This window comes from Lepidochelys olivacea (genome assembly GCF_965140295.1).
Source record: "Lepidochelys olivacea isolate rLepOli2 genome assembly, chromosome: 7".
Lineage (NCBI taxonomy): Eukaryota > Metazoa > Chordata > Testudines > Cheloniidae > Lepidochelys > Lepidochelys olivacea.
Genome location: NC_140417.1, coordinates 31,602,025 through 31,845,654, shown reverse-complemented (window position 1 = coordinate 31,845,654; position 243,630 = coordinate 31,602,025). Strand labels below are relative to the sequence as shown.

Sequence of the window (243,630 nt, the reverse complement as noted above, 5' to 3'; positions counted from 1 at the left end):
TCAGATGTGGGATAATCTTCTGGCCCCATCAAAATCTCATCGTGATTTTGAATAGTTAAAGGTGGAGGTTTAAATAGCTGAAGCAGGAGGTTTAATATCCTTTCCCTTAGCATTAATTATGGAAACTTTAGATACTCTTAATATCCATATAAATATCCAGTCCCTCTTTGCAGGTTGCTAAATCCTTGGCCTTAATGACCTCCTGTGCCAGTGAGTTCTACACTCTAATTGTGCCAGGGCTTGGAATCAGGTAGTACACACCCATCCCTCTCCTGACACGTCTCTGGAGGTACTATCATGTTCTCCATAACCTCAGCTTGGATTTTAAAAATTAGTAAATTTCCAGTAGTGCTGGTTGGGAACCAGAATTTTCATTCCGTGGAAAATACTGACATTTACAAAGAAATCCATTCCGAATTGGAACAAAAAGCCCAAACTTTGAAATTTCCTGCAGAATAACAATTCAGAAACATTTCAGTTTGGAACCATTGGAATGGTTAGTTTCGATAGAAATGTTGGATACAGGACTGGAAGGGATCTCTTAGGTCACTGAGTTCAGCCCTAGCTATTGCAGGCAACCCGGTTATATAGTGCCGATCACAAATTTATCGAGCTCCATATTAAAACTAGTTGGATTGTTTGCCCCCCACTCCTGTTCCAGAATCTCCCTCCTGTGATGTTTAGAAACCTTCTTCTCGTTTCTAGCCTCAGCTTATTCCTGGCCAGTTTATCCCTATTTGTTCTTGTGCCAACATTGGCCTTTAGCTTCAATAGCGCTTCTCCTTCCTTGGTGCTTACGCCCAACCCCCAATGTGTATAGAGAGAGAGAGAGAGCAATTGGATTCCCTCTTAGCTTTCATTTTCCTAGACTAAACAAGCATGGCTCCTTTAGTCTCTACTCATAAGATCGACTCTCCAGTCCTCTGATCAGCCTAGTAGACTTTCTCTACAGCTGTTTCAGTTTGAAATCATCTTTCTTGAACATTGTTGTTTGATAGTGTTGAAGAGAAACGTTGATTTTACCATTTTGATTCATGTTGTTTCGATATGTATATTCTATAAAGATATTAAATATAATATACTTGATATAGGCCTGATATTAAATATAATATAGAAATCTAATATAAAATATTTTAATATAATGTTAAAAATTTAAATGAAATGAATCAAAACATTTTGACTTTTTCCATTTGAAATTTTCATCAAAATCAACATGTTCCCACACAACATTAAATGTCAACAAAACCCACATTTTTCAATGGAAAACTGTTCGGTCAGAAATGTTTCCATCGTCACTAATCTCCAGCTGTCATGGTTTTGAAGAAAGTCTCAAATATATGAGTCATATGTAACCATTGCAGAGATGAGTCGGCAGAGAGCCTGGCACCATAGTTTGGAGAGGTTTGAACAGCCCCCATTCATCCCAACAATGGGTTATCTCAGATGCTCAGTGGAGGATAATTTTAACAGTCTTTCAGGCTCAAAACAAGGAACAATCAAGCCCCTTAATATGCAGGCAATGGGACTTCCACCCAAGACACTAAGCCATGTGACTAGGCCAGTGTTAACCCAGGCAGATGGATAGGACTCTCCCTGGTTGCAAAGGAGGGGGCTAGGCTGTGTATGTTGGAGGCAGGAAGCCAGGTGAAGCAGTTCTGTGTGTGACCCAGGGGAGAAGCAGAGAGACAGGGGAGGGCTTTTTGGGCACAGAGCTTGGGGAGGGAGGGAGCAGATGTGGGGATTCAGGAGCAAGGTAACTGCTTGCTGCTGTTAGTGTTCAGGGAAACGGTACCTTGTAAATAAACAAGGTTTCACCAAAGAATTGACCTGACTCGTATCATCCATTCCTCATGCTAGGAAACAACCCTGCAAGGCCCTGAATATTGGACTAATGCTTGGGCCAAAAGAGCAACAATAGAGAAGGGAAGAGCAGGACTCCTGGCTCCTGTAATCATTCAAACAAACTGCACTTTACTGCAGTGGAATGCAAGGTGACACATCTAGCAGCAAGGAAGGAAGACCACCCCATGGAAGGGGGGCCTGTGTCTGGGAAAGCAGTGGCAACTCTGAAAAGGAGCTAGGGGTGGACAAACAACTCAACATGAGCTCTCAGTTCAATGCGGGTACAAAAATGGCTCCTGGGTTCCTTGGCTGTATAAACAGGGGAGCAGTGAGAAAGAGCAAGGGGATGATGTTACCTCTGGATATAGCATTGGTGAGACCAATACTGGAATGCTGCGTCCAGTTCTGGGGTGTGCTTTTTAAAAAGGATGCTGAAAAATTGGAGAGGGTGCAGAAAAGAGCCAGAGAAATTATTCAAGGGCTCAAGAAAATGCCTGACAGTGAGAGACTTGAAAGCTCAGACTGTTTAGATCAAGAGGTGAGTCTATTACAGTGTAAAGCACCTTCATGTGAGGAAAATACCAGGTACTAAAGGGATGCTGAGGATGCTTTCACCCCAGTTTCAGGTAGAGTTTAAACCTAACAGAGAAAGGCAGAACAAGAACCAAAGGCTGGAAGCTGAAGCCAGACCAACTCCAGTTAGAAATAAGACACCTTTATTTCACAGTGAGGGTGATTCACTATTGGAACAAACTCTCAAGGGAAGGGGTAGATTTTCCATCTCCTGACTTCTTCAAACCAAGGCTGGATGCCTTCCTGTAAGAGCTTTAGCCAAACCCATGTTGTCGGGCTCAGTGCAGGGGTATTTGGATGACATTCTCTGACCTGTAATAGACAGGAGGTGATACAAGAAGATCTATGGTCCCTTCTGGCCTTAAAAGGTATGAAACTATGAAAATGAGTTGTTGTCTGAGGAGCCATTACTTGGGTCTCCCCGTCTTGCTGCTTGTCCTTAGTCTTTTTTGGGCAAGGGGGCATGGAAGCAGCTTGGGTGCTATGTAGAGCCAGTTTTGGGCTGTTTTCAAGGGCAAGATATGGTCCAAAGGCTGCAGTGGTTGATCATTTGCTTGTTGTGTTGGACGAAGGTCAGATGCTGATGACTGGATCTGTAGGCCTTTCACAGCCTTAGTCACAAGGTGTTGTTAACTCAATGGCTCATACTAGCAGTCACACACCCCACAACTCCCTGTTGGGCCCAGAGGGCATTTCTGGGAGAGCAGTCATCCATTCATGTGGAATGACATGGGGTTATTTTCTGTGCTCCACTGGGCTGTGTGGGGCAAGGGGGACTGCAAGTTGGGATTCCTGGCTTCTATTCCTGGCTCTAGGAGGGGAGTGGAGTCTAGTGGGTAAGAGCAGGGGGGAGTGGGCAAGGAGTCAGGGCTCCTGGCTTCTATTCCTACCTCTGGGAGGGTTGTGGGGTCTAGTGGGGAGAGCAGGTAGGGCTGGGAGTCTGGACTCCTGAGTTCTATTCCTGGCTCTAGGAGGTGAGTAGGGATCTAGTGGCTAAAGCATGGGGCCTAGGAGTCAGGGCTACTGAGTGTTATTCCCAGATGTGGCTGGGGAGGAGGGTCTAATGGGTAGAGCCGGGGGACTGGGAGTCAGGACTCTTTGGTTCTATTGCCAGCTCTGGGAATAGAGTTAAATGGGATCTGGTGGGTTAGCGACGCATAGCGGGGACTTGGCGTCAAGGCTCTTGGGTTCTGTTCCCATCTCTACAAGGGCTTTGTGATCTAGCAGTGGAAATGGGAGGGACTGAGAGTCTGGATTTCTGGATTCTATTGCGTATTTGGGGAGGAAGGAGTATAGTCTAGTGATCAGAGCAGGGGACTGGAAACGGAGATGCTTGGGTTTGGTTCCAAACACCGGGAGGAGTGTTATCTTGTGGTTAGAGTAGTAGAGTACTGATAGCTGGGAGTCTTGGGTTCTGTTCCCATCTCTGGGAAGGGAGTGTGATCTAGTGGTGAGAATCATAGCATCACGGAATACCAGGGTTGGAAGGGACCTCAGGAGGTCATCTAGTCCAACCCCCTGCTCAAAGCAGGACCCATCCCCAACTAAATCATCCCAGCCAGGGCTTTGTCACGCCTGACCTTAAAAATATCTAAGGGTATGTCTACACTACGGAATAAGGTTGAATTTATAGAAGTCGGTTTTTTAGAAATCGGTTTTATATATTCGAGTGTGTGTGTCCCCACAGAAAATGCTCTAAGTGCATTAAGTGCATTAACTCGGTGAAGCGCTTCCACAGTACCGAGGCTAGAGTCGACTTCCGGAGCGTTGCACTGTGGGTAGCTATCCCACAGTTCCCGCAGTCTCCGCTGCCCATTGGAATTCTGGGTTGAGATCCCAATGCCTGATGGGGCTAAAACATTGTCGCGGGTGGTTCTGGGTACATATCGTCAGGCCCCCATTCCCTCCCTCCCTCCGTGAAAGCAAGGGCAGACAATCGTTTCGCGCCTTTTTTCCTGAGTTACCTGTGCAGACGCCATACCACGGCAAGCATGGAGCCCGCTCAGGTAACCATCACCCTATGTCTCCTGGGTGCTGGCAGACATGGTACGGCATTGCTACACAGTAGCAGCAACCCCTTGCCTTGTGGCAACAGACGGTACAGTACGACTGGTAGCCGTCATCGTCATGTCCGAGGTGCTCCTGGCCACGTCGGCTTGGAGCGCCTGGGCAGACATGGGCGCAGGGACTAAATTTGGAGTGACTTGACCAGGTCATTCTCTTTAGTCCTGCAGACAGTCCTATTGAACCGTCTTATGGTGAGCGGGCAGGCGATACGGACTGCTAGCAGTCGTACTGTACCATCTTCTGCCGAGCAGCCATGAGATGTGGATGGCATGCAGTCCTTCTGCACCGTCTGCTGCCAGCCAAAGATGTAAAAGATAGATGGAGTGGATCAAAACAAGAAATAGACCAGATTTGTTTTGTACTCATTTGCCTCCTCCCCTCCCCTGTCTAGGGGACTCATTCTTCTAGGTCACACTGCAGTCACTCACAGAGAAGGTGCAGCGAGGTAAATCTAGCCATGTATCAATCATAGGACAGGCTAACCTCCTTGTTCCAATAAGAACGATAACTTAGGTGCACCATTTCTTATTGGAACCCTCCGTGAAGTCCTGCCTGAAATACTCCTTGATGTAAAGACACCCACTTTGTTGATTTTAGCTCCCTGAAGCCAACCCTGTAAGCCGTGTCGTCAGTCGCCCCTCCCTCCATCAGAGCAACGGCAGACAATCGTTCCGCGCCTTTTTTCTGTGCGGACGTCATACCAAGGCAAGCATGGAGGCCGCTCAGCTCACTTTGGCAATTAGGAGCACATTAAACACCACACGCATTATCCAGCAGTATATGCAGCACCAGAACCTGGCAAAGCGATACCGGGCGAGGAGGCGACGTCAGCACGGTCACGTGAGTGATCAGGACATGGACACAGATTTCTCTGAAAGCATGGGCCCTGCCAATGCATGCATCATGGTGCTAATGGGGCAGGTTCATGCTGTGGAACGCCGATTCTGGGCTCGGGAAACAAGCACAGACTGGTGGGACCGCATAGTGTTGCAGGTCTGGGACGATTCCCAGTGGCTGCGAAACTTTCGCATGCGTAAGGGCACTTTCATGGAACTTTGTGACTTGCTTTCCCCTGCCCTGAGGCGCATGAATACCAACATGAGAGCAGCCCTCACAGTTGAGAAGCGAGTGGCGATAGCCCTGTGGAAGTTTGCAACGCCAGACAGCTACCGGTCAGTTGGGAATCAATTTGGAGTGGGCAAATCTACTGTAGGGGCTGCTGTGATGCAAGTAGCTCACGCAATCAAAGATCTGCTGATATCAAGGGTAGTGACCCTGGGAAATGTGCAGGTCATAGTGGATGGCTTTGCTGCAATGGGATTCCCTAACTGTGGTGGGGCCATAGACAGCACCCATATCCCTATCTTGGCACCGGAGCACCAAGCCGCCGAGTACATAAACCGCAAGGGGTACTTTTCGATAGTGCTGCAAGCTCTGGTGGATCACAAGGGACGTTTCACCAACATCAATGTGGGATGGCCGGGAAAGGTGCATGACGCTCGCATCTTCAGGAACTCTGGTCTGTTTCAAAAGCTGCAGGAAGGGACTTTATTCCCAGACCAGAAAATAACTGTTGGGGATGTTGAAATGCCTATATGTATCCTTGGGGACCCAGCCTACCCCTTAATGCCATGGCTCATGAAGCCGTACACAGGCAGCCTGGACAGTAGTCAGGAGGTGTTCAACTACAGGCTGAGCAAGTGCAGAATGGTGGTAGAATGTGCATTTGGACGTTTAAAGGCGCGCTGTCGCAGTTTACTGACTCGCTTAGACCTCAGCGAAACCAATATTCCCACTGTTATTACTGCTTGCTGTGTGCTCCACAATATCTGTGAGAGTAAGGGGGAGACGTTTATGGCGGGGTGGGAGGTTGAGGCAAATCGCCTGGCTGCTGGTTACGCGCAGCCAGACACCAGGGCGGTTAGAAGAGCACAGGAGGGCGCGGTACGCATCAGAGAAGCTTTGAAAACCAGTTTCATGACTGGCCAGGCTACGGTGTGAAAGTTCTGTTTGTTTCTCCTTGATGAAACCCCCCGACCCTTGGTTCACTCTACTTCCCTGTAAGCTAACCACCCGCCCCTCCTCCCTTCAATCACCACTTGCAGAGGCAATAAAGTCATTGTTGCTTCACATTCATGCATTCTTTATTCATTCATCACACAAATAGGGGGATGACTACCAAGGTAGCCCAGGAGGGGTGGTGGAGGAGGGAAGGAAAATGCCACACAGCACTTTAAGCACAGCACTTTAAAAGTTTACAACTTTAAAATTTATTGAATGACAGCCTTCTTTTTTTGGGGCAATCCTCTGTGGTGGAGTGGCTGGTTGGCCAGAGGCCCCCCCACCGCGTTCTTGGGCGTCTGGGTGTGGAGGCTATGGAACTTGGGGAGGAGGGCGGTTGGTTACAGAGAGGCTGCAGTGGCAGTCTGTGCTCCAGCTGCCTTTGCTGCAGCTCAACCATACACTGGAGCATACTGGTTTGGTCCTGCAGCAGCCTCAGCATTGAATCCTGCCTCCTCTCATCACGCTGCCGCCACATTTGAGCTTCAGCCCTGTCTTCAGCCCGCCACTTACTCTCTTCAGCCTGTCACCTCTCCTCCCGGTCATTTTGTGCTTTCCTGCACTCTGACATTATTTGCCTCCACGCATTCATCTGTGCTCTGTCAGTGTGGGAGGACAGCATGAGCTCGGAGAACATTTCATCGCGAGTGCGTTTTTTTTTTCTTTCTAAGCTTCACTAGCCTCTGGGAAGGAGAAGATCCTGTGATCATTGAAACACATGCAGCTGGTGGAGAGAAAAAAAGGGACAGCGGTATTTAAAAAGACACATTTTATAAAACAGTGGCTACACTCTTTCAGGGTAAACCTTGCTGTTAACATTACATACATAGCACATGTGCTTTCGTTACAAGGTCGCATTTTGCCTCCCCCCACTGCATGACTACCCCCTCAACCTTCCCCCCTCCCTGTGGCTAACAGCGGGGAACATTTCTGTTTAGCCACAGGCAAACAGCCCAGCAGGAATGGGCTCCTCTGAGTGTCCCCTGAAGAAAAGCACTCTATTTCAACCAGGTGACCATGAATTATATCTCACTCTCCTGAGGATAACACAGAGAGATAAAGAACGGATGTTGTTTGAATGCCAGCAAACATACACTGCAATGCTTTGTTCTACAATGATTCCCGAGTACGTGTTACTGGCCTGGAGTGGTAAAGTGTCCTACCATGAAGGACGCAATAAGGCTGCCCTCCCCAGAAACCTTTTGCAAAGGCTTTAGGACTACATCTAGGAGAACCGCAAATGCCAGGGCAAAGTAAACCTTTCACATGCTTGCTTTTAAACCATGTATAGTATTTTAAAAGGTACACTCACCAGAGGTCCCTTCTCCGCCTGCTGGGTCCAGGAGGCAGCCTTGGGTGGGTTCGGGGGGTACTGGCTCCAGGTCTAGGGTGAGAAACAGTTCCTGGCTGTCGGGAAAACCGGTTTCTCCGCTTGCTTGCTGTGAGCTATCTACAACCTCCTCCTCATCATCATCTTCTTCGTCCCCAAAACCTGCTTCTGTATTGCCTCCATCTCCATTGAAGGAGTCAAACAACACGGCTGGGGTAGTGGTGGCTGAACCCCCTAAAATGGCATGCAGCTCATCATAGAAGCGGCATGTTTGGGGCTCTGACCCAGAGCGGCTGTTCGCCTCTCTGGTTTTCTGGTAGGCTTGCCTCAGCTCCTTCAGTTTCACGCGGCACTGCTTCGGGTCCCTGTTATGGCCTCTGTCCTTCATGCCCTGGGAGATTTTGACAAAGGTTTTGGCATTTCGAAAACTGGAACGGAGTTCTGATAGCACGGATTCCTCTCCCCAAACAGCGATCAGATCCCGTACCTCCCGTTCGGTCCATGCTGGAGCTCTTTTGCGATTCTGGGACTCCATCATGGTCACCTGTGCTGATGAGCTCTGCATGGTCACCTGCAGCTTTCCACGCTGGCCAAACAGGAAATGAGATTCAAAAGTTCGCGGTTCTTTTCCTGTTTACCTGGCCAGTGCATCTGAGTTGAGAGTGCTGTCCAGAGCGGTCACAATGGAGCACTCTGGGATAGCTCCCGGAGGCCAATACCATCGAATTGTGTCCACAGTACCCCAAATTCGAGCCGGCAAGGTCGATTTAAGCGCTAATCCACTTGTCAGGGGTGGAGTAAGGAAATCGATTTTAAGAGCCCTTTAAGTCGAAATAAAGGGCTTCATTGTGTGGACGGGTGCAGGTTTACATCGATTTAACGCTGCTAAATTCGACCTAAAGTCCTAGCGTAGACCAGGGCTAAGGAAGGAGATTCCACCACCTCCCTAGGTAACTCGTTCCAGTGTTTCACCACCCTCCTAGTGAAAAAGTTTTTCCTAATATCCGGCCTAAACCTCCCCCACTGCAACTTGAGACCATTACTCCTCGTTCTGTCATCTGCTACCATTGAGAACAGTCTAGAGCCATCCTCTTTGGAACCCCCTTTCAGGTAGTTGAAAGCAGCTATCAAATCCCGACTTATTCTTCTCTTCCACAGACTAAGCAATCCCAGTTCCCTCAGCCTCTCTTCATAACTCATGTGTTCCAGTCCCCTAATCATTTTTGTTGCCCTCCGCTGGATGTTTTCCAATTTTTCCACATCCTTCTTGTAGTGTGGGGCCCAAAACTGGACACAGTACTCCAGATGAGGCCTCACCAATGTCGAATAGAGGGGAACGATCACATCCCTCAATCTGCTGGCAATGCCCCTACATATACATCCCAAAATGCCATTGGCCTTCTTGGCAACAAGGGCACACTGTTGACTCATATCCAGCTTCTCGTCCACTGTAACCCCTAGGTCCTTTTCTGCAGAACTGCTGCCTAGCCATTTGGTCCCTAGTCTGTAACGGTGCATGGGGTTCTTCCGTCCTAAGTGCAGGACTCTGCACTTGTCCTTGTTGAACCTCATCAGATTTCTTTTGGCCCAATCCTCTAATTTGTCTAGGTCCTTCTATATCCTATCCCTACCCTCCAGCGTATCTACCTCTCCTCCCAGTTTAGTGTCATCTGCAAACTTGCTGAGGGTGCAATCCACACCTCAGTCAGGTGCGGTGTGGGGGGCGCTGCGAGTCAGGACTCTGGGGCTCTATCCTTAGCTCTGCCACTGACTTTCCATCCTTTACCTCGGTCATGTTGCTCTGTGCCTTACTTTATTATTCCATAACATGGGTACAATAATATTCACCTAACTCCCATGAGGATGTGAGGCTTGGTTAAGCAATACACAAAAAGCCCTTTGAGACCACAGAGAAGGGCAGAGTATGATTGTATGGGATGACTGTGTTGCCTCCAGCACCCCAGAGACTGAGGATGTTACCAGAACCAACATCTGTACTTGAACCCTGAGCCTAGCTTCCAAAGAATGCAGAACCCTCCCTTCAAGAAGAACACTGCCAAGTGCAACAGAAACTGTTTATTTGTGACAGCATTTCACATAGGTATTTTCTTTGTACAGTAAATAGATGCTTTTGCCCCAGTTCTAGGTGGAGTTTAAACCTTACATGGATCAGGATTAGCCACATTTTGATCCTGTTAACTGGATTTTTTTTAACGTGGAAATGTGCATTTTATTAACACAAAGCATGGGGACAAGGAGACAGATGCTCAAATCCAACCTAGGCAGCTGAGTTAGGGTCTGTCTATGCTGCAGTCATAGGCTGCAATTGCAACTCGAGCAGACATACCCTAGCTTGTTTTAATCTAGCTATCTTGGCTCCCAGAACAGTGAAGCTGCAGCAGTGCATGCTTCAGCATGGGCTAGCCCTGAGAATAATGACCCAGGGTTCCAGACAGGCTGGTCAGCCTGTGCTGAAGTATTGCTCTGGTACCTGAGCTAGGGAGAGTAAAGCTAGCTCAGTATGTCTGCTCAAGCTGTAGTCACACCTTCAGTCTTGATTTATACTGGTGTAATTGAGTGGTCTGGTGGTTAAAACTAGGCATCAAGACTCTTGGGTTCCATTCCCAGTTCCGTGAGGGGAGTAGGGTCTAGTGGTTAGAGCTGTAGGGGCTGAGAATCAGGACTCCTAGGTTTGGTTACCAGTTCCAGAACGAATAGAGTCTAGTGGGTCAGAGCAGCAGGAATGAGGGTCAGGACTTCTGATTTCTGTTCCCAGCTCTGGCTGGAGAGCAGTGTCTAATGGTTAGAGCAGATGGGGCTCGGAGTCAGGACCCCTGGGTTCCATTCCCAGCTCTGGAATGGGAGGGGAGGTTAGAGTGTGTATTTGTTGGGGGGTTGGGAGTCAGGACTCCTGACTCTGAGGGAAGTGAAATGTAGTGGGCTAGGGCAGGGGAAGCTGAGAATCTGGAGGCCTGGGTTCCTTCCCTCTTTTCAAAACTGAACAAAGGAAATATCCTTTCTGACATGACAGTGTTAGACTGTGGACCTCATTGATGCAGGATGACATTGAGGCCACAACTTAGCAAGATTCAAAGGGGAACTGGACATCTCTATGGGTAACAGGACTATCAATAATACAACAAAGAGTTTTAGAAGGCATATAAACCTCATGCTTCGGGCCTTAAGCCAATCTGTGACTAGTAGAGCTGTGTGAAATTTTTCAACCAAAACTGTTTTGGGATGAAAAATGCAGATTTGGTGACACTGTAATGGTTCGTGATTTCATGTTGGTTTTGCTGAATTGTTTGTTTCGGGGGAGAATCCCAAAAAAGTCTAAATGTTTTGATTTTTCAATTTGAAACAACTTCATTTAGAAATTTCCTTTAATTGTTTTTTTATAAAAAATACTAAAAAGTTGAAAAGCAATTTGCAATCAAAGCAAAATGTTTAGTTTGAAACCAATTTTTTACTCTTTTTGATTTGCTGAAAATTTTGAACAATTTCATTTTCAGCCAAATCGTGTTTTTCCCTTGATTTTTCCAAATTGTGAGTGAGCTGAAAAATCCATTTTTGCCCAATTTTAATGACTGTTTAAGATAAAGTGAGACTTGATGGTGGGGAGATTATGACATATCTGCCCACTTCAGGGTTCTCACACCTTCCTCTGAGGCATCTATTGCTGACCGCTGTCAGAGAGACTCCATGGACCTTGGCTGTGATCAGTCTGGCAGTTCCTATATTCTGCCACCATTTCTATAATTATTCTTACAGAATTCCCTTAAGAATTGCCACCACATGACTGTCCTGCAATAGTGGGCTAATCCTCAACTACATGGATTAACACTTGCTGAGGATCTGGCCCAAAAGTATTTGCTGAGCTGTTGGGTACAATATGTTGGATCCCAGCAGAGTGCAACAGCAGGTTTGGAACTACATGGAGGAGCTACATAGAGTAATTGAGTCGTGTCCCCCATCTTGCACACCAGCAGGTCCCATGGTATAAATTCTTGCTGTGACTTGGAGGTCAACATGCTGTCTGAAGAGGTTGATTCCCTGCATTAAGTGCAAAATTCAACCCCTATGGAGTTGTCACTGATGCCTGCATAATACTTCTGGCATGATTAAAACAGTAAAAGAGATAGGGGAGAGTCTTCAAACATGCCTAAGCCCCCTCTTTCAAAAGTGATTGGGAGCCACATTTTCAAAGGTGTTTTGGTGCCAAGAGATTCAGATAAGTGCCCAGTGGGATTTTCAGACGTGCCCAGGAAGATGAGGCACCCGTCTCTCATGGGAGTGGCTAAGTCACTGGTGAAAATGGAACATAGGCTCCTAAGACACTTAGGCACTTTTGAAAATTTTACCCATAGACCCTACAACAGTTGCTCATTTTTCTTTCCTTAACTGGCTTCCTTGGCTGGGTCTGGCATGGTGGGTTTCAGAAGGATCTTCATCTGTTGTTCTTCACCTCTCAGATGCCTGGGTCTCAATGAAAAAGAATATCGGTAAATATTAACATTTATACAAGCATCAAGAGATGTACTTGGCTTAAAACATGCTTGGAGCTAAGGGGCCAGATCCCACCTGGTGTAAACCAGCCATAGCTACACTGGAGTCAATGGGATCAGATTATCTATCTAATCATGCCTATCACTTCTTGTCTGTGCTCTCTCTCTCTATCTCAGTGGACCCATGTCTATATCACAAAGCCCCCACATGGTGCATCATGGCGACTGTTCTTGCCTCCCAGTAGATTCTACTAACCGTGTCTCCACCTCCGTTATGGTCTCAGGCAATGGCACGTTGAGCGTCTCTGGCAGGAAGGTCGCTGCAATGCCGGAGATGATTGGGGCAGCTCCATAAATGATCAGTGGCAGGAAGGGAATGTATTCCTCCAACATCTTCACCAATGGGGCAGTGATGCTGCCCAGGCGTGCCATGGTGTTGCTCAAACCCATGCCGGTCTGCCTGTGAATTTGAAATCATAACAAACAGAGCTATTAGCATAAGCCACAGTGATGAGAAAAATCTGGGCTAAGGAGCTCACGGGCAATAAGCCAAGCAGTACCTCTCAGCTAGGCCCTGTGGACTAGTAGAGTGACTATAGAGTCAGGACACCTGGGTTCTTTTCCTTGCTCTGCCACCTTGCTCATGGCCTTGGGCAAGTCACTTCCTCTCTCCGTTCATTTCTTTCCCCTCACACCCTCAGTCTGTCTTGTCTATTATGATTGTGAGGAGCAGAGACTGCTGTCACTGTGTCTGGGCAGCACCCGGCACAATGGAGCCCTGATCTCAGTTGGGGTATGTGCAGCACCTGGCACAATGGGGCCCTGATCTCAGTCGGGGTCTGTGCAGCACCTGGCACAATGGGGCCCTGATCTTAGTTGGGGTCTGTGCAGCGCCTAGCACAATGGAGCCCTGATCTCAATTTGGGTTTGTGCAGTGCCTCATACAATGGGGGCCCTGATTTTACTCGGGATCTGTGGAGCGCCTGGTACTATGGGGACCCGATCTCAGTCAGGGTCTGTGCAGCAGTTGGCACCATGGGGCTCTGGTGTGGTCTCTAGGTGCTAACATAACAAATAGGAACTTTCCTTGGGGCAGGTTACCACACAAGTGCAGGGTTTCTTGCAGCTGGGACTGGGCTAGCTAGATCTTTGATCTGATGTGGCAATTCCTATTTCCTAGAAGGGCAATTTTGGGTGACTAGATTGAGATGCCTCAGAGGGCCCTCACTTTTCAGATGGCACATCCTCAGTAATTGCAGAGAATCAGACCCAGTTGCGGTGGTGTCCTAACGTGGGCATCTCCTAAAATCCGAGGTGCCCAAAATCATTAGTAGAGCTGGTTGGGAAATTGTTTTCCTGTCCCATGATAAATTTTGAGATTTCAAACATTTTCCCCGTTCTGAATCTGGATGAAATATTGAAATTTCAAAAAATTTTGGGAATTCAACGGTATACAAAAATCCTGGTTTGGGTCCATCACATCATTTTGTTTTGATTTCGACCATTATGAATTAGTACAAAAAAGGGGTTGCTGTTTTTTAATACAGATTCCAAAACACAAAGTTGTTTCCAGCCAGAAAAACTGAAATTTTCGTTTTGCAAATGTAATATCCAACCTTCCTCCCCCTTCCCCCACTTTTTTCTAAACAGCCCTTTCCTGTGAAAAGCTTTGGCTTTGATGAAATAGCTTTTTCCGTCAGAAAACTACATTTTGATGAAAAATTCCCAACCAACTCTAGTCACTAGTCACTTGGCTCTGGTTTTGCTGTTCCGTGGGGCTGCATGTGAAGTTTGAGCTGCACTCTCTGAGGTTTTTCCACCTACCTAATCACTGTGGGGTACAGCTCACTCGTGTAGAGGTAGACACAGTTAAAGGAGGCAGCGAGACTGCCTTTTCCAAAGACAGCCAGAACGGTGCGCAGGGTCTTCAGATCTTGAGAGAAGCACACAGTGGAGGAGGGGTTAGCACATGGGAAAAGGCTGACATGCTCAAGAAGGGTCAGGAGCTAATGGGATGGCGCCACTGGTGCCGATGGGGCCAGATCCCCAGCCGGTGTAAATCAGCGTAGCTGCACTGGAGTCAATGGGGCCAGATCCCCAGCCGGTGTAAATCAGCGTAGCTGCACTGGTGCCGATGGGGTCAGATCCCCAGCCGGTGTAAATCAGCGTAGCTGCACTGGAGTCAATGGGGCCAGATCCCCAGCCGGTGTAAATCAGCATAGCTGCACTGGAGTCAATGGGGTCAGATCCCCAGCTGGTGTAAATCAGCATAGCTGCACTGGAGTCAATGGGGCCAGATCCCCAGCTGGTGTAAATCAGCATAGCTGCACTGGAGTCAATGGGGCCAGATCCCCAGCCGGTACAAATTGGCTGTAACTCCATTGGAGTCAATGGAGCCAAATCCACAGTTGCTCCATTAAAGCCAAAAGGGGCAAGAAATCAATGGGACTGGGCTAATTTACACCAGCTGAGGATCTGTGCCTCAGTTTGCCATCTAGAAATAAGAGTGATATTCCTTTCTGTGTTGCGTCTATTTAGATTGTGAGCTCTTTGGGGCAGGGCCTGTATCTCCCTTTAGGGCTTGGCACAATTGGGCCCTGATGTCATCTGGGGTCTGTGCAGCACCTTACCCAATGATTAAATACTAATAACCATCCACCCAGCTTTGTTTGTGAAACTGTGTCTGTTACCCTCCCAGACAGCGGCTCATCCACTTCGCAACCATCTTGCAACAGGCCAGCCTGGGTCAGGCTGAATATGTCTCTCAGGTTGCTTCATGGGGAAGTGCCATGGCAACTGGTGTCATAAACACGTGTCAGCTGCTTCAATCCCTGGCTGCAGAAGGTGGTTCTGTACCCGGCAGGGCCTCAGCCACAGAACACAGCTGTGACGTATCGGTTGGCTTGAGCCCCATTAGCCCTTATGGACCACTCTCCTGGCTCTTCTCCCTGCAGCCGACCATATTAGCCAGGTTTTGGACCTTTGGTTTGACAAAGGCTTGAACACTTCTGGATCTAACCCTGAAAATCCAGGGCACCAAGTAACCACCTTGTGGGACAAAGATGTTGGCTAGGATAGAGAGTCCAGCCAGGATGAGGGTCAATGCCTGTGTGAACCGGCGCCCGATGAAGCTGATTGTGAGGACTGAGATGAACTTCGCTGGGAAATCAACAGCTCCAAAGACCATCTGGATCAAGAAGATATTGACACCGAAATTCTGCAGGTCCATGGCCAACCCATAATAGGCAAAGCTTGTGGAGAACCTGGAATGAAGCAGACAGGTATTGATACTTAGAGGGTCCTTATCATTGAGTTTATTTGTTACAAGCATGTTCCCTTTCAGCAATAGGCCCTGCAAATGTGTTTAGTGGTTAGAGTAAGGACCCCTGGGTTCTCTTCACAGCTTTTGGGTGGCAGTGTAGTCTAGTGGGTAGACTGCACTGTGTTCTGTTCATGGCTGTGTGAGGGGATTAGGGTCTAGTGAGTTAGACTGGGGAGCAGCTGGGAGCCAGGATTCCTGGGTTCTATTTCCAGCTTTGGAAGAAGGGTGGCGCCTAGTGGTTAGAGCAAGAGGGGACTTTGCTCTGTTGTTAGCTCTTCAGAGAGGAAAGGGGTCCAATAGCTGGAACAGGACAGTGTAGGTGCCAAGGACTCCTGGGTTCTTTTCCCAGCTCTGTACTTTTGTCCTAGTAGTAGGAACAGGAGACTAGGAGCCAGGACTCTTGGGTCCTAAGCCTGCTTCTGGGTAGAAGTGCCTCCTGTTGGTTTTCTCTACATGCTGTCTCCCCAGGTGGGATTTACCGAAGTCTAGCTATAACATACTGCATTGTGATCTAGTGGGATATTCAATCAAGGTGAAATTGACTGTCATGCCGATTGAAATTGGCTGTCACTGACATGCCCTGGGGTGAAGTGGAGCATCAGTGGGACTTAGTAGAGCTGAACAAAACTTTTCATCTAAAACTTTTTTCAGCTCAAAATGCAGACTCAGCGACATCAAAATGTTTAGGGAATTCATGTTCCTTTTGCTGAATTGTTTCAGGTTAAAAAAAAGCACCCCAAAACAAAAACAAAAATAAAAAAAAATCTAAATATTTTCAGTTTTAGTTCAAAATGAATCGTTGTCTCAAACATTTCTTTAATTTTATTTTTAAAAAATCTTAAAATATTTGAAATCAAAACAAAATGTTTCATTTGATTTTTTCAACTTTTTGATTAGTCAAAAATTAAGAAAAAAATGGTTTTCTGTTCAACCCAAAATGATTTTTTACTGATTTTTTGGAATTGCCTGCAGGTCAAAAAATCCATTATTTGCCCCGTTCCTCAGCAAATTGTCAAGCCTGGTTTACTTGCTGCAGGCTGCTTCATATCATTGTTTCAGCTTCTGCTTTGTGCAATCACAAGAGCTGACTAACCATACAAAGCAGAGGCAGAAGGAGATCCGGCGTACAACAGGGGTCCGCACCAGGTCAATGAAGGTATAGCTGCTTTTTGTAGAGGCTATTTCTTTCTGCATGTTGGATCTCAAGACCTGGGGAGAGAAGAGAGTTCTGGGTAACGGCATGGGGCCTCCATTGTGGGAAAGGCCTGGAAACAGAGCAGGGGAATGGGAGAGAATGAGATTCTGGATCATCCAGTGGTGCCAAAATTCTTGTCTCAGAGCAGGCCTCAGTGCAGACAAAATAATGTGTACGTCTAGGAAGGGATGGATGGATGGCTAGATAGAAGGGTGTGCATGGGGATGGATGGATAGTTGAATGGATAGAAACATTTGTATGGGGATGTATGGATGGCTAGAGAGACGTGTGTGGGGATAACAGATAGATAGATGGAGATGAATAGAGATATTATGTGTATGAATATACATTTATAAAAGATGTGTGTTTATGTCTAGAGATGGATACATAGATGGCTGGATAGGTGGTTATGTATGTACGGCTATAGGTAGAGAGATTGATAGAAGATACCTTGTACATATGGGAATCCCATTGTACGAGAAAGAAGTCAGACCATGGTGAGAATACCATTGCTCAGGGAGCACTAAAGCCAGTTGCACCACTAGTGTACACGTGCAGAGTCCCAATGACACGAGTGCAGCCATGCTGATTTATATCTGCTTGTCCCACGTGCCTATATCAGCCGCTGGAGTTGGTGGGAGCGCTCAGCCTCTCTGAGATCCAGTCTTACCTCTATGTTGAGTTTGTTTCCTTCTTCCTTCTTCCGGTTTATCCTGGCCACTCTCTTGAGCTGCTTCACTGCCTCGTCAGGTCTGCCAGCTATCACCAGCCATCGGGCGGACTCCGCGAACCACCTGGGTAGCAGAAGAATTGAAAACACAACTGCAAAGAACACGCACATTGCTCTTGTTGCACTGGGATCAGCCCCACTGGAGCACGGTGCAGTACTTCTACGCTAGGGGCAGTGCCCAAAGCCAGTGCAGGGCACAAGCAGTGACAGAAGCAGAAGGGAGCATGTTGTGGAATAGCCACAGTGGAACCTGCATTCGCTGCTTTATCTCCTCCCCCTGCTACCAGCAGCCCCCTGGTGACAGCCAAATGTTTCTGCAACCTGAAGCTCCAGTCCCACTAGGAGACTGCCCAGTGGCAGCAGATGGTACTGCACCTTGGCATGCATCAGGATGGAAGGAGGGTTAGGGTGATAGCTGAGACCTGGCTTCAATTCCCTGCTCCCCTGCAGACTTCCTGTGTGACCGTTGCAAGTCACTTAGTTTGTCTCTGTGTCTGAATCCCCTCATCTGTACAATAGGATAATAGCACTGCTCTCCCTCAGAAGGTTGCTTGGTTACAGCTGGTTGGCACTTTTCTGCTGAAATATTTTTCCATTGAAAAATGCGGATTTGTCCAAACTGAAACTGTTTGCAGGGAAAGGTCAGTTTCAATGAAGCTCTTGATTTAAAAAAAAAAATGGAAAAAGTTTCAAAATTTGACCTTTATCAAAATTAAAAGTTTCAACAATTTTGTTTCAAAATTTTTGATCATTTACACTTAAAAAAAGGATAAAAAATAAACAAGCTCCAGATCAAAAAGAAAAATTTCAAAATTATCAAAAGGAAACATTTCAGCTGACCCGACCAAAATATTTTTTCAGATTATCAGTTCACAAAAGTTTTCCTGGTTTTGACTTTTGGCCAGATTCAGGATGGGAAAATGTTTCAAAGTCTCAAAAACTCTCATATTTTTTTGCCAGCCAGCTCTAGCTGTGAGGATAAATATATTAAACGTTGTGATGTGCCTAGATACCATGGTGGTGGGTGCCAGACAAATACCTATGATAGGTCACTTCCTCATATTACTGAGTAGTGACATTATGGGTGGAGTAGCTTTGGTTTCATTGGAAATTTTTCACAATATTTTAAATTTTTTTCAGCAAAACAAAAGTTTTCATTTTGTCTCCATTTTGGGAGGGTTTTTTTAAAAAAATTATTTCCTCTCTTTTATTTCCTTTTGTCTTCATTTTCCACTGGAAAATGGGGGAAAGTGGAAAAAAATAGCTCCAAAACACTGAAATGAAAATTTTTGTTGTGTCAAAAAATTTACAAATTTAGAAATAAATGGTTGTTTTTCAGCACCCCCCCCCCCATCCTGAAAACTAATATAAAATGTTTCCTTTTGTTGAAAATTTTTGAAGGAAACAGAATTTTTTGGGGGGGAAGCCATTTTTCATGGAAAAAAATTTAAGACATCAAATCTTCAACTCTCTCTATTCATATGTTATCCTCTTAGTCTCGCCATTTCCCTGGTTTGCTGAAACAATTCCAGGTGTGAAAATCCACAGCTTTCATAGTTCTTTGTTCATTATTTGTATTGCCATAATGTCCTCAAGGCCCAGTCATGGGGCAGGACCCCATTGTCCCAGGCGCTGAACAAAAAGACAGTCACTGGCCCTAACAGCTTATAATGTAAGGACAAGACAAGCAACAACAGGTGGATACAGACAGGGGAGCACAAGAAAACAGCGAGACAATATTGGTCAGCATGATAGGCAATGGTCTCTGCACACCAACAGCCTAACTGTCGTCAGGTTTTTTTGTAAGCCTCACATTAAAGGAGAGTTTGAAGAAGGATTTGAAGAAGGACAATGAGATACCTTTGCCGATGTTTACAGGGGAACTCCTCCCAGGCATGAGGGGCAGCATGGTAGAAAGCACAAAGGTGCTTGTTTGAAAATTTAGCAAGCGGGCGACGGAGGCAGGCATCATGGGCCAATGGGAGTTGGGAGTTGGCATTGTGCTAGTGGATGACAGATGAGATAGGTACGGTGCAGTAGGGTATGAAGGGCTTTGAAAGTGAAGATGAGTAGTTTATGTATGATGTGATGAAGAACGGGGAGCCAGTGGAGGGCTGCAAAGAGAGAGGTGACATGGACAAAGCGATGAGACAGGGAAATGATCTTAGCAGGAGTGTTTTGAATGGATGTAAGTGGAGCAAGATTGCATTTGCCAAGGCCGGAGAAGAGGATGATGCAGTAATCGAGAGGCAAGAGTATGAGAACCAGGATAAGAGATTTGTTTATTCTACTTGCTTAAAGTTTGTCTCATTCCTGCATCCAGTGAGAAAAGCACGATGGAAGAGGAATGGATCAGAAAGGATAAGGGTGAGCTAACCTACCAGGAGTAGATGAAGCAGATGAAATAGGGCAAAGACACCACAAGCTGCAGCCAGCGCCAGTTGGGGATAGCGTAAGCCACCCCAGCCAGAATGAACTGCCCGATCGTGTAGCAGTATCCATACATGGTGCCCACAACAGCCCGTGTGCGGGTGGGTGTCCATTCCACAGCTGGGGAGAGACATACACAAAGGGAAAATAATCTCTCTGTCCTTGGGCTGATGACCTCCAGTGGTGAGAACAAGCATGAGTGAAGGCAGCAGGAAGCATGTACAAACAGCCTATCCCTGGCTCTTTGAGGCTGAGGTGAAATAGCTCCCCAGAACATGCATTCATTCCCTGATCCATGCCTCCTCCCCCTGCTAGCTGCGTCCCACCTAGTGGCAGTAGGTGGTACTGCACACTGCTGGAGGCGTTCCACCCCCCTCCCCATGGCAGCAGCCAGTACTGTGCCCTGCAGCAACTCCAGTCCCCTGGTGGCAGCAAGCAGTACTGTACCCTGCAGGGCTACAGCAGCACCAGTCCCCCAGTGGCCACAGGCAGTACTGCCCTCTGCAGGGTTACAAACACTCCAGAAGACCCCACAGCGGCAGCAGGCTGTACTGTACCCTGCAGGGTTGCAGCAGCTCTAACACCCTGCAATGGCAGACATGCACCCTGAAGTACATCAGCCACAATACACAGCTGTTATATAATTGAATAGGCTGAGTCCCATTAGCCTCTGATACCCAGCTGCCCCTGGGTCCTCCAGTTCCTAGAGGACCTGTATACCTTGTATAGTGCAAGGGATTTTCTAGTAATGAGGAGGGCATTCTGTAGCTCCTGGCTGGTGCACATAGCCTGTGCCTGTTCTGTAGAAGATGTATTGTGGAATCTCTGTTCTGTTGTGGAATCATTGTCATCTGATGACGGCACACCGTTCAAAATAGCTTCCATTCCATTCTTGGGGACCTGCATGCTATTGGAAGCTGCCCTGTTTTGTGGCATCTCCTGTGCTCTGGCACTGCAGAAGCACACAGAGGTGGGATTGTTCCAGAGAACTCAATTCTCGTTTGGGTACCACATTTTCAGAGAGAACAGGGCCAGATTTCGAGGTGCATAATACCTCCTAAATAACATGTTCAGGTCTTTGTCAGTTGTGGCAATCAGTGACCCAATGGGAGCTGCTGAGTGCTTTGGTAAATCCAGGTTGGAATGGGAGCTAAGATTCTTGGAAAATCTAGCTCCCAATTTTTGGTGCTGAGACATTGGACATCCCACCCAAGCTATGTGCTTCTGGTCTCTCTGTGCTCCCACCACAGAGTAATTTATCAGCAGCGGGAACAAGGCACCTCCGTCCATCCCCAGTAACCAGCTCATCTTGTGTCTGGGGATGGCAGGTGCCGGACACACTTACACAGAGAGACACCGTTCAACACAATGCCCGAGAAAGCCATTCCGGTCAGGAAGCGGAAGATGCAGTAGGCAGTGAAGCTGGGCGAGAAGGCAGTGCAGGTGCCCGTGACAGCCATCTGCAAGTAGCACCAGATCAAGAGAGACCTGCGGCCAAACCTGAGCCAAAAAAAGCCAAGAGAACAGGTGAGGGAAACCCAGGATACTGAGGCAAGTATGTTCAGAACCTGGTGCAAGGAACTATTGGTGCCATTGACAGGCATGGCTTCCTGGCTAGGGGAATGGGCAAAGAGGCAGGAGGCCCCAGTTCTAAAACCAGCTCTGTGGCACGTGACAAAAGGTTATTGATGAAAATACTTAATGTCAGTCGTGCCGTAGCTGCTAATGATGAGGCCTGCAGGGCTGAATTAAGGCAATCTAGGGCCCCTGGCAGTAGGGTTATCCCCTGGCTGGTATTTGACCATTAGAAAAACATCCAATCTTGATTTAAAAATCTCCAGGGATAGAGAATCCACAACAGCCCTTGGGCCGTTGTTCCAATGGTTAATTCCTTTTGCTGTTCGAAATGTACACCTTATTTCCAGCCTGAATTTGTCTAGCTTCAATTTCCAGCCACTGGATCTTGTTAGATCTTTGTCTGCTAGATGGAAAAGCCTTCTGTTATCAGATTGCTGCTCCCCGTGTAGGTACAGTACCTTTATAGAGAGCCACATGTTTTTTGCAAATGTGAAATAATATGAAGTAAAGCAAAAAACTCACCCTGCAGTGACAGCTCCTATCCTGTGAAGCTTGGCCTGGCTCCCCACTCTGAATGGGGAGGGGGTGGGGGGAGCGCCTTGCCAAACCTAAACAGCACTGCAACCCCGTGTACCAGATAACAACACCCTGAGTCGAGAGCCAGGCCCAACCACACCGCACAGGACCCCAACAGCCGCTTCTGCAGGGTGAGTGCAGGGCAGGCTCGGGGGTGCAAGACTCATCTCCCCCAGAGCCTTCCAAACCCTGGTGGCAGGACTCAGCCCCCCTCTGGGGCCTCCCAACCCCCAGGGGCAGGACCCGATCCCCCTGCATGGATAAAATTAACAAAACAAAAATAACAAGAAATTCCCCCAAAAATAAAATATACAATGATAAAAAGAATTCACCGGGCTCCACTTACAGACTGTGATCAAATCACCCCTTAACCTTTGCTTTATAGATCAAGCTCCTGGAGTCTCTCACTGTAAGGCACATTTTCCAAGCCTTTAATCATTCTTGTGGGTTTTCTCTGACCGCTCTCCAACCTACCAACATCTTTCTGGAAGTGTGGACACCGGAACTGAACATACGATTCCAGTAGCAGTCGCGCCAGAGCCAAATACAGAGATACAGTAACTTCTCTCCTCCTGCTCGAGATTCCTGATTCCGCCAGGAATCAGCCTTGCTCTGCTTCATAATGACATTGCTCTCACCTGTCTGACAGACCTCCAAAGATGATGCCTCCCGCCAGGATCCCAGCCATGTAGATGGACTGAGCCATCTGCTTCAGCTGCCGGGAGTCACACACCAGGTCCCACTGTAAGGGAGAGAGAAAACAAAGCTTGGCTCCAGGAGGAAGACTGGGTTGTAGTTAAGGCCCCAGACTGGGGCTCAGAAGAGCTGGGTTTGATTCCTGGCTTAGGCTGAGATTTTCAGAACCATTGATGGCATTTAGACAGCCAGTCTCCATAGCAATCATTACAATCTGCAGGGCATCACAGCCTTAATCTCCCTGAGGTTCAATGTCCATCATCTGTAAAATGAGGGAGGATCATCCTGTCTTTGTCTCTGTGCAGCATGCAGCACAGCTGGGCCCCCGTCTCAGTTGGGGGTCCACCCAGCACAATCTCAGTTGGGGTCTGTGCAGTGCCCAGTGCAATGGGGCCCTGATTTGAGCTGGGGTCCATGCAGTATCTGGCACAAGGGTTCCCCAGTCTGAGCTGGGCTCTGTGCAGTGCCAGGCACAACAGGGCTCCACTCTCAGCTTGGGTCTGTGTAGCATCTGGCACAGTGAGTCTCCGAACTCAGCTAGGGTCTCTGCAGTTCCTGGCAGAATGGGTCCTTTAGATGTTAATGTAGGATCAAATATAATGATCCCATGTGAGGCGGATGGTCTTGAATGGAGTGAGCATTCAAGAGACCAGGACCTCTACTCCTAGCTCAGACACTGACTTGCTGTGACCTTGGGCAAGTCATGTTGCCTCGCTGTGCCTCAGTTTCCCTCAGCTGTGAGATGGGATAGTAAGGTTTAGTCTCTATTGTAAAGCCCTTTGAGATCCAGGGGAGAGCAGGGCTAACTCTTAGTATCATTCATGGTTCCTTTAATATGGATTAGTGGATTATGTCCAGTTTAATTGAGAGGAAACTGACTGCACAATGGATGGGGGAATTCCCACCCCAACCAGTGCAACCACAGCTTCCTCCGACCGATACATTGAAGGAACCAAGACTCTGTAAAGCATAAAGGCCGTGTCCTGCTCTCCTTTACGCCTATGCAATGGCAGCCACTTGAAGCTGCATGGACTGAAGTCACCAGGGGTGCCAGAATGTAACTGAGAACAGCACATGACCCTGGATGAAATTCTGCACTGATTTAGGCTGAAACCAAGCTGATGTCAATAGACATGCAGGGGCTGTAGGTTGGTGCAAATTTTACGATCAGATACTAGGAAGAGGAGGATAAATAGATAGATACTATGACACGCTCTGCCCATAGGACTGTGAAACTTAGTTGCAAAAATCTATGAAAAGGCATGATTCCAACAAAAATATTTTCAACTCATCCACCCCAACTTCCACCCCATGGTTTCAGCATCCTTTTCCGAGCTGGTTACCCGCACTGCAGCAGGTCTTGCTCTCACGTACCTCTGTAATGATGGTGCTGGTGAAAATGCTCTTGTCGTACACCCACCCATCAGCACAGGGTTCAGTCTCCAGCTCGGTTAGGTTTGTGACGGTGGCGTTGGAGTCTAGGAGCTGCCACTGCATGGTGACAAAGCGGTGACACTTCTCTGGCTGCTGTTTACTGTCCATGGGGACAGAGACCCTGAGGAGGTCCTTGGCAGCAAGCTTTCCAGTGAGGTTGGTGTAAGGAGTGTTGCTGATGTTGATATGGACATGGCAGTGATGCGCAGAGATGGCAGCAGTGAAGTTCTGCAGGAGGTTATGGCTAGCCATCATGAAAACTGGGATAGCCAGTAAGATAGTATAGATGATTTGGAAGCGACCCATCCCCCCGACGTGGTCTAACAGCTCGGCAAAACTCATGGTGCCGGGTTGGGAGATTCAACACTAACCGTCTGGGTTAAGCAAAAGTGATGGGTCTCGAATAACCGAGGTCACCTGAATAGGTCAATTACTTGTAAAAATTAAACTTTGTGCGATCAAAATATCTACACAGAAAGACGTTAATTTGAATCCAGCTTGTATTCCACTTCACAACTTCAAAGACAGCCATAAAGGGCAGCACTTCTTAGAAGAAGTCAGCTGTTGGCAAATAGTGCCTGTGGATTCTTGAGGGTGTAGTTTCCAAAGAAGAGGCATTGAGTTGTATTCTCCCTAAATAACTGAGTGTGCTACCACGTTGTTTCTCCTTTGTTGCAAAAATGCCCATGCAACCATTCCTAGTTTCCTGTCAGCTGCAGGAAAACTCCACACACCTTTTTTATGAACTTTAGATGCATAAGGGAATGGTTTTGCCAAGCTTAACTCCACGTTGATCCTTGCATTTTACCCTCTGGAAAAGCAGGTGGGGTTTATATATTCCTCGGAGGGTTATATAAGGCCTTAACCAGGTCACTTGATTAAAATTGTACTTTGTTTTGCATGGATTAAGTCCAAAAAAGAAAAAGTCTGAAAGCAATGTGCTAGATACCGCGCCAAATGCTTCCAGTGCAGAGGTGACAAACACACTGATCCAAGCTGTTAAACCAGATTGCCTTTGGGTGAGTATATTATTCACACCACAGGGCTAGAAATTAACTTAAACGAAAAAGGATCCAGATTTAGCTGAGATACCACAATCCCGCCTCTGTCCTGAGTTGTCACTATTCTTAAAATACCACCTGGATATACGCAGCTGAGACTGTTGCCAGGGATTGTACAACCCCTTAGTGTGAGACATCCCTGTCCCAAAGAGCTTACAGTCTAAATAGACAAGACAGACCAAAGGGAGGGTTGTAATTAGCGCTGGTCTGAAAATTTTTAGCAACAGGTCTTTGCAGGAAATGTTCTGCAGGAAAGTGTCATTTTTGACAAATGTCTTGACTCTAAAACATCATAAGAAAAAAGATTTGAAGATGAAAAATTAGAGATGACAAATTTCAGTTTTTCAGTGTAAAATGACTTTTTGTTTAGAAATTTGAGCTAATTATAGTAAAAAATGTTTGGAAAATACAAAATGGTTGAAAGATAAACAAAATGTTTCGACTGACCAGACCAAAATTTTGTATTTCTTTTTTTTGAATTTTGAAATATTTTGAGATGTCAACTTTTCATCCTGATTCCAGGCTGGAAATATTTTTATTTATTTATTTTAATTAATTTTCTCTGGATGGAAAACCTGCCCTGCTCTATCATTATCTTCCTTTTACAGATGGAGAAACTGAGGCACAAGGAGAGCCGAAATGACTTGCCCAAGTGTCTGCGACAGAACTGGGGATGGAGCCCTGAATTCGTGGTTCCTCATCCTATGCATTATCTCTGAGGCCATTCTTCGTCACAAGGCTCTTCTTGCTGTGGTGTAGTTTTGATGCCTGATGAGTTGCTTGGTATGTCCAGTACTGCCAGAATCAACCTAGTTGGCTGATTGGCTTAATGGAGGTGTCCTTTGTTTGTTACATGCTGCCACTTATGCCTTGCAGTTCAAGTGCTAGGGGTCTCAATCAAGCCATTTGGGGAGGTTTAATGAAGGATAATATCTGAGTAAAAAGGAAATGAGATATGATCCTAAGACTGGTGCGTTATGGGTTGTTGTTTGTCTTGGTTCCCAGGTACCAATGACTGGCACAGATAGATTGATACATATAGGGATGGGGGATGTGTGGGGGGATAGATGGATGGACAGATATTTCTTTTGGGTCATGTCGTATGTTTCCTGGGGGGAGGGAAAAGCTGAGGAGCTCAGCAGAAGGGGGGCAGTTCTGTTCTGTGGGGTTGAGCAGGGCAGTGTGAGCTCACATAGCAGGTCTGTGCCCTGCCCCACAGCTCTGTGAAGGCCCCTGTCTGACCCGGGCAGACTCAGAGGCAGCTCTGCCGGCTGTCACGGGGAGGGAAGTAGGAGCGGAGGCTACTGCAGGAGCAGCTACTGAGTGCAAACCGTGGCCCAGCCCCTTTCTTCCTCCTCCCCCCAGGGGCACTGGAACAATTTCTACGGTGGGGGTGCTGACAGCCATCGAACCAAACTGTAAACCCTTGATATGATGAAAACCACTTCAAGCCAAAGGGCGCTGCAGCACCCTCCACAGCTCTGGTTCCAGCACTTATGCCTCCCGCCCCGTCCTGCAAACCATGGCCAAGCCCCTCTCTTCCTCCTCCCCCCTGCAAACCAGGGCCTGGCCCCTCTCTTCGTCCTCCCCCACCAATTTCCACCCCTTTCTCTTGTTTCTGTGTTTCCCTGTAGGTGCTGGCCAGTGCTGTGTGGCTTGCAGGAGCAGTGGTTTCAAGTACAACTGATACCCTGGGGCCCACCGCACCGTTGGGGGCAGAGGTGCTGGGATTGCTGGGAGTAGCCAGTGTCAGGAGCTGGATCTCGCAGGGGAACGATTTGAAGGGACTCGGGGATTGGGGTGCAACGATTGGTACCCTGCAAGGCCAGGTTAGGGCTGGCATTGCCCAGAGGCCAGTGCGTGAGGGAGGGAGCTGACACCCAGCTTCCACAGGGAACACCCTTTCGTTGGAGGCAGGGGTAACAGGGCGACTCACAGTCCTGAGCACAGTCCAAGAACCTCCCCTCCCCAGAACAATGGGATGGCTCTCCTGCTCCTCCCCGCTCCTTTCTCCCTCCAGCAACACCTGGCCTGGAAAGGGGCCAGGGGAACCTCACTGCAGCTGCCCCTTCTAGGCCTGGGAAAGGGGGGTGAAGAACCCCTGCAGCTGCGGTGGGAGCAGAGATGGGGCTGGGGGGCAGAATTGCTGTGGGGTTTGGGACGGTGCATAATTCATTGCTGGGCTGGCAAAGGGGCAGATGTGGGGCTGGGGGTAGAGCTGGACGGGGAACGTTTTTCCTCCTCCCTCCTGAAGCGTCACGATTTTGAAATTTTTTCCCATCTCGTGTTTGGACAAAAATATTGCAATGTCCAAAAAGTTTACGGACCGATAAACCTAAGAAAAAATTCCAGCCAGGTGACTGAAAACGCGTCTTTCAATTTCCACCTTTTTTGTCTTTTTTTTTTTCCCAGTAGAAATAAAAAACGCAAGACAGCCATTTAGAAACTGAAAACAAAACGTTTTGTTTTGAAAAGAGCTATTGGGACAAGTTAAACCACTCTCCCACCCCCCACCCCCACCTGTAAATCTGGGATAACAGCCCTGACCTCCTTTGTGAAGCACTTTGAGAACTATGGATTCAAAGCGCTAGGCACGAACTAGGGATTATTAACAACAGCCATCAAGTGAGTCCTTTTCTCTCACACTGTGCTTTACTGGTTCGGGGGGGCTGCCTGACTGGTAAATGGAAAAATCCCAGTCTAATATTCTAACTAAAATCAATTTACAAAAGTTGAGCATAGTTCTGTATGAACCCAACAACAACAATTTAACAGCCTCTCTTCCTAAGAGATCTTTATTTACAAATAAGCTTCAAGTGTAGTTTCAAGGTGCATTAAAACCAAAGATATGGGGTTCTCAAACTGTGGGTCACGACCCCATTTTAATGGGGTCACCAGATCTGGTGTTAGACTTGCTGGGGCCCGACGCTGAAGCAGAAGCCCAAGCCCAACTTCCCAGTGCTGAAGCCCTTGGGCTTTGGCTTTGGCCCTCCAGCCCAGAGTGGTGGGGCTCAGGCAGGCTCAGGCTTCGGTCCCCTCTCCTGGGGTTGCGGTGTAATGAAATTTGAGAACTCCTGAACAATAATCACAGACTTTGCTAAAGCTGATGGGTGTGCCAAGCACTGTTTCAATTTGTGGAAGAAGCAATTAAGCCCCTTTATACAGTAGCACCAGCTACAAAGAATGAAGTGACCCCCTCTGGGAGCTCAGGGCTAAGCCCTGCCTGCTGAGGGGTTTCCCAGATTGCAGACACACGGGCTAGGAGGATGGTTTTGCAGCCTGTGTGTGCTGGAGGCAGGAAGCCAGAAGCAGTTGTGGGAGCTTGAGAGGAGGCAGAGAGGCAGGGCTTCTTGGGCACAGAGCCTGTTGGTGGGGCAGACTTGGGGATTTCTGAGCAGAGAAACTGTTGGCTGTTGTTATTTTCTTCTGTGTTTGGGGAATCAGGATTGTGTGTGCATTCTTTGTGAATAAACTAGATCAGGGATTCAAACTCAAATCACCACAAAGGCCACATGAAGACTAGTACATTGGCCCGAGGACCACATCACTGACACCTTTTCATACAAAGATACAAAAGTGCCCCCCTCTGCCCCTGGCCCCGCCCCCACACCACCCCTTCCATGAGGCCCTGCCCCTGCCCTGCCTCTTTCCACCCCTTCCCCACCCCCATTCCAACCCGTTCCCCACAGTCCCCACCCCAACTCCGCCCCCCCTCCCTGCCCCTATTCCAACCCCTTCCCCAAATCCCCATCCCAGATCTGCCTCTTCTCCGCCTCCTCCCCTGGGCGCGCCACATCCTCGCTCCTTTCCCCTCACTCCCGGAAAGTCCTAAGCACTGCCAAACAGCTGTTTGTCGGTGGGAAGCTCTGGAAGGTAGGCGGAGGAACGGGGGTGTGGCGCACGGGGCAGGGGGAAAGGGGAGGTATGGCGGGCCGCAGGAAATAACTCCATGGGCCACATGTTTGTGACCCCTAAACTAGATTATATCATGAGCTCCCAGTGCGATGCGATCCTTAGTTGTATAAACAGGGGAGTAGTGAGTAGGAGCAGGGAGGAGATTTTTACCTCTGTATAAGGCATTGGTGAGACCCAGAGTGGAATACTGCATCCAGTTCTGGTGCTCACATTCTTGAAAGGATGTTGAAAAATTGGTGAGGGTGCAGCTGAGAGCCAGAAAAACGATTTGAGGGCTGGAGAAAATGCCTGACAGTGAGAGACCTGGGCAGCTCATTCTGTTTAGCTTCTCAAGGAAAAGAAGATTGAGAGGTGACTTGACCACCGTGTACAAGGACCTTCATGGGAGAAAATCCCAGGTACTAAAGGGCTTTTTAGCCTACTGGGAAAGGCAGAACAAGAACCAATGACTGGACGTTAAAGCCAGACACATTCCAATTGGAGGCAACAGTGTTTCCCAGTGTGAATGATTAGCCATTGGAACAAACTCCTGAGGTGAATGGTGGATTCTCCATCACTTGATGTCTCCAAATCCAAACTGGCTGCCTTGCTGGAAGATGCTTTAGTCAAACACAAGTTATTGAGCTCAGTACAGGTAATCAGACTAGATTATATAATGGGCCCTTCTGACTTCAAACTCTGTGAATCTATGAAAACCTACCCAGAACATACCTGTCTGAATCATCAATTTCTCCTGCTAATGGAAACAACCCTACAAGGCCCTGAATATTGGCAAACCACTGGGGCTGAGGGGAACAGCACTACAGAGAAAGCTTCACCTCACAACTTCTCCATCTATGGAGCTTTCTTGCCACAGGGCTCACAATGAGGAAAGTATTTGCAATTAACAGCTATGGGGATTGAGCATTATGGGTTTCTAGAGACAGGAGAATGGGGCAGACATGGAGGAGGCAGCTGGAAGCAGCCAGTCGAACCATTGATGCCCAGTGCCACGTGACCTAAAGGACTGAGCGTTGCCCTGTGGCTTAGAAGACCTGGCTCTGCTGCTGGGTGATCTTCAGTAAGTCATTTTCCCTTCTCTGTGCCTCAGTTTCCCCACCTTTAAACAGGGATAATGATACTCCCTTCCTTTGTAAAGCACTTTGAGCTCTGCTAATAAAAAGCACATTATTGTTACTACTGTTTGAGCTAAAACAGCTCAGCCTGCTGTAGTAGTTGCAAGAGGAAGACACTAGGGGGCAGACAGGCTCACATGCACTGTTGCGTGTATTTCCCCCCAATCTGTTGCATCTCACTGGACCAGCCCTGGGCTCAGAGGTTAAGTCATCACAAGACACTGTGCTGTGAAATGACTGTGTGTTTATTATAGGGCCATGTTTGCTCCCCACTATACAACGACTTGTTTTCTCCAGTGCACAGGCTGAAACACAAGCTTTGGGACAGATCCATCCCTGCTGTATTTCCAGTGGGGTCTATAATCTTTATCCCCCTCTTGTGACAGGCAGGTGCAGAGCAGCCTCTGAGAGCAGCAGGGAGCATGTCATATCCCACTGGAGTCTGTATCTCCTGTTCTATGCCTCCTCCTTCTGCTATCTGCAGCCCCCCAGTAGTGGTCAGGTGTCCTGCGCCATCAGGACATGCCTCAGTGGCAGCCGGCAGTGCTGCTGTACATCAGCCAGATAACACAGTATAATGATATCCGTGTCGGTGCTGAGTTACATTAGCCCCTGGTTCCATTCCCTGTGCAGCTGTGTGGTTGCTGAGCATTAAGAAATGCATGGTTCAGAGTTTGTCCCGGACTCCTTTCAAAGCAGCGGGGGAACAGGTTGCATTACAGAAAGCTGATGTCACCGTGGAGATAAAGGGCATCGCTGTGCTCCTTGGCACGCTCAGAGCTTTGGTTTGCCCTGGGGGTGGGGGGTTCCTGCCTGCCCCTGAGAGCTTTGAATCAGCCCGCACATTCCTTTCCCAGTAGGTTTCTCTTGCAACACTTCGCGGAAGCTGTGGTGCAGATTTAACCCCTTTCCCCCCTGAATCCTTGTGTGCAAAAACCTGCCCTGTGTGTGGGTCTCAAGGGACAAGTTGTTACCTGTGAGAGTCGTGTGTAATTGGATGACGGAATATTTGAAACTGAGCAGCTGCGACCCCCCACCCCAATGGATCCCGAAGGCATCTGGGGCCGAGTGCCATCAGCAAGTCTCTCTGAGCAGAACTTTCTCCTGGTTCTGAAGGGGAATCTTCTCTTTGGTGTCTTCACCCCTCTTCATTCGGGACCTTTGATGAAAGAAGGGGGGAAATACCAATGAAGCAGAGAGGCAAAACAGGCATAAGTTATTTTTCAGCCAGTTTGAATACTAAAATGAGGCTCAGACATTAGTCACCAGGGCTGAACTTCACTAGAGGAACAATACAAGGGCATTATACCACTCAAAAACCCTGTGGTCTAGTGGTTGGTGCTCTGGCTGGAGACTGAGTTCTAATCCCAACTCTGCTATTGACCTACTGTGACACTGGGCAAGTTCTGTTTCCCCCACTCCCCGCATTGTCCATTTAGAACAGTGGTCCCCAAACTTTTCATTGTTGCACCCTCTCTTACCCCTGTCTGTGCACACACACCCTGAGCTGGGACTGGGAGCAGGACCGCAGTTCTGAGGGGTGAGGGGGGACACCGAGAGGGGTAAGGGGGTCCCCAGCGGGGGGCACGTCTGAGGCTAGGAACGGAGCCGTGGACAGGGGCTGAGGCTGGGGTTGGGGCCAGGCAAAAGTTGGGAGCAGAGTTGGGCTGGGTGGCACTCCCTCCCTGCTCCCCCGGAAGCTGGCCCAGGCCCTGCCGCCCCCCACAAATGTTCCTCTGGCACACCCCACATTTTGGACTGTCACAGATTTAGACTGTCAGATCTTCAGGACGAATCTGTCTCACTGTGCGTTTATACAGTGCCCAGCACAACAGGGGCCCCAACCTTGGATGGGGTCTGTGCAGCGCCTGGTCTGATGGGAGCCTGGATAGCTATCTATCTTTTGACATACAAGCCCAGTCTCTTTCTACTCACTGGAATCAGTCAGTGGATAGAGGATATCAGGAAACCCTTTGTACAGCACCTAGCACAACAGGGTCCAGGGCCATGATTGGACACCTGGGTGCCACAGTCATACAAATAATACCAACTCTCTGCACAATTTGCCTGGCTGGCTGCGGGGTGGACAGAGCTGATCCCAAGCACCAGCTGAGTGTTTTGGCCTTTGGAGCCCAAACCCTGTCTTGGCCGCAGGTGCCAGAGTCAGACAGGAAGAGCGGGGAGACCTTCCATCAGACCAACCTGCTCTCCACCTCCTCCACAGTGTCTGGCAGTGGTTGGTTGAGAGTCTCCGGGAGGAAGGTGGCCGCAATGCCAGAGATGATTGGGGCAGCACCGTAGACGATTGGCGGCAGGAAGGAGAAGTATTCATCCAACATCTTGGCCAAGGGAGCCACAATACTTCCTACCCGGGCCATGGTGCTGCCAAAGCCCAGTCCGGTCTGCCTGGCGTTGCAGGGAAATAACCATCCAGAACAGAGAAGGGTCAGCTCAGTACTGGGAGTGCAGAACTGCTGGGTGGGAATGCTAAACAGTGACACAGCAGGATGTGCTGCTCACCCTTCACAGTGCTGACCCCAGCATGACACTAGGGGGCGCTGTGCTGCCGGGAGCAGGGTGAGGGCTCAGTAGGATATGCTGTCTTCTCACAGCCAGTGCAGACCCCTGTGTCCCAGCATGGCACGAGGGGGCGCTGTGCTGCAGGAGGCAGGGTGTGGGCTCACTAGGGGTATACTCTCCCCTCTCAGTCAGTGCTGACTCCAATGCTGCAGTGCCATGCTAGGGGGCACTGTGCTGCAAGGAATGGGGTGCAGGGCTCAGTAGGGGTCAGCTGGAAATACAGCATCTTACCTGATCGGTGTGGGGTAGAGCTCAGTTGTGAATAGAAACACGCAGTTGAAGGTGGCCGAAAGACATCCCTTCCCAATCACAGCCAGTGATGTGCGGACTATTTGCAGCTCTGCAAAGAGGGGACAAGGAGAATCCAGGGCTAGAACCCTGTTGCAAACTCCGAGCTCTCCCTTGCCTCCCTTCCATTCTGCATCCCAGCACTGTAACCTTGGCAGCCTCTCTCCTCTGCCCTGTTTCACCTGGCATATCCCCAACCCTGCTCTTTCTTCCTTCGTCACTTCTCCAAGACCCAGCCTTTCCCCTCTCTCCCATGGGTAAGAATCTCCTCCATCTCTCGATTGTTTTGTCCTCTTCCGCTCTGACCTCACTCGCGCCTACCTCAGGACTATTCAGATAGGTGGCTGTGTATGGAGATAGATAGGTGGTTAGGTATGACTGAGGGAGTCAATTACTCTTTGTTTGAGTTACTTTAGACTCATTGACATTTCTTGGAGGTTACGCGCTAAGCATTGTCGTATGTGGACTGGACCAAACCCACCTCTGGGCACAAAGATGTTGGTAATGATGACAAGCCCAGCCAGGAAGAGGAAGGCTGAGAGCGTGATCCTGCGCCCAATGTAGGACATGGAGATGGTGACCAACACTTTGGCCGGGAAGTCAACAGCTCCAAAAATCAACTGGATCACGTAGATACTGACGCCAAAGTTCTGCAGATCCATGGCCAGCCCGTAATAGGAGAAACTGGTCGAGAACCTGCCGTTCACCATAGAGAGGGAGGCAAAGAGATGAGTGAGAGTCCTGTTGAGTGTGCAGCCCGGTGAGATTTAGCTCCAGGCCTAGTTACAATTTAAGCCCAATCTAGATGGGACTTTAGCACTATCTAGGCCCTTGTGCCAGCCCTGTGAACAGCCACAAGGCCCTCCCCCCCCCAAGTTAGAGTTGGCCAGGGGAAATTTTAGTGTTACACTTGTGGGTGCTCTGGTTGGTGTGTGCAGTGATGTAACACAGTGTGGGGGGCATTATTCAAAGCAGGGATGCCCAGGATTGAATGGACACACAAAGGGCCCTAAAATGCACCAGCTTTAGAGAGAAAACCCACAGACCTGATAAGAACCTGACAGACTGGAAGATAAGAGCTAGATAGACACATAAGGTAGACAGACAGACTGAGTATGTCTAGGGATGGATTGAAGCATGGATGAATAACCCTTAGGCAGACAAATGTCCAAAATCTGTGGATTATCTATGCTTGGAAATGGACTAAGTATCGATTTGCAGGCGATACCATGATGGAAGGGGTTGCAAGCACTTTGAAGGGCAGGATTAGAATTCAAATCAAGAGTGGGTCTGCCAAACCTAATTTGGATCCAGATTTAGGATCAGGGACGAAGGGAAGGAGTGCTCTTACCACACAACTGAGAGGCAGCAGAATATCCGGCGTATGGCAGGTGTGCGTACCAGATCCGAGACAGTGTAGGATGACTTCACCATTGACAGTTCCTTCTGCATTTTGGAATTTAGGATCTAGTAGGGAACAAAAAGGTCAGTCGGGAAGCCCATGACAGCCCCATGGATTCAGCTGTGATGACACAGGACCTGCAAATGGCTCCTTGCTTCGGCAAATGGTAGCTAGTCATTCCTTACTGAGGCAAACTCTCATGGACCTCAGGTTTCAATTCAACAAGACCTACTTATGATTGGATATAGAGTCCACATGTATTGACCATACAGGCCTGATATTATTGATACTATTAGTAATATTATGGTAGCACCAAGAGGCCACAACTAAGATCAGTGCTCAATTATACAGCTCTTTCCCTCCCCCACCCAGCTATTTGAACCCTACCCCCCACTCACTCTGCCAGTGCCCCTCAATCCTGACCCACAGCCCTAGCTGCTATCCCAGCCCTGGGCCTCCTTTGAGCCCAGACTACCAATTGTGTGAAATGATGTGCTGGTTTTATAACATAGACAAATATCCGCAGGGGACTAAGTTAACATCTCTTTGGAGCAAGGGAGGAAGCTAGAGCTGGGCCAGCTCTCTGTTGAAATCAGGCTTTATTCAATCTCCTTTGCCCAGTGCTAGAAATCTGGTGGGACAGGCCCTAGTTCTGTGTCCTCTGATAGATTAAAAGGTTAAATGGCCTGATCCTCAGCTGGTGTAAATGAATGACTCCAGTGGAGTTGTGTCCATTTAGACCACCTGAGGAGCAAGCCCTTCATTAAAGACTCCATTGGGTCTCTTTACCTCTGTGGTAATCTTCTCCCCTTCTTCCCGTTTCCCATTCACTCTGGCGACCCTTTGAAGCACCTTCACTGCTCTGTCAGCTTTACCTGCCAGAACCAGCCAGCGGGCAGATTCTGCGAACCACCTGTTGAAAAAGGATAGTCAAATGTTTCTCTTGCAGAACCAAGGTCAATGATAAGAAAAGGAGTACTTGTGACACCTTAGAGACGAACAAATTTATTTGAGCATAAGCTTTCATGAGCTACAGCTCACTTCATCGGACGCATCCCATGAAGTGAGCTGTAGCTCACGAAAGCTTATGCTCAAATAAATTTGTTCGTCTCTAAGGTGCCACAAGTACTCCTTTTCTTTTTGCGGATACAGACTAACATGGCTGCTACTCTGAAAGGTCAGTGATGTGACCCACAACTTCGATGGGGTCCTCAAAGCAGGATCAGCTGAAATAATGCAGCACAAGATAATTATCTGTGTTACAGAGGGGGGAAATGAGGCACAGACAGGAGCAGGAACTTGCCCAGGGAGTCAGCAGCAGAGCCAGGAACAGAACCCAGGAGTTCTGTGCACCATCCTCTTGAAACCCAAATGCCTGACTCCTAGTTCCCTGCTGTAATTCTGCTTCTCTGAGAGCTGAGAATAGAATCCAGGAGTCCTGACTCCTAGCTCTAACCACTAGACACTGCCCCCCATCCTGTCTGCTAACAACCACAAGGAAAGAGGACAGCACTTGCGCCTAGAAGGAGAGCTCTCCAGAGACACGTACCAGGAATAGATGAGGAAGAAGAAGAAAGGCAAAGAGACAGTCAGCTGGAGCCAGCGCCAGTTGGGGATGCCATATGCCAAGCCCGCCAGCAGGATCTGGCCCAGGGTATAGATGAATCCTGTGATGGCAATGGTGATGGTGCGGAACTGAGTGGGGATCCACTCCACAACTGCAAGGAAAGGAACCTTGTTTAACCTGCCCATGGGCAGTGACGAGGATACTGCTAGCCCTGACTCTCCTTGGACCCACTGGCACCACATGTTACTGCACCCTGCAGGGCTGCAACAGAGAAGAGGCAGCAGAGGGAATGTGAAAACAGCTCTGTACTTCGAGCTGAAATAGCCATGCTGGAGAAAGCAACTCTTGCCCCTGCTACCTTCAGACCCCCAGTGGTAGCCAGGGATATTGCAGCCTCCAGTGCTGCAGCTCTCCCAGTGGTAGTAGATGATATTACAACCCTGTGAGGCTGGAGCTGCTTCAGCCCATAGCCCAGTGGCAGCAGGTGGTAGCAAGGAGAATGTACAAACAGCCCAATACCCTGAACTGAAATAGCCCCATGGGAGCCTGCTTCCATGCTCTGCACTTCCTCCCTTTGCTACCTGCAGGCCCCTGGGTCATGCAGGTGTACCGAGCCCCCAGGAGATCCCCAGTGCCAGCAGGTGGTATTGCACCTTTTAGTACATCAGTCACAGTATCTGTTATGGGTTGAGGTGAGACACTTGAGACCTAGCTGCTAAACAGGCAGGGCTTACTCAGGCAAGCGATGCTGAGCCCAAAGCCAGATAGCGCCATCCCACCCAGGAAGCGGAAGACACAATAGGAGATGTAACTGGGGGAGAAGGCCGTGCAGGTTCCCATGACAGCCAGCTGCAGAAAGGACCAGATCAGCATTGCCTTGCGTCCAAACCTATGGCAAAGGGGGACAGAGAAGGGAATAAGTAACAGGCATTGAGTTAACAGAGAAGGGAATAAGTAACAGGCATTGAGCTGGTCAGGGCTCAGCTGTGGGTCAAATGGGCTATGATGTGATTGGAGAGGAGGTGATTCTTGGGGCTGATAGGACCATTGGCTTCCAATGGCATGTCCACCTAGGTTGCCATGGACAACAGACCATGAACAAGATGGGGACAATGTGGAGTGATGGTTGACAGATTTTAAGGCTAGATGGGAGCATTAGATTGTCCAGTCTGACTTTTGTATAACACAGATCATTGGGCTAATTCACTAGGACCGGAGGTCCCAACTGAAACTGGGGCTCCATTGTGCCAGGTGCTGCACAGACCCACAGTGAGACCAAAGCTCCAGTGTGCCAGGCGCTGCTCCGCCCCTGACTGAGATCAGGGCCCCATTGTGCTGGACACTGCCCAGAGCTGAAGTGAGAGACCATCCCAGAGAGCTTGCCCCAAACAGACAGAGTACCAAAAGGAAAAGTGGGGCAGAGAGAGAGGGAGGGACTTGCCCCAGGTCACACAGCAGAGCAGGGAATAGAACGCAGGTTTCCTGAGTCCCTGCCCTGTGCTGCCCAGATCAGCTTACCTGTCAGAGAGACCGCCTAGCACGAGTGCTCCCAGCAGCACCCCAGCCATGTAGATTGACTGCGCCATCTGCCGGAACTTCCGCAAGTTACACACCAGGTCCCACTGCAGGTGGGGGAAGGGAGACAGAGAGCAAGTCAGTAATTTCTGCAGAGGCCCAGTGGATGGTGGTCAGATCCTAAAGCACTGGAGCATTGCAACAAGTCACAGCCAGTGCGCTGTGAACTCACAAAGTGTCCGAGGTGCCTGGTGTCTATGTACACCAGTGGTTGCTGTCATTACACATGCTGTGGTTGTGCAACACAGTCACGAGTGTCCTGTTCTCATTACCCTGGAGCAACTCCCACTGGAATCACTGGGGCTGATTCTCACTCATGCTTAGGCCCCTCTGTGCCTCTCTGGCAACATAAAGGAGCCTTAAAGTGAGTGGTGTGGCCTCCTAGGAATCCCCACTGAGCTGGATGCCTCCCTGGCTGGTGTGGAGCTGGAATAAGGGCTGATGCAGGGGAAGAATGGGCACCTGGCCAGAATGCACGGCACTCTGGCTATTCTCTTCCTCCCAGGGGCTGTGGGAAGCAGCACATATGTGGAGCAGCCCAGGGGTTCTTGTCCCTGGCTGCCATCCCTGCCCTGACCATTCTCCCCTCCCAAAAGATGCACTGGTGATGCCGATTTTGCAAAAGCAATTACAGTAACAAACACCATGGTAATAGGCCTACGAGAAACAGAGAGGGGTTTGTATGGTGATAGATGATGGGTGTGTCTGGGGATAGATATTACAGACACATGGAATGTGTTTCACACTACTATATCACCTGTATATATGCTGTCCGTTATCTGTATGGGCTAGGGTTGGTATTCCAGGTTCCTGGGTGAGTAACAGGGTTAAACAAGTCTGGAGAAGCCTCAGCCCTTGGGGAAATTGCATAACCTGGTTTGAACTGGTTGACAAAGGTGACCACACAGAGGACTGAGAAAGGTCTGAAGTGATAATTCTCACCTGATCCAAGAAGTGATATAATGCTGTGCCCAAAAGGCACGGGGAGGGTTTGAAGTTCTGTGTTCCTACCTCATTTGGACGATGGGTGACTGCCAGATAAGACAGGCACATGTATAAACTATTGATTGTTTTCAAGGTATGGTTTTCTGTAATGCTTTAGTTCTGAATAAATTGTACTTTGCTTTCGGATGGCTGGTGGGGCCCTGGGTAAGCAGAGCTGCAGGTGTTGAATTCAAGTCAGGCCTGCAGGGATAATCACAGTGAGTTGCAAGAAGAATGGCAAGTTTGCTCTGGGGGGAGAGAGTTGTGGGACTCCATCCCAATAGAGGTGAGGACCGGAGGCTTGAGACCTTAGTGGGGGTGCCCTAGAGGAGGCCACGAAGGGGTCAGACATTTAGTTACCACAGGAATTGTGAGGACATGTAGAGGGATGGATGGATAGATAGAGGGGTGCGTAAGGAAATGGATGGATAGACTAACAAATCAAAATCTCTGCAGATATGTTCTCGGCAGTTTTTGCCAAGAACCCCAGTCATTAGAGCAAAGCATTTGTGGGCATGTTAGCTCCCAGCAGGTAGCCTGAGAGAGCCCAGTGCCATGTGGCCAGGCAGTGGCCTTTGTACTTCCTTCAGAGTAATTTTGGACTGTAGAGTTTCAGTGGTGTTGATCAGTATCACTGGGATTCATGGAAGTGATGTTCTGTAGTCTGTGGTCCGCCATAACCCCCAGCTCATTCCCAGCAGTATGACGGCTTAGCCAGTTAGTCCTCTTTCTGTAGTTGTGCATTGTATTTTTCCTTCCTAACTGCAGTACTTTGCACTTGCCTTTACTGAATTTCATTGTGTTGATTTCAGACTGTAACAAGCTGCCCTGCTTCCCAGCTCCCAGAGACCCCACTGCTGCTCCCGAAGTCTCTTCTCAGGCACTTTTATTTCTCCAGGTTTTGGGCAAACGCAACACAAACAGTTCCTCAGCCCACCCTGGGCTACAGCTTCCACCTAGGGTGACTGTATGTCCCAGTTTGGCCGTGACGGTCCCATTTTTCAGCTCTGTCCGGGCCGTCCCTACTTTTCCCCCAAAACTGGGCATTTGTCCTGGCTGCAAGGCAGAGTGGAGGGTGGGGGCTGCTGTCCAGGGGCTCAACTGAAAGCAGCACTGCCTGCCAGCAGGAGAGCAGAGAAATTTGCTGCTGACGGGCAGTGCTGCCTTCTTCAGAGCTGACCCCCTGGGCAGCGTGGAGCTCGGTGGGTCAGCCCCAGTCCCGCCGCAGGTGTCACAGAGCTCAGTGAGTCCATCTCAGCCCTGGACGGCATAGGGAGGGCAGCTCTGGTGAGCTCTGTGCGTGGGGGGATAGGAGAGAACGGGGGATGGGGGAGCAGCTCGGGGAAGCTCTGGGCCATCCCGTTTTTACTTTAAGAAATATGGTCACCCTACTTCCAGGGGTTTTTCCCCTTTACCTTTCAGTGGTTCCAGCAGGAATCTTCCATGCTCTGTTCCCTGAGCACCACCTCCCAGGGCTTTCTCCTTGGAAGGCCCTTTCCCCGCAGCAGGTTTCCACTCCCTCCCCTCCCAGGGATCGCTTAGGAACTCCCTGATTCTTGCAGCTCCCTGGCTCTGTCTCAGTAGGTCTCTCCCAGCAGGTTCCCATGGCCTCCCATCCACAGAACTTCCTGCTTCTGGCCTGTGTCCCTATTCCCAGGGAGCTAGCAGCGGCTTCCCATGTCTACTCTCTCTACACCCTTTCCTAACTGATGAGACCTGATGCACCCAGGTGTCCCCCTCTAATCATTATACGCTGACCAAGCACAGGTGCATTGGCCCTGCTCCTTCTTAGAGAATATCTATGAACTGATGTCACCCTGTGACATAGACATTTCTCCAACTTATCAAGGTCCTTTTGAATTCTAATCCTGCCCTTCAAGGTGCTTGCAACTCCTCCCATCATGGTGTCACCTGCGAATTTGATAAACATACTCTCCACTGCATGATCCTAGTCACTAAATGAAAATGTCGAATAGTACCTGAGGGACCCCACTAGATACATCCTCCCAATTTGACAGCGAACCATTGATTACTATTCTGAGAATGGTCTTTCAGCCAGATATGCACCCCCCCCGTTATAGTAGTTTCATCTAGACCACATTTCCCTAATTTGCATGTCATGTGGGACTGTGTCAAAAGCCTTGCTAAAATCAAGACCTATCACATATACTGCTTCCCCCCATCCACTAGCCAGTTACTCTGTCAAAGAAGGAAATTAGGTTTGTTTGTCATGATTTGTTCTTGACAAATCCATGTTGGCTATTACTTACAACCCTATTATTCTCTAGGTGCTTACAAACTGATTGTTAAATAATTTGTTCCAGTATCTTTCCAAGTATTGTAGTGGGCCGACTGATCTATGATTCTATTATTCCTTCTTTATTCCCCTTTTTAGAAATAGGTACATTTACCCTTCTCCAGTCCTCTGGGACCTCACCCATCTTCCTTGAGTTCTCAAGGATAAACACTTATGGTTTTGAGATTGTTGCAGGTAGTTCCTTAAGTACCCTAGGGTGAATTTCATCTGGCTGTGCCAACTTGAATACATCTAACTTGTCTAAATATTCTTTAATCTGTTCTTTCCCTATTCTGGCTTGTGTTCCTTCCCCCTGGTTCTTAATGTTAAATCTGTTAAACATCTTGTCACAATTATCCTTTTCAGTGAAGACTGAAGCAAAATGGGCATTAAACTCTTCAGTCTTCTTAATGTCATCCATTAGCAGCTCTCCTTCCCTGCTAAGTAAAGGACCTACATTTTCCTTTGCTTTTCTCTTGCTCCTGATGTATTTATAGAATCTTCACTTATTGCCTTTTATATCCCTTGCTAGGTGTAACTTGTTTTGTGCCTTAGCCTGTCTGATTTTGTCCCTTCATACTTGCACTATTCTTTTGTACACATCCTTAGCCATTAGTCCATGTTTCCACTTTTTGTAGGTTTCCTTTTTGATTTTCAGGTCATTGAAGATGTCCTGATGGGCCATATTGGCCTCTTACCTTTCTTACTGTCTTTCCTGTGTATCAGGATGGTTTGCAGTTGTGCCTTTAATATTGTCTCTTTAAGAAACGGCCAGCCCTCTTGAACTCCTTTTTCCCTTAGCCCTGGTCTACACTAGGACTTTAGGTCGAATTTAGCAGCGTTAAATCGATGTAAACCTGCACCCGTCCACACAATGAAGCCCTTTATTTCGACTTAAAGGGCTCTTAAAATCGATTTCCTTACTCCACCCCTGACAAGTGGATTAGCGCTTAAATCGACCTTGCCGGCTCGAATTTGGGGTACTGTGGACACAATTCGATGGTATTGGCCTCCGGGAGCTATCCCAGAGTGCTCCATTGTGACCGCTCTGGACAGCACTCTCAGATGCCCTATTGTTTGCCGTTGCTCTGACGCAGGGAGGGGCGACTGAGGACACGGCTTACAGGGTTGGCTTCAGGGACCTAAAATCAACAAATGGGGTGTCTTTACATCAAGGAGTATTTCAGGCAGGACTTCACGGAGGGTTCCAATAAGAAATGGTGCACCTAAGTTATCGTTCTTATTGGAACAAGAAGGTTAGCCTGGCCTCTGATTGATACATGGCTAGATTTACCTCGCTGCACCTTCTCTGTGAGTGACTGCAGTGTGACCTAGAAGAATGAGTCCCCTAGACGGGGGAGAGGGGGAAGCAAATGAATACAGAACAAATCTGGTCTATTTCTTGTTTTGATCCACTCCATCTATCTTTTACATCTTTGGCCGGCAGCAGACGGTGCAGAAGGACTGCATGCCATCCTCATCTCTTGCCTGCCTGGCAGAAGATGGTACAGTACGACTGCTAGCGATCCGTATCGCCTGCCTGCTCACCATAAGACGGTTCAATAGGACTGACTGCAGGACTAAAGAGAATGACCTGGTCAAGTCACTCTAAATTAAGTCCCTGCGCCCATGTCTGTCCAGGCACTCCCAGCCGACGTGGCCAGGAGCACCTCGGACATGACGATGACGGCTACCAGTCGTACTGTACCGTCTATTGCCACAAGGCAAGGGGTTGCTGCTACTGTGTAGCAAAGCCGTACCGCGTCTGCCAGCACCCAGGAGTCATAGGGTGACGGTTACCTGAGCGGGCTCCATGCTTGCCGTGGTATGGCGTCTGCACAGGTAACTCAGGAAAAAAGGCGTGAAACGATTTTCTGCCCTTGCTTTCACGGAGGGAGGGAGGGAATGGGGGCCTGACGATATGTACCCAGAACCACCCGCGACAATGTTTTAGCCCCATCAGGCATTGGGATCTCAACCCAGAATTCCAATGGGCAGCGGAGACTGCGGGAACTGTGGGATAGCTATCCACAGTGCAATGCTCCGGAAGTCGACTCTAGCCTCTGTACTGTGGAAGCACTCCGCCGAGTTAATGCACTTAATGCACTTAGAGCATTTTCTGTGGGGACACACACACTCGAATATATAAAACCGATTTCTAAAAAACCGACTTCTATAAATTCGACGTTATTCCGTAGTGTAGACATACCCTTAGATTTTCTTCCCCTGGAACCCCACCTACCAGTTCTCTGAGTTTGTTAAAATGGGCTTTTTTGAAGTCCATTGTCCTCATTCTGCTGCTCTCACTCCTTCCTTTCCTTAGAATCACTAAATCTCTCATTTCATGATCACTTTCGCTCAAATTGCCTTCTGTCTTCAGATTCTCAACCAATTCCTCGGCTAGTCAGAATCAAGTCTAAAATAGCCGACACCGCTCCCCCCTCCCCCCCAGCCACTTCCTCACCTTTTGAAACAAGTTGTCTCCAACACATTCCAATAACTTATTGAAGATTTTGTGTTTTGCTGTATCTCTGTCCCCATACAAACCGCTGTGTCTCTCTGTCCCATACACATCCCTTTGTCTACCTAGTTATGTATGCGATCCTCCTCTCTCTGATTCCAGAGCACCTGGACATTAATGGCACCTGGTGCCCCCAACATGCCCATTCCACCTAGTTCCTAGCAGCGGAGTATGTCTCACCTCGGTAATGATGGTGGAGGTGAACACGCTCCTATCGTAGGTCCATCCTTCCGTGCAGGGCTCTGTGTCCAGCTGAGTTCCATTGGGCTCGGTGACGTTGGGGTCTAGGAGCTGCCACTGAGCGGTGACAAAACGGCGGCACTTCTCTGGCTGCCGGTTCCTGTCCATGGGGATGGTGACCCGGAGCAGGTCCTGGGAGCCCAGGTGCAGGGTGGCATTAGCGTAGCGGGTGTTGTTGGCATTGATATGGACTTGGCAGTGGTGCCCCGGGATGGCGGCGGTGAAGTTCTGCAGGAGGTTGTGGCTGGCCATCAGCACGATGGGGATGGTAAGCAACATTGTGTGGATAATTTGGAAACGTCCCATGCCGCCCACCTGGTGTAAGAATTCGGCGAAAGACATGGTCCCGCTGGAAGCACCTTGCCCTCAGAAATAACCCCAGGCTACAAAAAATACTCTAGGATCCAAAATACTTCTAGAGCTGCATGGATCTCAAACCCAAAAGGTGATTACAGGGCTGCTGCTGCCTCTGAGCTAATGCAACTCCTTCTGTAATGGAACGTCACGCTCCTAGATCCAGCAGTCCAGAGGTCACTCCCCTCAAGGGGAAATCTAGTGTGCAACAGACTGGGGCTTTAGAAGGCTGATGGAAGAGTCCGTGGAGCCCTGGAGAGATTTGGCGTCTACCTAAGACGCTGCTGCGGAGTTGCTCCCAGTGCTGAAATATCCACAGGAGAGCTGGCGAAAGAGCTTTTTAGTTTGATCGAGGTGCTTCTGCCATGGATTTGTACCTGTGGCTTGAGATTAAAGTCCCTGTGTCTGTGAATCTTCCATGTAGCCCAGCAGAACCGGTGTCCCTTCTATGGCAAACAAAACAGGGCTTGTTAAAATCCACCATCAGTCATCTGCTTTGCAAATGTCACTAGGCACCTTTGCTAGGGGGGGTGAAACCTTCCTAGATTCCTGTTTTCCCCCTTGCAGCAAAGAGATCCTGATTTAAGGGTCTTTGAGAGGATTATATAAGCTTTAATCAGCTCATTTGGTTAAAGTTATACTCCTGTTTTAAGGGATTAGTTCAAATGAAAAGGGAAAAAAGCTGAAAAAAATTAAAGGGGAAAATGGAGAAAAATGCAGCAGAGGAAAGTGCACTGGGTCTCGCTGGAGGACAGGTTCAGTCTAAGGGTTGGGGCTCAGAATTGTGACATCCCCACAGAGCAAAGTCAGGGGAAGCCAGCCTTCTGGAATTGGAGAGGGGATGAGAAAGGAAATGCACCAGTGCTCTCTGCTGGAGGGACTGTGTTCAGAAATGTACAAGCTTTTTACACGACCAGGGCTCTGGGTGGCTTGGTAAAAGGCCTGTGGGTTCTAGAGGTCAAAGTGCCCAGGTCTGGTTTCTCCCACTGGGGAGCGTTGCGGGTGTCTTGTGACACATTTACCTGGGTTCAGCCATCAGAGACGGCTGCATGAGCACGTTGATCTGGGAAAGTGGAGGAAAAATTAAATCTAAGATGGCCCTGCAGGTAAGACAGTGGACTGGGATGCAGGTGACCTGCGATTAGGGCCCTCCACCCCCACCCCTTCCAGTCATGAAGGATGCTCCACAGAGCCTGACCGAGATCAGGACCCCCCTCTTGTGCTGAGTGCTCCATGGATCCTGACTGAGATCAGAGCCCCCTTCTTGTGCCAGGTGCTCAATGACCCTGACTGAGATCAGGACCCCCCTCTTGTGCCAGGCGCTGCACAGACCCCAGTTAGATTGCAGGCCACCCCAGTGTGGTAGGCACTGCATGGGTGCACAGCAAGAGACAGTCCCTGCCCTGAAGAGCTCAGTCTAAACAGCCAAAGAAAGATAATTCTCCCCCATTTTACAAACAGGAAAACTGAGGCACAGAACGATTACGTGATTTGCTCAAGGGATCTCCTGGGTCCCAGTTCTTTCCCACAAGGCCATTGTTCATCTGCTGGTTAGGAATGTCAACCAGTGCATCGGTTCAGCAGAGCCAGTGGTAACAGGTCAAAGCCAAATGTAGTTACACAAAAAGCAGAGGCGGTAACAGATGCAGGGGACTGCGTGTCAAGACCTGGGGGTGGAGCTGCTCCATTCAAAGCCTGAACTCCTTAGCCTGGGAAAACACCCACTATAGGCCAGTCCCTGGGGGTGGGAGGGATATTTGCATGGCCTTAGTTCTGTGTCGGAAGGATGGTGTTATGGGTAAGGCACTGGACCATGACTCCGGAAAAAATCCCAGATGTAAAACTCCTCGTGCCTCAGTTACCCCAGCTGTCTGTTTAAACTGTGAGCTCTTTGAGGCAGGGTCAGTCTATCGCTTTGTGTCACAAAATGGGGCCAAGGTCTGTGCAGCACCAAACACAATGGGGCTCCAATCTTGGGCGAGGTCTATGCATATTCTGTTCTATGGAGGTTCTGATCTGCCTTCATCACCATAGTACCTCAGCACCTATCTTTGCACCACCACAGTTCCCACTGGCTTCAGCTGCGACTGAAAACTGGGCCATGGTTTGGCCCCCTCGAATTCAAAGGCCGTGAAGATGTTGGCATTTACCTCCCAGCTGCATCACCGGTTGACCTGCCAATCAATGCATCTCTATAGAGCCGCATGCCACAGACAACTGACTTTATTCAGAGCCTCGATAATTTACCACATAATGTTTCATGGCTACTGCCTCATTATTCAAAGCCGGTCCAACTACGAGGGCCAGATTAGATGGTCACACTGAATAGAGTTTGGACAGTGTTGGGGGTTGCTAAACTGGCAAGTACTTGCTAGTCACTAGTTAAAGGGACCCTGTCCTAGTACGAAGAACACATTGGGCCTTGGAGTTTAGCCTTAGTAAGAGCTGCAGGATTTGTCCCAGTCGGTGACTGGTGCTTTGTAAGAAGGAAACAGACACACCGGTCTCTTTTATCGCCTATTGCAGCTGCAGTTTGTCCTCTTCTACCTCTTCGATCATTGATATTTATGTTACAGTAGCGCTCCCAGGTCTTAACAGAGATCAGGGCTCTTGTTGGGCCAGGCACTGCACAGGCCCCCTGATCGAGAGCAGGGCCCCATCGTGCCAGGCGCTGCACAGACCTTGCCAGGATCAGGGCCCTGCCATGCGAGGTGCTGTGCAGACCTTGGCAGAAATCAGGGCCCCATCCTGCCAGATGCTGCACAGATGTATGGTGAGAAACAGCCCTTGCGCCAAAGATCTTACTCTGTAAATTGACAAGGGAAGAATCATTCTCTCCATTTCACAGATGAGCTGAAACTGAGGCCCAGAGTGATGCAGTGACTTGCCCAAGGTCACACAGGAAGAATGTGTCAGAGCTAGCAATTGAACCCGGATTTCCTAAGTCTCAATGCAGTGTCATAACCCAACTCAAAGAAAGCCAAACTAGCTGAACTTGGACCCCCCACTCCATTCTGCACTGTGTTATGGAGGGGGCCGAAGGCCAGCTTCTCAGCTGCAGCTCATTGCAAGGGGGCTGCACTGGGGGAATTCGATTTGGAGTTAGGGTGGGGCAGAGGCTATGGCATAAAGCCCCTGCCCCATCCCCAAAGACCCTGCCTACGATGGGAGGAAGCAGCAGCCTTTCTCCTGGCAGGGCCAGCAAAGCAGATTTGCCGATGGCTAAACCATTTAGTCATGTTGTAAGTTGCTGGCTTATTTGAAGCTTGGCACAAGCATTAGACAGCAAGAATGGGGCCAGTGACGAGCTGATCTGCCAACTCCTTACTGCTGTGCAGAGCGGAAAGAACACTCTCTCCTCCTATCGCAGTGAATAAAACCCAGGAGTCCTGACCTCCAGCCACCCCTGCTCTAACCCGCTAGGCTTCCAGAGAACAAAAACCAGGAGACCAGACTCCCAGTCCACTTTGTCACCACTAGACCTCACTGCCCTCCCACAGCTGGGACTAGAACCCAGAGTCCTAATGCTTAGATCCTACAGTGAGAAGGCCCCTACTTAGCTTTCCCTTGGTGTAACAACTAGACCACCAAGCTAGTTCAAGAAATACCCACCCAGCCCATGCAGCCAACTGACTAGGTCCGGAAGGTTCAGCTGCTGAATTCACTGGGATAGGAGCTAAGGTGATGCAGAGGCTGATGCCACATGGTTAGGTTTTCAGCACAGAGCCAGCTCACCAGTACCCTGTGGCAGAGTCAAATTGATCACAGCGGCCCTGCCATGGGGGGAAGGGGGAGCACACAGAGCGCCTGCCCTGCGGCCGGGAGGGCATGAGGAAGGGGCTGGGGAGTTGCAGTGTGTCCCTGAACTAGAGGGGGTTGGGATGGTGGCACCCAGGAAGCTGTGGAGGGAATGGAGGGAGGCAAGGAGCCCCTAGTGTTTGCAGGGTGCTCCACCAGCAGAATCTACAAAGTGGGCGACCCCTACTGTCTGATGTGGCAAAAACCGTCGCTCCTGAGCCCTGGTGGCTGCTGCATAGGTGAATATTAGGCTTCCTGTGGGGCAAAGGAGGCCTGTCTTGTGGTTGAGGCACTGAGCTAAGACAGAGACCTGGGCCCAGTTCCCTGTGTGATCTTGGGCAAGTAGATTCCACTTGCTCGGTGCCTCACTTTCACCCATCTGAGTGTAGCATAACTCAGGTGTGATTCACCGGGGTGGTGGCTCTGTTACAGGTATCTGCTGGAAAGTCTGCCTGTAGCGACTCGTGAATTCAGCTCTGGAGGTTCCCAGCTCAAGCCCCGCTGTGCTGGTCATGATGACATGTATCAGCCCAGCACAGTGGATTTGCCCAGTCTAGGCAAGACCTTGGTGAAAGACCTTGCCCTGGTGAAGCTTACAGGGTGGGGAGGGAAATGACTTGCCCAAGGCAATTTGGGGCAAAGGCAAGCCTAGACCTCAGAGCTCTCAGCTCCACAGCCCATCGCTAGTTCATGCTATGCATGACCGCCTGCCGACTCACGTGACCTTTTCCCTTCCACCTCATTCCTACACCGCTCTCCTGGCTGCAGCCACCCTTTGGACCAGGCTGGAATTTGTTGGGTCGACCAGGCTGGAATTTGTTGGGTCGTCTTTTTTGAGCTGTAATCAGAACCCTGGTGAAGGTTCGCTGACCAAGGTCGAGGACACATGATGCATTGGTGTCATGGTGGGGTGTTTTTCCAGCTGGTTCAGGCAAGTTAGTGGGTCAGATGGAACTTGGCAGAGTGTTAAGCTAGTTTCCAGAGAGGACACGCAGCCTCATGACTAGGGCCCTCCCCTAGGACTCTGGAGATCGTGCTGCCATTCCCTGTTCTAGTCCAGATATTTGAGCAAGTCGCTTGTTGTCTGTGATATTTGCACTATCATAGCACCTTGGAGCAGGATCCGATTGTGCTAGGCCCAGCACAAAAAGATGGCCCCTCCTCCAGCGAGCTGCCAATCTAAGGATAAGACAAGAGATGACAGTTGGATACAGCCAGACGAGGGAGCAGAAGGTAACCAGGAGACAATCACTGTCAGCTTGACAGGCTGTGGGCTCAGACCACCAGTGGCCTAACTGTTGTCAAGGTGTCGGTAGGCCTCCCGGCAATGGAGCATTTGAGACAAGTTTGAAGGTGGACAGTGAGGTGGCTTTGTGGGTGTTTACAGGGAGCTCTTCCCAAGCGCGAGGGGCAGCAGAGGAGAAAGCATGAAGGAGTTTGTGTGAAAATGTAACTAGTGGGCACTGGGCGATGGAGGCCGGCATCATGGGCTGGCTGGAGGCAGAAGTCATCACCTCCATAGTGGATGAGAATGATAGGTCAAGTGGGGATAGAGCATGAAGGACCTTGAAAGGGAAGACAATTGGTTAGGTCTATGTGAAAGAGAAGGGGGAGCCAGTGAAGGGATGCAAAGACCGGAGTCAAAGCGATAGGCTAAGAAAATGACCTTTAGCTCTTTACATAACACGAAGCAACCACACAGGCACAGTGGGGTCCAAATAACAGTGGTTACTGAGGACACAAAACATGCAAGGCCTAGTTACATTCCCTGGTTGGGTTCTAAAACATAGAACACGGTGAGCACCACTACAGCACCAATTATTTAAAGGGATACTACCCTATTCCTACACACTACTTCACTTATGCTCTGTGCCTCAGTTTCCTACCTTTTAAAAATGGCCGTAATGAACGTCTCTGCCTCAAAGGGGTTTTGTGAATAGGGGCTGCTAAAAACTTTTTCCACCTGAACTTTTTTTTTTTAATGGAATATTAAAGTTTGACTAAATGGAAAATTGTCATGAATGATGTTTGCATTCCTTGAAAAGTTTTAATTTTTTTGTTAGAAAATTGAAAACCAACCCCCCAAACTGAAAATTTTTCAGTTTTCAGGCAAATTTTTCTGCTTTCCGGAGTTTGGGGCCAAAACTTTTCTATCAACCAATTTGCGGGGGGTGCTGAGAGAGGATGGGTATATCAGGATGGATATCTATATGTAGATGGATGTGTGGGGAGGGTGGGAGGCAGGGATAGATCGATCCATTTGTATGTGAGATGTAAAACAGACCCCAATGCTTAGTGTTCTCTCAGTTCTAGATCTCACTCTGGCCTCTCGGAGACAGCGTACAGATTCATCTACACATTGTTCTGGAGGCCAGCAAGGACGATTAGATCATCTAGCATAACACGGGCCAGAGAATCCCGCCCCAGCAATTGGTGCAATGGAGTGAGTTCCCTTCCCTACTATGAGTGTGAGTGAAATCCTACCCCCATTGAGGTAATTTGGAAAACTCTCATTGACTTTGTGGGGCCCAGAGTTTCACTTTTGTGTCACCGCAGTGGGGCGTTTCATGGCACATTTGGGTATGATGGCCCCTGTCAAGACCATGAAAAACTGAGGAGAAACAGCTGGATCTGCAGGAGCAACATCTGGAGAGCCAGTCGGTAGAGAGATGGCCTGGGGCAAATTTGCTTGTTAGGGAATGATCCTAACAAGGAACCTGCTTGGAGACCCATTTGGGAAGATTGTGATCACCCCACAAATGAGTTGTAAGCGCAGTCTGGCAAGTCAACAAACAAATGAGCATCAAAGTCCAGCCCTGATCCTTCCAAGCAGCTCCTGGGACAAAAGCCACCGGAAGTTGCTGAGTCTGTTTTTTTCTCCGGGTAATAGGATGGCCCCTTAATCTACAGTTGAACATTTCCAGGGTCAAAGGTCCTGCACCAGCTGTGCTGCCCTAGCCTAGAAGAGCTGGGTTCTATTTCTGGTTTCTATTTGCCACTGACTCCCTGTATGACTTTGAGGGTTTCCCTTCCCTAGTCTTAGTCTGTTCTGGTTACAAGGATTGTCTTTCACTCTTCGTGCAATGCCTGGCAGAATGGGGTCCTGATCTATCTACTTCAGGGTATATGCAGTGCCCAGCATGATGTGGGCCCCATTCTCGGTTGTGCTCCTGTAATACAAATAATTACAACTTTACTTAAAGTTATGCACAGGCTTAAACCTTTGCAGAATTGGACCCTGTTATGTTGTATCCCACTTGGGTGGAACTTAGCCACAAAATCACATGAAAAACTTTTGGGACAACACTACCATCTGGTGGAGGGAAATTACACTTTTAAAAATTTAAAAGCATAAGCTTTCATGAGCTCAAATAAATTGGTTAGTCTCTAAGGTGCCACAAATACTCCTTTTCTTTTTGCGAATACAGACTAACACGGCTGCTACTCTGAAACCTAAATTTTTTAAATAATTGTTTGTTTGTTTAAGTTTATTGTTGTGACTGACAAAGGGGCATGAATTTATGCAACACTTGGGGAGCATGTTTCTTCCTCCAAAGAAATTAAATGAGAGGCCAATCATGCAAGCTATTCCTGACACATTATTATTAATTACTTATATTACTTAGTTACAGTGGCCCCCAGAAGCATTAGCCAAGATCATGGCCCTGACATACTAGGCAAGGCACAGCCCCAGGGAGAGACAGTCCCTGCCCCGAAGAGCTCCCGGTCAAAATAGACAAAGGAAGGATTATTATGTCCCCATTTTACAGATGGGGAAACTGAGGCACAGATCAATTAAGTGACTTGGCCAAGGTCACACAGAGAGTGTGGGGGAAGAGCTGGGAATTGAACCAGATGCCCTGCATCCTCAGTTAGTGCTTTAGCTGCAAAGCCAGCGAGCCACACTCAATCTCATGACTTCCACGCGAACTTAGGAGCCTGTATAGGCAGGAACGGGGGTTCAAGGTCCACCTCAGATCCCAAGTAAAATGAGTTTTCTAGTTTCAGCTGAATTCCCTGCAGGGGAAATCTGTCATCTCACCCACCCACCCCTAAAATATTGCAAACGCCAAAAGAAGCTTGATCCCTAAAGGCTTAAAAACAATAAATAAACAGAAAGTAAATTAAATAAGCCCAGCATTTATTAGTGTTTTTTTTTCTAATCTTGTGATTTTTAAGCCAATCTCATGATTTCTTGGAGGGAGCTGATTCATGATTTATGAACTCCTGGGGCTGGCAATATTGCTGACTCATGATTTTTTTACCCTCAGTTTTTAGCGACACTGCACGAGTCAGCAGCGCAAACACTCAGTGGGTCAGACCCTCCACTGGTGCCAATGGCTGTAAGCCAATCAACACCACCTGAAGATCTGGCTCAGCATTTCCCTGACAATGGCGGAGGGCACTAGGACCCTGCATGGAATGTGAAAGAACCAAAATCTGTCTAGGAGGCAAGCTGGGGTGGATTGCTGTTACAAATTTCTCTCCACCCAGTGTGATTGCATCATGTGACTGCTCCAAGCTCTAAAGTTCCCTGCTGGAAGCTGAAGATAACTATTGGGTTTTAGGATTTTCAAGCCATGGGCCCCACTCCTCCGGTAGATTTCATCCTCCAGCCCCCAGTTTTCCACCCGGTGAGTAATCTCTGTGCCCTGGGGCAGCCAGCGTGCAATGAAATTGAAGATCAGTTCACTTCTACTTCCTGCCTTTGCCCAGTTTTATGTGTTCTTATAGCTGAATCATGCTGTGTTCAGTGGGTGTCAGTCCAGAGCCAAGGTATTGAACTGAAAGGAGTGGCTCCAGCCCCCAGGTTTATAGGGGTGCATCTGATCTGAGAGCAGATTATAGCTCCTGCACTCCCATTGTTTGTATTGTGGTAGTAGGTTGGAGCCTTACTCAAGGACCAGGACCCCACCGTGCTAGATGCTGTACAAACAGAACAAAGAAGCAGTCCTTGCCCCAGAAAGCTCCCAAGCTAATGTTCTCCCCTCCTCTCTCTTTCCCTCATGGGCCAAGTTGTGTTTTGTTTCCCCAAAAGAGGCAATTGATCTCTGAATGTCTCAAACCTTGGGGTGCCTGACACAAGGCCCCTTACAAAGGCTCTGATTGCCCAGAGGGTGGGTGTTTGCCATTTACTTTAAAACATGCCTTTGTGGGTTTTTTTGTTTTCTCAACGGATCTCAAGAAGGGTGCTGTCAGATATCTGACAGCTGACCTCCCTTCCTGGCAAGCTGGCTCCTTGAGTCCCTACTGCAGCAGGGACTGTCTGGCTTGATCTTAAGTCTAAAGAAAACCTGACTTTTAAAGGGTTAAACCCCAAGCCCTGCATGTGTGACTAGTTTAGATGGAATCTCATTTTAAGCTCCTCTGTGCAGCTGTGTTTGTTTGTTTGGGGGGAAGGGGCTAATCAGGTTATCACTAAACTTTTTGGCCATCTGGCTGTTGTCTGCACAAATGTCTTTCTGTTGAGCCTTTCTGGACTGATCATGTGAGACTCTGTAAGGTACAGAAACTTCAGCTGAGACCAGGCAGGCGGTTGCTAGTTTCCTTAAATCAAGTCAGTTCCTAGCTCAGGAGGTTGGAGTTGTGGCTCTGCTAAATCCAGGCATCTGCTTTACAAAAAGGTGCTGGTTTTTTAGCTCCTGAATCCATTGTACCCTCAATTCTCCCCAAAGTTTAGTGGGGTTCAGATAAAACATTCTGGCTTTTAATCATCTGGTCAACTAGCCTCCACCAATGGGGAGAAGGGCTGGGGCTTAGGGGCTGTATTATTTTCATACCCTTGTGTGTCTGATCACACTTCCCCCCACCCCTGTAACTTTTTTGGTTTGACTAGATTTTTTTTCCAGCACTGACCACTAGCCATTGTGCTAAAGCAATAACTGGTGTCTGATACCCTGGGAAACCGAGGCACAGAAAGAGGAAGAAGTGGGAGTTTCTTGTGCAAGGTCACACAGTGAATCTGCTGGAGATAAGACACCCAAGTTCTAACTCCCATTTGCCCCAGCTAATCTGCTCCTGTTTTAAGATGCCATCCATGAGACCCCATTCTCCTCCCAAAGCTGGGCATAGAACCCAGGAGATCTGTATTCACAGCACCCCTGCTCTAGCTGCTCTCCTCCCCTCCCAAAGCTAGGAATGGAACCTAGGAGTCCTGTCTCCCAGCCCCAACTGAGCACAGATGAGAGCCTCCTCTCCCTGCCTTCAAACTCTCTATATTCATTCTCCTCCCAGAGCTGGAGAGAGAACCCAAGAGTCCAGTGTTACCAGTCAGAGCTCCCAGACTCTCCCATTTCCAGCACCAATATGGGTCCCTCTCCTCCACCTCTCTGTCCATTCCAGGTGCTCCCGTACATCACGACGATCTTCGGTGGCTTGACCCATGGAAAGATGGTTCTGGTGCAGGGCATGGTCCTTGCAGAGGCCGAAAGGTAAAAGGCTATTTCCCTGGGGCTCAGGCTTCTCATCCTACTCAAACCCCTTGATTCATGGCTCCTGCAGTCAGACAGAAAATGCACCAGTTCAGTGGCTGCTGGGAGTTAATTGTGTTAAACCCTCTGATTTTACAGTGCTCAGGTGAGCTGTAGCTAGATTTTCCTTTAATCAGGGAGTTTCAGGATCCTTCCAGTCCCTTACAAGGCTGGGCCAGGAATTTGCTTATCTATGATGCCACTCTATGGGCCTGATTCTTAGCTACAGTGAAGCCTTTCTTGCAGCATAAGTCGGTGGAAATGCTCTCCTGACGTAAGGGAATCCCTGACTGGTGTAAGGCCAGAGGAATCATGGCATAGTTGGTACAGCACTGGACTGTGACTTGGGGGACCTGGGTTATACTCCCACCCCACCCCAGCCATTGTCAGAGTGCATTATGCTACAGCTAGTATCTGCTTTCCAGGTGGCATGCGGGAGGTATGGATTAGAGCAGCCTAGAGGCAACTCTAACTTATTCCTGGGGACAAAGTCAGTTTAAAGTAGAGTTGGGCTTTTTTCTACTTTGTTGGTGATTTTGAAAATGACCCCTTTTTAGGGTCAAATGGGGACATTCACTTGGATCCAAAACAAAATGCTTGAGTTTTGATGATTTTTTTAACATCTTTGAATTTAATAACATTAGCAGCAACTTCAAGACAAACCAACAAAAATCACTGAAAATATCAATTTAAAAAAAAATGGATCCCCCCCCAATGAACAGTTTGGCAAAATCTTCTAGTGTTGCTGAATCTTCATTTCCTTGCCACCCCTTCCCCCAACAAAACAAAACAATTTCAGCCAAAAATGTTTTCCCAGTTCCAGTTTGAAGCTACCAAGGGTTGGGGTTGGGCAATCCCTGGACTCCAGCAGAGTCAGCCTCCAAGCAGGGAGTTAGGGGTTCTAGTCCCTCCTTGACCAGTGGCTAGGGTGCTCTGTGCTGTTCTCTTCTTCCTAGGGAAGCATGAGTGAGAACCACTCTGGGTGGCTCCACTTCACACAAGTGGTTTAAGCATGAAATGGGGTTAATTTTATGAATTTGCTGAAATCTAACAAACTAGATTTGCCAACTGGATATGTGTTATAGACAATGTTAGAATGGAATGGAATGGCATAAACTCTTTTTTATTGAGTCCAAGGAGCATTAGCTTATTAATTCAGTGCTGGGTTCTTTTCAGGTCAACTTTTAATTTGAATAATATTTGCTTAAATCAAGACACTTGGTTATTCTCAACCAATCAACAGTTCAGTTATTCACTCAGAACCACATCAGCATATAATCAATAGTTCATTAATCAAGTGTAGACCACCAGTGTTCTAGTCCTGTACTGACCACACAATGTTGTCTTGTTTCAGAGTAACAGCCGTGTTAGTCTGTATTCGCAAAAAGAAAAGGAGTACTTGTGGCACCTTAGGGACTAACCAATTTATTTGAGCCCTTGTGACGGACTATGGCTGAGGCTCAGCAGTTACACCAAGGACCAATGAAAATCACCAAGATTTCTTATTATTTTTACTTATGCCACCAGTTCTTTAGGACCTAACACACTTATCACCCTTCCAGTATCTCTCCAAGGAGTAAGGAGGCATTTGTCTCTTAAGGGAGCGGGCCTGCCTGTTCGGATGGATTGGTTTAGAATAGCAAAAGCAATTACTTACATTTACAGTTCAAATCTCTTAGATCAGTTTGCCTGGACTTACGAAGGAGGCCATGTCTATAGCAATAGTTACAATCTCTAAACCCTGGTTACTTGAGGTCTTGCTAAAGAGCGTTGGCTCAGCAAGATAACCTACAGGAATTAATGCTAAAAACAGAAGAAATACAATCCTTGAAGCGAAACCTCGCTGCTTTTTCTTCTGTTAAACCTCTGAGTATTGGTTTCACTAGGGATTATACAGCTTCTTTGTGGGTTCAGTTAGCTCGTTAGTTCTGTGACCCTGTATGACAGGGGGATTCATCAAAACTCTGGGGTCCCACTTGGTGACCTCAATTTTTATATACTCTGATTTGAGGGCTTATTGGAGGGGCCGTCCTCTGATTTCTATTGGTCACTTGCCAAGTGGCTCTTGGCTTTCAGGTTTCTCAGTTTCTCTGCTGCTTCTGTCCATGTCCGCTAGATAGGGCACGGGCTTACCTGCAGTGGCTCCCAGTCAGCGGTGTAGCGGGGATGCTAAGGCAGGCTTCCTGCCTGTCCTGGCACCATGGACCGCACTGTGCCTTGGAAGTGGCCAGCAGCAGGTCCAGCTCCTAGGAAGAGGTGCACAAGTGGCTTCACATGGCTCTTGCCCGCAAGCACATCCCCCCCCGCCCCAGCTCCCATTGGCCAGGAACCAGCCAATGGGAGTGCAAAGCCAGTGCTTGGGGCAGGGACAGTGCATGGAACCCCGTGACCCCTCCGCCTAGGAGCCAGACCTGCTGCTGGCTGCTTCAAGGGCGCAGTGCAGTGTCATAACAGGTAGGGACTAGCCTGCCTTAGCTGGGCAGCACCGCCAACAGGACTTTTAAAAGCCTGGTCCATGGTGCTGATGAGAGCTGCCGTGACCCAGTGCCTCACAGTACTGGGTTGCGACCCACAGTTTAAACACCACTGGTCTAGTGCACAGACCTTTACAAAGGAAACAAACCCCCTTGTCTTAATCTGGTAGATGTGTTCTGTATATTCTTTGATGAACTTGAATACTTTTATTTCAAATCTTTCAAGGCGTATTGTAGGATATGAAACATTACATTAGAGGAACAAGACAGGTTGTTCACAGATGTAGATCTGATTCATAAGGCAAACAGATCTATAGTTTTGGAGTTGGGGTGCATATTATATATATCAGCGGTTCTCAACCTCCAACCGAAGTAGCACACAGCTGCGGCCCAGCTCAGCAATGTGCTAAAGGCTGCCAGCATGCCAAGGTCACCAGGTTCCCGGCTGCCTTGCGCTTAGGGTTCTGGGCTACCCAGTGGGGTCTGGGGCTCCCGGCTGGCCCGATGGGGGTGGGGGTCTGGGGCAGTCACCCTGTCCTGCAAGCTGTGGAGTCCGGGGCAGCCACACGGCAGGGGACTGGGCTCGGGACAGCTGGCCAGCCCCGCATAGGGAGGGTCTAGGGCTCTTGGTTGGCCCTGCGAGCTCTGGGGTCAAGGGACGGGGCAGCCGGCCCACTGCACGTGGCAGGGTCCGGGGCAATAAGTTGAGAACCACTGCTGTAAACTAATGGCATGTCTATGCTACCATGGCGCAGCTATGATGCTTCAGCTGCCATAGTGTAGACACTTCCTACAGTAACAGGAGGCAGTTTTTCCATCGATGCAGCTAATCCACCCCACCATGAGGTGGTAGCTGGGCCAATGGAAGGATTCTTCTCTTGACCTAGCCACGTCTACTCCAGGGGCTAGGTCAACTTTCCCACAGCGCACAGAGTGTGACACTTGTCACAGCCCCGAGCGACATAGCTAGGTCGATCTAAGTTTAAGTGTTGAGCAGGCCTACGAGATGAAGTCTTTTCCGTAAAAATTTTTTTGGAGTCCTTGGTCTGAGAAACTAGCAATAGCTGGAAGGTTCCTTCTCCAGTGCCAGAGTTCTCCTTCTCTGGGGAACTGTGCATTTTAACAGAAGCTTAACTAATGCTCCCCAGACAAGATGTCCCACCTCTTGACTCTCCTAGTCTTCAGCTCCGAGAGGGAGCTAAGGTTTGGAGTAGGCGTAAGAGCTACTGCCACCAGATAGGCAAATGGGCAGAGAGAAGTTGTCAACATCCTATTTTCAAGGTGTATTTGTAGGTCTGTGCTTCTGACAGCTACCTTCATTCCCCCAAATTGAGGTTCAGGCCCCAGGTCTGCAAATATCCTGGACTCCAGCAGGGTCAGTCTTGTCATTGCCTAGAGCTGGGGAGAGAACCCAGGAGTCCATGTAGTGCCCCCTGCCCACTCTCACTCTGTGCTCTGTCCCCCAGGTTCCAGGTGGATTTCCAGTGTGGCTGCAGTCTGATGCCCCGGCCAGACATTGCCATCCACTTCAACCCCCGCTTCCACTCCCGGCCCCACGTAATCTGCAACACCCTGCAGAACGGGCGCTGGCTGGAGGAGACCAAGTTCCCCCACCTCCCCCTCAAGAGGGGAGAGGCCTTCCAGCTGCTCTTCCTCTTTGGGCAGGATGAGGTACAGGTGAGGAGTGGTGGGTGGAGCCCTAGCTTGTAGCTGGGTGTTGGGGCCTTATTGGAAATCCTGGGAAGTGGGCGGGCACAAGCCCACCCATGTCTAAAGGCCCCTCTCCCAGCCTTGCCGGATGGGTGTTGGGATGCTTGGGCGTTCCTGTGGCTCTACATGTGTCCCCACCCCAATGGGGGCCAGGGATTTCCATGGCTACAAGCCCTCCCTTCTGGTAGGCTGGGGGGTTCCCGTGGCTATGTGGCAGGTCTTCTCCCCCCTTGCCCCCCAGCCTTCAGTGGGCTGGTGGTAGCAGTTCCAGGGTGGTAACTGGAGCTGCAGTGGGATGATGATCTCCCTTAGGTGACAGGCACAGAGAGGCTGCAGGCTGTCTCTGACCCCTGTTATCAGCCCGTTCGGGCAAGCATGCACCCAGTGCCTCCCCCACCAGGAGTTCAGGTCCCAGGGGCCCTGTCCAACATTGCCCTGCAGCCCCTTAATGCCAGTGAGTGCTGGTGCAAAGGAGGCCACAGGGGAGCTGGGGGGGGGGGAATGGTCCCCTTGGAGTAGCTCTGGTGCAGGGGGCTCCCAAGTGTAGAGGTGGCTCCTCTGCAGCAGCCCCGGCACAGGGAGAGGACATGGACAGGACTGCCCTCTGGCTATTCTGTGCCCCTGGGGGGCATTAAAGGTGGGACAGCCCCTCAGCCTGCTCATGCTAGCGCTGGCAGCTCCTGAATAGGGGAGACATACAGGGGTGAGCCTGGCTCTCTGCTGGCTTAGCCCAAGGTCTCACTGGCATGACTTCATGGGGGCTCTCCTGAATTACACTGGGGTGACTGAGAGCAGCATCAACCCAGTAACTTAGGGGTGGGGAAAGAAAAGGGGCCAGACCTTCAGCGTGTGTAACTAGATGTAGCTGGTGGCTGATTTACACCTGCTGGTGTAACTGGCCCCTCTGACGCCCTGGTGACCATGGTTACTCCAGCTGGTTGCTGAGATCTTGCCCATTCTGGGAGCTGAACTCCTCCCCTCTCCCTCTCTCCAGGTGAGCGTGAATGGGCAGCACTTCCTCCAGTATCACTCCCGCCTGCCCCTGGCCCGAGTGGACACCTTGGGCGTGTTTGGTGACATCATGGTGAAGAGCATGGCCTTCCTACGCAGCAATGTAATCCCCTCTGTGGGGCAAACCAATAGGGTGATGGGGCACCCTGCATCGGGGAGGGGAGTCAGTGGGCGGGGACAGGGCACACAACTTCTGTTGGTGGGGGGAGGGGGAGGATGAGGCCCTGGTGTAGGGGGAATGAGGGTGCACACAGAAGCATGGGGGCAGTTGGGGACACCCTGAGCCCTTGGCATGAGAAAGGGGATGGGAGTTGCAGGAAGCCCCTGAAAGAGCAGGGGATGGGAGGGTAGCAACCAGGGAGCTGTGAGGGGGAGGGGGGATGGAGGGATGTAAGGAGCTCTGATGTGCACAATGAGCTCAGCCAAGAAGCGATGAGGTGTGAGACCCCAATTTACACCAGCTGGGGGTCTGGCCCAAGGGACGCAAATGGAGCAACCCCTAATTTACACCAGCTGTGGATCAGGGCCCCAGTCCTTAACTCTCTCTCTCTCTCCTGCATGGGCAGCCCTTTGACGCCAGCCGAACTGAGTACCCTGTTGCTCATGTGAGTCCAGCTGAATGTCTCAGCACCAACCCAATGGGCCGGCGGGTGTTCCCTTGTAGTGCTCCCTCCTATGAGACAACCGCGATCTGTTTGCAGGGGCAGCTGGCTGAGGTTTTCCAAAGTGCCTAGGGACATTAAAGGGGGGTGCCTGGCCGTAGACACGCCCAACGGGGTCTGATTGTTGAGCCAGCACTGGTCGCTTTGAACATCAGGTGCCTGGAGTTGAGCAGCAACCCCTGAAATATGAATCACCCCCAAATCGCCAGCCCTTCTGGGAACTCTTGGTCTTAAATTTAGGCATCTGTCCCTGATAAATCCCAGCACACGTCCCATTGTGGATAGCTCAGCAGACGACTATCCATCCCCTGATGTGTCAGCTGAGTAGGGAAGCCAACTTAGGGGCCCTTCAGCCAGCCCTCCCCAATCACACACATCTGGGTTTGTCTCTGCTTCCATGACCCCCATGGGGCTCTGCAGGGGGGCAGAATAGCCAGAGCATGGGCCTGCCCCAGCCACACCCCCACACACCCTGGCAAAGCCAAGGTGTGGGTGGGGGGACTTGGTGTCTTCCCTTATTTGTATTATGGTAGCACATAGAAGCCCCCGTCTCAGACCAGGACCCCATTGGGCTAGGTGCTGTACAAATACATGGCAAAAACCCAGTCCCTGCCTCAAAGAGCTTCCAATCTGTGGTCCTTTTGCATCTCATAGCTGACGGATCAGGGGAGGAGAGGGTGTTAGCATAGAGGGAAAGACCTACCGTCCTGGGTCCTGTAGCAACCCATCTGGGGATCTGTGCCGTGCCTGGTGCCGTTCCCTGAATGCAGCCGATGCCAGAGCGTCCAATCGGGCCCAATGACTTCAGCCTCTAATAACGCATCACTGCAGCAGTGCAACAGTCTGTCTGACTCTGAATTGTCCACGCAGCCCCATGCAGGTTCTGAGCTACAGACCTTTCCATGGGTGTGTGTGCTGGTCTCTTCCCCTCCCCCCCGCCGAGTGCGCGGCTAGTGGAGGACTCTGTGCACGTGCAACAGGCATGTCCTCATGCAAGTGCACCTCTCTTGTTCTAACTTTTTCTCCTCTCCTTCCTCCCTTTAGCCAATGCAGCTAAACAGCTCCAAGCTGGTGAGTGAAGCCTGCCTCTGTGATCTCTAACGGGCAGGTTCCTGCACCTGTAAGGCAGCTGGGTTTGATAGGATGGGGGGATGGCTGAAATTTGAGGTCGGGTTGCAGCTGCTAGCAACTGCATGTGCAGAGGGATGGGGCTGCAGGGGGGACTTCTGCACTGGATGCCAGCACTGCTGTGCTTTAACCATGGAGGGTTGTATTGTGGGGGCCTGCTGGATTGGTCCCAGTGATAATTTGGGGTACCCCAGGCCTGATCCCAAGGGACTGGGTTTCCCACAAACTGGGGCGATCCTCTGGATCCCATGGGATCCAGAGGTTCCAGTGACAACTCCCCCTCTCCTTCCCACACAAACACACTTCCCACCCTCCCAAGGGTTCATAATCTCTACAAAGCCATCACCAGACCCCTTCTTCCCCCCCCCCCCCCCCCGCCCCAGCTTCCTACATAGGGTCCCACTGGGGCTTGTACTCCCTGCTCCTGTGGCTTAAAGGCTAATAATGGCACCTGGGTTTTTCCTTCCTCAGGCTGTGCCATACTGTCACCCCCTCCCCTGTGGCCTTGCATCAAGAGATACCATTACAGTGAGAGGACTGGTTTGCCCAGTGCCAGAGGAGTAAGTATCTGTCCAAACCTCACTCCCCCTTGACCAGCATCTAACCCCCAGCTCCCTATCTGCTGCACTAGGTGTGACTCCTCAGGGACCATTCTGATCAGCCTGTCTGACCTCTGGCTTGTGCTATGCAGAGAAATCCACCCAGGGATTCCTCAGAGAGCCCTGGAGACGGTGCTATGGCAGAAGCGTAAACTGCCACCCTGGTCAGGCCTGGAACCCATGACAAAGGCCCAGGGCCCTCTTGCTGAAGCAGAGGGGAATCCTGGTGAGTGACATCAGTGGAAAAGTCTTTGGCTGCAGCTCTTAGAAGAAAGTAGTTCTGCACCACGTTCCATAAATACATGCTCTCCCCAGCAGGGGGCAGCTGTGACACACACTAGTGTAGGGGTCTCCAACTCAAATGACCATGAGGGCCACATGAAGACTAGTGCATTGGCCCAAGGGCTGCATCACTGACACCCCCCCCCCCGCTTGCTGCCCCCGGCCCTGTCCCCACCCCCAGGGAGTGCAGGAGAGGTGCAGGGTGTGGCAGGGGCTCAGGGCAGGGGGTTGGGGTGCGGCAGGGGGTTGGGGTGCAGGAGGGGTGCGGGGTGCGGCAGGGGGCGGGCAGGGAGTTGATATGCAGGAGGGGTTTGGGGTGCGGGCTCCAGCCCAGCACTGCTTACCTAGAGTGGCTCCGGGGTGGCAGGGGTGTGCACCGGGGCCAGGGCAGGCTCGCTGCCTGCTGCCCTGGCCCCTGGCCCTGCGCTGCTCTGCTCCACTCCAGGAAGGAGCCGGAACCATGTCCCTCGGGGGGAGAGGGGGTGGGTGCATGTGCTGCTCTTGCCGCTCCTCCGGGTACCTCCCCCAAAGCTCCCATTGGCGCCTCAGGGAGCAGCGTGGAGTTCGTGGCGCTACGGGGTAGGCAGAGGGGTGCGCAGGAGGCAGGGCGTGGGGAGTTTGGTGGGCTGCACTAACGAACCCTGCGGGCTGCCTGCGGCGTGCGTGTTTGAGACCCCTGCCAAGCTTCCGGTGGCCCCCACCTACCGTGGCTCTGAGCTAAACCTTTGCTGCAGATTCAGCCTCAGCCTGAGGGAAGACCCGTCCCATGTGCCCCTAAGACTCAACGCCTGCTTCAGAACCAGAGCCCTGATGTGGAGCTCCTTCCCAGATGAGGCCCTGAGCCATGCAGAGAAAGTGGCAGCCTGCTTCCCCTTTCATCCCCAGCGCTTCTTTGAGGTAACGCTCTATTGGCACGGAAGGAGCAGGGTCTGTCTCTTGCAGGGGTAGCAAATGGGGCTCAGGCTGACTAATAACATCCCTATGTGTAAAGAACAGGAGTATTTGTGGCACCTTAGAGACGAACAAGTGTATTTTGAGCATAAGCTTTCGTGGGCTACAGCCCACTTCATCGGATGCATAGAGTGGAACATATAGTAAGAGGATATATATACATACAGAAAATATGAAAAGGTGGAAGTTGCCAGACCAACTCTAAGAGGCTAATTAATTCAGATGAGCTATTATCAGCAGGAGAAAAAAGATTTTGTAGTGATAATCAATATTGTTAATCTTTCCAACTATACTCTTAGCCCAGCAGAAGAGTCTGTCCTATCTCGGGGCCTCTCCTTTTGTCCCTCCAGGCCCATGAACATGATACAGTTCTGCAGTGACCTAGAATCCTACTTTCAACGTCTCCGACTCAGACTATTTCCAACACAGCTCTGAACAATATACTAACCCACAGAACCCTTCCTACCAGCAGTACAAAAAGAAGGATTCTGCATGGACTCCTCCTGAAGGTCGAAACAACAGACTGGACTTCTACATAGATTGCTTCCGTCGATGTGCACAGGCTGAAATTGGGGAAAAGCAGCATCACTTGCCCCATAACCTCAGCCACACTGAACACAACGCCATCCACAGCCTCAGAAACAACTCTGACGTCATAATCAAAAAGGCTGACAAAGGAGGGTGCTGTCGTCATCATGAATAAATTGGAATACGAACAAGAGGCTGCTAGGCAGCTCTCTAACTCCACATTCTACAGGCCATTATCCTCTGATCCCACTGAGGATTACCAAAAGAAACTACACCATCTGCTCAAGAAACTCCCTGAAAAAGCATAGGAACAGACCTGTACAGACACATGCCTAGAACCCCTACCAGGGGTATTCTATTTGCTACCCAAGATCCATAAACTTGGAAATCCCTGGACTCCCCATCATCTCAGGCATTGGCACCCTAAGAGCAGGATTGTCTGGCTATGTGGACTCTCTCTCCTCAGGCCCTATGCTACCAGGACTCCCAGCTATCTTCGAGACACCTCTGACTTCCTGAGGAAACTACAATCCATCGGTGATCTTCCTGAAAACACCATCTGAGCCACTATGGATGTAGAAGACCTCTACACCAACATTCTACACAAAGATGGACTACAAGCCATCAGGAACAGTATCCCCGATAATGTCATGGCTAACCTGGTGGCTGAACTTTGACCTCGTCCTCCCCCACAACTATTTCACGTTTGGGGACAATATATACCTTCAAGTCAGCGGCACTGCTATGGGTACCCGCATGGCCACACAGTATGCCAACATTTTTATGGCTGTCTTAGAACAATGCTTCCTTAACTCTCATCCCCTAATGCCTCTACTCTACTTGCGCTACATTGATGACATCTTCATCATCTGGACCCATGGAAAAGGAGCCCTTGAGGAATTCCACCATGATTTCAACAATTTCCATCCCACCATCAACCTCAGCCTGGACCAATCCACACAAGAGATCCACTTCCTGGACACTACGGTGCTAATAAGCGACGGTCACATAAACACCACCCTATACCGGAAACCTACTGACCGCTATGCCTACCTACATGCCTCCAGCTTTCATCCAGACCACATCACGCGATCCATTGTCTACAGCCAAGCTCTAAGATACAACCGCATTTGCTCCAATCCCTCAGACAGAGACAAACACCTACAAGATCTCTATCAAGCATTCTTAAAACTACAATACCCACCTGCTGAAGTGAAAAAACAGATTGCCAGAGCCAAAAGAGTACCCAGAAGTCACCTACTACAGGACAGGCCCAACAAAGAAAATAACAGAACACCACTAGCCATCACCTTCAGCCCCCAACTAAAACCTCTCCAGTGCATCATCAAAGATCTACAACCTATCCTGAAAGATGATCCCTTACTCTCTCAGATCTTGAGAGACAGACCAGTCCTTGCTTACAGACAGCCCTCCAACTTGAAGCAAATACACTCCAGCAACCACACAACAAAAACACTAACCCAGGAACCTATCCTTGCAACAAAGCCCGATGCCAGCTCTGTCCACATATCTATTCAAGTGACACCATCATAGGACCTAATCACATCAGGGACTCATTCACCTGCACATCTACCAATGTGATATATGCCATCATGTGCCAGCAATGCCCCTCTGCCATGTACATTGGCCAAACCGGACAGTCTCTACGCAAAAGAATAAATGGACACATCTGTCATCAGGAATCATAACATTCAAAAATTGGTAGGAGAACACTTCAAACTGTCTGGTCACTCAGTAGCAGACTTAAAGGTGGCAATTTTGCAACAGAAAAACTTCAAAAACCGACTCCAAGGAGAAACTGTTGAACTTGAATTGATTTGCAAACTAGATACCATTAACTCAGGCTTGAATAGAGACTGGGAGTGGCTGGGTCATTACACTAATTGAATCTATTTCCCATGCTTCCCATGTTAAGCATCCTTCTTATACCTCTTGTCAACTGTCTGAAATGGGCCATCTTGATTATCACTACAAAAGTTTTTTTTTTCTCCTTCTGATAATAGCTCATCTTAATTAATTAGCCTCTGAGAGTTTGGTCTGGCAACTGTAATACTGTCTGGGGGATCTCCTGAGGGTCCAGCCACTGGAGACTCCAGCACCCTGTTTTTCACCTGGGGCTGCATGTAGCCTAGGGAGGAGGCACAGAGTACAGGGCTTCTGCACATGTTCTCTACAGCCCCATCACTTGCGCTGGGGTAGCTGCCATCAGCATGCCCTGTAGGCTCATCAGTAGGACTGAAAGCCCCCTCCTCCCAGGCCCCCTGCCCCTGAAAAATTTCAGGCAGGGTGGGTTGAACCTGGAGCCCAGAGCTTCAGTTCCCTGCAACCTCTGGACTGCCTCAGTCCTTCACAGGCAGACAGTGGAGTCCCTTGGTCAGAATCCCTCCTCTATCCTCCCCCATGTTACAGTTCCCTGACTCTTGTCTTCCCACCCTACAGGTGGCTGCAGCTCTGCCGAGCTATGTGAAGGTGGGCAGGGGGGAGGAGAGTGACGTGCCACTCCAGAGGTAGCTGCATCTCAGCAAGCCAACTGGGAAGGGGGTGAGGGATTGTAACTGCTACACAAATACAGACTCACATCCTCCGCTGAGATAGTCCTGTTTCCATTGACTCCAAGGGAGTGATTCTCATTAACACCAGTTGGGGATCTGGCCCATACCTGCCATCACATTCTCTGCCAAACCTCTCCCAATCCTCTTCTAGCTGCTGCTTGTCTGTGAGGAGGGGAGTTTCAAACTGGCACTCAACGGTATCCCCCTGGGCCAGTATGACACGCCTTCGCTCTCCTGGGACCGGATCACAGAGCTGTGGATAGAGGGTGACGTCACACTCTACAGTGTCCTCTCCTGACCCCTTCACTGCCAGGAGTCTTGTGGGCTCTGCTCAGACTGCATGGACTGGACTGAGCCCTGTGTGTTTGAAGGAACTATTGCATGGGGTGGTGGGGCTGTCCCAGTGAGATAATCCAGTCTCCCTTCCCGCTGATTCTCCACTCACCTGAACCCCCATGGACTGGGCTGGCTAGAAGATAGGCCCATTCCTTAGCATTCATTCCATTCTTTGCACAGGGTGGCAGAAGCAGGTAAGCAAGGGGCAGTCCTAGAGGCATCCTCTAGTGCCCTCCTGGGTGGCATAAAATGCGGACAGGACTCTTCCTTGCATGGAGTGACAGATTCCAGCACTGGACATGCACCGCGTGGTTCTAGTGGGACAACCTGGTTCTCTGCAGCTGCCATATGGCTTGCTCTAAAGGGCTTGGTTATGTTCCTGGGCACCAGCTCTTCCTTGGCATGTATATTTGCTCTCCATCAAGGATAGTTTGTTTGCTATTTTAATTGTAATAAAGTCCCTTTTCTGCAATGCTCTGACTCTGCTGAGCCACTGGCAGGGGTGGGGGGAGGGAGATGCTGAGTGCTGGGGGTGGGGTGTGGAGCCGTCCCACATGAAATGTTAAACACCTTGAGGCCTTGAGCCTATTGGCCTCTGATTCCCAGTTCCTGTGCTTCTAGCTTTAAGAAACGTCTGTCCTTTTCCCACCTGTACTCTGGGGCCTGATGGCTCCCTGTGGCCCTATGGGCCTTGAGGCAAGCAGTCAGTGAAGGGCATACCAGCCATAGTGAAAGGCATACTGGCCACATCCCCAATCTACCCCCTCACAGGTGTAACCTGCACCCACTCAGTGTGGTGGTGTGTCTTCTGTTCGTGATGGTTGGGCCACAGGCGAGTTGACGAACCTATTACAGCCTCAGCTAACTCAGTGGGGTCTTATAGCTGAGGCAGCGGAAGTGCCTGCTTGGGGATCCCAAGTTGGGTCCTTGCTGCATAACTCAGGCATGGCCTGTTGAGCATTGGTCAGAAACAGGAGGATTTTTCGCAGGATGGAGAAAGCTGAGTTGGGACAGAGCCAAAACTTCCAAAGATATTGCAAAACCAGCTTTGTGGTGTGTGGGGTTTGCGGTGGAGTTTTTTGGTCCATAGAAACAAAATGTTTCCATTTCCACTATTTTTTCAATCTTGTATTTTTAAAAAAGAAGCAAATTTGAGAAACAGAAGATCTAAAATGTTTCTTTGGAAAACAGGACCTTTTGACAGTCAACTTTTTTTTTTTAAATCAGTTTCATCAAAATCCAAACAACTTCACTAAGAGCTTCAGTTTACTCAAAATTCGTTTTCTATCAGAACGTGCCACACTTTGACCAGCTCTCATCCAGTTACACGAGCAGCTGTTCTCAGGGGATTGGTTTCCCGTAAGAAGGGCTCAGAGGCCTTGGTGTAACTGTAGATCAGGCCCTGCCTCTACACAGCGGGATCTGAGCTTCCCCCTCCCTTAAGCACAGAGGCCTTGTACACAGAGCTAATCCCCCTGATTAGCACTGGTTTGGTTTCTCTGTAAGTGGTGGTGTTACAAATTCCCTGCCTTCCCCAGGAAAGGCATTACTGGTGGCTTTGCATGAGATTAGCTTCAAGAGCCACATACTGAACATCTGGTCCCTTAGAGCCAGGCTGCCTAAAAGCAGAGTAAGTGCAGAGGGAGTGGGGCAGTCTTGGATCGGGTTCCCCCACTTATCTGCCACCTTCCTCACACCACCAGCAGCAAGCCCTGCCTCCAGTTCAGAAATCAGGCTCTTTATTTGCAGATCATGTACAAAGGGGGAAGGATCCCGAGGGGTTAAATGGACATAGAATAAAAACAACTCAAGATGGAAATTCCTTGCCCCTTCCTCTGAAGAAGCTGTGTCTAGCAGCTTTTGGAGACAGGATATGGGGCTAGCTGATCCCATTGGTCTGAGCTCCACCTGGTTGCTGTAAGTTTGCAATGGATCACCCAGCCAACTACACAGAGAGAGTGTATGCAGCAAAATTTTAAGGTAGAGCAGAATAATACAGGGGCTTGGTTGTATTGATGGGACTGTGGTGTTGGCAGACCAGATGCCAGCTCATGCCATGGTCCCCATGCCTCAGTGGACATTGACAAATATATGTCTGGAACCAGTCTGGCTCACTTGTGTGTTAGAATTGTACTACCTATTTTCCACAATACTAAGAATATGCTTAGTGTTTAGACTTCATTGAATTCTTGTGGGTGGCTGCATGCAGTAATCTCACTCATAGCCACTGTATCCCATATTGTAAGGTCATGTTTAAGCTTCTGTAACTGTAAAGCACCAGACAGGAGAGAGACATTAGATTAACTAGTGTGAAATGCTGGTGGCCATGGAAGGAGTTATGTCCTGGCTGACAAGGAAGGCCCATCCATGCCAGCAGACTAGAGTGGAACATTAGAGGACAAAAAACTGTTTACTCTCCCCTCTCCCATGAAGATGAATTGTCCAAGTAAATTCCTCCCATCAGCTGAGCTTGCAGCTCAAAGCAGAAGTGGGGAAGGGAATAAAAAGCCCTAACAAGGAGGAACTGTATCTTCATGCTGCTTGGACTCTGGGGGGCAAGAATTACCAGGCATAAGCAAAAGATGCCCACTGCTTAGCCTGGGTTAGCCCTAAAGGACATATAGAGCTTTCTTATTGGCAGGCCTGCCGACGGGGGGTGGTGGGGTAAAGGGGGCAATTGTCCAGGGTCCCAGGCAATTTAAAATGGCCCAGCGACCCCTGGCCACCGCTGCTGCGGTAGCGGTGGCGGTGACTGGGAGCGCCGGGCCCTTTTAAATTGGCCGGGTGGGCTGCAGGGCTCCAAGGCGCGCGTGAGGTGCCAAATTTTTAATCTGACAGGGGGTACTCCCCCTTGGCTCCGCCCAAACCGCGCCCCCACTCCACCTCTCCTCCAAAGACTCCGCCCTGCCCCACCTCTTTCCTGCCCCTTCCCCACCCAGTTCTTCCTTCTCCCCACTGAGCACGCTGCGCCCTCACTCCTCCCCCCCAGCGCCTCCAGATGCCGGGAAACAGCTGATCTTCAGTAGGCAATGGGAGGGAGAGAGGGAGGGGGGGCATTGATTGGCAGGGCCCGCCAGCAGGCATGAGGCACTGGGGGGAGGAGGAGGGTCTGCTCGGCACCCACCATTTTTTCCCGTGGGTGCTGCAGCCCCGGAGCACCCACACAGTCGGTACTGATGTACTGGTGACAGCGAAGGCTGCTGGGTGGGCATGTGGAAGCCCTGGCCATGCCAGAAAAGCACAGCCAGCGGCTCGCTGGGCCCCGGCAGCACCGGCACAGCACTGCCCAAACGTCAGGCGGACCGCGTCCGCAGCTCGTGCGTGCACACTGTGGTCCAGCTCCTTGGCGATGCTGGACCACAGGGTGGTCCTGGCTCCAGCCCGCCCTGCACGAATCAAACCTCAGCCATCCCTTTCTAGGGGCCCTATTCACTGTTCTGTCCTGGAGCCTGGAATTGCTGTCGGTGGGCCTGCTTATCGTAGATGCTTCTATTACCTTTTTGAACCTTAAGACTGGAACTCACTTGTGTGTATCTGTTTTCCTGCTTTAACTTTGTAAATAACTCTCATTTCCTTTTCCTGTATAATTTAATAAATCTTCAGATAGTTTATTATAGGACTGGCTACAAGTATTGTCTTTGGTGCAGTGGATTTGGGGTAAGTGACTAGTCCTGGGGACCTAAATATTGCTGTGATTCTTGGTGTATAGGACCATCTATCACAAAGATAAGCTTATGTGCATGGAAAGACAGACCAGAGTACTCAAGGGGACTGTCTGTGACTCCATGTTAGGCTGTTCTAGTGCGTGAGGAGTGCACAATTGACAATTGATCGGTGAAATGGAAGTACAGAACCCACCGCCACTTTGGGATTTGTGCCCTGGTTCTTAGCAGTCGGGCCTAAGGCTGGTACTCATGCTCCTGAGCCACTGCTGGACAGCTTGATAGAGATCAGTATATGTTCTCTTTAGACATGGCTATAATAGGTTGCTATAACAAGCTGGTCCTATCCATATGCACATGATCCAGTTGTAACCCTGATCCTTATACAGGACTGCAGCATACCATAGCAGCATGCTGGCCCTGTCTGTACATGCATGATCAACCCCTGTTACAACCCTCATATTTTCAATGCTGTAACAGGCTCGTCTCAGCCATTCATGATCAAACCATGTTATCACCCTGACTCTATGTGGGTTGGATGCTTGTGTGGCCATAGGCCAGCTCATTGGCTGGTGTAAATTGGCACACACCCCCTTGACACCAATACTGATTTACAGTGGCTGAGGAGTTGGTCACCATGCTTAGAACCAGATAAGCAAACCCCACACCGCACTTAACTAGAGAGGAATGGGGGCCTTGCTAGCTAGGCAATAGACTGGGATTCAGGATGCCTGGGTTTAATTCTCAGCTCTGCTGCAGACTTCCTGTGCATCCTTGGCCAAGTCACTGCCAATTCTGTGGCTCCATTTCCCCAGCTGTGAAATGGGCTGGAAAAAGATGCCATCGCTTGTTTACACTGTGGCAGGGTAGGGTTACCATACTTCCATATTTTCCCGGACATGTCCAGCTTTTTGGTTCTTAAATTGCCATCCGGGAGGAATTTTTAAATATCTAAAAATGTCTGGGATTTTGCCATTATTATTTTTCACCAAAGAAAAGTTGATCATTTGAGAAAGAAAGTGAATGTTGATCGCTCGAGAGAGTGCCCGCTTTTTCCCCCTAACTCCCAGCGCTTGCGCCGCAAAACAGCTGTTTCACGCGGCTAGGGGGGAGGAGGGGGAATGCAGTGCACTCAGGGGAGGAGGGGGGGTCAGGGTGGGGATTTGGGGAAGGGGTGCAATGGGGCAGGGAGGGGGCGGAGTTGGGGCAGGGACTTTGGGGAAGGGGTTGGAATGGGGGAGGGGAAGGAGTGGAGTTGGGGTGGAGGGCGCAAGCAAATACCTCCCCCCTCAGTGGAGTCTCCTCTCTTTTGAATGTTCAAATATGGTAACCCTATGGCAGAGACATCTCTTGCTATGGATCTGTGCAGTGCTGGTTGAAGGGGCTGATCTCAGTAGGGGCGTGCTAACATAATGCAACTAATTGACGACGGGTTGGATTAGTTAGGAGGCCAGAGGTGATGGGCGTAAGTGTGGCTGAAGTGAGGCCTCCTATGGCCACACAATGGGCAATACATCCATGGAAGCCTTAAGGGGAGACTGAGCTGCTGAGGTGATGGACACAAGTGGGGGTGAATTGAGGCCTCGTCAGCCACTGGGTGGGTAGCAGTTAAGCCAGCGATGGAGGCTGGAGCCACTGGATGTGACTGGAGGTGAACTGAGGCCTAGTTGATGAGCCCTCACCAGGCAGAAAGAATGAGTGTGATTGGTGGGGGGGAATCCATGTCCCTGAGTGGAATGGAGATGATGCTTCCCATTGGGGTGAAAAGGAGTGAAAACGTCCTGCTGACTCAGAGCTGTTTGCTGAGCTTGCGCACCTGCCTCTCGCGTGCCTCAAAGGCTATCTTGGTATCCATGAGCTCGCTGAGGGCCTTGCGCATCTCCTCCATCTCGTGCTCGGCCTGCTCATAGTTTTGAGCCAGTTCCTTGTTCTCCCGCTGCAGCTCCTCCATGATCAGCTTGATGTCCTCGTTCTGGCGACGGCAATGGTTCTTCAGCTTCTCCGCCTCGGCCAACAGGGTCTCTACTGTCTTCACCACTGACTCAGTCTGCTCCCTGGACATGACTGGGGCAGGAAGGAAAGGCATCATGTGAGGTAAGCAATGACAGGCAAGGATGAATACCAACAAAGTTTAGAAGCAATCTGGTTTCACTGTGGCTTGGATAGGAAGAAATTGACCTTGGTGAAATCATGTGGCAATGAGTTCCAGAGGATAACATATAATGTTATAGCAGTTAATACTGAAGCTCCATATACTCCTTAAGGGTGAAATTTCACACTCGTTAAAGCCCCCACTTAGCCACCATCTTGACCAATGCAAAGAGTTGAACTGGGGACATCTATGGCTAAACACACGTCTTTACAGTGTGAGCTGAAGAGAGAATCTCTCAAATGAAGAGCTGTAACAGAACCATAGCCTCTGTGGATCAGGGACAGATATGGATTACTCCGTGTTCCAGCACAAATCTTATTTACTACTTAAGACTAAACCTTGTGCTGGCCCCTTTACAAAGGGCTGAACATCACCCAGTGGGAGCATATGGATCTGTGATAAGAGCTGGCTGAAAACTCGATTCACTATGGCCAGGAATCCCATGATGCACTGCCTGCCCTCAGCAAGAGGGGATATCGTGGTGCATTGCAGGGAATATAGTCCAGCCAGAGAGCCTGGCCTGTAAGGGAGAACAAGAGCCTGAGGCACCCAAAATACAATTCCCATGAGGCACCTGAGTGCCATTTCCTAATTGAAATAATTCCAGTTTCATTTATTTTTTAGCAGAAAATTGAACTCTTCAGGGGATGGGGGACTATTTTTTTTTCCTTTGCTTTGGGTTTTTCCATGGGTGGGGGCGGGAGGGGAATCGTTTTCCAACTAGTCTGCGATATTAACTACTATTTCATTACATGGAGGCAGTGTGATCTAATGGCTAGAGCACTGGAGTGGGGCCTGGTTTACACTTAAAAATTAGAGCAAAGTTGCTCAGGGCTGTGAAAAATTTCACACCCTGAATGTTGTAGTTAGGTCAACCTAACTTCCAGTTTAGATTCAGCTAGGTTGACAGAAGAACTCTTTCATTGACCTAGCTACCAGCTCTCAGAGAACTGGATTAACTACAGTGATGGGAAAATCCTCTTCCATTGTTGTACGAAGTGTCTACACTATGGTTGCTCAGCTGCAGAGGCATAGCTATGCCTTGTAGTGTAGACAAACCTTGAGGACTCTGAAGATCTGCGTTCTATTCCTTACTCAGCTACTGGTCTGTGGGGTAACCTTCGGGAAGTCCCTTCCCCTCTATGAGCCTCAGTTTTCCCCATCTGTACAATGGGGATAATGATACTAGTGAAGTGCTTTGAGATCTACTGATGAAAAGCACTAGATAAAAGCGAGGCGGTGGTGGTATTACATGTGATCAGATAGTTAGAGTACATGGGTCCAGATTGTCAGTGGAGATAAATCAGTGTAGCACGTTCTACCAGCTGTGATCTGGCCCATTGCATAACAACAGTAGCAGCACTTTATATGGACTGAAATAACAGTTACTATACAATAATTAATGCTGGGTTAAATTTGTTTGAACAACATACTTTCCCATCAGAAATCGTGGTTTCATCAAAATAGATTATTTTCTGCTGGGGGAAAATGTTTGGGGGGGGGGGCAAAACCAGACTGTCTTTTGGGGGCAGGGGTGTGAGACTCAAAACCAAAATGTTTGGATCAGTGTTCTGAAATAAAACAATAATTAGAACAAAAATTTTAGTTTAGCGTGTCACTTTACATCAAAATGGCAATTCTAAATCAAAATGCAGTTCAAAACCAAGATTTTTGTTTTGAATCCAACCATTCTGCAATGAAACACTTAAAAAAAAATGTGGAAACAAGAGCTGGTTGGAAAATGTTTGGTTTGTTTTCCTGCAGAAAATGTAGCCAAAAATGTCACTTTTCCATGGAAAATTTCAAGATTTAAAAAAAAGGAAAATTTATCCAAAACCCCAAATATTTCTTTTCTAAAATGCCACTGCAATACCTCAAGTTCCCAGGATTTTACAGGCCGGATTCCCTGATTGGATACAACACCCATGAGGCACCATGGTTTTCCTTCTTGCTGAGCTGCCGTGGTGCCTCCTGGGAATTGCAGTTCGGGCATCTCATACTCCCATTCTCCTTTATAAGCTCTGTTTCCTGGTCAGACTACATATCCCATGATGCACTAGGATCTCCCCTTATGGTTCCCACTGTCCAGTAGATGGTGTTGGGAGCAGGAGCAGCTATCCCAGACGCATGAAAGTGACACTTCTTCCGATCATCCTGCTGCATCTCAGAGCTAGCTGGCATGCCCAGAAAACCAGGCCTCTTCAGGATAATGCTAAATCCTCATCCTCCATTCCTGACCCTGCCTGTGAATGAAGATACAACCTGTTGGAAATAGCTCCCACCCCACGCCAGAGGGCTGCTAACAGGGATCATGCTAAGTGGATTTGTGGCTACCATGTTTTGTGCTAATTTGATGGTCACTCTTTTGGCAGCACCCCAGGGATCAAACCAGGGACTTACAGAGCCAAAAACATGAGCTAGTACAGCTTAAGCTAAAGAGTCAGAGCTCCACAACTGTAGCCTGTAACAGCTCAGTGAATCAGCACAGAAGGGAGACCCCGGCCCACGCTTGCCAGAGGGTTACACTAGCTCCGTGTGCGACGTATTATGCACATGATTCAATGCCGTGGTCTCCAAACTGTGGGTTGCGGAACGGAAGGCACTGGGTCGCGGCGGCTCTGGTCAGCCCCGCCAACCAGGCTGATAAAAGTCCCGTTGGCAGTGCTGCCTGGCTGAGGCAGGCTAGTCCCTACCTGTTCTGACACCGCGCTGCGCCCCAGAAGCGGCAGGTCTGGCTCCTAGGCGGGTGGGGGGGCCACAGATCTCCATGCGCTGCCCCTGGGCCCCCTCAGGCCCCACCCTCTGGTCAGGTCCAAGGTGGGAAGGCAGAGGCAGGCAGTGCGGGGCAGCTGCTCCTCTGGCTCGTGGTGCCATGAAGCAGGCAGCCGTGAAGCTCCCCTGTCTCTGCAACTGCTCCTCAACTCCCAGTCTCCTTAGACACTTCACGCAGCCGGTAAGAGTTGCCCTGGTTATGGGGACCCAGCTCTGGGGTGTCAGAGCACTCGGGGGGAAGCCCTCCCTGCACACAGCCCCTAGCTACCCCTCTACCTGCATCCTGAGCTTATCCTCTGCCTGAGTGGTTTTCAAATTTTTTATCTGAATCCCCCCTTTGAGTTATATATATATATATAAATTTTGGTTAAATCCCCCCACAACCCAGTAGGCTGGGTGAGCTGCTGAGGTGAGTCAGGGGGTGGAGGTGGTACTCACTCCCTGGACCCCACTGTGTGGAGCTGGCCTAAGCCCTGCCAGCCCTTGCCCCCACCAATAGAAGTCAAAGTACACCTCCCCCAGCCCTGGAGTTTTTATAGCATGTTGTGGGGGGCCTCAGAAAGAAAAAGGTTCAGAACCCCTGGGCCAGGGCTTCCCCACACTGGCCCCTGCACATCTCCGAGTAACTGAGGAGCCACTGATGGCTCCAGGAATGCTCACTTGTAGTAGCCCTGCTGGGGGGTAGCCAGTTCCCCCCGCAGGCACCCAAGGGATGGACATTCAAAGGCTGACATGAGAGCAGACTTGGGCCCTGTAGGGTAATTTGTAATAGATCATTAATGCATGGACCCCTTTTAAGGTAAGTTCTCAAAGCACTGCAATAACACAGACCCGCTCCCCTCCCAGAGCTGGGAACAGAACTGTGCACTCCTGATTCCCAGTCTCCCAGGCAGTAACCACTGAACCCCACTCCCCTGTAAGAGGTGGGAATAGAAGTCCAGCATCCTGATTTCCAGAGCCTCCTAGATCCCACTTCCCTCCCAGAGGCAGGGGTAGACCCCATGAGTCCTGCCTCCCAACCCCCTGCTGCTCTAACCGCTAGACCCCACTCCCCTTTCAAAGCTGGGGTAGCAGCAGGAGATGCAGGGAATGGCTGGTAGGAAGTGTTGATACTCAGTTAACTGCAGCTGTGTGTTTAAACGCATGTCAGGTGCCCATTTGTGTATGAAGTCTGTCTGTGGGTATGGGATGTGCTGGGGGGGGGGAGCATACATTGATGTGCTACTGGCAAAGGGTGTGAGTGTATTACATGGGGTGGGGGGTGAAGGGCTGTGTGTAACGTGTTGGTGTGTGTCTAATCTGTTGGGGTGCTAGTGTGTATATGGTGGGTTGTGTAATTGTGCATTTGTGTGGGGAACGGAGTGAGTGTGTATTTGCGTGCTCTGTAGATTGGGGAAAGTATTGGGTGGGGGGGAACGTGTGGCCAGTGTATTGTGTGTGAAGCAGTGTGGGGGTGGTGTGTGTACGCAGACAGGGTGTATGCTAGGGGAGCACATATAAACTGGGGCGGGGGGTAGATGAGTGAGTGCAGAAAGTATAGTTGGGGGTAGAGAGCACCTGCAGATGGCATGTGTGTTGGGGCGCAGGTGAGTGTGTACAGGCACGGTGTGTATACTCTGCACTGTGTAGAGCCTCAGGGCTTCCAGGCAGGCCCTGTTCCCTCTAATCCCCTTCTCCTCCTACCAATCACGGAACTGGCACCCAAGTATTTCAACCCTCTTCCCACCCCAGGCCCCCGTCACATGCAGCAATTTCTAAACCTTTGCAATAAAAACCCACCCCATCCTATTGCTGTAAATACAGAAACACCCTCTCTGCCTAGGCCCAGCTGGGCTCAGGCAATCTGCAGGGGGCGGGGAGGCATGGGGCAGGTAGGCGCTGGCATAAATACGCCTAACACTGTCGTGTCCCCCCACCCCCCCACAGCTGCTGCAAGCACAAGCCAGCCTGGGGATGCTGCGGTTGGAGTGGGGGTTTCTTCCTCTTTGGTTCTAGAACCAGTGGGGTCTGGGAGCTAGGGACTCCTGGGTTCATTTCCCAGCTCCAGGAGGTGAGTGGGGTCTAATGTTTAAGGAGGGGGCTGGGGCTCAGGACTCCTGGGTTCTATCCTCACCTGTGGGAAGGGAGTTGAATCTGGGGGTGGGGCTTGTCCTGGAAACCAGCATTCCTGGGTTCTACCCCTGGAAGGATACCAGAGCAGTAGCTCTCCAGGGCCTGACCTGGGAAGCCTAGCAGCTCAGGGTCTGTGGGATGCCTACCCACAACCCTCCCCATTCCATAGGATCCCAGGGAAGGGCTCACTCACCAGCCGGGCTGCTGGGCCTGAAGTAGCTGTTGAACTGGAAGAATTTTTCCAGCTTTCCTGATCGTCAGGCAGCTGGCGAGTGACTGGGTCCGTGCTGAGGCTCAGGTCCTGCCCAGCGGGATGTGGGGGTATGAAGCCAGGCCCTTGATCGATCAGCTCATCAACGCGGTTCCAGCCAGTGACTCGAGACCAGTGATGCAGAGAAGCTGAGTAGCAGCAGCAGATTGAGCAGGTGGATTAACACGGGCTAAATCCATCCAGCTCGGAGGATTTATGCCCCAGATTGCTGCTTCCACTTGGGAGGGGAAGAGAGGGCATGGGATACAACAGTGTAATAGCATTGTACCTAGTCCTGGACAGATGTCAATTCATTCATCCATGCTGGGAGCTGGGTTGGTACTATTGGAGAGATGGGGAAACTGAGGCACAGCGCAGGGAAAGGCTGTGATGTGGGGACCACACCTCTGCTTGGCTGAGACTTGCTGTATTATCCCTCCAACTACAATGCACATATCAGGGATAGCTACATTTAAGTGCAATTCACAGATACATCAAACTTAACAAGCTCTTTGGAGTGGGTGGGAGGTTGCCCTGAGGTCATGGGGGTGCCTTTGGCCCCCTCCCACATGAAAATTCACCTGCGTTTTGCTGAGTTATTGGATCTAAGCTCAGAGAACACAAATAGACCTGTTATGTGCTTAATAGGAGCCAGGGTGCGGGGGAGAGGGGAGGGAAGTCTAGAGGCTAGAGCAAAGCTGGGCTGGGAGTTAGGACTCCTGGATTCTATTCCCAACTCTGGGAGGAAGAGGACAGTGGATGTCAGGACTCCTGAGTTCTCTGGACCTGGCTCTGCCACTAACTTTCTGCCTGATCTTAGACAAGCTTCTGCACCAGTCTGTGCCTCAGTTTCCCCATCTGTAAAATGGGGATAATAATCCTTCATCTATTTAGATTGTAACTTCACTGAGTGTCTGTGCAGCACCCAGCATAATGGGGCCAAGAACTCAGCTGGGGTCTCTAGGCGCTACCATAACACTACTAATAATGCACATCTCATAATGGGCTCCCCGATCTTAATTGGGGCCTATAGACACTATCATAATACTATTAATAATGCACAGGTCATAATGAAGACCCCTATGTCATTTGGGACCTTTCGGTTTTACTGTAATACAAAGAGGTTTGCTATGCTTATCTGGGAATACACTGCCTCTTTGGCCTTATTGCAGGAGTAGAACGTGCACCCCATGTGGGTTACAGAGCAGCAGCCGAGTTAGTCTGTATCCGCAAAAAGTACAGGAGGACTTGTGGCACCTTAGAGACTAACAAATTTATTTTAGCATAAGCTTTCATAGCTACAGCTCCCTTCGTCGGATGCATGTGGGTTAGACTCTTATGTGCTGATTTCAGGTACCCTGCTGGGGCTTGGAAATTTTAGGGGTAAATTGCCTATAGACTGAGTGCCTGCTAGCTTTGACTGCTACCGCCTTCGACCACCGCTAGTAGGAGCTATTGCTTTCAGACACCGGTATCTGGATGAAATCCAAATGTAACAGACCTGGAATTCCTAGTTCTTAGGGAGTTTTTAAACATTTACTGTTGTTTTCTGGGCCCCGGAGGGAGAAGGTCAATTCTGGAAAGGTAAATTAGGAGTCTGAAGTATTTCCACATTGCCAGGACCGCCTGCGCTGGGCAGCTGCAGCTCCCAGCTGTGGCTCCGCAGGCAAGTCCCTCCCAACCCGGGCAGGGGAGAGAGGGGAATAGCAGCAAGTGATGAGTGGAGGGGGAGAAGAGGCAGGGCATGGGAGATACCAGCACTCCTGCTGCAGTTTTTTTAATATTGCAAGGTTGCCAACCCTACCAATAACTCAGGCTGACATGGAGCCTGCTGAGTTGCTGTTAAACAGCAGCTGGGTTCCACTCCAGAGGCTGCTGCATCTCCATCTGGGGGAGCAATTCCCATATGAACAGCTGCTGCACCCTGTCCCAGAGGTGGCTGCCTCCCAGACCCAGGCAAGGGATTCTCTGTATAAAATAACCCCCATGTTCCAAATCAGAGGCAGCTGCATGCCAGCACTGAATGAAATGATTCCTCTCTGCCTGCCTCTAAATCAAACCTCCAAGGCACCTGCACCTCTTCCTCAAAGCTGTTAATATTACATGTACTAGGGAAGCAAGTAGGAGACCTCAGCTTAGATTGGCGGCATTCGATATTGGCTCTGACAGAGTAACTACAGGCCTCTGCTATCCGGGGGAAGGGGATATGACCCATCTCCTGAGAGGCCTGGCAGGGAAAGAAGAATTGCCCCTCTGTGAAGTTTCTACCCCCACAATCCCTACAGTCTGTCTGCAGCATCCCGCTCTATGGGGCTTGAGTGGCCCTGGCCCAGAGCTGTATAATCAGCCTTTCCTAATCTTCCGTGCCTGACCTCTTTGCTGGTGTCCTCACAATCCCATTATCTCTGGCCATAAAAAGAGAATTAATGGAAGGCAGCTGCAGCCATGAAGGGCGACTGCTCTTCTCCTGGCACTGAGAGCCTGTTCCTAGCACATCAGCAAATGGGGAGTTCATTGTACGGGGAGCAATAGAGGATTTGGTGCATTCATTAATAATCAACAGCTTCACGCTTCCAGTTTATACTTCCTGGCCAGGCAGCATCAGCACAAATTTCCCCCCAATCTCCCAGCCCAACCTTCAGCCTAGAGGCCTTCCAAGGCCAGTGTCTGTGGCCAATTCAGTCCCCAGTCTCTCCAACATGCCTGCAGCTCACTTTGCATTAGGGTTTGCGCCTCACCAACAGAGCCTGGGTTGGGTCAGCCCCCTGGACTAGAGCTGGTCTGTGAATATTTATATCCCCGGCTGAAAATGTAGACTTTTTTTGTTTCAGATCAGTTGAAACATTTCATTTCAATAATTTCAAAACCTTAGTGTCAATTTCAGCTTTCTTTTCTTTCACCCAGTTTTCAGTCTCGCTTAGATTTCATAACAAGTCATTTGGAAACGGAGAACTGGAAATTTTTGCATAACAAATGTCAAATGGAAACATTTCAGCAAATTCAAAACTTTGTTTCTGGGCGTTGTTTCACATTGGGAAATGCATCGAAGGTGGTCGTGTTCTGCGAACTGTTTTGGTTTTGAGGGATTGATACTTTTTTAATCAAAAAAACCCCAATTAAATTAAAAATTCCAGACCAGCTCCAGTGGCTGGTTAGCGGTAAGGTAGCCTTATCACAGCAAAGATAGGCTGGCCTTGTGGTTATGGCACAGGTGTGAGACTCAGGAGATCAGAGTTCAGTTCTTGACTCTACCACATATTATTGACAGTGAGTGAGTAACTTAATCTCTGTGTGTTATTTTCCCCATCTGTAAAATGGAGATGATAATCCTTCCTTTGTGTATTTAGACATGTTCTGTATTCCAAAACGCATCCAGAGTAGCATTATAGATGTGTAGCTAGGTCTTACATGTTTGTGTATAGCTAGTACATATGGTTATTTGGAATCCAACGGCATCGGTGTAGATTCCTCATATTCTTAATGTTGTGGGAAGGGCAAAGACGCAACGCAGACTGTGAATTCTTTGAGCTGTTTAGCACCTCCACTGACCAGAGTTTATCCATTAGCTAACATGACTCCAAACACGATTTAATCACCATAAAGTCATGCTTGGCATCATGACAGCTAACCTGACTCTTCACTGTCAGATTTTGTCACATATCCTAGCTCTCATGTGACTCCATAAATCCTGTGCTTTAAAGGGACATTGTCAACTTTAAAAAATCACAGTTCTGACCCAAAATGAGTTACCTTCTCTTGGTACAAGCTATAGCAAATTTTCACTGAGAGATGTTAGGAGAGGTAAAAGACTGATATCATGGGCTGATCAGACGTGAGAATCAGCCTCTCGATAGCAAATTAGAGCTGATACGTCAGGCGGGAGTAGGCTGTGACAAACCTTGAAAGGGAAGACAAATACCTTGTATTTGATGTGATAGAAAATGGGGAGCCAATGGAGGGACGCACAGAAAGGGGTGATGTCCTGGCCAAAGTGATGGGCTGGGAAAATGACCTTTGCAGCAGCATTCTGAATGGATATGAGCAGGACCAGAGGAGCAGTCCTGATTATTTTTCAAGTCCCCGTATCCTGCCCCAGTCAGCGTGACTCCACTGATATGGGGCGTGCAAGGTCACGCTATGTGGAGGATGCCATTTTGTTTCTATATAAGAGCTGGAATGGCATTCCAGCCCCAGCACGCCACGGGGGGGGACAAGGTTGCATATGTCAAGGCTAGAGAGAAGGACGTTACAATGACCAAAATGTGAGTTAATGGGAGCCTGGACGAATTTCAGTGTGGATGGATAGGAAAGGCTGTATCTCAGAGTGAGTCTATGAGATACAGATACAGCCTGGATGTGAGGAGCTTGAGAGAGATCAGTGTCAAAGATGATGGCCAGGTTGCAGGCCTGAAGGACAGGAAAGATGGTGGTGGTGTCCATGGTGATTGAGAATGGAGGTGCCAGGGAGGGCTGGGGGAGGACAATTAGGAGCTCTCTGTCACCATGTTGAGCATGAGCTGCCAGCTAGACATCCATAAGGGGATGTTGGGGAGACAGGCCAAGATTTCCCTTTGGATAGGAGACAGCTGTGGAGCAGAGTAGCAGACCTGTGAGTTGTCAACAGAGAGATACCAGTTGAATTTGTGTTTGTGGATGAGATTACCCAGAGGTAAGGTGTAGAAGGGGTCTAAATACAGTACCCCAGGGAACCCCCACAGAGAGCTAGCAGGGCTGGGGTGAGGCAACTTACAACACTCCCAGGTTTGTTAGTGAGGAACGGGTACCCTTAGCTCACCGGCCCGTGGTCACAGGAGGGAGCTTTGTAAGAAGACAAGGGAGAAATACTGAGTGTGTGACTTGCTGGGATGATACATCCTTGGCTGAGGAGAGGATTCAGCCCTGTGGTCTAACACTCACAGAGCAAGGAGATCCCTCCTGCCATCTATTGATGAACTGGAGGAAGAGTCAGAATGAGCCAGACCTCATGTGAATGGGTGACACCCACTATGCCCATGTGGACAGTTTGTTCATTTGGGTCAAAATTCCCTTCAGTTTTGGCTATTTGGAAAATGAAATGTTGTTAGCCCTATTGTCTGGCTAATGGGCACCAGAATTGTCCTGATTATGACCTGAGTGAGGGGTCACTATAACCAGGATCTCAATCACGGACCACTGGGTAGTGGAGTTTGGCTAAAAGGAGGGTGGAAAGGATCTTTTGAGCTTTCAAAGAGGAGTGAATCTGTTGTCATGGGCCATGTCCAAGGTCCTATTGGTTCTTAAACCCTTTCTATGGTGCCATGGCAGAGCTGAAATCGCTGTGGCAGAGTTAGGCAGTGGAGCCTCAGAACCCAGATCTGGCATTGTGGTAAGAGATAATGTAGAAAGGGTGAGGTGCTCCTACCTAGAACCGACAGAGCTGACATCGCTAGAGGTGCCCTGAAGACCCAGATCTGGTGGCACACAAAGGGGTGATGGCAGAGATAGCTTTGTGGCTAGATGCAGTGGCATGGCGAGAGGAGACCGTGCAGAGATGGCATTGGGGCTAGTGACGGCAGCACAGGATCTCTTTGCAGAAGTTCCTTCCCCCTAGGGGCTGTAGATGGACCTGGCCAAGCATACACCTGGACTCTGGGACTTCACTAACCACTGACCATAGCTAGTGAGTGGGATGCACAGAGGGGAAAAAGCCAGGGGAGTTGAAGAGCATTTGTTCACATTGGCAGATGGGGAAGCTAACGCAAAGGACCACTGTCCAAGACACTGTGGGGTTGACTTACTATTTGTAGAAACATACAGATGATTTATTGTTGTGTTTTCCCAAATTAGTGCTGGGCTCCTTTCCTCTTTGTGGAGAATGTGGGAAATTTTGTAATATTTTTATGAACAATATGCGTACCTCAGTTTAGCCATGCCACTCTCCTGGCAAAGTGGGTGGAGAACGAGTGGGTGTGAGGGGACTGCCTTCTCCAATGGGAGAGGGCAGGGAGGCATGGCTCAGTGTCATCTCTACTGGCTAGGTGGGGACCGTTAAGAAGAACTGGCTGGGGCCAACACACATGAATGGAAAGCCCGGAAGAGACAATGAGAGCCTCAATGGGGACATGAATGTGACATTACATTCCATATTCCTTATGAAAATATGCTTATGATATGAATATGACATAACTGAGAGAAACTTTATGCAAGATGGGTCTTGTAAGGTATCATTTGAAAGGTTATGATTTACTGAATGTGATTATCCAATATGTATGTCTGTATCATTTCTGTATCTGAAGTTAGGAATGTTGATTATGTATCCGTATTTCAAATGTATCCCCAACTATAGCCCTTCAGGTACAACAATGAGAATGTCAGATAGTGCTAAGGGCCTATTAGCAAAGACAATTGACTGTAAAAGAGCTTAGTCTTCCTGTGGATGCTCCAGAAAGCCTACGAGCAATGGCTGTCACAGCCATGCAGAGACCTGGGTCTTAGTTACCTTGTACTGGATACCCCTCCTCCCCTTTTGGAGGTTTTCCACTGGGAGACAAAGGGTTCCTGCCATACACAAGAGCTGTATAAGGCAGGGAGGGGAGTGACATCATCACGGTTCTCCTCTGCCTCCCCACCCAAAGACACTGAAAAACACCTAGAAGCAAGAACTGAACTGAGGGGAGAAGGGTTGAGCCCAAGCTGGGAGGGCATCTAGCTTGTGAGTAATAATACCTGAGGTCTTAAGCTGCACGCCGGTGCAGCTGCTTTTCAAGACTTTCTGTAATCTGCCTGCAACAATATCTAGGGTTAGAAATTACTATTTGTAACCAATTTCTTTAGTGAAACAAGTTTAGCTGGCGTGCTTTGTTTTATTTGCTTAGTAATCTGCTTTGTTCTGTTGGCTCTCTTTAACCACTTAAAATCCACCTTTTGTAGTTGTTAAACTTTATTTCTTATTTATAATCCAGTTTGTGCAATTCATAATTGGGGGAGGGGGTAAGAGGCTGTGCATACCTTCCTCCACATTGAGGGAGGAGGCGGATTTCATAATATACCTTTGGGTCTGCACTCCAAGGGAGGAGGAGACCTGAATGCTGGGGCAAGTCCCTTAAGCTGAGCCTTCCCAGAGCTGGTCTCTGTCTCTGTGTCATTCTGCAGTTGCGTGTGGCCCTGCCTGTGTGTGTGCTGGAGGAGGCTTAATAGCCTGGCTCAGCAAGACAAGTAAAAAGGGTGCCTAGACTGGCAGGACAGGCGGGCTCAGCTGTATCCCAGTACATCAGGTGTCATCCTAAGGGGGGCAACCTGTCACAATGAGATCTTAACAGCTGGCAGCCACAGCAGGAAGAGATGTGGAAACAGCAGGCCTGCAACTGGGATCAAACAGGAGGTGTCAATTAATTGTGTTTTAAGGGAACTGCCAGAGAGACACACACACAGGGCTCAGGAGCGCAGAGTGAGAGCCTGGCTGGATCCCAGGAAAGCCTGGGATATTGTGCCAGTTGCTTCTGCCCATATGGCCCTTTTCTTAAGCTTGGCTTTTGCATGCTGACCGAAGGAATCAATGCTGATGTTGGATTCCACGTGTCTAAGAATTGCTCTCTTGCTCTGAAAAGGCTGCACAGTGTGGCTGCAGATTCTCACTGTTTGCAGGCTCCCTGCAGAGGGATCAGTCTCTAAACTCAGCTGGACTTGCTGCCGGGAGATATAGTGTGTCTGAAGCCAGAAGGCCTAGTCTCAGATTGGGAGAGCGGCAGAGCTCACCCTTGTGCAAGCCTAACCTGAGGGCTTGGTGGAGGACAAGGGGTCCTCCCAAGACTGTGTGAAGGCTGGGGTAACAAACTCCTATAGATCTGTACCAGGCTCAGTACAGCTTTCTTGATTCCATACCCAGACTGGGAGCTTGTGAGAGGGCAAGGACTGCCTGTGAAGGACACCAGGGCAGGTGTTTAGGTTTCTGGGGGGGCACTTGAGCACGTGTGTTTTCTTAATTGTAAGAGGAGCCCTGGATATTTGAACCTGGTCCTTGTTGTTGCCAGTGACGCTTTGCAGAAGGGCTACACTAGTATAAGGATTTCGACTGGGAGGCTGGACAAATGCTTTGTCTGAAATGTAACTCAGAGTTCCTCCTTGCCTGGGGCTGGTGCCTTGGCCTGGTGAGAAGGTGGGGTGTGTGTGTGTGTGTTTGTGTTCCAGGGACCTTGAGAGTTATGCCCGCGGTAGGGCCATCCAAGCCCCTGGTCAAAGGCTCGGGACCAGATGGAAAACAGTCCACTGGTCCCCCAGGTTGGGGGTAGAGTGACAGGCCAACAGCCAATGCTCAGAGCAAAGGTAAGTTATAGAAACACAACGACACAGCTCGTCTAGTAACCAGCATGATTGACAAGGATGGCAGAGCCCTAAGGGAAGTCTGATGGTGCAGGAAGGATTTGGAATGTAGTGTTACCATTAACGGGGAGCAAGCCTATTTCTCAGAATATGGGCTTAGCTCGGAAGAGCTCCACAGGGGCCCAGAAGGACAGGAATCTCCATGTGATGGGGTGAACTCACCCTGCATTGGACAGGGAAGGGTTAACTCTGCACTGTGGGCAGAGGAAGCCATGCCCCCATGTCCCTACTGGGCATGCTCCAGGCGTAGCAGCAGTATAAGAGGGAGTAGCCCGTCTCAGTCTGGGCTGACTGCCGTAGAGGAAGGACGCTTCTTGCTGGCTCCTGCCCTGGAACCACTGGACCCCTGGACTGCGGAAGCCAGAGGCGCCGAGACCCAAACAGGTGCCCAGCTACCTGCGGATGCCCCAGGGAGGTCTGAACTACAGGGAGTTACACCGGCCGAGGAACCCAGAGACCCCAAAGATGTGCAGATTGCCAACTGGAGGGACAAGGTAGGAAGTAGCCCGGGGGGGACTAGCCATCCCGAGGCCAGTCATCATGTTGCAGACAGATCCCCACTGACCTAGTGGTGGACGCACTCGCTGCTGGAAGGCCCCTGGGCTGGGACGTGGTGGAGCAGGGACGGCCCGGGTCCCCTACGTGGCCGTGACCCTCCTCCCCCCCGAATGGTGGCCTATAACCTGCCAAGTGGCCGCTAGGCCATACAGCCCTGGGCCATACAGCCCTGTCTGAAGGGCAACTTTATTGACTCCGGCCGCTAGGAGTCAGCCCCACCCAAAGGAACCTCTGAACCTCAGTGTGCCATCCCCAAACAGATGGTTTGGTGGGAAGATTTAATAAGACACTAAAAAACATGTGGTGGAAATTTGTAGAGGAAGCTCCCCACCACTGGGATGCTCTACTCCCCGCTTTGTTGTTTGCCATACGAGAGATATCCCAAGCATCAACCGGGTTCTCTCCCTTCAAACTCCTCTATGGACGGCAACCCCAGGGTCTCCTTGAGCTCCGCAGGGAAGGATGAGAAGAACAGGAGACTCGGGGAAAGGGAGTGGCCCATCATGTGCAAGGAACTTTTGCGAAAGAGAACCTGATGCAAGCACCGCAGGCTCAGGTGCAGTAATGTAACAAGGGGGCCGCTTCTGGAATTTTGAACCCAGAGACGGGATCTGCTCCTATTGCCCTCAGCTGAATCCAAGCTCTTCTCTAAATGGCAAGGCCCCTTCAAGGTCACTCATTGGGTCGGGCCGGTTGATTATGAGGTCCAACTACCGGGACAACAGCGGGCGACTCACACATATCATGTCAACCTCCTAAAGGCGTGGAAGGCTAGAGAAAGGGGTTGATAAGTAGGCTATCTGCCCTAGCCAGAGCTGGGACCGCTCACTGATGACCCTCTGGAGGCCTGACCAGTGGCAATGGGAGCAGGCCTAACTGAAGCCCAACGGGAGCAATTGCAGGGTATACTGCAGGATTTTCCCAATGTCTTATCCTGTCTGGGGTGAACAGTGATTACAAGTCATCATATTGCCACCAGACCCGGTCAGAAGGTCCGCAATCCCCATTGGCCCCTGCCTCAGAAGATGTGGGAAGCCATAAGGAAGGAATTAGAAACTATGTTGGACCTGGGGGTTTTAGAGGAGTTGCACAGCAAATAGCGAAGCCCAATAGTCCTGGTACCAAAACCAGATGGCTCAGTGCGCTTCTTAATCAATTTCCGGAAAGTGAATGAAATTTCCTGTTTTGATGCCTATCCCATGCCATGAATAGACAAACTCTTGCAACATCTAGGAGGAGCCAAATTCCTGTCAACTCTAGACCTGACTAAGGGATATTGGCAAATCCCCCTGATGCTGAACTCTCGTCCTAAGACAGCCTTCCCGACACCTTTTGGTTTGTATCAGTTTATCACAATGCCGTTCAGGCTCCACAGAGCTGCACCCACCTTCCAGCGGCTCATGGATCGGTTGTTACAACCCCATGAGCAATACACCACCACCTTCATTAACATCGTCATGTACAGCACCAGTTGGGAAGACCATCTCCTACACCTATCCCAGGTACTCCAAGCCCTTAAGCATGCTAGACTTCCGGCCAACCCTACAAAATGTCACCTCTGGCAGAGCGAGATGACATACTTAGGGTACACCGTGGGGGGAGGACATTTACGGCCCCTGGTCAACAAGACCCTGCGCGATTGGCTCAACACAACAACAAAGAGGCAGGTGCGGCAATTCCTTGGCCTGGCCGGATATTACCAGTGTTTCGTCCTCGACTTGCTACCTTGGCAGCCCCCCATGACGGACCTAACTAAAAATTCACAACCTCAGAGGGTCCAATGGTGGTCCCAATGTGAGGCAACCCTGCGAACATTGAAAGAATGACTGACCAGCGGACCAGTCTTAATACACCCGGATTTTCAGAAATCCTTCATTTTACAGACAGACGCCTCAGAAACGGGCCTCAGGACAGTATTATCACAGGCAGTAGCTGGGGAAGAACACCCTGTGCGGTACCTAAGTCAAGTAGAGGGTTTCTCTGGGAACAGCTTGCAACTATTGAGAAAGAGGCCTTGGCTGTTAAGTAGGCCATAGAAGCTCTGTGGTATTATCTGTTAGGAAATGCATTCCGACTGATCACTGACCATGCACCCCTGCGATGGTTAAATAGCATGAAGGACACAAACCCATGAATCACGCGCTGGTATTTTGTCCTACAATTATATGACTTTCAGGTACTACATCGCCATGGGAAAGCATATGCCAACGCCGATTTTTTTTTTTCCCCGAGGATAGGTGGGGAGGGGGGAGAAGAAGAGCCCCCACTGGGTGCCCTTTTGAGGAGGAGGGTGTGTGATGGGGTGAACTCCCAGAGGGCAACTTTGACTCCAGCCACTAGGCTATACAGCCCCACCCAGAGAGCAACCCTGTTGACTCCAAGCACTAGGCCATACAGCCACACCCAGAGAGGTATCTCCATTGACTCGGGCTACTAGATCTTGTGGCCAGCGAACCCAAAGTATCATTAATGATGCTGGCTGCTAGGCCTTACTACCCTGTAGACCCGGGGTATCTCTATTGACTTTGACTGTTGGTCCTTACTGCCTTGCAACCCTTGGTATCTCTATGGACTCTGGCCACTAGGCCTTACTGTCCTGCAGAGAACGGCTCCCCCCCCCCCCGGATGTAGGTCACATGACCCTATTGCCCTGTGGAGCAAGGCAATTCCATAGACTCTGGCCATTGGGCCTTAAAGCCCTGTGGATCAAGTCCACTTTATGGACTTTTGCCCTTAGGTCTCACAGTCTTGGGACAGAGGGCAGCTCGAAGGATGGGGTGAACTCACTCCACACTGGATGGGGTCTCCCCACCCCGTCTCACTCCCCAAGGCATAGAATAGCAACAGAGTTACCCTGTGACCCTCTTCCAAGGAGGGAATGGCTGGGGTAGGTGTGGGCTACATCCTCCTCTTCTTTCTTGTCTTTAATTAGAAGAGTAAATCACTAATAAAGGGTTGTAACTATAGAATAAAACTTTAACTACATATTACAAACTACTGGTGAATTTTTAGGTCCAAATAAAGACTCTGAATACAATGGAATTAGGGCAGTTCTGCTGCACCTTGAAGCTTGATCTCATCAAAAAGATAGTACCTCATTTAGAAAACCACCCCCTGTTGAATCAGTAAAATTTCCTAGGATGTCTCTCATGTAGGCCTGAAGCCAGCCCAGCCCTGCCTAGCTTTGGAACCTCAGTACACGATGACCTATAAACCACGTAACTCCATCTTTTAATCCCAGACGGCAAGACACATGGGTCTCAAGATGAGTGATTTAGTCTTCTAACTGGGCATAGTCTGTGGAGCAGCTTTACTCCTGAAATCTCATTCAGCGTTCCTCTGGCACTGAAAATAGTCTGATGAGAACTGGCTGAAATGCCCCAAGGCAGAGCCGGTATGAACCCCACTCCTTCCATCTGCAGCAGTTCTTCTGAGTTTGGTGCTCAGTGATACTCAGAGAATACTCCAACAATCATTATCTACTCTGGGCCACTGACGGGTAACTGAAGAGACAAGACTCCTGTTAATGACATTCTTAGGTATAATATTTATTTTGGTTTCCATTGCAATGGCCCTGATCTGTATCTTTTGTACATGCTGATAAATTGTTTGAACAGAAAACCTCTCTTCTGCATGGTTTCTGGCCTGAAGAAGTTCAACGATGCTACCGCTGTCCAAAGAAGAGAGCCAGAATATTGAACCCTATTACTGCTATCTCTGCACCAATACCAACGTCCATTGCACGATTACCCTGGAAACAAAAAGAATCCCCGATAAGTCAGGCAGACTCCAGACAACTCAAGAATCTCCCAGAATGCAGCCTGCTCATTGGCACTTTGTCTCAATAGGCTTCTCCTGGGGAGGGCTGGGGGAAAGCACACTGCAAATAAAGCATTTTAACCTTGAACGTCAATGCTGCAGATAACAATCCTAGCTGGCTGAAGACAGCATTATGCAGGAGGTGTTAATGCTGCTGCTGAGCTTTAGACAAATCACAGACTGTAAAAATGGCTGGGTTTACTAACTAGCTTTCCTTCAGGCTAAATGGAAGCAGCAATTAAATGTCCCTTTAGGTAGTGATAGCTGAAACAATAAGAAGCCAGGGTCCAAGGCCGGGCTGATCAGAAGCTGAGCTAAGTGGTTGGAGGAGGACTGATTGCATACATAGGGGCTGGGGGATTGATTGGATTCATATGTGTGTGAGAGATCGAAAGCCAAGAGAAGCAGGGGAAGCATGACCTTAAAAGGGAGTAGACACAGGGATTCTTGGGCACACAGAGTTCACTTGAAACAGGCTTGGATTTCTGAACAAGAAAACTACCAGATGTTGTTTGTTCCCATAGGCACCAACTCCATGGGTGCTCTGGGGCTGGAGCACCCACGGGAAAAAAAAAAACAGTGGGTGCTCAGCACCCATGGGCAGCCCTGCAGATCAGCTCCTCTCTCTCCCTCCTAGCGCCTCCTGCCAGCCGTGATCAGCTGTTCAGCGGCATGCAGGAGGTGCTGGGAGGAGCGGGGGTAGGAAGAGGCAGGGGAGGGGGTTGAATGGAACAGGAACGGGTGGGATGGGGTCAGAAAGAGGCTGGGTGGGGACTTGGGTGAAGTGGGGGTGGGGTCTGGTGCGAAGCGGGGGTAGAGCACCACCCGGGAACAGTGGAAGTCAGCGTCTATGTTTGTTCCTACTGCATTCAGGGAGGGTGCATTCTTTGTAAATACATAGGATTACACCAACGAATAGGACTGACATGTGTTATCAATTTCTCCTCCTAATGGAATCAAGCCAGGAAGGCCCTGAACATTGGCAAACCGCTCAGACTAAAATGGAGCATCAACTGAGGGCTGGAAAAATATCCAGCAGTCAGGCTGTGTGGTTTGTAGATGTCTGCTTTGTTCAGAAAAGCTCAGTGGGTTTTCTAGGTATTTGTACAACCCTGACCGCTGTAATGTCTGAGTGCCTCACGAACATTAGTGTATTTATCCTCACAAACCTCTGGGAGGTAGGGCAGTGCCATTATCCCCATGGTATAACTGGGGAAATTGAGGCATAGTGAGACTAAATGACTTGCCCAAGGTCACAGAGGAAGTCTGCGGCAGAGGAGGGGGTTGAGGTGAGGGAAAGCATGAAGACTGGTACTAGAGGGTGAGGGATGGCAATGGGAGGTGCACAGGGGCTGCTGGGGTAGCCGGGGGGCCGTGTGTGATGTCAGTGTGGAGGCCTGGGGGCTGGCAGATGGAAGCTGATGCTGCAGAGGGGCAAGGGCTAGTGCTGGTCATAATGTTTTTAGTGCCCCAACTGTCTTAAGCCAGGCCTGGTAGAAATTTCAGTCGGCAAAGGAACAACCTCGATGTTCACCTCACCAGAAATCCGATACCTGCTAAAGGTCCCTTACATGCATCAAAGGAGTCGTGGGCACCTGCTGCAGTCCCCTCCCTGCTCCTCCCTCAGATCTGTTCTCCTTGCTAGGCGTCAGCACGTGGACCTGCCTATCCCACAGACACAGGTAACAATAACCCACACCCAGTCAGTTACGTACTTGGTCACTTATTGCTGTGTTGTAGCGCATCTCATTAGCAAAGTGTTCGCAGTTCTCAGCCAAGACTTGATAGGTCCTTTTCTCCCCATCTCTTTTGTTTGCCTGGGCTATGATTCTGGGCACCGGATACACATTCAGGGTCTTGTCATGCTTGTTGTTGACCCAATAGTTGCAGTTCCTTACAACACGTTTGAGGAGCTGTTTCTTCACCACCGCCTGGCCATTGATGGAGGCAACAGAGCCCACGCCAGGCCTTTCAGTCACATAGAATCATAGAATATCAGGGTTGGAAGGGACCTCAGGAGGTCATCTAGTCCAACCCCCTGCTCAAAGCAGGACCAATCCCCAATTTTTGCCCCATCCCTAAATGGCCCCCTCAAGGATTGAACTCACAACCCTGGGTTTAGCAGGCCAATGCTCAAACCACTGAGCTATCTGCCCCCCATCTGGCGATCAGAGACAGAAAGGCAGGTTGTGAGCTCATTCATATGGCCAGAGCCCACACCCACCTTCCAGTTGTCCCTGCTGGTGCCTACTACATCATATTGCCATGCTGAATGGTGCTAATGGCTGCTATCAAGGTGGGTCTCATCCCCAAAGACAATGGGGATGTCAAGCACCTTCTTTCTGGCTCAATATAAGGAGCAATGAAGCTCATTGACATGGTTTAAACCAGCTGCAGACAGTGGGACTTCCACTGAAGACACTAAGCCACATGGCCAGGCCAGAGCTAACTCAAGTGGTTTAGCAGGGGTTAGGCAATGGGTGTTGGAAGCAGGAAGCCAAGAGAAGGAGTCATGAGTAGAGCCTTGCAAATCCACAGATATCCATGGATCATTTCTGCAGATAGTGGATTGGTTGCGGATATAACCACGCAGGGCTCTACTCATCGGTGGTGCCCGGCCCACAGCATCCAGCTCGGGCAGCCTGTGGGTGGCAGGGGCACAGTGCCCTCAGGGGTGGCAGCCAACAGCCAGGGGCTGGGGTGACTGAAGTTGGGGCTGTCCAGCACCCGCTCACTGCACCACTTCCTGTCCAGCAGATCAGGCCCCTTGGGCAGCGCCAGCATCCCCACCATGGCCCAGTCCGGCAGCACTGTCCATGCTCCCAGCCCGCTGGCTCCTGGGCAGTGGGAGCCACCCCCGAGTCATGGGGATTGAAACAGGCAGGGCCCTGGCGCCCCAACCATTCGCCCCGCTGTGATGTAACATGCACTGCTGCTGCCATGCCATCGCTTGTGAGCCCCCGGGAGCAGCACGCGATGTGCCACCCCCGTGCTGCCCCTTCTCGAGACTCCACCCCCTTGCTGCCCCTTCCCCCTGCCTCCGCACCACCCCTTCTCCTTGAGACCCTACCCCTCCACCACCCCTTACCCCCAGTCCCTGCCCTGGCACCACCTCTTCCCTGCAAGACCCCGCTCCCCACTCACTCATCTCCACCCCTCTCCCCGGCTACTAGCCCTTGTGAGACTGCTTGCTGCTGCAGGTGTGGCACAGATGCGGGTACACATAAAAGACGGCTAGTGGATCACAGGTCAGATGCACGTTGATTCTGGCAGATGCGGATTCACAGTTTTGTATCTGCTGTGAAAAAGCTTCGACCTTGTCTCAGTGGGTCTCGCGCTGCCAGGCACATTAGGCTAGCCTCAGAGACTCACTGCGACCCTCCATGTAGCCCTTCTCTCTAGAGGCCAGGGTCACAGCCTACTGAGCCCTTTTCATCGTAAGCCAGTAAGGGAGGTGGGAAGAAGCAACCCTCCCTCGCACAATCTCTGTTGTCTCAGTCTCTGTGATTAATCGGGGTGGGCGGAGACCCAGGCCCATCCTCTACTCCAGGCTCCAGCCCAGGGACCCTAATAGTCAGGGCCATCCCTACCCATATGCAAACTATGCAGCTGTGTAGGGCACCAGGAAATTTGGGGCACCAAATTGCCCCAAATTTCCTGGTGCCCTATGCAGCCGTGTGCTGCATCCAGCTCCAGCAGCCAGCCCGATCCCCTGGACGGCTAAGCCAGTTGCTCATGGGCTGTGTACAGCAGAGCCCAGGGTAGCTGCCTGTGCTCCTGCCCCACCCCTTCCCCTCAGCCCCCACCTCTTCCCACCCCAAACCCCACCCCTTCAGCTATGCATCCCAGGAGACTGCAGCAGGAGTTAGGCCCGTCCTGCAGTCACCGGGCAGCGGAGCAACCAGCCACAGCCCCCTCCACTATGCCAGCTCCCAGCCATGCCACCGGTGAGTGCTGGGGGGCAGTTCCCCCCCCTTCCCCCAGGCCTGGGAGCAGAGCAGGCTGGGGCCAGGTCACTCCACTTCCTGCTGCCCCATGAGTGCAGGGGCAGGCCCAACTCCTGCTGCCTTCCTGTGCTGGCTGCTCCTGCCCCCCAAAGCCCTTGGGCACAACGCCCTCTACACCCCCCCCCCCAGAGGCCTGGGACACACACACACCCCAGAGGCCCAGGGCCAGTCCGTGCCCCCCCCGGGGGGGCTGCATAGGGCACCACAATCGCTAGGGACAGCCCTGCTAATAGTAGCAGCTCTTGGTAGCTGACTTTTTGAAACAGGACGAGTACAATTCCCTCGGCCACTTCCCGACAGCAGCCCCCCACTTCCTCAACATCTACTTCACCCTTACCTCAGGGCCTCCTTCCTTGTGCCTGGTAGGGTTTGTACTACCAGTTTTTCCAGCAGTATAGCTTCCTCCTACAGCTCCTGACATGCACACCTAACTGACTAGCTGGGAGGCTTTTAACTTGTTCCAGCCAGCCCTTGATTGGCTTCAGGTGTCCCTAGCTATCACCACTGCTTTCTAGAAGGATCTTAATTGGCCCCAGGTGTCTTAACTGACCTGGAGCAACTGCCATTTGGTTACCATGGTAACACGGATTTGTTTAGCCTGGGGCTAATATACTTGTTTCTCACTACTTTCCTATAGTCATCTGGCCTTACCCCGTCACGCCACACAGGGATCTAGTCATGAGCGTGATACTGAGCAGAAGCAGAGAGCCAGGGCTTCTTGGGCACACAGCCCACTGGAGAGGCAGACTCAGGGAGTTCTGAGCAAGGAAACTGCCAGCTGTTTCTTCGTTTTTACTACATTCAAGGAAACAGGATTGTGTGTCCATTCCTTGTAAAAAAAACAAATTTGTACCAAGGAATACACCTGACTCAGATCATCAATTCCTCACCTTAACAGAAACAACACTGCCAGGCCCCAAATATCAGCTAGCAACCACATGTACACATATATTGTGAGAGTTGGCAACAATTTCATTGCAAGTCTCATGATATTTGATGTTCTTTTTAAATATCCAGCTTTTGGAGTCCTGTGATTACACAAGACTCTCAGCTTTCATATAAAAAGAAAATAAAGTTTCTAACCCACATGTGTGCAGAGAAAAACTTGAAAATGTGGCCCTTAGAGGCTTGAACGCCTGAATGCAAATGAACAGAACCCCATCTTTATTATTTGAAAAGTATCTTGTGACTTCTTGGAGCCTGATTTATGATGGTTGAGTTCTTGGGACAAGCAGCACTACTCATTGATGGCTACTTTCTATCCCCAACGCAGCCCTAGCGGGATAGCTAGGAGGATCCAAGAAGGATATGGGCAAATTGAAGAGAGTCCAAAGGACAGCAACAATGATAATCAGAGGTTTAGAAAATGTGACCCGTGAGGAAAGGTTGGAAGAACTCGGCATGTTTAGTGTAGAGATGCCTGCCTCTCCTGACAGTCCTGTATCCCAAGGAGCTCTCCCTCAGGGCCACGCTACTAGTGCTTCTCTGGCTTTCTTTCCGCTTTCTGCTTGTTTTTTTGTCTCTGCTCTGACACAAACAACTGAACCAAACAATGCCCTAGCCCCTGTGTTTTCAATCACTCCCAGGAAAACTCCTCTCCTTATCCCTGAGTTTTCTTGCCCAGCCTTTCTCAAGAGACCCAGAGTCTTGGGCAGTGGCTTCTATTGTTTCATCTTTCACTATGTAAAGAAATTTAATTGCTTCTTCCATTTAGTCTGAATGCAGGGCAGCTAGCAGGCTCATAAGCTGTAATGAGGTCTGTGACTTCCTAGATCAAAGACATGCTTGATGGCAACCATTAACTCTTTCCTGCTCACTTTGGTTAAAAGTAGAACTGTTAAAAAAAATTGAATTTCTGTCCCACAGGAAATGCCAACATTAGTTTTCATCCTGAATCAGAACAAAAAGTCAAAATGTCTGAAACCTGCTTGTGCAACAAAAAAATTCCCAAAATATTTTTGATTCAATTTTTGATGAAACAAAATGAAACAATTCTAACATCCCTGAATGGAAACATTTCACTTCAGGTTCAGCATTAATCTCTGCATCTGCCTGAGCTGCTGTGGGCCTCAAGGGAGTTGTAGTTCCAGGTCTTCGGGTCTTTCATGGGCTCCCTATGATGCCCTGCAGCAGCTCAGCCCTGGGGACGGCCATTGTGCCTCATGAAAGATTCCAATGGGGTTCCAATGGGGAGCAGGGGAAAATGGAAAGCACGAGAGACCCAGAACTAGAACTCACACAAGGCAGCCTGGCAAATTAGAGGGAGGAAAAGATTAATGTTGGCCTGAAACAATCTGCTTTGTTTCGATTTTCCTGCTGGAAATTTCCACTGAAAGCTATTTTTTCCCATGGCAAAACCCCAGTTTTGGATGGGAAAAGCTTTCATTGGAAACTTGTCAACCAGCCCAAGTCATAAATGCCAAGAACCAAAATGACAAGAACCAAAAGCGAATGGAGAGGAAAAAAAATCTGTTGTCTTGATCTGTCGCTTTTGTGCATTAAATGGCATGATTGCATGCCCTGTTTCCCCAATGTAGTCAGTTTCCCTTGTGTGAGTGTAGGGTCTATCAAAGCAGAGCAGAGAGAAAAAATGTGTTTTAAACACTTTTTATAAACAGGAAAAATGGGATTGTGTAAAACCGCAAAAATGGCAGGGGGGGCTCAGGAGGGACTGTTATGGGTACACCAAGCAGCAAGATGAGCAATTGAAGCTAAAGGACAATGTTGGCACAAGAATGACTGGAGATAAACTGGCCAGGAATCAACTGAGGTTGGAGAGGAGAAGAAGGTTGCTACCCATCAGAGGAAGGAGGTTCTGGAGCAGCTTCCCCATTGGAGGAGTGGGGGGCAAACACCCTCAGCTCGTGTGAGGATGGAGCTGGATACGTTTCTGAGCAGGATTCTATCACGGGGTTGGCTGTGCTAGCAGGGACTGGATCCAATGACCCAGGAGAAGTGAGCTTGAAAACATGTATCTGTTAGTTCAAAGGCTCTAACTAGCCACGTCAGAATAAACCTCTTTGCAGAACAGCCATTAGAGGGCGGCCAAAGACACAGTGTGTGGGCTATAAGACGACATAGGTGAATGATGGATTTTTTAATTAGCTGACAATTCTGACAAATAAATGAATACAACAAATGTTTTTTTTGGGTTCACCCAAAAATGAATTTTTTAAAATTTTTGGAGAATCCAAAGTTTGTGTGAAAAAAATTAATTTGGGGGCGAACTAAAGGTTTTGTTTCAAGCATCTCTACATGGTTTTTTAAATTTTTTAAAATAAAATGTTGAAACTAAAAAAATCAAAATGTTTAGGGTTTAGTTTTGAATTTTTATTTATTTTTTTAACCAACAATTTGGCAAAATTAACACAAATTTGCCAAATGTTTCTGTGTCATCAAATCTGCATTTTTTTCACACACACACAAAAAGCGTAGGATGAAAAATGTCCCCCAGCGCTAGTTACAGGTACTTGAGAACCTAGAGCATGAACCTGCCTCGGCCTGATCTGCATGGTATCTCACCAGCTCCCTGCTGACTGCTTCACACAAGGAACGAAAGCCACCCATCTCACCTGTTAAATGGACAATGTAATCATCTCCCACATAGACACACCAGTGCTTGTAAAACCCTCGGTCAATCTCAATCAGGTCTCCAGACCTGGGTTTCCGCTGCAGGAGAAAAAATTATTGTCCAGTCAAAATGGCAGAGAGACACGGTAGCTGCTGAGCGATCAGAGACAAAAGGAAAAGATGCCCTGGGCTTGGAGTAACTCAAAAGCTAGCGGTAAGGGACTTTCACTGGAGACAGAAGTAGTCAATTGAGACTGGAAATAAGGATGTTTCTACCCATCAGAGGAGGGAGGTCCTGGAGCAGCCGCAGGGCTAAACTTATGGGTGGGCGAAGTAGGTGACTGCCGAGGGCACCCTGGTCAAGAGGCAAGGAGCGGAGTGCACCTGGGGTACAAGACCACAGAAGGGAGCTCGGGGCAATGCAGGGGGAGGCAGAGGAGCCTGGGGTGATAGTGGGGTAGGGACCCAGGGGAGCAGTGGGGCCCAAGAGTGTTTACTACCCCATCCTCCCTGCAAGGGTCCACTATGCTGGGGTGGTCTCAGGAATTCCCCGAACACACGGCACCTCCATCCAATAAGTGATTGACACAAGCAGTTCAAACACACAATGCCTTTTATTAGCACAAAAATCCTTATTGCAATAAGTTAAAGCACCCTGAATTGCTACTATATGCAAGCCAAGGTGATGCTGAATGAGCAGCGCCCTGCTTCCAATGGCCAGTTGTCTATGGGTCATTGGGGATAGGGAGAAGAATTTGTGACAGCGGCTCTTGCTAGCAGTTCTTAAGCAGCAGCAGTGTCTCTCCATGGTTTCCTTCCTCTTGTTCATCTCTGTAGTTATGACTTTGGCCATGCACCAACATTGTGGTTAAGCACTTGCTGCTGCACTCAATGTCATGACCTGCTGCTTTACTACTGTCTGCAGTTTTTCCACAAGCTTGCTATTTTTCTGCCCAACGTCATGTCTATGTGAGCTGCCTGCTTTCAGGTAAGGTGGGAAGGGTTTCAAAATGGAGTAACTCTTGTTTTCCGCTGTCCAGGGGCACCAAAATACAAATTCTCCCAGGGCGCATTTTCCCTGAGGTCGACCCTGAGCAACCTCCCAATAGGGCAAGTGGGGACACAGAGCCCATTTAGTTTGAAGATGGAGGTGGCAACGTTTCTGACTGGGATGATATGATGGGGCTGGCTGGGGATAGCAGGGATGGGACTCAGGGACCCAGGAGGTCCCACCCAGTCTACATCCTGTGTTCCATTATTCATTAATTTTCACTCATAAACTAATCAACACATTCCCTTGTTCGTTCTCAGAAAAATCATTGTGGGCTCAAAGGGTCGGTCTGGTCATTTTGTAAGAACACCCTGTATTCTCTGTGTATAACAGGTTGTTTCAGGTGCAAAATTCAATGTCTCCTTCCCTATGGAGCCAAAACAGGCACCTTCATAGTAATTTGTTTTTACATAGCACTTAGTCTTGCCGCAGCCAGCTGTTTGATTGTTACTGTATCAGTTGCTATATGACTACAAGGGCTAATTGCAGCAAGAAGCAAAACAGAGGACTCAAAATTGCTTATTTGCTGTTTATAATCACAGAACACCAGAGTCAGCCAAAAGCTTTTGATAAGGATTTTTGCGCTAATTCCTCTGCGGGGAGGAAGTGCTGCCCTGAGCTGTATCCTCGTCTTTTCTCTTGGTCCTGGTCACTTTCATTTTCTTCATTTCTGATTTCCAACAGGAAGAGCCTGAGAGTCAGAGATTCCTGGTCTCCAGCCAACTTATGAGGCTGGTGTAATGGAATGCCTATCCTAATAGAATCCTTATTTATGTGGCTATAATCCACAAAAGTGTGGCACACCAGAATAAAACAATTCAGAGAAATGGAGCCACACACTCCCTGAATGAGATCAGTGACTGAACACCTAGCTGAGAAAAGGTGGGCTGAAAGAAAAGGATAAAACTTCTCTAGGAAAACAATGTTTATCCAATATAACTTATAGCCTGAACTGAATTCCTTTATCTGTGTATTTCTCTCTCTCTCTTTTCATATGGATGTAAGAAAATAATTTATGCTGTTAAATATTTATCTTTAATAAAAATGTAGTAACTAAATTAACCCCACCCCATGGTCTTTTAGTGCATCATAACCTGTATATAATGAGGTGAAGAGATTAACTGGCTGGATTGTCCAAAGGGCTAGAGCACAGCAATACCCATTTCCTGTTGGCTGGCTGGACGTTTCTGAAAATGTGGACCTTTCATTTAGGTGCCTAAATGAGAGCTGGTGTCTCTGGAAAATCCATCCCTTCCACCGTCTGCTTCCTTAGTAATAGAGCTGGTCAGGAATTTTTCAGTGCAACGTTTTTCCATCTGCAAATGGCAATTTGTCAAAGTAGAAATGTTCCTTCTTAACAGTGTGAGTAATTAAGTATTGGAACAACTTACCTAGGGTTGTGGTGGATTCTCCATGACTGACCACTCTGAACTCAAGATTGGATGTTTTTTCTAAAAGCTCTGCTCTAGGAATTATTTTGGGGGAGTTTGCTGGCCTTCGTTAGACATGAGGTCAGACTAGATTATCACAATGATCCCTTCTGGCCTTGGAATCTATGGTTCTATGAAGCTATGAATAAAGGACAAGCCTAATGCAAGTTATTCTGATATACAAGCCGTTTCAGTTAGTACTTACCCCTTTAAGTGGCATTTTCGTTGAGCTTCAGAAGCAGAATGACTTATTTTCTCAGGGTTTCTTTGTTTTAAAGAAATTAAGGTTTCAGTTTCCCCTTGACTAATGCAAACATGTCACCTATATAAATCCTCGGTAATTGATAAAACAAACGTAGGCCTTGTTTACACTGCCACCTTACAGCGCTGCAACTTTCTCGCTCGGGGGGTGAAAAAAGACTCCCCTGAGCGCTGCACGTTGCAGCGTTGTAAAATGGCCGTGCAGACGGTGCGCCGGTGCTGGTAGCTATTCCCCTTTTCACAGCGCTGGGAGAGCTCGCTCTCTCAGCGCTGGTGCCACAACTACACAGCCATGATAAAGCGCAGCCACGGCCGCGCTTTAAAATCGCGAGTGAAGACATACCCTTAGGTGTTCGCATCGCATCTAAGTAGCATGAATGGACACCGGCTTGTTGTGGTTCCTGGGGAACCTGTTTAGCTCATTGCTGGAAAAGAAAAGCTAAAAGTAGACCAGACGTGAGGCAGATTCATTGCCATAAGTATCATCAAGGAAGGAGAGCGTGGCACTCTGTACCTCAAAGCCACACCCTGTGATCCCCATACTCACCCCTGTCATATAATTGATATGTTTTGCACAAAGTATGTCTTGTGAGGTATCATGTTAAAGGTCTTGATCTGTTGAACATTACTATCCTGTTGGATTGTATGTGTTATCCTTGTATGTGAAGTTATGAAGTTTTGCTATGTGTGTTGTGTTGTGAGGTGGGGTATACCCCCAACCAGCCTTTCAGGTACAACAATGGAATAGCCAGATGTGCTGATGGCCCATTAAAGAGAATCCACTATCCCAGGAGCTGTATACAATGGAGATTTCTCAGAGGGAACACCTAGAGGATGGAGAATGCTTGACCAATGGGGGTGGACACCCATGTCACAACCATAGAGCTTTCCAGCAAGCTGGAAGAAACTCTAAAGAGGGGTAGTGACATCATGGCTTGGCCTCACTCACCCCCCAATTCACCATCTGGAAGAAAGGTCTGGGGGACAAAGTCTTTGAACTTGGGAGGGTCCCAGGCTGGCGGAGAGTTCCAGCCTGTGTACTGAAGATCTGTGACATGTTTGTACCATCTACCAGGGTGAGACACTGCTTGATTCAAATCCTGTTTAAACTTTGATCTCTACACTTGCTACTTATAAGCACCTAAAATCAATCTTTCTGTAGTTAACAAATATGTTTTCTATTTTACCTAAAACTGAGTTTTGGTTGAAGTGCTTGGGAAATCTCAGATCAGTTTACAAAAGCTAGTCTGTGCCCTCTCCACATTGAAGTGGGGTTGGACTTGGTAATGAACTTACACTGATCAGGCTTCTGACCAGGGCAGGACGGTACAGTTCTGGGGTACAAGGCTGGGGAGCTGATGGGAATTGGCTGGAACCTCCCTATCGAGGGTACATGAGTGGCCGGGAGAAGCATTCATGTAACTCTGTTGGATGTGTCTCTGTCTGTGGATGGCTGTATAGGTGCAGTACCTGCCAGAGATTTGTAACTTGATACAAAAAGAAAAGGAGTATTTGTGGCACCTTAGAGACTAACCAATTTATTTGAGCATGAGCTTTCATGAGCTACAGCTCACTTCATCGGATGCATACCGTGGAAACTGCAGAAGACATTATATACACACAGAGACCATGAAACAATACCTCCTCCCACCCCACTGTCCTGCTGGTAATAGCTGCTGGTAATAGCTGTAGCTCATGAAAGCTCATGCTCAAATAAATTGGTTAGTCTCTAAGGTGCCACAAGTACTCCTTTTCTTTTTGCGAATACAGACTAACACGGCTGTTACTCTGTAACTTGATACAGCATCACAGTGTGTGAGGATACCCCAGGTTGGAGGGACAGAGGGCTTGCAGTCCCACAGGAGAGGCTATACCCCAGGAACCCCATCACAGAGAGAAAATGTTTAGGGTGTTGCAAGGGGAAATAGCCAGAAATCATATAAATGGATTTTAAAACAGAAATGTTACAGTATTGCCACAACCCTGCATGTTCAAACTCAGGAGTGCAGCTGCAAGAGGTATTATGAGATTGGCTCAAAAACCAGGATTTCGTTTTTAAATAATACATTTTCAGATGAGCAAAGTGAGTTCTTACAGCCAGCTCAATAGCACTGGTTTGTGATGCAGCAGGTTATACAGGGATCTCTCAGTTAGTGCTGAAATCCAGCCCGCTCTGGGATGCAACATGACCGATGTTTACACAGGGATTGTTTGGCCGATGCTGAGATGCAGCTATTTCTGGTGGGGTGCAGGTGCTGTTTATCCAGCTGTAGCGAGGCGGTGTAGTTCCCTGCCGACCCGGAGAGGGATGAGCCCCTCCCAACACCAGAGTGGGTGGAGCCAGCAAGTCCCGTGCCCACCCCCCAGAGGTCAAGGCGCAGGACAGGAAGTATAAAAGCCCGACCCCAGAGCTCACTCGAGGCGCAGCCATTGGAGAGGCCAGATGCCTCTGGCCTAGCTCCTGGTTGGGAGATCCCAGCAACTTACAGTGGATCCGAGGCTCGACCTGACCTGCCGATGCCCATCACCAACCAGAGCCCTGAGGAGCTGCCCATCCTGCCCTTCGCCAGTTACCCAGAGGACCCCATGGTGCTTGACCCCCCGGAAGACACCGTCCTAACCTAGGTACCTCCAGAGGGGGAGTTTGGAAGTGGCCCGGGGGCAGCTGACCCGAGTCTGGCTGCAGCACTGCCAGAGCCTAGGTCAGTGTGTTGCAGCCAGGATCCCCACTGACTCAACAGCAGGCCTTCTGCCGCTGCTAGGGCCCCGGGGTGGGACGCAGTGGAGTGGGTGGGCCTGCCTCCCCCCTGCCACCCAACTTGTGGATGGCAGTCTCCCCCTCTTCCAGGCCCTTCTGAGCCAAGGGCCTGGGCTTGTTGTTTACCTGCCTTGCTCAGCCCCTGCCCAAGGGCCTGAGCCACTGACTCACTATTGTCCGCCGACCACGGGCCAGGCACGAATAACTGGCTGTGTTTGCCTCTACTGCAGCCGCGGCGATAGACTCCCGCGGCCAAGCTAATTCCCCGTCAATGACTGGAAGGAAGTAGCGAGGCGGTGTGGTCCCCCTCCGCTCTGGGAGAGAGACGAGCTCTAGCCAAACCTCTCTACACCACACAGAGCTGAGATGAAGCCATCTCTGGGGTGAGGCATGGGGGTTATTTATACAGGGATACCTCATCCGGCAATGACATGCAGCTGCTTCTGGAGTGGAACACTACAAATGTTTAATAGCAATACTACCCACCCGCTAAGGAAGCCAGATGAGTTCTGTATCCATTTGAAACTACAGGGAGGAATTTAAGAAGACAGAATGAAATGACCCCCCTGGGTATTTGACCAGGACCCGAGGGTTAAAACCCTAGAGGTTCTTTCACAAAAGTGCCTTGGGATCTTTCATGATTATGATCTTGGGTTACATCAGAAAGGGAGCACCTCACTCAGAGCGTCCCCTGTTGAATCAGTGCAATTTCCCAGGAGATCATTCGTGAATACACTGAGCCAGCCCAACCCGGCTTAGCATGGGAGAGAAGATGGGAAACCACAGCACAAGGTGACCAAGCTATGAGCCACATTACTGTATGTTTTCAGCCCAGACAGCAAGACGCAGGGTCTCAAGATGAGTTTATTGGGATACAATTGGGTGTCAGCTATGGGGCAGCTTTGTTCACGAAATCTCATTTACCTTTCATCTTGCACTGAAAACAATCTGATGATAAAGGATGAGAGCTGGGTTAATCGCCCCAAGCCAGTGCAGGTACGAACCCCTCTCCCTCCATCTGCTGCTACTCCTTCCGATGCTTGCGTCTCTGAGCCATGGATCTGATCACAGCCGCCGCCACTCCCATCACCCCCACAGTGCCCATGGCTATTGCTTCTGTGACCTGCAGAACAGAACAAAGTGCCCATCAGACACGGGGGTTCCCATGTGGGGTCATTTACAGGCTTGAGGCAAGCGAGATGGAAAGGAAGGCTGAGACGTCCGGCCAGCCCATGAGACGTCAAGCAGCACCTGCTGCAAAAGCTCCGTCCAGGGAGGCCACAGGATAGGTCAAGATCTTCCGTCCTAGGGGCATGAATCCCGCTCTCCCCCCGCCTGCCCCTACAGCTTCTTGCTACTAACGCAGAGCTGTAATACTTAAAGGAAAGGAGGCAGCAGCAGCCTGCTGGGGCTGTGAAGAGGCACCAAGGCAGGGGAACAGAGGTAGCCGCTGACATGCTCTGGTCGTGCAATCATTTCAGGGGAAGGGAACTTGCTGGATTCGTTTTGCAGGGGGTCCGACGCTGGGTTTGACTGGGTTTGTACAGAGTCTATTGCAATGGGGTCCTGGTCAGTGAGCGGGGTTCCTAAGCGCCACCACAAAACAAATACCAAATAGTAATTTGTGCTGGGGGAGAGTGGGGCATTGATAGTGGTCACACAGGGGGCTGCAGCTACTTGAGGAGATCCTGGGGCAACAGGCGGAACTGTACCCTGCAGTACATCAGCCACGCTGCAAGGCAATGACATTCCTGGGAGGGCTGAGTCTCATTCACCCCTAAGGACCAGCTGCTGTCCCAGGAGGCTCAGGCGCTTAGGTCTGGGGGGGGCCAGGTTCGATCCATGGGTCACGGTCACCATGCTGGTGTGAGGCCCTGTCCCTCTCACACCCACCTGGTCGCTCATGGCCACGCCATAGCGCAGCTCCATGACGAAGTGCTCACAGTTGTGGCTGGTCAGGTTGTAGGGCATCTCGCACCCCACCAGCTCCTGGGCCCGCCGGACGATCTTGGAGATTGGCAGCGGGTGGTGAGTCTCGTCGTGCTTGTTGTTCACCCGGTAGCGGTCCTTGCGCACCACGTCCTCCAGCCAGTCCTTCTTCACATAGGCTCTGTCGGACAGGGCAGCCAGGACGCTGGCAACGCCGTCCGTGGGGTGCTCACCTTGGGTGGGGGAGAGCGAGATCCGTTGAGTCGGCACTGAGCTGGGTATGACGCAGGGAGATTCCATGATGCCTGGGGGAAATTGCATCTCCCCAGAGGTCTCCTCGCATCCCTGGAGGCTGGGAACAGTGGCTGATACGTGGGCATTCCCCACCCAACCACACCTTCCTGTGGCTGCAGGAGCAGAGGCAGCAGGCAGCTTTGCATACAGCCAATCTCTGCTCTGCACCTCCACCCTGTGCTGCCTGCAGTCCCCTTCCGCACCAGCAGGGGACAGCCAGGGGTAGTGCAGCCTCCGGAGGCTGGAGCACTGAGTCCCCCAGTGGCAGCGAGCCCAACCACACTCTTCAGGGCTGTAGCTGTTCCAGCTCCCCCCAGTGCCAGTAGGCAGTACTACACTCTGCTGTATGGCAGTCAGTACTGCTGAACGTTCATGCAGCTGGCCTCCAAGGCACATAAGGGCTGCAGCTCCCATGGCATGGGATCCCCAAATCCTGCACAGAGCACTGGCTCCTCTGCAGATAGAAACCCCTAAGGCACTCCCATGGCCGGGACCCACCTTCAGCCTCCAGCAAAAGACACCTCCCCTTTAGGGAGGGGGGCACTTACAAGGAGGAGCCAGGTGAACGACTTTGCCATCACCGACGTAGATTGCCCAGTGCTGGTAGCATGAGCGGAAGATCTCAATCAGGTCACCGGGTTTGAGTTCCACCTCGGAGAGGAGATATGGGGATCCCATTAGAGACCCATGGTGAATCGTGGCCACATAGGAAAGGGCTCTCCAAAGGGGAAAGTTGCATCAGCAAGAACACATGAATACGGAGGGCTGGAATGTGCTATCAATCTGGAGTGATGCCATGGGTTTCCAGTGGGATAAGTTGCTGACTCTTACTCTATTGCTATCAATCTGGAGTTATTCCAGGTTTAGACAAGGATAAATGAAAGCAAGATCTAGCCCCAGCCTCATAATTCAATGGGATTATGCTAGATTGGACTAGAGTGCAGGAGATCAGAAGCTGGCCCCAGCCCTGTTAAATTCACTGGAGTTACTCTGGATTTACACCAGACATAAGTGAGATCAGAATCCGGGACTGACTCCATTGCAGTGAGTGGGTGACTCCAGATGAACCCCAGGGGGAGCTGAGATCAGAATCCAGCCTGGACCCCCATTGCAGTCAGTGGGTGACTCTGGATCTACCCCAGGGGCACTGAGAGCAGAATCTGGCCCTAACCCCATTGATTTAAGCAGAGTCACTCCACCGTTCTCTGATAACAGTCCCATGTGCCTAATTTCCCCACAGTTTCCATTCTCATCCCAGATCTTGCTGTTGGCTTGTAACTGCGGTTTCCTTGATAGGGCCAGATAATATTGGGGAGTGGGGGTGATCATGAAGAGCACCATCCCTGCAGACATTGCTTGGTGACATATTAAGGCTCTTTAATGGGATGCTGGCAGGTTGGATTTGACCCCATGAAACCTAAGCTCAAGGGAACCATAACCCTGTTTATTTGTGGAGCTAGGTGGGGGGAGGGGTGGCTCTCCCTGGGTGGCTTTTTGTGGCTCAAATATTGCAGAAGGCACTAGAGGGCACAGGACCCAGAAAGTGTCACTGACTTCAGGGCTCAGCGTTATCCGGATCATGAGCAAAAGTCATGAGTGTGGCTGGGCATGTGGCTGCACTTACGTGGACGGAGGGGATCTTCACCCTGATGCAGGAGGTGGAATTATTTCGCGTCTCATCATTCATCTTGGTCGCATTGTGGGCTTCCTATTGGCATAGCTAAAACAAAGGCATGTGCCATATTGATAACAACCCCCAAGACAGCAGAAGCAGGTGGGCCCAGTGGCTAGGGTGCTGGACTCAGGCTCAGGATACCGGGAGTTATTCCTGGCTCTGTTATGTGGCTTTGAATGCTTCCTTGTATCACTTCCCCCTGCCCGCCCAACAGACCACGCTGCCTCTCATAGAAAACCCAGGGCCAAAGCAATTACCCAGCACTACAGCAGGAGATGGGATCAAAGCTCAGGACACCTCGGTCCCACTGGCCCATCCTCCTTCTCAGCTATACACCCCCTCCGTCCTTGGATTGTCCACCACTAACTACCTGTAGGAGGCGCTCACGCCTTCCCTGTAGTGGGTTAATGTAACACTGTCTGTTGGGGAGGGGGATGTGGAGGACTTATCATGACATCACAGGGGGTTGTGTGCTCCATCTCTGGTTACCAGGTAACCGCTGCCCACCCTGGTGGGGGATTTCCCCAGTGGTCTGGTGAGTGAACGGTTTATTCTGTACAGCATTTACAGAGGTGCTTTAGACCTGTAGCAGAGAGCTACCTAGCTCTTCTGTAACACTTGGCATTCAAAGCAGTTCTGCAGAATTACCCCCATTTTACAGATTTGGAATCTGAGGCACAGAGCGAGGAAGCGGCTTGCCCAAGGTCACCCAACAGGTTAGTGGCACAGCCAGGAATCCTGGCCACCTGTGTTCCAGGCCACTGCACTATCCACTAGGCCACACTGCCTCCCTGCTTCCTTAGTCCTCTTCCTGCAGGGCAGTAATCTATACAGAATGAGGCACCTTTATACTGGTCTAATTGCATGCACACTAGCGGTTGTACCAGTATTGTTAACAATATCATCCCTAACAGCCACACTGATGCTGGTACAACATCTGTGAGGTGCGCAGGCCTTAAACTGAGATGTTCAAAGGAGCGTCAAGAAATTACCCACTGGAATTGTTGCCTCATTTGAAAAGCCTTGAAATACTTGCATTCTAATTTAGAAAGCTATTGAATCCTTATGAGAATCACAGGCCCCCCCTTGCCTGTGTCTCCAATGGCAAAACGGAGATAATAAGTTGTAGTAAAGTTAACCCTGTATTAACTGGGTTACCCAGAGTCCTATGGGCTATAGAGCCATGCTCCATCTCTCCCTTCCTCCTGTCTGAGTGGGTGGGTGTTTTCCTCCCCTGGCTGTAGTTAACCAAAGCAGCCAGTTCCTGGCTTGCAGCTCTGTGAGCAGACTTATTTTTGTTGTGCTGAGTGGTCCCGTTACAAAATAATCCTTCCTCTGGCTGTCTCGTGCATTTAGATTGTAAGGTCCTCAGAGCATAGCCTCTGTGTGCGTCTGTGCAGTGCCTGGCCCAACAGGGACCCCGATCTTGGTTGATGTCTGTGCAGTGCCCACAGCACAACAGGGCCCCAATCTCAGGTGGGGATCTGTGTAGCAGCTGGCACGATGGGGGTCATGATCTCAGTTCCATGTGTCTGTGCTAAGTATTGTGTCTGCTCATCCTGCTCCCCCAGCCTCTGTGGAAGGGGACTGTTGGCCCTTTACTAAAACTTAGTTGGGGTTTTGGCTGGCCAGCTCCCAGTACCGAAAGAAAGGGGAAGGGTCGATGGGAAATCAGGACCCTGAGACTGACAGTCCCCAGGGGCAATGGGGAGAGGCCAATGCTCCAGGTCAGTCTGATTGACAGGGCAGGCAGGCCAATAGGGAGTCAGGAGACCGGGGCGGGGGTCCCATCCTCTGAGTGAGCGGGAGCTGCCTGGCCAGAGGGGCGAGCTAAGGAGAGAGCAGGGTGGAGCCGCGCAGGTGTAGTGGCAGCCGTGCTGGGGCTGGAGCCGGGTGTGGTGAGCAGCTGGGGAGAGCAAGGGGGGACCCTGGGCAATGGGCCCAGCGCAGGGACACGTCCCCAGCCAGAAGGTCTTGCAGGCCGGACTGGGAGGGGGGATCATAACAGTGACAGCAGGGGGGATTGACGGGGGAAGAAGGGTCCTGCCACCTAGCGCCAGAGGGCGTGTGGCCACCGCCAGAGCAAGTGACTGACCCACTGCACCCCTGCAGCACAGCCAGGGCCTGGGCAGGGGCCTGGGACATGTGAGGGACAGGCTGTGAATGGCCCTTACGTTCCAGAGACAGCTGTTTGTGGTGTCCCTGTGCCACATGGCGGGGGGATGGGTTTTCCTTTCGCCTGTCCCATTTTTCCCTTGCTTTTTCCATTGGTTGCTCTTTACTAATTTGTATTAGTTTTGAACTGTATGTAATGATCAGCGGGTCAGGGAAGCGACCAGTGCGGAGAGACCACCCTGGAGTGAGGACACCCTAGACCCTGCCCTAAGTGACCACAACAAGGTTGGGGGTTGAGCCCCACAGGAATCCTGGGCCCAGCCTTGTCGGGGTTACGAGGACTCTGCCACACAGGAAAGTGGAAGGGGAGCCCTCGAGGTCAGGCAGGCCTCTGGGGGAGTGGGAGTGAGGACTCAGATCCTTTCGCTAGCCCATTTCACTGGGGGAGCGTATAGTCAGGAAAGTTTCCCACAATAGCGGGACCAATCCCCCACTTGCATCTACATTGAGTGTCTGTGCCATGCTGTGACAATTTCGGGAATCTGTCTGTACAACGGAGGGATCCTGGGTGAGATTCTGAGCTCTCTGAACATAGCCTTCCCAAGTGGCAAACTCCATGTGGAAGGTGCGGCCCCTTTGCCTTCCTTGCTGGCCTCTCACCTCCAGGTTGGACCAAAATTCCAGTGGGGGTGGGGGGTGGGGAAGGCCTAACAATGGAGGTCGTTAAATCTGGACCCTCCGCTATTGAGAGAGGAGGCGCTCTAAACAATGAACTGGTTGTCATCATCCCAGATCTTGCTGTTGGGAGTCCCCTGTTGAGGTTTCCCAGGAAGTCACCTGACCAGAGACTAGAAAATGATAAAGGGCAGGAGTTGCACTGTTTGCTTTTTGCCCATTGATTTTTCACAGGCTTAAGGGGAGGGAACCTGAGGCAGGGGGACCATGCCTACCTGAAGGCAGGTGGCCCCCGCACTCACAAGGGACGGGACATGCGTGGAGGAGTTATTATTTTTGTGTGGATCTGTGTCTCTCTCGTGTGCATAAGGAAGGAGCAGCAGTGTCGCAGAACTGTGTGCAGAGTGTCTGTTTTATGCGCTACACCTACCCTGAGCCCCGGAGGGAGTTCATGGGGAGCCGGAAGGTGCACACCTTTGGTGGGAGTCTGGGAGAGGTGTGATTAAGCAATTGGGGTGTCTTGGGGTCAGCACTGGAGGTGGGGGCCTAAGGCAGGTGGGCTGAGGGGCTCTGTTTCTGTGAAGGGGTGACAGACTGCGGGTTGGGGCCCAGGCAATTGCCACAGCAGCAAAGGGAGGAAACATGGCTGCAGCCTGCTGAGACCCAGGGAAGCTTAAAATTTCTAGGGATCCAGAGGCTGGGGATTCCCCCAGGGCAGCCTGGAGAGTGGCCAGGGAGGGGAACTCCACTGGATCTGTGATAGGGGCACCAGCTGCAAACCTGCCTCATCAAGGGGCTTGGCTGGCTTGGGAGGCAGGAAATGGAGGACGGGGCCTTTCCCCTCTAGGGTGCACCAGCTCCAGTCCAGCATGAGGCTGGGAGACTGGCTGCCTGCCTCACCAGGGACCAGGGCCTGGAGTGTATTTTCCTTCCGTAGCTGATGATTCGGCCAATTGACATTTTCTGCTCAAATTCTAACAAGCCACATTATTTCAGAAAAGAATCAGCTAAGGGAACTGAAAGTGAGATACTGACCTTACATGCGGGCTCCAGTTTCAGAGTGGCCCAGGCTGTGGGTGGGTCAAATGCTAGTGGGTCCAATCGGGCCCCAGGGTGGGGAACTGGTGGAGAACAGGGGGGTAGAGAATGGGATCTGGGCCCTTTCTTCTCTAGAGGGCGCCAGCTCCAATCCAGCCTGACATTGGGTAGACCGGTTGGCTCAGGGATTTGGGGAATGGGATACGGGGTTTTTCCTTGCTCAGCGGTGGCAGCTCCAGTCCAGTGCTAGGGTGGGGGGACTGACTGGCTCAGTGGGTTGGGAAATGGGCTATGGGGCATTCCTTTGCTAGGGCAGTGGGTCTGATCCATGTCCAGCTAGTTAATGGTACTTCTTGGATGCTTAAAGTTACGCATGCACTTAAAGAATTTGCTTGATTGGGGCCCCGGCTGGGGCCTCCCCTCAGTATGACAGAGCTCAGGAGCATGCGCAGGAAGGGCCCTGACTGAGCAATCAGGGAACTAACTGGAGTTTGCAGTAATTATGCTGATGGGAGTTCTAGTATTGCCAGCCCCAAATCATCACAGTCAAAACCATGGAGTCAGCTCCCCCCACCCAAGATCAGGAGAGGTGTGAATTATTTTTAACAAGTACAACTATTGGGGTTCTTTGTGTTTGCCATCTGGTGCCATGGTGTTCGTGGTTCAAGCCCTTCTCTACACAAGGGAGGTCTAGAAACCTTTTGTAAGCTGAGATTCCCTCAAACTCACATGACTCCAGGAGCTGGGGCTTGAAGAAAAGCAACAAATATCACAAGACAATATTGCTGATCTGGGGCTTCTCCTGAGTGTAGAATAGGCCTTGGGAGTGTTTGCTAAACACACTTGTGTCTAACGCCTTCAGAGAGCGGTTGTACCCAAGTGTCAGGCATGAGAGCAATGCTTTTATTTCTTTAACAACATGTGGTTCAGCGTGACCCATACAATATGTTAATGCTGATGCAAGCTTGTAGATCTGCTGCAGAATCTCGCTGGCTAGATTTATACACACACTCACCAAGAATGTCCCAGCTGTCCGAAAACACTAGTTGCTGTAACATTCATGTTGCTAAATTGGAGAGGGTGCAGAGAAGAGCCACAAAAATGATTTGAGGGCTGGAAAAAATGCCTGCCAGGGAGAGCTTTAAAGAGTTCAATCAGTTTAGCTTCAGTTGAGAGGTGACTTGATTACTTTGGATGTAAGCAGTGTCAGGATGAGCTCCACCCTGACATCTGGTGGTGAGGTGTGGCAAGTTGTGGAAAAGAACTTCAGGGGCCGATCTCATTTGCATAGGCACACCCACCACGCCTAGAATGAGACCATAGCTGCCCAAATGGTCACTTTGGCTGCTGTGGGATCCCCAGTGTCTCTGTTATTGGGGCAGAAAGAATAAATTGTTATTACCCTGATTATGGGAACTGTGCTTGGAACTGTATGTGGCCTTTTGTTATGATGGAGGGATTCACCATCAACTAAGTAGCACTCGCTAGGCAAGGGTCATGGGTTCCAAAACTGTGTGAATAGAGAGAGGCTGGGGACAAGTATTAATACTTGGTGGCATGGGCCCCTTGGTGAGGGCCTTACATGCTAATTGCACTTCCTCCTCTCTCCACTGTGGAATATCAGAGCTAATTTTGATTTCATTAGAAGTCTAGTTATAGGCTGCTGAGCTCATTTTGGGCTGACAGTGCACCAGCACTGGGGCTCCCCTACTACAAGCTGAATTCACCTAAGAGCTGAAATCACTGAATGTTGTGTTAAGTAGTGGGGGAGCCTGAAGATATATTGTGGAGCAGTTTGCGGGACGGCTGGAGTGCCTTGCGGGATGGCTGGTGAAGCAGTTTGACGCGGAGCAGTTTGTGGATGGCAGGAGCTGCTTGTGGGCCGTGGAGCTGAGTGAAGGAGTTTGTGGGGCGGCTGGCAGAGCGGAGAGCAGCTGAGCGAAGGAGTTCGTGGGGCGGCTGGCAGAGCGGAGCACAGCTGAGTGAAGGAGTTCGTGGGGCGGCTGGCGGAGCGGAGCGCTGCTATGGGGCGGTCAGCTTCAGATCACGTAAGGTGCCTCTTACCCCCGTCCCATTTCCACCCAGGTTGGGAGGTAAAGCTCCACAGATAAACTTTCGAACTCTGGGGCTGCCCTGACCAGGGACAGAGACTTTTGGGGCATTGGACTTTTGGGACTTTGGGTGATTTGGGGTTGCTGGACTCAAGAACCAAAGGGAAAAGGGCATACCCCAATTTGCTTGGGGTGGGGTTGTTTTTGCTCATGGGTTGTGTTATGAATCCGGTTGGTGGTGTTTCCCCAACATAATGCCACATTGTTTCTCTCTGTTATTAAAAAGCTTTTGCTACACTCAGACTATGTGCTTGTGAGAGGGGAAGTATTGCCTCTTGGAGGTGTCCAGCGGGGGTGGTATATATTTGTCCCAGGTCACTGGGTGGGGGCTCGAGCCGGTTTGCATTGTGTTATTCGAATGGATCCCCTAGATATTGAACCCGGCCCTTGTTGCTGCCAACTCTGACGGGCAGAAGGGTTACATGTATAAGTACCTTCACGGGGAGAAAATCCTGGGTACTAATGGGCTCTTTAACCTAGCAGAGAAAGGCAGGAGAAGACCCAGTGGCTGGAAGTTAAAGCCAGACACATTCCAGTTAGAAATAAGGCACCAGTGTTTCACAATGCAAGTGATTAACCATTAGAACAAACTCCCAAGGGCAGTGATGCCAAAGGAGAAAGCAGGTGAGAAGCTAAACCAGCTCCAGTAAAGATCAGCTCCCATTGACCTTGCTCGGGTCTTTGGCCCAGGCCGATGTTTGCATTATTCATCCTCCTGCTTGTTGTCAGAGAGCAATGTGCCAATGAATGTAGCAACCGCTACAAGGGCTCCTACGCCCACGATCCCCACTGCCCCTGCAACCATGGCATCTCGGACCTGCAAAGCACAGACAAAACCTGGTCAGGAGGCCCCGGATCACCCAGGGGGTTTTAAACACAGCAATAAATGGCACAAGAACCACGCTGAGTTAAAGTCCATTTTAGAGCATCCGGCCTCCACAGTTCACTGGAGGCAGCTTAACTCTGGTCCCCTTTGTTCTATTCCAGGCTCTACTCCTGGCCCTGGGCAAGTCCCTTCCCTGCTCTGGGCCTCCCTTCCCATCCTTTGTCTAGCTGGATTGTAAACTCATCAGGACAGGGATTGTCTCTTGCTGTGTGTCTGTACAAAGCCCAGCACGACAGGGCCCCTATCTCGGACGGGGTCTGTGTGCAACACCGACAGACCCCCGGTAGGTGAGCTCAAACCTGGGACCTCTGGAGCTTAGTGCATGAGCCTCTACTGCATGAGCTAAAATCCAACTGGCCCTTAGCTAAGGCTGGAGAGCAGACTCATTAATCTCTAAGTGGTCTCAGTGGCACTAGATGGGACAGAACACCACACCCAGGAGGCGTGTGGGTTACAGGTGCACACATAGCAGGGCTTCACATGGCATGTGTGTGTACACACGTACACAAACACACACACACAGCTGGGCCCACTCCGCCCCCCACCTGGTCACTCCTGGCCACACCGTAGCGCAGCTTGGTGACGAAGTGCTCGCAGTTCTTGCTGGTGACGCTGTATGGCATCGTCTTCCCCACCAGAGACTCTGCCTCCTGGATAATCTGGTCCACAGTCCGCCGGGGCAGCTTCCCGTCGTGCTTGTTGTTGACCCGGTAGTCATCACCTTTCACCACCGCCCAGAGGGGTTCCTTTCTCACCATGGCTTTATCAGCCACCACGGACATCAGACTGGAGAATCCAGTTTCGGCAAACTCACCTGGGGATCCAGGACAGACACATGGACCGTGTGCTAACAGATCTGGATGGACTTTGAGATTTCCATCCCTCCCTGGAGTCTCCATCACTTGGGATGTGTCTTAGACCAAGCCAAGCAGGGCACGTGTCCCAGCTACAGGGCTGGCTGTACCTTTGTCCCCAGTGTACCCTCTCAGGTGTCAGGCCTCGTGCCTTTACCTCTCTGGGGGTGGAATCATATATGATTCTCCTACTCTTAAACAGAGCCCTGGGCTATGGCATCCTGTTGATCAGCCCTGCCTACTCTGCAGGTCCAACTGGGTTTGGCACCTGCGGTTCTTCCCTTTGGGCCCCTATGACCTGTGGTGTGCGCAGTGACCAGACACTGACTTACACCAAAGTAGTGTTTAGTCTTAGCAGTGGGAACAAAGTGTAACATACAAGAAAGAGGATATTAAAGCAATATACCATCTATATGAGCTCAAGCCCTGATGGCTTAATGATCTTAGACCTAGAGGTCCCAGGTTCAATCCCCAATACCAACAACCTGGCCCTGGCCCTGGGCATAGCCTTATATCAGCACCCTCTATTCACTCTTTCCCCACCGACAAACACACACACTGACAGAGCCAGGCAGGGTGCTTACTGGGGGGCGCTAAGTGGATGACATGTCCGTAGCCCACGTAGAGGGCCCAGTGCCAGTATCCAAAGCGGGAAATCTCAATCAGGTCCCCAGGCTTCGGTTCCTCCTGTTGGAGCAAAATCAGCATGACTAGTGGGAGGGGGAGGAGCAAACCTACCTACCTACCTCTCCGCCACGGAATCCCTCACCGCAGAGTCTTTGAGAACATAGCAGGGTGGCTGATCCAACTGCTAGAGGGGATTGACCTGGTAAACACCAGAGCCCAAAGCACCAGCTTCTGCCCCTGGAGCTAAGGAACCCAGCTGGTCCAGATTGCAGCTGTAACAGATTCTGGAACAGATACCGGGGAGGTGTGTAATGTACAATGAAGATGGTGCAATTAACCAGAGAGAGGGGTTAGCCACTAAAATGGGCAGAAGGGTGAGTGGTTCAGAGGCTGGGTGTCTAAGAGAAGCTGGAGAAGCGATTTGGCTCAAGTATGTGGGTTATGAGGGGCACTTCTCCCTACCACTAGGAGGCACCTGGGGCAGGGTCTCCAGATGGGCTATTTGTTCATGCATCACTAAGGTCTATGGCATGCTGGGCCTGGAATCTCAGGGCAGACCTGAGGTTGTACCCTCTTCTGGTTATGCAGGGGTTGGGAGCTTGGTCGGGATTTTCCTTTGCCGCTGAGAATAAGAGCCAGGGGGAAATTTTCTATCAGAACATTTTTTTCAAAAGGAAAATTGGGGTATTGACATAACAAAAAATGTTCATGGAAAAGATCCGTTTTCATTTTTTAAAATCATATTTCCTACAAAAGACCAAAAAGTGATTTTATTTCAGTGAAAAGGTGAAACTGTTTTGGTTTCATCAGTTTTGTCTGAAAAAAATCTCTATTTTGGCCAAAAATATGCAGTTTTCAGCCAAAAATATTCAACTTTTGGTAGTTTTTGACTGAAAATATGTGATTTAAATATTCAGATTTTGTCAGTTTGGGGCCAAAAAAATCAGTTAAATATGAGTCAACAGTGTAACATTGTTGCAAAAAAAGCGCAAACATCATTCTGGGATGTATTAGCAGGAGTATTGTAAGCAAGACACAAGAAGTAATTCTTCCGCTCTACTCTGTGCTGATTAGGCCTCTTCTGGAGTATTGTGTCCAGTCCTGGGTACCACATTTCAGGAAAGATGTGGATAAATTGGAGAAAGACCAGAGAAGAGCGACAAAAATGATTAAAGCTCTAGAAAACATGACCTATAAGGGAAGATTGGAAATATTGGGTTTGTTTAGTCTGGAGAAGAGAAGACTGAGTGGGGACATGATAACAGTTTTCAAGTACATAAAAGGTTGTTACAAGGTGGAGGGAGAAAAATTGTTCTTCTTAACCTCTGAGGATAGGACAAGAAGAAATGTGCTTAAATTGCAGCAAGAGTGGTTTAGGTTGGACATTAGGAAAAACTTCCTAACTAAAAACTAAAAACTTCCTGGAATAAATTGCCTAGGGAGGTTGTGAAAACTCCATCATTGGGGATTTTTAAGAGCAGGTTGGACAAACACCTGTCAGGGATGGTATAGATAATACTTAGTCCTGTCTTGAATGCAGGGGACTGGACCCTCGAGGTCCCTTCCAGTTCCATGATTCTATGATTCTATGCAATGTTTTTCCATCAACAAATGGCAATTTGTCGAAGTCGAAATGTTCCTTCTTAACAGTGAGAGTAATTAAGTATTGGAACAACTTACCTAGGGTCATGGTGGATTCTCCATGACTGACAATTCTGAATTCAAGATTGGATGTTTTTTCTAAAAGCTCTGCTCTAGGAATAATTTTGGGGGAGTTTGCTGGCCTTTGTTAGACAGGAGGTCAGACTAGATTATCATAATCATAGAATAATGGTCCCTTCTGGTCTTGGAATCTATGGTTCTATGAATCTATGAATAAAGGACAAGCCCAATGCAAGTTATTCTGGTATACAAACCATTTCAGTTAGTACTTACCCCTTTAAGTGGCATTTTCGTTGAGCTTCAGAAGCAGAATGGCTTATTTTCTCAGAGTTTCTGTATTTTAAAGAAATTAGGATTTCAGTTTCCCCTTGACTAATTCAAATGTGTCACCTATGTAGATCCTCAGAAACTGATAAAAGAAACGTAAGTGTTTGCATCGCATCTAAGTAGCATGAATGGACACCAGATTGTTGTGGTTCCTGGGGAACCTGTTTAGCTCATTGCTGGAAAAGAAAAGCTAAAATTAGACCAGACGTGAGGCAGATTCATTGCCATAAGTATCATCAAGGAAGGAGACCGTGGCACTCTGAACCTCAAAGCCACACCCTGTGATCCCCATACTCACCCCTGTCATATAATTGATATGTTTTGCACAAAGTATGTCTTGTGAGGTATCATGTTAAAGGTCTTGATCTGTTGAACATTACTATCCTGTTGGATTGTATGTGTTATCCTTGTATGTGCAGTTATGAAGTTTTGCTATGTGTGTTGTGTTGTGAGGTTGGGAATACCCCCAACCAGCCTTTCAGGTACAACAATGGAATAGCCAGATGTGCTGATGGCCCATTAAAGAGAATCCACTATCCCAGGAGCTGTATACAATGGAGATTTCTCAGAGAGAACACGTAGAGGATGGAGAATGCTTGACCAATGGGGGCGGACACCCATGTCACAACCATAGATCTTTCCAGCAAGCTGGAAGAAACTCTAAAGAGGGGAAGTGACATAGTGGCTTGGCCTCACTCACCCCCCAATTCACCATCTGGAAGAAAGGTCTGGGGGACAAAGACTTTGAACTGGGGAGGGTGGTCCCAGGCTGGCGGAGAGTTCCAGCCTTTGTATTGATGCTCTGTGACATGTTTGTACCATCTATCAGGGTGAGACACTGCTTGATTCAAATCCTGTTTAGTTTATAGAACTTAGACTGTGAATTTATTTTATTTCTTAGGGAACCAACTTTGATCTCTATGCTTGCTACTTATAAGCACTTAAAATTGATCTTTCTATAGTTAACAAATATGTTTTCTATTTTACCTAAAACTGTGTTTTGGTTGAAGTGCTTGGGAAATCTCAGCTCAGTTTACAAAGGCTATTCTGCTATTATGGGAGTGGGGTGGGTGGACTGGGTAATGAATTTATACTGGTCAGGCTTCTGACCAGGGCAGGACGGTACAATTCTGGGGTACAAGGCTGGGGAGCTGGTGGGAATTGGCTGGAACCTCCCTATTGAGGGTACATGAGTGGCTGGGAGAAGCATTCATGTAACTCTGTTGGATGTGTCTCTGTCTGTGGATGGCTGTATAGGTGCAGTACCTGCCAGAGATTTGTAACTTGATACAGCATCACAGTGTGTGAGGATACCCCAGGTTGGAGGGACAGAGGGCTCAGCAGTCCCACAGGCCAGGCTATACCCCAGGAACCCCATCACAGAGAGGAAATGTTTAGGGTGTTGCAAGGGGAAATAGCCAGAAATCATATAAACGTATTTTAAAACAGAAATGTTACAGTATTGCCACAACCCTGCATGTTCAAACTCACGAGTGCAGCTGCAAGAGATATTATGAGATTGGCTCAAAAATTGGGATTTTCCTTCACCACTCGGAATAGGAGCCAGGGATATATTTTCCATCAAAACGTTTTTTTCAAAGGAAAATTGGGGTTTTGACATAACAAAAATGTTCATGGAAAGAAATGTTCATCTTCAAGTTTTCATTTTTAAAAATCATATTTCCTACAAAAGACCAAAAAGTGATTTTATTTCTGTGAAAAAGTGAAACTGTTTTGGTTTCATCAGTTTTGGCTGAAAAAATCTCTGGTTTGGCCAAAAATATGCAGTTTTCAGCCAAAAATATTCAACTTTTGGTAGTTTCTGACTGAAAATATATGATTTACATATTCATATTTTGTCAGTTTGAGGCCAAAAATCAGTTTCTGGCAATTTTGATTCATAACTAGGGTGACCATATTTTCCCAAGGGGAAAACGGGACACTACATGGGGCCGGCCCGAGCCCGTCCTCTCCCCCGCACGTGCGGGACTGGCCTGAGCCCCCTCTGCTGCCCGCCCGTGCGCAGTTGGCTCAGCCCGCGCTGCTCCTCTGAGCCCTCTCTCCCACGCAGGGCTGACTGTGCCACTTGCTCCCCCCTCCACCCCTCATGTTCCTCCACACCCTACTTGGGGGTCACACCCCACTTTTTTGGCAAAACTGCGCATTTGTCCCGTTTGCTCTTGCCAATTTTTAAGCCGGGACAGGGCTTAAAAAAAGGACTGTCCCAGTCAAAACGGGACATATGGTCACCCTATTCAAAACTGTTCGTTTTCTGGCCAAAATTATTCAGTGTTTGGCTAAAAATACATAGTTTCTGCCCAAAAATATTCAATTTTCAGCCAGTTTTGATTTAAAAAAGCTTGATATTTCATCAAAAACTTTCTATGACGGAAAAAGAAACCACAACATTTTCCAGCCAACACCAGATGAGCTCCCAAGGTCTGTCTGCCTCATACCACCCACTGCAGGATACGCCTGCTATCTGTTGTAACAGTGTTGAGCAAATCAGCCCAGAATTTAAGAGATTCCCGCAGATCAAGCGGTTTGAATGACTGGCAACTAAGCAACCAAATCCCTCTTGCTCTGCAGCTGGTTTGTGAGGGTAGAGTGCGGCACTGTAATTGAGGAAGGGTGATATTCCCTGATTTCACTCCATCGAGAGGAAACGAGTCCAGATGCAATGTAACAGGACCTCCTCTTCCTGCCAGCCAGCCTAGCCAAGACTATATTTAACTCAAGGACACATGCCAAGAGCTGACCTTCATGGGGGACCCAGTAATCAGACGCCCTGCCCCCGTTGAACCCACCCCACAAATGAGAGAGTGATACTAGGACAGGCATGACCCAGCTGGGACAGACAAACAGCTGCAGAGATCAGCTGAGCTAAAAGGTTTGACTGACGGTTCTTGGGGCTCTTTTTGCAGCCAGTACTTACAGAGGAAAGAGGCATGATCGTCTTGGCCTGGTGGCGGGGTCCTGGATCCTCAGCCTGCCTTGTGGGGCAGGGGGCCGAGAGAGGAGCGCTCCTCTTTAATGAGCGTAAGAGGTTGCAGATGGGTGTCAGAGCCACAGACAGCCCCGTTACTCGCTAGAGTTCACGCTGCAGGGCACATGGGCAGGACAGTCTGGGGGAGGGATCAGGTGACCGCAGCCCTGCCATGGAAAGAGCAGCTAGCCCAGCTATTGCTGCTGACTTGGAGGGGAAGGGAGAAGACCCCTAGAAAAGGGCAAACTCAGCTCTGAGACGGTGCATCTCAGATCCCCAGGGGAATATGCTTTAAGATTCTGCTGTTTGGGGATTTGTGGTCAGAAAAGGGAGACAGTTGCAGAGCTGGGCATTGAACCCAGCAGTCATGGTTCCCCAGTCTCCCATGCTGTGGCCCACAAGAAGGGGATGGAACCCAGCAATTCTGACTCTCAGTTCCTCCCACCTCCCCAACGTACTAAACCCCACTCCCCATCCAGAGCTAGGAATAGAATCCAGGAGCTCTGACACTGTCCCCCACTCTAAGCACTAGACACCACTCCCCTCTGTGAGACGAAGAGTAGAACCCAGGTGTCCTGATGCCATGGTTTGCTCTAGCCATGAAACTCACACTCCCTCCCGGAAGCCAAATAGAACCCAGGAGCCCTGACATGGAACTGGCTGGAGTTGAGCAGCCCTGGAGTTTAGAGGCTAATAAAAGGATGATCCCTTGTGCATACTCCTATTTCATGCCACCTCCTTTCTGACTTGCCAGGCCTCATCCCTGGCTTAATTCCAATGAAGACCCCTGGATGGGGCCACCGTGTGAAATCCCATAGCCAGGCTGATTGGACTTAAAGACAAAGCGACTCCATGTTCCCAAACCTGACCAGTGGCAGACGAGATGTCACTCAGCAGTGCCAGCATTCAGCCCATACACTCCTAGCTACACTCAATTCCCCCCTCTCAGAGCAATTGGCTCTCGGCAGATTCAAGCAGGTGTCGCTGCGTCAGTTACACTCAGTCCATATATATTTAGGTTTGTTTCTCAACCAGGACACCAGGCGACTTCCTTTTTTATGAAAGACAAGATTTTGGCGAACAAGACAGCAAGTGGAGAGAGGTGACAATGCACTACATCGCTGCGTGCAATCCCAGTCTGAGCCCTGCATGCCACAAGAAGCCCACATTGCGTGTGCATGCTCAGACACTCATCCCTTCCAGTCCTGTGTCCCTTTGCTGCTGGTGAGGGCGAGACAGTCCAGCAACTCTAACCCTGGGTGTAAGCCTGGCCTCCCTGCACTGTGCAATCTTCCTGAGATGCATGAGCCAAGCTCGGGGCTGCTGCCACTTTCCCATGGCTGTTTGCTTTGTATCACCCTGGCACCCTGGCAGGTCCAGCACCCCTGAGCCGAAACAGGTGCTCAAGCACAGCTGCTACAGGAGAAAAAAATAGAACTAGAACAGATAGAACTGCCCCAGAGCTGCTGGACAAACAGTTCCCAGGATTGGCCATCCTGTGTTAACTCCCCCCCACCCCTGGAGCTGTATCACTTGCTTGCTTTAGACCCTCTTGCAGTACCTTGCTTTAGACCCTCCAGTACTTACAGGGATGACAGATGTCTCTTGCATCTGGAGGTCGGAATCGGAGGTCCTTGGCTTTCCTGACTGTGCTTTCCACACCCTCTTGTCAGCTTTCAGTTTCATTCTGCCACTGGATTTATCTAAGGGAAATACCACGTGGGTTGGATATGCAGAGCTTGGATTCCAGCCCATGGGAAGGTCACGTACGTATATGCTGCTAACTCTACCTGTGTCCGAATTGAAGTTGTGCCCAAACCCACCTGTTGTCCACACTCAAACCCCTGAAGTGCATGCTCGGGGCAAGTAGATGTTGAGCAAACTAGCTCACCTGAGGGATATGGGTACGTGCTTGGGTCAGCTGAGGCCTACCCCATACCTGCCCCACTCTTCAATGTGGATGTGTTGGAGGGGCAGGTACCAGGTATCAAATCTGAATAGTCCTCCACTAGCATTCCCACAATGCCCTGTACCCATATCTTCTGCCCTCCAATCTATAAAGTTTGAGCTGGTGAGTAGCCTTGAGAAGGATACCAGAATTTTAATCAACAGATGGGGCAAGTCTGATTTCACATGGAGTAGCAGGAACATCCACCTCTATGCTTACACTTCATAAGAACATCAGTCATGCTGGATCACACCAGTTGCCCATCTAGCCCAGTATTCTTTCTTTGACAGTGGACAGTGCCAAATGCTTCAGAGGGCAGGAACAGAGCAGGGCAATTATCAAGTCCCAGCTTCTGGTGGTTGGAGGTTTAAGGACCCTCAGACCATGGGGTTGCATCCCTGACCATCTTGGCTAATAGGTCCACCAATGGCTATCTTCCATGAACTTATCTAATACTCTTTTGAACTCAGTTATAGTTTTGGTCTTCTCAAAATCCCCTGGCAATGAGTTCCACTGGTTGACTATCCATTGTGTAAAGAAGTACTTTCCTTTGTTTTAAACCTACTGCCTATTAATGTCATTGGTGACCCCAGTTGTAGTGTTCTGTAAAGGAGTAAATAGCACTGCCTATTCACTTCCCCCATACCATACATGATATTATAGTCCTCTATCAGCACTGAGCCAAAGCCAACCTGGCCATTACCAATGGTTGGGTCTTTGGGGACTTGTGTGGAATGCCTGGAACTGAGCTGATGTGTCATTCTCAAGTTATCGCATTCCAGACAAACAGGAAAAAGGCCATCAAGTTGCATGTTAGCGAGCATGAGATGCTCTGATATCATGGGCCTAGGTCAGCACTTAAGAAGGTGTCTGCAACTAGCACAAGGCTAAGCTACAGTGTTCAGTTGCATCCTGAATATGTTTGAAGCATGATCGGGAGCTCCTACCCACACAGCCATACTTTACAGGTGTGGAGGAAGGGGGTGGAGCAGGAGCATTGGTATTTGATGCCAAAGTTCCCATTTTAGATCCCCTGTTGCAACTTTTAGCCCCAGTGGTCGCTGGTACAATTCCCATTGGATACTTCTGGGAGAATTCTGCACCACTGCGCAGTGCAGAATTTTGCAGAAATTAATATTGAGCATGCAGAATTTCCTTTCCCCCCCCCCCAGAAATGGGATGCAGAGATTTTGTCCGCCACTAGGGGCCGCTGGACCTGGCAGAGCCCAGCTGGCAAATAGAATAAAGGGGAGGGGGAGGCAACTGGAGAGTTTCCAGCAGCCGCAGTTCCCAGCAGGCCCTGAAGGAAGGAGGCGGCAGTGCACAGGAAACTTCTTGCAAGCTCAGGACCCAACATCAGGCTGTTTCTCCTTCTGAATTGGAGGGGGGGTGGGGAACCGCAGCTGGCCTCTGCGGGGAAAAGGGATGTGAGTGTCTGGGCTGGGGGGCCATGGCTGGGTTTTGCGGGGGGAGCAGAGAAGCAGGAACTGGGTTGTCATGGGGGTTTCTTTAACTCTACTCCTGGGGGAATGTTTGTGTGTCACTGTATTGTTTACAGACATACTTGCTGACAGGTATTTTGAAATAAATTACCAAAGCAATTGAAACTGGCATGATTATATAGTGTTGTTTTGATAAATAAAATTTGCTGCATTTTTCAGAATTTTTATTTTTTTGGCACCGAACTCCCCCAGGAGTAAAATTGGAGGAGGTGATTGTGTTGTTTTAATTGATTGCAAATCACAGAGCTGGCATGTGTCGATACAAACCCCAGTCTGTTCACCCCATGTAACACAGCAGCACTCTGGCTAAAGTCCTTTGGCTCATTGCCTCCCTCTAGTGGTTAGACCACGTATGGAGCAGGAAGAGATGGCAGTGTTTCAGGTGCTAGGAGGTGCTTGTTGTTTCTGCTGACGGGCTGTGGGTGGGACTGGCTGAAGCTGAGCTGCTAAGACTAACCATGCCAGCTGACTTCTGCTCACCGGGCTTGGGCTAAGGGGCTGTTTAACTGTGATGTAGATATTTGGGCTGGAGCCCAGGCTCTAGGACCCTACGAGGTGGGAAGGTCCCAGAACTCGGGCTGCAGTCTGAGCTGGACAACTGCACCACAATTAAACAGCCCCTTAACCTGAGCCCTCGTCAGCTGGCACAGGCCAGCTGCAGGTTTTAAATTGCAATGTAAATACACCCCTCCAGAGTTCTTCCTGGACCATGACCTCTGGCTTGATGTCCGGGGAGTCCTGGATGTATAAATATGGTCACCCCACTTCAAGGAAGATGAGTCCAAACTGGCCCAGGTGCAGAGAAGGGCTCCTAGGCTGCTGAGGGGACTGCAGAGCTGATCTTATGAAAGGAGACTGAACGAGCTGGGCTTTGTTTGGCCTGGCCAGGCGAAGGCTGAGAGGGCTCGGATTGCTCTCTCTCTAAATACACCCCAGTAGGAGGGGTGTTGGGGAAACAACCCAACTAGTTGGCAGCCAGAGCTGGATACATTTCTGACCGGGATTCTGTGATGGAGTTGGCTGCACCAGCAGAGACTGGACTCGGTGACCCAGTGTAGCCTGATCTATGAATTGTAAATTAATTATATTGATTACTTAACGAATTCCCAGTTATCCCTCTGAAGTGTGACAGGTTCTTATCCCAAGATCAGGCCCAGTATTAGTAAAATGACTGTTTAGTTGCAACATTCACACTCTGTGAACCCTTCTGTATTTACAGTACATTTAGCAAAGTCACAAACCCTCTAAGCCAGCGAGGTAGATCGAAACACTACAGAATGTACATCTGAATGTCCATCTCCTCACCCCATCCCTTGCAGAACAACCTGAAATGTTAGCCGTTATCTTCCTCATCACCTTCCTCCTCGTCACCAGTGGCCATCATTCTGGCACCTCCCAAGGGCTACAGCTCTCTCTCGCCTCCTGCCCATATGTTGCGCTGATGCCACTATGCCTAAATCATATTCAGTAGGGGTTCTTCCCCCATTCCGTATATTTCCTCACCCTACCAGTGTGGTGGTGCCCTTCTCTGATGGGTTAGTAGATTAAGGATCTCAACTCATTATCATATCCATCAGTTCATTGCCATGGCCCTCTTGTGGTCGGACATCTGCAGATTTTCCCAGCCTAAAATATCCCCAAAGCTGATGTTAGCTCGGGTTTCTGTGGTTGGCTGCTGTCGTAATGGACAAACTTCACCTTAAACACTATTCGCAGTTTCCCCAAACTTAAGGGTGACCCTTAGGTCATTTATCTGTGCCACAGTTCACAGGCCTCAAGCCTTATGGGAACTGCTGAAGTCAGCGTCTTACAGGAAACAGGCCTGTAGGTTCCTTGCGGTACTGCTGAATAAAATAAATGCTGAAGCTAGCTCTAGGGGGGGCTACACCAGGAGGCCCCTTCCCGTCATAAGTCCCTATGGCCGGGCCATTATGTGGACTTAGGGGTACCCCACAGCCTGGACTGATCGGTAGGGTTGCCAGCCGGTGTTCGGTTTTTGACCCAGTTTTAAGGGGATTGATTCTATCTACAGTCTGAAGTACTGAGTGGACACCAAATGTCCAGTTACTGTAATCGTCTAGGGCAGAGGCGCAGCTGCCATTGGTGCAGAGCCAGCAGGGGGGTGCAAAAATGGGGTGTCACAGCTCCTTCCCCTCTCCCCCCCAGCAGGATCAGGCCTGGCGGCATCAGCTGGATCCCAGGATAGAGCAGCACCTGCCAGGCAGGAGAGGGGAGCTTGGGGAGGGGCTGGTCTGCCCCCAGCTGGAGGCAGGCGTCTTTGGTTGCACTTTGCCCTGACCCCTGAGCAAGCGGGATGCGGGCTCAGAGGAGCTCCCGCCAGGGTAAGAGAGAGGGGCCTGGCCCCTTGCCGGGTGGGGAAGGATCCCTGGTGGGAGCTGCTGTAACGTCCGGTTTGGAGAAATGGGAAAGTTGGCAATCCTACTGATTGGCCCTCGGGCCTACATGACTCAAGAGTCACCAAACCAGGAGAGCAGCACATAGACTCAGCACCACAATCCACCCCGCAGGGTGGGTATTTACGGGGATCTGAGTACCATTCCCCACACCCCACATATCTGGGTGAAATTGGAATGAGCAGACAGAGAGGAACGTGTGAGGATAGATTTGTTTATTTTAAATGAGATGTCTAGTCCAAAAAACCTGATGACATACAAAGGACAGGATGATGCTGGCCAGTCCAGCTTGCTCCCCACGAGGAGCCCGCTCTGAGGGCCACTGCAGCAGAGGCTCCAGGCCTTGGGTCCAGAGGGGAGTCAGTGCTATTGGTTCTGACGCCTGGACCTTGTGACCATGACTCCGATGATCCCCAGAGCAGCCAGACCCAGCCCTGCGGCACCCACGGTCAGCATGGTGTCCCTGACCTGCGGGACAGAAAGGGGAGCCAGTCAGCTAGCTGCCAGGGAGCCCCGGTCTGGGGACTATGTCCATGCCCACTGAGTTTACAAGGACAGCTAGTGTTCAGCAACCATCTGTGCAGATCAGGCCATCCATTCAGTGGCAGAAAACAGACTGTGTCAGAAAAGCTGGAACAACACCATCACCCTCAACTAGCCTGCCCTGGGCAAGGCAGTGCGCCCCCTGCTGGACACTCACCAGCCTGCTGTGTGTTTTTTACACTCTCCTTTGTCTGGGCAGACTTCAGTCACTGTCCCTTTCCTTGGTCTCTCTGACCCAGTTCCTGGGCACAGACTGTCTGAAGTGGGACCCTGGACCCCAGGTACCTTAGGCCTACAGTGTTCCCCCGGCCCAAAGACACCCCAGTAGCTTATGCCGGTACTTTCCCAGAACCCCACCTGTGGGCAGGGCACTCTGGTTTATAGTTTAACCCTTTGAGACACATGACAGTGGAAGGCAGCAGACACAGACTTGCAGAAGGATTTTTGCAACCATCACTATTCAGACAGCACAAGAGATCTACAGATCCAGGTAGACCCAACACCCACACGCCATTCCCTGCCTCAGTTTCCTCACCACTGAGGCGTTCTTTGTCATGGACGTTTAACAGCTCCTGTGCCCAGCAGCACACAGCGGGACCGGACCATGGAAAAGCCCACCATAAGAAGAGAGGCGGGAAAGAGATTCCAGAAGTGGCTTCTCAAAGCAATGGGCTCTAGCCAAGGGGCCAGGCCATTGCAGAACCAGGAGGCTGAGCAGGAGAGCCCTGGCCTCCCTGAACAACACTGACCAGAACCCAAGAGACTCTCAGGAGTGGGCAGGGCTCCGAGGAAGGGAATTGCGTTCAGGTGTTGGGTGCGTTTTCCACAAATCTGTAGCGCTCTTGTGCCTCCCAAAAAGGGGGAGAGAGAGTGTGGTTAAGTTCCTTTGCAAAGCATTTGCATTTGCTTTCCTTTGCAAAGCATCCTTGCTTTATCTGCAACACAGTCCCCAAAGGGCTAAATTATAAACCTGGGTGGAGCTACTGGGGTGTGTAGAGAAGCTACTGGGGAGATTGCGGGGGTTAGCACTAGTTTTAGGGCAGCTGGGCTCAGGAGTCCTACGATCTCAAGGAGGGGTACCTTGGCCATGTGCCAGCAAGGCCAGGACTAGAGGCAGTGACTAGACGCTGCTTGAAAACACGGGGGATCCAAAGGCTGGGCCCATGCACCAGCCTGGTGACCAGTCCTCCACAAGGAAGGACTAAGCCAGGGCTCTAACAGTTGCTGCACAGCACAAGGAGCACCCAGACCCTGAGGGAGATCCGGGCCCTGTTGTGATGGGCGCTGCCCAGACCCTGAGGGAGATCCGGGCCCTGTTGTGATGGGCGCTGCCCAGACCCTGAGGGAGATCCGGGCCCTGTTGTGATGGGCGCTGCCCAGACCCTGAGGGAGATCCGGGCCCTGTTGTGCCGGGTGCTGCCCAGACCCTGACCAAGTAGGTGTGGCTGGCTTACACCAAGCCCACCCTTCAGGAAGGCAGTGACAAGCGCGTGAGAGGGCCACCTGTACGTACCTGGTCGCACATGGGCTGGCCATAGCGCAGCTTGGTGACAAAGTGCTCGCAGTTCTCGCTGGTGACGCTGTACAGCATCTCCTGGCCCACCAGAGACTCGGCCTCCATAAGGATCTTGCTGACTGGCAGCGGCGAGCACCTCCCGTCATACTTGTTGTTGACTCGGTACCTGTCACCACCAGCAACGTACCGGAGACGGTCCTTCCTCACAATGGCTCGGTCGGTCAGCACGGACATGATGCTGGAGGAGCCAGCTCCTGCGTACTCACCTGGGGGTGCCAATTGTCCAGCTGATCTAACCATCCATATACCACTCTCTATCTATCCCATCCGTACACCCTCTCTATCCATCCCTCTCTATCCACCCATCCATCCCCCTACACACACCCATCTATCCATTGCTATATGTTCCTATCTATCCACATCTGTCGATGTATAGAGCTGTTTACACCCTCTCTAGCTAGTTATCCATCCATCCCCAGACACACGCCTCTAGCTATCCAGCCATCCTTCCGCATACCTACCCTCTCTCTAGCTCTCAGATTTCCCACAGCTCCTATGCCAGTCGGATCTGTCCCCATCACTGGGTTGGCACACGGCTCCGTGAGAGTACTGTTTCGTTCTAGCAGCTGGCATTGGGTTCCCACCATCTTCCTAATGCAGGAGCCAGACTGGCATTGGGTTCCCCTCTCCCAGGTCACAGGATTGAAGAGCCTTGTCCCTAAAGGCAGTGGCTGGGAGTGTGACCCATGCCTACGGGACAGGCCTGGGGCTGGGGGGCATGTTGGGGCCATCTGAGCGTCACGCAGGCTTGGGCGGGCAGAGGCACAGGGTGATGCTTTCAAAAGCTAGTGATTTTTAGGGGCATCTCCATTTGTGGAGGTGCCTAGCCTGAGACACCCCATCCATCCCCTCAACCCAGTCTCCCCGTGTCCCTCAACCTGCTGCCTGACTCGCTGGGGCTCAGAAACTCAGGCAGTCCCAGTAAATAGAGGCACCCCATAATGACTCATGATAATCCAGGCCAGATTTCCTGCTGGATCACAGTGAACGTACCCCCGTCTGGTATGGAGCCCCCTGCCCCCCTCACCGCCTGAGATGCCCAACACCTCTGCCCTGCCCAGGCCAATTCCCGCCCCCTCAGCTCCCCTCCTCCCTCATTGAGGGCCATTCCTTACTGGGGGGGGCCAGGTGGATGACGTAACCATTTCCTATATAGAGGGCCCAGTGTTGGTATCCAAAGCGAAAAATCTCTAGCAGGTCCCCAGGGTTTGGTTCCTCCTGCAGGAGTGAGAGCCAAGTGAAACTGAATGCTCAGAGGAAGCCCTGATAGTACCCCCAGACTGGCTGCCCCTGAACCCTCTAACCCCCCAGATGCCCACAAAACCCCCTCACTGCCTCCCCCTACTAATCCCCCACCAGATCCTCCGTCCATCCTCCCCTCCGCTGCCTCCACCCTGACTGCTGCTAACCCCCCCCCCGGCTCCCCCATCCCCTGCTAATCCCCTCTGCCAGCTTCCCCTACCCCCATTAACCCCCACTGGCTCCCCTTGCTACCGAAAACTCCTAGCTCCCACTGCTAATCCCCCCATCTCTCACTTTCCCTCCACCCCGCTGGTGCCTCCCACCCCTCTCTTCCCTGTTAATCTCTCCCACCAGCTCCCCCTATGCCCCACTAACCACCCTCTATTGCCCTCCCCCACCCCCAAGCAGGAACGCCAGACCAGGCAGAGGAGGACATGGGAGCTGGGGAGAGCTGTCCATCTGACACTATCCAGCTTCCCCCTAGCCAGGGATCTGGGCTCCTCTCTCCGCCCTCAGGAGACACCTGGCATCAGGACTAGCTCCCCTGGGACTCTGAGCCGCTGTCCAGCGGGAGGCCCCAGCGACCACCTCCCTGCAGCTCCTGTAGGAAACTGCGCCCAGAGCAGCCAGCCCAAGCGTTGAGCCAAGCTCACGTGAAGGGGATGTCTGCACGGCAGCTGGCACCATTCCTCCCAGCCTGGGGGTAACAGACACACGCTAACTCCGCTCCAGCGAGCGTGCTAAAAATAGCAACGTGGCCATTGCAGCATGAGCAGTGTCTCGGGATAGCCACCTGCCTCCAAGCCCGCCTGACATCCTGGGTCTTTGCTTGCGTGGCTAGCCTGAATCACCGCCTGGGCCACAAGGTCCACCCTGCTAGTTTTAGCACGGGTTCTCAAGCAGAGCTGGTGCGTGTCAGGCTCCCCACTGACATCCCGAAGGCAGTGGTTCTCAACCAGGTGTATGTGTACCCCAGAGCTCTTCCAGGGGGGATGTCAACTCAGCTGGATAGTTGCCTAGTTTTACAACAGGCTACACAAAAAGCGCTGGCGAAATCAGTGCAAACTAAAATGTCATTCAGACAATGACTTGTTTATTCTGCCCACTCCACAGAGGGCCCCGTGAAGCTAAGTTACAGGCTTCAGCCAGGGGTGGTGGAGCTGAAGCCCAAGCCCCGCCACTGGGAGCTGGAATCAGACTCCTGAAAGGAGAACAGCTGTCTTGAAAGGTTGAGAACCGCTGCCCAAAGGGACCCAGAGCCTTAGAAGCGATTTGGCCATGGCTTTCTGCATGGGGATACTCACAAACAGCGGGGGCATCTCCACAGGTCTGGAAGGCCGAGTGAGTTTCTCTGTGCCACTCCTCTACTCTCTGCGCCGGGATTTCACTTTTGGTTTCCTTTGGCTTTGGAGAACTGGTGTCTGCTGGGCGGTGCCTAATCAGCAGCATAGAGCCAAATAAAGATTGTGACTTTGCTCGTTTAAAAAAAAAAAAGTGAGGCCCTAATTCATGTTAGCTGTCACACGGTAGTGATGACAAGGCAGTTTGTAGCTTTCACATGAGTTAGGCAGTCAGAGTAAACCCTAGATTCCCCATAGCCTTTGCCCTGACCTGCCAACGCCTGTGAAAACTGCCACCCATTGGCTTTCAGGAGTGCAGAACACAGGCTGCTTCCCTCGTGACCAGGCACCAGGTCTAGATTAGGGGAAATCATCTGTGTGCAGTGCAATCCTGCATTTAAATTCACATGTAACACCTTGTTAACCACAGCTACTTAAACCATTTTAAGGGTGTCAAAACCTAGGAGCTACCATGTTTTTAAGGTATTATACCCCTGCTTCAGGGTTGGGGCTACTGTGTTTTTCAACGCAACTCAGGCCTTGTCTTGCTTAGGATTTAAAGGTGAGATGTTAAACAGATTTCACTCAATTCTATCGCCAAGACAAAGCCATTGTACTTTAGCATATAATGAGATTAAAACCATGAGGAGAGCAGGACTGGCTGGTTCAGGGAAGTGGGGAGCAAGATAACGGGGGGAGGGGATCTGTCCCTTCTTAGCCCTTCTCCCATCCATCCCCATGTGTGTGATCAAAGGAAAGAGGTGCACGTGCACCTTGAGAGAGCCAGTATGTCTCATTTCAGCAATGAGTTCTGTAGGTTCATAGCGTCATAGAGTTTAAGGTCAGAAGGGACCATGATGAGCTCATCCAGTCTGACTTCTTGCACAGCACAGACTGGAGAATTTCACCACATCCTCCCTGTACTGAGCCCAATAAAGTGTGTTTGATTAAAGCATCTTGCAGGGAGGCATCCAGATTTTATTTGAAGAGGTCAAGAGCTGGAGAATCCATCCCTTCCTCTGGTAAGTGGTTCCAATGGGAAATCGCCTTCCCTGAGAAACACTGATGCCTTGTTTGTCAGTGGAATGTGTCTGGCTGTAACTTAGCCTTTGGTTCTCATTCTGTCTCTCTCCACCAGGCTACAGTGTCCTTTAATACCTGGGCTCTTCACCCCATGAAGTTACTTATTGTGACCCTAAAACACCCCTGTATTCACTCGCTACCCACTATTGCAATAATCTTCGTACAAAATAGCGGCCTTGTGAGGTATCGTTTGCAAACCAATAACTCACTGAGCATTAATATTCTTGCGTGATGTATGTACACAGTGGGTAGGAAGAGTTATGAATATTGCAGGGACTATGACTGACGTGTGATTAAAGCAGGCACGTCAGGGGGCATCGATAAATAAAGGAATGTGGGTTTAACCTAATTTTAAACATAAGCTGTAAACAGCCATCAAACTAACAAAGGGGAGATTGCAAGAAACAGAACAATCTGCATTTTAGCCAGCACCAGTGGGGAAGGAAAAAGCAGGGTGCCTTCACCACCAGCAGACTCCATGCTGCCTTCCTCACAGCTTCACTACGTTTTATTTTGAGGTGTAAACTTAAAAAGAATCGTTCTCAAAGTTTCACTAGACTGTAAAAGAAAGGGACAGAAAACACCTAACCCTAGTTCCAAGTACCCCACCCACAGGAACACAAACCATAGGCCAGGAGCCCTACCCATAGCAACCCAAACACTAGTTCCAAAACCCCACCCATAGGAACACGAACCCTAGGCCGGGAGCCCTACCCATAGCAACCCAAACGCTAGTTCCAAAACCCCACCCATAGGAACACGAACCCTAGGCCGGGAGCCCTACCCATAGCAACCCAAACGCTAGTTCCAAAACCCCACCCATAGGAACATGAACCCTAGGCCGGGAGCCCTACCCATAGCAACCCAAACGCTAGTTCCAAAACCCCACCCATAGGAACACGAACCCTAGGCCAGGAGCCCTACCCATAGCAACCCAAACACTAGTTCCAAAACCCCACCCATAGGAACATGAACCCTAGGCCGGGAGCCCTACCCATAGCAACCCAAACGCTAGTTCCAAAACCCCACCCATAGGAACACGAACCCTAGGCCGGGAGCCCTACCCATAGCAACCCAAACGCTAGTTCCAAAACCCCACCCATAGGAACACGAACCCTAGGCCGGGAGCCCTACCCATAGCAACCCAAACGCTAGTTCCAAAACCCCACCCATAGGAACACGAACCCTAGGCCGGGAGCCCTACTGATAGCAACCCAAACGCTAGTTCCAAAACCCCACCCATAGGAACACGAACCCTAGGCCGGGAGCCCTACTGATAGCAACCCAAACGCTAGTTCCAAAACCCCACCCATAGGAACACGAACCCTAGGCCGGGAGCCCTACTGATAGCAACCCTAACCCTAGCTACAAGTACCCCACCCAAAGGAACCCTAACGCTAGGCGGGGAGCCCTACCCAGCTGAACTCTAACCCGAGGGCGGGGTACCCTACCCATAGGAACCCTTACCCTAGCTCCAAGTACCCTGCCCATAGGAACCCTGAGGGTACTTGGAGCTAGGGCTAGGGTTCCTATGGGTAGGACTCCTCGCCCTAGCATTAGGATTGCTATGGGTAGGGTACTAGGGTTGAGGTTCCTATTGGTAGCGCCCCAGTTTTCTCTTTCACCTAAGAAGACAAAGGAATCAGTACTTTGGGGCTTGTGGAGAAGATCTTGCCGCCTGGGGGTGTCAGCCACCACGCTGCTGGAAGAGTGGGGGTGAGAAAAGCCATCCTGAACAACGCTAGATCAAGTTTTTGACTTTTAGATGCTTGTATTTTTAGATGCTTTTTAGATGTATTTTTAGATGTATTTTTGACTTTTAGATGCTTTTATTGGCTTGTAGCCATTGGCTTTTGTCTCTTTAAAGGAGCAAATGGATCTTATAATTCCTCTGGATGATGCAGGAGAGGGCGGGACATTTCAGAGCAGATGGGTTTGGGAAGGTTTGTGACTGGGGTGTTTGTTGGAGTCACCTGCTAATATCAACCAAGGCTGGTAAGACAAGCTCGTGTCTGTGATAACTCCTGGCAGGCTGTTGAGTCAAAGTGGTTGAATCTGAGCTGCAAGGCTTACAGAATAGGGAGTGCTGGCTGCAGGCTGTGTGTGTGTCCTATGCAGGCAGCCACAAGTAGCAGAAGCTTTCTGGGGCCCCCAGGGGTATATTATAAGCAGTGATAGAGCCTCTCACTGGTCTGAATTGCACCCCACAATGAGACACACACCCCGTGATCAAGTCATCCCTTGATCCGTCTTTAGAGACAGTGAACAGATTGAGTTGCCAAGATCTCTCACTGCTAGGTATTTTCTCCAAACCTCAAATAATTTCTCAGGCTCTTTTCTGCATCCTCTCCAATATCTCAATGTCCTTTTTAAAATATGCACCCCAGAAATGAATACAGCTTTCCACAGTTGGTCTCTCCAAGGCCATATTCACAGATAAAACCACCACCTCGCTCCTACTCACTGCCCCCCGGTTATGTACCCAAGGTACCGACATCCAACACAAAGTGCATACCTACCATCCAGGTGTTATTAGGGAAAATTAGTTACATCAGAAATACAGAATCCAGACGCTGAGGCTAGTGAGGGTCACTTACACTGGAGAGAGTCATTTCTATGGTTTATATTACGGTAACGACCAGAGGGCCTGACCACGGTAAGGGCCCACACCGTGCTGAATGCTTCATAGGCCCTGACCGGGATAAGGGCCGTATTGGGCCAGGTGTGCTGTGTTCATTTTGTCTATTTAGATTGTAAACTCTTCAGGACAGGGGCCGGCTGTGATGATCCAGGGAATGTGTATGTATGGCTTAAGACTTCTGTTTGACAGGGGGTCTTCTCTGCATGTATCGATGTCAGCTTCTTTACTGTCTCCATTGTCCTGTGACCTCCCATTGGGCTGAAACCCCCACAGCTGGTGGCAAAGGGCTGGTAAGGGAGCATCACTGGCTAAGTGCACAACCTTTGAAACAGACCGCTCTAAACATCAGGCTAGCTCTGAGTCAGCTGAACTGGTTTATCAGGGCGAGGTCGCCTGGCAACAAAGTCACCTAGCTGTGGGCTGGGATCACCTGGACAGGCTGAGGAAGGTGTCACCTGACCACAGAGGGACTGGGAGGTTATAAAGAAGCCGATCCAGCAGTGGGCGTCAGAGCCCCCTGAACTCCCCAGCAAACCCATCCACCTTCACAAATAGTGCCCCCACTGGGCAGAAAGACCCCAGCATGGGCCAGCTCCCCCACTTGGTTGAATCCATCACACACCCCACCACCACACAGGCCACGATCCAGGTGACTTTGTACCAATCTCCTGGTTTTATTCTTGTGCTGATGCCGGCAGGGGATGGGGAGGGTGTTCGCCCGAAAGAGGGGACAGAGCAACACAAATGAAGTTCCCACCACACCCCCAAAACGGCTGCAAAGTCTCTTCTGCTTGGATCAAAAAAAAAAAAACCAACCAAAAAACCCCAAACCCCTCTGATCCATTCAAGTCCGTTACTGGTTCTGGCGTCTTCTCCTTTGGACTGCAACCCCAAGGAGGCCCAGAGCAGCCAGCCCCAGCCCAGCGACGCTCACCCCCACCAGGACATCCCGCACCTGTAGGACAAGAGAGGAAGGGGATCAGGAGGAGGGAACAGACAGGCTGATGAATGATGGCAATGGGGCCTAGTGGCTAGAGCACAGGACTGGGAATCAGGACCCCAGGGTTCTATTCTCAGCTCTGTTAGGTGAGTCACTTCCCCCATTCCGTGCCCCAGTTTCCCCATCTGTAAAATGGGGGTGATGATACTGACCTAGTTTGTAAAGCACATTGAGCTCTGCAGATGAAAAGCACCTGGAAGAGTGAGGGATGATGTTCGCAGAGCATTAGGGGTCTGCAATGCCATCTGGACCAATTACACCAAGTTATACTGGATGCTAAATTGCCCCAGTGCAAAGCAAGGAGGGACCAGTGTGGGATCCTTATCTCAGCTCTGGGCCCCTCAATCCCAAATGCTCCCCACCCCAGCGTCCTTTGCCTCTTACCCCTAAATTAGGGTCATTACAAATGGGGAAACAGGCAGAGAGAGAGGGGGAAGTGAGTGGCCCAGGGATGCTCAGAAAGCCACTAGACCCCTCACCCCTCCCAGAGCTGGGGGAGAACCCAGGCATTCTGTCAGGATGACAGGGAGCCAGCCCCCGCACCTGGTCACTCCTGGCCACGCCGTATCTCAGCTCAGTGACGAAGTGCTCACAGTTCTCACTGGTGACTTTGTAGAGCATCTCCTGGCCCACCAACTGCTCGGCGGCCTGCACGATCTTCCCTGATGGCAGTGGGGGGAACTTCCTGTCATGCTTGTTGTTAACTCGGTAGCGGTGCTTCCCTACCACATCCAGGAGACGCTCCTTCTTCACTAGGGCCTTGTTGGTCAGCGTGGACATCAGGCTGGCAAAGCTCACCCCGGGTATCTCACCTTGGGATGAGAGAGAGACACTGTGAAGGGTAGCTGGGAATGGAACCCAGGAATGCCAATTCCTACCCCCCCCCAACCACTGGGCCCCACTCCCCATCCAGAACTGGGGCTAAAGCACAGGTATCCTGACTCCCAGCCCCCCTGCTCTCACCATTAAGTCCCTTCCCCCCCGATTCTATTCTTGTCTCAAGTCGCCCTGCTCCATCGAGCAGAGTGGTAGCACTTTGCACTGGTGTGAACAGTGGCGTAAGGGGGCTGGGCAATGGTGAAATCAGGCCCATCTGCTGCCTTACTGGGGGGGGCCAGGTGAACAACGTAGCCGTCTCCCACATAGATGACCCAGTGCTGGTATCCGAAGCGGAAGATCTCAATCATGTCCCCCAGTTCCAGCTCCGCCTGCAGGGGAGGAAATGGGGGAGGTATGTTATGGTCAGGCCTGGCACAGATGCACAATGTGGCGGGACGTCCTGCATGATTCATACAGTAGTTCACAGTCTCACAATGCAAACGATGGAGGGTGTGAGGCCAGACTGTTGAAATGGTGAGAAAATTCAGGCAGAGGCTGAAAACGTGCCAGTCACTGCAAAAAGCAATACCACCATGTGGGCATGCTGGGGCAGGAAGAAGTTAGAACACAGGGAACCCCGTAAGAAGGCTTCCGGATGCTGTAAAGGGACACCACCCAATTCCCATCCACCACTCTGGTTTCTCTTCAGAGCAGCGGGGTCTAGCAGATAGAGCACTGGATTGGGATCAGGAGACCTAAATTCTATTCCCAGTTTGGCTGTTGGCCTGCAGGGTGACCTTGGGCGAGTCACTTCCCTGCTCTGTGCCTCGGTTTCCCCATTTGTATAATGGGGCTGATGATATTGACCTCCTTTGTAAAGTACTTTGAGAGCCAGGGATGAAATGTGCTATGTAAGAGCTAGGTGGTCTTATATTATTATTACATCAGCCTCGGTGGGGGGAATATTGTGCCTTATCTCCTTTTCCAACACGTTGGATCAAAGCTTCCAGGCTGGAGTGGCCGCGGTTTCCAGCCTCTGGAGCCTGGCTCCCCAACCAGGGCCTCCTAGCAGCGGGAGAGACACACAATGGGCTAAAGTGCTGAGGTTGGAGAAATGCCAGAGAGCCGAGGAGAAAGGGAAAAACATGCACAAGTGCAGCAAAATGGGAGCCAGAGTGCCCCAGGCTGCATGACACGTGGCAAGGCCATTCCAGACCCAGTTTGAACTGCGGGGTGGGGTGGGGGGGGAGGCCAAGTCAACAACTCATCTAACCTTTCTTAAGACCTTTCCACTGCGCATCTTTCCTGTTCCGGGTTTGACTGCCATCCAGACTCAGGGAGCCGCTGGTCACTTTCCAGGGGAGGCTGGGTGGTCTAATGGGTAGCAAACTGGCTAAGACTCAAGACACCTGGTTCCTTGCCCCAGCTTTGCCATGAACAGGTCTCTGACTTTGTTTCCCCTCCTTTGTCTGTTTTGATTGTGAATTCTTTGGGGGTAGAGGCTGTCTCTCAGCTGGGATCCTGTGCAGAGCCTAATCCTAATCTGATCTCATTCAGGACTGAGGAGTCAGGCACTGCACAGACCCGCCACTGAGATCAAGGCCCCCACTGTGTGCCAGGCAGTGTGCAGACCTCAGCAGAGATCAGGGTTCTGTACAGCACAACAGACCCTGAACCGAGGGGCAGGGAGGAGAGGGAAGGTACCGGCGGAAGTAGCAGAAAGACCCCTACTGCCATTGATTTTACAGGGCAGGCACCCAGATGCTACAGTGCTAGGCAGCAGGATAAAACCCAAAGCTCAATAGATAGCTAGGGCCCAATTAATTATGAATGATCAGTAGTACTGATTATTCCTACTGTGGTAGCATCCTGGATCCCCAGGCACAGAGCTGGACCTGGGGCACCGGGCACCGCACAGACACAGTGAGAGCATGGTGGGCACTGCACATCTTGCCTGGGCCCCGTTTGCGCCTACAATGCTCACAATGGCAGGGAATGTTTTCAAGGAGCCGCGGGCCTCTGTTTTCAGGCTTCTTTTCATCTCGTCGTCTACAGGCCTTAGGGTCTCGAAGGCAGACTGCGCAGAGCCACAGCTCACTGATGCATCTACAGAGACAGAGAGGTGGGTGCTGAGGCCAGGCTGCGGCCCATGGGTGTAGGGAGCTGGGTGGGGGCTCAGCCTAGTCATGACAGGCGAGCCCATCACAATGGGGTTACCTTGGTGGCAGGTCACAGGACTGAATGATCCATGCAGGCTGCTGCCTGCCCCAGATCTCACTGATGTAGGGGAAGACACCTGCAGGGCAGATTCAGGGAAGTCTGGTATTCACTGTCCCTAGCAGCAGGGTTAGGACAGTCCGGCCAGATCCCCAGTCATCCAAAGGAATCACCCCCTGGTAATGGGAGCTGGGATGAATTAACATGGGGGCACCTGTACCCTCCCTCCTTTATCTGGTTGAGGCAGCTGATCCCTGACATGCTGGGATAGAGCCTCACCTTGGATGAGGGGAGTCTCTCCCATGGTCTCCACTGTACATACACGGTCTGGTTCTCAGCAGTCGGGCAGGAATGGGGGGACACAGATGAGGCTTTAACTCCCCTCTGCACTTCCCATATTCTTACCTCCCACTTCCTAAAGTGGGGTAGAGCAGCCTTGAGGCTGCTGTAATTTACACTTGGCTTCCTAGAGCTTGGAGAAGAGCCACACCCTCAATCCACACCCTACAACAGGGGTCAGGGGCTGGTCACGAGTCCAGAGAGCAGTCACGTGCTAGCCAAGGGGGTGTTTCTTGGGGTGGGAGGGGGGGAGTCATGTCCACTTCCCCCATTTACATGGACAGAATGGGCGATGGGAGCCATCTGAGCCCTCATTGTGCAGCTCTTTGAGCCCCTGGGGAGACTCTTGGCTGGTTCCCCCCATCCCCTGCATTGTGCCTCACATCACCCATCATGCAAATGTGACACACACGTCCAGCTGCACTGCACACTCGGATTGTGGGAGTGTGGAATCAGGCTAAACCCACCCCCACCCCCCTTTGCACCTCCCACTGCTACTTACCCAAGGCTGCTGTGACACACACTCCAGGCAGCGCTTCAGGCTCGCTTTGCCCCCGTGTGCGCGGGGGGCTGGGGAAGATCTGTTTCTCTATCGGCTCCATGAGCCCCAGACGCTTTCCCTTGCCTGGTGTGAAAGAGGAGAGAACAGTGGCCCGAATAACCAATCACCAGCCCAGCCACCAGCTCAGGCACCACCACCCTTCAAGACAACTATTTCCAGGCTGCAGCCAGCAGCCCCAGCCCTTCCCAGCAAGGATGGAGAACTCCCAGCTTGAGCACCTGTTGCGGGGGAAGGAAATGATCTTTCCCCAGGCAACAAGTTCACAAATGGATGAGGAGCAGGTGCTAGGGGCAAGGGAAGGAGGATGCTGGGAGCCCAGGGGGCAGGTGCTGGAGGGTGGGGCACTGGGAGCCCAGTGGGGATTGGATCCCAGGGTAGAGGGTGCAGGGCATTGGGAGCCTGGGGGGAGTGAATCCCTGCTATTGAGGGGAGTGCTTAGAGCCCAGGAGAGAACTGGTCCCAGCGGTGGGGGGGCAAGTCCCAGAGGCAAGGGGGGCATGTCTCTGAGAGCCTGGGGGGAGTAGATCCAAGGGATGTGAGGACCACTGGGAGCCTGGGAGGGGGAGGCTGGGAGCCCAGGGACGGAGAGGATCTACAGGATGAGGAGCACTGGGAGTCCAGGAGGGGAGGCTGGGAGCCCGGGGACGGAGCAGATCCAAGGGGTGAGGAGCACTGGGAGTCCAGGAGGGGAGGCTGGGAGCCCGGGGACGGAGCAGATCCAAGGGGTGAGGAGCACTGGGAGCCCGGGAGCGGGCGGCTGGGAGCCTGGGAACGGAGCAGATCCAAGGGGTGAGGAGCACTGGGAGCCCAGGAGGGGAGGCTGGGAGCCCGGGGACGGAGCAGATCCAAGGGGTGAGGAGCACTGGGAGCCCGGGAGCGGGCGGCTGGGAGCCTGGGAACGGAGCAGATCCAAGGGGTGAGGAGCACTGGGAGCCCAGGAGGGGAGGCTGGGAGCCCGGGGACGGAGCAGATCCAAGGGGTGAGGAGCACTGGGAGCCCGGGAGCGGGCGGCTGGGAGCCTGGGAACGGAGCAGATCCAAGGGGTGAGGAGCACTGGGAGCCCAGGAGGGGAGGCTGGGAGCCCGGGGACGGAGCAGATCCAAGGGGTGAGGAGCACTGGGAGCGGGCGGCTGGGAGCCGCAGGGAGGTAGGTCTCAGGGCAGCAGGGACGGACACCGGGACGCGGGGAGGAGGGGACGGGCCACAGGCACATTTTCAGGCAAGCCCCCGACAAACCTCTCCTGCGGGGCGGGCGGCAGAGGGTCCCGGGCCCAGCGCTCTGCTCCAGGGGTGCGTCATGAGGCCGAGGGCTGCAGCGGGGCGAACGCAGCAGGGATCAGGGCTGAAGCCTGTCACCAGCGCAGGGCGAGGTCACGCTGGCTCCGCCCAGCACGGCGCTGGGCCCTGTTGGATGATGCCCGCGGGCCAGGCTCGGGGAGGGAGCAAGGCAGCCGGCTGGCGTCCCCCTGGGGGCAGGACGGTCCGCCCCTTCCTCCCCCTTGGAGCCAATCACGAGAGACGCGTTAGTCAGACACAAGTCATGGGGCTCAGCACAGGGCAACCTGAGTGAGGCTCGGGGAGGGAGCAAGACAGCCGGCTGGCGTCCCCCTGGGGGCAGGACGGTCCGTCCCTTCCTCCCCCTTGGAGCCAATCACGAGAGACGCGTTAGTCAGACACAAGTCATGGGGCTCAGCACAGGGCAACCTGAGTGAGGCTCAGGCCTGGGTCAGACTAGATGATCTCATGGTCCCATCTGGATTTAAATTATAGGGGTGCAACGCCAGGCTCACATTGCACAGCTGTAAAGGACAGGGACACTTGGAGCCACGGAACCTCCCCGCCCCCAGCCTCCCTGGGCATTGCAGGAGTCTGGGGTAAAATTGTTATTCTAATCACCCCCACATGCAATGGGGGGCCTTCAGGCACTGCGGGGAAAAGGAGCTGCAGAGATTCCAGGAAAGGCCAGTCTGGGCTTCCCTAGTCATTTTTACATCAAAGATGCCCTGCTACTATGGTGATGGGCAGCCATAGCCCCCCTGCATACACTGAATTCATGGACTAAACAACCCCCACATTGTTTGATCCCTGGCTTTTTCAGGCCAGAAGATCATTTCGCCTGACTTCCTGCACAGGACAGGTCAAAGAACTTCACCCAGGGATTTCAACATCAAGGCCTACCCATAGCTTTTAAAGAGCTCCAGTCTTGATTTAAAAACTCCATGAGATGGAAACTCCACCATGTCCCAAGAGACACCAATGGTTAATTACAGCAAATCTTTTTTTTAAAAAAAAAAACCCCTTATTTCTAGCCTGAATTTGTCTAACATCAGCTTAGAATACCAATCCCTAGATCATCTCGAGCACTTTTTATCCATAGATCTCAAAGCACTTTACTCAGGTCAGTCTCATTATCCCCATTTCACAGATGGAAAAACAGGGAGACAGTGACTAGCTCACCAAGCAGGCTAGTGGCAAAACCTGGCCTAGAAAGCAGATATCCTGCCTCCCAGTCCAGCACTCTATTCACTAGGCCACATGGGTCCACTGAGGCACAGAGAACCAATCTGTAAAATGGGAATAGGGCATTCTGCCTCACAGGGTGCCACTAAGATAAAATCTGCTGTTTACGAGGTGCTCAGCTGCAACTGTATGAATAGAAGCAAGCATTAGCTTGACACCGTGGCCTCACCACACTGCACCTTTGCTGAAAGAAGTAACACAGAGCTGGTCATGTGATGTCCTGACAGGCCTTACTGGAAACTGAAAGATGACATTGCAGAGCTAAGAACTGAAGGGGCCTGGCTTTATTGGTACACTCTCAGAGAACAGTGGCTTTTCTTTTAACGTCTGGAGAAGGCACTCCCGCCCCCCCGAAAGCTTTTCATGTGACCAGTTTGAAGCCACAGGTAATTCTTACACTGGGACAGGAATTTTCCAAAGCGAGCACAATGGGGGAAAATCTGACCAGCATAATCATCCATCCACCCCAAAAGAATCTTGATGCCAGTTGGTCCATTTTAGCTAAATTTCACTCCAACCTTCTTCAAAGCCTTTGCAGATTTCACCCCCCCACAATGTACTTGTCCCTTCTCTTGAGGCTTGAAATCACAGGGGGCCAGTTGGAAGGGCATCTTCAGGGGGATGCCCGGCTGGAACCAGCCTGAGGCACCAGGGAATGGCTAGAGAGGGAGAAGGGGGCAGATAGTAGGCTTGAAATGGGCAATATTAACGTGACCAGAAGCATAGATGGCTCCTGGGCTGGGGAATTTCAAAGGAAGCTAAGGCAGTTCTACCTCTCCCACAAACAGATGCCTGCAACACCAATCCAGGCCCCACAATGGAGGCAGAACACTGATGAGGATTTTGATAAGCCAAGGAAATCTCCAGCAGAACAAGGCTTGGGAAGCAAGGGGGGGGGTTAACCAGGGTTCAGCCTCCCAAGGAAATAATGTGCCCCGATCTCCCCCCAAAATGAGGCGCTGTGATCACAAAATGGAATGAGCTTTATTCTTGTGCTTTACATGAGCAGGAATGTGAGAGTGCTTCAGGGCTGGGGCGGTTGGAGGGGCTGGGGTCAGACTGGGCAGGGAATGGGTGGCGTCTGGTCCCCTGGTTCGGATCACAGATCCTGGCACTGCCCAACTGACCCCAGCCAGACAGCAGTGGAGAGGGGAGGCCGTGACCTGCTTGACTGACGAATGGTGTCGGAGGTCCCGGCGAGGGGAAACCAGACAATCCAATAAGAGGCTAAGGATTTTGCAGTGTGATGCCCCAATAGCAAAAGCTCCCTACTCAAAAAGGCTAAGGCCCTTTGGCTAAGGTCACTCAGCAAGAGACATTAGCAAAGGGAGCTCCCATGTGGCGCTAAGTAGGCCATCCACCCCCACGTGGGCAAAACTGCATTTTAACTGGTACCCCACGCGGGACCGAGCCACACAGCTGCCAGTTAGGACTGGGTTTGTCAGCACAAAGGAGCCTCTGGGCATATCTTCCATGAGCAGAAAGCCCCGTTTTGCCCCAAAGCCGAAAGCAATGGTGGTGGTGAGGAGCGTTAACACTGGACGGGGGAAAGTGTGGCTGGAAATTGAATAGACCATGTTGGTCCACACTGGAGACACAGGCTAGGAGTCTCTCTCAATGCAGGCAGGGGCCCACGGGTGGGTTGCACTTCTAGAAGCAGTGTTGGCCCTGCCTAAGGAGCCCAGGCTGGCTGGCAGCACAGCACCAGAATCACATCATAGGGCTCGCTGGCCCTTGGCCAATGTTAGCTAGGGCTGGGCAGCATGCTGGGGGTTGAAGGCTCTCTCTGGCACGGGGAAGGGTGGGGGTGTCTCTGTATTTTTTGGTACCATTCCCACCCCACCCTAAGGCAGCAGCTGGTTGAGGGAGGTTCCCCTCTCCTCCATGAGGCCCAACGACACAGTTCAGTTCTACCAAGGCACAAGGGGCAGGGAGGGGAAATGAGGAACAGTGACGGTTACTCTGCTCAGGCCTTGAGGATCCATCCCTTCCGCTGGGCTGGAGGGAAGACACCAAGGCGTCTGCACCTCCCAGGTCGGAGCAGGAAGTGAGGGGGAAACCTAGCAATGTACAACAGCACCTGCCCACGCCCGCTGCTGAAGGGGAGCTGATCCCATGTGATGAGAAGTAACCATTAAGGAGCTGGGATCCAGATGTGGTCTCTAGTCCAGGGGCTGCTCCCAGGAGCAGGAATGCGAGTCTGGTGGGGAGGATGCCCCATCCCGGTGACAAGGCACTGGCTGGTACAGGTAGGAGGTTAAAGCTGCAGTTGGTCTTTTTTTTTTTAAAGTGCAAAAACAAAAACAAAAAAAAGAAGGGGGGAAGCGAAGGAAAGATGAAGGGGGAAAGAAACAGGAATGAAAAGAGAGAGAAGTCGAGATCTGCAGGCCTGGAGCCACTTGCAGCCAGCAGCAGCCAGCAGCACAGGACTTTGTGAAGCCCCAGCTCAGCCTTGGCATGAAAGCTTCACTGGGTTTTCTTGTCAGGCGGAGCCCTTGCACCCGATGTGTCAGCTACAGCGGCCTGGGTGGTGTTGCCCATGCGGGAAGTGGCCTGGAGAAAAGGTGCAGGAAAGAGGTTGGTTGGTGGGGGTGGCTGGAAAGTCCCACTACGCCTTGGGCTAATGGGTGAAACGGCTGCTGCGTGCGTGAGCCAAATTCCTATTTTCCCTGCTCTGGGGGAGGTCAGAGGTGAAGGGTGGTCACGTTCCCGGTGCGGGAAAGGTCTCTGCAACTCCGGCCCAGCCCCACCGGGGCAGCAGGCAGTACTGCACCCTGCAGTGCCTCAGCCACACTTCACCGTCGCCACATTATCAGTGGGGTTGAGCTTTATCAGTCCCTAAGGACCAGCCAGTACCCGGGCTTGCCAATTCCACCTTCCCTTTAAACAGTTACTACCCCCTGTCCCATACACCATACCACCCATGCCAACTGGGCCTAGTCTGCCTCATCCCAGGCATCCCCTACTCCAACCCGCATCTCCCATCTCTTGTGTCCCCCTGCCATGCCTACCCAGTGCCCGCTCCCCCCCCCCCCCAAGTGCTGCCCACCTGCTCCAAGACGAAGTCGGCGGTGGTGTCGATGACCACGCCCAGGTCCCGGTACTGGCCTGAGTAACGGATGTAACCCCAAGCCAGCAGGGCAATCAGCAGCAGCCCCACCACACAGTTGCAGAGCTGGGCAGCCACATCCAGCCCCATGAAGCCAGTGAGGCCCGAGCCCAAGTAGAGGGCCACGATGGCGCTGAAGATGACGGCCGGCGTGCGGAAGGTGCTGAAGATGTTCTTGCTCTTGTTGTGCTTGGCGAAGTGCTCAAAGAGCTCACCCATCTCCTTCTCCAGCTCCGCCTCGTAGCGCTGGCTGAACTCCTTCCCCCCCATCTTCTTGATCTTCTGGAAGTGCTCCAGGGCTGACACACGGTGCTGCTGGTGCTTCTCCTCCAGGATCTCCGGGGAGATGTAGGGTTTATCGCCCCCGCACATCTGGGGGGGAAGGGAGCATCATATGGGAGGTTGCATCTCTGTGCCCAAACGGAACCTATGAGAGTTCAGAATATCCCTGACTGCAGTATGTGCCCCGCCCCCACCCTCCCCCAAGCTCACCAGCAACTGCAGGGACCAGAGGGATGGAGTCAGGACAACTGGGTTCTATCCCCAGCTCTACGATGGGAGTAGGGTCTTGTGCATTAGAGCAGAGGGCCGGGGCGTCAGGACTCTGGGGTTCTCCTTCCAGCCTCTAACAATATCTTTACAAGTCCTGCTGATAATAAGCAGGCCCACCGGGGGCTCAGGCGGAACCCGACATCCAGCATGTGTGGGAAGCGGAATATATGGTTGGACGATGCGGACACCGATCTTGGCTGCCCAACGGACGCCAGCCCACAAGACTCACGCACCTGCTCCATCTTGTTGTAATACATGTCCTTGGCAGAGGCCACAGCTGCTAAGTTATTGGCTTCCGCGGTGGCCTGCAGAGAGAAGGCAAAAGCAAGCCACTGATCAGCACTGCCAATGGCATCGTGCAGTACCACCTGATGCCTATGGGGGTGCTGGAGCTGCTGCAGCCCTGCTGGGTGCAGTACTGCCTGCTGCCTCTAGGAGGTACTGGGGCTGGTACAGACTGCAGGGTGCAGTTCCATCTGCTGTCACTAGGGAGTTGGATTGCATTAGCAGTCAGACTTAACCCTTTCCCCCTTTGGTCTCCACCAACAGCACCCTCTGGCACCCAGCGGGTAGTTTTGACCCACAGCATGGGCTGATAAGCAGGATGCATCTTCCAGGCGAGAACTGACACCAGGGGCAAGCAGGGCTGGATTTATGCTGCCTGCCCTGGGAAAGATGTCTCTGGGCCAGCAGGGGCTAGGAGTGCTCACTTTCTGTATGGGAGTCACTTCCAGCCCTCCAGAGGGACGCAGCCCCTGGAGCCTTCAGAGACAGGGGAAGGCAGCTGACCTTCGGTGCATGCTGCTCAGCTCATCGCAGGGAAGCACTCACTGCCATTCCTACCCAAAGGCCAGAGTCAGAAGAGGCCTCAGGGTCCACTCACTGGCCCCCTCCCCTTGGCTCTGGCTACCCCAATCAAACAAACTCACCTGGAGCATGGATTTGGGGTGAGGCAGGTCCTCTCCTTGGTAGATCTTAATATAAGCCTGGGAGGGAGACAGTGACAGCAATGAAAGCAAGGTATAGAGCTAGGAGGTCTAGGCTAGGCACTTCTTTGGCTCCCAGCACAATCTTTAATGTATTTATTCCCACTACACCCCTGTGAGACAGGGCAGTGCTATTTTCCTCATTTTACACATAGGGAACACAAGGTACGGAGAGGCTAAGTGACTTGCCCAAGGTCACCTGGGACATTTGTGGTGGAGCAGGGTCTTGAACTCAGGTCTCCCCAATACGAGGTAAGTGCTCCAACCTCGCATACCCCACAACAGGAAACCATAGGCCGTGCCCGTTCATCTCTTAGTGTCTGCCCCAGGAACCTTCATCACAGGAACAGAGCCAGCCCAGATCAGATCACTGGACCATCCACTCTGGGATCCTGCCTCTGATAGGGGCAGCATCAGAAATTTGCCAGGATCCCTGCAGTGATGGGGTAACCTGTCCCCAGGGGGAAGTTTCCCCCAACTCCCCTCGCTTCTTGAAGCAGGAAAGGTTTGTAACCACAGCTAGTCACCGATTTTGCAACACAACAGACTTCCATCAAAAAAGTTTCTTCAAAATCAAAAACTTTTCGCAGGAGGGTGGTGATTTCTATAGAGTTTGACGGGAAGATTTCAAAACTTATGTCACTGCTCATTTCAACGAAAGAGAACAAACACATTTCATTTTTACTTGATCATTTTGTTTGGACTTTTATATTAAGGCACACGTATATAATGTATCTGTACACGTTATATACTGTATATTACAAATGTTCTAATGTAACGTAACATGTATATTATATTTAGTATATGTTACATATAATTACATTATGTTGAAATATTTAATATATATAATGGATAGTTATGTATGTTAATATAATGTAAAATATATATTATACATAATATACAATGCTAATTACAATAAACATGAGATATTATATTAAAATATTAATTGTAAAAGTCTAAATGAAAAGAATCCAAATGATCAAGTAAAAAAGAAATGTTTTACCTTATCAAAACGCTTCCAGGGTCTCCAATTAAAATATGTCCATTTTCAGTTGGCTGAAAATTTTGGCTTTTTGTTCCAATTTGCAGAAAAAAAATTAAAAATGCCCAAATGTTGGAATTCCCTGCAGGATGGAAATCCTGACTGCCAACCAGCTGTTTGCAAAGGCTGCTGGCCAGAGGCTTTAGTGTTGCTGTCACCTACTGGCTCGGGAAAGGCAATGCATCAGAACAGCTACATTTATACATTCATCCTGGATTCTGCCCACCTTGAAATACTCCAGCAGGCCTCGGCAGGTGACCTTGGAACCATTGATCTCCTTCTCCAACAACTGGCCACGGTCCAGCACAATTGGGATGAGCTGCTGGAGTTGCTCCTTAAACTCGGCAGCAATGTCTGGGCTCAGGCGGGAAGGAATGAGACATGTCAAGAAACTAGCATATATATACTTGCATCAGAATGCCTGAATTTCTCCTCCAATGCCCCCTGTGAAACAGCCTCACTTCCCAGATGGTGCAGAGAGGGGATGTGACTCACCCCGACATCACACAGAGTCTGTGGAAGAGCTGGGACTCAAAGTCCAGTCTCCCAGGCTGGTGGCTAACTCCAGAAGAGTGCTGAATCATGCCCAGCCCCCTAACAAATATGACAGGAGTTAAAACACCCCATCAATTAAAGGAAATTCGGTGAGACTGAAACCTAGTCTGAGCTCAGATCTCATAGGTAATTATCTGGCCCCCATCACTAATATCTGAGCTAATCTCCCAATCTGTGATGTTTTATCCTCACAACCCTGCTATGAAAGAGGGCTGCACTATTATTTCCATTGTACGGATGTGGAAACTGAGGCACAGAGCAGCTAAGTGACTTACAGGGAGCCTGCATCACCCACTTGTTACATTTTCAGAAATGTCCGCTTGTGCTTCCTCCCATGCTGCCCATCACACACTCACAAACACCCTCAAAGCTACCTCACTGTCCGCCTTCAAATGCCTCCTCAAAACTCTCCTCTGATGGGAGGCCTACAAAAACCTTGACAACAGTTAGGTCACTGCTGCACTAAGAACACTGCCCATCATGCTGCCTGGGGCTGTATAATGGTTTCCTTGTGCTCCCCCATCTGGCTGTATCCAGCTGTTGTCTCTTGTCTTAGACTGTAAGCTGTTTGGGGCAGGGACCAGGTTTTTGTTCTGTTTGCACAGCACCTGGCACCATGGGTCCTAGCCCATGACTAGGGCTTCTAGGCGTGATCACAATTCAATATAATCACTATTTTTAACTAGAGCTGGGCAAAATTTTCTGACACAACTTCTTTCAGCGAAAAAGGCAGATCTGAGTTGACAGAAACATCTGATGAATTTGTGTCCACTGTGGCAAATTGTTTAAGACAAAAAAAACAAAACCAATTTTCACTTCAAAATGACTTTGTGTTTGATATTTAAACATTTTAATTGGGGGGGAGCACAAAAATCAAAATGATCGACCCCAAATGAATTTTTTTTTTTTACTTTTTGGTTCACCAAAACTTTCAGAAATTTTTTAGTTTTTTCCCCTTTTTTTCAGAACAGCCAATGAAAAATCCGTTATTTACCCAGCTCAACTTGTAACCTGAGCAGAGTACATTTTTTGCAGTCAGATGGGGCTTCATCATCTTAAAATTCCCCTTTTAAAAACCAGTCTGCAAGGGATCATAATTAAGTAAATGCAGATTCCCCAGCGCTGAGCCTGCAGATCCTGGAGGCTGGGCTCCAGCTCCCAGTGGTTGTGGCCTAAGTCCTGTCAACCCCCACAGTGCCCCGGTTAGAAACAGGCTAGACTGGGTCCATGCAAGGGGAGCTGCGTTATCCATTCTGGATTGCAGTAGGAGCGGAGTCAATTCTGCGCCTGGCCTACCTTTCAGTCGTCCATCAAAGCCGGGGCTAGTGGCCACCTTGAGCCCTGGGTGCGGTAGGAGGAAGCAGTTGACATTGGTGAAACAGGAGTGGATGTGCCTGCGGACGTTCTGGATCTCCTCATGCTGATGGGTCTTCACCTACCAGCAGACCAACATCTCCCGCATGCCATCAGTCATCCCAGCTAGCCACACCCTTGTGTTAGGGGAAGGAGTCCTCCCACCCTGTTGCCAGCAAGGGCTGTCTGGGGGATTATGAGCTAGACTCAAAGATCCTGCCCTGCCTTGCTGGACAACCTAGATCAGTGCCAAGGCTGAGGTGTGCAGGAGAACATCCCCTCTGACGCAGCCACTAATAGCTTCCCAAGGGGGTGCTGCTGAACCACTCTGCTGTGAAGATGGAAGCCGGGGGGGTGCGGGGGAGAGGGGATCAGGCCACAGGAATAAAGGGCTAAACTTGGCACAGATTTATCCCCCCCGCCCCTCCCCTCCATGCAACCCTGCTGACTTCAGCTCTCAGCCATCCTGCAGGGCCCACAAGCGAGGTGCCAAGGCCCAAAAGCCAAGGGATAAAGCAGAAGCAACATTTGAAGGGATGGAATCAACAGAGTCAAGGACTCCTGTGGGGCATGGCTTGAGACAGGCCCATGGGACAAGCCAGTCTCAGGGCAGGAGGCCAGGCCCCACTTTCTGGAGGGCAGGTGAGTTACATCACACGCTCAAAGCTCTGGGCTGCAAATGGCCCTCAACTGAGTGATGCCCCAAGCATGTTCACCCACTCGGACCAAACACCAACCCTCTTTCATGATTTGCAGCCAATGTGGCTTTCCCGGCCAGTCCTTACCTCCAGCCGCTTCTCCAGGAAGTTCTTTCCCCCCTCCAGGCCATAGGGGTACTCATAAGGGAAGCTCCAGTCCCGGACCAGGAACATCAGGGTCTGAGATGGGAAGGCAGGTCATGGGGGGGGGGGGTCAGCCATGGGCTTAGGGGACGTGCTTGCTCTGTGCCACCAGCTTGGGACTGTACTAGCCAACAGTGACAGAACAGGGTGACAGCAGGGGGCACCACCTCCTGGTCCCTCTATAGGGGGCAGAACTGATTCACAGCAGGGATGGACACCTAGATATCACACAGGGCTTTGCTTCAGTGAGGGGTGGGGGTTGTGAGGCCTCAGAGCTGGGGAGAATGGGATTCATGTGTGTGCTTATTGCCTGGGAAGCCTAAGTCACAGATACAGCTTCCCCACCCCTGCCCCAGTCGTGTCCCCCTAGGGGGAGATGGGAATTCAGTCTCCATGCTCCATCAGCGTTTGTGATGGGAAGTGGGTTGTGACCCCCCAAATTCATTTAACAGACACCTGCTAGAGGGGACTGGAACCACTGGTGCTTTGAGGCTGGTTAGCACCACCAATCCCTCTATAACAGGGTGTCCTGCCCCTTTAAGGTCCAGGTCCTATAGTCAGCCAGCCCTGTTCACTAATCAGATATAGCTGAGAAGGGGACAGGTGTTCCTTACAGACAGCTGCGGGAAAGGGGGCATAGCCAGAAGCTAGAGCAGAGGGAAAGTAGGCCCAGCATTGTATTTTCTCCAGCTGCTCAGCCTGAGACTGGGATGAAAAAGACTCCCCACCAGAAGCAGTAATCCATGTGAATCTCCACGGCCTGGGAGAGGAGGGATGACACTCCCTGGAGAGAGGAGACCATGGAGAACTACAGACAACAGAGCCTCAGACAGGAGTAACTGGGCCCCTCTAGTGCACAGTCTGCAGCTGCACCTATTCAGGGAGCAGAGACTCATGCTTAAATCCAGAGGTCAAGTGTTTGTATCTGGACTACCAACAGCTCCATAACACAACAAGTAGGCTAAAGCAGTCACGCTCCAATCCAGTGCCTTGCTGGATTGTGGGTAACGATCAAAAACCTCTGCCCAAGGAGCAACACCCCTGGATACCTGCACTCAGGTACGTCTGGATACCTGGAGCCCTGGCCTAACCCAGTTCCCCACACAGGACTGCATAGCCAGGAGCTCCCCCACCTGGCCTGTGTGCTCATTTGCCCCTTAGGGCATGCCGAGTTGGGACATGGGGTCAGGCTGGGCCGCAGGGTGTACCTGGAATGGTTTGAGGAAGATCTCGTCCATGGCTAGGCGCCCATACTCTGTGAAGAGCTGAGAAAGCAGAGACACCAGTGGTTAAGGGACAAGACAAGGCTGTCACAGCTGGAGTGGGCAGGGAAGGTGATCACAGGGAACGCATCAGACATACAAAGCCACATGCACAAACACATACCATGGGTCAACACAGAGTCATAGATTTTAAGGCCAGAAGAAACCATTAGATCATCTAGTCTGACCTTCTGTATAACACAGGCCAGATAATGTCACCATTCCCCCCAGTACTGTAGCCCAGAAACTTGGAGACTACTGTTTTAGTCAAATCCAACCTTTTTACCCCCAAGATCACTTTTTGAATTTAACGGCAACCCAGGATCTACCCTGCCCTTTCCCCGAGGCCCTGCCCCTTCCCCAAAGCCCTGCCCTGCTCACTCCCCCTCCACCCTCACTCACTTTCACCAGGCTGGGGCACGGGGTTGGGGTTTGAGAGGGGGTGCAGGCTCTGGGCTGGTGCCAAGGCTTTTGCAGTGTGGAAGGGGGTTCCGGGCTGAGCCTGGGACGGAGTTGGGGTGCAGGAGGGGGTGAAAGCTCTGGGAGGGAGTTTGGGTGCAGGAGGAGGCTCTGGGCTGGGGCATAGTGTTGGGGTGCAGGGGGTGGTTTGGGGTGCTGGCTGTGGGAGGGGGCTCAGGGCTGGTGTGCAGGCGGAGGTATGGGGTGCTGGCTCCAGGAGGGGGCTCAGGGCTGGGGTGCAGCCTCTCGCCAGGTGGCACTTACTGTGGGCAGGCTAAGGCAGGCTTCCTGCCTGCCCAGCCCTATGGCCCATGCCGTTCCAGGAAGGGACCAATGCGTCCCTGCAGCCCCTGGGAGGGGGGCAGGGGGCATATGGCTCCACACGCTGCCCCCTCTGCAGGCACCGCCCCCGCAGCTCCAATGGCAGCTGCAGAGGCAGAGCTTGCTGGCAGGAGCAGTGCGCTGAGACCACTGCCCCCTGCCCTCCCCAGGGCCTTAGCGGCAGCCCCGCTACACCACCGGAGATCGCAATTGACCAGTTGGTGACCACTGGGCTAAAGCTTCTTCCTGAAAGGCCTCCAGTCTGGATTTGGAGACATCACCACTTTTCTTGGGAGTTTGTTCCAAAGGAAAATCGCCCCCACAGTGAAACACTGGTGCCTTACTTCTAATGTGAATGTGCCTGGCTTTAACTTCCCGCCATCAGTTCTTGTTCCGCCTTTCCCCACTAGGTTAAAGAGCCATTTAGTACCTGGGATTTTCTCCCCGTGAAGTTACTTGTACACCGTGATCAAGTCACCTCTTGATTTTCTTTTTGAGAACCTAAACAGATTGAGCTTCTTAGGTCTCTCACTGTCAGGCGCTTCTCCAGCCCTCTGATCATTTCTCTGGCTCTTTTCTGCAACCTCTCCAGTTTTTCAACATGCTTTTTAAAAAAGTGCACCCCAGAACTGCACACACTACTCCAGTATTGGTCTCACCAATGATGTATTCAGAGGTAAAATCCCTTCCCTGCTCCGACTCACTGCTCCCCTGTTTATACATCATGGATTGAACTGGCCGTTTTGGATCCAGCATCCCATATCTGCAGAGACAGATCTTACCCTGCTGCCCCAGACAGCCAGCTTGGAGCTGGCATTACCCTCTTGGCGCTCCAGATGGAGATGCAGCCAGTGCCAGGCGCCATGTACCTAGCAACTCCAGGCTAAGTAAGAGCCCTGCCTCACCTACACCCCAGCCAGGCCTACCAAAGCCAGTCAGGTGCTGCAGCTCAAAGAACTGTTTCTGGGTCACCCCAGCTGTCTGGGGAAGCTCCTCTGGCCCTCAGTTCTGCGTTTAACCTCCCTGCCACATCCTCATGTTACAAGGCCCTCCCCCCATTACCTGAAGCTGCTGCAGGTCGTCCTCCTGGATGTTCTGGGATAGGTTATAGATCTGCAAGGAAAGAAGGTGCTGTTAATGTCAAGCCCCCTTCAGGGAAGCCGCAGAGCTGAGATTCAAACCTCCCCTGCCATCCTGCCAGACAATCAGATAGGGATGCTGCCACTGAGCTCCCCAGTCTTGGTGCTGGTATCCTAGCATGGTGTCCACATCTCTCCCCTTCCCAGCCATCTCCATGTCACTTTCTTTGGCCTCTTCTTGTAAGCGAGAACCCCCAGCCCTAAGGCTATTCCCGCATCACCCAGCCAAGCACACTGTGTCTTGTTAAAGCTCCTGGCTCCCAAACTCCCACCCTGAAATCTCAGCAAGTTCCCGAAATCTCACCAGCCCGGAGCAAGGTGGGACGCCACCCACTCTATTCAGAGGGAGCAGAGCTCTCCCAGCCACACGCCATGCTCAGAGCCCCCACTGCACCGCTTAAGGTCCCAAGCTATGAGGTGACCATCTGCACAGTTCCCCTAAGGGCTGGGAGATGGCAGCCCTTGTGCGCAGCCCCATGGCCTGATGACACCAAGACGCAGGGCCGCACACCAGGCACCTCCAGGCTACGAATGGTTCCCCTTGTCGAACCCCAGGGCATTCCACTCTGCCGGGCCCACCTGGATGGAGCTGGTCATGGTGCTGAGGGCAAAGATGGTGGCACAGTCCTTGACGGTCGACTGGCTGTCGAAGGCGCCCTGGGTGTCCATCAGAACCACTGCCACCTGGGGGAGAGGGGCACAGATTGGGACAGAAGGGTGTGGGCCAGATGAAACCAGAGAAAAAGCACACCAAAACATCCCCATGCTGGAACCCAGGGAGTGCCCAGCTCCGGCTCATTATGTGGGGATAATGCTACCCTCCCAAGTGGGGAGACGGCATCCAAGCAAGGGCATGCGGGGCACCATCAGTATGGCCTGCCCCTTCCACAGGTCACCAGGCTTAGCATTAAGATGGGATCACCCAGACCTACACACCCCCCGCCCCTGGTGCACCAACAGCTACTAACAGTAGCCCTTCCCCTAGCATGGCACATGGATCCACTTGCTGACCCAATGCCATCCTGGCCCAGGTCGCACCCTCCTGCAGATTCAGTGTGTAGCTGCATCAGCCTGCAGCAAACGGCAGGGGGCCAAACCAAAGCAGGCAGAGGAGAGGTCTGGCTGCAGATCAGAGGCTGGCTGCCCGCCAGGATCTGTGAAATATCTTCCATAATGTTGCAAGCCTGGGGGTGCAGCCATATCTGTGCATCATACTCACAAAGGTGCAGCATCCCCCCATGCACGCTCCCCCCACCCAACCAGACACACTCCCCACCCCCATCCTCCCACCCCATTCCCTGCCCTTACCTTTTTCCCATCTTGCTTTTCCACGGTGAACACCTCACTCCAGATCTGGATCCCAGTGGTCTCGGGGTCTGAGCCCCCACGCCACGAAAACCCCATCAGGGGCTCATCCTCTTGCCCCAGCCAGTTGGACGTGCCGCCTTCCTTCTGCAGAACAAGCAAGAGGGGTGGATTCTCAGCTGAGAACAAGGCTGGGTCAGCTGGAGACAAAGCACTGTGGGAAGGGGGCAGTGCCTCATCCAAGTGTACATGTAATGCAGCAGCAGGGCATCATGGGAACAGAGCTTACCTGAGTGTGCATGTAACGCAGCATGAAGTCCAGCAGGAAAGATTTCCCTTTCCGGAAGGCCCCAGCTACCGACACCACCACCACGTCCATGTCCCGGATAGATTCCTGCAGTAGCACCCCGCTCAGCGCCTTCTCGTCCAGCTCAAAGGAGTGGGCTTTTTTGTGCACCAAGACAATCTGCACTGGCCCAGGCTTCCCTCGCCCCATGGTGTCCCCACCTGTGGGCACAAATACATTGCTTGGGGGGCTTCTTAGGAAATGCCCTAGGGGAGGTGGGGCTTGGGAACAATCTTCCAGACAGGGGTTTAGATTATCCCACATCCGGCTGCTTCAGGGGTTTTTTTTGCACTTTTCTCTGAAGCATTTCATGCTGATCAGAGATGGAATATGAGGCTAGATAGGCCCATGGGGATGATCCAATACGACTATTCCTATATTCCTCTCTGTACAGCTGGGGACCACAGCCTTGGGCTGATCTACACATCAGAAATCCCCCAAGCACAAGGGTGGGGTTAGGGTGTAAAGCTTCTTGTTTTCCTTTCCTGAACACAGACCTGGAGGGTTTAGTTCCACCTTCGCGACGGAAGGGATTGTGACTGTCTCCTGTTCCCAAGGCCTGGGAGAGTCTGAAGAGATGCACTTGTGTGGCTACAGGGCCCTCCTCTCCTAAACTGGGGCCTGTACTTTCCGCATCAAGCTGATCAGGGAACGCTCAACTACCTGGCTACATACAAGTTGAGCCCCAGTCCTGCTGCCTGGGGGGCACTCAGCATCTTGGATGATAAAACCCAAGCCCAGCAGCAACTCGTGGCACCAGGGATACCATATAAAGCCCCAAGGGCCAGAGCTCCCATCACAAGCCTGGCTGCTTCCCCACCACACACACGCCAGGAGTTCATAAGGGCTGAGGTTACCATACTCCATGTCAACACTGCACCAGAGATGACAACCCCATCCCCTCCCCATTTTCAGGGCAACCCACAACACAAAGGGGCAGGACACAGCCAAGGGAGGGATGTCCCAAGGCAGTCCCAGCTGGTGAGAGTGAGCTTGGATCATCTGCTCCTTTCTCAGGACAGGAAAGGCTTAAAACCAGAAATGTCTGGAGAGCAAGATGGGGCTGGGTTATATTTGCTGCAGTCTTTACCGAGCGGCACCCTGTTGCCAGTCACGCCCCTGAACCCATTGGGGCTGCAGGGGCAGGATTAGTTCAGAGAGTGGCCTGGCCACCAGTCAGAGCCTTGAATACGCACCCCTACAGCCCAAGGAACATGTGCCAGTCTGGGAGACTTTCTGTCAGAGTAATTGGCTCAAGCAGGTGGAAGTTGGTGCTCTCTTGCTGCGGTTGTACCCTGTCCTCAGAGTAGGTCTTCACTGCCAGGCTCCTTACCTGGGTGTTATCCCAACGCCTCTCCCATCCACATACAAAACCCTCTCCCCCAAATTTAGTAGCCCAGCTCGGGGGTGGATTACAGCCCAGATTCTGCTTTCACTCAGGCTGGTAACCAGCCCACTTTGCAGTGAGGATGCTGGCAAAATCACTTGCAGGTTGATAGTCCTCCCGTGCCTTCCCACAATTCCCCATGTCCCCAGGACAGACATGTTCTCCCACAATTCACTGGGAAAGAATCACAGAGCAGCTCATCATACTGCAGCACAAAGAACTATGGGATATGTCCTCAGAAGTCCTAGTCACACACACAGGAAAGTGCAGCACCAGTGAGGACAGAGTAACAAAGATATGGTGCTGCAGCGTAGCTGCTCACGCCTGGGTTAGGCCAACGTGGGTGCCGATCATCCAGGCCAATGGCAGTGAACAGATACCCTGAGCCTGGGTTAGTGCTGGGTTAGAAGTTAAGGCCCTGGTGGCTCGGGAGATCTGGGTTCTATTCCTGCCTCTGCGGCAGACTCCCCATGCGACCTGGAGCAGGTCACTTCCTCCTTCTGTACCTCCAATTCCCCACCTGCAAAATGGGCTTACTAATGAATGAACATTGGGGCGTGGAGGAAAGAGTGTTGTTTTTAGGCAGCTGCTTTGTACCACAATGGCTCTCTGTTGGCCAGGGCCACAGGGAAGCAGTTATCTTAGCACAGCCTCATGCAGCAAATTCCACAGAGAGGGATTTTACCATGATGCTGATGAGAACCTTGCTAATGTGGTGGAGTTACACAAAGTATCATTTTGGATGGCAAGAGCTTGACATGGACCAGGACCCCGTGGGGTCAGGCCCTGTCCAAACACAGAACTAAGAGACAGCCCCTGCCCCAAAGAACTTCCAGTTGAATGAAATTAGTGTGATTGATAAATATGCCAGAAAGTGTAATGCTGCCATGAGAGAGCTGCCTTGGGCTGGTTCCTCAGCTGGGGTAAATGAGCACAGCCCACTCGCCATCTGACTGGTGCCAGCCAAGGGTCTGACCCTTTGCCTCATCATGTGAGGCGGGTTTGGGCACCAAATGGGGCCAGGTGCATTCATAGATTCTAAGGCCAGAAGGGCCCACTGTGATCATCTAGCCTGACGTCCTATATAACATAGGCCAGCCCTAAATTAATTCCTGTTTGAACTACAGCAGATCTGTTAGAAACACATCCAGCCTTGATTTAAACATTCCCAGCGATGGAGAATCCACCACAGGCCTTGTGAAGTTGTTCCAATGGTCAAGTCCCCTCACTAGTCGATTTGCACCTTATTTCTAATCCCAATTTCAATTTCCAGCCAGTGGGTCTTTTTAGACCTTTGCCTGCTGGATTAAAGAGCCCACTATCAAAGTCTGGTTGCCCATGAAGAGAGACAAGGCAGGTGAGGTAATCTCTTTTATTGGACCAGCTTCCGTTGGTGAAAGAGAGAAGCTTTCAAGCTACAAAGAGCTACAAACTGGTCCAATAAAAGAAATTATCTCCCTATCTTATCTCTCTAATATCCTGGGACCAACACAGCTACAACAATGCCATTTCCCATGCAGGTACTTTTAGACAGTGATTAAGTCACCCCTTAACTTTCTCTTTAAGATAAACAGATTGAGGTCCTTGAGTCTACACTATAACCATGTTTTTCTGATCTTTTAATCTTTCTCGTGGCTCTTCTCTGTACCAATTTTATCAACAACCTTCTTGAATTGTGGGCACCAGAACTGGACACAGCATTCCAGCAGCGGTCGCACCAGTGCCAAATACAGACAGAACCTCCTTACACCTATACGAGATTCCCGTGTCTATATATCCAAGATTCTCATTAGCCTTTTTGGCCACAGCATTGCACTGGAAGCTTGTGTTCAGATGATTATCCATAGGTTAGGATTGGACTGGAAAGAGATCTGAGGGGCAAAAGTATTGGAGAAAGGAAGTGGGGAGACCAGGACTCTAGTCCCTGAGCGACTCTAACACCCAATCTATACCTCTGGATAAAACTTTCCACTTTCCTTGGCTCTTCACCATCAAAGCACTTTGCAGGCATCCATGCCAACCCCCCTTCCCTGTATGGAATGATCCTCTTTCAACAACAGAGGCAGAGAGAGAGGGGAGTGGCTCGCCCTAAGACATAAGCACCCAGCTACCCCATGCTTTGATCACAATGTTGCTGGTTAGTTCCAGAATTTAGAAAAGGGAGCTTTGATCTGCAGCTAGTCCAGTTCAGGATCTCACCAGGGGATCGGGGCAGCGTGGAGGTGATGGTTAGCAAAAGGGGTTCTCATGCATGGGACGGTCCCTTCTCCCCAGCTGGCTCCATCCTCAGCTGCTTTTCCCTCCCGCTCCATTCTATTTTGTACAGGTTCTTACCCTGCCATCATCACTCTAGTATCTGTGAATTAAGCCCCACATGACTGACATGTGTCACATGTGGTTTATCCTCTCCCTGGGGGCAGGGAGAATTTCTCATGTAGTGGAGTGGATTGTTTTGGGAGGGGTTTCGTTTAATAACAGCACATGCCATTGCTCTGTGTTCTTCCCTTGGGGAAGAGAGAAGATCCCATCTGGGAACCAACTGGAATCGTCTAACCTGAAATCTTGCCTGCAGGAGGGACTGGTTTTGCCCAGATCAAGTCTTTCCTAGACCAGCTAGTGCCTCAGTGGTTAAGGCCAGTGAAAGACCCAAACATCTTGCTGGCATCCACAGATGTCTAGGGAAGCCAAACCCTGACCAGGTCCGCTAGCTCAAAAGCTGTTGGATTCCAGGCCAGGCTCTTCTCAAGGACGAGAGTGACTGGGAAAGAGTCACAAACCAGATTTTGGAGACAGTGCCTCAACAGGTCCTGCTCCTCCTTTGAACCAATGGGTCGTGAAAGGTCAGGCAAACATCTCTGAATCCAAGCTCTTGTGAGCAGGGTCCATCTCTGGCTGTCTTTCTCTCTGCAGCACCCAGCCCAATGGGGCCCCCCCAATCTTGATCACGGGGGGTCTGTGAAGCACATGCCCAATGGGGCTCCCCACATAACCGGGCCCCTCCAATCTCAGTTGGGGAGGAGGTTGTGCAGTGTCTAGCCCAATGGGGACCTTCCAATCTCAACTGGAGCCTTGAGGCACTACCATAATACTACTAATAATGCACAAACTGTAATGGGGCCCCAATCTCAGGAAAAGCATCTGCTGTAATGCACATAGTAAACAACAACACACACAGCTCCTTTTTATCTACGCCACCCAGTGCAGTAAAAGAGCAGTTAGCATTCTTTTTCTGACTCCGTTAATGTCATACTAATTTAACACACAAGAACTCTGAGCACCTGGGTTTAACTAAAAAGAAAAGGAGTACTTGTGGCACCTTAGAGAGCTACAGCTCACTCCATCAGATGCATGAAGTGAGCTGTAGCTCATAAAAGCTGTAGCTCAAATAAATTGGTTAGTCTCTAAGGTGCCACAAGGCCTCCTGTTCTTTTTGAGATACAGACTAACACGACTGCTGCTCTGAAACCTGGGTTTAACTGTGATTCAGACAGCAAGTAAAGTGAGTACAGAGGTCCCAAAGCCACTTGCAGGAACAGATTCAGTGTGACTGACATCTCCAGTGAGCAAGCAGCCCAGAACATAGGGACACCGACAGCTCTGTCTGTGGGGAGCCCAGCAGTGGGACAGAAGGGGGCTGTAAGTCAGAATTGAAGGGTATCAGCAGAGCTGTATGGGGAGCGCAGAACAGGGAAAGCACGGGGCTGCAGGTTGGGATTGAGGGGCACTGGCAGAGCTGTGTGTGTGAGGACCCCAGGGCTAGGATAGCAGGAAGGTTGTAAGTCAGGATTATGGGACATTGGCAGAGCTGGTGTGGGGGAGAGAGGATGAGCTCAAGGCTGGGACAGCAGGGAGCTGTAGGTCCAGACTGAGGGGGACTGGCAGAGCTGGGTGAAGAGGAAGCTTATCCTGGCCCTGCATTATGCCACACACTCTCAAGCACGACCTTCTCATTTCCTGTGTGATAAACAAATAATGCCAACACAATATAAACACAAGCCAATATTTCAAACCATTCTCTCAGAGGTTTCACCCAGTGTCAGCAGCTGAGCAGTGATGGGGAAAAAACAAGAACAACCTTTCTGATGCTCAGCAAAGTCCTGTCACCCCAATGCTGGCGCCATCCTCCGGTCAGTAGTGCAGGCAACAAGCCTGGAATCAAATTTGCACAGTGCCGAGGAAAATGTCACAAGGGCAAGGAATGAGAGGGCCTCAGGGCTAGGAGAGTCCATGATGTAAGCCCAGGACCCCTGAGCACAGGAACCAGAGTTGAGCAGTGTTAAGAATGTGACATGCTCAGGGAGACATACTGGTTACACAGGGCCACAGGTGTTCAGTCAGCAGGGGGCATCTTGAGCCCCAGAGAAGCAATTCAAGGTGTTAGCAAGGCAGGCTGGTTGCAAACTAGCACAATGCGTTTGCAAGAAAAAGGATTCGGAACACAACACATTTGCAGTACAAACCACTTGCAACACAGTGCAAACATCCGCAAAGCCACCTCGTTATCCTCCTTCAAACTTTCCTTTGTCATGACACCTACAAAATACTTGACAACAGTTATGTTGGTGGACTGGGACAACAGCCTATCATGCTGACTTGGATTATCTCATTATTTCCTTGTGCTCCTCCCCATCTGGCTGTATCACCTGTTGTCTCTTGTTTTACACCTAGACTAGAAGTTCGTTGGGGAAGGAATCAGCTTTTTGTTCTGCTTCTATACCCTGCCTAGCACAATGGGGTCCTGATCCATGACTGGGACTTCTATATACGACCACAGTACAAATAACTCACCACCAAGCATTCACAACAAAATGTGTTGGTGACGCAAAGCATTCTTGACAATTTAACACAACAACACAATGCATTTGCATCACTGTCCAGTGGGGTCCGACAGCAACCTCACTCAACGTCTCTGCAGCACATCACAAAAGGTTCACAACCCACCACATTTGCCTTGCCACACCTTGGCCCTGCAAAGCAACACAACACTTGCACAATAGGGCAACATTTCCCTACTCAACACACTCGCAAGGCCACACATATGCAACGCAAGGGTGTCAAAACGTAGCTCAACACAGGTCAACTGGAAGTTAACCAGGGCAGGGAAACTGACGCATACAGAGGGGTTTGCCCCAGGCTTCTCTTGCAATGCTTCCTTCATCCAAGATTAAATTCACTCAAAAGCAGTTACAAAAACTCTGCCTGCACAGATGACTAAGTGTTAAGCTATGGCCTGAAGTCCCTCCACGCCCCCCATCTCCTCTTGAAATACGTACTTCCGTGAAAGGGAAAAAGGCAGCACCACACACACACACCCAAAAATTACTTGCATGTAGTTTCCACTGCCAGTGAGTGGAAAACACAGAGCTACTCAGCCTGCACTCCCCACCCTGCCCTCAGTCAGGAAATCCAGGCCTGGTTCGCATTAAGTAAGCAGGGGATGGCAGAAGGGCTCCTTACGAGTTCCCAATGCAGTGCTAGGAAAACAGCCCGATGTTTCATAAGCAGCTAATCATGCCTCACCTCAACTGCTCTTCAAGACAGCATAGGAGTTGGCACACATGATAGAGAGGTGTATGTAGGGACAGATGGACAGACATGGAGATGGATCTAGCTATGATGTAAACGATCACCTCACAGGGGGACTGGGTGTCAGGACTGAGGACCACAACAGAGCTAGGTGAAAGGAAAGACTGCCCAGTCCTTGTCTGCATCATACTTGCCTCTGCCACCGTCTCACAGAAAGATCTATCTACCTCTCTATGGTACTTAAAGAGCCCTCATTACCTTAGGCATCTCATAATCTTCACACTGCCCTGTGAGGCAGGACAGTGCTATTATTTCCATTTTATAGATGGGGAAGCTGAGGCACAGAGTGGATAAGTGACTTGCCCAAGGTCACTGAGGGTGCCTGTGGCCAAACAGGGATTTGAACCCAGGTTTCCCTAGCACCACACCCTCTGGATTATCTTTCCTCTACATCCCTTCTTCCTCACTGGATTAGGCTATAGGGCAGTGGTTCTCAAACTTTTGTACTGGTGACCCCTTTCATATACTACGCCTCTGATGTGACCCCCCCCCTTATAAGTTAAAAACACTTTTTTATATATTTAACACTATTATAAATGTTGGATGCAAAGCAGGGTTTGGGGTGGAGGCTGACAGCTCGCGACCCCCCATGTAATAATCTTGCAACCCCCTGAGGGGTCCCAACCCCCAGTTTGAGAACCCCTGCTATAGGACCCATATAGCCTCTAGAAACTGATTCTGAGAAAGGTGAAAGAAGACCCAGCAGTTATGGGGTCACTTGACCCCCAGATGCTTAGTGGCCATGAAGCAGCATGGTTTAGAGCCTTGTACCCAGATATTGGGTTCCAGCCTAATGTGGCAGTGGAAGAAAGCACTTTCAGTACCATCACAGCCCTTGGCCAAGACATGGCTTTATCCCATCGAGACTAGAAGTCAAAGCACTTTCAGCATCATTTACATTACAGCCATCATCAACCAGAGGTCATACTCCTTAAGCAAATGAGGGTCAAACTTTATAACCTCACATTGCATCCTTCTCATCCCCTTCTAATCCCTTTACGTTCCTGCCTCCTGGGTGCAGGGGCAAAGACTGTAGGGAAAGATCCTGCCTCAACAGGGTGTGGGGGAAATATGGCTACAGGGAACAATCCTGCCCTACTGGGGTGGGTGGTGAAGAGTAGCATTCTCCCCATTTTACGGGTGGGGGGGGGGACGACTAAGCCACAGAGAGGGGAAGTGATTTGACTAAAGTCACCCAGCAGGACAGTGACAGAGCCAGGAAATGAACATAGGGAGTCCTGATTCCCAAGCAAGTGGTGTATCCAACAGACCACGTGAACCAAGACTGCTCTGTGCTCCACTGCAGAATCAGGCCCCCAGTTACATACATATATAGATCCCAAAGTGGTTCAAGGACTCTAGCTGTCCTGGTATAAAGGGGGCCTTTCATCCAGGGAGATGCCCAAGTCATGATGTAGGGTGGTCATGGGGACACTATAGAAACACATATAGTTCCTGCTCTGTACACTGGGGTGCCTGCTCTAGTCAGCTCCCTAGTACTGCATAATCACCTTATGGCCTCCTCTCTCTATGGGGGACCCTGTGACTTGCCCCCCTCTCTCTATATAGGGGACCCTATAGCCCCCTTTTTCCTCTCTGGGAACCACATATGCCCTCTCCCTATAAGGGAACTATGGTCTCATTTTTCTCTCTATGTAAGGAATCCTCTTTCTCTACATGGGATCGCGTGTCTCTCGGGACCCCATATCCCCACCTCTCTCTGTAGGGAACCCCAGCTCCAGAGGGGACCCCGTAGCTCCACCCGCCGTCTCCACGGGGAACTCCCTCACCACAGGAGACCCTTATACCCCCTTCTCCATAGGGGGCCCCAGGCTACCCAGACGGGGGGAGGGGGCCCCATTACCGGCCGCCTCCAGCTTGACACCGCTCGCTGCAGCAGCCACCGCGTAGAGACCAACATGGAGCCGCCACCCCACACCGCAGGGCCAGGATGAGATGGGCGGGGCCACCGCCAGGCGGGCGGGGGGAAACAGAGAGCCGACCGTCCAGAGAGGCATGCCGGGAGATGTAGTCCCTTTGAACTCCCCTCTGGTACATTTTAATAAACTGTGGCGCCTGTGAACTACAAGTCCCAAAAACTGCCGCAGCGGGCTCTCTCACTACATGGGGAGGTATATGCTGGGAAATGTAGGCCAGCCCCTGTCCTTCCCTGGGGTATCCCTAGGTGTCCATGGCCTATGGCTCCCGGCAGCCTCCTCGGGAAGAGTAACTCTTCACATCCTAGGGTCGCACGCTGTGGACCTGTGCTGCTCTGAGCCCCATGCCACTCAAAGCATCCTCAGAGCGGAGTCCAGGCTGACACCCAGGCTTCTCAGAGCAAGAGAGGGTGCTTGGCCCCTTGGGGTGCAAGGCTGGGGCACAGACTGACTACAAGGCACTGGTGGAGTTTTGCACAGAGGGCTCTGTATGAAAGGAGCATCATCCACAAAGACAGGTGAGCCCTGCCCTGCAGTCCATGCATGGCCCGTCCCTGCTACCTGTGCCCTGCAGCCAGTGCATGGCTTTTCTCCTCTAACTGTGCTTTGTTCCTTCCTTCTAATTTAGTCAGTGCATTGTCCTTGCCTTGTAGCTATACATGACTCCTTCCCTTAGCTCATATATTGCAGCTACCTTGCAGCCATTCTAAACAGCTCCTTCAAATGCTGTAGTTAACCTTGCCACCCAGCCTGCTTTAAATGCAGGCATGGGGGCCACACAAAGCCCTCGGCATAGCAGGGAGAATGAGGGACACTAGTATGCAGGAAGGGAAGAATGGAGGAGGCACAGAGTCCCTGGCATGTGAGGAATGTGGGCCACACAGAGTCCCTGACATGAATGGGAGACACTGGTATGGTGTGTGGTAAAATGGGGGGATAGAGAGCCCCTGGCATGAGGGAGATGATGGACAGGTTGCAAGGATTCCTGAAATAAAGAAAAGGAGTACTTGTGGTACCTTAGAGACTAACAAATTTATTTGAGCATAAGCTTTCGTGAACTACAGCTCACTAAGGTGCCACAAGTACTCTTTTTCTTTTTGCGAATACAGACTAACACGGCTACTACTCTGAAACCTGAAATCAAGGGGAATGGGAGAGTCGCACACAGGCATCTTGGGGTGAGAAGGGAGGGATGCAAGGAGCCCTGGTGCGTGCAATGAGCTTGGCTGACAAAACCTACAATATGTTGGACCGCCTTGTGTATATACATGTTTATGTTAGAGAAGGCAAAGTCAAAGAAATGAGCCTGGCATTTGGAGCAGAAGGTGGGGAGGTTTGGAATGGCCCTTAGTTCCTGGGGGAGTCCATTCCACAGCCTTTTACCAGCCCCTGAGAAAGCTCCAGCCCCTTTACAGACAAGTTTTACCCTTATTGCTGATAGCAGCATTGTGCTAACAAGGCCAAGTTGTTAACTACAGTCTTTGTTCTGGAGCTTTAGGCACCTTGAGATGCCCTGGGCCTAGGCCATGGAACACCTTGATAAGCCCCAAGACCTTTAATTTGCTATATTCTATGGAAAGCCAGGGTAGGGGGTGTAAGACACCCGAGAGCTGTAAGAGAGCCACATTTCCTGCAGATTGAGCATAGAGGGGATGCATAAAACACTCCAAACTAGTAGGTTAAACATATGTCTCAATGGCACAGGGAAATTATGTCCCTGTCCTGCCTTGTCATGGGAATGCAGAACTGCAAGGAAGCACTCCTGGGACATTGAGTCCAGTCCCCCAGTATTGCAGGCAACCCTGTCTTATAATCAGAACATCTGATTTTTAAACTGATGTTTTTAAGACCCAGTGCATGATTTCTGAATGTTTCTCTCTAGCTAAGAAATAGGAAGCCTGGGTTCTGTTCCCAGCTTTGCCTCTGCTTTGGTGAGTAATCCTGAGCAAGCCAAGCACGTAACTTTCATATGCCTCAATTTCCCCATCTGTAAAATGGGGATAATGATACTGACCTTTGTAAAACACTTTGAGATCTACTGATGAAAAGTGCTATAGAAGAGCTAGGTATTATAATAATCTAAGGTATTTATCTGGCCCCCATCACCATAGTATTTGAGCACCTCGTATTCTATAATGGACAACCCCCGCTGTAAGGTAGTGCTATTTATTCCTATTTTACAAATGAAGAAACTGAGGCACAGACAAAGCAACTTCCCCAGGGTCACACAGCAAGTCTGTGGCAGAATGGGAAATTGAAGATGGATCTCTCAAGATGAAGGCTCAGGTCCCCACCACTGGACTATCTTTTCTCATGTTTGGGTGGAAAGGGTGGCAATTCTGCTGTTTGCAAGAGGACAGTGAATTTGAAATGGATGGAAAATGTTTGTGCAACTTTTATGAAACTTTCTTGTCCTAAAAAACAACAATTTTGCTTTCAGCCTTTAATTAAAGATTTTAACTTATTTATTACAAAATGTCTAAAAGTTTCTCTGGTGAAAATATTTGTTCCCCAGCAATTTTACATGTGGCATCTGTGCTGCTCAGCAGCCTTCAGAGTCAGTGCTGACTCCAGTGTCCCAGTGAGGCACTACTGGGCACTGTGCTGCATAGTGAGTGCTTCAGTAGGGGGCACTCTTCCCTCATACTCCATGCTGGCCCCATGCCCTAGCGTGGTACACTGCTGTTCCCTAAACACAGTGCAGGAAGAAGAAGCTGATTGAGGAGCCTACAAGTCTTATTACACCCTCCTCCTTCTAGAGTTCAGAATAGAACCCAGGAGTCCTGACTCCCTATTTCCACTTGCTCTAGCCCACTAGACACTATTCCCTTCCTAGAGCTGCAGATAGAACTCAGAATTTCTGACTCCGGGTTGTTCCTATACGCACTAGAAGCCACTCCCTCTCTGATCCTATCTCTTAGGTAATGCTGCAGCAGAATGATGTGGTATTTCTCTATGTGGAAACCAAGATTCCCTCCAGTAGGCACTCAGGAAGAGAAACAGCCCTGTTGGGAATAGGTTTGAAAGCAAATATGCATCAGCTACTTTTTGGAATTTCTGATGCATCAGCAGAACCTAGAGTGGATGAAGTTAAGGCTGCCACATATTCAAATACCTGAAATGCAGTCTCTCCCACTTTGCCCTGAAGGGCACTGATAGCCTGTCCTTTGGGGCATGCGGTGACCCAATGCCTTAACCAGAGAATGGAAAGGTAAAATCAGTGTGATAAGGAAACAAAAGACATTATCTTAACCAGACTGATAAGCAGCAAAGTGCAGATAGCTCCAGCCAGATCCGAAGCAAGCAATCCTCACAGCTAATGTAGGCCCCAATCCTGGAATGATCACAGCGCTGGTGCAGTCATGCAGGGCTGTTGGCACTTTTGGATGGCAGCTTCTGGAGTCATATGATTACATCAAAAGCTCAGTTTCCATTTATAAAACAAAGGAAGTTTCTAGTGGTTGTGAAGAAAAGTTTGAAAGGATGATCCAGTTGTAACTAATGCTATGGCATCTGTCAACTCTGCAGAGAGCCTGAGCCATCCTGAGTATGCCCAACGCAGCCATGCCTGCCTGTGACAATCACTCAGAGGGGAGCCACCCCATGCACCTCAGTGGCGTGTTAAGTCCCAGCCCCACTGCTCTGGGGAGGGACTGTTTGAAAGGAAATGTATTTAAATGTCTTTTTTTATGTGAGAGAGAAGGGGAGGGTGAAAAGAAAACTGAAAGAGAAAAGAGGGAATGGGAAAATAGAGAAAATGAAAGTGACAAAAGGGGGAACGGACGAAATAAGAAGAAGGGAAAAGGAGAGAAATTATGGGAAAGAGGGGAGGGAAATAAAGAAAAATTCTCCCTTCTCATTAAACACAAACCAAAGAATCAATTCAGAGTTGCATGCGCCCTCCTGTCTGGCCTCAGTGCGGCGTCACCCGCCCTAGTCTGGTTTTCTGGTGCCCAGAGCGCATATGTTTTGTTTCAGGCTGAGAGAGCCATTACGCATGCGTAGAAGGGTGAGGCACTCCGCCCTTGCCCACAGCGTAATGAGCAGCTTCCAACCCGAAAACACAGGAGGCGCAGCAACCCGCGCAGTGAATACCTCGCGTCCGTTGGCGCCTGCGCCTTGCGAGGCCCACTCTGTTCCACTGGCGCATGCCCGGTGCCCAACCGTCCAGCCTCCAGCTACAAGCGCTTGCGCAATGTACGCCTTCCTCTTAGCCCTCCCCAATGGGGCATGCGCAGTGAGCAGTCCTCCTAATCCGTCCTAGGAGGACTGAGGTCCGTTGCGCGGTGTCAGTCCAGTCCGTATCTTCGCGTCGTGAGGGACGGACGCTTAGTGCGCTGAGGCTCCCGTTGCTGTCGCGGAGATGGCCGACCCCGCCACCCAGTCGCCGTATATCTCCTCCTCCGCTGGAGGGGGCCCTTCTGAGCCGAGTACCACCCCGATCCCCGCGGGCGGCCGCGACTGTAAGGGGACCAGCTCCCAGTCCTGTGCCGGTAAGAGCCCGGGGGGAGGGTCAAGGAACAGCCGGGTTGGGGCGCGAACAGCCGGGGGACTGGGGAGGGGGCGGCGGCGAGTGGTGGGAACAGCCTGTGGAGAGGCTGGGGAAGGGGGGAGGTGGCACAGCCGGGTAAGTAGCTGGGTGGGCAGAGCCCGAGGAGCCGGCGGGGAACAGCCTGATGACAGCCGGGGCGGGGAACGTGGGTGGCGGGGGGGGGCGTAGAGGCGGGAACAGCCCAGGTGCGAGGTGGGGAGAGGAGGAAGGGGACTCTGGCATTAGGGGCTGGGGGCAGTTTGGGTTTGGCGGGTGAGCGGGCGGTAAGATTTTAGGGGGCTGAGATTTGGGGTAAGGGGACTCAGGCAGGAGGATGGATCGAGGCGAGGGGCGTGGGGAAGCTTTGGTTCAGGGCTGTAGGATTTGGGGGTAGGGCTGAGGTTTACTGTCAGTGAGGGCTAGTGAGAGACTTTGAAGTGCAAGAGTGGTAGATTTTTGGCGTGTGGGGCTTGAATTGAGGGTGGAAGATGGAGGCTGGGAGAAGCTCGAGGGACTGGGTTTAGGGGCATGGTTGTTTTTCAGGGGGCTGAGACTACGGTGGGGTGGATTGGGGTGATAGCGGGAGTTAGGGCATGGTTTAGCATTCGGGGATGGTGGGGAGAGAATTGTGGGGTTTGGATTAGGGCTGAATGGATAGTGTGGATTTTGGAAGGTTATGGGTGTGATTTTAGGGCAGGATGAGTTTTGGTGGGTGGAAGGGGATCGAGGCAGAGGACTCAGATTGGAGTGGTGGGGATTGCGGAATGTCTGTGTTGCACTTTGTAGTTTAATTCTGACAGTGACTCCTCCGGATGCGGGGACTGGGTCAGGGAGCAGTGTCTGAACTGAAGGGAGGGGATAGGGCAGATTCTCTTTGTCTTTGGTGGTGTTCACCCCCACCCAGACCTTGCTGAACGTCCCAAACTGGGGATGACTCTTACCATCTCTGTCTCTAAAGGACACTTCTGCAGAGCAACGCACTTCTGCCTTTGGAGTGCCCCAAAACAGCAGGCATTGTCTAAAAATCATGGAGGGTGGAGAGGAGGGCACAATACCCGCTGGACCACTGCTCCGCAAGGGGTGGATGGCTGATGATGCAAGATGTATACACACACCCCATCTTCCTACATTGTTTAATACCAGGGACGTGGGGAAATACACATTAATTCCTAGAAAAATCCCTTTCTCAGTCAGACATTTCTCAGGGCAGGTGGAAGGGGGTGGGGAGCTGGTGGAAACTTACAGTGATCTCTGTTTTTGAGGGGGTGGTAACAATTGCAAATGCTCCCTTTTGTCATGTTGCAGCTCATTAAATGGAGTGGGGGTGGAGGGAGAGCATATCAAACAAAGCAGTGTGTGGTTAAATCCCCCCTTCATTTAGGGGGAGCTGTCCAAAATAGGAGGAGGAGGCTGTGCTTTAGTTCCCTTTGTATCCCTGTCAGGCTCGGTGTTGGGAGCTGGCAAGCTAGCTTCCCTTGCAAAGATCTGCAGTGCAGATGCCTCCCTGAGGGGAGGGAGGGAGAAACTGAGCAGGTGTCAGCTCTTAAAGGGGCAGAGCCTCTTATAACAGCCATAACAATAATAGACACAATTTCATCTTTTGACACACACATCCAGAGAAAAAATGATTGATTAGCATTAAAAATTCATGGCACAGGGCTTCCTTTTTAACTTGCTTACCATATTCCATGTCTCCTGTGTAAGAATATACCAGCCTGGTATGTTTTTCTCACTAAATAGAATTCATTTCATTTGGTCGAAAAGCTGGTTTTCCAGGGTGTCTGTGTATATACAGACACTGCTCATCTTACTGTCTGTATATAGCAGCTTCCACCTTTCCTCATAAAGCCCCAACACCCTATTGAAATGCCAAGCAAATCTAATCTCAAAGGAGATTAAATGACTTTCCTACTTGTGAGCAGGGCAGATCTATAGGGTTAAGGGCAAGTGAAGCAGTATGAGGCAGCATGCTTTATACTCCCATGCTGTGGGGCTGAAGTCTGAATATATGCCTTTCTGGTACTTTGCGTCATTCTGCTTTTCCACCCCTTCCTCCCAGATGTTTTACTTGGAGCCTGAGCTGGGGTGCAAAGGGAGGTTATTACTCAGCAGTTCAGTGCTTTGATTTCATGGTTATAGGTTAATCCGTCACCCTGTCTGTTCTGAAATGCAGCCCTTTCACCCAGTATTTGAGGGCTATTTATTCTCTGATTCACCACAATAGTTTGATTCCTAGGATAGCTGAGGTGGTTCACAAACCTTTGTTCTCAAATCCTCCAGATAAGCTAGTGCTCTATAAATGTTGAGCCATCTTGATGGCCATTGGCATCATGGTTTAACAGACAAGTTGTAATCAGGAGGCAGAATGGCTTCAGGGTCATGTTACTTCTAGAATCAGATGTGGACTCTGTCACCCAAGAAGATTAAATATGCACAGTCTCTCCCTTAAACTCAGATGAAAACATATGCAGGATGATATGCCACATCATTTTGGTACAACTTGCATGCAACATCCATGTCTTCTGCTGTTGGAGAGGCAGTGTTGTCTAGTGGTTAGAACATGGGATGGGGTGGGTGTCAGAAATCCTGGGTTCTTATCCTGGGTGTAACTTGCTTTGAGACCTTGGGCAAAGCACTTGCCCTCGCTTCAGTTCAGCTTACCCATCTGTACCCAAGGGATTAAGCTAATTCAATGCTTGTTAATGTATCTATACTAAAAGCACAGGTAGTCTACCAGATGCATTTTTAAAAGTGTTGGTTAAATCTACCTGGCTTTTTTTTTCCATTCACAAAACCAAATGTTTATTACAGTAATTTGTATATCTTATCTGGATTTTTGTTTTTGTTCTAGATGTTGTTTGCATTGCGGGTTTTTTTCAAATCCCAGTGCAAATAAAAAAATCTGTGTGATGTTAGTCCAATACGTGGACTATCGCCTTCATTTGAAACGGCAACGTTTCTGTAGATTTAAAATCATCTGTTTGTATAGGGAACTGTTTCTGCATAATGACTTGTGCCTGAGTTTCAGAGATGCTGCACCGTTATAAATCCAGTTGGAGTCAATGAGAGTTGTTGGTCCTTAGCACTTCTGAAAAAATCAGATTTTCTGCATGCTTAGTAAGAGAGAATAACACTATTAATATTATACAGTAACTCCTTAGATGTATAGACTTCTGCTGACTTAAACCATAGCAAAGAAGTTAATTAAGATTTTATTACTGGTTACAAACCACTCATATGCACCTTATGTCATCAGGGTTGTCTTACACTGAAAACAATTTTTTTAAGCACTCTTATAGTTACCACTATAACCCAGCAAAATGCCTTGTACTTTCTGGCCTTGCCTTATCCCTGTCATTCAGCCTGTAAGATAACTTTAATACACTATTTTAAATGATGCGGCATGATTACCACGCTACCCTGCCCACGTGTTTAGCATTTCATTTCAAGATGCAGTATTGTTCACTCTAAAAATTGTTACCCTTGGCCACGTTTCTTTCCCTCCCCACTTTTCCCCCCCATAGCCTGAAGAAGATATCAGAGAACATTCAATGTTCCAGAGAAATCCTAATACATAGGGTTTCTGTTGAGAGCTATATGGAAGTGATGTAGTCTAATGATGAGGGCATTGAACTGGGACTTGGGAATCCTGGGTTTTATTCCCAGCTCTGCCAGTGACCTGCTCTGACTTTGAGCAAAGTACCTTCCATTCCGTGCCTCAGTTTTCCCTCACATTTTGTCTATCCAGTTGAGGCTTTCTGGGGCAAAGATTTTTTTTTTATACTTAGCACTATACATGGGACCCTGAGCTCATCTGGAACCTCTCCACTACTGGAATACAAATCATAACCCAATTAAGGCAAATCATTGGCCCTGTTTATAGATACTTTACTTTTTGCCGTTAGGGAATCAGCTTTATAATTCTCTGGGTCTTAGAAGGCAGGGAGATTGAGGTTTGTCTAGTCACTAGCGCAGAAACTTGGGTGTAAAAAATCGTTTGTGAGCTCTGTCACGGAGTTACTATAACAAGACACTTTCCCTTGCTGTGTCTCAATTTCCCCCATGATATTTTACTGCAAATAATAATAGTTTATTTTCTCCAGTGGTCAGATTTGCTAGGGGAGAATGTGGGAAAACAATCCTGAGATTGAAAAATATGCAAACTTTGACCATAGACTTCTCAGCAACTTTTCACTCTGTTACTGTACTTAATTATGGAAGAGTTGACAGAAGAAGAAGGCAGGCCTTTTTTGCTTTCTTTATCATACCAAACCAGCTGCAGGGCTGCTTGTATCATCAGGGTGCTGTCCTGGGCATTGTTTGGAAAGAAACCTACATAGCTAGTAGTTGGCATTACTACTTGTTGCATCACTGAAGTGTTTCAGAGCCTGGCAGTGTCTTGAATAGACATGTTGCATCCGATGAAGTGAGCTGTAGCTCACGAAAGCTTATGCTCAGGTAAATTGGTTAGTCCCTAAGGTGCCACAAGTCCTCCTTTTCTTTTTGCGAATGCAGACTAACGTGGCTGCTACTCTGAAACCTACAGTGATATTGTGATTGCAATATTGCCAATGCAGGACCACTGTAGGAGCATTTGTGCTCCTGAATGCAGGTGCTCCTGAATGCAGTCTGCAGCAGTAAGTGCTGGTTGCAGGCTTATTGTGTTGCTCCTGAACCTTCATTTTCTTCTAAACAATGGGAAAAACACATCCGCTGTCCCTATGAGACTGCACTGTTACCAGACAGTCTCACAAATCAGTCCTGTTCTACAGCTAGAAAAATCAAAATGATGTGTGATCCTCTTAAGGAGAAAGCATCTGGGCTTTACTCCTGGATGTTTTCATGGTGTGGGCTGGGAATCAGCCTGCTCAGAGTAATGTGAAAAATTTGAAACTGTCCTTAAGCCAACAAATTGGCTTAAAGAAGTGGAAATCGTAGTGATATGAAGCTAGATGGAAGGGTAAGTGGATAGAGTATCTGAAATGAGAAGATGAAAACACACGTGATTGTTTAAGAATGGACTCACTACTTCATTTGTGAACAGAAGTAACTTTTCATTGTTTACTCTTTTACAGATGACCTTTGTAAGGTAGGAATGGTTGAGGCTTTGTGGCTCTAAGACACTACACAATATTGAAGAGGATGACAGAAGTCTTGAACTTTATTGTTTAGCGTTAAATCCAGGTGGCATGGTAGTATTGGTGCTGTATGGAAGGTCTAGATTTAACTTCTGATTTCTTGGGAGGATAGGCAGGAATGCTTTGCTTAGTGTTCCCTTTGGATGTTCATGAAGTGGTGTAAAGAGGATCTGAAGAGAGCCCCATCCAGTCCCTGATCTCGAAGTGAGCGGTTATAATGATCCAGGCTGTCCTTAAAACTCTGTCAGGGAGAAGGAGGACACTATTGGTGGTTCTGACTTTGGTTGGCAAAACAAGTCAATCCTGTTCAATATTCTCCAATGGGAGGTGCATGAGAGGCCAGATATTAAGAAACACTGAAACCCTTAATTATGGCAATGCTGCTGTAAGAAAACTCTGCTGGTACCATACACCATGGTTCCACTAAGTGGTAAAGGCAAAGGCATGGAAACACTTCATCCAAGCACTGGTACTTAGTGCCACATTCAGTAGCCGCTCTTTCACAACTGCTGTTGACGGGAGATCTGCATTTGTCCTAGCAACAAAAACAAGCCCTTAATTAATGGAAAATCACAGGGATGGCTTACAACAAAAGTGATCAAGGCTCCATGGTTAAGGTTGAAAAACCTTTTGGTCTAACAAGCATAGTATTTTTGAAGCTTATACCACACAGTCTGTTGTTATCAAACACTACAGATTCATGGATAAAACCTGATTTCAAGGCTTTATACAAATAGGTGGGCACAAAGAAATGGTGGTGGAGGAATCTGCAGGCCAGGAGACCCCCCCTGAATGTTGTTGGTTGATTCCGAGAGCTAGTTAAGGTTGATAAAATTGCTACATCCATGACTGGACATTACATAGGCAGTTGGAGTAGAAATCTCCACTTGATTTAATAGAAACATAAAGTAAAAAAAAAGGTGTAAGAGGTGCCTGAAAAGCCTATTCAACTGTATCTGAATTTGTATGAGGATGGTGGAGTAGTTTCTTAAGCATTATTCTTCTGTTAAAATGCCCTTTAGATGAGATTCAGAAGCTAGTCTCTTGGATGAGTAACAAGCATTCTGTATCCTTGAAAGCTTCTCTGAGCCCTAGAAAACTTTCTTTTAAATAGCTGGAGGGGGTTGACTGCAACTAAATGAAAGGCTTCAGAGGTGTAGCTGCTGTTCATATTCCTCTTCCACTTCTTGCTTGCTATTTGAACATTGCGGAGCATCAATATGTGGAATTAGTGTCAAATCTGTAGCTATCCCCTCTCATTCATAGTTATTATTACTGCTTTGTAGCTCTTCATAAAAATAATATGCTTGCTTTGAATTATTTTTATCCATTATTTCAGTGACTGATGTGACACAATGGTGCATATGCAGTTGTGTCAAATAACCATTCCATGACCTGAAATTGAACTTCTAACATAGCTCAGATCAAGTTTAACAATAACTTTATTTAATCACATGCCTCACAAATGTGAGGTTAGCGGCCAAGCTGTCAGCAGGCATGTCTGCTATTCTGATGCTCCATCTTGTGTAAGACATCCTAATTTCTCTCCCATAGCACAGAAGGGCAAAGTTGCCAGACTGCCTTCTTGTTTTGGGTGTACATTGTATTCGGCACCAAAGAAATGCCAGACAGAATTCCAACTCCATGTCTGCATTAATGGGGGAGTGCTGGTATGGGCAGTGTGCTGGTGATTGGTTACCACCATAACTGGCAGCTCCCTGATCAATGATTAATTCAAGGGAGGACTAGCTAAGACATTCTTTACTAGTTAACAAAGGCTAACTTTGAAACTTCCCAGAAGGGTACAGCTGCCCCCTTCAATCTCTGCAGATGGTCTCCTCATCTCAGCTGGCAGGTCAGTGATAGGATAGTCTTTTTGGAGAGGGTTGGACAGTGCTGGAGAAGCATGCACTGCTGTTATCTGTGCTGTGCTTGCTGTATGATAAATATGGAGGACATCTGTCTCCAGGCTGTGAAACCAGCACTAATTTCTAATGAAAAATTGAATCTCGAAACACCGAAAATACCAGTGGCTGTGTGTCTGACGAATGAAGTTCTGAAGCTAAAGAATGTAACTTACTTTTAAATAATAAAACCCATCTGATGTGACAATTCGAAGCTGCATGTTATGAATCAGAAGTCCTTTCCAACTCAGCTAGCCGAAATGGCTTTATCTAAGAGATAAGTTGCCCCTCTGCTTACAGAATCCAACAGGCTGTTGCCTAGCTGGGAGTTTTAAAGTAATTGGTTTGGTAGCAGATAAGGTCACAGGCTTATCAGTGTCCACGTAAAAATTACGGGCTTGATGATGGAGGAGAACAGAAGTAGTAGTAATACACGCAGAGCAATAAAGTAATTCCAGAGTTAATAAGAAGAGCAAATTGTCTTTCAAACCAGAAAGTAAGATCTTTGACTTTGGTTTAGAGAGGCTGAAAGATGACATACATATCACAGGTTCTTGATGGAAAACGGTAGCACCATTTTTGACTAGGTAAATAATGATCACGCTGCTTAGTTATACTGTGCCGTACTGTGTTCATACAATAAACACTTGTATATCTATAACATAATCCATTCCCGTTAGATAAAAGGCAGCATCTGACCACTGGGGACCCAGAACTGTACCAACAGTAATGCTTAGCACTCAGCACCTTATATCCAAAAATCTGAAAGCACTTTACAATAAGTTGTGTTAAGTACTATAGATAAGAGTATTGAGTCATGTAGTGTGTGATGTGCTCTGATATCATATAACAAGTGCTGAGAAACAGGGTGAGAGTGTGGGTCTCCTGGCACACGAGAGTGTTTTATTTTACTAGATCCTGCTAAGTCTTAGTATAACCATACCAGTTGTGGTTAATTTGCTATGCTCCACCTGTTAGATATTTCTTCATGTATTGTAAGAATATTGCTGTATCTCCAGTGTTAAAGCACTGGGTCTAAATCTACAGGCCTCTCATAATACCAATAGAACACATGGTCCATGGGTCACTTAATCTGTCTGAATGTGAGTGTAGCTCCCAGCATTATGTGCTCTCTAAACTAGATTTATCACCATGCTGGTAGCCTGCCCTTATAGCTTCCATACATAATCCATTTGGCTAGACTGTCTTCGCAGGTGTCCTGCTGAAGAGAGCTCACGTGTTCCTTTCCACCCAGTCACAGCTCCAAAATGAGAAGCTTTGACCACAGCACAAACCATTCTCCAGCCCATCATTAGAAGGGAGCAGATGTCACTTAGTTGAGCTTTATCTTCCTAGACAGCATTTAATAGTTGTTAGGCTTGCACCTAAAGCCTTCACTCAGACTAAAAACACTGAGACACTACAGCTCCAGGCTTTCTAGTGGAGTAGAGGAAGCCTCAATTCACTGGAGCATCTCTTGTTAAAACCTGTTGGTTACTCCTGATATAAAAGGGCAGGAGGGTGTAACAAGGAAATAAGTAGAAGAAGCACTAGGCCAACGCTTTCACAGGTAACCAGTGGTTTTGAGTGACTCAACTTTTCTTGGGTGCCCACCTTAAGATACCATTAAAGTATCTTGGTCTGAAGTGGGCAGGTGCTCCTCCTTTACTGAATGAGGCCCATTTAAAGTGTGGCAAACTGGTTAACCAAAAAGTGGGATGCCCACAATCGCTAGTGACTTTTGAAAATCCTAGGCCTTAGTAAAGGGCTTGTTCAGGGATCAATATACTAAGGTATATCTCTTCTGGACGGGGCTAATTGTTTTGTTTTGGGGTGCTTTCTGGCATTTTGAGAGGTGATACAGCCAGGTAGAAAATATTTGCAGTCCATTGAAACTACAAAATCCTATAGCTATTAGCCGTACTGTTTTTTTTTTATTTTTGTCTGAGATTCAGGGTCTGTCGTAAAACAAGCTGAGTTTCAAAGCATGAAAAATGTCAGGCTTGCAATTGGTTTCTGAGAACTCTTTGTAAGCTTCTTACAAAGTCTGAGAAATCAAAATAAATGTTTACTTGAAGGCTGTTCCTATGGGTAAAGACATTAAATAGCCTCATTGGTAGAGCATCTGGGGTTTGAAAAGCATAATGAATACAAGCACGGGGTTTGAGGGTAAAAGAATCTTCATAATTCCTCCATTGGATCTCTGTTCAGCTACACAGACCTAAGACTGAAGAATGCAATCTGAAGCCACACAATATGTTTTTGTCAATAGGAGACCCTGTGCAGACTTCTCATCCCAATCATGACTGATGAACAACTATAAACAGCCATTTTTGTTTATGCAAAGCAGAAATAAATAGTTCTTATGTTAAAATCTGCTGTTAAGAAGGGGGCTTTTGAGGGGGGAAAGTGAGACGGCTGTCAAGTTAGACTGGTAGACTCTCTTCCCATTGTGTAGACCCAGTGGAATTCTTGGAAAACGTTTGCAACTTTGTTTCTGAAGTTCCAGAACTTGCTGTCCTTCTGTTTCCACAGGATTATAGCGGAAGGTAAATGAGTCACCTGCAGCTATCTGAAGAGTTGGATAGACTGGTTCTGAACAAACAAACAAAAAACCAACAAAGAGGGAACACAGTCTAGTGCTTCAAGCAAGAGACTGGGAGTAAGGACTCCAGGGTTCTATTCTCTTCTGTGCTACTGCTTTTTATTGGACCTCAAGATTAAAGCTTTAGAGGTGGGAAATGGAGGCGGTGGCATTTGCTTGAGGTCACACAGGAAGTTGATCATAACAAGTATAGTTGGTTCCTGGTCCCATGCTCAGTCCACTAGACCATGCTGCGTCCAGTACATGGTATACCATGTACTTCAAATGTGAAGAATAAGCTTTTGAAATTTCATATGCAGAGACTGATGAACTCATCCTTTATATGGTAAAATCAGTTTAAATTCTAAAGGCCATATTTTCACATCCATGTGAGAGACAAAAATTCCACAGGTTTGGCTGTCTTTCTTAGACTAGAGTCCAACAACTTCCTTTCTGCTGTTGCAGGTGGAAATAAAAATAAATCCCCTTGTTTCTAGACAGTCTTTTTGGATATCTCTTAAGATAAGAACTGGTGCATTATGGGACAGTGGTGTAATGGTGGGGTTTTGGTTTGGAGATAAAGTGCACACGTTAAATGAAGTAATAGAACTTCAGTATTTCTTTTTTAGGAAGCACAGAATTAAAATGTATTTTTTCTTTGTATAATGTGTGTCTGATTTTAATGAAGGCTGTTTTAGATCCCTGTTAGGAGATGCTATGAGAATAGAAAACCATATTTAAAGAAAGTGGACTATGTAGTTGCCAGAGGTGATTCTGTCTTTGAAGTTGGATGTTTAGAATGGATCTATGGTACCCTTCCCATGCAGCCTTCATTCGAGTAAACTTGTTTTGTAGTGGGTTTGGGGAGATGTGTAGTTTACAGCTAAGACAAGTGGGAATCAAACTTTTAACAAGGGAAGCATCTTTCAGTAACCCCACATATACTAACATGTGTTCAAGCTTTTTTGCATTGGTGTCACTTGCATTAAGAGTCTATTGTGGCAGCACTGAAAACCCATTTATTAGATGGGTGTAGCTGATGCAGTTACCACCACTTCAGAAGATGTGCACATAGTACTGAAGACACTTGCAAAACCCTAACAAAAACCTAATGAATTCACACAAGCACTGACTGTCCCCTGTTTCCCTCATAAAGTAACAATGGAACAGTATATTATGGAGACGTATCCTTTCTAAGCAGATGGGGTGAAACTGACTGCTTGGCTTAATATTCATAGTTGCTTCATTTAATAATAATAATAAAAAAAAAGTAAATGAGCTGTTGCAGAAAGGTGAGTGAATGGATTAAGAAACTCTTCTCCCACAGTGGCATTTCTGCACCTGTTGAGGTTCACTGCAAAGCAGTGTGTATAACTGTCAAATTCTCATCCTGTATATTTTCTTTCAGATTCCTTTGTTTCTTCCTCTCAGCCTGTCTCTCTCTTTACGACTTCACAAGGCAAGTCTGTCATTTTCTTGTACGCTAATAAAAGAAAAATGTTGAGAAAGGCTGTAACTGGGGCATAAGGCTTTCTCTTGTCCAGAATTATCCCTTAAAAATCTATAAGTAGCTTCAAAACAGTTCACCATGTGAACCACTCAGCAGTTGTTGGCTAATGATCTGGTGCAGCCAAGCTACTCTCTTATGGCCTGGTTGCTAGTGCATAATATGTTCTTCTTCGTGTAAGAAAGATAAAGACCTGCTCTTCCCTCCTCATGCAGCAGTTAGCTAATGCTATCAACAGCAAATTGGCAAAAGGGATCTATAGCTGTGAGCCAAGGAGCATGTGCAGGATTTCCTAATGTACATAACGACCCTGAAGAAATAGAGGTTTGGGAGAACAGGACAGGTTTGCTGCTGTTCGTGTGGAAAACTCCTGGGAAACTACTGATAGTCTTGTCTTTTGCTGAATTCTTTGTGGATTAGTACCATAATCCAGGGAGGCAGTCGGCTCACATGTAGGACTGGCTGCCCATACTATGTTGTGGCTTTTCTTTTCATCCTGCTGCTGATAGAGAATTGGCACTGTAGTCTGCGCATTTCTTGGGCGCAGTCCTGCAAGGAATGCAGAGAAAGTTGGAGGGGAACACTGTGCTTTATTTGTCCTGCTATAAGCCCTTCATTATTTTGAGGGGAGGCAGCATGTACGCTGGTTCTCAAACTTTTATCCTAGTGACCCCTTTCACATAGCAAGCCTCTGAGTGCGACCCCTCCCCCCCTTATAAATTAAAAACACATTTTTATGTCTTTAACACCATTATAAATGCTGCAGGCAAAGTAGGCTTTGGGGTGGAGGCTGACAGCTTGCGACCCCCATGTAATAACCTCACAACCCCCTGAGGGGTCCCAACCCCCAGTTTGAGAAGTAGTAGTCTAGTAGTTAGAGAGGGCAACTTGGACTGAGCCTCATGGGTTCTACCCCTAGCTTTGATATTGACTTGCCATATGGGCCTTGGGCAAGTCACTTCCCCTCCTTATTTGCTAGTCTGTGGAATGGGGATGATATCTACCAGAAAGCATTTTACAAAGATGATAGGTTCTGTCTGATTAGTGAAAGGTGTATGTTGTGCTGGGAACCTGGTCAGTGGAGAACCTGTTTAGAAAATCCCAGTAAAATCCCTTCAGCTCAGAGTTAAAAATAAGTGATTGTTCCTCTGAATAATTCTGCTTAGGCTTGGGTAGGATTATGTTTCTAAAAGCTGGGAATTGTGACCTGTTGATTAAATTGGTTGCTAACAGTGGGCCCCACCAGAACTGGTATTGGCAAAACATCTTGGCTACTAGTATATGCAGTGTCTTAGTGGCATTGACCTAACAGCTGAGGAGAGAGACTAGCAAAGCCTCTCCCTATGTCTTCTCTGGTAGCTACAGTAGCCTGCTGTTGGTATGAAATTCTGACCCACCGTATAGTGATGCATCTAACAGTAAGTACAGTAATGCAAATGCATCAGTGCTTTAGCTTATGCTGTGGATTCCCTGGAGGAAATTGACACCGGTATAGTTCAGGCAGTGGTAGGAGTGGGGAATGCTGTGTCCTCTCACCATTTCATATCTCATCCCATGTCTTGTCATGAATGCAAATGATACCATCCTATACATGTGAAGCAACCAAATATACTTTCTGAACCATATACTTAATAGGATGCTAAAGTGCAGCAGCTGACAGAATAGAAATGACTAGACAACAGATACCTTAATATGCCACCTTTTTCTAACCTGGGATGGGGAGATAAACTATTGGCCCATAGTTTGTTAGTATAAGGAGGAACTTAAGCTACGAAAACTGCTTGAGGTCGGAAATGACTTAAGTTTCCATTCTCTACAGCAGTGGTTTTCAAACTCTGGGTCGCCACCCAGTACTGAATCGCAGAATGTAAGGCACTGGGTCACAGCGGTTCTGGTCAGCACCACTGAGCAGGCCGTTAAAAATCCTGTTGGCGGTGCTGCCCAGCTAAGGAAGCAGCCAGCTGTTGGTCCAGTTCCAAGCACTAGCTCCGCACTCCCATTGGCTGGTTTCCGACCAATGGGAGCTGGGAGGAGGTGGGTGTTGCCTGCGGGTGGAGCCGCTTGCACACCTCTGCCTAGGAGCCAGACCTGCTGCTGGCCGCTTCCGGGGTGCCTGCCTTAGCACCCCTGGTGCACCGCTGACTGGGAGCCGCCGCAGGTAAGACCACACCCCATTTGCATGCCCTGATCCTCCTACCCCAGCCCTGAGCCCCCCCAATCCAGAGCCCCCTCCTGCACCCCAAAGCCCTCATCCCTGGCCCAGAGCCCTGACCCCCTCCTGCACCCCAACCTCCTGGCTCAGCCTTGAGTCCCCCCCCAAACCCGGAGCCCCCTCCTGCACCCAAAACCCCTCATCCCTGGCTCAGCCCAGAGCCCTGACCCCCACCCCCCTGCCCCAGCCCAGAATCCCCTCCTGCACCCTATAACCTGCACCCCAAGCCCAGAGCCCCCTCCCATACCCCAAACCCCTCATCCCCAGCTGCATTGGGTTGTGGGCATCAACAATTTTCTTCAACTGGGTCGCCAGAAAAAAAGTTTGAAAACCACTGCTCTTCAGGAACAAAGCCGTTCACTAAACCAAAGTCTTGGTCTACACACAGATTTTGTACCAGTATAATTACTTTGTTTAGAGGCTGTGATGTTAACTGACACAGTTATACCAGTACAACCCCTGGTATATGATGCATCCTTTTACTAGTATAACTGTCTTATACCAGTAAAATGTATTTCCCTTCCTAAATAGAAATAGGTATACTATCAGGAAGCACCTTTATACTGATATAAATGCCTCTGCACTTGTGGGGGGAGGAGGGGATGTTTTAATGCTCTAACTATCCCGGCATAGTTAAAATGGTACAAGTTTTCCGTAAAGACAAGACCTATGATAGTTATAGGCAAATTCAACTAGATCCAATCCCTTAGCAGTACAATTTCTTAAAAACCAAATGGAGCAAAAGAGTCTGTAATCTAGGAGTGTTCTTATATGGATTTAACTTGCATCCACCAATTCTAATTTTTCAGCACAGACCTTTTGAAATTTAGGAAACTTCGGGTGCTGGAAACACCAGAAGTATTCAGACAAGATATGAGTGCATCAGCTTAGCGCTTGTATCAGCCTGTCGTTGGAGGTGCTGTTCATTTAACTTGATAAACAAAAGGTTGGGTCTATTGGAGCCACCAGAGTTACTAGTTTAACCCTGATTTCACAGTTGAACTTGAATAAATTGTGATCCCCACATATAAGGGACAGCCAGAACTCCAGGGTAGAATGAAAGATTGTCATGCCTTAGCTGACCAGAAGGTTAAGAAACTTCAAAGCTGACCCTCCTTCAAAAAGGGCTAAGGAAAAGAGCTGATTCCCGACTTACATGAATAGGATAATCTAAGGTAAAGCCTGCTATGCAGTATCAGAAACACATTCTTTATTTGGCTGTCTAACCAATTCACCCAGCTGACACAGTACACTCCAGGCATCTGGAATAGGAAGTTGCAATACTGAAGAACTTTGGGGCAAGCGGTGGGAACAAAGTTGTTAGCCGGTTACAGCCTTTTAAAAAACATTTTTCTTTCTATTCTGTCCCCGTTACTAAAGTCCTTTGCAACCTGGCTTGACTGCAAAGTGTCTGCTGGCTAACTTCCTATCTTGGTGCTGTGGCTGTCAGGTGCTGATACTGCTTTGCACGTTTTTAGCTTCAATCTTCATGTCTGTTGTATGTGATTTGATTAGAAATAACACACATTAGTTCAGTGGCAAAAAAAGCCTGAATATTTTTTTCAAGCTAATCACTTAGGGGGTGCGTGCGTGTTTGTGTGTATGCACATGCTGTTAAAGGTTCGGAATCAAGTGTCTATTACCCTATTAAAGTAATAAGTATATAGTGGTTGCTACACCACTTAATTAGCTTGCTGCAGATCTCCGATGTAAATTCATGTTTTTCCATCAGCTAACATACCATTAGACTTTGAAGTAGCAAATTTTACTTATGAATTTATGCAAACCAACTAAGCAAGTGGTATAGACAGCAAGATGCAGAACACTTCGGACGGAGAATCAAATATAAGCTAACTCTCAAATCTGAAAGAGAAATGACCTCAACACTGAATTCTATCCTGTGGAAGAGTGCATAGCAAGTTGATTTGACCTGTAAGTTGAGCAAGGCTCCTACAGATATCTCCCATTCTAAGGGTAGCTTTTGTAGGATTTCTTAAAATGGCTTTGAACCTGAAGAGGAAGGGTGGTCAGGTCAGGGAGTTTGCCTGGGACTCAGGAAACCCACATTTAATTTCCTGCTCTGCCACAGACTTCCTGTGTGACCATGAGCAAGTCACTTAGGTCTAGTCTACATTAGAAAGCTAGGCTGACCTAGCTACCTCGCTCAGGGATGTGAAAAAATCACAACCCTGAGACACTTAGTTAATCTTACCTAAGCCCCAGTGTCAACAGTGCTAGGTGGAGGAAGACCTTCTATCACTGTAGTTAAGTGTTTGCACTACAGTGTTTTAGCTGTGCCCTCTGTAGTGTTTCTAGTGTAGACATACACTTAGTCTCTCTAGGCTTCAATTTCCCCTCTGTACAATGAAGATAAGAACATTTCCCCTACCTCACAAAGGGGTGCGAAGATAAATATATTCACAATTGTGAAGTGCTCATATTAAAGAGATGAGAGGGCAATTGAGTACCTTAGACCTCTTTTTCGACTTTATAAATGAGGAAACCTGTTGTGGGATTCTTGCATCTTCCTCTGAAGCATCTGGACCCTTGGAGATTGGATACTGATCTAGATGGGACCCAGATCTCGTCCAGTTTGGCAGTCCTATGGCTATAACAGAGGAGTTGCATATCAGATCAGTATTCCCTAAGTGTGTGCTTGCCATTGCAGTTTAAACAGATACTAACAATTTTTCATATTTCCATAGAGAAGTTGGGTAGAAATGTCTTGATCCTCCATTTTGAAATAAAAAAGCAAAAGGAAACAGTTTTTTAAAAGGCAGCTTTTCATGCCACCTTCATGCATCATCAGTTAACAGGGACAGAGCCTCATTTGAGCTCAGTGCAAACTGGATGAAATTCTCTGGCCTGTGATACACAAGAGGTCAGACTTGATGATCTAATGTTCCCTTCTGGCCTTACTCTATGAATATTTTTTCCTTCAGTCTCTTATCCCTCAAGCCATAAGAAACATCTGAGTGTTTTCCCCTAGAAACTAAAAGATCACTCTCTCCAAGTTGCCTGACTTTAATATGGGTTTTGTAGTGTGATTCTAGTGTCTTTCTTTATGCATACTCTGATTTGGAGAATACAAGTCAATCACATATAGGAGGCCTGTGTTTCAGATGAACCTTTTAATTGTAGAGCCTTGTCTTTTGATGAAATGAACCTTTATAGATCCATTAGAACAGTGACTTTCAGCCTGTGGTCAGCAGACCCCCTGAGGGTCCATGGACTGTGCCTAAGATTTCCAAAGGGGTCCATACCTCCACTTGAAATTTTTTAGTGGTCCGCAAATGAAAAAAGGTTAAAAACCATTGTTCTAATGCAATGGTTCTCAACAGATTTACAGTTGTGGGCTGCCCCAGACCCCTAAGCCCAGCGCTCCCTGCCCAGAGACCCCTCAGAGTGGGGCCAAGAACAAACCCCTGGGCCTGGGCAGCCAGGACCCAGACCCCGCCACGCAGGGCCAGGCAGCCAAGACCCAGTTTATTTTAGCACACTGCGGGGCTGCAGTTGTGTGCTAATTGGGCCGCATGTGGCCCGGGGGCCATGGGTTGAGCACCACTGCATTAGAATATACCAGCTCCGTCTAATATCTCAAGTTCTAGCCTTAGGAAGGACAACGTTCCATCCCTGTACCTCCGAAAGCTGTTACATCTTGGCCAAGACTTCCAGTTGCAACGGTGACTGCCACACACTCTTAATCTAGAAAAGTCCTGATGCACCTTTAATTTCATGGCTGAATTCTGTCATCCTTTACCTTGTTACTTCAAGTCCTAACAGTTTTGTGTGTCCCCATATGGGAGAATGCAGGCAGAGTTGGGAAGAACTTGTTACTCAAAAGTATGAGAAACATGCTGCATGTTTTGCCAGTGCTCTCCTGTAAAGAGGGGCCATTAGTGATCTACACATAGTTTTGTCATCCTACATTAGTAAACTTAGGAATTCATTTCACTTAAACCATAATTTTTCTTCAAAATGAGTACAGTTTTCCTCCAGATGAATCCAGAAAATACCTGGATGATGCTTTGTGTAGTAGTGGTCACTCTTCCAACTTGCATAGCACATTTTACTACTCTAAGGTAACAACTTCCTAGCATCAGAACGACATTTCCTGAATGTTGGTATTAAGTTTATAGGGCTACTGTGAAAAATGGCTGTTGAGGGTCTACCAGCTGAAATGTTAGGAAGATAATTTCAAAGTTGGGTTTTGAACACTTGAGGTGTTTCTCATATGGTGAGAAGTCTTGGGGCACCTTCTGAAAATGGGTAGAAATTTTGAATACTAAGCAAAATTCACAGTGACAGTCCTCTGCCAGGTTAAAAGCTCTCATTTGGACTTCAGGAGCATTAGGCTCTGAAAATCAGGCACACAGGAAAATAGTTTCTACTCCTTGTAGTGTAAGCTTGGTTTAGACAGAACCGCTATGTACAGGCAGCTTAAAACTTCAGGGCAGCTGCCCTTAAATCCTCTCATGCTCTGTCCGACCCCCTCCTCCTTGTTCAGGCTTGGATTCCTTGAACGTGCATGAGTGCCACACAGAATGAACTGGGTGTATTCTGTGTCATAGAAGTGTAGGGTTGGAAGAGACCTCAAGTGATCCTTTAGTTGAGCTGCTGCGCTAAGGGAGGACCAAGTAAAGCTAGACCATCCCTGACAGGTGTTTGTCTAACCTGTTCTTATAACCCTCCATTGATGGGGATTCCAAAACCTCCCTTTGAAATCATGGGAAGCTGTTTCCTATTGGCCATCTAAGAACATAAGAGTGGCCTTACTGGGTCAGACCAAAGGTCCATCTCGCCCATTGTCCTGTCATCTGACAGTGGGCAATGCCAGGTGCCCCAGAGGGCTAGAAGATAACTTACCATACAAAAAACCTTTCCCTTTTAGGATGCTAGTAATATTTTCATATAATTGTAGCAAGCCCTGTCAATATCTACTGCTGCACAGAGCCTGCACAGCGAGCAGGCCGTATCCAAATACTTTACTTCATTTGTGATCCTGCTGGCAATGTTAACCCTATATTGGAGACTAACTTTCATGTGTGAAGCTGTATATTGCCTGAACTGTGAGTGTGGAGCAGCGTAAAGCATACTTACATCAGATTAGACGTTCAGAATATCCTGACAAATGTTCCTGGACAAGCTAGAAATATACATAGTGTGCTTTTAAAAAAAAATCTATGTTTTTGCATCTTTCAGCAGAGAGGGAAGTGGGTATAAGTGACCATTTTCCAGACTCAACAGATCATATAACAGATAGTAGAAATGAATGTTATGTAGGTATGAGCTAAACTATTAAAATAAATTGGCCATTTATTTTTCCAAACCCCTTCTTTGAAGTGTTGTGTTGGGAAGCCTGTTGTGGTGGTGGTAGGAAAGTAGTCAGTTTCATCGCAGGTGTCCTCTTAGCATGTAGGTTAAGACAGATCTCAAGGGTTTATACCTTGTTACATCTGTGTTCAGTATGAAACAGCAACATGTTTTAATGTAAATAACTTAATCAGAAAGTGGACAGCATTCCATGTGAAATCCTAACGGTTCTGCATTGAGCAGCCTTCTTCTATGCTGTGCTTTTCAAAGCATGCAGCACACATTTTCCCAGGCACTTGCTCTGATTCATCTTGTATGAAGTTGTTTAGAAGCTGATCGACATGGCTGAATCGCTAAGGAACTGCAGCCACATAGACCCAAATTGTGCCTGAGGCACACTCTCTCCCACCTGCAAAGGGATTGGCCCAACCTCTGCTCCTTTCACAATTGTAATTCTGTTTGGAGGGAGTGTCTCTACACTGCATGTAGCCCAGACTAGTTCCGTTGGCAGTGCAATCAGAGAAACTGCTCTGAGCGCATCTGCAATAACACTGCGTGAAGCTTTTATCACAGCACACACAAAGCTCAAGGAGACTTGAGTGATGGTAGGAGACACACCCTATAAACTCCCGCACTCTAGACTGCAAGTGCTAGATGAGACACCACCTGTTGATGGTATAACCAGACTGCCTTTCTAGACACTATTGGGATGGGACTGCCATCCCAGCTCTGCAGGGTATGTTGCCACTAACGTTCTTGCGTCATCTCCCTCCCCCCCCCCCCCCCCCGCTGCAAGAACAGGGCAGAACCCCACCCACATGCTTGAGTGGAGCAAGGGAGGACTAGTTGCCTTCCACTCCACATAGAAAGCGAACTAGAACGCACTCCTTCCATATACTGAGGTGAATAGTTCAGAGGCAATAGCTACAGTATTGACATTACAGTGCAGGTGTCCTGATGCTTTCAGTTTTTTTCAGGAGTCACTTTAATTTGCGTGATGGTGAATTTAGGCTCTTATTGGAACTGTACTATTTGTTTTGCAGTCCCATCAATGCCTTAAGTAGCATGCAGCAAAAAGTTCAGACACTTATTTTGTATTGCTATTGTTAACCCGCTCAGCAAGCATAAGTTCCTCCACCGCTGTTTTGCGTACTTAATTTTGCAGGCCTTAACACTCCCCTTCATGTGCTATGAAATCACAGCTCTAAACTGGCAGCTTGGAAAGTATTGGTGTAAATTGCAACCTCTTGTGTAACGTGGCTTTCCTGTCCTATGGCTGGCAGTTCCCTGCATGTTTGCCAAGGCTGGTGTCTCGGGTCTTGTCTTTTTCCCCCCCTAGATCCCAAGGGAGCATGTTGCCTGCTTGACTTTTAACTTGTAACTGCATTCTGTGAATCTCTCCCTCTCTCAAATCCTGGCCTCAGAGAGGACAGCTTCTCCTCTCTCTGATAAGGCAGCTTCAGGGATTCTGGGATCTGAAAACCAAACCCTTGGCTTGACAGCTCGGGCAGACAGCAGCAGAGAAATAGACAGCAAGCCCCCTCCCTCAAATGAGGTGGAAGAACTGGTGGTTGCTGTAGACAACAAAAGAATGGATAGCTTCCGTGGACCAAGTGCTGATTCTGGAATAGAGGCAACATCCATTGGGTCCCCTGGGTCGGAAGGCTCCCCATTTTCTACTGGAGCAGAACCTCATTCCTACAGCCCAGTGATTTCAACTAGTTCCCCAGAACAAACGTATGTGAAGGGCACCAGTATCTGTCTGGCAGAAAATGGTAAGGCTGAACAAAGCAGACGTAAGGATAAAGATTTTATGGACCAAACCAAGAGTGTCACTACAGGCAGTGAATCCAGATTTACTTTCCTGATTGACCAGAAGCAAGATGCTGAGCAATCGCTGATCAAAGGTGTCTATCCGCAGTCTTCCACTCCATCTGGTGGAGAGACCACTATAGAAAAAGACTCTCCCGAATCGCCATTTGAGGTGATTATCGACAAAGCAACATTTGATAAAGAGTACAAGGATTCATTAATTAGCAACTCCAGCGATCTCAGTAGCAACTGGGTGATGCACAGTGAGAGAGAGCTTCTTACGGATATCCCAGAAGACCGTGTCTGTGAGTTCCAGGTGAAAACTCGTAGCGGGAACAGCATTCCAACAGGACCCGGGCTGTCTCGCCAGTCTTCAGGTACAACAGCTGCATTGGAAGAAGTGTCCAAATGTGTACGCGAGATGCACAGCTTCACAAATGAGCTGTTGAACTGGGACTTGATTCCTAAAGTAGAGCATTCTGACAAGATCGCTGAAACCTCAGACCTAACTGCAATGCCCTCCAAAGAGGTTGGCAGCACTCCTACGCAGCCAGCAGGCAACAGGACAGAAGCATGCAAAGCACCCTCCCCTCATCCTGTCGCTGTCAGTGTCCAGCAGAAAGATAGAGCATATACAGACTTAGCAGAGCCTCGATTTGAGAAACATGTTCCTCTGGACAAAGAAGCTGTTAAAATGAAGACTGCTTCACCGGCTGCAGTTGAACTGAAGGCTGATGGGAGCTGGCCAAGTTCTGGCCTGGCTGAAATCACAGATGCAGACAGCTCTGGCGAATCTGATGACACAGTGATAGAGGATGTGCCCGTAGATTTGGCCTATGGAAATGAGAAGCTTGTCCTTCAACCCACAGATAGCGGCGTGGCACCAGTGGAGAAGCTGACCTTAGCTCCAGTTACTGCTGGCAAAACAGGAGACTGGATAATTGCAGATAATGAAGAGGCACCTAACAAGCTGCACAAACACAGCAGAGACAGTCATTCACCCTCTAAGACACCAGAAGATAATCAGGGGTTCACGGATGAGTTTGAAACTATAGAAGCACATCCAGACATTGTTGGAGGGAGTCCAGTTGCTGAAGCAAAGCATCCTAAGTCGTCCACTGTGGACTTGACGTCTATAAATATGCAGCATTCAAGCAGCTGGGATCCAGGTCTCCTTGGAAAACCACTCAACACTGGTGAAAATCTCAGCATTTCTCCAACAGCAGCTCCACTGAAGGATCTTAGAAACATGCCGAACGAGAGAGTCCCCCTCTCTCTGCCCTTGGGTAATTTGGAAGAACAAGAGCATCCAGATGCCTTGCGTGGGGAGAACTTTGTGGATTTCATGCAGGAATGCTTGAAGTCCAAGGGTAATGAGTCTCTGGAGGACCTGACAGAAACCTTCTCAGAGGCTGAAACTGCAGCTCTGAAAACCACTCCTCCAGGAAGATCTCTTTGTAAAGAAGAGGCAAATAGGTCAGATGTGAAAGTGGATGGTGATTATGTTGTGCAAAGCATCACTGATGACAAGGGCAGCTTCCAGAAACCTTTGTTCTCTCAAAGATCTCCCATGGTAGCTCAAGACTTTGAGCAGGAGCAGCTGACAATTAAGGCCCTCAAAGAACTAGGTGGAAAACTGGATGAGAAGCAGACTCCAACACAAAGTAAAATCTCCCCGCCGGGAGGGGAAAGAACAGCACAGGACCATGACATCTCAGCACCTGCTCAGAAATCTGCCTTGGAGAAGAGACCTCTCTGCATCCATCAGCAAACAGATATGAAGCCTGCCCCTACCACAGCTCACATTAGTACTGATGGTGAAATCCCCAAAGAAGCTGTCTGGGATAGTGTGGCTGGATCTCCAGTAGAACATGCCCTAGTGAGGCTACTGACTGGGTTTTCAGGTAAACATTTTATATTGGAAATACAATACCAGTCTCTTGTCCTTATTTGCTTCTCAGACACTCACCTTGTTAATACCCTTAGAAATCTAGAAATCCAGCAGGAGAGTGAGTTTGTGTGTGTATGGGGGTGGGGGGGATGTGAGAAAACCTGGATTTGTGCAGGAAATAGCCCAACTTGATTGTCATGCACATTGTGTAAAGAGTTGTCACTTTGGATGGGCTATCACCAGCAGGAGAGTGAATTTGTGTGGGGGGGTGGAGGGTGAGAAAACCTGGATTTGTGCTGGAAATGGCCCACCTGATGATCACTTTAGATAAGCTATTACCAGCAGGACAGTGGGGTGGGAGGAGGTATTGGTTCATATTCTCTGTGTATATATAAAGTCTGCTGCAGTTTCCACGATATGCATCTGATGAAGTGAGCTGTAGCTCACGAAAGCTTATGCTCTAATAAATTGGTTAGTCTCTAAGGTGCCACAAGTACTCCTTTTGTTTTTGCTAATACAGACTAACACGGCTGTTGCTCTGAAACCTAGGTTTACAAAGGAAACCAGCTAACTTGCATTGTGGGTATAAGAGCACATCTCGGGTTCTGGGTGGTTTTAATCATGTTTTCCTCCTTCCTTGAGAACTTTTCTTCATGAATGTCCATGTGCTTTCTACTATTCTCCAAACAGAGCTGTTCGCTTGCTGAAGTCTGTCTGTCTTGTAGTTGTAAATTATTTGAAAACATGCCTTACAGTGAGAGACTCAAGCAGCTCTATCTGTTTAGTTTAACAAAGCAAAGGTTAAGCAGTGTCTTGATGAGTCTACACAGAGAACAGAAATTTGACAATAGAGGGCCTTTCAGTTGAGCAGACAAAGGTCTGACCAGATCTAATGGCTGGAAACTGATGTTAGACAAATTCAGCCTGGAAATAAGGAATTAACCATTGGAACAATTTACCAAGGGCTATGGTGGATTTTTAAATCCACACTGGATGTTTTTCTGAAAGGTTTGAATCAGAGCAAAGGGGAATTAATTCAGGGCAGTCTTGTGGGCCTGCGTTATACAAAAGATCAGACTAGATCCCGGTGTTCCCTTCTGGCTCTATAATCTGAATCTACTGCTACCCATTTCTGTATTTTCTGAATGCCTTCCATGTAAAATCACCAATAACAATGTCCCAAGTGGATTGCCTGGAGTCTTGAGGTCAGAACTCTGCTTGGGGAATAATTTGGGGCATAGGAGGTTGGGAATAAAAGACCCACCAATGTCCATTCCACTAGTATTTCTGTGTTAATCCATATTACACACAAATCAGATGGCCCACTAGAATAGCAAATACTCAGGGCCACAAACAGTTCTTTTAATAACGTGAAGCCCCTGAGGCTTTTGCATCATGTGGTTCGTTTTCGAAATGTCTGCAAACACAAGCACCGATTATTTTATAAGAGATTATTGTGAAAATTTCTTTACAGAAGATAAAGGCTTGGCTTGGCAGGGAAGTATGTATTGGAAAGAGGCCTGAATAGAAACTCTGTTCACAGTTCCAGTGTGGTTATGCTGGGAAGATAAATTTCAGTCTGGTTTTCAAAGCCCACTATCTAGTGTATGGACATAAAATAACAGGGGTATTGGGAAGAAATTTATGCACAGATTATAGGTGGGTTCAGTTAGTGTCCATTCAAGTGAATGGAATGGCACTGGTGACACAAGTAACATTCCCATTAATGTGAGGGGCCAGAGTCTGTTCTGAACAGTTGTTGAACTGCACTGAATGAAATTGCTTCTGTCTTTGGAGCATCAGTGTGACCAGTCCCTGTTTTGGTGTTCAGATGCTGGCTGAATGCAAGGAACAATTAAATACTGGCAAGCCGAGAGCGTGGTTGAGTCGACTGGAGGTAGGGCCCAGGATGTGTAATCTTCCTTTAGGGTCATGTTTTCAAAAATGTTAAGCTACCATATGTCCTTCCTTGAGATTCAATGGAAGCAGTCCTGGGAGGGGACAGTATGAGTTGGGAAAGGGTGTAAACACCAAGGACAGTTCAGTTATTTGGGAGGCTAACGGAGAGAAATAGGTTTCAAGGGAAGCAGTGGAAGACACATTGCTTGTCCTGGGCATTAGACAATACATTGTAATGAGCAAATCTGCATCCTGCACTGCCAGGGAGATGAGACCCTTCCATATCCGGTTCCTGTGAATCTCTTAAATCTTCTATTCAGCCCACAGAGGGGTATATTTTCATAGGAACTGGAGATAAGACTGCCAGTGTAGGAATGTTCATGCAAGAATACATTTCTGTGGGGTTTTAAATGACCTGAGTGATTTCCATCTCGTCATTTATCTTATGTTCACAAATGTAAGGTCAGGAATCCCACAGTTTTCTAGGGAAGTGAGGAAAGCTTAAGTAACAGAGGAAAGCCAAGTGGAAGTTGAGTTTAGTTTGACAAACATACTCACCTGAGGTGTGGGCAGGAAACAAAAAGATGCTGTTGTGTGAATACTAGTCCACACTTCGCCCATAGGCATTGCTTTCATCAAGTGCAGCCAGCCTTCACAGAAGTGAGGTATGATGCAGTTTTGTTGACATAAGAGATCCAGGTACCTTGTATGGCTGTTGTGCGGAGAGCTTTATCCTTGGATACTGGGCTAAAAACACATGTATGTTTGAGAGATGCTTGGATTCTAATTCCGGCATAACAGAGATGGCCTAGGAATCGCCAACCAAAATTCTCTGTGATGAGAATGTGACCAAGGCAGTTACACCCCCTCGGTGTATTTCTTCCTGCCCGTTCCATGGGAGGCTGGCTTTGTTCTCCTTTGTTCTAGTTTGGTCTAATACAGTGCAGACAAACTGTGGTTCTTGGCTTTCGCTCTCTCCAGCAATTTGGCTGGCAGAAGTGATTCCCTTCTGCATTGTTACATGTGAGATTGACAGTCAGGCATCCCTTTATGGATAAACTATTTTTCTGCAGGTCAGGAGAGAGCGACCCATTTGAAAAGAGTTTTTTATAAATTTATCTTTGGCCAGTTGCCAGGCTCCTTCGTAGCTCAGAGAGCGCCTCTCCTGTCTTTCACAGTAACAGCCTTGTGCTGCTTTGTAAATGCCTCCTCTGTCCTCTTCTGAGGGCTCTGGATCTGGCTGGGGACGAATTTTAAAGAACGAAGCAGACTCCATTAACCTCTTTTGGTTCCTGTGCAGTGTAGGAGCTTAATCCGAGTGGAAAGGGCTTTGTTTTGAACCAAAGGGGATTGAAGCATCTGCCTTCACAACCTGCCCTGTGCTCATAGTGGATATAGCGTCCTTGCTGCATGCTAAAGGAATTCAGGCTCCTAATATGCCTCCTCCCTTCCAACCCATCGCATTCATATTTTGCTTGGCTACAAGAATTCAAGGTAGAATACTGTATACACATGAAGGTGCAGCTGATTCCAGCCTATGATCCTCAGACCAGCAGGAGGCTGGGGATTGTAAATAGGCAAGCAAAGATAGCGCAATCAGATGGAGCCAAAGTCTGTTAGAGATTCTGGAATGTTTCCTTAACCTCTGATCTGAGTTATTGCACTTCCCATGTTCATCGTAATTCATCCATCAGCCCTGGCTCTTTTTCCTTAATGCTTGCACAACGTAAAAATAAAATTACTAAATCTGCCGCAGCCTGTAATCTGCCTTCAGCAGCATTATAATTCAAACCTAGAGATCTTAGATTGTTCTCACTTCCTCTCCTACCACGCTTCCCTTCTGGCTGCTCTGACAGTTACTGAAAACCAATTATGCCAAGCTGCTGGTGCAGAAACTGCCTGGGAGAGGAACTTGAGAAAATGGACACCCTTTATCCTTTTCCAAAACAACCAGACGGCTAGCTGTCTGCTCGGTTTCAATCTCAAGATGGCAAGAAGGGAGAGTTTGGAGGTTTTTTGTTTTGTTTTGTTTTTTAACCACACTGCCCCACACACTACACTGCTAGGTCTGTTTTTAAATAAGCTGCCGCACTAGCGGGGTTCAGCTCTGGATATTTAAACAAAACAAAAAACCTTCCCCCTCAAAGTTGAGGCTTCACCAAACCCTTAAACTTCTCTTAAAGCAGCAATGAAAAACATGGGGTAAACCCTGGAAATTCCTCCTTTTCTTTTTGTTCTGCCTGGAGTAGACTTGAATCACTTTCTTGCAGAGTTTGAGCTGGGAGCATGGATTAGGGCCAGTATTACTGGGAGTGGTGCTGGTTGACTGGCTGTCCAATTTTCTTCTACACTACTCCCCCCTTCCACACCCCACACACACACACCTCCCAGCAGCCTGTCTCTAGTAGAATAAACAGCAGGGGAAAACCAGTTGGGGACTGCTGCAAATCCTTCTTCAGCTTAGTGTTTTTTCAGTCCTCAGGCTGCCATTAATGACAATGGCTCCCTCTTCTAGTGGAAGCAGGATACTGCAGGCAAAGCAATTAACACCCAAATCGTGCCTCTCCTGTCTGGTGACATTATTTACGAGGGTTGGAAAAACAAAGCCCTTCGAATCTAGGGAATACATAAAGGGATCTGCCTTATTCTGAACTGAGATTAAACCCTGGGCTTGGACCAGGTTCCCTAATTGCAGTTCTAAGCAGCTGTTAAAGAAGTGAGCTTATTTGTAAAGTAGAGCTTTAGAGAGCAATTTGTGGTGCAGAAGTTAGTCCAAAGATAGTTGCAGATGATGCTGTTGCATTGTAAGTGGAACATGTCACCCATGTTATCAGTACTTCGATACCACAGCAGTGGGCGCTGTGTACGCACCGCAGACCCCGCTGTGGATTTGGTGATGGGTAGGGGCTGATGCTTCCAACACCAGCGTGTGGTGGCTGGGTACTATGAGAAGGCTGCCTAGGTGTGATTTAACCTGGTGTGTGAGCTTTGGGGAAAGACCAGTGTTACTCGTCTTCAGTCCCCCTGGGGTAAACATACAATGGATTGCACTGAAAATGAGACCGGGGGGAGGGAGGGAGTTAGTGTAGTAGGTGGACTGTGATGACTTCATCCTAGCTAATGGACATTTTGAAGCTACTGCAGCTGTGTTTCCAGTCTCTGGAGCTCGGCTCACTCAGTTCTGCTCTGTGTGTCGCTTTTGCTAAGACTTGCTCAGCACTAAACAAGCTCCTCTCATTTTACAGTCAGTGTCCTTGACTGCTAGCCTTCCTCCATTCGGGTGACCCCCTCCATCATATTTCTTGGTGCATCTCTGCATGGCCTTGCTCTTTAACCCTCCAGCAAAATCAGAATGCTGTGTTGCAATATCCCAACCATTCCAGGGCCTTTGAGGCACAGGGCTGACTTCTTGGCACATTCAGGCTTTGAAGAAATGGATGTGATGGAAGGGAGCGGCCCTTACTCAGACACAAATCTTCAGTGATAAAGGAAATGCTCTCCATGCAAACTTACATGCTGTTTTTAAAGACTTGATTTTAATCCGTCACTGTGACTGACAAGCAGGCATTTTCCTGCTCAGACTGCGTCTCATGACAGCTTATTCTGGACAGTCCCACTTCTCTGACAGGGTAACGCTGCCTAGCAGGAGCAGAGGATGGGAGGTTCCCAGCTGTGCTGCTAATATTGCAGAGTGACTTCACACAAACTGCTTAACATTGCCACTTCCTGGGTGTGAAGCAAGGCTCATGCTTGCTTCTCTCCAGTGGGGCTGAGTATTTGAAAGCTAAGAGAATTCCACTTGTCTGGCTTTGAGCCCATCCCCTGTGTTCTGTGAGATATGTTGTATTGAGACTGGTTACCTGGTGCTAAAAAAACACTAGTTGAAAGGATTTTCCTTCTTGGCTTTCTTAAAGAAGCATACACCTGTTGAATGCATTTGCAGATATGTAACCTTAATGACTATGATTGGGCCTCTGGCCCTGTTGTCCATAGTGTATAGTGCAAGGGAACCTATGCAATAGGCCAGTAAAGCTACATCAGAGTGAGGATTACTTAACAAGGGCCTGTGCTGGATCCCCCACAGTCCAGCACTCTCCACTGCTCTGTTACCCCTGCCTCCATAACGTCCCCTTGTTTTGTCCCTTTCCTTGGCAGTGCACGATCTAATCTTCTGGCGGGATGTGAAGAAGACAGGCTTTGTCTTTGGCACGTCACTGATTATGCTGCTGTCTCTGGCCGCCTTCAGCGTCATCAGCGTGGTTTCTTACCTCATCCTGGCGCTGCTGTCAGTCACCATCAGCTTTAGAGTCTACAAGTCTGTCATCCAGGCCGTACAGAAGTCTGAAGAGGGACATCCATTCAAGTGAGCCAATCTTTTGTTCTTAGAGGTGTGGCCGTTGGATTGCCCTTCCAGTTACATAGCTAACTGGAATGACTTGCCCTGAGCTCTTTAGCATGTCGTAGCACTGGTATAGTGGAAATAGGAGCAAGATAGGTCACACAATATCATGTTCCCTTCTGTTCTTCTGGTTAATCTGTATCCTGTGCCAGGAGAGCGACTGCTCTGCAGTTCATGAGCTAGGTACCATCCCACCCCACCGGAACCATTGCACATAATGGAGTGACTTTGTGATACTAGCTATCTGTGCCCCCTGCTGGAGTAAGGGCTTCTAGCAGCATCCTGATTGTTATACACACAGCAAGCTTTAATGGGGGCAACAAAACTACTTAAACGTAAACTTGTTGGGACAGGGACTGCCTTGTAATGTGTATTTATAGTGGGGTCACAATCCTGACTTGCAGTCTCTTGTGGCTACCATAATCAGGCAAATGGCTTAGGGTTTATCTAATCCTGAAAATTAATCTGAAATAAAATCGGATGTGAATTTGAAGCAGATTAGGAACAGTTAATTTGGAATTTTGGAAGTGGATTAAGATAATTTGGAGTAAAGTGCTTTTATTCCAGAATCAGAGCATCCATGCAGGTAGCTAATCAGGAGTAGTTCCCCATGTAGACAAGCCCTTACTTTGCCAGTGGTTGCAGCAGAGAAGATTCCCAAAGTAATTGGTGGAACCTGTGGCTTTAGAACCCAAACAGTGGTGGTGTCCATATTATCCATTTTATATCATTGTGGTACTTAGACGCTCCGGCCAGGCTGGGCCCCCTTCTTCTAGGTGCTGTACAAACATTACATGACTGCCCTTGCCCCAGAGTGGACAATTTGTGATCTCCTCTCTCACAAATACCTCTCAACATCAATATTCATGTCAAGGCCACAGTGAAGGAGTCTGTGCATAAACAATGCGAATGTCCACATCCTCCAGGGAAGAACTAACTGGATTGGAGCCACACAATTCTGGAGATTCACCGTACTGGGATGTTCTTCCACACTAATCCTGCTGATGGCACTTCAAATGTGGCAGGCGCTTCCAAAGCAAGTGTAAATGTGTTTGAAGACCTCTCCTTCCCTCAGTTATCACTCAGGATGGTGCTGTCCCAGTTCCCCACCACTGCCCTTTCTTTCACCCTATCTGGTTCTCGTAGCAAATGTACCGGGTTTGAACTTCCAGGGTCAAATCCCAAAGAATTTTCCCTTTCCTCCTGGCTGTGGGCCCTGCTCAGTGTTGTTCTCTGCTCCTCATGGAAGGCATTGGAAGGAGCTAGTCCATTGGGGCTTCTTACCTTGTTAGTCCTCTCTGAGTAACAATGCCCTGGACATATCATCTGTGAGGTTTAAACTTGAGATCTCTGAATCTAAAAGGATGAGGCTGTACTGCCTGAGCTAAAGGATTCATTAGCCCATAAGCAATAGCACACTCCTCTACCTCTGCGCATGATTTGGCACTGAGGGCGGGGGGAGAGTCATACTGATAGCACAGGGCTGACGTCTCTCATTGGGTGCAATTCTCTTGTTCTTCCAGAGCCTACCTGGACCTAGATATCACGCTCTCTTCAGAGGCCTTCCATAACTACGTGAATGATGCAATGGTGCACGTCAACCGAGCTCTCAAACTCATCATCCGCCTCTTCCTGGTAGAGGACCTGGTGGATTCCCTGAAGGTTAGTGGGGGGGGGGGGATTCCCTAGTGGCAGAGGGTATTGTTGGGCAGTGACTCTTCAGGAGGGAAGCCTGGCTCTGATGATACCTGCCTTTGGGAATCTTCCTTAGAGAGGGTACTTTCCTTAGAGCTCTGTAGCCCAAGCTAAATTCTGGACAGATCTGAAGTGGGAAAATAGCGCCGCAAACAGATGAACCAGAGATCAGTGGGACAGGTCATTGCCTGAGGAAGATAGTTGGTGAAATAATATTAGGAATTTGTATTACAGCGCCAAGGAGCCCCAGTCATGGGCCAGGCTTTGTGCTAGGTGCTGTACACACACAACAAACATTCCCTGCCCCAAAGAGTTTAGAATCCAAGTGTTGCTGTGACCTTTCTAATAAAACAAAACTCGATGCCAGGGTGCCCAGATCAGCATACAGCAACTGGTGCTTTAACGTGGCACCGATCTAGCCTGCATGGAGGCAGGTCAGCGCTGCTGAGCAGCATGGCTGTGTCCCGTTAACGGAACTCCACTGTTCTCTTCACAGCTGGCAGTTGTCATGTGGCTGATGACGTACGTCGGGGCTGTGTTCAATGGGATCACCCTCCTCATTCTTGGTAAGAGAGCGGCCACAGTTCAAGAAGGCAATGGTCCTCTGTGCACTGGGGGCATTTTCTGGGTCTAACATGGACCTCAAAGACTAGGCATTGGGAGCCATTGCATCAGCTTCTAGTTTGTCCATCCCTAACCAATGAACCTCTGTTTAATCCCTTACTTCTCTTAGGGGCAGGGACTCGCAGTTAGGAGACCAGGGTTCTACTCTGCTATGGGGTTGCTGAGCACCCCTCAACATTAACTAATGGGTATTAAGGAGCCAAAAGGATGGCCAAGTGGTTGGCACACTGGGTTGGAACCTAGGAGAACCAGGTTCAATTCCCTGCTCTGGCACAGATATCCTGTGTGACCTTGGGCAAGTCACTTGGTCTCTGTGTCTTTTACCCATTTGTAAAATGGGGATAAACAGCACTACCTTGCCTCAGGGGTGCTGGGAGGATAGATCGATTAGAGATGGTGAGGGGCTGGAGTAAAAAGGGCATATAAATACCATAGATAGAACCCTGTTCTGATGCTGACTGCATTGCAGTAATTCTCTGGAACCAACAGTGCTGCACCTTACACAAGGCAGTATGTTTCCATGGGCAGCCAGAGTATAAAGAGCTATTGTCTTCCCAGTGACCTGTCTGTCTCTTGCAGGAGAATTGCTGATTTTCGGTATTCCAGTTGTCTATGAGAAATATAAGGTGAGTCATCACAATCTCCAGCCACACGCATCGTTTAGCAGCTTGTTTAGCTAGCAGATGCCTGAGGCACTGGATCCTCCTCCAAACACTGTAAAAATACCCTGCAATGGACTTTGTCAGAATTCCATGTGATGCATGTGAATTTAAGGCAGTAGCTCTGTTAGAAGAGAAATGCAGACATATCAGGAGTCTCCATGGTCCTAGCTAAAGTTTGTTATGCTAAGTTGGTAGCTATGTTACAGAGGTCAGGTTGATTGTAATGGCCCCATCTGGCCTTAAAAGGTAAACTGAGGCAGCCATTCAGAGAACTATGAAGGGAAGCACTACTGCTGTCTGTCTACTACTACCCCTTCCAGCTGTCCTAACCCATTGGTTCTTCCTTAGACGCAGATCGATCACTACGTTGGAATCGCCCGGGACCAGACTAAGTCGATTATTGCAAAGTGAGTCCACTTCGCACTTCTCTAAAAACCCCACTATCAAAATAGCACCTTCCCTGTCATCTGAGAGGAGTCCCAGGCAGAGGACTCATCCTTTCCTGAGGATTGGACCTTCTGTCTGTAAGCTGCTAGCATAGTGGGGCTTCTAGGTGCAGCAGTACTGGCCCCATCTGAACTGGATGTAGCTGTTGTGAATGATCCTTGACTGAGAGGCATTGCTAAGTAGGGGTTGGAGTGCACATGATCTGCTGACTTCATATGGACCATGCAAGTTCATTGTCTCTTCAAACTGCTCTTGGCTAGTAAGGCTTCCTTGGAGGCAAGTAGTGCAGACCTACCGTGGCGGGGAGAGGCACCCCTCCTGCTGGCCCCAGCACAGACCTGTCCCGGACTTGCTGTGGCTCGGAGAGAGGAGCCCCTGGCCCACCTCAGGCCCACCAGAGCCACTGGTGAGAGGAGCCCCTCTCTTGGCCCAGCCCAGCTGTAGCTTCTGCAGTTGGGGAGAGGCGCTTCTCCCTTGGCCCCGATCTGCTGCCATGAAAGAGGGCTGGGGGGGAGTCCTCTCTCCCCACTGCAGCCCTGGGGCAGCCTGCATCCCAAACCCCTCATCCCTGGCCCCACCCCAGAGTCCACCCCGCCTCCCACACCCCAACCCTCTGCCCTGGTGCTGAGCCCCCTCCCACACTCCAAATCCCTTGGCCCCACTCCCATCACATGAATTTCGTTATGTGTACCAATATGGAGGTGATTTGTCACACATCACCTCCATATTGGTGCACATAACAAAATTCACTCCACACGTGGACATAACAAAATTGAAGGAACACTGCTGGTGAGCCCTGCTTCCTACTGCAGAAGAGAAGCATCTCTGCTGGGCGTGTTGGTGTTTGGCATGGCGGTTACAGCTACTGGGCCTGTTTCCATCTGACACTCTAGATCGGGGTGGCCAAACTTACTGACCCTCTGATAATCTTCATAACCTCAAGAGCACCTGCCGGGGCTTGGGGCTTCAGCCCTGCAGCAGGTGGTGGGGCGTGAGACTTCTGCCCCGTGGAAGGCACCTGCCAAGGCTTGGGGCCCCAGCAGGCCCACCTCGCAGGGCTGAAGCTCAGAACCACACCAGAGGGCAGAAGCCCTGAGCTCCCCACCCCACCAGTCTGTTAGGTGGAGAAGGGGGGGCATGGTGGGCTTCAGGAACCACACTTGAACTGTAAAAGAGCCCCATATGGCTCACAAACCATAGTCTGGCCACCTCTCCTTTAAATGCCTGATTGCTATTGACTTGTAGGGGGAGTTAGACACTTTGCAAATCCCTCCCTTAGTTGCATTCCGGTAGCTCCCAGCGTAGGGCCCCACTGCGCTCGTCGTTGTGTACATACATGCGACTGTTCCAGCCCCAAAAGCTTACAGTCTAGTCTGATTCTCCCACAGCTTCCATGAGGGCTAAATTCCTTCACAAGCCCTCGAGCCAAGAGCGTTTGGGGCATGAGATGCTCTTCAGAACAGGTGCTGAACAGAAAGGAGAGAGCCACAGGGATGGTCCTCAGTAAATCTAGTGCAGTGACAACCCAGGCATGTCTGCAGAGAGAGAACCCACTACCTCAAAGCATGGGTGTCTGCTGCCTGAGCCAAAGCCTCCGGACCAGTAGCCTGTAGCCTCATAAACATCTTGCATGATCCAATCACTAGCCTGTCATAAGTTAATGAGCATCCAGCTGACCTCTTGGCCCTTCAAACTCACCCTCTCCCCACTTCTTTTCCTGTAGGATCCAAGCAAAACTTCCAGGAATGGTGAAGAAAAAGCCAGAATAAGCTGGGTGGGTGGGCAGCCCAAGGATCCAGCCATTACTAAACTCCATGCGATAGTTATAACCATTGTTACTTGTACCTATGAAGGAACATGCTGAGTCAGCTTGAGCCTGCATTCCAAGCGTTTCTTGTTATTATTTGGCATTTGCTTTTCTAAGCCTAGAATTGGGCTCAGAACATGCACCAGACTAAAGGAGACCTGGCGTCAAAGCCATTAGGGGAGGCCTCAGCACAGCCAAACGATTGTAAGGGTCTTGTCCCCGATCACAGGGAACCCAATGCTGCTCTGAACACTGGCTCCTCTTCAGTTCCCAGCCTCCAATGAGGGCAGGGTGGCCAAACGCTTTCCCACCTGCCAAGGGGAATCGCTGCAGGGAGACATCCCTCTTTCCCTCTCATTGGCTTCCCGCACTTCCACAGAGTGGCGCTCTGCATTCCCTGCTCCCAAAATACTCTCCCAGCTGGCTCCTTGGGGGTCAGGGACTTGTACTGAAAGGGGTGGGGTGGGAAGTCCAGGAAACTGCCCCCTCAACCTTGCTGATCGAAAGGGGGGTTTGTACCCCTACGTGACATCAGTTCTGTGCTTTAGTCTGGTTCATCCCTTTCCTCTCCAGTTCCTGCAACGTGCTCCCCACCCCTCTCCCAGGTTGTACCTTTTATTTCTTACTATGAGATGAAAATGTCTGTATCTGCTGTACACTGCTGTAAACTTGTGTAGAGGAAAAAACAACATCCCGCAACCCCCTCACCCCCTGCCGAACTCTGCATGTGACTCCTCTGCTGCCATAACCCCTATCTCAGCCCCCGGAGGGCGGGTGACCACTGAGAGCTGAACTACTGAGACAGTGCCCCATGCTGCCTTGCCCGCGTGCCATTCTGCTGGCAGGGAGCAAAGGTCCATTTGAACCCCAGCTGGGTGCAGAAATGGTACTGAACACTCTAGTGTGCAGAATGGTCTTAGAGCTGCGTATTTCACAATTTGTATTTTTTGTACACTCTTAACTCGCTGAACTTTATTGGAAGGTAGCTTTGAGTTTCCTCTGGTCAGAAGGAGTCAGTCTTTAACCAGTCTGCTGCGCCCCGGTGCAAGAGACCTAGACCAACAGCCCACCCCTATTGCTTTTTCCAGGGGAGGCACTGCTAGCAGGAGTAGAAGGAAAATGCCCAGTGGATGAACGAGCTGTTCAGCATGAGGGGGCGAGGGGGATTCTCCTCTCCCTCAGGTCGGTTTAGTGTGGCAGGGAGAAGGGAGGCTTTGGCTGCCCTGGAGCAGCCCAGGGTTCATTTTAGCACAGCATCTGCTCATGGAGATGGGGATTCTGAGCCCTGCGAGGTGGCGTGCACACAAAAAATACAACTCTGCTTTTGAACTGAGCCCAGCTGCCTCAAAGCCTAGATGCATGTAGTCTATTACAGGGACTGTGCCCCCAGGCCTGAGAAGCTGGGCCACCTTTTCTTCCTCCCAAGCAAAGCTTGTGGGGATGAGTGCAGGGAATTCAAAGCCTCTTTGCTCCTGCCCTGGTCTTTTCTCAGCATCACCGCAACAAACCACGTTCTCTGCTTTCCCCAGTGGAAACTGCACTGATTGTCCTGCCCTGACTTCTTTCCACCCCTTCCCCAGGACCTCTTCTGCACTGGAAACGGTCGGCCCAGCTCTTATGTCTGTTCTGTTACTGCTGTTGTGAGATACGTTGAACAGATCGTTGTGCCAGGCAATTTGTTTTTTTAAAAGAGAACATGTAGACAGAAAACCGGAAACAAACTACTAATGAAGCTCTGTGTGTGTGTGCGTGTGCGTGTGTGTGTGTGCAGCATAAATTACAGTAGTGCCCCGGGAGATCAACCCGGTTCCTGTCAAACTGCAAATGATGTGGTATTAATAAAAACACCATGGACAGGTCCCCACTGGCTTCATTTCCTGTGTCAGCTGTCTTGGGAGGTTGTCAAGGGGTAGATGGTGAGTGGGATGGAGTTAGCCTCAGCAGCTGGGATACGCAAGCCATCTGCATTCCCCATGGCTCACCTGTCACTGGGGGAGCCGAGCGTTGGGCGTGGGGAGCTGTTCTGGCTCTTCCACTGTCTCTGTTGATGTCAGGATCTCAGGCCTTCTCTTCAGGCCGAGCGATTGAGTGCTTAAAAGCTTTGGGCTGAGGATCGTGATTGACACCTCCACTCCTCAGGCCCATTCTATCATCAAGCTAAACCTCATCTCTGCAGGCAAGTATCAGTGCTCGGTCTGAGACCCCTATGAAAAGATGGCAACACGGACATACTGCCTGGCGCAATAACTGTGTGGTATTTTGAAGTTGCCGTTGAACTATAAACACTCACTCACCTCATCCACCACTTTAAGTGACTGTTTCTACCCCTGTTTGGTTAGCTCAGGGCACCAACCTAACTCAGTTCGAGAGGAATCCAAAGTCCTCTCAGACGCTCGAATCAGTTTTGAAGAGTGTCTGCACTGAGGTGTAGCACTGAATGATTAAATCTGTTTTTATGCCCATTCAGTTCACCTGGTTTAGGAAGAAACTAAACCATTTTTAAGACAGCTAAAGTGACTAAGCATCTGCGCTAGACCAGGTGTTCGAGCAGTGCCCTAAACTCTGCAGTTGAACCATTTAGTTATTCTTCTGAACGTTCCTCTTTGCCCTAAAGAATTATAATTGACCCAACGCCTAAAGCATGGATCTTGCAGACTTAAGTAGTGGAGAAGCATTGGCAGTAGGGTTTTTTTTAAGGCAGTAACACCGTGAATTAATGCACTTCAAAACTGCATCATTTGAAAGGCTTTATTTAACATGTTTACAAAACATATGCATATAAAAAAACATACTGATGCAAAACACCTTTTCACGAGGACCACATACAAATATTCCAATACTGTCACTAAAGTGTAACATAGGCATATAAATATAATTCATAACAACATTTACATGGTAGCTACAAGGAGCAGGTTGCTCTCTGGAGGGGAGGAAGGGGTGGTGTATAAAAACATTTCATTCGAAACCACTCAGGCTTCAGGTAGGTCTTAACTGAGATGATTGTAGCGTCTAGTCAAGATGGGCACAGCTAAGTCCGTAGCTCATGACACCAACCTGCCACCTGGTTTTTGCAATGTCATTCTTGGTAGGGAAGATTGAGATTTGACTCAAGCTGCTATGCTCCCTACACCTGGAAAATTCTGGAAAGCGTGAGGCCTCTCAGCTGGGCCACCTACCTCCTACGCTGGCAAGTGTGAGTGCTCCCATGCCTGGTGACCTTCCATGTTAGTGGTACCTACACTGGTAAGATACAAAAACCTAAAGAGATGGCAGCTACCACTCACTATAGATTTCACATGGGAGTCTGGAACTGGCTTTGCTGGACTTGCCCGCAGCAATGGAGACAATGGCAAAATGTCCTAACTTGGCATATCTTTGTATGTTAAGAACCCACCTTCCCTGCACTCTAGAGCAGGGTATATACAGAGCTGGAATGGAAGAAGGGAAGCGCAAGAAGATGGCTCTGAACTCCCCTTGGATAACCACTTCCAACACATCAGGTGTGGTTACTAGACCGTGCTCTGGGATGCTGGAGCGAGCTCTAAAACCACAGTAAGAATCTACAAGCAAAATGCCTCCAGCGTGCAGGCAGCTTCTGAGTCCAGAGGGATAGCCTGCGGCTCCTGTGAAAAAGGAGGCCCATGCCATGGGGCAGGGGCTTGGTGTCACTTGACGTGTTACCCATAAAGGCCTGGAATGTTCTGTGTCTTCCACCCTCCCAGCAAGCCTGCAGTGTGGGGTAAGGGATTCTTGGGCTCATGGTCCTGCTTTGCTCTTCAGGCCTCTACCTTGGGGCTGAAGAGCTGCTGGACTGCTATTTGGGGCTGGGGTGGGCCTGCACAAATGGGCCCTAGTGCTGCTGGTGTCCAGGCATACACAAGGGAACGCAGCCCCCCACCCACCTCACTTCCCACGTGCACAGAGGAAGCGTGATTACACAAAGGCAGCTCTTGAACGCTAGCTACCGGGGAGGAACCTCTCGCTAGCCCTGTCAACTTTGCAGGAAAGAGCCATTCAGTCTAGAATGCAGGGAGCTGGGTTTCTCCTGCAAAGGCACCCATGGGTATTTCTACCAGCTGCCTGATGCTCCTGCCTTCCCATCACTACACCCAGCTCTTAATAGCTCAGGCAGGGGCAACAGTGCTGGCTGGAGCCCAAAGCTAGCCTTGAAAGGAGGGGCTTGCCATGGGGCAGTAAAAGCAAGGCTCATGGTAGTGCTGTTAGATTTGCATCAGACTCCTCGTTTTCCCACTGCCACCTCTGGGCTGCAGCACAGCTGGGCTGGGCGGAGGAAAACCTGCCCCTTCTCAGCTGAGAGCTGGGTGGGGAGAGGAGCGCTCAGCTGTAGGGAATTCTGCACTACCCCTCACTATGGCCGGGTTTCCACTCTTCACAGCTTACAGGAGTGTCCCCTGCAATAGGGCACTATTTCTCCCTTTTTTTTTTTTTTTGGGGGGGGGGGGTGTTTAGCAGCTGATCCAGCCCTGCATGATGGGCTCTAGATAATAACTTGCCAACTCTGCCCCCTTCCAGTGTCACAGCCTGAGCTGGGTTTCTCCTTGGGGTAGAATGAGGCCTTGCTTCTATCCCCAGTTCACTCCCCCCCCTCCCTTCCAGCCATGCTAAAGTAACTCTGCTGTAACATCTAAGCATCTTTTTTGTCTAGATTATGCAGCATGGATCAGAACCAGAGGCCTGTCGAGCCCCTCCCATCCCCCAGCATCTTCCCTATCTGAGAGCAATGGGCCCAGCTAGGCTGTCCCCCCCCCCCCCCATGCTCCCAGATCAGACCAGTGGGACCTATCTACCCTCAAATATCCATCCAACCCTACAGCCCATCAGCTGGAACCTTTCATCTAAAGTACCACTGGATCTGAGCCACCCCCAAATCTTTAATGCATTTATCATCCCTCCTCCCCCCCATTCTGGCAGAGCAGTGCTATTGGCCCCATTGTAGAGAGAGGGGCACTGAGCCTCAGTGACTTCCCCCAGGAAGCTTATGGGGGAGCTGGGAATGAACCCAGGTCTCCCAAGTCTGAGGTTAGCACCCTAATTCATGCAGCTGCTCGGAGATGGAGCCCCAAAGGGGGCTGTCCTGGTGCACTCTGAAGAGGAGGCCTGCTTAAAAACCCATCACTTTGGAGCCTGGGTGCATGTGAGCAGAGCTGCCCCAGCACAAGGGGCCAGCTGCTGTGTCTGAGAGAGCAGAAAGGGAGTCCCCCCCCTCCTCCCCCAGCCTAGAGATGACACATGGTGGGGGAAGCACTGAAAGATTTCCAAATATGGATGGTTAGAGCAGCATGAGCAAAACTGAATGGCCCCAGTGCCTTGGAGGAGAAGTGAGAGGGGCAGCAGAAAGGGGTTGGTGGTGTAATCCCAGGGCTCCCACGCATGCTCTAGGGTAACTCTCTACCCCTTTGCTAAGGAGGGAGGGTGCACTAGTGTGGATCAGCAGCTGGCTCAGTAACCCTGCTCAGAGCAGGCTAGGAGCAAGGGTGCAAGTAACAAGTGGTTGCCGGTGGATTTGTCTCCATTGGATCTCCCAGCCCCTGGAGTTGCAAGGCTGGGCCATCTTCCAGAAAGCCCCTCCATGCCTCAGTTTCCCCCTTGCAAAATGGGAGCCACTTAACACTGTCCCTGAACGCAGCAGGGAGGGGCGCATTTGCTAGTGTTTGCAAAGCATCAGTTGGAACAGGCCCCAGTGTGCTCAGTGTATAGCAGCCTCACATTCTCTGCCGCCAGCAGAAGCAGCCTTGGCGGGCAGGGGAGGGGGTGGCAGCGTTGTCCTTGTCTCTCTGTGGCAGTCAGGGTCCAGCTGCTCCAGCCTGCCAAGGGTTTGCCAAGAGCTTTCACCCTGCATCAGACTAATGACCCTATCGGGCCACGCCTCCCTGCCCCAGCTCAGCCCAAAGGGCCCATCGCAGCCAGGGTTCCCCTCCTCTCCCCACATTACAACAATAGGCCCATCTAGCCCCGTATCCCCTTGCCAGCCCACATTAGAGACAGAGGCAGGGCCATGCGGGAGTGCCCCAGGCACCTACATCAATCCCCACCCCCATCACTGGGGAGAGGGGGGCTAGTACAGAACAAAGAACAAAGGGGAGGGATCGCTGCCACTCAACAGATGCTGCCCCTGCATGGTGGAGGGCTACAGGGCTATTGGTCACACACGGGGCAGCTGGGAGCTTAGGACAGGACCCTTGTGAAGCCTGGCAGCCGGAGCAGAGAAGGACCCATCCTTTCCCAGCTGGCAGTGGGGGGCGCGGGCACCTGGGGCAGATCCAGCACTGACCTGAGATCAGCTGCGTGGAAGCCAGCAGGAGCTATGCTGATTCACAGGAGTTGCTGCTCTGCCCCATCAAATTGGCATCTGGGAGACCACCGAGCTAAGATGTTTCTGGAGAACTAGCACAGAGACACATCTGCTCCCCCATGCATAAGATGGGCCTAGTGGTTAGAGCACTGGTCAGTAGGAGACCTGGGTTCAATTCCCTGCTCTGCCCCACACCTTCTCGGGGACCTTGAGCAAGTCCCTAAGCTGCTCTTGGCCTCAGTTTTCCCATCTGTAGATTTGAGATGGTAGCAAAGAGTGCGGATCTCAGCTCATACTACTGACTGTCTTTGCATGGCAGCTCCCCCTACCACGAGCTGATGGTGGAATCAGAAGTATCTTAGCTTCCCATAGGGCAGAGGTCCCCAAACTGTGGGGTGCGCCCACCCCATGGGGGCAAGGAGGCACGTTTGGGCGGTGCAGCAGGCCCAGGCCAGCCCCAACAGGGGATAGGGAGGAAGTGTCACCCAGCCCCACCCTGCCCCCAGCTCTTCTTCACCCCCAGCCACAGCTCCAGCCCCGACCCCAGCCAGGGGCCCGGCTACTGGCCCCCACCATGGCCCAGCTGTGGCTCTGCTCCTGCCCCCAGTCCCACCCCCAGCTGCGGCCCAGCCTTGACCCCCTTATCCGCATCTGAGGCCCCCAGCCGCAGCCTTGCTCCAGCGCTTGAAATTCCAGTCCGCATGGCTCAAGGCAGGGACCCTGCTTCCCCATTTTACACCGGCTGGAAGTGAGTGCAAAACGCTGCGTTCCAGTTGGGCAGCCATCCACGCGCGATGGGGGCCGAGGCCTCGCCTGGCTCACGTAAGCGGCACTGCTTGGCATTTAGCGGGGGGCAGGGGTTACTTACCAGGGCCCCCTGGTGCTGGCGGGGGAGAGTCAGTTTAACTTCAGCCCAAGGAAGGTTCTTAGGATGTTGCATCTAGATGAGGTGCGGTGACTCTGGCAGCTAATTAAGGTAATACACACGACTGCAAAGGCCAGTCTAGACTCTCCACAGAGGGTGGCACTTTCCCTGGAGTGGGTGGGGGAAAGGAAGCATTGGGGTTACATCCAATTAGCTCTGAGGGACATGGATTCCAGCCTGCTCCTGTGCCAGGAAGAGGCTGCTGGAGTGAAACCCTGCAGCTGGGGGACAGGAAGAGATAGGCCCCATTCAGAGGCCAGACGGGAACTGGGGGAGGCTGGGATTTGGCAGCAGCAGCTTTTCAAACCAGCTACCCTGGGGGCCAGGAAGAGTCCCAGGAGGGGTCTGGAACTGGCCCCTTAAATAGAGCAGCTGCCCCTGTGCTCACTAGTGCCTGCCCCGGGCAGGGAGATGATTCCATCCCTTTCCCGCACCCCCATGTCTTGCAAATGCCCTCTCCACTGGCTCGCTGAGCAGCTGGGTTCCAGCCCCATGTGCCCCCAGCCCCAACAACCCCATTTCTGTGCCATCCCCAGCTCGGATGGTGGGGGGATTAAAAGCTACAGGGGGCCGTGTGAGGCCCTTCCCCCACCCCCAAGCTTGGGCTATGGAGTATCAGTGCGTGAGGACCAGATGCATCGGGGTGGGGGTGGGGGAAGGTGCTGTGTAGTTCCTGGGGCAATGTCCGTAGCATGGGTGGGTGCAGAACCCCCTATCCTGCTCCCAAACGAGCCCCCTGAGCAAGGGGTGTCTGTCCATAGCCTGGACCCCCCACCCCTGCTCCCAAGAGTCAAGATGGAGTCCTGTCCATCAACTATGCTGTGCTGGTGGGTGGGGCACAGGCCAACTCTGCCTCTTCCCCACCAGCAGGAGTGGCCTGGAGAAAGGGGTGGGGCTTAACCTCAGACTCCTCCCCTAGGGCAGGCTCATAGCGCAGGGCGGTCTCATTGTAGGCCTCCAGGATGGTCTGCCGCTCCTCTGGGGTGAAGTCCAAGGAGAAGGGATGCACCTGCAGGATGTGGCGCTTGATGGTGCTCACCTTGAGGGTGGCAAGCGCCCCCCCGCACACCATGCACACCAGACCATGCCGCCTGCCGTCGTAGTCCATCAGGTACTCCACGCGCCAATGCAGCTGGTAGTTCCGCCGCTGCTCCCGCCGCGGTGCAGGTGCCGGGCCCAGCGGGGGGCCAGCTGTGGGGTCAGGGGGGCTCTGTGGGGTGGATGGGGGCGTCCCCACCACCACCACACACTCATCCTCCTCTTCCTCCTCCCCCTCTGCAAGCAGCTGCACATCCTCATCCAGCTCCTCGGGGCTTGATGGTTGCAAAGGATTCTGGGAGTCTCCTGGAAAAGCGACAAAGCGAGGTCAAGTCAAGCTAGGTACCGTGCTTGGCCCCCCTGGCCCCACCCCCTGCACAGATTCAGGCCTCATTCCCACATCCCTGGGCATGATGGAATTGCTGACCCTGTGGTTCCACAACAGAGCTCCAGGGCCCCGCCCCGCTGGCTCAGCGATCACAGCACAGCTGGGGTACGTAGCACATCCCACCTCCCTCCCCATGGAAGGGGGAATTAGCCCAGCTGCAGTGGGTGGTGGGGGGTGTCTCTAGAGCACGGCTTCTGAGCCAGCCTGACTGCAAGGGGGAGGGGACATTCACCTATGGTGCTGTTCTGATCCAGCCCAGACGCAGGGCCTCTTGGACACTGGTTCCAATCCAGCTTGGCTCTGCGTGGGGGAGGGGCCTCTCCGGTGCTGATTCTGATCCAGTCCTTTAAGAGCTGGTTTGGGAGAAGCCAGTGCTCAAACACGTCCTGGGGTGGGTCAGGCACGCAGCTCCTCCGCTGGTGACTGGGGGTTATTTGTGGTGCTGCAGCTGGGTGCAATGCCACCCACTACCACCGGGGGGGGCGCTCATTGTTGCGTGCAATGCTTCCTGCTGCCACTAGGGGGACCTGTTGCGCTCCTGCAGGATGCAATACCCCAGGGCTACTGTGGCGGAAACACAGGAGGAAGCTGCAGGGTGCAGTACCACCTGCTGCCACCAGGTGGGGCTCTGGTCCTCGCAGCACATGCACTGCAGGTAGCAGAGGGAGGCAGACCAGGGCTGTTACTGTTCAGATTACGGGGCTTCTGCAGGTGGTCCCAGTTGCATCTACGCCCTGCAGCCCTAGCACTTGCTTTGGACACCAGGCACCCCCTGGCATCTTCCCTGGGGGAAGGGAGTCCCCAGCAGCCCTGCCCCCATCTGACCCGTCACCCTGTCCCTGGCTACTCTGAGACAGCCACACAGCCCTGGATCCTCTTTGCTTGTCCCTCTCCCCATGAGAGGCTAGCAGCAGCTCCCCCTACCCGTCTTGCCCAGGGCTGGATGGCAGAGTGTGGCCCTCAGCTTCCGCCCCATGGAACACCCCGGGTGCCCAGGGCTGGATGGCAGGACTTGCTCCTCAGCTTCTCAAGCACCCATGGGAAGGCCAGCAGCTGGCTGGCCCCAGCCCCAACCCCCATTCACCTGAGGCCTGCTCTGGCAGGGGTGCCCCCATCTCCACCAGCTGGGCGACCTTGCGGTTCCACTCCTCCACGATCAGGGCTTTGACCTGGTGGCTGAGCAGGGTGGAGTCAGGGTGCCGCTGGCGGATGTGGCGTTTGATGGTGCTCATCTTGAGGGTGGCCAGTGCTCCCCCACACACCATGCACACCAGCCCATGCCGCTCGCCATGGTAGTCCATCAGGTACTCCAGCCGCCAGTGCTCCTGGAAATGGCGCCGATGGTCCTTACCCCGCAGTGGCCCCACCGCATCCAGCTCCCATGGCGCCACAGGCTCCTCCTTGGCCCAGCTCCCCAGAGAGCTGCTCTCCTCTGGCTCTGGGGCAGCCATTGCCGAACATGGCTCAGGGGCCTCACCGCTAAGGTCCCCAGGGGAGGGGGCATCGGGCTCTAGGGAGAGATAGGGGTCAAGACAGAGGTGCTGGGGGGTGTTCACATGTGGGTGCCCCATAGGAACAGACAGATTGTCCCACAACAGCACAGACAGACTCTGCTCCCACCCCCATCCCCACAGATCTCCCTCACACATGCCCTCCCCATCACAGGTTAGGACTGCCCCCACCTGTGACACATGCTGTTACCCCAGCCCACCCCCTCAGAGGGGACACAAGAGAGGGCATGTTCCCCTCACCCATAGGCTCCCCAGTCCCCACCCCAGTCCCTCCAGCTTCCCCGCCACCGACCCCAGTCCTCCCAGGCCCCCCATTCACAAGGGGGTCCCCTTACCCTGGTCTCCCTGCCCCCTCACCTGCAGGGTGCTCCCCCTGCGGCGCCCAGCCCTTGCCAGTGGCCAGCACCAGGGCGCGGGAGTTCCAGGCCTCCAGGATGGCGCCCTTCTCAGCGGGGCTGAAGGCGAGCGAGGCGGGGTGAGCCTGCAGCACGTGGCGCTTGATGTCGTCCAGGTTGAGGCTGGGCAGCCCACGCCCACACATCATACAGCGCAGCCGGTTGCCCTGGGCATCGTAATCCATGAGGAACTCGGCCTGGAACCAGCTCTGCAGGGACTCACGCACGTAGCGCTCCAGCCGGCGGGCGCTGGGCGATGCCTTCCTCCCCCCGACCGCCGGCCGCCGGGCAGCCCCCCGTGGGGATGGGCATGGGGCACGGCGCCGACGCCGGAACCCGCCCCCTGCCAACAGCGTCCCTGGGGGAGACAGACAGGTCAGCGCCCTGCACTCCCCTAACCCTGACCCCAGCCCCTGGGCAGGATGGGCATGGGGCACAGGCTGTATCCGCCCCTGCCAACGGTGCTCCTGGAGGAGCCTGTGTATCCCTGGTTCACAGATACCCCTAACCCTTCCTGCCCAACACTGAACCCCAGCTCTCCTGCATACCCCGCCCCCTAAGCCCCCCTGAGAGATACACATGGAGATGCGGTCACCCCCCAGTTCCCCATCCCCTGCCGTGCCCTCCCACTAACCCCCCAGCTGCTAGCTGCCCCCCGTCACAAATGGGAGGGCTAGGCACCACATGGGCTCGCACCAGGGCAGAGTGGAGCACCCCCTACAGGGGAAGGGCCTTAGCTGCCCAACAAGAAAGGTGCCTGGGGCACGGGGGAGTGCCAGGTCCCTGGTGCTAGTGGGGATGTGGGCAAGGTAGACTCCCCAGGGGGGATGCGGAGAGAGCCCTCACTGAGGCCCAGGTGCCCCCACAGACTGGAGGAGGGATTTCTGGAGTGGGGGTGCATGCCTGTGGACAAGGCTTTCTTCCGGCAACTCACGGAAGTTACTAGATCGCAGGCCCTGGTTCTCATAGGAGCCTTCAATCACCCTGATATCCGCTGGGAGAGCAATACAGCGGTGCACAGACAATCCAGGAAGTTTTTGGAAAGTGTAGGGGACAATTTCCTGGTGCAAGTGCTGGAGGAACCAACTAGGGGCAGAGCTCTTCTTGACCTGCTGCTCACAAACTGGGAAGAATTAGTAGGGGAAGCAAAAGATGGGAACCTGGGAGGCAGTGACCATGAGATGGTCAAGTTCAGGATCCTGACACAGGGAAGAAAGGAGAGCAGCAGAATACAGACCCTGGACTTCAGAAAAGCAGACTTTGACTCCCGCAGGGAACTGATGGGCAGGATCCCCTGGGAGAATAACATCATACAGTATTACTGGAGTCCAGGAGAGCTGGCTGTATTTTAAAAAATCCTTATTGAGGTTACAGGGACAAACCATCCCCATGTGTAGAAAGAATAGTAAATATGGCAGGCGACCAGCTTGGCTTAACAGTGAAATTCTTGCTGATCTTAAATGCAAAAAAGAAGCTTACAAGAAGTGGAAGATTGGACAAATGACCAGGGAGGAGTATAAAAATATTGCTCAGGCATGCAGGAGTGAAATCAGGAAGGCCGAATCACACTTGGAGTTGCAGCTAGCAAGAGAAGTTAAGAGTAACAAGAAGGGTTCCTTCAGGTATGTTAACAACAAGAAGAAAGTCAAGAAAAGCGCAGGCCCCTTACTGAATGAGGGAGGCAGCCTAGTGACAGAGGATGTGGAAAAAGCTAATGTACTCAGTGCTTTTTTTGCCTCTGTCTTCATGAACAAGGTCAGCTCCCAGACTGCTGCACTGGGCAGCACAGCATGGGGAGGAGGTGGCCAGCCCTATGTGGAGAAAGAAGTGGTTTGGGGCTATTTAGAAAAGTTGGACAAGCACAAGTTCATGGGGCTGGATGCGCTGCATCCGAGAGTGCTAAAGGAGTTGGCAGATGTGATTGCAGAGCCATTGGCCATTATTTTTGAAAACTCATGGCGATCGGGGGACGTCCCAGATGACTGGAAAAAGGCTAATGTAGTGCCCATCTTTTAAAAAGGGAAGGAGGAGGATCTGGGGAACTACAGGTCAGTCAGCCTCACCTCAGTCCCTGGAAAAATCATGGAGCAGGTCCTCAAGGAATCAATTCTGAAGCACTTAGAGGAGAGGAAGTGATCAGGAACAGTCAGCATAGATTCACCAAGGGTAAGTCATGCCTGACTAATCTAATTGCCTTCAGATAACTGGCTCTGTGGATGAGGGGAAAGTAGTGGACGTGTTATTCCTTGACTTTAGCAAAGCTTTTGACACGGTCTCCCACATATTCTTGCCAGCAAGTTAAAGAAATATGGGGTGGATGAATGGACTAGAAGGTGGATTAGAAAGCTGGCTAGATTGTCAGACTCAATGGGTAGTGATCAATGGCTCCATGTCTAGTTGGCAGCTGGTATCAAGCAGAGTGCCCCAAGGGTCAGTCCTGGGGCCGGTTTTGTTCAATATCTTCATTAATGATCTGGAGGATGGCGTGGATTGCACCCTCGGCAAGTTTGCAGATGACACTAAACTGGGAAGAGTGGTAGATACGCTGGAGGGCAGGGATAGGATACAGAGGGACCTAGACAAATTAGAGGATTGGGCCAAAAGAAATATGATGAGGTTCAACAAGGACAAGTGCAGAGTCCTGCACTTAGGACGGAAGAATCCCATGCACCGCTACAGACTAGGGACCGAATGGCTCGGCAGCAGTTCTGCAGAAAAGGACCTAGGGGTTACAGTGGACGAGAAGCTGGATAGGAGTCAACAGTGTGTCCTTGTTGCCAAGGAGGCCAATGGCATTTTGGGATGTATATGTAGGGGCATTGCCAGCAGATGGAGGGATGTGATCGTTCCCCTCTATTTGACATTGGTGAGGCCTCATCTGGAATACTGTGTCCAGTTTTGGGTCCCACACTACATGAAGGATGTGGAAAAACTGGAAAACATCCAGCGGAGAGCAACAAAAATGATTAGGGGACTGGAACACATGATTTATGAGGAGAGGCTGAGGGAACTGGGATTATTTAGTCTGCGGAAGAGAAGAATGAGGGGGGATTTGATAGCTACTTTCAACTACCTGAAAGGGGGTTCCAAAGAGGATGGATCTAGACTGTTCTCAGTGGTAGCAGATGACAGAATGAGGAGTAATGGTCTCAAGTTGCAGTGGGGGAGGTTTAGGTTGGATATTAGGAAAAACTTTTTCACTAGGAGGATGGTGAAGGACTGGAATGCATTACCTAGGGACATGGTGGAATCTCCTTCCTTGGAAGTTTTTAAGGTCAGGCTTGACAAAGCCCTGGCTGGGATGATTTAGTTGGGGATTGGTCCTGCTTTGAGCAGGGGGTTGGACTAGATGACCTCTGAGGTCCCTTCCAACCCTGATATTCTATGATAGGAAAGGTGGGGAGATACTTGGGAAGGCTGCCCAGGGATTGAGGAATGGGCCAGAGTATTCAGGGGAGGCGTGTCTAGGAGGGGAATGGGTGCTCAGGGGAGAGGGTTGCCTAGGGTAGTGGAGGAGTGCTGGGGGCGCAGAGGTGCAGGGGGATGGGTGTTCAGAGATGGAGATGCACAGGAACAGTGGGGAGGACTGCATGGTGGGGGGTGCATGGGGCATAGGAGTTGTGCCCTACCTTGTGCTCCCTGCAAGCTGTCAGGTGCCTGGGCGGGGTCTCCGTGCCCCTCAGACTCCCCGTCCAGCCCGAGATGGGCGTCCCAGCTCTGGATGATGACCTGCTTCTCGCGGGGGCCCCAGCCCCCAGAGTAGGGGTGCTTCTGGCGGATGTGACGCTTGATGGTGCTCAGCTTGAGGGTGGCCAGGGCGCTGCCACACACCATGCAGATCATGCCATGCCGTGCTGGGTTGAAGTCCATCAGGTACTCAGCCCGCCAGTGCTCGTGATAATAGCGCCGATGGTCCCGCCCGGGGATGCGGCTCTTCCCAGGCCGAGATGCCCGCTCTTCACAGTGATCTGAGTACTTTCGCCCCCCTGAGGCCATCAGGGGGTGATCCTTGGGGGTCCCCCATGACAGAGACCCCCCTAGCATCAACTCAGGGGCCTCGGTGCTGCCGGAGTTGTCCTGGCTTGGGGATTCCCCTGGTGAAACAGACCACAATGGTAGGGATGTGTGAGAACATAGCCTGGGCATCTGGGCAAGAGTGCATGCATGGGAGGATGGGTTTCATGTGGGGACTGAGGGGGCAGCAGCAGAGCTGTGGGGGGGGAGCCCAGGGCTGGGATGGCCAGGGGCTGCAAGTGGGGATTGAGGGACATTGGCAGAGCTATGTACAGTGTTTGGGGATGTTGTCCTTTTATGGCCTGGGAAGAGAAGGGCTTCTTGCCCCTTTAAAAGACCTAGAGGGGCAAAGGGTGAGGGATCACCCTGAACTTCCGTGCCCCTACCCAAAAGGGAGAAGCCCAGTGACCAGAGCCATCCATGCCCTTTTAGATCCCAGCAAAGGGCATAACCGTCCTGCCCCTTTAAGAGCTAAGGCATGAGAGCTCAACGGGAAGAGGTTACTGCCCCTTTAAGTCCCCAGCAAAAACGTGGGTGCTCCCTCCCCTTTAAATGCCCTAGAGACACCTTTAGGGCCCAGGATAAAAGGGATGGACAGAGGAGCTTACTCTTTTAAGAGACCTGAGGGGAGGGGAGGGAAGCAGGGGACAAGAACCCTGACCAATAAGATGGGGCGGGGGGCCTTAAAGCGGCAGTGGACAGTGACGGGGGGGGGAGACCTGCTCTGTAAGGGCTGTGTGTCTTTAAGGAAAGGGGTCTTAAAGGGTCACGGGGGAGCAGGAGAGAGGATTCGTTCCCTCTGAAATGGGGGGCTTGCTGCTTTAATGGATGGGGCGAGAGTCTTAAAGGGACCGGGGGGTTCTGAGGCTTCAAAGAGCCATTGAAGGGAGTCTTAAAGGGGCCGTCACCCCCCCACCCGGGTGCCCTGGGCGCTTGCTCACCCCAGGGCCGGCAGGGGGCGCCAGCCGCCCCCTTTGTTCTCACCTGCCTCCGGGTCCAGGGGCTCCCGTTTGACGGGGCGGCGGGGGGGAGGGGAGGGAGGCGGCTCCATCCCTGTGTCCGTGCGTCCGTCAGCACCCGCCCCCCTCCGGCCGCCTGTCCATCCGCGCCGGGGCCGCGGGGCAGGCTCGGGGCTACAGCAGAGCCCTGCCCGCGCGGGGAGGGGGCTCCCGGGCTCCGAACGGCGGCTGCGGCCGAGCCAGGCTGCTCCGACCGGGGTGGGGATTCCTGTCTGGGGCCCCTGGGGCTCCTTTAAGGGCTCCTGGGTAAATTTAAAGGGGCCGCGCTCTATTTCTGCAGCGTAGGGGGGAGGAGATGGGGTCACCCCCCGGGTCTCATCTGTCGTCCCCCGCGACTCTGAGTCCCCTCCCCAGCCCTGGAGAGCGGAGCGGGGACTCAAGGCAGGGACTGGGATATGAGGGGCATCGGGGATATATGGGGTAGAAGGTTGGGATATAAGGGGGCTCCGATGTTATTAGCAGCCCCAGTTCTCACACCCCCAACGCGACTCTCGAGTCCCCAACCCAGGAGGGAGTCGGGGAGCTGAGCTATAAGGGGGCGTTTGCGATACACTGAACTGCCCCAGGTCTCTGCTATTCCCCATCAATGCACCGCCCAGTTCTAACACCGAGCGGTGCGCTCCCTGCAGCCTCCCGTTACCCTGATGGAGAGGGGGTGTTGGGAGCGACTGTACCCCATGCAGCACAGAGGGGACCGATCCCTGTGCCTGGGCGAAACCTCTGCCCCCCACGTTGGCTCCCACTCCACGGGCATCCCCAGTGCCATCCCCACACTGTCTCACTGCTCCCACGCCCATCCACTGCAGAATCCCCCATACGTGTGCTGGGGGTGGGGTTCTGCCCCCATGGAATCCTGTCCCTTATAAAATTCCCTCCCCCTCCTCTTTCCTGAGGGGCACGATTCAGTCCCTGCAGAATTCCCCTTCGCTCTGCTCGGGGAGCAAAGCCCAGCACATATAAATCCCCCACCACCGTGCCCAGGAGGTTGGGATCAGCCCCTATGGAATCCCCATCCCTTACAGAATTCCCTCTCCTTTTTTCTGTCCCCCGGAAGTGGGGCTCAGCCGCTATACTATCCCCTCCCCTATAGAATCCCCTTCCTGTGCTCAGGGAACGGGACTCAACCCCTGCAGAATGCCCTCCCTCTCCCTATGTCCGTGAGGCTGGGCTCAATCCCTTCCCTTCCCTGTGCCGGGGGTGGGCCTCTGCCTGCCCCTATAGAATGCTCCCCTATAGACCAGTCCCCATCCCTGTCCCCACATAGCGGGGCTCAGTCCCTACAATCCCCGCCCTTCCCCTCCCACATCCTGCAATCCCCCCTCTCGGCCGGTAGGTGGCGCCCGTCCCAGCCCCTTCCCCCGGCTCCTCTTATTCCTTCCCGTATCCACGCGCTGATTGGCCGGCGCTGAAGGAGGCGGAGCTTAGGACGGCTGGTTTCTCACGATTGGCTGTGCGCAATGGAGGGAGCCCCAAGCTAGGAGAGCCGGGACAATGAGACCATAGAGAGGGAGGTTGTGGGGGCTGGATGGGAGGTGGGTGGTGCCGCTCCCTTTGCGAAACTCTATGGTGCCGGGCCCGGGAGCAGCAGCGCGAGCCGGTGAATGGGGAGGGGTCGCCAGGATGGATCCGGCAGCGAGGGGAGGGGCTGGGATCCGGTGGTGGGGAGGGGGCTGGGATCCAGCGGGGAGCCTGGGGGAGGGGCTGAGATGTAGGGGGGGTGCGGGTGGCGCTGGGGGCTGGGATCTAATGGGGGTGCTGTGGGGCTGGGATCAAGCGGGGGTGTGGGTCACACTGGGGAGGAAGGAGGGGCTGGGATCGGAGGTGCTGGAACAATTTGTATAGTGGGGGGTGCTCAGAGCCATTGAATCAAACTATAAACCCTGTATATGATGGAAACTACTTCAATCCATGGGCTGCTACCAAGCCCCCTAGCTCCCGCACCGATAGCTGGGATCCGGTGGGTGTGTGGGCCACACTGGGGAAGAAGTAGGGGCTGGGATCCAGTGGAAGGAATGGGTCACATGGGGGGAGGGGCTGGGATCCAGTGGAAGGCATGGGTCATACTGGGGAGGAAGAAGGTGATGGCCTCAGGATCCAGTGGATGGTGTGGATCACTCTGGGGGGCTGGGATCCAATATAGGAAGAGTTCCACAGCAGCAGGGTTTAGCATGGGATCATTGGGATTTAGTGGGGTGGCCCTGTGGAAGGAGAATTAGGGGGCTGAGCAGACTGTTATGGGACCAGTGGGGTCCAGGTGGGGACTAGGTTATGCTGGAGGGGAGAGTGGATTACAGAAGAAGGCTGGACTGCAATAGGGGGTGTCTTTGTGCATGGATTGGGGGCAGGAGGCCTGACCCATAGAAGGATCAGTGGGGTCTCTATTCCTGCAGGGTGGGGTGCAGGTTGGTCTGCTGTTCTGTGGGCCCCTCTTCCATAGCAAAGGATGTCTGGTTATTAATCAGCCCCTGTGCCATGCTCCCCAAGGTGGCTGTATCTTCTTACTGGTGCATTGGTTATAAACCTCTTTGGAATCTTTTGCAATCTGGGGTGTCCATCTTGGAATCTTTCAGCCAGTGGGTCAGGACTCCGGGATTCCCTCCCTGGCTCTGGGAGAGGATCACTGCCTCTTTAACCCCCCTGTAGCTGGTGCCTTAAAGCCCCCACACAGGCTCCAGTGGGAGTGACCCCCCCCCTTCCTTTTTCCTGATGCTGGAAGGTCCTGCTACCATCCCATGTGGGGCAGCCACAAGGCAGCACGCAGAAGGGGAGGGAGGGACAAATGAGCAACTGGGCTCCCAGGGTCACTGGAGAGTCTGGGAAGGAGAGGATCTGGGGGTGATCCCAGGGTCAAAGGGGAGGGGAGCACTTGGGAAGGAAGGGCTACAACCGTCATTGCCACTGACAGTTTCTGGGGGAGAGGGGCACTCCCAAGAGCAGGGGAATTGAAAAGGAGAGGGCTTCGGAGGGGATGCCCAGGATTATGGGGGTCTGGGAAGAAGGGGAGGTTTCCAGGGTCAGTGGGGAAAGAGGGTTGGGAATGAAGTGTCTGGGATATAGGTGCTAGAGCTGGGGGTGCTGCTGCACCCCCTGGCTTGAAGAAATTTCCATAGGGTTTACAATTTGGTTCAATGACTCTCAGCACCCCCACTATACAAATTGTTCCAGCACCCCAAGTCCAGGGGACAGGGAGAGGGCTCACAGGGATTGGGGGGCGGGTCCTAGGGATATAGTTCCCAGAATAGAAAAGTTGTGGATCCAGGCCCCTGGCCTGAGAGAGGCAAGACACCAGGTCTTTTGGGGGTTCCCTGCCACAGTGACCTGACTGGGGATGGGGTTGTCCCATAGCTAGGACTCTACCTCCCCCAGGAGAGCACAAAGGGGCTGTTGCTAGGCCTGAGTGGCTAGAGATAAGAAGGGGGTGGGGTGGCCTTGAGCTGGGGGAGGTAGTGAAGGAGATGGCAAGGTGGGGGTGGGGGAGCTCTGCCCAAGGTCAGCCAGCAGGGAGGAAGGGGCTCTGAGCTCCTGGATTCTCTTCCTAGGTCTGGGAGGGAAGTGGGGTCTAATGGTTAGAGTGGGGTGGGGTCTCCTGAGTGCCCTGACTAACGCCCTCCCCACATTGTGCCTAGCTCTGCCCAGGCCCAGCCATGGAGGTGAAGGCAGAGGTGCCCCGGCTGGAGTACATCGCCGTCTCGCTGAAGTGCGAGGCAGAGGAACCTGTGCCAATTGCAGCCTGTGCCCGGCTCTGTGCCCCCCTGGGCGACCTCGCCCCCGGGGTCAAGCTGGAGGAGGCTGACAAGGACCCTCTAGACAGAGGTACGGACTGTCCAGCCAGGACTCTGGGTTTTAGCCCCTGCTCTGGGAGGGAAGTGGGGTCTAGTGGTGAGAGCTAAGGGGGCTGGGTGCCAAGGACTCCTGGGTTCTCGCTCCCCTGAGCACATTTTGTCTTCCTGGCTAGGGGGAGCACCAGCAGAGGCAGGGCCTGGTAGGGCCTGGCAGCAGGAGTACTTAGTGGGAGACTGCCCGGGGCGCGGCGGGGCCGTGTGCATGGTCTGTGGCACCTTCCTGGGCACCTGTGGGCCGAGCGCTGCCCGGGAACACGTTCTGCAGCACCACGCCCACTCATTGGGCCTCAGCCCGGAGGAGAAGCGCAACATTCTGGAGGCCTGGAGCCAGGGGGGCAACCTGCCCGAGGGGGCACCCCCACCCTGCACCCCAGGTATGTCCCCCAGCCCCTCCTGCAGCAGGGGAGCCCAGGGCTGGGGTAGAAGGTGAGCTGTGGGTCAGCACTGAAGGGCACCAGCAGAGCTGGGGAGAGGAGGAGCCCAGGGCTGGGGTAGCAGGTGGCTGCAGGCCATGAGCCAGGGGCACCAGGAGAGCTGTGGTGGGGGAGGGGGCAGTGGGGCTATGGGTTGGGATCGAAGGGCACCAGCAGGGCTGGGGGTGATGCAGCCATCCCAGAATCTCACTCCCCCTCTAGGTCAGTACCATGGGGCCAGGGAACCAGCCGAGATTGAGGTTCTAATTGACCCAGAGGAGCAGACGGTGACCCGGAAACGTGGGCAGCCCAGAGGGCGCCCTGCCCCCCGCCCAGGTGAGTGCCAGGCCTGGGCGGGTGATGGGGGTCAGGGACCATGCTCAGCCATGTGGGTGCCCATCCCCTTTGTTTCGGGGCTGCCTCTCGTGACACCAGGTGTCTTATCGCAGATGCTAGGGCCCTGGAGCCCGGGCAGCGCCCGCGGGGCCAGAGGAGACGACAGAGCGTGGGGCCTGTGGAGGGCATGGCGTTACCAGCCAGGGAGCGGAGGAGCAAACAGCTGAGTGAGGGACGGGACAGGGGCACCGTGAGTCCAGGTGAGTGGTGGGAGGGGAGAGGGAGCAGGATTCAATCCCGGGTTCAATTCCCGGGGAGGGGAGTGGGGTTTGTGGGTTAGAGCAGAGGAGCTGGGAGCCAGAACCTTGGTTCCTTCACAGTCCCTACCCCACCGTTACTGCTGTGTCTCTCCCCACAGGGACAACGTCCCCCTCAGAGGAGGCTGCCCCCAGCTCAGCGCCCCCCGAAATCCGCCTCTTCACTGACGGTTCTTTCCCAGCCGGATTCACGCTCAGGTTGTACTGCAGACCCCAGCCAGGTGAGGGCGCTGTAGGAAAGAGGGCATCCCCTGCGGCCACCTCCATTTCCCACAGAGCAGAGCTGAAGGCAGGGTCCTCCACGTTGTCCTATCCCTCCAGGGTTTCAGTTGCATCCCAGTCCCCACAGATCACCCTCCAGGATCTCAGCTAGCTCCCAGCCCCAGATGCTGCCCCTTGCTGGTTCCCCTTGGCTGGGGGCCAGCTGAGTTCCCACCCACTGGTGACCCCATCCTGACCCAGGGGGAGACAAGGGGCAGGCACTCCCTTCCCAACCTACATGCCTTGGAAGAGCTGGGAAGGACACCCATGGTGGGTGGTGAAGGGAGAGGAGGTACAGCAACCCCTCCTTGCTGACCCCTCTCTCTGCCTGCAGCCTCTGGAGGGAGAGAAATAGGGAAGAATCCAAGCATCCAGGAACAGAAGAGCCCAGGGGACAGGGGCAAAACCCAGGCACTGGGGAAGAGACAGAAACAGCTGGGCAAAGCAGGAACCGTGAGACGGGGCTCAGGGAACGCAGGTGAGTGTGGCAAGGTGGCATAGTAGGGAAGGTTCCTAGTGGCCCACTAGGGTCCACCCCAGAGGCAGCTGCATCTTACTGCTGGACATGGGATCCCGGTATTAACAGCCCCCATACGCCCCACCCCAAAGGCAGCTGCATCTCAGTGCCAAGTGAGGGGTGCCTGTATAAACAGCCCCCACCCCAGAGTTAGCTGCTTTTCAGCACTGGCTGCTGGTTCTCAGCATTAACCCTTTGCCCTCTCTGCAGTTGGCAGCTGCCCCGTCTCTGCGCTGCCCAGCCAGGATCTGAACCCAGGTGTCCCCCGCCTCCGCCGCAAGGGCTACTCTCACCATGGCATCACCCGGCGCCTCCGCCTGAGCCCCAGTGCCGTCCGCTGCACCCTGCAGAGCTGGCGGGCGCGGGGCAAGGCCCCACCAGCGCCCTCCCCTCCCCAGGCCAAGCCCTTTGATCCGGCATGGCGCGCCGACTTCCTGATGGACTATGATGCTGGTGCTGGCACCATGGTGTGCATGGTCTGCGAGTACTCACTGCTGCCTATTCGACTGGGCACCGTCATGCGCCACATCCGCCAGTGCCATGCCGAGACCCTGCACCTGCCTCGAGGTGTGCGCCGGGCCATCCGTGAGGTGTGGGAGACCCGGGGACCCGTCCCCGCTCCACCCCAGCACGGGGCGCTGAAGGGGGAATAGTGAGCCAGGGACCTGCCCCTGCTCCTCCCCAGCACAGAGCGCTGCAGGGGAAGGAGTGAGGCTGAGGGGGGAAGAGGGACCTGTCCCTGCTCCACCCCAGCATGGGGCGCTGAAGGGGGAATAGCGACCCAGGGACCTGCCCCCGTTCCACCCCAGCACGGGGCGCTGCAAGGGAAGGAGTGAGGCTGAGGGGGGAAGAGGGACCTGTCCCCGCTCCACCCCAGCACAGGGCACCACAGGGGAGGCTGCCCACATACTGCCTGGGGTGACCTGCAGGGGGGCAGGAGCATCTTCGGGGGTGAGGTAGGACGCTCCCGATAGACCCAGCTATACAGGGACACTGAGATGCACCCCCACCCTCCCCACTATAGGTGTCCCCCACTCTATGGAAATGGCCTTTGATCTCTGCCTCCTTTGTCCAGCATTCCCCCTCCACTTCCTGGGGGGATCCAGCGCCTCCTTGCCCCCTGGCACTGTTCCCCTCGACATACCTGTCCTTGTGCCCCCTGCCAGTGGGGGCAGGGAGCGCCGGGGCACAGTGCCAACTGGCCCTCCCCAAGCTGCATTATAGCCCCAGCTGCAGGGGGCAGCAAACCCCTGTCTCCCCCACTCCACCCATGCCTAGGCAGGGGCGTGATGAATGCCCCCTGCAGTTACCCAGAGCAGCCACACGAGGGCACCCCCACAGAATGTAAATAGAGCCAGGAGCAATAAATTATTTTTGATGAAGTCGAGTGGCATTTAATCCTTGGGGTGCCTTGACCCCACATCCTACGATCGGCTCCAGCCCCTCTCCTGGAGCAGAGAGGAGCCCTCAGTCCTGGGTGTTGCGGGTTGTTTGCTGCCCCCTGGGGGAGCTGGATTCCGGCCCAGCTCAGGCACCGTCTCAGTGGCTGCCAGCCCCTTCAGTGCAGCCGGGTCATCACCAGGAAGGCTTGGGGCTGGAGCAGGCTGGAGGTGGGCAGAGGCTGCTTGGGTGTGGGAAGGTGGTGGGGGCAGGACTCGGGAGGGGGGTGGAATGGTGAGGTGGGGGGCACTAGGCTGGGGTCACTGGGTGTCAGGCAGGCTTGGTACTCTCCTTGTTCGGGGGCTGCTTGGCCTGTGCCACGTCTCCTCCAAACTGGAGCCCAGCTGGGGGCTCCCATGGCCAAAGGAGGGGTCTATCTTGCTAACAGCCCTTTAGCAGCAGAACCACCCTCCCCCTGGCTGAGCTTCAGCGAAGCCCCACACAGGGCACATCCTGCATCTGTGGGGGCTGCCCCGTTGCCCCCCTTGTTCGCAGAAGTGTTGGGGGGGCTCCCATCCCTCCAGGCGAGGTCATACTGCAGGACGGTGGTGACCGGGGGCGCCCTGCACCTGCTGAGTGACTCTTGGCTCCCACTTCCCAAGGGGAAGGGGTGTTTCCCATCCACTCCCCGTCTGCCAAACAACTTTGCTGCCCAATGCCCAGTGGGTCAGTCTGGGGCAATGCCCATAGCGAGCCCCCAATCCATGTGTGGATGCGCTGGCCCCCCTCTCAGATTCTCCTCCCCATGCCTGTCCCCCCAGTCCCAGATCTCCTGGGAGACCCTCTTCTACTGCTCCATTCCAGGCCCCCCACATCGCAGATCCCCACCCTCCCAAGTCCTCCCCCACCCCCACCCAATTGAGCACATGGCAGCCTTGTTACAAAAACAAATCCACGTTTAATAAATTATTCCTGGCCTCAATAAATAATGAAGACAAATTCCAAAGAGAAACAGCAGAGCCCCACCCCTCCAAGCTCCTACGCTTGGGGATGGGAGAGTCTCTTTAAATACAAAGCTCTGAGATCTGTGGGGAAAAGGGGGGAGCCCGATACGAGCCTCCACCCAGGGGATGAGGGGGCAGAGATTGTTGCATGCTCGCGAGCCCCTGGCTGTGCAGCGCCCCCTAGCCAGCTGCCAGTGCAGGCCAGGGGGGTTGCATGCCTGGCTCTGGGGCAGACAGGGGTGTGGTTGTGTCAGGATGTGATTGTGGGAATGGGGAGAGCGGTGTCTGCAGGGGGGGAGCTTGTGAACATGTGTGTAATGGGGGCGGGGCAGGTGAGTGCATAGGGGGGCTTTGGTGAGTGGGTCCATGCACTCGCGTGGCTGCCCCTACATGTCTGTCCCACTACGTGCCCCGGGTGGGGCTCTGCCTTCCTCCAGTGGGGGCTGGGCCCTGTCTCACCCCTGCTGCAGCCTTAGCTAACAGCTGGGCCTTACAGCTCAGCCAGCAGAAAGGCTCCAGCCTTAAGAGCCAGACCCTGTGGGTCCATCCCTGTGGTTGAAGCTCCAGCCGGGGTGTCAGGACACCGGAGACCTCATAAGGGCACGAAGGGACACATGTCCATGGCTCAGGGGGGAGGTGCATGTATGGGGACTTTGTGGCCATGCATATGCATGGCTCCTGGGGGGTGTGCCCAGGTCACAGGGGCTGTGGGCAGTATGTGTGCAGGGCTGCCTGAGAGGGGGTCTGGATGAGCGTGCATATGGAGGGAGGTGGGGATTGTGGGCAGTGCCTCTTTCTGTGCAGGGGGAGGGGTCCCTCTTTGCTGTCACCCCCCCCAACAGAAACTGGCCCCATCCCTTAATTTTTGGCTCCCCCACACTCCCACCCACCCCTCATATCTGCACCATCTGTGGTGGGAGGGAGCCAAACTTAGCACTGGAAAGAAGAGGGAAGGGCTGGAAGACATTAAAATGGGGGGAAGAGAAATTCCCCCTCCCCCAGATTTTGCAGGACCATTAACTCTAGCGGCCCCCCTATTTGGGGGAGGAGGGAGAAGAAAGAGTTAAAAGGCAAAAACTCCTATTGCATCTCAGATAAATAAGAAACACCCCCCTCCCCATAATTCTCCCCAGCCCCCACAAATCTCACCCTCCCCCCAGAGGAGGGCATTTTAAAGAGACAGTAACCAGCAGCCTCATGAAATGGACCAGCATGGTACAAAAGCAAAGGAGGCCCCCCCCACTTTGGAGCCCCTCCCCAAGTCTTTAAAAATAAATATCCCCTAGTGGAAGACTATTCTGATTTACTAAATTGTATTGCCCTGGAGGGAGTGTGGGGGGGGATATCTCTCCTACCCTGGGGGCTGGGGGAAGAGACCTCCCCATCCAATGTGACCCCCTCCCGCCCATGTACACAGGAAAGGTGCTACTGTCACTTTAAGACATCAGTCAGTATAACAGGTTGTCGGTCAGGTATGGAGCAGCAGAGTCCAAAGAATATGGGGGGGGCTATGGGGGCCCCCAAAACTCCATCTACTGTTGGTGCTGTGAATCAGTCTGGAAGAAAGTCTGTGATCATCCTGAGTTTTCAAAAAAAACCTGCTAGTTTTGGGGGGGGCTGGCCTGTGTCCCCCCCCAAATCCCTGTAGGGCCCCCCTTTCTCTGCAGCAGACTTCAGCAAAGCAGCATCCAGAGCGGAGAGGCCAAGGGAGCAACAGGCCATGGGGACCCCCAAAATATACACGCACACCCCAATAAATAGCAGTCAACAGCCCTCCCCACCGCACACACACGCAGAGATTAGTCTTGGGGTAAAAACTGGCCCCTCTCCTCAGCCCTCTATCAACAGACACCTGGCAGCACATGGGGCACGGAGTGGGCAGGATGGGCATTGGGGCCCTGGTATCTGGCCCCCAGGCCTGGCCTGTTGGAAGCCCGTCCGTCCATCCAGTTATTGCACACACTCCCTTTCCCTCTCCTCCCCTCTCCGCCCTGAGATGGGTGGCCTGGCCCAGCTCAGGTCCCCCTTACACCTCGGTCTCCACCCCAGTGAGCTTGAGTTTGGGGGTGAGGATGCGGGGCGTGACCCCTGCGTTGAGATCCGTCTCGAACTCCAGCAGCTGCCCCATGAAGTTGAGGTTAGGCGAAATGATGGGGCGTTTGCCTTTGACGTACTTGTAGGCGTCGCTCATGGTCATCAGCGTGTGCTTCATCAGGTAGGCGATGACAATGGTGGCTGAGCGTGAGACGCCCGCCTGGCAGTGGATCAGCACGCCCTTCCCCCGCTGGTGTGCCTCCTCTGGGGGAAGGGGAGAGATGGGGGGTCAGCGCCTCTTACCTGCCCAGCCCTGTACACAGCCCTGCACCAAACCCCCTGCAGCCCCCATTATCCCCGGCACCACCAGCCTAGCTACCATATCCTCTGCACCCCCAACCCCTGCATACCCCAACCCTCTACCCAATTCCCTGAACTCCTGACTCTGTCCTGAACCCCTAACCCTGCTACCCAATCCCTGCACCCCCACTATGCCCCGGCTCCCCAACCCCCTGCATACCCCAACCCTCTACCCAATTCCCTGAACTCCTGACTCTGTCCTGAACCCCTAACCCTGCTACCCAATCCCTGCACCCCCACTATGCCCCGGCTCCCCAACCCCCTGCATACCCCAACCCTCTACCCAATTCCCTGAACTCCTGACTCTGTCCTGAACCCCTAACCCTGCTACCCAATCCCTGCACCCCCACTATGCCCCGGCCCCCCAACCCCCTGCATACCCCAACCCTCTACCCAATTCCCTGAACTCCTGACTCTGTCCTGAACCCCTAACCCTGCTACCCAATCCCTGCACCCCCACTATGCCCAGGCCCCCCAACCCCCTGCATACCCCAACCCTCTACCCAATTCCCTGAACTCCTGACTCTGTCCTGAACCCCTAACCCTGCTACCCAATCCCTGCACCCCCACTATGCCCAGGCCCCCCAACCCCCTGCATACCCCAACCCTCTACCCAATTCCCTGAACTCCTGACTCTGTCCTGAACCCCTAACCCTGCTACCCAATCCCTGCACCCCCACTATGCCCCGGCCCCCCAACCCCCTGCATACCCCAACCCTCTACCCAATTCCCTGAACTCCTGACTCTGTCCTGAACCCCTAACCCTGCTACCCAATCCCTGCACCCCCACTATGCCCCGGCCCCCCAACCCCCTGCATACCCCAACCCTCTACCCAATTCCCTGAACTCCTGACTCTGTCCTGAACCCCTAACCCTGCTACCCAATCCCTGCACCCCCACTATGCCCCGGCCCCCCAACCCCCTGCATACCCCAACCCTCTACCCAATTCCCTGAACTCCTGACTCTGTCCTGAACCCCTAACCCTGCTACCCAATCCCTGCACCCCCACTATGCCCAGGCCCCCCAACCACCTGCATACCCCAACCCTCTACCCAATTCCCTGAACTCCTGACTCTGTCCTGAACCCCTAACCCTGCTACCCAATCCCTGCACCCCCACTATGCCCCGGCCCCCCAACCCCCTGCATACCCCAACCCTCTACCCAATCCTCTGAACTCCTGACTCTGTCCTGAACCCCTAACCCTGCTACCCAATCCCTGCACCCCCACTATGCCCCGGCCCCCCAACCCCCTGCATACCCCAACCCTCTACCCAATCCTCTGAACCCCCCACTATGCCCTGCACCCTCAGTCCCCTGCATTCCCCCAGCCCTGCTGCACCCCCTCACGTGCTGGCCCATCTCCTCAGGGTGGGGAGTGGGCGCAGTGTTCTGAGGGGTGCAGCCTCCTGTCCCCAACCCCCTCTACTCCTGGGGACACGACCCCAGCCCCCCTCCCCAGGGCCACCCTCCTGCCCCCCGTACCGATGAACTCAAAGGCCTCCTCGAAGTACTGGCGCAGGTCCTGGCGGCTGTTGTCCGTGGCAGGCAGGCGCTTGTAGCGCAGGTGCCCACTCTGTGCGTGGTAGAGGGGCAGGTGGGTGGTGACGTTCAGCACGTGGCCCACGTTGAGACTCAGCATCCGCTCCAGGTCCTGCGCGTCGCGCTCGTTGCCCAGGAACAGGAAGGGCAGGATGGGACTCAGCTCGGCGCTCTCCAGGTCGGGGGTGAGGGGTGGGTCCCCGCCCACCCCCTCCAGGGCCCCCCCAGCTTCCTCCAGCGGCTCTGACGGTACCACTGCCACACTCCCTGCAGGCAAAGGCTCAACATCTCAGGGGGCACATGGACCCACACCCAGACCCGCCCCCGGCCTGAACCCCCCAGCTCAGACCCCCGGCCTGTGAACCCCCACACCCAGACCCGCCCCCGGCCTGAACCCCCCAGCTCAGACCCCCGGCCTGTGAACCCCCACACAGACCCGCCCCCCGGCCTGAACCCCCACACCCAGACCCGCCCCCGGCCTGAACCCCCCAGCTCAGACCCCCGGCCTGTGAACCCCCGCACCCAGACCTGCCCCCGGCCTGAACCCCCCAGCTCAGACCCCCGGCCTGTGAACCCCCACACAGACCCGCCCCCCGGCCTGAACCCCCACACCCAGACCCGCCCCCGGCCTGAACCCCCCAGCTCAGACCCCCGGCCTGTGAACCCCCACACCCAGACCTGCCCCCGGCCTGAACCCCCCAACTCAGACCCCCGGCCTGTGAACCCCCACACCCAGACCTGCCCCCAGCCTGAACCCCCCCAAACTCAGACCCCCGGCCTGTGAACCCCCACACCCAGACCCGCCCCCGGCCTGAACCCCCCAGCTCAGACCCCCGGCCTGTGAACCCCCACACCCAGACCTGCCCCCGGCCTGAACCCCCCCAAACTCAGACCCCCGGCCTGTGAACCCCCACACCCAGACCCGCCCCCGGCCTGAACCCCCCAGCTCAGACCCCCGGCCTGTGAACCCCCGCACCCAGACCTGCCCCCGGCCTGAACCCTCCCAAACTCAGACCCCCGGCCTGTGAACCCCCACACCCAGACCCGCCCCCGGCCTGAACCCCCCAGCTCAGACCCCCGGCCTGTGAACCCCCACACCCAGACCTGCCCCCGGCCTGAAACCCCCCAAACTCAGACCCACCCCCGGCCTGAACCCCCCAGCTCAGACCCCCGGCCTGTGAACCCCCACACCCAGACCCGCCCCCGGCCTGAACCCCCCAACTCAGACCCCCCAGCCTGTGAACCCCCACACCCAGACCCGCCCCCGGCCTGAACCCCCCAGCTCAGACCCCCGGCCTGTGAACCCCCACACCCAGACCCGCCCCCGGCCTGAACCCCCCCAAACTCAGACCCCCGGCCTGTGAACCCCCACACCCAGACCCGCCCCCGGCCTGAACCCCCCAACTCAGACCCCCGGCCTGTGAACCCCCACACCCAGACCCGCCCCCGGCCTGAACCCCCCAGCTCAGACCCCCGGCCTGTGAACCCCCGCACCGAGACCTGCCCCCGGCCTGAAACCCCCCAAACTCAGACCCCCGGCCTGTGAACCCCCACACCCAGACCCGCCCCCGGCCTGAACCCCCCAACTCAGACCCCCGGCCTGTGAACCCCCACACCCAGACCCGCCCCCGGCCTGAACCCCCCAACTCAGACCCCCGGCCTGTGAACCCCCACACCCAGACCCGCCCCCGGCCTGAAACCCCCCAACTCAGACCCCCGGCCTGTGAACCCCCACACAGACCCGCCCCCGGCCTGAACCCCCCAGCTCAGACCCCCGGCCTGTGAACCCCCGCACCCAGACCCGCCCCCGGCCTGAACCCCCCCAACTCAGACCCCCGGCCTGTGAACCCCCACACCCAGACCCGCCCCCGGCCTGAACCCCCCAACTCAGACCCCCGGCCTGTGAACCCCCACACAGACCCGCCCCCCGGCCTGAACCCCCCAACTCAGACCCCCGGCCTGTGAACCCCCACACCCAGACCTGCCCCCGGCCTGAAACCCCCCAACTCAGACCCCCGGCCTGTGGACCCCCACACCCAGACCTGCCCCTGGCCTGAACCCCCCCAAACTGAGACCCCCGGCCTGTGGACCCCCACACCCAGACCCGCCCCCGGCCTGAACCCCCCAGCTCAGACCCCCGGCCTGTGAACCCCCACACAGACCCGCCCCCCGGCCTGAACCCCCCAACTCAGACCCCCGGCCTGTGGACCCCCACACCCAGACCCGCCCCCGGCCTGAACCCCCCAGCTCAGACCCCCGGCCTGTGAACCCCCACACCCAGACCCGCCCCCGGCCTGAACCCCCCAACTCAGACCCCCGGCCTGTGAACCCCCACACAGACCCGCCCCCCGGCCTGAACCCCCCAACTCAGACCCCCGGCCTGTGAACCCCCACACCCAGACCCGCCCCCGGCCTGAACCCCCCAGCTCAGACCCCCGGCCTGTGAACCCCCACACCCAGACCCGCCCCCAGCCTGAACCCCCCCAACTCAGACCCCCGGCCTGTGAACCCCCACACCCAGACCCGCCCCCGGCCTGAACCCCCCCAACTCAGACCCCCCGGCCTGTGAACCCCCACACCCAGACCCGCCCCCGGCCTGAACCCCCCCAACTCAGACCCCTGGCCTGTGGACCCCCACACAGACCCGCCCCCCGGCCTGAACCCCCCAACTCAGACCCCCGGCCTGTGGACCCCCGCACCCAGACCTGCCCCCGGCCTGAACCCTCCCAAACTCAGACCCCCGGCCTGTGAACCCCCGCACCCAGACCTGCCCCCGGCCTGAACCCCCCCAACTCAGAACCCCGGCCTGTGAACCCCCGCACCCAGACCTGCCCCCGGCCTGAACCCCCCCAAACTCAGACCCCTGACCTGTGAACCCCCGCACCCAGACCTGCCCCCGGCCTGAACCCCCCCAAACTCAGACCCCTGGCCTGTGAACCCCCGCACCCAGACCTGCCCCCGGCCTGAACCCCCCCAAACTCAGACCCCTGGCCTGTGAACCCCCGCACCCAGACCTGCCCCCGGCCTGAACCCCCCCAAACTCAGACCCCTGGCCTGTGAACCCCCGCACCCAGACCTGCCCCCGGCCTGAACCCCCCCAAACTCAGACCCCTGGCCTGTGAACCCCCGCACCCAGACCTGCCCCCGGCCTGAACCCCCCCAAACTCAGACCCCTGGCCTGTGAACCCCCGCACCCAGACCTGCCCCCGGCCTGAACCCCCCCAAACTCAGACCCCTGGCCTGTGAACCCCCGCACCCAGACCTGCCCCCGGCCTGAACCCCCCCAAACTCAGACCCCTGGCCTGTGAACCCCCGCACCCAGACCTGCCCCCGGCCTGAACCCCCCCAAACTCAGACCCCTGGCCTGTGAACCCCCGCACCCAGACCTGCCTCCGGCCTGAACCCCCCCAAACTCAGACCCCTGGCCTGTGAACCCCCGCACCCAGACCTGCCCCTGGTTAGAACCCCCAAATTCAAACCTTCCCCTGGCCTGGACCCCCCAAATCAGACCTGCCCCTGGCCTGTACCCCCTAAAGTCAGACCACTGAGAGCCCCCAGCCTTTAACCCCCCCAATCTCAGAAGCTCCCAGCTGATGCCCCATATTCAGACTGGCCCAAATTCAGAGCCCGCCAGCCTGTGAATCCCCAAACTCAGAACCCCTCTGGCCTGAGGCCCCAAATCCAGATTCTCTCCGCCTGACTCCCCAGTCGGACCATCCACACTCAGCCTTTCCCAGCTGAAACCATCCTTTGAGAACCCCTGAAACTAGAAACTCACCCCAGACCCTCAAGCTCAGACCCTTCCAGCCTGACAGCCTCCTGGTTTATGAATCCCCCAAACTCAGGGGGGCCCCATTGACCTGAGCCTCCAAAGTCCAGCCCTGCCCCATAACTCAGCTCAAATCACAGCCCTAGCACCTTCAACCCAGCCGGATCGCAAACCTCCTCCACCCCTGACCTTCAGCGCCTCAGTCCCCCAAGCCCTGAACCCTCACCCAAGCACCGTAGTCCCTGACCGTTGACCCCAAACACCCACAACACTGACCTTCAAGCCCTGAACTACCCCCACCCAGACTAACACCCAATCTCTGACCTTCTCCCCACAACCCTTCACTCCAAACTCCGAGCTGCACAAGGGGGGGCAGAGAAAATGTCGCCATTTCCCTGTTCCGCTGACTGCCCTCCCCGCAGGGCCAGCACCCCCCACGCCCACCCCGACTCTGCAGCCTGCGGGCGCTGCTGGGCTGGGGGGGCTGCAGCCAGCGCCATAAGGCCAGCTGGATTAAATGTGGTGGAGTCTCTCTGTGGGCCCAAGCTGGGGTGGAGGGAGGGGGGAAATTTGGGGGGAAGGGAGATGCTGGGGGGAGAGACATATGGGGTGGGGCTTGAGGCAAGGAGCGGGAGGATCTGGGGGGAAGGGGGATCTCTGGGGGAAGGCAGGGCCAATGGAACTAGAGGAGCTGGGGGGATGGTAGCAGCCCAATGCCTGGCTCCCATCACAAATGGGGGTCACAGTTTTATCCAATGGCTGTCAGTGCCCCTGCAGCGAATGGGGGAGGGGCAGGGAGGAGTGATGTCATGTCACCAGCTGGGCTGAGATCAATCCCGCTCAACAGGCTCAGAGCAGGTGGGGGAGGGGGGGAGCCTGGGCCAGCTGCACTGACCCCCCCCCACACTCCTTAACTCCGCCATCTGTTCCCTATGGATCCTGCTGGGATGAGGTCAGAGGGTCCTGCGCTGGGGGATGAGGGGAGGGCATAGGAGGGGCAGTACAAGGCTGGGGGGCGGGAAGGGAAGGCTGGGTGCGCTGTGCAGGAGCTGGAGGGTCTGGGACTGCAAGGGGTCTGGGGATCAAGCCTGGGAGAGGGGAGGGTGCACTGGGAGGGGTGAGTCCTGGGGGTGAGGGGTGCACTGCAGGGGGTCTTGGCTGGGGGGGTGGAAATCTCTCCCCAGCCCTAGGAATCTCTGAGAGAAACCCTGTCAGGTCTCAGCCAGGACAGGTGTCCTTGAGAAGACAGGTTCTCTCTTCTCCCCTCTGTGCACCCACCCTCTGTCCATCCTCCCCCCCCCCCATCCAGCCACCTGTGGCCTGCCCACCACAGCCTACCACCTCCCGCCCTCTTGATAGCACCGTCGCCCTCATGCCCACCTACCTCTCCTGCCCTGCACCTCCTTGTTGAGCGAGTCCAGCACCAGGTGGAGGTTCTGGGCGGGCAGGGTTTTGGGGGGCTCGGGAGGGGCCGGGGTCTCCCCCGCTGTGGCACAGCAGCCGTTCTGCTGCTCCTTGGGCCAGAGGCGCTGCAGGGAGTCGTGGGGGTCTTTGGAGGCCATGAAGTCCAGCACGGCCAGTTTGCCCTGCTGGAGGCGCCGCCTGCCGGCCGCGTCTGAAACACTGAAGTGCATGGCGCCCTGCAGCTGGCTCTTGGTGTACTGCACCAGGTTGCGGCAATCCAGGATCAGGGGCGCCCCCTGCTGCTGGGTGTGGGAACGGCTCATCTTCTTGGCCAGCTCCTCGGGCCAGATGGTTCGCACGCTGTAGTCGTCCTCGTCATAGCTGGAGGGGGGTGAGCCCTGGGCTGTGGGGTCATAGGCCACGATGGGGTCGCTGCTGCAAAAGCTGCAGGAGGAGCTGACCGACTTGACCGAGGGGTTGCATGCCAGGCAGGCCAGGGACTTGAGGGCTGACGGGGTGCAGGGCAAGCACCCCAGCTTCTTGACTGAGGGCGGGGAGCAGCTGAGGGAGGCCAGGCTGGAGCGGCACGACAGGCACCCCAGGGAGCGCAGCCCCGGCTTGGGGCTGGTGTCGTCGCAGCGCATCAAGCGCCAGCAGCCCCGGCAGCTGCCTTTCAAGGGGTGCATGGTGCCCGCACCAGGGCTGGAGAGGCGGGAGGAAGCAGGTGACGGGGTCTCCCCCCTGGCCGGCCGCGAGTTTTCCTTAAAGCAGCGCTTCTTGAGCTTGGCTTGAGGCAGCAGCACCTGGAGCTCTGGCCCCCCGCAGGACCTGCTGCCGCCCTGCTGGAGGTCGAGCTGCAGGGAGAGGTTGCGCTCGCGCGCCCGGCTCTGCCCAGCCCCCACCGTCAGCTTGATGTCGATGGTGTGGGAGTGGGGGAGCGGGAGACAGGCCTGGGGCTCCTGATAGGGTGGGGCAGCCCCAGTTCGGTCCTTAGGGGGTGGGTGGCTCGGGGGTCTCCGTGTCCGGGGCGACAGGAGCTGCTTGTCGGCAGGGAAGCTGTGATTGAGGCGCAAAGCCAAGGTCTTGGGGCGCTGGAGGAGGGAGAGGCGGTCTTCCAGCGGTGAGGGAGGCATTGGGAAGGGTGACCTGCAGAGAGGAGGGAGAGAGGGTCAGGGGGGTGTCGGATACTAAGGGGGCACAGAGGGGTGGTCCCCACATTAGCGATCCTCCCCACATGCCAGCCAAGCTGTGCCTCCCTGCACGCACCCCCATGCTATGGGCACCAGGGCTGAGACCCAGCAAACTCATTTCACACCCTCCCAAAAGCTTTTTAACCCTTCACACTGTGGCTCTGATATTTCAGGTGAGGTCCAGTCACTGCAGCCAGGGGTCAGGGGGTGGAGCCCTAGAGTCCTGGTTCCCTATTGGCTTTGCTGTTAAATAGTCCCCCTCCCCCCAGAGGTGCCTGCATCCCAGTGCTGGGAGCGGGAAAACATAGCAATGGGGCAGGGGAGCAGCTGGGCAGGCCCGCCTGATCCAAGCTCCTAGTTGCAGATTCCCCCCTCCCACATTTTGGTGCCTTATCAGTTCCAAGCACCCCCTGCTCCCCTGAGGCTGAGTCAGATTCAAAGAGGCCAATTCATCTCTGTTCTCGGCTCTGGCAGAGATTAACACCCCCTACATGCCTTGGGGGGGCTCCGGCTACCAGCAGCCCCACATCACCCACCTGGCCAGGGTGCAGGGCTCCTCTGCGAAGCGTATCTGGCTGGGACCATGAAGGGATCATGTGGGAAATTACAACACTGTGTCCCTCGACCCAGCCTACCCCACACCAGCACTCCATCCCCCCATCTTCACCCAGCCCTCCCCCCATTTCCTGCCCCCATAGCGACTCTTTGACCTCCCCCCACTCCTCTCTCTGTCTCCCAGTGAGGGTCCATGCCCCATCCCCCTAGCCCCCCCACACCTGTGATGGTCTCTGCTTTCCGCACAACCCCCACCTTCTGTCACATTCCCCTGTCCCCATCTGGCCAGCCCCGGAGCACTCGCTCCCCATGCTCCCCCAAGACAGCAGCTCTGCTCTAAAACGAGGTGATGGGGGGGGCTGGCTACTCCCATCAGCACCTCTGGCAGCAGGGGGAATGTGAGGGACAGAACTGCAGAACTAGGGCGGGGGATTCCCCCTCACTAGAGAGAAGTGTCTGTGCCCCTCTAGCCTGGGATCCTTCCCCGGCAGATCAGGGGCTAACGAGGGCTTCAGGGCCTGGGCTCAGCTACTCTTAAGGACAGCCACGTGCATCCACATAAGGGGAAAGCCATGCACAGTCGCAGCTATACATAGGCCTATGGGCTCACACACTCCTGCACACTCAGCCACATGTGTGCACAGATGCACGCTCACACATGCTTTCTGGCAAATGCACTCAGACACACACATGCACAGATGCACATTTCTATGCACACTCATCTCCATGCACGCACATGCCTATGTGAAGTCAAACTCACATGCACCCCCACCAGTTGCCCCCATGCACACTCACATTTGTACTCATGGACATAAGCATGCTCACATTAGTGCCTGCTCACACCAGGGCACACTTCATCCGTGCACACACTCATACTGGAGCACACCCACCTCAGTGCATGCATAGGCACACCTACATCAGAGCACACGAACTGGTGCACACTCACCCCAATGCATGCCCACACGCTCTGCTCTTTAGCTGGCGAGTCCAGGTCCCTGGGGCAACATGTTTAGTCCCTCCCTGAAAAGCAAAATCACGGCACCTCTAAAAATACCCAGCTGAGCTCAGGGGCTGGCAGCGCCCGACAGGGGCTCTTGTGCTTCCTCAGGTTACCACCCAGGGGTGAGCTCACCAGCTGGCCCCAGAAGTGGGAGGTGGGAGGGCAGAGGACTGTTTAGACAGCTATCCCCATCTCTGACAGCAGGGGGCAGCCCTAGCCCCATGAACCAAAGCACCCCCAGCTCTTGGAGACAGGGGGCTGTATCCTTGGCCACCCCATCTCCCAGTATGTGATACCCATTGCCAGCCAATCAGCAGTAAAGATTCCCCGTGGATTCTGACTGATTGGGGAGAGGGCTGTTCTTCCATCTGCAGAAATTCTGATTGGCTAGGGTCCAGACTGCTTGTCTAGCTGGGGGTGGTGGAAGGGACAAGGGCAATACTGTGCGGCTGCTCCTGCCCCTATGCCCCCCACCCCACCTTCCTGCTACAGTCTCCTCCTGTCCCTAGACACCCACCCCCAGCTCCTGTCCCCATGCCACTCCTCCTGCTCCCTTACTCCCAGCCCTGCCCTCCCATCTCCCTGCACACACACCCATAGCAGAGCTGCAGCCCCCATCCCAGGGCTGGTGTACCCTCTCTCACATTTTGCCCCATTCCAAGCTGAGAAATAATCCCAGTGCTGGGAGCAAGTGGCTCTTTGGTGGGCAGCTGTCTGTCTCTGATGGAGAGGTAATTAACAGGAGCATGAGGTGATTGGGTACCTGTGTGTGTCAGGACAGCCATGTGTGTATACATATGCTGAGCGGGTTGCATGGGCACATCATGGGGGAGAGGGAGTGTGCACTGTGGGATATGTACCTATGAAAGCTTTTGTATGTTGTGTGTGCACTTTTTCTGTGTGCTGTGGTGCGAGCATGCACCAATGCGAGTGTGCATTTGTGTGCAAGCTTTGGCATGATGGGTTATGCAAGTCTGTGTTTGTGCACTTGTGCATGTTGTGGTGAATGTGTATTCTGGTGGGTGCATGCACTTTGCAAGCTTTGGCATGTTGTGGAGGGTGTATTGTGGTAAGGATGTGTTGTGGTTGGTGAGGGGGTGTGTGCAAGCTTTGCATGTTGTGTGTCTGTTTTTGTGTGTGTCTGTGCAAGCTTTGCAGGTTATGGTGGGTGTCTATTTTTGAATACCTGAGCATGGGCGTGTGCGTCTGCATGTGTGTGTGTCACAGCATAGGTGAGTGCAATTATGCATGTTCCTCTAGTAGTCATTTTCATGGTTATGCACATGCATGTGGGGGTGGGGGTGTAAAGCCCAGGAGCTCATTGGCCAGCCCCAGGAGTGCCACCAGTAACTTCCCCCCTGAGCCCCTGAATATGGTATCACAACCCAAAAATAACCCCTTGTGTCACTGCAACGCTGACCACAGAGTGGGCACAAGGTCCCACGGGCCTCCCAGCTCCCTGTAAGGTAAGGTCACAGCTGGCCAGACTGACAATACCCCCACTCCCACCATGGTGCTGAGCCATGAACCCAGTTACCACCTGCAGCTGCAGGATCCCACTCAGCCCCCTCCAAGGCCTGACATCACACTTGTCCTGCACCCCCAGCCTGGATTGCCACCCATCCCCCCAGCCTGGCATCACTCCCCATCTCCCCAGTCTGCCATGGCCCCCACAGCCTGGCATCACCCCACATCCATTCACCGCCCCCCCCCGCGGTCTGACATTGCACCCACCCACCCACCCCTGCAATCTTGCTTTGCCCTCCAGCCTGGCATTGCCCCGTCTCCCCAACATGGCATCACCCCCTCCAGCCTGGCATCACCCCCTCCAGCCTGGCATCACGGTTCTATATCTTCCCCCTTGCCTGGCATTCCCTGCCTGGAGTGGGAGCCCGTCTGTCACCCATGATCGCGGCTCCAGCCTTCCCCTCCTACGCGCCCCAAAGCTCTGCCCTAACAAGCCGTGCTGCCAGCCACCACAAGCTCTGCTGGGTATCCCCGTTCCCCGCACCCCTGCCTCCCGTGTCCCCTCGGTTCAGACAGCAGGATCCCCCTCACCCCCCGCCTGCCAGTCACCACCTTTGACAGCTTAACCTTTCCCTGGTGCCGACCGGTCCCCGGCCCCAGCTTCCTTCATTAGCGCCCGGCGCCCCCGCTCCAGATGTGTGCCCCCCACCAGCTGTTTTACAATACACCCCCAAGCTGCTACCATGCTAGGAACCCCTACGCTGCGGGGTCACCACTTTCGGGGATGTTCCCCCCCCCCACGCGCGCGCGCGCTCGCCTTTATCCCTACCTCCAAATCTTTGCACCCTTGCCCACAAAGCGCTGCGCCCTTCCCCCCACATGTTCGCACCCCGGCCCCCTTGAGCCAGCCAGATGTTGGCCCCCCCTTTGCCCAGAACGTTCCCCTTCCCAAAACAAATCCCCCGGGGAGAGGCAGCCCCCATGCCAAGCCCCTAGCACCACTGAGTGCCAATCAGAGCCCCCCAGGTCCCCAGGGGTGAGGGGGTACAGGATACCCAGCCACCCTCTTACCTGCATCAGATCCCTATGCTGTGGCTCATGCCCATGTGCGTAGAGGTTAGGGGGGTCCTTGGAAGCCAGCCCCTGCGTCCCCCCAATGGCCAGGCAGGATCCACCTCCCGGGTTGTCTATTTACTCCCCCCACCCCCACCCCTATCTGGTGCTGAAGCTTTGCTTTGATGGGAGGAGGGAGCAGGGAGACGAGGAGGGGCTAAGGGGGTGACATCATCTTTAGCCAATGAGAGCGAGCCCGGATCTCCGGGATGGTGAGGCACAAGGGCACGTGACCCAAGCTTGGCTTCATTGTGAAAGGAAGGAAGGAGACCCCCTTGGATCTGTCTGTCTGTCTGTGTGTTTGTCTGTCCACGGGGGAGGGCGCTGGAGAAACACACGGACCGCTCTACCTAACTCCATAGAGACCGACTGATCTACCTAACCCCATAGAGACCCAGATCCATCCACCCCCATAGAGAGCGACCACTCTCCCTAACCCCACAGAGATTTGGATCCATCCATCCATCCATTGACCCCCATAGAAGCAACGAATCTACCTAACCCCATAGGACCCTAGATCCATCCATCCATCCAAGTCTATTTATCCATTCATCCCCATGCAGATTCATCTAACCAGATCTCCATTCATCCAACCCCCCACATCTATTTATCTACCTATCAGTGCCCATACACATCCTATTATCCAGCTACCCATCCATTCCTGCACACATCTAGTTATCCATCCATCCCCATACACATCTATCCTGGTATCTGTCTGTCCATCCATCTGTCCACCCACCTCACCACCAACTTTTCCTTACTGCAGCACTTCCCATTGCAACACATTTTGTTTCAATATTATAACTGGTTTCAGAGTAACAGCCGTGTTAGTCTGTCTTTGCAAAAAGAAAAGGAGTACTTGTGGCACCTCAGAGACTAACCAATTTATTTGAGCATGAGCTTTCGTGAGCTACAGCTCACTTCATCGGATGCATACCGTTCGGTATGCATCCGATGAAGTGAGCTGTAGCTCACGAAAGCTCATGCGCAAATAAATTGGTTAGTCTCTAAGGTGCCACAAGTACTCCTTTTCTTTTTGCAATATTATAACTATCACTCTCCCTCCCTCCCTTCCTCTGATTTACAGTTGGGGAAACTGAGGCAGTGTGGGAGGGAAAGGCCTTGCGCTCAGTGTCATACTGTATGTCTGCAGCAGGGCTGGGAGGAGAACTCAGGAGTCCTGTGCTATAAACGCTGCATTACAAAGTGTGTGGGGGAAGGGTGGCTTACATGAATTTTGCAAAGTGTTTTGAGATCCTGGGGGGAGTCACTAAATTAGCATAATGTCTGTCCCTCCACTGCTAGGAGCCTTCTGTCTGTTCATCCCCTCTACTCATTAGTGCAGCAGGAGGTGCTGTTTATGTCTGGGATTCCCAAGAACGGTAGGAATCAGGTGAGCAAGAAATTAAACAGAACAGGGTCATGTCCCCTGAAACCCACCCCAGCTTTGGACCTGGCTCCAGTATTGAACCCTTTGCAGCCATTGGTTCAAAACAAATCTCCCTCGCCACCCTGAGGTGCTGAGTGGGAGGGTGGGGTGCAGTGGGCCTCGTGGGCGAGCCCTGGTATGTGTCTCCAATGCTCACACGTGTGATGCCTTCTGCCAGAAGAGCTCTCTGTGCTTTGCCCACATCTGAACCTGGTGTGTGAGAGCATGTTTCTGTGTGTGTGGACAGGCAAAGGTGTAGGGGGAAGGTGAATCCAGGCACAGGAATGGGAGGAATCTGTGTGTTTGGACAAGTGGAGGTATTCAATGTACATGTGGTGAGAAGTGCAGAGAAATGTCAAGAGGGTGTGTGTGCATGTGGTGTCATGTGTCAACAGACATGTATATGCCTGGGGAATTCAGTGTCTGCACATGTGCATAGGGCAAGCACAGGGCCATGCATGCATGCTCGGGATATGTATGTGTGCATATTTGTCTGCATGTGTTAAGCATGTAAGAGTGCAGATGTGTGACAGATGTATTAATTAATTAACACGTGATAATACATCATGCTCATTTTCCACATCCACTGAATCCCAAATCCATGCAAGCCACACCCACTGTACACGTCCAACAGATCCCAAGCCCCGCAGGCCACTCTGCCTCTCACGCTAACACCATAGCATGCTCCGGAGGGTTGGTAGAGGCAGCTTTGCCTTTGCATCTCAGTGCCTTTGTTTTGAATGCTGTGGGTTCCCTTCCACCAGCATCTCGGGAGGGCGGGGGGGACCACATAGCATGTTAATCATGGGTAACACACACAGCATGGGAAGAGACATGCCCAACTGGCTCAATGAGAAACTTCTTGAGCTGGAGCCAACAGCTCCAGGTCCCTGCCCATTTGTTGGTGAGGTAATGGGGTGGGGGTGACTCAGGTACCACAACATCAGAGGCCAGATCCCCAGCTGGTGTAAATTAGGCACAGCTCCACTGGAGTCAATGGGAACTAGAACGTGAGACAGTGTTCCTTTATTTATATGTATGTGTG

The 243,630-nt window shown here is 51.3% G+C and overlaps 10 protein-coding genes and 2 long non-coding RNA genes across 27 annotated transcripts; 4 read left to right on the top strand and 8 right to left on the bottom strand.

Moving 5' to 3' along the window:
• Positions 1-11,398: 11,398 nt before the first annotated feature.
• LOC311524218 (uncharacterized protein) lies at positions 11,399-44,851 on the bottom strand. The gene is made up of 20 exons (XM_084635096.1): positions 43,824-44,851; positions 37,786-37,889; positions 37,002-37,156; positions 36,250-36,418; positions 35,490-35,613; positions 34,650-34,765; positions 33,780-33,994; positions 33,242-33,350; positions 32,633-32,836; positions 31,508-31,589; positions 24,280-24,690; positions 22,848-22,951; positions 21,401-21,555; positions 20,007-20,175; positions 17,566-17,689; positions 16,794-16,909; positions 15,427-15,641; positions 14,203-14,311; positions 12,635-12,838; positions 11,399-12,355 (listed from the first exon to the last, which is right to left on the bottom strand). Exons 1-20 carry the CDS (start codon positions 44,223-44,225, stop codon positions 12,271-12,273), a joined length of 3,372 nt encoding a protein of 1,123 aa, XP_084491222.1. The 5' UTR covers positions 44,226-44,851; the 3' UTR covers positions 11,399-12,270.
• On the top strand, positions 24,705-26,367 carry LOC311524443. Its single transcript, XR_014712559.1, has 2 exons — positions 24,705-25,358; positions 26,009-26,367. It is a non-coding gene; the product is annotated as an uncharacterized lncRNA (long non-coding RNA).
• A 7,477-nt stretch (positions 44,852-52,328) lies between the features above and the next one.
• Positions 52,329-73,120, top strand: LGALS12 (galectin 12). Of its 7 annotated transcripts, none has more exons than XM_084635547.1 (9): positions 52,329-52,669; positions 54,378-54,466; positions 58,446-58,656; positions 59,684-59,803; positions 60,267-60,305; positions 61,407-61,433; positions 61,962-62,050; positions 62,182-62,315; positions 63,106-63,262. In XM_084635547.1, the coding sequence occupies exons 1-9, from the start codon at positions 52,616-52,618 to the stop codon at positions 63,120-63,122; spliced, it is 780 nt and encodes a 259-aa protein (XP_084491673.1). In that variant the 5' UTR covers positions 52,329-52,615; the 3' UTR covers positions 63,123-63,262. The 7 variants fall into 7 exon arrangements, with proteins under 7 accessions (XP_084491673.1, XP_084491670.1, XP_084491671.1 ...); XM_084635544.1 differs by lacking the exon at positions 62,182-62,315 and adding an exon at positions 72,364-73,120 and having other exon boundaries at positions 52,331-52,669; positions 63,106-63,268; XM_084635545.1 differs by lacking the exon at positions 62,182-62,315 and adding an exon at positions 66,311-66,716 and having other exon boundaries at positions 52,331-52,669; positions 63,106-63,268.
• A 17,130-nt stretch (positions 73,121-90,250) lies between these two features.
• Positions 90,251-95,304, bottom strand: LOC311524409. Its single transcript, XR_014712549.1, has 3 exons — positions 94,787-95,304; positions 92,158-92,410; positions 90,251-90,374 (listed from the first exon to the last, which is right to left on the bottom strand). It is a non-coding gene; the product is annotated as an uncharacterized lncRNA (long non-coding RNA).
• Positions 95,305-104,543: 9,239 nt separating this feature from the next.
• On the bottom strand, positions 104,544-122,403 carry LOC311524217 (uncharacterized protein; the record flags this gene model as incomplete). Its single annotated transcript, XM_084635095.1, has 9 exons — positions 122,286-122,403; positions 117,659-117,718; positions 115,681-115,783; positions 114,788-115,056; positions 114,063-114,173; positions 107,367-107,450; positions 106,291-106,393; positions 105,413-105,681; positions 104,544-104,642 (listed from the first exon to the last, which is right to left on the bottom strand). The coding sequence occupies exons 2-9, from the start codon at positions 117,671-117,673 to the stop codon at positions 104,544-104,546; spliced, it is 1,053 nt and encodes a 350-aa protein (XP_084491221.1). The 5' UTR covers positions 117,674-117,718; positions 122,286-122,403.
• A 4,359-nt stretch (positions 122,404-126,762) lies between these two features.
• On the bottom strand, positions 126,763-131,612 carry LOC311523116 (phospholipase A and acyltransferase 3-like). Of its 2 annotated transcripts, XM_084632838.1 has the most exons (4): positions 131,228-131,363; positions 129,797-129,899; positions 128,619-128,887; positions 126,763-127,030 (listed from the first exon to the last, which is right to left on the bottom strand). In XM_084632838.1, the coding sequence occupies exons 1-4, from the start codon at positions 131,240-131,242 to the stop codon at positions 126,929-126,931; spliced, it is 489 nt and encodes a 162-aa protein (XP_084488964.1). In that variant the 5' UTR covers positions 131,243-131,363; the 3' UTR covers positions 126,763-126,928. The 2 variants fall into 2 exon arrangements, with proteins under 2 accessions (XP_084488964.1, XP_084488963.1); XM_084632837.1 differs by lacking the exon at positions 129,797-129,899 and having other exon boundaries at positions 131,228-131,612.
• A 4,025-nt stretch (positions 131,613-135,637) lies between these two features.
• On the bottom strand, positions 135,638-141,420 carry LOC311523413 (phospholipase A and acyltransferase 3-like). 4 transcript variants are annotated; one of them, XM_084633352.1, is made up of 6 exons: positions 141,161-141,420; positions 139,865-139,987; positions 139,024-139,102; positions 138,791-138,912; positions 136,531-136,799; positions 135,638-135,942 (listed from the first exon to the last, which is right to left on the bottom strand). In XM_084633352.1, the coding sequence occupies exons 2-6, from the start codon at positions 139,962-139,964 to the stop codon at positions 135,841-135,843; spliced, it is 672 nt and encodes a 223-aa protein (XP_084489478.1). In that variant the 5' UTR covers positions 139,965-139,987; positions 141,161-141,420; the 3' UTR covers positions 135,638-135,840. The 4 variants fall into 4 exon arrangements, with proteins under 4 accessions (XP_084489478.1, XP_084489477.1, XP_084489479.1 ...); XM_084633351.1 differs by lacking the exon at positions 139,024-139,102 and adding an exon at positions 137,093-137,195 and having other exon boundaries at positions 141,161-141,410; XM_084633353.1 differs by lacking the exons at positions 139,865-139,987; positions 141,161-141,420 and adding an exon at positions 137,093-137,195 and having other exon boundaries at positions 139,024-139,096.
• Positions 141,421-143,409: 1,989 nt separating this feature from the next.
• On the bottom strand, positions 143,410-168,855 carry ATL3 (atlastin GTPase 3). Of its 2 annotated transcripts, none has more exons than XM_084633214.1 (13): positions 168,721-168,855; positions 155,659-155,876; positions 155,373-155,516; positions 154,644-154,748; positions 153,988-154,038; positions 152,092-152,148; positions 150,827-150,919; positions 149,985-150,123; positions 148,360-148,487; positions 147,035-147,091; positions 146,339-146,410; positions 145,494-145,925; positions 143,410-144,997 (listed from the first exon to the last, which is right to left on the bottom strand). In XM_084633214.1, exons 1-13 carry the CDS (start codon positions 168,773-168,775, stop codon positions 144,911-144,913), a joined length of 1,638 nt encoding a protein of 545 aa, XP_084489340.1. In that variant the 5' UTR covers positions 168,776-168,855; the 3' UTR covers positions 143,410-144,910. The 2 variants fall into 2 exon arrangements, with proteins under 2 accessions (XP_084489340.1, XP_084489339.1); XM_084633213.1 differs by lacking the exon at positions 168,721-168,855 and adding an exon at positions 164,553-164,682.
• On the top strand, positions 164,892-204,910 carry RTN3 (reticulon 3; the record flags this gene model as incomplete). 2 transcript variants are annotated; one of them, XM_084633212.1, is made up of 9 exons in its annotated part: positions 168,989-169,118; positions 180,191-180,241; positions 189,239-191,530; positions 197,572-197,779; positions 199,339-199,477; positions 200,007-200,076; positions 200,714-200,760; positions 201,145-201,203; positions 202,967-204,910. In XM_084633212.1, the coding sequence occupies 9 exons, from the start codon at positions 168,989-168,991 to the stop codon at positions 203,010-203,012; spliced, it is 3,042 nt and encodes a 1,013-aa protein (XP_084489338.1). In that variant the 3' UTR covers positions 203,013-204,910. The 2 variants fall into 2 exon arrangements, with proteins under 2 accessions (XP_084489337.1, XP_084489338.1); XM_084633211.1 differs by lacking the exons at positions 168,989-169,118; positions 180,191-180,241 and adding an exon at positions 164,892-165,143.
• An 890-nt stretch (positions 204,911-205,800) lies between these two features.
• Positions 205,801-219,885, bottom strand: ZFTA (zinc finger translocation associated). 2 transcript variants are annotated; one of them, XM_084634236.1, is made up of 6 exons: positions 218,619-219,885; positions 217,250-217,714; positions 213,583-213,978; positions 212,799-213,224; positions 211,947-212,067; positions 211,449-211,632 (listed from the first exon to the last, which is right to left on the bottom strand). In XM_084634236.1, the coding sequence occupies exons 1-6, from the start codon at positions 218,683-218,685 to the stop codon at positions 211,584-211,586; spliced, it is 1,524 nt and encodes a 507-aa protein (XP_084490362.1). In that variant the 5' UTR covers positions 218,686-219,885; the 3' UTR covers positions 211,449-211,583. The 2 variants fall into 2 exon arrangements, with proteins under 2 accessions (XP_084490361.1, XP_084490362.1); XM_084634235.1 differs by lacking the exon at positions 211,947-212,067 and having other exon boundaries at positions 205,801-211,632; positions 218,619-219,883.
• A 280-nt stretch (positions 219,886-220,165) lies between these two features.
• SPINDOC (spindlin interactor and repressor of chromatin binding) lies at positions 220,166-225,721 on the top strand. Of its 2 annotated transcripts, XM_084634742.1 has the most exons (8): positions 220,166-220,250; positions 222,280-222,466; positions 222,609-222,869; positions 223,131-223,244; positions 223,358-223,504; positions 223,663-223,782; positions 224,157-224,300; positions 224,550-225,721. In XM_084634742.1, exons 1-8 carry the CDS (start codon positions 220,179-220,181, stop codon positions 224,990-224,992), a joined length of 1,488 nt encoding a protein of 495 aa, XP_084490868.1. In that variant the 5' UTR covers positions 220,166-220,178; the 3' UTR covers positions 224,993-225,721. The 2 variants fall into 2 exon arrangements, with proteins under 2 accessions (XP_084490868.1, XP_084490869.1); XM_084634743.1 differs by lacking the exon at positions 222,609-222,869.
• A 2,136-nt stretch (positions 225,722-227,857) lies between these two features.
• Positions 227,858-241,226, bottom strand: LOC311523655 (dual specificity protein phosphatase 10-like). 2 transcript variants are annotated; one of them, XM_084633853.1, is made up of 5 exons: positions 241,115-241,226; positions 238,523-238,596; positions 235,812-236,977; positions 230,602-230,925; positions 227,858-229,021 (listed from the first exon to the last, which is right to left on the bottom strand). In XM_084633853.1, exons 1-5 carry the CDS (start codon positions 241,118-241,120, stop codon positions 228,750-228,752), a joined length of 1,842 nt encoding a protein of 613 aa, XP_084489979.1. In that variant the 5' UTR covers positions 241,121-241,226; the 3' UTR covers positions 227,858-228,749. The 2 variants fall into 2 exon arrangements, with proteins under 2 accessions (XP_084489979.1, XP_084489980.1); XM_084633854.1 differs by lacking the exon at positions 238,523-238,596.
• Between the last annotated feature and the right edge of the window lie 2,404 nt (positions 241,227-243,630).

What these genes read in the sequence shown, in the direction of transcription:
- LOC311523116 (XM_084632837.1), bottom strand. Translation starts at nt 131,372, where the DNA reads ATGCTGCTGATTAGGCACCGCCCAGCAGACACCAGTTCTCCAAAGCCA. An exon ending in TGGAGATGCCCCCGCTGTTT is followed by an intron (nt 128,888 to 131,227) that starts GTGAGTATCCCC and finishes TGGCACCCCCAG; the next exon opens with GTGAGTACGCAGGAGCTGGC. An exon ending in GCCAGCCCATGTGCGACCAG is followed by an intron (nt 127,031 to 128,618) that starts GTACGTACAGGT and finishes TCTGTCCCGCAG; the next exon opens with GTCAGGGACACCATGCTGAC.
- SPINDOC (XM_084634742.1), top strand. Translation starts at nt 220,179, where the DNA reads ATGGGAGGTGGGTGGTGCCGCTCCCTTTGCGAAACTCTATGGTGCCGG. An exon ending in GCGCCCTGCCCCCCGCCCAG is followed by an intron (nt 223,245 to 223,357) that starts GTGAGTGCCAGG and finishes GTCTTATCGCAG; the next exon opens with ATGCTAGGGCCCTGGAGCCC. An exon ending in CAGGGGCACCGTGAGTCCAG is followed by an intron (nt 223,505 to 223,662) that starts GTGAGTGGTGGG and finishes CTCTCCCCACAG; the next exon opens with GGACAACGTCCCCCTCAGAG.
- ATL3 (XM_084633214.1), bottom strand. Translation starts at nt 168,775, where the DNA reads ATGCGCCAGTGGAACAGAGTGGGCCTCGCAAGGCGCAGGCGCCAACGG. An exon ending in ACGACCTGCAGCAGCTTCAG is followed by an intron (nt 152,149 to 153,987) that starts GTAATGGGGGGA and finishes CTGCTTTCTCAG; the next exon opens with CTCTTCACAGAGTATGGGCG. An exon ending in ACCCCAAATCCATGCTCCAG is followed by an intron (nt 146,411 to 147,034) that starts GTGAGTTTGTTT and finishes TTCTCTCTGCAG; the next exon opens with GCCACCGCGGAAGCCAATAA.
- LOC311523413 (XM_084633351.1), bottom strand. Translation starts at nt 139,964, where the DNA reads ATGGAGCCGATAGAGAAACAGATCTTCCCCAGCCCCCCGCGCACACGG. An exon ending in TGAAAACATTCCCTGCCATT is followed by an intron (nt 137,196 to 138,790) that starts GTGAGCATTGTA and finishes CCTCCCCTGCAG; the next exon opens with GCGGAGCTGGAACTGGGGGA. An exon ending in TGTTCACCTGGCCCCCCCCA is followed by an intron (nt 136,800 to 137,092) that starts GTAAGGCAGCAG and finishes TCTCATCCCAAG; the next exon opens with GTGAGATACCCGGGGTGAGC.
- LOC311524218 (XM_084635096.1), bottom strand. Translation starts at nt 44,225, where the DNA reads ATGTCTTTCGCCGAATTCTTACACCAGGTGGGCGGCATGGGACGTTTC. An exon ending in TTCTTCCTCATCTATTCCTG is followed by an intron (nt 35,614 to 36,249) that starts GTACGTGTCTCT and finishes CTTTTTCAACAG; the next exon opens with GTGGTTCGCAGAATCTGCCC. An exon ending in GTTGAACGGTGTCTCTCTGT is followed by an intron (nt 20,176 to 21,400) that starts GTAAGTGTGTCC and finishes GTCTCTCCCCAG; the next exon opens with CTGTGGAATGGACACCCACC.
- ZFTA (XM_084634235.1), bottom strand. Translation starts at nt 218,685, where the DNA reads ATGGAGCCGCCTCCCTCCCCTCCCCCCCGCCGCCCCGTCAAACGGGAG. An exon ending in CAGCTTGCAGGGAGCACAAG is followed by an intron (nt 213,979 to 217,249) that starts GTAGGGCACAAC and finishes TGTCTCCCCCAG; the next exon opens with GGACGCTGTTGGCAGGGGGC. An exon ending in CCTGCCAGAGCAGGCCTCAG is followed by an intron (nt 211,633 to 212,798) that starts GTGAATGGGGGT and finishes TCGCTTTTCCAG; the next exon opens with GAGACTCCCAGAATCCTTTG.
- LGALS12 (XM_084635542.1), top strand. Translation starts at nt 52,616, where the DNA reads ATGGGCCCCACTCCTCCGGTAGATTTCATCCTCCAGCCCCCAGTTTTC. An exon ending in AGCCCCCAGTTTTCCACCCG is followed by an intron (nt 52,670 to 54,377) that starts GTGAGTAATCTC and finishes TGTCCATTCCAG; the next exon opens with GTGCTCCCGTACATCACGAC. An exon ending in TTGGGCAGGATGAGGTACAG is followed by an intron (nt 58,657 to 59,683) that starts GTGAGGAGTGGT and finishes CCCTCTCTCCAG; the next exon opens with GTGAGCGTGAATGGGCAGCA.
- LOC311523655 (XM_084633853.1), bottom strand. An exon ending in GGAGGTGCAGGGCAGGAGAG is followed by an intron (nt 230,926 to 235,811) that starts GTAGGTGGGCAT and finishes CTTTGCCTGCAG; the next exon opens with GGAGTGTGGCAGTGGTACCG. An exon ending in GGAGGCCTTTGAGTTCATCG is followed by an intron (nt 229,022 to 230,601) that starts GTACGGGGGGCA and finishes CCCTTCCCCCAG; the next exon opens with AGGAGGCACACCAGCGGGGG.